Here is a 288358-nt window from a genome sequence, read left to right as displayed (position 1 = left end):
CGTAAGAGGTCCATCATAGCCGCAAATTGTGTGGCATCCATTTCGGCTTCTTCTGGGGTTGCACTGCTTTTAATGGGCAATGCCAGTGAATCCCACTGCTGACACCACGTGTGGAAGGGTGGGGGAAATCACTGACACCAGAGACAGAAAGCTGGGTTTCTAAACACCCCTTGGGTGCACTATTTATTTCTCGCCACAAGGTGGCACCGAGACACCGTTGCTACCAACGATGGTAAAGGTGTCTCAGTGCTCACCTGTAGCGCACACGCCATTGCAATAAATCATATGAAAACAGAAGGCAAAAAGAAAACAAAAACAAATACCAAAAATCTACAAAATAAAGGTACTGCACTCAGCAGCCAAAACAAACCTCAACCGTCGCTAGCCGCACGGCCCGGGACTCCGTCCTACACTCACCCTGTTCTCTCACTACCCTATACAATTCTGGGGTCTGCCCATTTATTTTCCCCGCTACACTTATTCTTTCTTTCGGCGTTGTCTTTTCTTTTTTTTCAAGTCGCGCGCGGCTCTCTTCCAGCCCCGCTCTGTCCGTCCATAGGGTCTCTGCTGGCCCATTCACTAAAATCTGGCAGACCTGAGGAAACAGTAGAGCATTATCTTATAGGGCCAACAATCACCCCAAGACCCGCCTCCCAGCCATTCAGAGAGAGGGAAAGTCCACACACCCCCTCTCCCACCTCCCCGTGTCACGGCCATGACTGACAGGCGGTTGTTGGACGACTCTTCCTGGAGCACTGTGAACACACCAGCAGAGTCAGCACATATCTCAGCCCTGCTACAGCATACAAAACTGTTATCTATCAAAACTGCCGTTTTCCTCCCCTTTCTCCTTTCTTTCTTAGGTTTATATGAATGTATCCCCGGGTGAGTGGATGTAGAATGTCCATAATTATGCAGACTGAATGTCTTTAAGTCAATAAACACAATTTGTATGGAATATATTAAGAAATTAAACAGAGATGACCATTTTGCCTTTCTGCAATCACTGGTATGTAACATAATGAATTCCAATGACATTTTCCAACGACTGTACTTTTGACACTAATTGAAGACAGATACAAAAAGCGTGTTTGATTTTGGAAATGTGGACCACCATATTAAAGCCCATGTACGCATTGGAATGGAAAGGGCTGACCATCTAGACACCTGCTAAGATACAGTAACTTATTCCTATAGAGCGGGAGAACACAGAGAAACTCAGTGGAGTGAAATAATGCTACGTTTTCACGATTTCTGCTTCAGAATATGAATAATAATAATAATAAACTTTATTTTGTATAGTGCCCTTAAAAGCAATCATCTCAGAGCGCTTCACAATTAATAAGTACGGGAATAAATAAACAGATTATACATAAAAAAGCACAAGGAAATAAAACAATCATAAAAATCATAAAAACGCCTTTCTAAAAAAGTCTTTAAATTAGCTTTAAAAACTCTCAAAGAAGCTGAGTCCCTGATCTCTAGTGGAATTGAGTTCTGTAATTTGGGGGCATAGCAACAGAAGGCCCTGTCGCCCATAGAGTGCAGGCAAACAGGCGGGACACACAGCAGTCTGAAATCAGCAGAGCGGAGGTTGCGAGTGGGAGTGTAAAAAGATAAAAGATCTGACAGATAAGTCGGAGCTGGCCCATGAAAAGCCTTATATGTCAGCATTAAAATTTTAAAATCAATTCTAAACCTGATAGTGCAAGGCCTCCAAGACAGATGTGATCTCATGAGCGGGACCGAGACAAAATTCTGGCTGCAGAGTTTTGAACAAATTGAATTTTAGTGAGGATGCTATTAGACACCCCAGCGAGCAGGGCGTTACAGTAATCGATCCTGGAGAAAACAAAGGCATGAACCAGTTTTTCAGCTGCAGGTAGAAAAAGCATGGGACGCAGTCTGGCAATATTTCTAAGGTGAAAAAAAGAAACCTTGACTGTATTCAGCACATGCGATTCAAAAGTTAACCCAGGATCGAAAATCACACCCAGATTTTTCATCTTAGATCTGAACTCAAGCATGGTTCCATCAACGGGGAGTACCTAACAGCATTACCTCAGTCTTGTCACAATTAACGTCTAAAAAATGTTGCGACATCCATTTTTTTATATCAGAGATACAAGCAGTTAGGGCAGAGGCAGCAACATTGATATCAGGTTTATAATTAATATAGATTTCAGTGTAGTTTGCGTAAAAATGATATTGTATGCCATGAGACCTTAAAATGTGGCCGAAGAGAAACATATAAATACCAAATAACAGGGGGCCAAGGATAGAGCCTTGCGGGACTCCAGAAGTTACTGGCCCAACCACAGAACTAAACCCTCCCAGGGAGATAAATTGTTGACGTCCTGTTAGATAAAACAACTGAGGACAGTGCCAGAGATGCCAAAAAAACATTCTAATCTATCAAGTAGGATCTTGTGATTTACAGTGTCAAATGCCGCACTAAGATCCAAGAGGATTAAAATTGATAATGCACCTGAGTCAGCAGCCGTTAACAGATCATTAGTGACTTTGACCAGGGCAGTCTCAGTGCTATGAAGATGCCGAAAGCCAGATTGAAAGGGTTCAAAAAGATTGTTAACAGTGAGATGCCAGTTTAATTGCCTAGTGACAGCTCGTTCTAGTAGTTTAGCTAGAAAGGGCAAATTTGAAATGGGGCGAAAATTATTAAGATTATCCAAGGCCATATGAGGTTTTTTAGGCACAGACGTGACTGCAGCAGTTTTGAAAGCAGAATGTCAAAGCAGTGTACATGAAGAAAGTGTGAAACATGTTTCCCAGGTATTTATAGCTGTCTGGCAAATACATGCACTTCATCCCTCTTTGCTGCTTGTGTGAGGTCCAGTTTATGCAACGCACACCATTGAAAATACATTCAGCCAACACACTAGGAAAAGCATCCACCAGGTGGTCATCCAGTCTTCTAGTGCCTTGCTTTCCAGCATTGGAAAAGGGCTTCCAGTGAGACGACTCAGTTGTCCAACTCATATTGTTATTTAAACGAAGGCATGGGATATTGTAGATATATGCTGATACCTGGAGGTAACTGATATTACAAACTAAGTTTATGTATTTTAGTTATACAAAAGCAGGTCACTTTTAATAATTTAAAATACAATTGAGTCATGCTGCTTTAGGCAAAGTCAAAGTCTAATTTGTAGGCTTGGAAAGGAAAACAAATTGATCTGAAAGGGAAACAAATTGATTGAGGAGCCAGTGGAAGAGAAGTAGGATTGACAGACATTGGGCAACGGTCTCTTAGATTTTGTATCAACCAGTGGGGACTTCTAAGGCCTCGCAGGGAGACACTCCAGAGGATCAGCCTATCACTCCATATTCAGAACTTTTCCAGTTTAGCTGGAGTTATCAGGGAAACGGTTTTAATTCAAAATAGATTGTCTCTGACAGTATTGCTTTTGTTGAAATGACTTCTGGCTGTTTAAAGTTACACTAAAGAGCAGCTGCTTTACTGTAAACAAAAAGTCAGTAAAATATTTTCCACAATGGACAAGACAGCTTGTATTTAATGACTGCTCCATATCTGCCCATATGTTCAAAACTTCCAGTTCAGCCAGCTGCTCAGGTGCTGTGTATATTGATGGACAATATAAAACTAGCTGCTAGGTTTAGTGCGTGGAGAGTTTACCGGTGAATGTTTATGGCATTTCACATACTACAGCAGTTATCTCTTTCAGATTAGATCATGAGCAGATACAAGGAAACTGTCATTTCAAGATTAGATATTTAACTTCTTCTTGCTAAACCAAAAAAAAAAAAAAAAAGAAAAAGAAAACAGGTGTACCAACCATGCTGGTCCTGAGACCAGTTCACAATCACACCTAATCAAACAGCATTGGACACATCTAGCTCAGATGAAGTCTTCAAATGTTTCAGCTCAAATAAAAAAGGAGAAATAGTGAGGAAGCAGCAGCAGCTTGTCACAATTAATTGGATGGTAATGAATGCAGTGGTAGATTATTTGACAACATAATTCAGATTTGTAATTAATTTGATGCAAATGATCTTGATACTGGTAATCAGATACAGCAGCAGTGTATTAATGTAGGTGGATAATGAGTTTGTCAAGCTAAAGATTTTAAATAGCTCTGTGACACAATGGATCCCCTCCTAGCAGCTAATGAGTTAACAATACTGACAACAGCATAAGATCCATACTTATTATTATTATTATTATTTATTTCTTAGCAGACGCCCTTATCCAGGGCGACTTACAGTCGTAAACAAATACATGTATAGAACTTGTTAGTCAGTTGAATGGTAAGGCATTTGTCTTTGAACCGAATGGTTTGTGGTTCAAGTCCAGCCCTTGCCTTTCCATTCAATTCAATGGGCTGAGATACCAATTTATTACAACATAAGAACATAAGAACATAAGAAAGTTTACAAACGAGAGGAGGCCATTCAGCCCATCTTGCTCGTTTGGTTGTTAGTAGCTTATTGATCCCAGAATCTCATCAAGCAGCTTCTTGAAGAATCCCAGTGTGTCAGCTTCAACAACATTACTGGGGAGTTGGTTATTAAGATCTACCACAATTTTAGGTAATTCAAATAGACCACACACTTGAGGAGGTTGTGATGCCTTTGAGTTGCACACAGTGGTCAGTACTTCAAAGGATTACAACTGGTTTAAAAATAATAAGTAACGTATATGTTTAAAGGAGAGCTAGGGAATAACAAACATGATATATCAATCATTAGTTGGACATTTTTTAATTTTTATTTTACAACAACATGCTTCAAATTTTAAAGCAGTGTTTTGGAAGTTGTGTTTTCTTTCAGGACTAAAATGGCTGTAGTTTCCTAAAAACTTATCCCACTAGTTAGTCTATATATTGGATAGAATTTCCTCCAAGACAGCATTTCCTCCAAGACAGCATCTCATGATACTGCTTGTTGCTCCTCGCTGTTGTGTGTTTTCCTGCCTCTCTACTTATATGCTTGCTTGGTCATTTTAGTGTCTCTGCTTTATTATCTTTTAGAATCATCAAAGGGGGAGGGACTGGCGAGTGTGCTGTATTACTTTTGCATCCAGCTCCGAGGTCTGACCCGAGACAGACGAGCAAGAGCGAGGCCCTCTCTGGATCCCATTGTTTTAAACGATTTAGAAGTAATTTAAATGACTTTTTAAAGAGACATTCATTATTTTATTGTGCTGGCTTTTACATTATTTTAAATATTATTTTTGCAATTCATTGGTGACCTCAATGTGCAAGTGCTGCCCATTGAGGGAAGGTCTGGTGGTGCCCTCGGAGGTGAAGGGAGATTTTATTAATTATTCTAAATTGGGATAAGGATTGTTATTTGTGGTTGTTATTGTTTTTATTTAAAAACTAGTAGCCAGTGTTTTAATATTTGTATTATTATTGTATTTGTTTTTATCACACTCTCTTGAGTTAATAAAAACCCTTGATGATATTACAGCTGTCAGCGTGTCTTCTCCATTTCTGTTGGTATTACTTAAAATAATTAGTGTTGGTATTACTTGAATAATTAGTGTTATGTATTGCGGTATTCATGTCAACATGCTTGTTTACAACTGAATATTTAAATGTTACAAGACCTTGGTAAAGGCGCATGTCTTGGAATCAGCTTAGATCTTATAGGCATGCTTGGATGGCATTCCTACCATTGATGCTTTCAAGTGCAATATTCAATTCAAAATGATTGGTAGCAGAATACATGATGATAATTAGGTAGGTTAATTCAGCCAATAACAACTGGTGCTCAACATCAACAATTTTAAATGATTTCATATTCATTTTGTAAAGAACAGCAAGTGCCAATCTCAAAATATGTGTTTGTGTTGAGAAAGGGCGACATCCTATCATGCCAAAACCAGTACTGGTGCATGTTCAGTTGTTCCATTGGCTCACGGTATCAAGGGGAGTTTTTAAATAATGGAGGCACAGAAGAGTGTTATCTGGATCATTTTCTTATGCCTTAAGCTACCTAAACAACTCAAAGTGTTTTCCTACTTGTAACGTTTTATATAAATTGCAATAATTTTATGTGCCCCTTTAAATGGTGAAGAAGTGAGAAATCATTGACATTGTCTCTGAACAGTGTGATTTTCCTGTGTTTAATGTAAGGTTGATTAAATATACTGCTTAGCGTTGCCCTGTCTTTGCCGTTCTGTAACTTTGCACCCAGCCCAAAGTGCCTCCATGTCTGAGAATCATAAGAAACTGGTCTGAGAATCAGAGAATCATAAGAAAACTCAAAGAGCAGTTGTAACCTCGGGCAGATGACCCTTGTTTATACATGAGTTGTCTTTATTTAAAAAATCAGATTTTGATCATAGGTGCAGGCCACAGTCAACCCAACTAAAGCTGTTTTTAATCCACAAATTTCTGCTAGGAGTTGCACGCTGTGCTTTTGGTGTTACGTCACAGGGTGCCTGCTGGCGCGCCTCCAGTGAAGGGGGGCTGTGACAAGGAGAGCTCTGTCTCTGGTTCCTGCGCAAATGTGTGCAGCTGGGACACAGAACAAGAGACAAGGAGTTAGGACTACCCGGCGCTGAGCTGATCGGGAGGTCCGGATTGGCTGGGGGTCGTGCCGGGGAGGCTGTGCAGAGCTCAAAAAGCATCTGCGCCAGACCTCGAGGCAACTGCACCGCCATGCTACACAGAGGGGCGCTTTGTTGACATCAAGGAAGAGAGAGTCCGCTCTAAGACGGTGCTCGTGGAGGCATTGCCCAGCCAAGGCTGTCAGAAAGAGGCTGGAGTCACCAGGAAGATGCCGGGACTTCGGGAGCAACAGCAGTAGGTTAGGGGAGGTTGATCCCAAACAGTGTATAGAGAGGGTTTTCATAGTGTAATAGATTCCTGGAGACTAGCGCTTGCCTTGTGTGGCAACCTTTTATTTTTAGTTTTGTTTTCTTTTCTTTATTAAATCTGATACTAGGACTACCATTGCTAGTACCCTAGTGGCAGCCCCTGTGTTAATTAAATCTGCACACCTGTTAATACCCAATGCTCAAGATTCCATCTGTCGAGACCTGTAGGTTTACCTGCAGCTTTGAGGCTCAAGACCTGTAACTGCGCTTACTGTGTTGCTGTGATTGCGTCCTGTATTGTTTTTGGATTTGCTTTGTTCCTGAATAAAACTCTTTTGATTGAAGTTGCCTGAAGAAGACTGACTTATTATTTTTAAGAAGAAAACTAACCTATTAGATGTTTAAAGAGTACAATTATGGGGTTACTGAGTCGACTGAGTTATATTAGATTATTATTGTAAAGACGTACAATGGGGAGTTTTTAGCTTAATTGAGTTGAGTAACTCATTCATATCTGGCTTTCTGATATGAGCTGGGTGTCATGACATGGAAATAAACCTGTATTTTTTTATCTACCTGTGGCAAAGTGCCCCCCCTGTGTATGTTCTATGTTACGTGTTGTGTGTAAATGTTGGTGTATAGGCATTGGTACACGGGATATAAGCGGTCTGTGTTTCACGGGTGTGTAAATTGTATATTTGTATTTAGGCACGGGGATGGCACATCACATCACGTGCAAGTAAAAAGTAATATGTGAGCACGGGGAATTGCACTTTAATTAATTCACGTGCAGTTGTACCGAGATTCCAATTGAATGATTGACTAGCAATCGAATCTCGGTACAACTGCATAAAAGCTGCATGTTTTCACTCACTGGTGGTTGGTGTTCGGTGAGTGGAGAACGGGTTAGGAGACGGAGGGTATTATAAAGTAAAATAATAGTAAAAGAAGCTCACCGTGTTTGTCTGTGTAGTTCGTTTTGTTTGTCTGTTTATTTTGGCTCAAGTGCCGTGTCCTGTTTTTGTGTTTTGTTACAAACGTTTATTTTCTGTCTGTTTATTCATTAAATGCTGAGCGAAAGCATTCGCTCAGCTCCACCAAACTCCACATCTCTCTGTCGTTTGTGTTCCTGTCTTCTGGTCTGACGTCACCCACTCCGGCCGTCTTTGTGACACTACCCCATCTAAAGAGAGGCATTCTGTTTTTGTCTGTCTTCTTTTTCTTTCTTAATCTTCTTCTTCTTGTAGGTTAGGGTATGCAGCTCTGGACATACACTGGTCACACTTATTTTAGTTTATTAACTGTTAATAACAAATATAACAGTATATCTTAGTTAGTTTTTAATGGTAAATAAACTAAGAAGTGTACCCCTTAAAAAAGGCATGACCCATACAGCTAATCTATTTGGAAATGATAACCCCAAGAGAAAGGTCAGGCCGTGGAAGTACAATTTGACAGTTTATGAAGACAATGGCACGTCACCCAACACTACAAATGCAATTTTTTACAAACAAAAGGTTATTTAGTAAGTTTTACATGGAGGAAATGAATGCTGGAGGAGCTGTGCTTTGTATAAGTGCAATTGGCTTGTTGGGGGCATAAACAGATATACTGGTGAGCTCTAATTACAACCCAGGAATTTACATGTATCAGGAGAATTGATTGTCCAGGTATTTAATGATTTTCCAGCTGTTTTTCACAGTTGTTTTTTTTTTGTTTTAGTTTGAAATCAGGAAATATATTTTCCCAGCCTAAAATATAAACAACAGAAGAAAAATAAACACATGCACAGTATTTTTTAAGGCTACTGAATAAGAAAAAAGCGATGAAAATTGGCATGAGGAAACCACTGTCTTTTTACTCTTTAAAGAGCCAGTAGCTTCCAATTACTTTTTCCTGTTTTCATTGCACTGTTCTCTTGCCTCTTTTGGGAGCTTCTGATCATTCAGCACTCGTAAACCTGCAGTCCACATATAATCCACATCCCACTGAGTTGTAATAAATAAACATCAGCTCTTGACAAACTTCAAAGTTATTCAAAACAAATGCACACATTGTCAGCCTCCTATTGTGCTTTGACATTTTCTTGGTCTATAATTACCATTTCCTTGGACTGGAAATGGTGTTTCAGATCAGTATGATAGATGGATTTAATTATTAACAGAATGTAATACGAGGGTGAATGGATTATTAAATGGTTGGTGGATGATTCATCTGAGATGAATTTGCACCTAGATAGACACTGGATTGAAATACAACCCAAACATTGAAATAGAAGTCAGGAAATGAAAACATGATTGGAATGCTTCACAGATTATAAGCCTCTCTGTCAAAAAAAAACAGCATCTATATATATATATATATATATATATATATATATATATATATATATATATATATATATACTGTATATGTATATATATATAAATGAACATTTTTTTTCAGATATACACAATGAAATCGTTTAATTTGTTTTTTTATTTCTGAATGCTTCAGACAGAAGCCCTTCAGCTGTAGGAAGAAATGCAAACCTGAAGAAGGGCTTTTGTTTTTTTTCATTTTTGTAAACTACAGTTATACCTCCTTTCAAACCTGTTTATCATTTCTTATTGCAAACTGAACATCTACTGAGAAATCTACTAAAGAAAATAACACCTCAGTGCTTCAAGAAAATACCCAAATTTAATCACTATGTAACACAATATCTGTTCCTGGGTAGTAAGTGTTATTTCCTAATTGCTTATGCCTCAAAAGTATAGAAAATGGCTATTATTCCCCACAAACTTTGCTTTTGTGACCAGGACAGTGATATTTTGAAATGTACCTATTTCCAATGAGAAAACGGGCGGATTTGTGTCTTTTCGTTCACATAAAGTCAGAAAAAAACAACATATGAATCCAAATTAACATGTATTTATACTAAAGTAATACAAAAATGACTACAAAAGATTTAGAAGTGAGTAGTTTTTCGAGATTTACGATTATACTGTAAATCACTTTCACGAATCAGCCCCCAAATGTAGTCTCCCATCATGTTCCTGTTATACTGTCCTTGGTAGCGGCGTTCAAAGTCCAGTATATCCTGGTGGAAGCGCTCGCCTTGCTCCTCCGAGTACGCTCCCATGTTCTCCTTGAATTTATCAAGATGAGCATCAAGGATATGGACTTTGAGGGACATCCTACAGCCCATTGTGCCGTAGTTCTTCACCACAGTCTCAACCAGCTCCACATAGTTTTCGGCCTTGTAATTGCCCAGGAAGCCCCGAACCACTGTGACAAAGCTGTTCCAAGCCGCTTTCTCCTTACTAGTGAGCTTCTTGGGGAAGTCACTGCACTCCAGGATCTTCTTTATCTGTGGTCCGACGAAGACACCGGCTTTGACCTTTGCCTCAGACAGCTTAGGGAAGAAGTCTTGAAGGTACTTGAAGGCTGCCGACTCCTTATCTAGAGCTCTGACAAATTGTTTCATAAGGCCCAATTTGATGTGCAATGGTGGCATCAGCACCTTCCGGGGGTCCACCAGTGGCTCCCACTTGACGTTGTTCCTCCCCACAGGGAACTCGGTCCGCTGTGGCCAGTCCCGCCTGTGGTAGTGCCCCTTGGTGTCCCTGCTGTCCCAAAGGCAAAGATAGCAGGGAAACTTGGTAAAACCGCCTTGGAGACCCATCAGGAATGCCACCATTTTGAAGTCTCCCATGACCTCCCAGCCGTACTCATCATACTTCAAGGCGTCCAGCAAGGTCTTGATGCAACATTTTTCATATATGATATATTTTTTCAATAACATTGAAAATTGTAAAACATTTTAAAATTAAAAACTTTTACAATTTTAAAAATTTTAACAAATTTTATAACATAAAATTCCGAGCAACAATTGTCCATCTTACCTTCCAGAGTTTTTTTGCAGTGCTCGCAGGTGAAATGAGGTGCCCAGGGTTTGTCTTGATCCCCGACAGGCATGCCGAAATATGCCTTGTAGGCCTCACACATCTTAGCAGATGCTTCCACGGAGTACTTTTTCGCTCTTGTCTTGATAAATTGGCCGCAGACATAGCAAAATGCGTCTGCCGGATGCTTGCAGCCTCTGATGCCATCTCAGAAAAATGCAGATATGTATCCACTTAGGCAGCTGGAACTAAACTGAACTGGTGGGCTTAAGGCTCCTGTATTTATACTACTATTTATATTACTGGAAAGTTCTAGAAAGTTCTAGAAGTTACTCCAAGTTTACTCAGCACTGAATCTATCTGGAATGTTCTGGAAAATAGGTAAATTTCAAAATATCACTGTCCTGGTCACAAAAGCAAAGTTTGCGGGGAATAATAGCCATTTTCTATACTTTTGAGGCATAAGCAATTAGGAAATAACACTTACTACCCAGGAACAAAAAAAAAATTGTTACACGGTGTAATCTACCTGGAAAAGACAGGAACAATAACAAGTTTACTACACTGTGCTTTCCTTCTACACAGTTAAAAAAGGGCTTTTACTTATTTTAGACTAGACACCAGATGCCCAATTCAATTAACTACTAAAGAATGACAAGATGATTAGACTGGTCAACTGCCACAAACCTCACCAAGAAAGAAAAATCCCTTTTCAGTCCAGAATGTGGAACAAGGGCCTCTCTGGAACTGAATATGTAGCTAGCTGCCAGGAGGAAATAATCCCTGTGCAGGAAAGTTCAGCACTGTATATACCTTGATCACAGGAACAGTCTCAAACTATTTCCTGCCGACTGTCTGTTTATAAACTGTTCTTAAATTAGACAATGGATTGAAAACATAGTTTGGGTCCTTTTGTGTAAGTTGCTATGTTTAGTTGAACAGTGATATCAGCTCTTCAATTGTTTTTCCATTGGCTTGATTATGATTTCCTCTACTAACATTATTATAGCAAATACAACATGGAATTTAGGGGATACAGACAGCTTTCGGGGAGAAACATGTCTCTTTCAATTTGTGGAAAATTAAAAAAACAGTGCCTTTATGGTCCTCAGTACTGTAGCTGGCTTTGAAGTACAGCAGCTCATTAATTATGACAAAAAGTGACAAGGCAATGTCAAACATGTTCCTTTGATTAGGTCCAGCCACTTATATACTTATTATTAATGAGACATGTATTTACTCAGTCATTAAGAAGTGCCAAAATACTTTTTTGAGTGAAATAGATAGACATGCCCCATACTAGTCCCTCTAACGTCAAACAGATCAGCTAAGCTTTTTTTTATTATTATTATTATTGAATCCTTGGGTTGGGAGTCACTTAAAGTTCATTGTGTTGTATCATTTTTAATGGTGATAGGGACATAAAGAAATGTTAAAGGGTAAGATCTGTACAATATTTATGCTAACCAGACACCAAGAATGGGTATTCATTTTCATGCTTTCATAACAAAGTTAGAGACCGTTCAGACTGACAAGTGCAGATAAATGAGGTGCTGTAAATGTTAAACCTGTCTTTTTCTGTTTCACTGCTGCACGTTATAAACTCAAATGAACTCTTCTGTCACGGATGGCTTGGTGGGTGATGTCAGATCAGGAAATACAGGCAACACAAAGTCCTTGCGGGGTGAGACGCAAAGGCGCTCTTCCTTTATTAAACAAATCATCTGAAAAAATAAACACAAAGAAAACGGCACAGTGGCCAAAATAAACAGACACAATAGTTCAAATAAGTATCGTGCTGCTCTCAATCCAGCACAAGAAGCACTTGTTTTTTGTTTCTTTGTTCTTACTTTCTCTCCGTCTCCTTTCTCCTCTACTCCAACAACCCCACCACGGTCAGCAAAAGCTGCTGGTTTATATAGTGGTCGAGGGATAACTGGTTATCAATGACCTTGTTTATCCCTCGACCACAAGCGCGGTCGACAGCCAATTTGTCAATAAATTATTAGCTGCCGATCACACATTCTCACAGGATGTAGATTGGCAGAGATGAGAAGCAAACATCGTCACTGCCACCTACATTTAACTAAAAAACACAAATACATTAAACAATAACAATAATACAAACCAACACAAATATACACAGGGGCGGGGCGTACCCCGTCACAAACCCTAAGCCATTTTCTTGTTACAGCTAAATGTGAATCCCATTCTTCACAAGCTCTACAAGGACATTTTTGTCAAAGGAATTCATTTTCTGAATAATGTGTTTAGTATGGAAATTAACATCTGTTTTAAACCTCTGCACAATAATTTGTATATCGTTTTTCATTAGACCATATTCTGTAATGAATTTTACAATTTACTTTGGGTTTAGGATATTATACAATAAAAGGATTAAATCAGTTAAAATCAGTGTTTGTTATTTATGATGTTATGAGCAGGTATTCAAGAAAATAATTTTCACAGAAAAATATACATACTAATATATATTTTTATTCTGAATAAAACTATTTATTAGAAAACAGAAATTGCCAGCTATTCCTCTTTCAACCTCAGGTAAAGCCACCTTATATGACAGAGACATGTTTTCTTTCTGTTGATGTTAAGCAGTAAAATTGAGCTGAACTGGTCACAATATCTTCGGTTTTGATATGCACTTAAGTATTAATTACTCAGAGGTGCTGCCGCCACAGGGCTTTGGCAGGAAAAATCTGTAGCTGTTTAACTTATTCTTATAAACATGTTTCTAAATACTGTTTAGAGCTCCTGGCAGTACAGTTACATAATCTAGAGAGGGGATGGATTCAATAGTTTTAGAAAAGTAATGGTAGACGACCACAGTATTTGTTACTATTTGGAGTTGATAGTAGCAAAATCTTCTTGTGTAAAATGTGCTGAACACAATTCACAGTGTTGGCATGAACCCTTCCAATCTGGCAGTTTCATTTTAACTAAACAATCCCAAAAGGAGCACCACTATTGGCATTTTGAGAAAGGAAATTGAAGCAACGTCATTGGCATTACATTTTCCAGCACACAATGTACTATAAATGCATGACTGGAAAATTGTAGGAGATAAGCTATTCTGCCTAGTATGCAGCAGGCGCTACATCCAAAGTGCCATCCTCGTGATACAAGGATTCCCCAAATTAAATTGTATTACATTTTGCAGTTCAGTGTTTGTATTATTATTAAGATTTTCAGCATCGCCGACTGTATACAAAAATGTTCCACAGCCATAAATCTCAGACCTATGCAGAGCACCTGTATATGAGTAAGGGCTCTGCTCCATCGGGTTGGTTGCTCAAGGGAGGGTCTTAGGAGATCCGCCAGATACAGGATGCCATCCCCAGAGAAGCGGTATCGCTCGTACAGGGTGGAATCTGGATTATTAATCGGATTGTGGTGATCACTGAACACCCTCTACTGACAAAAAGCCCTTCTTATAATTGTATCACCAACATCTACCGCTCCTGAGATTAAAGGTGATGCCATTTTACAGTTGTTTTCAGTTTTAAAAGTCAGTATTAATCTTACTTATCCTGCTCTGGAGCAGGTTTGTTTAATCGTAATAAGTTACCATGGATTTAAGCCTGTTATTATGATCTTGTTTGGTGCAACGGAATAAGCCTGACTTGCACAATTAAACCTGGAAGTTATCCGGATAACTCATTAAACCACCTTTATGCAACAGGTCCCAGGTTGCTGCTGTGGCATTCCAGGTTCACATGCATGTCGAGACAAGAAAAAATACTTTTGTAACATGAGAGAAAATTCCTCAATTTCTCAGGCAAATGGCTTTTAGGCTACATACTAGTGATACTTGTGGGAGATATATACGTAATGGAAAATCATGACTAATATAAATACTTCTTCCGCCAACACAAGCACACCTGCATTGACTTATATCCACTGTGATCAATACAGTATTGGCCCATGTCTTATATACTGTAACTCTAAATGTAATATGGTCTGTATATTTTTTATCCTGTCTGGTAGTATTTTTAGTATAGTGGGAATGTTAACTAGAAGTGTGAAAAAGCCTGAATTACCCTCAAAGCTGCCAACGGCTCAGAAAATAGTCATAAACAGTTTTTTTTTTTTCTGGGGCTTGTTTGTAAACATCCATGAACAATTGTGCAAGTACGTTTGCACAGTAATGTTGCAGTTTTCTATTGCTTTTCGCATTATTATATTATGTATTTACCATAGTTTACCATACCTCTCTGGTCCTTACAATGCTTACCTATACTTTATCATGTGTTCAGTCTGTTTATTACACTTTGCTATGCTTTTACTATGGGAAACTTGGGAAACAATGGTACTTTGAGACAAGGACCACCTCTTTTCATTTCTTAACTCCATAAAAACATGGTTCAATATTTAGTATTTAGGAGTGTGTAGATAGATGTAATTCCTGACATGGTCTCAGTCAAACTGTAATTCATAATTAAAGATTAGAGATCAAAGGTAAATTGCTAAATTGTATCAAAAGGTTAAAAAACGCCCTTTCAAGTTACACAATCAAAAACAAAAAACTAAAGTGTACTTCAGATACCTTGAATTGAATACCTAATGTATTTTGTATAGTTTTGTGAGCTTTAATAATCACCCCTTTCAAAAGCAAGTGACAGCTTTGCAAACAGAGACCTGCTAAGTAGAACATGCATTATGCACTAACCTATCCATCACCCCTGCTGGATTTAATAAACTAGAATGTTTATAGACTCTTCACTATGAATGTACAGCACTTTGCTTTACTATGATTTTATATGCTTTTACCATGGTGCATTGCTGTAACCTGACTGGTGGAACAATGTGGGATGCCTCGTGATTGTGATCAAACTACCGTATGTGTTTATTTTGAATTACTATTCATCAAATTAAATATTTTCATTTTAGACTAGAAGACATTGATAAAACTGTTCTAGGTGTATTACCAAGTTGCTTTTTTGTACTACTAAGAAATGTGCCCCGTTGAACCATTTGGAATCCATTCTGAGCAGCTTTTGAGCTGTGTTAATAAATGCCACAGTGACTGTACTCTCGTGGATTAGCTTATCCCAGTGGTAACCCCTACAGTTGTTTGAAAGCCACACATTCTGTTAATAAAGTCACAGCTGTTGGTTTTAATTTATCCTTACATAACCCTCACCTTACAGGCTCAATACTGTAATTGAAATATCAAACAATGTGAACTATAATGCAACAGTTTATTCTACACTAACAATAAATCCATATTAAAAATGATCAGACTTGAGAAACAGACAATTAAAAAAACAATATAAAGATTATACACAAAAGAGTGGTCGATGCTGTCTCAGGCAAAACGTGATGACAGCTGACAAAAGAACAGACTTGCCACATTTTGTGCATCTAGCACAAATATCTCCTCTCCAGAAAAACCTTGTCTAATATTCATCTAAATTCAGTGTGAGAGCCGACTGTCGATGTAGCATCATAAATTAGCAATAATTACTCAACTATATTCCAATTTGTCGACACTTAAGAAAAGTAATCCACTGGATCCCCTGGTCCTACACGCAATAGTATGAATCTTGTTAGATATATCCCCTGGACTCAATATAATAATTCACACCAAGAATTTTTTTTATCATATTTGACATTCCTAGAAAGTGATGCATAAGTAATACTTTTACTAAGCAATTTAGTTGAACAGTTGGTATCCCTCTAGGGTGTGTACAATGCATAAATAAATACAAGAGACTCTATTCATATTAATAAAAAACACTTAGATTTTTGTTCAATGTAACTTTCATGGCTGGATGACTAACTGATCTGAAACTGATGGTCCTTCATCAGTCAACAAAACTGATCCCATCACTACTGAGGAACTATGCTCAGAACGTAATTCTTGCTCTACGTTTTGATGACAATATTAGAAACTGTACCAGAGATGGATTATTACTGTTTGAATTAATTATTATTATTATTATTATTATTATTATTATTATTATTATTATTATTATTATTATTACTATTATTATTATTATTATTATTATTATTATTATTATTATTATTATTATTATTATTTAGCAGACACTTTTATCCAAAGTGACTTAAAGAAATTAAACAAAATATAAAAGTACATAAGTTACAGGCAATACAATGCAAAACAAACACATAAATGCAAAATATACAAATAAAGGAAAATATAAATAAAGGAAAATACAAAAAGATATAAAAATAAGAATTTACAAATCCAGTGGGTTTTGAGAAGATGGCAGAAAGCAATAAAACACTGAACAGTCCTGAGGATAACCGGTAGCTGGTTCCACCACAGGGGGACGAGGAAAGAGAAGGAGCGAGCATGGGAGGAAGGAGAGTGAAGAGAAGGAGTGAGCACGGGAGGAAGGAGAGTGAAGAGAAGGAGCGAGCACGGGAGGAAGGAGAGTGAAGAGAAGGAGTGAGCATGGGAAGGAGAGTGAAGAGAAGGAGTGAGCATGGGAGGAAGGAGAGTGAAGAGAAGGAGCGAGCATGGGAAGGAGAATGAAGAGAAGGAGCGAGCATGGGAGGCAGGAGAGTGAAGAGAAGGAGTGAGCATGGGAAGGAGAGTGAAGAGAAGGAGTGAGCATGGGAAGGAGAGTGAAGAGAAGGAGTGAGCATGGCAGGAAGGAGAGTGAAGAGAAGGAGTGAGCACGGGAGGAAGGAGAGTGAAGAGAAGGAGTGAGCATGGGAGGAAGGAGAGTGAAGAGAAGGAGTGAGCACGGGAGGAAGGAGAGTGAAGAGAAGGAGCGAGCACGGGAGGAAGGAGAGTGAAGAGAAGGAGCAAGCACGGGAGGAAGGAGAGTGAAGAGAAGGAGCGAGCACGGAAGGAGAGTGAAGAGAAGGAGTGAGCACGGGAGGAAAGAGAGTGAAGAGAAGGAGTGAGCATGGGAGGAAGGAGAGTGAAGAGAAGGAGTGAGCACGGGAGGAAGGAGAGTGAAGAGAAGGAGTGAGCATGGGAGGAAGGAGAGTGAAGAGAAGGAGTGAGCATGGGAGGAAGGAGAGTGAAGAGAAGGAGCGATCACGGGAAGGAGAGTGAAGAGAAGGAGTGAGTACGGAGGAAGGAGAGTGAAGAGAAGGAGCGAGCACGGGAGGAAGGAGAGTGAAGAGAAGGAGTGAGCACGGGAGGAAGGAGAGTGAAGAGAAGGAGTGAGCACGGGAGGAAGGAGAGTGAAGAGAAGGAGTGAGCATGGGAGGAAGGAGAGTGAAGAGAAGGAGCGAGCATGGGAGGAAGGAGAGTGAAGAGAAGGTATAACAAGTGGGCCAGTAGAGGGTGAGAGCAGAATGCGAGAGGGAATATAAGGAGACAAGAGGGATTGGAGATAGGAAGGGGCTGTATGATGAATAGAGCGATAGGCAAGAGCAAGGGTCTTAAATTGGATGCGAGCAGATGCCCACAGAGGTTTTGATTCTTGAAACTCAAAATGGCTTAGTTTAATAAAACAGAAAGATAAGACACAGTACAAAATGATCTATAATAAAACAGATTGAAAACGTTCATAATAGCATTAATATTCTCACACACAGTAGTTTTTACTGCTGAGAATGAGATGCTTTAAATGCTTCTTGATCCTGGTGATCAAAACTGTCACAATAAAAATCACAACCCTCATCTAAACTGGCTTAGGGACAAAGAGAACATAATTGTTTACTCTCAGCACTGCATATTACCGGTAACCTGTAAATTCTACATTCTTTCATTGGATTTCCTCCTTTATTAGTGACAGCAACAGTTAGTGTAACTGTTTTTAAAACAACATATGCTATAAAAAGGAAGCTGATGTTTTTTTTATGATGTAATGACATTATAATGGGGAAACTGATAACAAAGGAAATTGCGACATCAGGGGTTGTTCAGGAAGTTAGTTACAGTTACAAACTTTTAACTTTGCAGCATGTTAAAACATGAAGTGTTTGTTCAGTGGTTTGTGAATAAGTTTACCAGTACTTAAACTTTGTAAAGACAAGGTAAGTCCAATGGACAATGTTTATGAATTTATGAATGAAATATTCCTTTAGAAATCTTTCTGTGCCATGTATTCCTTCAAGAGTTGATGCAGTCTTCATCTATGGTTTGAAAATCCCTATAAATGTGATATATCAGCTTCAATTTATTTAATTAAAGGGAAACCTCTGACTATAGCAGTGCACTCAGTGGGGTGCCCAGGGCTCCGTCCTAGGTCCACTGATGTTTCATATCTACATCAACGACTTTGGGGATAATTAGCAAACCTGACAAATTTGCAGATGACATTGGGGGAGTGACCGACACACCAACAGCAACAAAGGAAAGCCCAAAAGATTTAGACCGCATACAGAATGGGGTAGAAACATGGCAAATTAAATTAATTGTCAACAACTATAAAGTGTAACAAGCTGGTCACAAAAATGTAAGATCCAAATACCAAATGGAGGGGTGTCACAAGGATGGCTTTGAGTTAAATAATAAAACAAAAACACTTTCACAGAACACAAAAAGAAAAGGGCACTCTGGCCAAAACAAAACAAACACAAACAATAACTGAAAAACGAGTACCTAGTCGTTTTGGTAGCTCTCGCTCTCTCTCTCTCTCTCTCTCTCTCTCTCTCTCTCTCTCTCTCTCTCTCTCTCTCTCTCTCTCTCTCTCAATATCCCTTCTTTCTCCTACAGTATGCTCTCCATTTAATGAGCATGGAGTGGGTCCTTTTATATTCTGTGGCTGGAGCCTTAATGACCTATTAATCAAATAATTACCTTATTAAGGCTCCAGCCACATTCCCACGAGAATAATAAGGATGTGGATTTAACCACATCATGCCAACTACACCTTATAGACCAGCTTTTTCGCCGGTCTCAAATAATAAATAACAATGACGGACGGTCTTCGTACGCCCGGACATAAACACAATATAACAATAATGATAATAGAAATGAAAACAATAATACACAAGGGGTGGGCACCCCATCACAAGGGGATAGAACTAGAACAGGCACACCAAGAGGAAGACCTTGATGTTGTAATAGACTCATCACTGTCAGCAAATACACAATGCGGGGAAGCAATCATTAAGGCAAACAGAATGCTTGTTTATATAGCCAAAAATATAGAATACAAATGAGGTTGTATAATGAACTGGTGAGATGCACTGTGTCCAATGTCTTAGAGAGAGTCTGAAGAAGAATTAGGTGTACATAAGGTGTAAATAAAGCACTTTACTTAATATACATTCCTTAAAATGCTGTGTTTTCTGAAAATAAAATGTAATAAAGGTTAATTGTTCAAAATGATTTTAACCGGTTCATTTTAATCTTTTTTTAAATACCATACTAGCAATTTTACATGCCTCTATTATAATTTATAGAATGTTTGTTATAGCTCATTCGATAGACTCAATGATGTACACGCACCATTTTACGTTGCATACATCAAGAGACAAGCCCTCTTTGAAAGCTAGATGATTTGAACATAGTTTCACACTAGATTGTTATTTCCTCAGTGGCACTGGTGTATCAGTTTTGATTTGATGACAATAGCATCGATTTGTGGCAGATGCTGTGCACCAGATAGCTGGAATGCAAAACACTGTAAATGAGTTACCTTTGTCTTTGTTGGCAGTGATTGCACTTGTACAGCGCTAAGACTTTTTTAAAGAGCCATTTAAACAGTACAGGGATTGTTAATATGGTTGAACAGCACCCTTTTTCAATGGTATTGATATTATGACATATATTTATGATGTTTTGTATTATTTCTACTATTGTACTATAACTAGTATTAAAAAGGGTTGTTTTAATGTGAGATTGGATGAGGTGTTGTGCATGACCTTTAATGGTCCCTGGAAATGAGACTGGAGCTAATTTTCAAAGCTTTTCTGAGTTTATTTCTAGTTTTGTAACTTTTACTGGTGTTTTTCTCCTTTTGAAAAATAAAACAGTAATTTAGTCTTTGGAGTAAAAGGCTTTGAAAATCAGCTTACTTGTCTTCAATGATTACACTCGGGGCAGCAGTGTGGAGTAGTGGTTAGGGCTCTGGACTCTTGACCGGAGGGTTGTGGGTTCAATCCCCAGTGGGGGACACTGCTGTTGTACCCGTGAGCAAGGTTCTTTACCTAGATTGCTCCAGTAAAAACCCAACTGTATAAATGGGTAATTGTATGTAAAAATAATGTGATATCTGTATAATGTGAAATAATGTATAATGTGATATCTTGTAACAATTGTAAGTCGCCCTGGATAAGGGCGTCTGCTAAGAAATAAATAATAATAATAATAGAATAGGAATTGATTGATTGTGTGATGTGGCTCATGCAGGGGGGTGACCTAGACACATCCTTTTAGTATCATTCAGCACGTTTACATGCATTTTCAATTTGGATTAGTATTAGTATACTTATGTAAAATATAAAATCCACATACACTTATATCATTCTGCATGTGATTGGCCATATTCCCAATACGAGTATGCCATTTGCTAGGTGGTACAGTATATGCCAGTAGTATGCAAAATTGTAAAACTCCCTTTTGCAGTATGTAGCATACAGGTGGAAATCTGCCAGAAGACGGTGCAACAAACATGGGCTCTAAACTTCAGCAAACTACCAAAGTTGCATGTAAACTAAGAATTCTAGAGGAATCGCATATTCCATATTGTGTATAAGCAATAAGAATAGATATTCAATGTACTTGCATGTACACATACTGATTGTAAAGCTTGTTTCAAAGACAATCCACCAAAAAGTATTTGTATTTAAAGGTATTGTAGATTTTGCTGGAAATGTAAAATGCAAGTGCACAGATGAAAAGCTGCCAAAAAGAGTCTGCAACTAATGACAAATGGCAAGTAGACAACTGGATGAAACTTATTTACCCAGTTTTCTAATGCGCAATGTATCCTTTTTTAAATTAGGGAACAGAAAGTAGTCACAGGAAGCAACTATTTGTGATAGTGAGGAACACTGCAGCCGTCAGCACACTATTATTATTATTATTATTTGTTTATTTAGCAGACGCCTTTATCCAAGGCGACTTACAGAGACTAAGGTGTGTGAACTATGCATCAGCTGCAGAGTCACTTCGAGCAACGTCTCATCCGAAAGACTGAGCACAAGAAGGTTAAGTGACTTGCTCAGTGTCACACAATGAGTCAGTGAGTGAGCCAGGATCTGAACCGAGGACCTCCTGGTTACAAGCCCTTTTCTTTAACCAGTAGTGTGATATTTCTGTGTACAGTACTGTATATAGTGTAGAAGTACTGTGCATTATATTAAACATGTACAGAAATAGAGGCTGAGGAAAAACTCAGGAATGTTTAACATGTTTTACAAGGCCTGGCCACTTTTTTAGGAAGAAGTAGCGACGCTTTCAATCCATCCTGTGGAACTCATTGCACATTATTATTGTCGATACAGCTCGCAGATTTACAGTAAATACAGAGTTACAGTAAAAACTTGGAAAATGTATTCTAACAAAGACAGATAGGTGAGAAATTCTCATACACTTGTTGAACCGTGAAGCATTGAAGCAGTGATAAACACTACAGTACTTATCTTAGGCAAGATTAACAGCTACACTTAAAATGTCGAATCACAGCTAAAATGAAAAACACTATGGCTAGGTAAAGCTATGTCAGGGAGCTATACTGTATATGTGGGTATGGGCATAAAATATAGTCTGTCTATGAATGAAGTGTGATCTTTAACAGGAAGAATTTGCACTCACTTGCTATTAATTGGTCAAGAACACACCATGGAAACCCAGTCTGTTTCTATGAAAACAATCTTGTTAGGTCTACTACTTCTTTGCTTGCCTGTGTTACATTAAAAGAGAAGGCATATTCTCAAAGCGTTTACTTCAGTCTTTAATTAACTCCAGTTTTTTGAAAGGTGAAAACTGAGAAACAAACAACTTGAAAGAGCTTAAGATATGTTATTTACATTGATGTTTTTATACTTGTTTTATAAAGTCTATAGGGGTTTTACTCCTTTTAAAAAATAGGAGTTAAAGACTGGAGTAAATATTCTAAACACGCTTTGAAAATATGGCCCATAGTTTTTTCCCCACAAAATATATGACTGTGTTTTTTAAAATATGACATTCTGTACTTGTAATGCCTTGTTAAAGCAGTTTGATATTGCCTTGCAGCTATACTTGTGGAATTACAACAGTTGCTCACTGGCAGCATTTAAAGAATAATGTTATATCTGATCTATTCTGTTATAATGTGCAAAGGTACTTCAGATCATCAATGGTGCTGACCTAATATTCTATTGTATTTTATTGCAAAACTGAGACGCTATATAATGTGTAAAGATATATTCAAATCCAGGTACTACTGCATGCACACTTACTTTGTACAGGGTTTGGGGGTATACGAAGCACCTTGCCCAAATACACACCAGGAAGGACTTGGAGCATGTCTCAAACAAGCATCCCTACCCTGCTGTATTTTTACCCCATCGAACAGTGCGATGACGTGCTAAAAAACATGTTTGTGTCCTGCTGTTAATTCCACTCAAATTCCACTACCCCACATGTCTTGCAAACTGTACACTTCTTGATAAGTTGTTGCCTTAGGATCCTACTTCCGTTAATGTCTGCTTTCACAAAGACTGATATGCTATTATTTACACTCTGAAGTTCTGTGAGCTCATAAGTTATAGTTCCCAGTACAAAGACGTTCTTTTATACAGTCTGGTTGCTGCACATGGTTACTGTCATATTTTCCTACAGTACTATATGTGTTATAGTCATGCCAGCCCTGTTAAAACAGTTTAAATTTCAAACAGTAAACTGAACTACACACCGATTTTCCAATCCATGATTTCTAATTTGAAATATCTAACATACGCCTCCCAGCAATACTTATACCACACAATAAACTATTAAAAAAAGGGAATTGCTACATTTGTCTGGCTCCCCTATTCCAGCAATACTTATACCACACAATAAACTATTGAAAAAAGGGAATAGCTACATTTGTCTGGCTCCCCTATTGATGTAACTATAAAGTAGATAGAAGATAAACACAACACATGCAAATTCAAACAGTATCCTCAACACATTTCCAGTAATGTAAATACAAGAAGTACTTCCAAGAAATAATTTTTTTTTAAACCTAAACCAAAAATAAAGCACAACCATTTTAAAAGTAACAAATGTTGTCGAGTCTTGAAGTAAAATGCTGTATAACAAGTTTAGGAATTTACAGACTTGGAACTTTTAGAAAGCTAGGAATAATACCTTTGCTCTACTTATTTTGTATATTGACATTTTAAAAACATGATTTGATCTGATAATATCTCAGCAAAGTGTAAACTTCATGGCGATCAGCAAAACAGCATGCTCTTTCCTAGAGCAGCAAGTCATTTGAACCACAGGGCTCTGCTTAAGACCCTGCGTGCAGAATCTGCTCTACCTTTAAACTGAATACTACAGCTTCTGTACAAATTCAAAACAGGTGCAGGACCTGGTTTCCCCTAACTCCTCTCAGAGGGGGTGTTTTGTGCCAGTCAGTAAGCAGCAAGAGAAATCAGTGTTAGTTTGTCACAGACTTCTCACGATAAACAGCGTCCTGAGAAAAGGTCACAAACAACATCAGATCACCTATAGATCAAGGCCTCCTAATACAGTATGTGCAGTTAATGTTGACCTACAGTATCAAAGGCCTTTGATATAGATATTGATGCTCTACTCCTGTTGACACTAAAAAGGCTGCTGCTTCTGTTCAGGATTTGTGTAAATGATCAACCTTTATCCCTTCATGCACATTTATGCAAATGTATAGTGCATCTTTTACGGGTGGTAAGCTTTCACGGGTGCTAAGCTTTGAACTTCCTCTAGATGTTATTGTTTTTGTATGATGGAATTATTTATTCTGTTAAGTGCTATATAAACAGCACTAGATACTTCCTGTATTAGGTACAGCTAAGGCAGTGATAATTTGAGCTACCTATTGCAGTTCATCACAAGCAACAGTTCCTGGCAATGAATATAAAAACAATATACACGGTACATCTAAACAATGACAGGCCTACACTAAATTATAAAACACATGATACAATGACAATTATAAAACAAATGCAGCATATTTTCAAAGGTATATTTTAAAGCATTAATAGCCCTTTTAGATTTGTCACTTTTAGCTTTAAGGCGACTTAAGATTTAGGGCGCCTGTTTTTGGTAGTGTAAACACAGCCATCCTAAATGTGACCTGCTCGAGAGGAGGTTCTGAGACCCTTTAGCTCTCTTTCTGGTGTTATTGTGAGCCCAGCTGTCCATCAGGCGGCCACTTGAATGTCAAGAATTAGCATGATACGCACAATGTACCATAAAAGATAAATAACTCCTCCATAAAAAGTATGTTGTCATTAGTGTCATAAGGTTGAGCTCCTGATTGTTTTGTTTTTATATTTAGTCGACGCTGACTCATGTAATTTGATCATTTTAGAATAAGCTTACTGGAGTGGAACTTTAATTTCCTGTGAGAATTCCCGCTAACCTAATTCCAATAAAACAGAAAGAGAAGCAAGAGAAGCTATCCTCGTTATCACTGCCTTGCCCTTGTTCCAGTGTTTTACTGTAACAAACAACTTGCCTCAAATTATAAAGCACTTGTAGCTGTTTGTTTCTAGCAAAAAAACAGAGATTTTTCTCCTTTCAAAAAACAGGGGTTTATAAAAGACGGAGGCACTGCCCTGTATCAAATTTAAATGCCCAAACATTTTTTCTTCTACAGATTGTTTATGTCGCAATATAGTATTCTGCTTTACTGTTTTTGAACATGCTTTTTAGTCTTGCAGTTAATACAGGGTAATATTTGTATAAACATCAAAAACTAAAAATGAATAAAAAATAAAACAATAAATGCCTTGGCCACGTTTATTTTTTTGCTTTCAAGCTTTGTGTGTTTTTCGGTCAGTAACCTGGAGGAATTGCTGCTGTGTATTCCTCTTGGGACCATGAAAATCTCAAACCACTGACTGAGAACCAGATTAGTAGTGAAGCATATTTTAAAAAGTACATTTTTTTATGGTAGCAAATAATGGAAGTTTTGAACAGGGATATATTTATTATAGGAAACATCTTACTTAATGTTAGTAGAGAATGTTTGAAGCAGTTTCTGGCAAAATACAGTCACTAAATCTGTAATAAAACATATTTATCTATTTAATTGGGAGTGACGGCAATTACTCTGGCTAAGTCAGAATAAAGGATGGAGGGGTACTACCTGACTACCTATACAGTATAGGACTGAACTTTATGGGAAATTGCCACAGTTATCCCAGCTGCTTCAGTCCATTCAAATTATTTTTCTGGACACATCAAAAGTGGTGCATTTAACTGTGACTCACATCTCCTGGTTTTCGAGAAACATAGACTCCTATCTGTACTTAAATATAAATTAAATGCAAAATAATGTTGAAACATAACTCTCTTCCTACTTTGACTGAAGCAATGAATGTAGAAGTAACAACAATAATGTGTATATTAAAATAAGTTTTCCTTCTTCGGCAGAATGTGGTGACATACAAAACATACAGCAGCTTTTAAAAATATTTTTCCCCATGTTTTTTGATTAACATATGTAATAATAAGGCCACATTATCCCAATTCGTGATTCAAGTCAAGTTCGGATATATAAAATAAATCATGGGCTAGCATCAAGTCAAGTCTAAGAAATGTTATACAAAGCATAACCCAAAGACCTCAAGCCACATGACAGGGTAGAGGGTTGAAATACCTTACAGGAAGATTTACAAGCTTTTTACTTGTCTGATAGACTTTGCATTAGTCATGACTCCACTCTCTTCTTACTTTAGCTGAAGCAATGAATGATGTAGAATTAAAAAACAGAATGCCTGTAGTATTACAAATCCGTTTTCCTTCTTTGGTAATGTACAGTATACCATACTGTATATATGACCCAGTTTAAGTGGTAGATGAATAATACAACTAGAAAGAAATATCTCAATCTCTGTTGTTAAGACAGGTTGGAACTGTTCGAATTGATAAATTAGTAACAAACAATTGGCTTTAATTCCAGTTCCTGGAACCTGTAAACAGTCCAGGTTTGTGTTTAGACCGTCCTAAACACCCACTTTAATGTAATGAATATAGGCTGGTATTGTACATAGTGACTTTCAAGCCATGCAGATTTTAATAGCCTTCTCTAAACATAAAAGCTGCCAGCTGAATTATCCCTGCATAAAAAGTGAAAAGAAATCTGAACAAATTACTGCCATTGCAGTTTTGGCAGACATCCGAAATATCCTACAGCTGTGCCAATTATGTACATCCACTTGATATGATAATGACATCCTAATAAGTGTGCAGCTGCAGTTTTAATTTCCAGATATTTTTTTTTGTTTGAATCACTACAATATGTGCATATTTTATTTATATACAATTAAACAGTAATGTTGTGGTGCCGGTGGATTAAATAGATATTCAGTATTTAATGAAATGTTTAATTGGGTGTTGGTCTCCTGCCAAGGTGCTTTTCAGTCTTTTTTTTAGCTTGCCTATTTTGGAGCTGGCAAAAAACTGTTAACATGGTTACCATAAAACCATTGGTAGCAAATGTAAGGCTCAGTTTATATTAGTCACTTGTGAAGAATGCTTCCGTTTCCAGAGCTTTTAGTTTGCAATGCAATGACATTATAAAAAAACAGCCATACTGTAATTCCACTGAGCATGTCCATGTGTGCTTATGGAATCGTAATACAACTGGCACTTCCTGGTAATTCATTGCATGCAGTACAGTGACATTATAATTAAGTGGCATCAGTACAAACAGAAAATCAGTTGCAGGAAAAGGGCAGAATACATTTACTTGATATGGCTGTTCCTGTTGAACCCAGCATGCTGTTCTGTAAGTACTTTTCCATCCATACTAAATGCAATTACTGATTATAAATGCCTTGAAAACGAAGTATATTTAGCAGGTACCATAAATATTTTAGCTTTGTGCATGCTTAGTTAAATGTTATGCTATTATTTGTTTTTCACAAAAGCATTACAGCATTTTGTTCTACCTCAATATGTTCATTGATTTTCACATCAAGGTTTTTTTTTTGTTTTGTTTTGTTTTTAATCATTCTGTAGATTGACTCTGTTGCACCAGTGTCATTTTGTGCATCTAGTTTATTACAGGAACAACTAAGAAATAATTGTTACTATGAAGGGGTCAAACTTCAGTTGTGTCACAAATTTAATGAAAATCTTAATTGATTTACAATATATATTGCTTCTTCAAGAAAACAACTAAAATAACAAATGGAGATTAGATAAAGGGGCGTTCAGAACAGAAAAAAGGAGGCACTTTTTTACACAAAGAATTGTGAGGGTCTGGAACCAACTCCCCAGTAATGTTGTTGAAGCTGACACCCTGGGATCCTTCAAGAAGCTGCTTGATGAGATTCTGGGATCAATAAGCTACTAACAACCAAACGAGCAAGATAGGCTGAATGGCCTCCTCTCGTTTGTAAACTTTCTTATGTTCTTATGTTCTTATTGGCTTCTATCGCTAATCCATGGGACTGTTTTTGTTCAATTTTAATAGCATACATTCTACTCAGTTTAACATAAACTAAACTCAGAAATCTTGTTCTTGTGTGTAACATACAAAATGCAGTGTATTAAAATAATAGACCACAATCATTCCATCAGCAGTGTTAAACACACTCTACACCACACGTGTGTATTAAAGAAATAGACCACAATTATTCCATCAGCAGTGTTAAACACACATGAACACTCACTACACCACACGTGTGTATTAAAATAATAGACCACAATCATTCATTCCATCAGCATTTTCCAATGTGAAGATGAATTTGGATATGAAGATAATGTTTGTTTTAGAAAATTAGAATAAGAATGAATGTATTTACATTTAACATATCCTTTATCACTCTGGTAACCAACCTAATTATTTATGGTTGCTGTACATACACAAAACCTTCTGTTTTTAAATGAATTAGAGAAATAATAGATGATTTAATACACAAAAAAAAGCAGCAACAATACAGAAAATGTATTGTTTTGGAAAATGTTGGTTATAGTGATTTACTGCAATATATGATGTTATTTTGTATTAATTTGGTGGTATCACAAAAAAAAAGTGTATTCTATGAAAAATGAGTGAGGTAATGTGCTATATATGTTATGTTTGTGTACATATTTGTTCTGTTTCATATTCAAAGTAGTTTTATTTCAGGAAAATATTCTGCTTAACAAGCTAGCACTGGCCCCAATTGTGCAATTACTGTTAATAAAAGGGTGTTTTGATCGATTATCCTGACTCAACAATTTGCTTTTTTCAAATAGAGTTTGACCCTTTAAGCGGTATATTATTATTAATATAGTTGTGAACTATTACATTAAGAGTACAACATACAGCACAGCATTGCACTCTCAAAATCAAATCCACTGTGTTCTTTTACATATGTAGTCAGTGTGAATTCAAAATCTTTATTCATTTAGCGATAAGTACAGAACAGACTTTATAATAATTTTAATACAGTATATAAAACCACATTCATTGCAAGAAAAGAAAAAAAAGATTTATTGTACAGCAAGTTTTGTAATCTCTAAGCAATGGGTAAAACCATACTGATCATATCCCCCAGCAACCACTGACTCTCCAGACTTCTCAGTTTCCTGGGCAAAGATGGACTTCAACCAAAAAATGAGATGTTGTGTGTGTCTTGGCATAAGAGCATAATAATGAGTAACACAATTGAGGACTGGAACTTTGCATTTGTAATAGTATTTATACCAGTACTTTTATACCTAACATTGTACTGAAACAGCATATTCAAATCTTAAGTAAATATTATTCTCTTGTTAGGAACATTTTGAAATCCTAAATTGGTCATTGTTTGATAAAAGTACATTAACAAGTATATTACTATTATTATAACAGACAGATTTAAGTTAGATAAGCATCAGCTATAAAATAAAGTAATAAAAAACGTCAAACACACACACAGATAGATAAATAGATAGATAGATAGATAGATAGATAGATAGATAGACAGATAGATAGATAGATAGATAGATATTTCAAAACATCACTATATAAAATATACGCCGTTATGTCAAGCTTTTTTTTGGTATTAAGCTACACTTCAGTTTAACTTTAAGGTTACTTCTGAGTCTCATATTCTGTCTGATCAGTCCCTACAGAAAACATACTCTGTGTAGCTGGTCCAGATCTTGTCCTCGCTGGGGTCACTGCTGGCATAAGCGCACGTGCCTGTGGAGCTGCAAGCCACCATACGGAAGCCAGCTTCAGACAGCTTTTCAAAAGCCTGCTCCAGGAAGTTGAATTTCAGGTAGTATCTGGACGTGTATCTCTCCGGGGGTCTGTCGGGGTCTCTGCTCTCGTTCAAGGTATCACCAAACACCTCTTTGGCCAAAGAGGTCTTCCCACACACTGTGATCCTGGCCACCCGCCTGAACTTCGCATCAGCCTGCGCATCTCTCCCGATGGTGTAGGACCCCCTGTATCCTACAGTAATGTAGCCTGATTTCCTGGACTCCAGTGACGGGGAACGTGTATGGGTACTGGTCATTGCAGACACAAAACGCGTTGGATCCAAGCTTGCGGTCGAGCCCCCTGCTCCCCCAAGAAAACCTACCTCTTCTGGGTCACTCTGACTGATCTCTTCGCTGATGGAATTCTCCTTGCTTACTTTGGGGCTAAGCCTCTTAGAGAGGTCTTGCAGTTGAAAAAAGTCTGCCTCCCTTTTCAGTCTGCTCTTCTCTGGAAAGTAATCAGGTAGCACCAGGTTGAGATCTCTCAGGTAGTCCAAAATGTAACGGAATAAAAAGCCATCGCGGTCCAGAAAGTAGCGGCCTTTGCTGTCTCTCGACAGTTCCTTGGGAGTTTTCTGATTGAACATCTGCCACAGCAGAGAGTCGGGTACGGCGATCAAAGTTTTATGACGAGTCAGATATACCTGTCCCCCAACATTGAGCTCTATAATTTCAGGAAAAGGGGAGTCTGCATCGCCACCGTTTGATAAGACACGCGCAGAGCCTACAAGAGCCATGTCTGTACTGTGTAGAGTGAGACCTGTTACCAGCGATCTGTTGCTGCTGCTGTGTGTAGCAAACTCTAGGGAGGCAGGTTTGTGGTTTGTTTATGTACTAGAGCTGCACAGTGTGGCGTGGGAGGAGAAAGCAGGCAGCTGATTTGAATGATTAAAATGTTAACTCTTCTGCTTCCAATTCCGCCACTCAACAGTTAATCAAAACGAAGTTTTAAACTGTAAATATAAAAACGTGTTCCTTAACACATAAGAATTATTTTTAAATATTTATTTCAAATGTGCTTTAATTTTTGTGCAATTTGTATTATATTAGTTTTCAGTTATTATCGTAACAGTTTCTGTAACATAACTGTTGGAATGTGGAACAGGCAGTCAGTGTCAAAATCGTTGTTCTTTAATGAAAGAATACTGAAGTGAATTTCAGACAGCGTTTTTATTCAAATATGTACTGTATCACAGGATTTGCAAACCAATATAAAACGCAGAATACTACACCATTTGCACACACCCAGCTGAAGCTGAATAACCCTTCCCCTTTTTTTCTTGAATCGAATTTCTATGCTTAGAAATTTTTGGAACCAGAAACTGGAGAAACAGTGGCCCCAGGTGGAGGTTTTGCGATAATATATACAGTGGTTTGCAGAAGTAATCACTCCTCTGCAAAGTTTTCACATTTTGTTGAATTACAAATAATGTATGCAGTTTTTCAAACGAACTTTTTTTTTATTCAAAGCTGTAGTGGTTAATCTGAACACTGTTATGTGAGGAGGAGGTTAAATGTCAGCAAAACTTGCAAAGAAAATGTACAAAATTAAATTTACTGGTATTCAGCCCCTGAAGTCAGTACTTGGTAGAAGCACCTTTTGCAGCAATTACTGCTATGAGTCTTTTTGGATAGGTCTCTACTAGCTTTTCACAGTAAGATGGTGACATTTTTGCCCATTCTTCACAGGAAAATTGCTTCAGTTCTGATAAGTTTGTTGGGGATCGTCGATGGACTGCAATCTTCAAGTCTCGCCATAAATTTTTGATTGGATTCAAGTCAGGACTTTGAATGGGCCACTCAAGAACATTAATTATCTTCTTATTCAACCACTTCAGTGTGGCTTTGGCTTTGTGCTTCGGTTCACTGTCCTGCTGAAATGTGTATTTCCTCCCCAGTTTCAGAGTCTTAGCTGACTCAAACAGGTTTACCTCAAGGATTCGCCTTTACTTTGTACCATCCATTCTCCCCTCTATCCTGACAAGCTTCCCAGTCCCTGCTGAAGAGAAGCATGCCCATAACATTATGCTGCCACCACCATGCTAGACAGTTGGGATGGTGTTGACTGGGTGATGTGCAGTGTTGGGCTGGCGCCAGACGTAATGCTTGGAATTTAGACCGAAAAGTTCAATTTTTGTCTCGTCTGACCACAAAACCTTTTTCCACATGTCTGCAGTATCATCTACATGCTTTTTCGCAAACTCCATACGTGCTTTAAGATGAGGCTTTTTGAGTAATGGTTTTTTTCTTGCCACCCCTCCATACAGGCTAGCTTTGTGTAGGGACCGGCTTATTGTTGATGTGTGAACACTGACTCCCATCGCAAACACAGAACTTTGCAGATCTCTCAAGGTCATTGTTGGCTTCAGAGTGACATCCCAAACCAGTTTCCTGCTTGCCTGGCTGCTCAGTTTGGGAGGGTGACCTGATCTAGGTAGTGTCTGGGTGGTATGATGCATCTTCCACTTCTTAATGATGAACTTCACCATGCTGAGAGGGATAATCAGCCCCTTTGAAATTTTCTTGTACCCTTCTCCTGCTCTGTGCCTCTCTACCACTTTATCCTTGACTTGTTTCGAAAGCTCCTTGGTCTTCATGGTTGCTTTGTTGGATCACTATGTGAGTTGCAGCTTGAAAGTCTTTATATACCTGAGGGAAATTATCTACAAGTTAAACTACTTTGAGTACACACAGGCTAAAACCATTTCACTAATCTTGTGACCTTTCAAACCATTTGCAACTGAGCTGATTTAGGGCTGCAGTAGCAAAGGGGTTGAATACTTATGCAACTGAGATTAATCTGTTTTTCTCTGTAAATCTTACTTATTTATATTCTATTTGCATTTTTAACTTTATCAATGTGGAGTAGTTTGTATAGATTTTTACATGTAAAGTCTAATTTGAAAGCCTCGTGGAGTACGCTCAGGTGCCAACAAAATGTGAAAACTTTGCAGAGGGTGAATACTTCTGCAAACCACTGTATATTTTGCAAACAGGAACTGTTGTTATTTTGAACAAACCGCGATCCCAAATTATATATTTCTGACATTTTATTCTCAAATGAGATGTATTGGGTTTTTTTTTTGTTTGTTTTTTTCTTTGCAGGTGATCTAAATATCCAGTTTAATAATAAACGTATGTCCATGGAGATATAGTAATAAAGAAGGGCCCAAGCTTTCTACTGCTAGAACAGTGAACTGGTCTGTTTGTCAATGAGCTTCTGTACCAAAACCTTATAGACTACCCCAGCTGCACACAATAGAATACTCCCACTCCTTCACTAAAATGGCTTGAGGTTGCTATGTGCCTTTACTGTGCATGTACTGCTGTGGTAAATACAGCTCAAGTGCAGCTTGATGAGTTGCACATGATCGTGTACATGAGCATGAATCTACTGTGTATGAATGAAAAGAATGTCATAGCAACTATCAATGGCATTTTCCTGTTTTCCATTTCAAAATGTATAACTGGGGGTTAACAGTTCTGGATGAACATATTCATCTGAATGTGATTGAAGTGTTTTAAAGGTCTACAGTAAACTGGGTATACAGCATTTCCAATTGGACAGAGTGATGATCAGGGGGCACCCACCAAGAGTCTCTGAAGTATCAGTATAATATTGTAGCGAACCTCAGTTCCTGCAGGTAGGCGCTGTGATTACTTCACCTACCAGCCCTGCTGCTGCCTTCCCCCGTGCACGCTACACTCTCCCCTGCCTGCCTCAAGTCTGCCCCGGACTTGCTCACCAGGCTGCAGTCCAATGAGTGCGTGCTGGTGTACCTGCATCCCACTTCTATCACCATTGTAGCGATCTCGGTTAACGCAGGCAGGCGCATCACACAGGGTGAGGCAAGCCACACACAGGCGGAGGGCGGGCGCGAACCCGGGACCTCTCGCACTAAAGCATAGTGCTGATACCGCTGTACAAAAGGAAGGCCGTTTCGAGCCGGCTCTTTTGTACGGTGGTATTGGCCTTTACTGTGCAAAGAAGCCTTGCACAGTAAAATATGTGTTTCAGTGGTTGGCAGCCATCTTGGCTCAAGAGTGGTCATCCTTTGCACAGCCATTGAATTGGAGTGGTGTCTTTTGAGGGGAGGTTGACTGATTGATCGGCTAGGAATGTAGTTCTGGATTGGCCGATCAGTCCGTCAATTGGCCACCTGAGAGAGACACCACATTATAAAAAGAACAAAGAAAGTTTGGGAGAGAGTAATGCCGACAGAAGACTGGAAGCAGCAGGTTGTCCTCACTGTGTATGTTGTAGCTTGGGTGCTGTTTTTGGATGTGTTTTGGATCATGTTGAAGAAGAGGTCAGTTAAAAGGACTTAACCTTCCCCTAGAGTTAGGACAGGGCAGAATTAAGGAGAACTTCCCTCCTTATAAGTTTAGCTTAGTTCTCCCAGAGGGAGATATACTTTTGATGTGTTTGTTTGCTTAATGTTTAAAGTTTATTTTCTGTGGATTAAAACTGCATGAGAGTGCTGAATTTCAGTCTTCTGTGTCTGGGTTTGCTATTTGGGCCACTAACCAGCCTTGAACGCATGCCACTTTACCACATCCTGATAATACAATTTACAGATAAGGCACATATTTTTGCTGGTCCCTTTAAATCCATATTAACAAAAATTGACTGTGTTGCAATTTTTGAAATACACTATGGAAAAAACTGAGCCAAAGTGAAAATAATCCTCACCCTAGCTACAGTTTAGTTCTCTTTTGGGTTTTCCTATCCCTCTTATAAAGAGGAACACAGTTTAGTGTTGCTCATAATGTGCAACTGCTGTGTTTTGTTATGAGTAAAACCAATCTTTGGACTCACTGGTTTGCAATCATGTTTCATTTGTGTTACTCTCGAACCTTAAGCCAACAACCCATTGCAAAATATTGCAGAACAATCATAGGAGCCGTTTGCATTTGCCAGAAACCTGAAAATCCAGGATTTTAAAGGTAGATTAAACCCTAAAAACCTAGGTGTACTGAAGCAAAGTTATGTTAGATGAGACTTTCCCTGATGAAACATCACTAATTTGTGCAGTCATTTATGTACCTACCAACCAATCGCCTACTATCAGCACTATACCAAAGGCTTTCAGATCTACTGTTTTGCCCAACATGACTGAAACTGACTTTCAACAGAAAGATTTAGCTTCTGTATTTTACAGAAAACAATGTATGGCTGTGATGTAATTTGCAAAAGTAAGACATGTGCTACTTTTCACGAGCAAACAATGGTATTACAATACTGTAAATTACACAATTTATACTTTTAAATAACCTGGATTAGGGAAGCACATTTAATATAAAGTGATGAACAGAGCAACATACTGTAAATTACAAGAGGATGGTCAGCTCATCTAAGCTCTTGGCACAGGAGTGGATCTAATGGAGTCTAATGCCACAGAGGGCACCTGTGGCAGGGCAAAAGCCCTGCTGCTGTAAAGTTGGCAGGGATGGGGTTAAATCTGTCCCTGCCAGCAATCACTGGTGTGGCCATTCCACAGTTAGGTAATTGGTGCTAATTGGGGAGTGGCCACATGTATAAAAGACACCAGAAATTCGTTGTTTGTTGGAGGGAGTCTTAATTAGAGTCTCTAATTTAAGTCCCTAATTCTGCCAGTAACATCTTGGGCCATGACACTAGCCTGTCACAGCACTTTATAGATAAAAGCTATTCTGACCACCATGGGCAAACATCCGCTCAACAAAACACAATCTTTTTTAATTTCAGAATTTATAGGTTTTTTGTATAGGTATAGGTTTTATAAGGTAAGGTATTTTATAAGGTATATAAAAAGCTGAGTTGCATATGGTTACTCGTTCCAACCCTAATCCTTACTCTAACCATAACCAAAACCCACACCCTCAATTAACCTAACAAATTATTAATATCTGCAGGCATGTATGTTCTTATTTTCTTGTTTACCTTGTTTATCTATTTCTAACTTGTGTGAGGATGTATGCTGCTGGTATGCTGCTTGTAAATGAAATACAAATCTCAATAGCTTTTACACAACGTTATCATGGTAAATGGCCATGGTAATGGCCATGGTTTCTAGCTGTACCACAGTTCTCTGTAGTTTACCGTGCTTGCCTGTGCTTTACCAGGCTTCAGCTACTATGCTTTTAAAACACACACACACACACACACACACACACAAAAATAAAGAATACATTAAACAACAAACAGCTTCAGGTTGAAAAGTTTGTCACGGAATGCATTGCATTTCTTTTAGTATTTCTAAATTAAATAGCTGCGGATACTAACTATACGTTATTACATATCAAACAATTCCTGACAACAAAGAAGCGATTTCCCAATACTAAAATGTTTCAGGAAACCCAGGGCTGAAAAATCTTGCAGTGATATAAATAAGGAAGGAAACCCAACTGACTCAGAACAAGCAAGAACCCTGTTGAAAACAACAGCAAGATGCTCAGAAAGGTAATTGATTTGAATTCCTCATCAAAAAATTGGGTTTACTGCACAGCTACGGCTAAAAGTGTAGCCTCACCTAGAATTTTAGGATCAATACATCATTTAAAAAAATAAATAAAACTATATGAACATAATTTAGATATGTTAACATCATGTAATCAAAGAAACTTCAAAATGTTGTTGCAAAAGTCTACCAGAAGCCATAATAGTAGTACAGTATTTCATGTTAGATTTCAAAATGTCATATTTTTCATATTTTGTTAGTTTTTCGTTAAGTATATGAAAAAGTACAATTCAATATGTTAATGTAACATTATGCGGAAGGGTTCATTCAACTTTATGAAGCGAAATGAGTTAATCCTGCAGTTCGGTACTATATCTTCTGTCTCTGTCATGCTTTTTTTACAGTTTAAAATGTAGTCTGGTTAGTTATGAAATGTTAAAAGGTCTTGTGCGCTTTTTATTATAATCATTCTTCCCAGACTATCCCTGGTACAGTACAACAACTTTTAAATAAATACAAATAATATTTCAAAAAAATACATAAATAATAGAGCTATTGTGGTGAATTTAAAATTAAATGTAGTAAATGTTGTAAGTAAAACCTTGCCATAGTCAACCATTCCTGGTTTTGTATGACGTGATCTATATTATTGTTATTATTTTATAATGAAATACATGAATTCATAACCTTTCTTTTTTTTCAGACTGTCACTGAAAGCTTTGGAGCAACTATTGAAGGCTTGAAGGCTTCACACCTGACCGAAACTGTTGTTGAGAGAAGCAAGAGGATGATTCTGGATACACTCGGAGTGGGACTGCTTGGCACCAACACCAGTGTATTCAAAAAAATCCTACAATAACAGTAAAGTATGTGTAGAAATCAACATATGAACTCGTGTGCCATTCAGACTGCATATGTCGATTTAGTTTCAAGAAGTTTGTGGTTGCGTATTAGAATTTGATCTGTCAGATTGTAAGTACCGTAATCTGGGGCTATTATGGACAGTTTTGACACATTTTTTGTAGTACTTTTTTATAATTAATTTTTTAGAACTAAGTTTGTGATATATTTACAGGTATACCTAGAGTTGAAACTTTTTTGTAACACGTGACTTAAAGACCCTTTTTTTTATTTAAAATGTGTCCAATGTTCCAGGGCTTTGTGGAGTCTTTGGACACCCCTTCAAAACTGTGACCTAACCACTTTAAACCTTCATTTCAACATTGGAAACCTGAGAAAGTTTTAAAAAATAAAAAAAATAAACCAAAATTGCATAGTTTGTCCACAGGAGAAAATAAATTTTGCTTTTTGGTCAAAAAATAAATTGCTGTGCAGGCAGAACTTTAAACCCCTGAACTATTTTTTATTTTTTTTTTTGCTTTCATTACTCAAAATGCTGTAAAGAACAAATATAATGTTACCCTGCAAACAAATATTTGGGTCCTCTTTTTTTTTTCACTGAACATTGAGTCCATCAACAGCCTTCTTCAAACTGGACAGCGCCTCTTCGATGAGTTCTGTATAATCATGGTAGCTTCGAGCACTAAGTTTTCTTTTATACATTTGAACCATTTCTACCGTCTCTGCAAGCTAATGCCCTTCAGGATTTCCTCGTCTGAAATTCTTATCGCGAGATTTAATGTTAACACCCTGACATGATCAGTGACGAGATGAAAAACACATGCTATGCGTAACATAGTACATATCAAGGATAATAATAATTTTATTATCCTTGGTACATATGCAGAACTATTTCTGTCCACAGTTACCCCAATGAAGTCACACTACTTGGAGATAACACTGGACAGGTCATTTTCTTGGCCATGGAAAGGGCTACAGATTAGAAACAATATGTCCCCAAATCAGTGATTTGTGCAGATTCTGACAATACAGAGCAGATCTGCCTGCGAGCTTCAGGCTGGGCTGTACAGATTAAAGTTTGACCATGACGTTTGTATAGTCATTTTCACTCCTCGCACAAATCATACAAAAAGGTAGGTAAACCCAAGAATAGAATAAAACTAAACTGCTCATTAGAAAGCGAAGAACCAGGGCTTTAAAATGAGGTATAGTTTGTTTATATTTAAAAAGTAAAATGTGGTGTTTTATTGCAAAAATAACTTTTTTTCATTGCACTATTTACTGTTCACTTTTCCAGGTTCACTCCATGGACTTTGATGACACGTGGTATCCTGCCACCCACCCTTCTGGAGCTGTTTTGCCTGCAGTGCTGGCTTTAGCAGAAGTGCTACCTCAGCAAAGCAAGCCTTCTGGAATGGATCTGCTCCTGGCCTTCAATGTTGGCATTGAAGTGCAAGGACGATTAATGAGATTCTCCAAAGAAGCCAGCAACATTCCCAAAAGGTAATGGCGATGACAATGACGATGTTGATGACGTGCAGATATGGGCCTTCATACTCGATTTATATATGTGTTAATTACATTTTAAACAACACATGTGGTATATTTACTGAGACCTTGTATACTGATGTATTATTGTTTTTCTCAACAAACTCTTGAGTTGTAACAGCTCATTTTCGAGTTTCCAGCTAGTGATGCTTCCCCAGGGTATGAGACATTTGTCGATAAACATTTCAGAGACCAAATCCGTGGCTGAGTTTATTGACAGCCTTAAAACCCTTACACTCCCTTTATTGCTCTATCTTCCAGATTTCACCCTCCGGCTGTGGTTGGTACCATGGGCAGTGCTGCAGCCACATCTAAACTTCTCCACATGGGGTCTGCCCAGTATAGGGAGGTCCTGGCTATAGCTGCTTCGTATTCTGGGGCTCCCATGGCAAATGCAGCAACACAGACCAAACCCCTTCATATTGGCAACGCTGCCAGGAGAGGACTGGAAGCATCTTATTTGGCTCTCTTGGGGCTTGAAGGCAATAAGAATATTCTTGACATGAAGTCTGGGTTCGGTGCTTTCTACACTGATTACACACCTGACATGCTCCTAGGCCTGGACTCCTATAGGTGGGTACTGGAGGATCAGGATGTGGCAATCAAGCGTTTCCCAGCTCACTTGGGAATGCACTGGGTGGCAGACGCAGCCACAGCCCTGAGGATGAAACTGTTGGAGGAAAATCTTCCCGTGGTGAAAATTAAAAAAGTGGTGCTGAAAGTGCCAGATGCCAGGTATGTAAAGCGGCCCTTCCCTGCCTCAGAGCACGAAGCTCGGCACTCCTTTCAGTTTAACACCTGCACAGCTCTAGTAGATGGAAGCATTTCAGAGGAATCCTTCAGCGATCTAAACCTGCACAGACAAGAGATCCGAGATTTGCTTGAGAAGGTTCTAATAGAGAACCCACATGACAACCACTCTAATTTTGACACAATGTACTGTGAGGTAGGTGTGGAGATGCACACTGGAGAGACCATCACTGAGCGCTGCAACACATTTTACAGGCACTGGAGGGAGCCACTGAGCCAATATGACCTGCTGAAGAAGTTTAAAGCCAACGCATCCACTGTTTTGTCAATGGAAGCAGTACAGGGTATTATAGATACAGTGGCTAACTTAGAGAAGGTAACAGACTGCGCAGTGTTAAGTTCATATCTCCAAGTGAAAGAGAAAACAAACTAAGAAATGAATATATCTCACAGATTAACTTTAGTTTTGTACACGATAAGGAAAATTAGGTTTGATGGGCTAACAAAACCGACAAGTGTAAACCAGTTTTAGCCTCCCTGTCCAGACAAGTGGATTTCCCCATTTGCACAATCTGTCATACAAATGATAAGGCTAAAAATCTGCTACAGCATAAGGAATGTTGAATTTTTTAAGTAAACTGACAAATAATATACAGCAGGTCAAGTACCACAGTACGCTTTGACGTTTTGTTTGTATGCATCAAAAAGGAGAACCACTTAACCAACAAATGTAATCATTTTATCCAACATGTTCACTTTGTGTTAACAAAAGACAAAGAATTCACACGATACCTTGTATGTAAAACAATTTGTAATATGAATAAATATATGTGTGTGTGTAAAAAAATGTATACATGTGTGAAAATCTGTTAATGAAAACATAAAATATATGTAACACATAATAATGCAGTATATGGTGTAAGTCCTCAATATTATATAACCTACTGTATGCTTCCAGTTCAGGGTCATTTGAAGTCAGTAGATGCAACAATAAGAGCAGAATTTTCTCCTATTCCAAAACAAGATCTTATACTGGGTACAGAACATAAAGCACAAGACTAAAGTTGAAAACAAATTTTAAAAAATATATATTATGTGTAATATTAGTTCCGTTATACAATCTTTGTTTATTTGATTTTTAAAAAGTGAATAAGTTATGTGTTGGGTGACTTACTGTACAAGACATCTCTTCTACTGTACAAGAGTTACGCTATTGTTTGCTTTGATCAAAATAAATACAAATTTTTCATGCCCACTATATAACACTATGCTAGGAAAATGCTTTTTTCTCCCTTACTTACAGTATGATGGGTTTACAAACTCCTAATATACCTACTGTGAGAAATAAATAGCTCCAAGGACATTTAGCCATCAAACATTTATGCTTCAATTACCTGCATTATAGTACAGCTGAGAGCAAGACATCCTTATTAAGTTTATTCACTCCAGTGATTAGAGCTCACAGGAGGGGTATGAGATCTGCTGAGTTTAAAGATCTTCATTGCACTGACCTCCTCTGGAGAGCAAAGCCAGACCCATAAGGGATCCTGTACTAAGGGAGGTATCCTGCTAAAGTCACAGCAGGCAATGCCAGACCAGAGCTGAAGGTGAATTGAGCTGCTTTCAATCTTTCACCCGCTATTAGACTGCAGCAGTTGAGCTATCCAATGTTGTAGAAAGGAAAGCAATATACAGTGCCTTGAAAAAGTCTTCAACATCATCTACACTTTCAACGTGAAAGAACAATTATAGAAATATTCAAAAAGTAATTAAAAATAAAAAAACAAAAAGTCTTGATTGCATAAGTCTTCACACCCTTTGAGTCAATACTTAGTGCAAGCCCATTTTGCAGCAATAATAACCATGAGTCATTTTGGATAAGTGTCTACCAACAGCACAGTGGGATGGTGCAGTTTTTGCCCATTCTTCTTGGCAGAATACCTCAAGCTCTTTCAAGGTGGCTGGGGATCGTCTGTGGACTGCAGTCTTTCTTTTTGCTGAGCCACTTCATTGTTGCATTTGCTTTGTGCTTAGGATCGTCCTGCTGAAAGGTGAATCTTTTCCCCAATCCCAGGTCTCTGGCAGACTGGAACAGGTTTTCCTCCAGGATCTGCCTGTACTTTGCACCATCCATCTTTCCCTCAATCTTCACAAGCATCCCCGAAACATAATGCTGCCACCACCATGCTTTACTGTAGGGATGGTGTTAGCAGGGTGATGTGCCATGTTTGATTTACGCCACACATACCGCTTAGCATTGAGACCAAAAAGTTCCATGCGTGCAGTGTCCCCTAAGTGTTTCTTTGCAAAAGCTATGCGGCACATCATATGGCTTTTTTTCAGCAGTTGCCTCCTCCTTGCCACCCTCCCATACAGGCCATGTTTGTGGAGTACTCTTGAAATTGTTGAACAGTCAACATTTTCCCCATTCTCAGCCAGAGACCTCTGTAATTCTTTTAAAGTAATCTTAGGCCTCACAGTGACCTCCCTCAGCAGTTTCCTTAAGCCACAGCTACTGACTTTGGACGGACAGCCTCATCGAGGCAGTGTTTTGGTGGTGCCAAACTGTTTCCACTTTACAATGATGGACCTGACAGTGCCCCAAGGGATATTCAAAGACATTGAAAGTTTCTTATAGCCTTCCCCCAATCTGTACCTTTCAATAACTTTATCCCGGAGTTCTTTTGGCAGCTCCTTGTTCGGCATGTTTTGCCATTTGCTTCAAATTCACTTCATACAACAGAAACAGCTTAATTCTTCATCCAGTAGTATTTAAATCAGTTGAACTAATTGGACACAGGTGGGCTCTATTTAACTTATGTGCCTTGTTAAGGCAATGTGTTGTACCTGAGCTAATTTGGGTTTGCTATGACAAAAGGGTGTGAAGACTTATGCAATCAAGACTTTGTTTTTTAGTTTTTAATTACTTTTTGAATATTTCTATAATTGTTCTTTCACGTTGAAAGAGTAGATGATGTTGTGTAGATCAGTCAAACTCCTACTTCAAAGCATTTTTAATTGTACTTTTTAGGCAGCAGAATGTGAAAAATGTTCAAGGGTGTGAAGACATTTTCAAGGCAATGTGTATATATATTTTTTTTATTATTACTTCAGCTAAGGAAACAATTCCATAGAGTTTAATGAAAATACATGCTTGCTAAAACTACACATGTGAAATCTATATGAAGTGCACAACAGGTATGATGTATGGATTGTTTTATTAACTTTAACCACTTCAAAACAAAACTGGTATACATTTTGGATCTAGATTTAGTTTATTTTCTGTCCCCACCTTTTAACCTTATTAAAGCACAGTAAATGCAAGGGACTGAGCCAATCAAAAGCTGTTAAATTGCATATCAGGGATAGTAATAGAAGAGAAATTTGAAAAATACTTCCAAAAGGTAACAGAAATCAGACAAATAAAACCAAGGTTTTTGAGCTTCTGCACTTTCGTCAAGTTACAGTGAGTAGGGGACTGTATTAATTTTCAAATGATTTATTTCAGTTTCTCAGATACAACTTCGTTTATGCAAGCTTCAACACATCCTGCACCATTTCTCCAACCCCATCAAATACTTCATGAAGAGGGGCCTTACACATAAACGCACAAGTTGTGACTATTTTGTTCTTCTCATCAACATGGGTTTCATTGACCTTCTTACACACATGTTTGCATCCAAGTTCCTGAATTGCACCAGCCGTCTCCGAGTCTGGAAACCTAGACATGAAATAACAAGCAAGAGTTAAGCAACACCATTCCAGAGTTGCCCATCCACAGAAAAAAAGAGGAATTCCATCAATTAAGAAACATTCCTCAGATCCATTTCAGCTAAATGAAAACATCAATGAGTAAGACAAAAAAAAAAAAAGCACTGCAGACAAAATATGTTTTGTCCAACCCTTAAATTGTATTGGAATGCGAATTCCATAAAGTACAACAGTATTACAGTGCCACTCTTCCCTGTACTCGGATGGAACTGGGCAATACATTTATCTGATGTACCGCACACCCACGGGAAAATTGATATAAAGATTATTTGAGTCGTTCAGGTCACATGCTGTTACAAAATTTTGAAGTTACAATTTCCAGTATGCAGAAACATACAGGTACCCTGTATATACAGTATATAGCCTCATGTAGGAAATACAGCAGTTAAAAAAAAAAATGTAGTCCATATATGCCACCTACAGGTAGTAAAAGAAATGTTTCCTGTTACCTGCCATCATCATTTGTATCATGCCCAACTGTTAGTTCGCAGCCTGGAAAGATTTTAGCTGCCAGCACAGGGGAGATACAGCACAGCCCAATGGGTTTCTTAGCCCCGTGGAAGGCCAGGAGTGTAGACTTTACTTGATCATTCACAGAACAATTCTTCCCTTCCACTGCCCAAGAACAAAGGTTCTTTGCAACTCCAAATCCACCTTAAAATGCAAGGAAGAAAATACAGTATGTTTGTTAAATGTGAAGCATGGCCCTATGTTGAATACTATTTACAAAACAAATTATGTTTTATACATGGGACCTTTTAACAATGAAACTGGTTTAAACAACAAAAAAAAAAAAAAAAGTGCCAACCTGGGAAAATGACAGCATCCAAGTCGCTGACTTTGAGCTGTGTTAAATCCTGGATTTCACCTCGAGCCAGCCTGGCACTTTCTACCAGCACATTTCTCGTTTCCTCCGTAGGGCTTCCTTTAACATGGTCAACTACATGCATCTGGTCAATATTAGGAGCGAACATTTTCACCTAACAAAGAAACAGGGCAAACACATACACCATCTGTAATGTAGTTTGTCTTCCCTTTTATTACCAGTAATTGTAGTTCTACTACCCCCTTTTAATCTTACACCTGCTTGTGGAATCCCATTCTATCCACAGCAAACTTATTTTATGGAATTTAAATGTCATTGTATTTTAGTTCAACATAATTGAACTTACTTATATATTGTATATGTACTTAAGTGTTACATGTACATTACAAGTTAGGTGTATACTCTAAAGCTACTGGGTCCCGAGTCCCAGGTATGGCTGGTTGAGCTCCACAATTTGACTTGTTCGTTTATTGTGTTTTACTAGAGAATACTACTGAAGTGGTGTCTGAGTGTAGTTTGTAATACTATTTAGGCGTCTTTTGAGTAAAATAAACTATTTTTGTGTGTGTTAGATATTTTTGTAATGCCTATCTAAAGAAATAATGAATGGTACTTGGAATTGGCTCTTTTCGCAAAAAAGGCTGGGCCTTGCTCTAAAGTGGTAATCATTAAAATACGTTCTGATTTTTTCATACAGAAAAGGGGGGATTTTTCCTAATTTAAACGATAGGCCTTTTAGTGTTAGAATGTCCATATAGGCCTAGACATTTTTAACCTCAAACAACTCCACACATACAGTACTCTTGCGCTAGTTTACACCAAGGTTAAACTACACATCACAACAGAATACGACGGGTCCTCAACAGCCATTCAATACACACATTCAGAGTTTTATTTGTATAGATTTAACTGAATAAACAACCAATTTGAGAACCAGTAATACAAAGCTTACAGTAATAAAAGTGTTTTTCACATTACATTTTTGTCTTAGCATCTCGTGGTTGCTACAGTTGTACCAAATGTAACACTACCCAAAACAGAAAAGATTGTGAAACTAGAGGGAGAACAGTAAGCTTCCTGGTGAGGATAGGCAGCACAGCCTTTCTGTGCGCTTCTCGAAATTGTGATTGGAACACTGCATATCCGATCCACTCATTTCATTTGCATAAAAATGCCAATACAGTGAATTGCTATTGTGCTTAACATTACTGTTCGACAGTAATTAGTCTTTTAATACGCGTTTGCTTTGCAAATGACATTGAACACTGTCTTTTTAAACTGCTGCCAGTTTACACCGCTTATTTTAGCACAATGCGTCATCCGGCTAAATCGTAATGGAAATAAATAATAATAAAAGACGTACGTACCTCTGCCCCATTCCTGCTTAAATGCACCAAAACTGCTGAAGTCTCGTGAATTTCACTGCCATCAAAAACTCCACATCCAGCCAGAACTACAGCCACACGCTTTCCCATTCTGAAACACTCTAGAAAACCTACAAACAATTTGAACTTGACTTTCTGCTTTATACCGTGCAAAAGGAAAAAAGAAACACGCACACGAGTACTCTCCGCCGCATAATTATAACAGTGCCCTCTACTGGGTTGGATGTGCTATGTCAACGTGTACAAACGCGCCGAGAAAAGAAAAACTAATGAAAAGCATTGCCGTTTGCCGAACAGTTTAGGTACATAGGTTTGTCCTGCAATTGATACAAATATACGGCATAATTTATTCATTTAAGATAAGTAAAATCTTTTAGAATTTTAAAAGATGTTTTGTACCTTTTATAAATAACAGCCCAAAATGTTATATACTGTACTGTAAAACAGCTGCATTTTGTTATTGAGTGAAGCCAGCTGTGTCTTGACTTGTGATCCAGTCTAATTAGATGTACTTATACAATACAGGTCTCACCCATTTTAAAATAGGCCAAAGATACTGACTTCAGACAATGAAGCATTTAAAGCTACTCAAGCAGAGTATTGTTCCAACCAGCTTGGGGGTTAAATATTATAGATAGATTAACGAATGTACTGTATTTTTTTTTTTTTTTTGTGTGTGTGGTTTTAATTGTCTTTGTAACATGGGGTGCGTTCACGGGTTTTTTGCCGGCTGGATTGCAGACGGGAGTCTGCGCGTAACGTCACGGTCTGTGCAGACGGAGAGTGGACAGCTTTGGTAGATGAACAAGTTCTGAGCAGAACCAAATTGGAGGTGGTGTTGAGAGAAATTCTAATCGCAGAAGAAGTGGATGCAATCGAAGTTCTCTTTGTGCGCCACCAGCTTCATAATTTAAAATATAAACGTATGTTTTGTGATGTGAGACAAATTAATGAGCATTATAACGGGCAGGACACCCCGCCCCCGCCCTCTCACAAAGGGGTTGTTAGACAGTACTGTATTTTGATCTGGGACAAAAATAGTTCAAATACTTGCACATACGGTCACATATCTCACTTCAACTACCTGTTATTAAAGCTGATTATTCTCCTTAATTCAAAGTAGGTTATTCCCTGTCCCTGATAGCCTTTCATCAATAACCAATTACACCTGCTGAAAATAACAGAGCGGTTTTAGGTTCATTTAAACCGTTTAGCATAATTTACTTTTTTTTTTTTACATGTTTAAACCTTTAGAATAAATATCTGAATATTTGAATGATATAATAACTGTGGAAAAAGAGTCAAATTGTTCATAAGATAATTTAATGACACATGACTCAAAGGCGATTCACACTCCCTGACTAGGTGGCAGTAGCACATGGAGTGAGGATTGTATCTGGTTGCTACACACTTCTTTGTCAGCCAGCGCTCGTCTATTGTTTTGAGCCGCGGCAGAAGGGTATAAGACGGACGACACACGACTCACACCCCAGAGGCGGAGTTAAGGGTACCAGGCTTGGGGTGTGAGGCGTGTGTCGTCCGTCTTGCAAGTATACGCTGTTAGGTTGTGCAGACTTTTTAGCCCGTAGCCACGTCTTTTCCGGCTGAGTTCACGCAGACGATGAATTTGGACAGGTTATCCGCAGAACGCACCCCTGTCTGTTAAAAGTACCCACGTGACTTCAATGTAGCTCTTAGTTTCCAACATTCTGCCCCTAGTGGATATTAGAAATATCTCATTTGACCTTACATCCACAAGGGGCAGGTTAATAGTTACACTCGGATGTACTTATATCAGACATGAAAAAGGTCACTAGAATGTTAGGACTGAAACAGAGATGAGAGTTTTACATTAAGTTTGTACACCACGTTACTGCTTCTTTTAATTCAATAATCCTTATTTTGTTAGTACTAAAATGACTAGACTTTTGTGTGAACAACTTGTGACCAAGCATCACACAAGGGTAGAAGAAAATACTGTAATTCATGGGAGCTGGATAACGAGGTTACCCTTGTCACATCGAACAACGGACTCGTCTTCCTTTCAGCTTCAGTCCTGAATCTCAACAAGCTGCGAACAAGGTCAGAGGAAATGCAATTCATTCTGTGCAGAACCTGACCAATTTAGCTAATGATCTTATAAGAATGATCTCCGTGAGCGCACCCATTGGCTAAATTGGTCAGATTGTGCACAGAATCTGCGCAGAATGATCTGTGTGAACGCACCCATGGCTTTCACCAACCTGCTCCCGGAGCTGCAAAGTTTGCACAAACCCACCACTGAAAATCACAACTCCAGCCGTAAACTGGCTGATGAAGCGAGCTACAGCAGCCAAATGAACACTGCTGTTTTTAGCGTGAAGGTATTCACATCTGCAGCTGCCTCTTAGGGGTATTAGAGTTGCTCCACTGTGCGTGTACACTGAACGCTAATAAAGCGATACCAATATGTGTTTGTCTGGGTTCTGAAGCAGTGCACACGCTGCTGCTAACCTGAATGCGGGCTGCCTTGAACGCCTACACTACATCAAATCATGTGACAGAAATAAAGCGAACTGATCTGTGAACCAGGAAGAAGGAGACTGAAATGCAAAGTGTTGTATTTTAAGTAAAGAGACATTTTTTGTTTTGTTTTTGCTTTGGAGATGAAACGGCTACATTTAATTTTAATTTGGACGGTCTGTCTTGCGGAATGGAGTTTACAAGCATTTGGCGATTTGGATACTGCGCGTAGACAGCAGAAATGGCCAGTGCCCTACAGGTACGAATTACATTACAGCATGGTATGGAAGTAATACCGTCGTAAAACGACTGCTGCTGCTGCTGCTGCTTATTATTATTATTATTATTATTATTATTATTATTATTTATTATTATTATTATTATTATTATTATTATTATTATTATTATTATTATTATTATTATTATGCATAATAAATACAAATGTGTATTTATTATGCACATCTCACGGTATGCTGTGTCACTGTGGTGCAGAAATATCAGCCGGTCTTATGAGTAGTAGAAAACCTCAAATGTAGTTTTGTGTTATTTTTAAGGTGCGATATCTGCCTTCGTGTGCGGGGTTTTCGGAAAACAAGCAAAGCACAATTGAAGGGTCGGTATGTGGATACACGATGTCGGAGTCTGCACACTCAAAAACATAAATAATAATAATTTTTATTTTTATATAGCGCTTTTCATAGTGGACCACCATCACGCGCTTTTCAAGATACGAGACTAAGGTGTGTGAACTATGCATCAGCTGTAGAGTCTCTTACAACACGAAAGACGGAGCACAAGGAGGTTAAGTGACTTTCTCAAGGTCACACAATGAGTCAGTGGCTGAGCTGGGATTTGAACCGGGGACCTCCTGGTTATAAGCCAGTTTCTTTAATATACAATACTAACGGCATTGTACTGATAATATGTTTTTTTTTTTAGTTGGATCCTATAGGGAACACTAAGCCTCTTTCACACTGGCATGCTCCACTCTGGTCAGGACCCGGTGTCATGCGGGTCGGCTAAGTGATTTCACACTGCTTTTGATAAAGCACGGTTTACCTGGGTGACAGAAGTACACAATTCACATATCAATGCCCCGGAAGCAGCTTCCATCCAAGCTTCTCTGGACTGAACTGTTGGGCCAAATGTTGATTAGAGCAAATGTTTCTTCATCCCTGCTGCAATCTGGCTCATGGTGTGTCTCAATCAACTAAAATATGACGAAACAGAAAAAACAGAAATGTTCCTTGCGGAAGTTAAACAGTCACTCAGGCGTGGCTGTTTGCCATTTCATCGTCTAAGAACAGTGGTCATGCATTTTGTCTTGCTCAACCCGGGTCAAAGCGTGTCGACCCACATCCTGAGGTGGGTCGCTATGACCCTGGTCAGCACAGGTACATGGTTTCACACTACACAGATTGTGACCTGGGTAGCCAGAACCTGGGTCGGGAACTGGGTAGAGCATGCCAGTGTAAAAGGGGCTCTAAGTTGTGAACAGTTTAATGGGGTATTGAATGGCCCTACAGACATGGAAGTTTAATGTAATCTTAGCTAATGTCTTCTTGTAGACATTCACTTTGTATATCACTGTCTGTTTCAGTCAACACATACAACTCAGAAGTTTAAAGCATCTACATAGATCTCTCTCTCTCTCTGTCTCTCACTCTCTATATATAAATCTGGGAAAACAAATAAATTAGAACTACTAAATAGTACTGTTTATAAAAGTATGATACTGTAACTCAGCACCAAGTAACTTGCACTTAATACAACCCTAAGATAACTAATTGAATACTTTGTGTCTTATATTGTAATCTAAGTGTTGTAAGTGTATGTCCAAGTATGAGCGAGGTGAACTGTGGAGTTATTTGTCCTAGATTGCACTAGCAGTCTGCTGTTTTTTTTTTTTCAACAAAGTGGCTGTTTGTGAATTCAGCACACAGGGCAGGAGAGGAGCAGGTCTATGTTCCTTGTTAAAACCAAAGACCGATTGGCCCCAAGGTCATGATGCAAATAGAACAGTGCAATTTCTTTAAAAACAAACAAACAAAAAAAATCTTTGTATTTAAACTGATCCATTTTCCAAAGTCTTTCTAGTACCAGTAGATTTTTTTTAATGCACCAACATGACTTTCCATGAGACTTCGTCATTAGATGAATGAAGAATAAACAAAGCTAGAGATGAAGCACATGGTATTTTTTGTATTCCAGTTAGGGCAGTTCAAGCACATACATAGGGTAGATATTTGTCTTTCGTGAATGCTACCTTGCAGAAACTGTAGGGCAATCCATTATTTAAGATGACACCCTGTTGGGAACACTTTATATGAGCAATCTTTATGGATGTTATTTTCTTATATTAGAATTTGTAAAGCATTTACGGACATTCGTGTAAAGTTATCAATATAACTAGAAAATCTAAGCAACACATATCAAAGGAAAATCTCTCTCTCTCTCTCTATATATATATAATATATGTACACCTTATTGCTGCAGCTAGTACACCCGAGTGTAAGTTAACTCCAGTGTTTCTAACAGACATGGAGATCAGCAGGGTGAGATGACCCAAGGCATGGCTTAGATGGAAATCGGCTGTAAACTCTGTATTCCCTGTGCATGGCAGCTCAGATCCTACCCCGTGTTACAGGCTTGTTCGGAAAAGCAGTTACAGATCTGCTTTGCCTTCTTGCGCACTGCAGGGTCAATGTCATGCCGACTCTGTCTGCATATCTTACCCCCTGGACCCGCTCTGACATGCTACACTCTCCCCAGCCTAAAGTCAGCCCTTGGGCTCCAGGAGATTGGGGAAGTATTCTGATGCTGATTTTACATTTGCAGTAAGACGGGGTGTGTATGTGACTGATATCCTAGTTTCTAACTAAAATAAATATTTCATTTCAGGCGTTTTGATCATCGCCCAAAAGCTGATCCTTACTGTCAAGCAGTGTACCAATTCTGTCCCACTGGATCTCCTGATGGAAGCATTCCTGTCATGAAAGATGCAGACGTCATTGAGGTCTTCCGACTACAGGCTCCTGTATGGGAGTTTAAATACGGCGGTCTACTTGGACGTTTTGTAGGTTATTTATTTATTTATTTGATACTATTGTTTTTTTGTTTGTTGTTAAAGTACCCCGTGGCCTCAATAGAGTTTTCAGAAACACAGGTACATTCTAAATATGTCATATAGTATGCATAATCATTTTGAATATTGTTTTGTACAAGTGAAATGTTTTTTTCTAAACCTTTAGCCAAAAATCACGTACTGTATACAGATAGCACAGCCCTTTGACATTCACTGACTGACAAACATTGTTAGACTGCTTCAGTTTGTTTCTGTGTGACTTTAGCACATTATGCACGATGCTATTGGGTTCAGGAGCACCCTTAGTGGTCGGAACTACACCATGGAGTGGTATGAACTCTTCCAGCTGGGGAACTGCACCTTTCCCCACTTGAGAGCTGAGGCTGAAGCTCCTTTCTGGTGCAACCAGGGGGCTGCCTGCTTCTTTGAAGAGATAGACGACCAGCATTGGAAGCAGAATGGAACTTTAGAAAAAGTGTCTGAAATGACAGGTAGGTAACCTGAATTAGACCGAACTTGAAAACTAAATACCATCCTCCATTGTTCTTATAACATGCTTTTAATATATTGATGGAACATATCAATAATTATTATTCAGTGGTTATTGTTTATATTAAGATGCTTTGTACTTTACAGTGGCTATGAAGAGGTGAGCAGAGTATTGAAAAGTGAACTAGAAAAAAAAAAAAACTTTCACAAATGTGAGAGCTACTGAATTGCTTTGGTCTTGTGGATATGAGTAGTACAACAGTTTTCTTCCTGGAGTGCAGTCATATAATTGATTTCCATGGCAGTATCTGTAAACAGAGCAATTTACCTTTTTGAATAAACAAATAGATTATTGTTACTTCCTTATGCTTTCTTTTTATTATTGTAGTTTTATTTTAAATAATATCTCACAGTTCTATAACAATACACGGGCCAAAACAAGCATTTTAGCAATTATTTGTAAATGTTAACATGAATATAACTACGAACATTTATTAATATAAGTTATATATTTTTTCTGTTAGGTGCACAGTTCAATGAAATGGCCAAATGGATAAGGAAGGACAATGAAACCGGTATATACTACGAAACATGGACTGTCCAGACAGATCCCGGCCCCAACCCTGCTGTTTGGTTTGATTCTTATGATTGCTCTCAGTTTGTACACAGAACTTACAGGAAACTGGCAGACATGGGCGTCTCTTTCACCAGTCAGCTGCAGACTAACTACACCAGGATCTTTCTGTATAGCGGAGAGCCCACGTTCCTGGGGAACGACACCACCATCTTTGGAGCTGCTGGAAATAAGACCGTGGCCTCGGATATCAAACGCTTCTACCATCCCTTTAGGCCTCCTCAGTCAATAAAAGACTTTCTGGTTAGTCTGCTGGAAATCTACGAAAGAGTTGTATTAGAAAAGAGCTTCTACTTGTATTACAATTATGAGTACTGGCACTTGCCAATGAAGCCTCCTTACATCAGGATTACATATGAAGAAATCCCTCTGCCCCGTATACACAAGAAACCATAGGATTTTTGGGACTTTGCTTTGCTTATTAATTACAGACTGGGACTCATCTGCAATGTTTGAAACAAACCAACATTCTGAAATAAAAGGTTAAGGAGCTATGCGATTGATTTGATTAACCTGCACTCCACTAGGATAAGTCAGAGCTGTTTTTTTAGATCTTTTTACAGCACTGGGGAATTTCTCTAGATTGTTTCAGCCATGGTATCCCAGGGTTACCTCTAACAAAAAGGTCTATTCTGTCCTTTCTCTGCAGGGTTGATGAAATTAAGCCTTAATAAGCAGATAACGTTTTTCAAAATCTCACATACAGTTTGTCACATACCTTCAACCTTATCTCATACCCTTTGTGTGAAATAAGATTTTTAATGTAAATGTAACATTACTTTTTTTTCTTCTAAATAATCCAATGAGTGTGTATTTTTTCAAGGTGGTTGGGGTTGTTTGAGATTAGTTCTTCAATCCTACCGGTAGTTTTGCAAAACACAGTAAAGTATTTACCGACAGTATACCTATCAACCTAATCAGAAATGACCGGTTATGGAGAATTGTATACAATCTGGTAACACAAAGGCAACGACGTTGTCTTGTATTACTTATTTGATATTTTATACTCAGGATACAATAGCAGTGCTTTTATTTGTTGACATGTGTGGAACACATTACTTATAAGTATGTAACACAAAAATAATCAAATAAAAACCTAAATATAACTGTATTGTGCTTTTGTGGTCAATATTTTTTTTTTATTGTAACAAACTTTCATTAGTTCTACCACATCTAAGGTATTTGAACTAACAGTACCTGTATATATTTTATGATCCATTGCAGTTTTCTGTATGTTTTAATCTGCTGTGTCATTCTGTGGTGCTGCATAGCTTCACTCATTCCATAATTAATAACTAACTGTAGGCAGTAAAGTTCAGAAGCCACCCGTAACCTTCTAAAAATGACTTGTCAAATAGACAAAAAAGTTGTATTTGAGTTGCTCTATTTGGGAATATGACTACCATATCATTGAAATGTACTTCAAAATAACCTCATGGTTTGTACTTTAAAAAGTAATATGCTTGTCTAACATCATAACCTATTGTTGTTAGGGCTTCTAGTTTTTTTGAGCACATGATGCGCTTTCTTAATCAAACACTAATTACCAAAGGAAGTTGTTTCTTGATTGAGTTCACAAACAACATGCATTGATCTCACCTGATTCTATTTGAACCTGCATTTCGTTCTGATCGCCAGATTGAGTTTATTAATTTCCATTGCGTTAGTTTCTCATTTTTATGTGCAAAACTACATGCATTATTTTCATGCTCTTATATATATATATATAAAGCTATTTGATTTGTTTCACATGATTCACCTCCAAAACAGCAGGAAATTTCCTGTGTTATGCAAATAACTTGCAGCATACAGAACATCTGCAACCAGCAATCAATGACATACTGTATGTTGCTTAAGCTTTTGTTTTGTTTCAAGTGTAAGTTACATCTGATTCTTCAAGGGTTTCTTATTTATCCATTTGATACAGTGCAATCCACTATGCCGGCAATAATATATTTAAGATCCAAATAACCTTTCATCTGCGTTAAGCTTATTACATGTCATAATTCAGTTACTTTGTCTAATTTATTTTGTGAGAATTGAATAGTTAACTTGAAAGGCTTACATAAACCATTTATTATACAGATGCACAACTGAGAAATAGAGCAGAACAGATTAGCAAGTCGTAAAAAAGACTTCTATAAAACCAGTCTTTACATTGATACAGTATGTTCCTACTATAGTAACAAACCATAAAGCCATACCACAAGAATACAGCAAAGGATTCTAAAATAAATAATTAAGTTACATAGCTTCAATAGCCTTTGAAAATAAAATTAAATGGAAAAAATCGTACAGTCTAAATTGTACAGAAATGTGTCTACCATATTATCAAAACAGCAAGTGAATTCTGAATTTACATTTGAGCATGTGTAACTATTTGTATTCTATAGACCTAGCTCTGGTCTGAATTTTTGCTGCCTAATAAAGCTGAACTGACATGACCAGCTGATACAGTCAAACATCAAGAAAGAAGTATTGTTTCTACAGAAGGCTCACCAGGCTAAATCTAGGAATGACAAACAAACGAGTATTTATGGACTACATTGCTGAGGCTGGAAGAAGAATAAAAGGTGTAAAGTTCCTGTCAGTGATGTCCAATGGTTCAACTGATAGCACGGTCATAGAAGAGGAGCTAGTATAGGTATGATTCTGCCAGAAAGGGCTGGTGGCTGTGCAGTTTGTGCCCATGCAGTCAGTGGAGAGGGCAGATGCCCAACACATCTCAGAAGCGATTCCTTCACTCATGAGGCAGACTGTTTCAGGCCCTGTTGAGACTGCTCATAAATGTTGCTTGTTTTTGCATTTTATTTTGTCGTCGTCGGCCCCCGGAACGATGTTGGCCAGTAAAATGTCCCCGGTGGATTTTTCCATCCACTAGTCATGTGGATGCGATTAATGGCCTTCATATATCATGAATGCGATGCATAAAACTGCATATGTCATAAAACTTCTTCTATATAAAAAATAAATAAATAAATAAATAAAAATGCTTGAAACAGCAACTTTGTACTGCAATTTTACAAGCCAAGATAAAGAGCACGCTCTTTCAGCAATAGTAATTCAATAATAGTAATTCTGTCATCACCTGTTAACATTCTGTAATAAACAATAGATTTCTATTCATTTTTTCAAACACTGATGAATCAAATGGGTCATTGCTTTCATTCTGCATCATATCTTCCATAAAACCATGAGCGCGATCTACTTAGTCTATTGTCTTCACAAACAAATCAGTTTGGTGGCATAACTTTCCCAGCGTTGTTACTGAAATATGCTCTGCAGGTTCAGCAGTCAAAGCTCAGCTGCTGGCATGTACACTACAGGGTCCAGTGTGAACTATCAAACTACACCTGGAAAAAACATGCTACTTTACCAATTTATACAACATGTTTTCGATGTTTAGATGTTGAAAAGGCATATGATGTGTTTGATATTTAAATGAAATTCAACAGATAGCAAAACAAAAAAGGGGCAAAAATGCTGGTACTACACCCAGTATTGTGAAAAAGTAGTCAACTATGACCTATATTCACACACATGGAATAAACTCTTGTAAAAAGCCTCTGCAGTTGTGTTAAATTCAGTAGTTTTGAAGATCTACCCTTATTGATTACACATTCCAGTTTGCTGTGATTCTGCACAGAGCAATGCGTTCGTTACCACAATTACGTCGACACAATTTGACACTGAATACTCTCTAACCCGGGAGTATGTTTTCATTAATTTCCTTTTTTTTTTTTCAAATATATATAAAATGTTTACGTGTTCACAGACTTGCGCCATCAAAGTGCAAACTAGCAGTTTTACTGTAGTCTATCTTAGCGAAATTGATGTACTGTACAAATAAAATAGACGATTTTACTCATTCGTTTTTATAAAACTAATGCAGTTCCAGGTGTAGCTAACATGAAAGTATTAAATATACATGTCCATACTAGTGTTTCCATTGTATCCCTGTTGCTGGGGTGACGTACATCCTCTACAGGGGAATTCCCATTTTACTGCTGTATTACATATACAATTAATTGTTATTTTACAAAAACTATGATTTAGAAAAAACAATTATCATAAATCCACAAGGCCCTTATAACAAAGCACAACATGTACGAGCCTGCAATAACAACCTAATATTTGTTACTGAGTGGATGAGTGATTGTCCTCTCTGCACCGAATTGTTGTTCAGAGGCAGTCTAGGAGTCTCAGAGAAAGTCTTTCCAATATTCCTTCCTTTCAAGCTGGGGGTCTTACCATATGGGCATCATATCAGGGAACCAGACCCAGCCCAGGTGTTTGGAGACCTCCCAGTGGATCTGCTCCAGACTGTACCTGTGGTCAGGAATGAGCACTTCCTCCATGATGGAGAGCTGCAAGAGGCGGCTGCCGCACATCTTTACAAACTCCACAAAGGCGCTGCAGGAGACCTCGCACTCGCCCAGCCTGATAGTGGACAGCTGCTTGCACCGCTCAGCGATGCAGATCAACTCCTCGTCCAGCGGCCACAGTCCGTTGGCACACACCACCAGCTCTACCAAGCGAGGGCACATCATGCCCACCTGGCCCAGCACTTCCTTGCTGACAGAACGGCCGAAGTAGATGTGCGTGACGGGGATCTCGTAGCAGAAGAAGGGATCAAACTCCTCCTCGTACAGGAAGAAGTACATGACCAGGTTGACCTTGGGTGAATGGTGCACCAGGGCATCCCAGCTGCTCTTCTGGATGGTGTGGAAGTGAGTCTGGCCGGGGTTCTCGATCACCACGTAAATGTGCAGGTGCTCCAGGTGAACATGCTTCTCCGAGGACAGGGCCAGCAGCAGCTCATCACTCAGCAGGTACTAGTTCAGGGCGAGCTCTCAAAGGCAGTGACACTGGTCTGCCACACATGATTCCTGCAAAAACAAAGCAGTGAATTCAGAGGTCACGGCACTGGAGACTAATTCCTCTGCTCATAGAAATACCAGGGATAGAACACACAGTAATTATTAAATAGTAGTATTGTATTTATCATACTGCTCACCAACATATGGTTTGTGTCTTACCTGCGGGAGACACGTGGGCAGCTGCTCATTTTTAATAGTCTGAGGGTGTCACTGTTATTTGCCACAAGGACCTTCAGAGAAGGATCATCCACTGGGGTGTCACTGATCTGCAGTGAGGATAGCGATTTAGAGTTTACAAACACTACTGTCAAGGCTGAAATGAAATGCGACTGCAGAGAGAAACACAAGAATTAAGGGCTCAATATTACCAACACCTACATTTACAATCAGAAACTTAAACCCTAGTGTTTAAACACTGGTTTTAGTACTATTTTGACCTTTTTTGTATTGCCTGTGGACCTTAAATAATGGATGTTTTAATCTAGACAAAATAAAAAATAAATAGGAATTATTCCTCATGGTACCTTTATTGTAGCGATCATTGTTCAGAGATGCCCAGAATATACTGTGGTTTGCACCTATTGTATCACTTACAAAAGTTGTTATTTACCAATTACTGAATAGAGACAAACAATTCTCACTTCTCTACCTTTGGTAATTCCATGAAGCTTGGCCTTGCCGTTGAAATCAATCCAAGTGTCTTGAGGGAGCAGTTTACGAGCTGTGACAGGATATCACAAGCTTCCTCTGCTGACTCTGTACTGCTATCCACCTGGAGGGAGAGCCATCCCATCGTATCACAATTTAAATAATGGATACACATTCTTAATTTGACAGGAACATACATATCCCCCCACAGTAGATACAACCAACATATTTCAGGTGTCACTGCATGAACAAAAGTTTATCACCATGACCGGGATGTATCATTCACAGTATATATACATTTATAGGTTCTCTTACAACACATGCCCATGCATAGTTTCATCATTAGCAGAAGAGGGGTTCCCAAAATGCAGCCTTCAATAGCGCAGCCTATTTTGTATCATTAGTACATAAAAAAGTAGGTCACAATTAAGACTACATGGAGAGAAAAAAAAAGTCTTAGGATTTAGCCTTCATTATAACACCCAAGCAATCAGAATTTGTAATGAGTGGTTCACAAAATATATCTAAAGTAAGTGTGATACAAATAGGTACCCCTATCACCAGGCATAGATAAATTAAAGTAGGACCAGCTGATCCTAAAATGCTTTCTGAGTGAAAAACTGTGCCCACATGATAGCAGTAGTCAGAATCAGGTAGCTTTACATTGTATGCTTAAATAGCTAAAGCAGAAACAACATACCTTGAGGGGCAGGTACTTGAAGATGTGCAGGACTACATCCTGTGGCAGCTCTCCCCAGTCAAAGGCTCTCTCTGAGGGTTCCTCCAGGGCTTTCACCTTCTTGAACCCCTCCCCTACACACTCGGAGGAAGAACTGCTGCCACCATCACTCCCTTTACGGCTGCGTTTCATTCTGTTAGGAAATATAACTTGAGAGGAAAAAGAGGTATTTTACCTGATGCAATCCATGAAGTACACATTTGTGATCTATGCCTGAAGTTAATATTGCCAACATTTGCATATAGTCCAGCAATTCATCCCAGTGTAAAATGTGTTAATTCGTTCTATTTCTTATTACTTGAAATACAGTGTTGATTGCTTCATTTTTATTTTTCATTCTGGAAATTAAAAATAAAAAAATAAAAAAATAGATATACCTAAAAGATGAAAGTAGAAATGTTTATTCCAAATATAATAAAATCGGAGCTGGCACATATTTAAAATCAATTTCCCATTTCCTTTTAATCAATTCCTTTGGAGGACTTGGAATTGGAACTGATTTAAAAAAAAGGGAATGGGAATTGACTTTAAAAAGGATTTGGACATTCAACGCAAATAAAAGCTTTCGAAACAATGTGCAATAGAAGGGCTGAAAACCAGGAAAGTGCTCCAATCATAACCTAACATCCCTGGCCAGACCTACTCATTTTGCAAGAGAACTGCTAAACCAGAACCCTCCAACTACAGTCATTTGCAAGTGTCGTCTTTCTAAACCACGGATTAATCAGACACCCTGTCCTTGCAGCCAATTCAACACGTCAAATTGTGTATGACCAGAGGCAATACTAGGTACCGTGGTTATTCACGACACAGAGCTGGGGCTGTTCTGTGAGAAAGCAATTTTTGTTTATTTATTTATTTAATTTTGTTGTTTTGTTTTATCGACAGCTACTTACCACCTTTATTTATATGTCGGTACAAGCAAGACAAAGATGAATGTGTTGGTCAGAGTATAATTAGAATTGTAAATAATAAAAATATACCTTAAAACAGCATCAGTAGAAATGTAAAATAATGACAGCACCATTACCTGTTCTTCTTTAAATACAGAACACCACCCATACATTACTAAGGGTTATTTAAAATTTAAAAAAAAAAAAAAAATCACTAACAGCAGCCGAAGTGAATAGTGTTGTCAAGTTGTTTACAGTACGGTTCCTCCCTTCTCAATCCTACCTGGTTTGTGTTGACATGAACACACAGCAAAATCACCACGCCCACGTTCACATCAACCCAGGCCTCCGCTAGCAAACCTCTTCTAAACGGGCCACTTGAGAATGCTCAAGCAACAGAAAGATTCTGAAAACATCTTAATGTAGGATACTGCACTGTAGTTCAAGGTGAACTTTTGAAACAAGCGGGGAACATTTATTGTAGATGGGCAAGGCGCTGTATTATGTTGAAATGTACACCGACCTTAAAGAGTAATTAGTGGTATTCCCAAAAATACAGTGTTACACGTCCGCATGTGTTGCTGCAACAGTTTAAATAACGTACCTGTAATTTTTCTTTTCATTGTTAGCACCCTGACAACTTTTTACACTAAAACTTTACAATCTGTTTCAAAGCTCTTTTCAAAATGTCCACTCTAGTGCACTGATGTGTAAGGATTTGTATTATGATAATAGATTTTACTTGTTTTCAGCTCTAAACAGTTGCAGTTCAAGTTACTTGTTACAGTTAACTTGAAATCTGCAACTGTTTAAGAGCTGAACACAATTACAAATGTCTAATTAAGCAAATTATCAGTTCATTTAAGGGTCTAGTTAAGTAACAGAGCTCAGTTGGAATGAAAACCAGCAGACACAGGGGGTCCCCAGGACCAGGGTTGGGAACCACTGATTTAAAGGACAGATATCAAACCCCAGTGCACTAGAGCGGCCATTTTGAAATTAGTTTTGAAACTGACTTTAAAGTTCTAAGTGTAAAAAGTTGTCAGGATGTTAACAATGAAGAGAAATTACAGGTACATTATTTAAACAGTTGTAGCTACACGTGGTGACGTATAACGCTATATTTTCCGTAACCCCACTTCAGTTTTACAGAATGTACAGGTTTATTATTGCTATCCAATAAAAGTTTTAGAAGTGTATTACTTCTTTTTAAACTCTGAAATCAGTGCTTTTTAACTTCAAACCAGATTTTTGATGCATACCAGATGGATTCATGGTATACACCAAGTTATAGGGAGAGTACTTCATAAGATATAGTCTTAAATCTGTAAACTGTGTTGCAACTAAATCCCAAGCTAAAATATGAACTCATTGGTCTTGGGGTTAAGGTTAGGTCATTATAATTATCCACTGCAAACACTAAGCCCATTGGCCTATATTTATACTTGGGATCCAAGCATACACATACATTCAAAGAGAAAAATACCAAGTACTTCCTGGGCTGCTGATGTGTTTTTTGTTGTCTCCATTTCACTTTATACAGTTTCCCAGACATGAATTATTGCTGCAGAGGCTTTGTGCAAGTTTGTGTTCTCCCAAGACAGCTGGCTTCCTGTTTTCATCTCCAAGGGTTCATTGTGTTGTTGAATTCTACGCAACTAACTATAGACCCTGATGAACATGTAATTCACACACACAAAAAAAAAAAACATTGTAAAATGTCTTTCTTTGCTAGTTACAGCAATAGTTTTGAAGGATATTTCATCCAATCATAAAACAAGGTTTCATGTACCATGTACAGCAATTGATAAAAACACCTCCATCTTAGGGGGGCCCAGTAGCAATTAGAGGTGGTAATGACTGAGGCCAATTTAAACACTGTGTAGACTCATCACATATGGCAGCTGTTTCTTTTTGTTAGCCTTTATAAATGTGCAGTGTTTGAACACGTGTCTGTTCTGAATGCAGCTTCACATATCAAGTAAGGCATTTTAACAGAGGGTCTTCTACACTGGTAAAACAAATTAGTGCAAACACACTGAAAGGTGAAACACAATAGCCTTTTCACTGTATAAAAATGTACAGCGGCTTTATTGACATATACATTCCATATGTTTACAGCTGCAAGATAGGAGGAACACCCAGTATTGCACTTCATTAAAATTTCAGGCTCAAAACATAACCCAGAAGATTAAATGAAACTGAAGTGTAAAGTAGCGAATTCAGAATACACCTATTTTGGATACCATCATTATATACAACATGAGATAAATCGTACACTATATGCCTTCCTAACAGAACACATTCTCAACAGGCTATACTCATAAACCAGACAAGACACTTTTTTTGCCCGTTATGCAGTCAACAGTTGGGAATACTGTACAGGATTACAAAAAAAAAAACCCAGCAGTATACATATAACATTATCTTTATTTGTATTCATAGTTAGGAAGCTGGCATTACTGATTTATTTTTTATGTTGCTCCACAATTGCCATGAACAGGTTTTATTTTGAAAGCATCGTTATGCCTCGGTGATTAAGAGGCGTGCAACGTTTATAGGAGCCGAGGGTTACAACGGCTGCATGCAAACATGTCACAAGTTTTTAAAAGTCCTGAAGATGCACTGGGTCTCCCACATCCAGGACGCTGTCTATTTCCTCTTAATTCTGGGGTTTCTTCGCTTGCTCTGCCGGTCTTTGACTGACCTGCCTTTGGGATCAGTTGAGAGGTTCCCAGAGGCTTAAATGTGGAAGGATGGTTCTGCTGGGAAACAGCATGCTTGTTCAAAAAGTGTGAGCGTTTCTGCAGACCCCACAGCCCAGTGCAAACTCCTCCCCTGTCGGGGGATGCACAACATGTAGTGGGCACTCTGAGCCTTCCAGCTGTTTACCTTTCGGACCTGCAGAGAAATAACCAGGACAATTTAGTAAAAAACAAAAATAGACATTGGAATTTTGCTGAAATTCCAATGGAATTTTGTACTGAGAAACTGACATCTGCTCAAATCAACTTCCAATCAGATCCCATGACCATACCTCACATGTATGTGTGGTTCTGAAATCCAGCCCAGCTGTTTAACAATCAAATAACGTCTTTCCTACATTTTTTTTTTTTTCATGACAAAATAAAAAACACAAGCTAACAAAAATCAATCAAACAATCCACAAGCCTTAACTAATCCCATGAAGAGCAATCCATGTGCATATTTCTATATTGTCAAAGACTTTATTATACCAGCGATAAGGTCACTCAACAACCTTGTATTTTACTCATGAAGGGGAGACGAGAGCTGCAGTTTGTCACCTTGACTGATATCAAAGACTAACAGACCCTACCTGCAGGGCAGTGTGGAAGCTCCTCCTTGGATACACTGGTCATCCTCTGAAAGTCGTCATGGCAAGCGTTACAGAAATGTGTTGTGCCAAAGCAAAAAAAGACAGCCACTGAGCAACAGTAGCGGCATTTGTACTCCAGGAAGTCTGTACCATGTTTGGAGCACATCTACAGGAAAGTGGAGAAAACAATTTACCAGAGGTTTGTAACACCTGACTTAATACACAACGAATTCTGTTGTAACAAAAATCTATTATCATAATACAAAATCTACAATATTTTGTCGATGTTTTTTTACAGTATTTTACTGAAAATGTATAATTGATGATAATATTCTTGGTGATAAACGTGCTAGAAACGATAAACACCTCCGATATGAAGATGTTTTCCTCCTTTTCTTGTATACAACCTGCTTGTCTCAATTTAGCCCATAAAGCGGTTTTTGTAGGTGTTTAATACATTCCATGTAATATAATTACAATGGAGAATTAATTTAATTCAGTTCCTCTATTGTTGGAGAGAGCAGTGGTATGTTAATTTAAATTATGAGCAGACAGAAAAGGTTTTTAAGAAAAAAGAAATTACTAGTAAGAAAGTCGCATTTAATTAAAACATGATTTCAGACAATCATGATTATATTGATAATATTTAGCAGATAATCAATAACTGAAAATGTCCTTGTCCAAACCTACACTGGTACCTACAGAGTTATACAGTATAGAAGTGCAGTTGTAGAAAGGATGACATGATCTAACTTGTTTTAAATTAGACCTTATTAATACAGGTAGGTTTTGGGGGATTGTGCCCATGTTTTTGTTCAATTAGTAATCATTACTGTTAAATTAGACAAAAACTCCTTATTGATGCAGCGCCTTGAAACAAAGTGTGCTCCCACACACACAATTCTAGGCGATGGAAGATTTATTTTTCTAATGAGCTACAAACACACAGTCTACGTACCTGGGCTCTTGAAACATCCGAGCAAGCTCCACAGATGAGCTCTCGAGGGTCATAGTCATCACCTTGTCCAGCCTCTGCATCACAGCGTGCCTCACCTCCAAAGTAGGCCTGAACAAAAGAAGCGCAACAAATCCAAACTGTATTATCAAGCATCAGTTTCAAACACTAGAGCTCTCTTACTATCAAGCGTTGCCTGCCGCCCTTCCTTCCTGACACAGAAGGCGAGACTTAAGAGTGCAAATTACGATTTGCAGTGCAGAAATAAAAAGCATCAGCCTTTCGGATCATTTCTTTAATGCATGAGTACTAGAAAAAGTTTGAATCTTCTGTTCTGGAGCTGTTAAGACTTTAGGGATTTCTGATCACTTTTTGGTAAAATCGACCTTTTCAAGCCTTAAATGCTTTACCTGGCAACATATTTAATACTACTACTACGACTACTACTACTAATAATAAATGTAATGTCCAATGTGCTTCATAGGCAGGGTTGAGACCCAATAGAGCAGAAGGAATATCATTAAGACGACTTATATTTCCTGTTCTGTCAGCCAGGAACTTTTCAAGAGCAAAAAAAAAAAAAAAAAAACATAGAAGAAAAAAAAAGGAAAACAAGGTTTTAAAACTGACCTTTTTACACTTGTAGCAGACATAGTAAGCATATCTGTTCATGGCAAAGCCAGCAGGATCACTGTGAAACCGAGCCCCAGGGGTAGTGATGGCTTCACTCTTGTGTAGCCCTTCATATTCTAACCTCATGAGAGCTTTTCTTCTCACATCTTCATACAGTTCTTTGATGGGATCCAGCAGGTCCTTCAACATTAAATGATTGATTTTTTTCTAAAAATACAGAAAGGAAATCAGACATTAGTGATTGGTAAGTGTATTTGGTTAATGCTGTGTTGGTTTAGGTCTCGTTAGATATAGTTTCACCTGGGATCACCTGAAGAATACAATTTGTGCTTTCAAAATGTTTAAACTTAAACGGTGAAGATAATGAGCTTTATGCCTTAGAAGTGTTTAACAGAAATGTAACTCTCAATTCCCACATTAGCCCTTGACCCATTTGGAACACAATATATTCTCTATTACCTTGCAGATAGGACAAGACATGAATCCAAATGTTATTCTTGGACCAAGCCATTGGTTGTCCAGAACTCGCCTGGAACACTGAAGATGGAACACGTGACTGCAATCCAACTGGAAAAACAAATATTTGAAATGCATTTGGTATTTATTATTTAAAACATGCTCAACTCTACAGTAATCTACTTGTGGTGATGTTTTATATTCAAGTTTGTATAACTGATTTGTTAATCATTTGCAATGGTCTTTATAATGCATCTACTAACATTGCTCCAAGTCTGCTGTGCTTTAAACAATTCATTTATTTAGAATGCAGGTTTTACAGACCCCATTTAGAATTAATCTTGGACGCCTAAAATAAGATGTTCAGATTTATTATGGCAGTTTGCATACAACATTTAATAAGGTCAATAATAAAAGTTCCTCAATAAACATTAATTTTTCACTTATGTAATGTATCTAAACACAATTAATAAAAGTCATTAATTGCCAGTCAGTTAATTCTGGTAACATACTGTACTTTATAAGTCTGTGGCTCTCATATCAATATGACAGGAACTCTTACTTGAACTGCTGGTGCCGCCGACAGTGCTTCAGTAAAACAGATCATGCACATGTCATCAGCATCCTGTTTGAGGCAGGATGTGCTCTTGTCACAGCCATGCAGGCAGGGCAGACACTGGTCCTCATTCTTAACCCCTCCACATGGGTGGCCACAGGGATGAGTCTTGCTGCACGCAGTTTTTGCATACTCCTGTGAAAGAGGAATAAACAAATTAAAAAGCAAGAAGGAGGAGCACACACACACACACACACACACACACACACACACAACAATTCCAATGGGAACAGCCCCTTCCCTATTTCTGTGCAGGTTATTTATTTCCAGCTTTATTTGACCGACCTGACAGTCTGCGTCAGAGCACACACTTCCCACAGCTGACAGCTCCGTTCCATTCCTCGTGCCACAGAAACGACAAGCCTCCGAGCTGCTGGATGCAGGCTTGCCTGTAAGAACAGGTTTCATTTCAGACAGTTCCGTTTTTCACCTAGACAAATCTGCAAACACCCTTCCTGAAATGTCATTACAGAAGCCTACTTCACACCTTAAAATACCAGCAGTAGCAGATGACAGATGGCAGCTATCCTTTTGTTGTACTTCATTTATTTATATTAATGAATCCTCTTAATTCCTAAGAGTTCTTACTATCGAGAACAAAAGTACTGTACATAACTGTAGCAAAGGCTAATGCCAACTAAAATCTAGTGGAACATAACTTTTTTTTTTTTTTTTTAACTGCACAAAGGTGAGAGAGGAACAAGTGGAAATAGCAGGTAATAAAGAGTATTTTAAAACTTATTATTAGGAGCTATACCATTAAGTACAAAAAAAAAAAAAAATAACAATAAAATAAAAAACTACAATATAAGTAGTCCATTAAATTACACTTCTGCTTTTCTGACAAATAAAATAAAATAAAATAAAATATCTCAGTTTATATAAAACAATATGTTTTCATTTTGGTCATCTTTAATTATAGAATGAGAGTAAACAAAGGCTGCTCCAGCTCTTGCCAATATTACCTGTATGTTCCCTGAACTCTACCATTGCCTTCATGGTTTTAGAATCTGCTAGAGCCATTAGCCAGAACAGCTTGGTCCTTCCACAGCCTTCATGAAGATCCACTTTAATAGCCTCTTCCTCTTCCTTGAACACCTGCCGTTTGAGAAAAATATGGTAAAGACTACTAGGTATAAAAGGTGCCTCATTCATCTATGTCTCACGGGCAGCTGCTTGCAATATATACATTACATCTTTTGCAGTCCTTTTTCCTGTAACGCAGTGGCTAAGCCACTGCCTGGCAGAAATCTGGGGGGGCACATGACCAGGCGTGCCCCCGCTACGCGTCGCCTATATATATATATTTTATTTTGGGTTATGTTCACGTTCTTTGCACAGTGGAGATCTAATACAAAATGTTTTCATAGAAATACAAATTTTAACTAAGGCAATTGATTTATGTTTTTTCAAGATAGAACTAATTATGCAAACCCCAACCAAAAACAACAGGAGTACTTCATTTACCTAACATCAGGCCTATTATTTGTAGTATTGGCATTTGTCGTGATGCTGTACATTCTTGTTCTGCTTCAGTTACGCAGCTTTACTATATTGGGGAACTGGATCTGTTCTAAAGTAACCCACCTGTCTCTGATGTGAGCGGGTGCGTCTGTGGAGGTGGAGGAATCGGTCACAGTCAGTACACAGGTTTCCACACATGTTACACAGGATGATAGCAGCAGTCTCCCCATCGTCATGGTTATCACACATAGGCTGTGACAAAAACACAAATACAATAGGATTAGCATGCCTTTTCAATATATTTTTTTATTATTAAAAACAGAACACTGAGATGTAAGTGAAGTTAACCCAGTGTGTTTTTCAGCTTTTATCTTGTCAATAGGAGTCATATTCAAAAGCAGATACAGTAAGGCTGTAGTTTTATTTTTTACTGTTCTATATAGGTGTACCGTAACAATTTTTATGGAAGAAAGAATAATGATTCTAGAAGCACACTTATATTAATGTCAATATACACATTACACTTCTAGAAAAAGAAAATTAAACGAATAAATGTTTTATTTTAGGTGAGAGTACCCATGTGATACTTGTCACTAGTAACAGGACAACAAATCACACAAAACCACACAACAGGTATGAATGTCTAGGCACATACACACGATCAGACTCTACCCTTACCATTTGCTTCTGTTGCCCATCTTTACCCATCCACCTGCCAGAAGAAAGCCTGTCCACATGGTCCTGGTCCAGTACACAAAGGGAAGCCAGGGCCAGCCATAGCTGTAACAGAGACATATGACTTTTACATTGAGTTTGTGCTTTTAAAAAAAACACAGGCAAGGGGGGGTGATAATAGTTCCCTCAAGGTCAGTTATATTGCAGTCCTATTAATGTCCTTCAGCATCTACTGTACAGGTTGAGAAACCCCCCCCCCCCACTCCCATACTGGTGGGTGGCAGACAACAGCACTAGGTTCCAGTGCTGAATGTAACATCCTGTACTATATATTACTTTTTCAAAAGCTATTTGAGTTTCAAGATGTTATCTCTTCGCTCCCAAGCCTCCAATATCCCACATGCTAAGCGTATTACTGCTGCTTGCTCTGGTTACAAGTCACAGTCCAGGTCTGTGTTTGTGGAATTGAATGAGGTAGAAGCGCAGTACCCTGGTAGTTGCAATGCAGCGCACTGGTGATCTGTGTTCTTCCTCCATTTTGGTTAAAGCAATGATGGTCTCAGCAATGGCATTCTTTGTGACCCGGGACCAGGCCTCAGACAGGTGCCCCTAACAAAGCAGTACATGATACACCTTAGAGAACACAACCTTAGAGGGCAACAGTCACATTACATTTGTACTATTACGTAATTAAACTACATACAGTAACGAGATGTTAAAACAGGGTTGAGTTGGCAGCAATGTCATGGAATAGCAGTGACAAACACTTAGAGATTACATGTTTGTGTTTTTTAAATTCTTACTGACTGTGGAAATAAAAAAAATTAAAAATCTGTTTCTCTGTGAAAATAACTTCACAGCCAGTGACATATATAGTTTAACAATCAATCAAAACTGAATGGCTTAGTAATTTAGGGCAAAAAATAAAGTAGACACTGCTTCTTACTGATGCCATGTCCTTGACCAGTTTGATAATGATCTCAGCAATCTGGGGTGGAGTGGAGCCCTTCATCCACCAGTGACTCTCGCCTCGCATAATATAGCTGGATAATGCAAAAAACATGAGAAAATGTGGGTAAACTCACTTTATTTACAGTATACAACCATTTCAATGCAATTCAACATCTACTGTAAGGATGCAACACATTGCATTCTTTCCCAAACTCACTGATGCCGCATAGTGCATGCCAATTCTACATAACCTACAACAATCCTGTATGTTAAAACTGAATTTTTTGACGCCACTGTTATCCAGTACTAAAACACACACACACAAAATATTTTATCAGCCATATGAACTCTTCTAAAAAAAAATTAAAAAAAAAACACTATCCTTGTAGTAATTCCAGACGGATAAAAACAATGGTAACACTAAAAGATGAATCAGAAGCATGGCCTCCTACCTGGAGTTGAAGATCATGGGCAGTGTCACTGTGGTGACTCCTTTTCCTGCTGCAGTCCCAGCTATAGTGGTTCCCTTGGCTTTCAGTTGTACAGTGAGCGCTTTGGCAATGCAGCCCAGGAACATGTCCAGGATACCCAGCTTGTTCCAATCTCCCTTTTCTGTGGAGTGAATGATGTCGCTGATATCTGCAGGAGGGAGGGCCTTCACCCCGATTATACTGGCCAGGCGAGCCGGGGTCACCTCAGGGAGGACACGCCTCAACAGAGAGGTCACCTGCAGAGGATTACAAGTCGATCAGATAACCAGCACTGTCATCATCAGTATTTATATTAGCGTTACTGAAAACTATCAGAAACTGGTCCCAATTGCGTATATATAATATAATAGTAGTTCTTCCTGCAGTACTCTTCTTTCTTCCCAGATGAGAGCAGGAACAAAAAACTAGAACAACCTTAGTACCCCATATGCTTGTGATCGGTCAAGGACAAGTTTAAAAGAGCATCAAAATAGTAAATTATCCAGGCATGTCAACTCAAGATTATTAGAAGAAATTGCACAGTTGCTCCTTACCTGTCTCTGCACCCTGGGGGAAGCGGTGTGGAGCAGGGAGAAGAGATCCTGCAGCAGAGTCAGCTGTTGGGCTAAGTACTGCCTACCCACGTTGGAGCCGCTCAGTGCCAGCACCATGGACAGCAGCTCGAAGCAGTATGCGTCCGAGGAGGCGTCTTCATCGCTGGGCTGAGAGTTGGCGTTCTCCTTGCTGGAGATGGCGTGCTCCCACTCCTCACGAACACGGGTGGCTTCCATTCGAATTGCCTGCACAATATGAGCACACACCTGTGGGCAAAGAACAAAAACAAGAAACCCTGTATGAGAAGAATGATTTAGAGAAAAATGGCTCTTTTGAAGACATTGAAAGACACTTCTAGTGGTAACGTTTTTGTCACTGGATTCCGTCTTTTAGTAATTCTAAATTCAGCACTATTGAGTGTTTGATAGTTATGGATATGAATAATGGCGAATGACGGTTCTTCCTCCTACGGAGAGGTGGTTCAGAAGCCTGGGTTGGTCTTTGAGCAAATGGAGATTGCTATTACAGGACAGTATTTTCATACTATTTCAAACAACAAAAGTAGATTTAATTAATTAATACATTAGGGTTACATTTCTCACTTGCTGCTAAATTATTCTGTCTTCCAAAAGCTAATAGGAATATTTGAATATTGTATAAATGCCAGACTGAAAAGATATATGTCAAGTTTTATCTAGGATGCTTATCTTTTTTCCATCATCCTCCATGCTAGCATACCTGCTTCTGAAGGTTTGTCAGCTTACTCCTGCTGAATATAATCCCAACCATGTGCTCCTTCAAGTCTGCATCAGATGTAGCCTAGGAAACAAAGTGCAATATAAAAAGTAATATTATAATAGTAATCATTAATGTTTGATACCATCTTTTTTTTCTATTCGTAGACAGAGATAAAAAAAACCATACCCAAAAGGCACATGCCTTTATTAATTGCAGATAATATATATTTTTAGCACACCTAATTCTAAATCCAAAAGCTGAGCAATGTGTTTTGTACTACATTAATACTTAAACACTTTGTAGATCAAAACAGCAATGCATACACACTCAATTTACACAATTATTAAATCAGTATTTGTACAAAGCATAAACAGAAATGTACCCAACAGAACAACAGACAAGCAATTATGTCTTAATTTAGAATCAGACCACAGTCACAGAAACCAGAACATGCTTTAATTCCAAGCAAAAGTGCACCACACTTGGAGAACGCTCGTTTAGCTTCACGGCTCCGACACTTTGGAACTCTCGCCCAGCTTTGGTGCGTGATGCTCCCACCATCGCTCGCTTTAAATCAACTCTCAAGACCCATCTATTCTCTCTTGCTTTCCATGCTCTTTAAGCCCGATATCTGCTATTAGCTGCTGTGTTGCTGCTACTATATCATGTATTATGCTACTATCATGTATTATGCACTTTCCACTGTATTTCATATATTATGTTTACTGTCTATCATGTATTATGCATTTCTCTGTATTTAAAGTACTACGGATTTTCTTGTTGTTACTGCATCTTGTAAAGCGCTTTGTGATGGTGGTCCACTATGAAAGGCACTATATAAAATAAAGACTGATTGATTGATTAACTGTCTGCAATGTCCTCTATGCTAATGCCACAATCATTACCTTGTCCTCTCCTTCAGGAGAAGACAGTAAGTTCTTCTCCTCCTGTTCTGGAGTTGGCTCTGCATCCCCACAGATAAGTTTTCCGAACACCTGTACAAAAAAAAAAAAAAAATCTAAGACATCTTAAAGCAGAAGTCAGGTGTACGCTCCTGCCCTGCTACACCTGCAACATGATCAGAGGGAAAGCCCTGCTGTACCTGCGATGTGATCAGACTGAAGGAAAGCCCTGCTGTACCTGCGATGTGATCAGACTGAAGGAAAGCCCTGCTGTACCTGCGATGTGATCAGACTGAAGGAAAGCCCTGCTGTACCTGCGATGTGATCAGACTGAAGGAAAGCCCTGCTGTACCTGCGATGTGATCAGACTGAAGGAAAGCCCTGCTGTACCTGCGATGTGATCAGACGGAAAACTCTAAGGGTTTCTGCCTCGCAGTTCTTCTGCTGCGCCATACTAGCTGAAATCTGTCCAGCGATTTTGATGCTCTCCCCGTCCTTCCACCCCAGCACTTTGACCTGTCGCACTCGCAGGGTGTTCTCTGGTCCCTTCAGCTCAATTTTCACAATCTGAGCATCAACCCTGGGGAGCTCGCTGGTGACCCAGCCGATATGTCTGGAGTCCAGGTCCACCTGATGAAAAAAATAGGAAATACAAATAAATTAATTACAAAAAATGATAACATCTGCTTGTTTCAATTTCACAATTTCCTGGTCAATCAGCCCAATTCCAAATAATGTACAGAATGTTAAGGTTGACTAGCCTATTTCACTGTATTCCCAAACTCTGATATCCACTGTATTACATACATGCAGAAAAACAATACTGTATGGGTTGTAATAATGTGTAATAAATGTCCCAAGCAAGTTTCAATAAAGCTGGAGTGTTTGTTTTAAATAAATGTCAAAATCTAACTAAAACATACAGCTGGACATAAGGGCATCTCCACTATTCAGTGGGGGATAAACCATGTATTTGTAATTTTATTTTAAAACATGTGCAACTACATTTGTTTCGCAATACAGACCTGGCTATAATTTTTAACAACTAAATGCAATAGCTTTTTATGAATGTTAACACATACAGAAAACTAGAGCCTTATCTTAATTAATACTACTGACCAGAAAGACGATCACACAAATCTGACTTAATTTGAATCACTATGCAATGCTCATACCTGTTTAATTCTGCAGAGATCTTCAACTGCCTTTCCATAAAGGAAAGTCATGGACGTGACTTTGTTCTGTAGAGGATAAAAGTGAAATGTTAAAAATACATGACTTTTTAAAATAATGAATATACACAGCTCCATACTCCATACATATTGCTGTTGTTTATAGGTTTAAAGTATTCCTTAATAAGTCAATTCCATAATATCTGTATGGATCACAAATGCGAAAGACTAAGTATCAACACTAAGAGAAAACAGAAAAACAATGTATAAAAACATTCAACAGGTTAAAACAAAAGCAAACACAGTTATCACCACCAAATACATTACAGATGTTTTATTATATAATAAGTGTATTATTTTGCAAGTGCATTTTATCCACAAAGAATAATTTAAATAACTTTAAAAAAAATGAAAGTGCAACAAAAGGGATGAAAACTCTTGTCCTTACTCCGATGTCCCTTGAGTTGTCCACATGCACAGAGACGTAGCGGGAGTTTATTCCCTTCACACAGCTGATGCTGATGCTCTTGGTCTTGTTCTTATCCTCGTCCCCTGACTCCCAGAAGGTTTCTGTGGACCCATCTGTTAGGCTGCCGATCATGGCTGGCCGGCTGGAGGTCTTGATGTCAACGATGCTCGTAAGATCTTTCAGGCAGGTGACAACACACAGCTCCTGTGACAGGAAACAAGCTTACTAGCAAAGTGTTGAAAAACTTTTTTTTTTTTTTTTTTTAATTTAGTAGTCGCCAATTGTTTTATAATTTTTTCTCCCAATTTGGAATGGCCAATTATTTTTAGGCTCAGCTCACCGCTACCACCCCCACGCTGACTCGGGAGCGGCGAAGACAAACACATGCTGTCCTCCGAAGCGTGTGCCGTCAGCCGACCACTGCTTTTTCACACTGCAGGCCCACCATGCAGCCACCTCAGAGCTACAGTGTCAGAGGACAACAGGGAAGCCCGCAGGCGCCAGGCCAGACTACAGGGGTTGCTGGTGCGCTGTGAGCCGAGGACTCTCTGGCCGACCTAAGCCCCCCCTCCCTGGGTGGCGCTCGGCCAATTGTGCGCCACCCCCTGGGAACTCCCGTCCACGATCGGCAGTGGAATATCCTGGACTCGAACCGGTGACGTCCAGGCTATAGGGCGCATCCTGCACTCCACGCGGAGCGCCTTTACCGGATGCGCCACTTATGAACCCCCTGAAAAACATTTCTGATCCATTCCTCTACAGGAACACGAAACATCCAATTTAATGATTTAACAAGAAACTGCAGTTGTAGCCAAGGTTCCATTGGTTTCCTGAGCCTCTCACCTGGTTAGTGGCTTCATATCCAGACTGCACACTGATGTTGAAGCTTTCCTCACTGTCTCCATCATCAGATTTGGATAGGATGTTGTTGATGTGGTGAAAGACATTGCTCTGGTGCAAGAACTGATGATCAGACTGCTTGAACTTCAGACTCCAGCATCTGCACACAAAAAAGGTATTTTTAATTTCCATTACATTGGATAAGAGGTGTTCTAGATTTCAGTTAAACATACTTAGTGACACTTAAGTACGTACTTGCATACAGACAGTCTGGCAGGCATTATTACATAGTCTCAGATACTCTTGTCTTCACCAAATTTAATCACAATTGAATAAGCAACAGGTATGGGTGATACCTCTACTATATTGCTTAAAGTTGGAAAAACACACTTCATCCCCGGATGGAGCCAGGCTACCAAATTCAATCCAATGGGAGCTAGCAGTGCATATGAAGGACGTCTGTCCAGTGATGAACATACCTAAGGGCCATCTGCTGCAGGGAGCTGCCGCTAGGCAGAGACATCATAAGGTCTGAGATGGTCTGCAGGAGCCGATGAAAGGTGTGGGGCAGAGGATGAGCTGCTTCTCCTGCAATCACGATATCGGACAGGGGGTGCTCACACACACGTGTGTCTTTCTCCTACACAGGGAGATAAAAAACACGCATTTAGCAACATCAGAAGAGCAGGACATGTTTGCTGGTAAATGTGTACATTTACCATAGGCTTTTTAAAAAAAAAATTTAAACACAATCACATTTTTTTTTCTCTACAGGAAAAACTTTCATTCGGATATAAAACCTTTCTTCAGCAAGGTCCGATCAGGTGTGTATCGGAATAATTTTCTAAGAGTGTTAGGATGGATTGAAACAAAAGCCGCTGGTGCCTCCAGTTTTAAGGCACTTCAAATATATGTAAGCTTTTAGTAACAGCAAATTATTATGTATTTTTTTATGTTTCTTGGGCTGCTTTGCAGGGCCATCAGACCCAACTGTGACTGATTTGTACAAAAGTGGGAAAAGGAATAAGTAGATAAATATATATATATATAAGGGATTCACATGAGTAGATAAACCATGGATTAGCAGACCAACAGCACCTGTTCAGCATTTTCCTTGTTTGCTTTGTTTTCTTCGTCCTCCTCCTCTTCTGGCTCACAGGGAGAAGGGGTCAGGGATGCCACAAAATGCCACAGGATGTCATGGAGAGAGGTGGTCTGGATGACGTTACACAGCAGCCAGTTAAAAGCCTGAAGGGCAAAAAAAGATAAGGCAAGTTTTGACCAGATATCAAATTTTGAATATCATGTGGTTTAAAATAAAATCCCACATACTTCTTCTTCATGATTCAACATTTTCATTACATTTAATTGTATTTATGAAAGTAAAAAGTGGATTTATACAGTAAGTCACCAGAGGAGGAAAAAAAAAGCAATGGAAATAATCTAGAGTTAAAGGCTACAGCACAGTATTTATATCTGTCCCTGTTTAGATTATTAAAAAAAGACCTCATGGTTGCAATATAATGTATCTTAAAAAAAAAAAAAGATTAAAGTTTAGTTTCTCATAGCAAATTATAATTTGCCAACTAAAATCCACATACATGCTATAATTTTTTGTTGTCTTGTAGCACGAAATATTTTTTCTTTCCATACAGAAATTGCAATAATCATTTTGTGATTGTCATATAAAAACAGAATGTATACCACACATTATCCTCTATCATGTACTCAAAGAACAGTCCCATGAGCTTGACCTAAATAAAGTAGGTTCATTATAACTGACCTCCATTGCAAACACTCTGCAGGCAGACTTCCTCAAGGCATGCCTCATCGCCACTTCCAGTCCTTCCAGGTCGTGGTGCTGGATGACAAAGGCCAGGACAGGCCACTGGAAATTACGCTCCCCTTTACTGAGTGAACCGTGGGCAGATATCAGCCGTGAGAGCTCCGGGGAGGGGTGTCGCAGGAGAGAAGAGCCCACTTCTGCAAGGCACAGCACACATACCCACTTATACATCAAGCTGGTTCTTTTAAAACCATCCCAAATACAGTAAACATATAAGAGAGGGGTTGAATGCGGCATCATTTGGCCATTGGTGTTTGCTAGAATTATGTATAAGGAGCTTTGTCACCATTCAACGTTGAAAGAATTTTCTGGCTAAATGTTTAACATTTAAGTTACACATGCCCATAAAACACAACTTCACTGTTTTAGTCTCCTATTCCACAAAAAGGTAAAACTCCAAAGTAGGAACCAACCTAACAAATGGTAAGTGGAATAACAAAAAATACAGTGTCTGTCTGGTAATTAGACTGAAGGTGTACCTGCATCTCCACTGTTGACTCTGCGTCTGGGAATGGCCTTCACTCGAGCAGTGGAGGTGGAGTTCTGCTTGTCATATTCGGATGCCACCACTGAGTAGGACCTTTGAAATACTGTGCGCTTGGCTGTGTCGCTGTCAGTAATGGGGCTTGTCTCCAAACTGAAAAATACAGAGTACCTCTAAGGAACTGAGCGTAGTTCATTCTCCATGGTCATTCATTAACCGTAGCTTTAGAGGACATTTCTGTCACATTTCTGTTAATATAATTGGAAATGCTTGAGAACTATTGGATGTGCACTAAAGGATGCAACTGATGCAAAAAGATAAAAGGACATATCGTACCTGTGAGGCAAGCATTTCATATTGCTTTCAGGCTCCTCAAAGACATTGGGGCTGGCATCTGGAGTGACTGATATATAAGGGGCTGGGACTGAGGTTGATCGCAAGTACCTCATCTCGTCTTGGAAAAGATTATCATCATGGTAGCCACCAAAATTCTCTGAATGTTGTCTGTACAAGGCAAGAAACAGATGACATAAAACTATTAAAACTCAGTAAAACTGAATACAATCGCAGTAATCTTCCACCATCTGGCGACTTGACTACAATCCTGATTAATTTCAAATATCTTTCTGTTCTTTTAGAATTTGCAAGTTCACTTTCATTAAATGTGGTATCATTGTTGAGAACAGCTAACACATTCATTTGTTTTTTAGTTAACTACATGGATCCACACATTCCTAAAAATAGCACCTGCTTACATTATCTTAACATTGGCTGCTCAAAACCAACATTAGGATTGCTTAAAAACAGAAACAGAAGCACAAACAAAAAAAAGCCCCAAAGTAAATGCAATAAAGTACTTCACCTAATGCAGGGATGTAGATACATGTCAGCTATTTTCATAATTTAATGATGCAAACCTTAGCGGTTTCACATCCCCAGACCACCTTGCTATTTATTAGACCATAACCCCTGCTAATGCGAGGCTGATTGCTCTTCATAGGAAGCTCACATGTATATTTATTTTACCCACACTAGTTTGTTACAAACAGAAACACTCCTTTCTATTTTATGTCAACATCCAAACAAGTACTCACTTGACAGTAACGAACCAGCACTGTTTCACAACAATAAGTCATATGGGTTGAAGGGGTCCCCTACCGTGCGAGAGTCTGCAGGTAGAGACAGCCAATCTTGTTGGGAATCTCCTCAGAGACACCCTCCTTGAGGCTGGGTAGATGGGTGTGGAAGGGTTTGGGTGGATGGTGACAGAGCATGTTGGGCTCCGCGGCACTACTCAGGGACAGCAGGAACAGGGCGTTGGCTTTGATGACTTGGTGAGCCTCCATGGTGGGGAGGGCTCGGGGGGTCTTGACCTGCATTGGTTTTTTCCTCGACTGCTTCACCTGATGGCCAGAAAGCTACTCAACTTAAATAGCCATAGGTTTAAATTGAATGCAATAGTAACACTGAGGAAGAATATACAAATGAAACCTGGGCATTGCTAGATTCATACAAAGAAGATTCAATCCTCAATTTCATTAAATTCATGGGCAATTTTTTTTCTTCCACATTGCTGTGAGTTCACTCTGTGTTACGGGAAACAGGGCTCCGTCTGAGCATTACACTTGCAATATAAAGCTGCACATACAATAGGAAATGTGAGGTGGGGTCCCATTAAGAGAGAGGAAATCACGTGCTACTATCAAACTCAAGAGTTGTGGTAGGATAAATGGGCTTTATCTGAGTGTAAATACAGTGAAGTCTGGAAAACTAAATTATTTCAGCAAAAACAATAAGGGCCAGTGAGAATGCTATATTACTGAGATTAATAACACATCTTTTAAAAGACTTAAATTGTTAAAATGAGTCCTGAAATAACATCAGCAAGGTTAAAAGACAAACAAACCTTTTCTCTTGCTGCTGTTTGCTTCTCGCGGAGGTATTTTTCCCTGCAGCGGTCACACACTAAATACCATGTGCTGCCTCCAATTCCTCCATCTCCACAGTTACCTGCCCAGCCTCCACAGAAGTGTCCAATGCTATTATAGCCTTGTCCTCCAGCATACCGACCACAACCTGCACCAAATACGCATTGAAATGAAACACACAAACAGAAAACATATGCTACTTTTAAGTCCCAGGTGCAGTCCCACCAAATTATGTCTAAAAAAAGTTATCCCCTTTATAATTATTATAGAAAGTTAATACTATTTGTCCTTGGTTGCCGAAGGACCAAGAGACAATAAGAATCTATACATACAAATCATACTTTACCTGGATGGGTTTGTCTCATGTGGTAGGTCACAGGGTAGGGATGAGATTCTCCACACAGCTCACAAATGGTGTCTTTCTCTGGCCCACCCATAGCAAGTTGGGCCATCTCTCCAAAGAGATTTCCTCTTGGCCGAACATCAGCCTTCTCCTTCTTCTTTTTCTCCTTTTTGGATTTCTTGCCATCTTTCTCATTCTCCTTTTTCTTCAGAATGGCACTGGAACCAGGGCTGGGGAAGATCATGTTCTGGGTGGCAGCTTTGATGGTGGCCATGGAGATGTCTTCCCAAAAAGCCACAAGGTGCTGTAAGGTCAGTGGAAGAGGGGACTTTGTCTTTGTGGTTGTTTGACTACAGGTCTCGTAGATTACTGTTTCAGCCTTCCCATCCTCACACTTCTCTGGCAGTGGAGGTTCCTTGAGCATGGAGAGGACCTTATTCTTGTTGATGCTGCCCATTTTTGAAATGTCAGGCCCGTGGGGAGAGATGTTGAACATGTTCAAGGCAGAGGAGATCTCTAGGGAGTGCCTGTTCTTCAGCTTGTTTTCCTTCTCATCCATGGCTTGCTGGCTGCTAAGGCTGCTCCTTATAGGTGCATGCTCCTTTGTGAGCTCAGGATTGAACTTTAAGAAGGATGAGCAGGCCATGGCATCATGAACAATGCCCTCATGCCAAAGAAAAGCTGCAAATACTGCACGGGCACACTCGGCTACTGATGGTGACATAGCTTGCTTGGCGGGCTCCACCAGGCGGGCATTCTCACCCTTAAAGAAGGGACCAGATTTCTCTTTCTTGGGCCTTACATGTCGGCCAGTTGTCTTGCGGCTGACTTTGGGGGATGACCTGGTTTCTTGCTCTTCCTTAACTGGAGCTTTCCCTATGCTGAAGTGGACTTTTGAGGAGCCTTCTTCAATGTTTCTGGCATCGGGGTTTTCATCATTACCATCATCATTGCTGGATGCCAGAGTGCTGGAGGTGCAGACCTCTACCACCTCACTGTGCAGGTTTTCCTGTACCACGTGGGGAGAGGGAGCTCGGTTTTCATCATTGTCACCAGCTTTCCCATCTTTTGGTGGGATTTTTGGTTTGGGTGAGGTGGAACGTCCACGTAGAGGCTCAGTTAGGGGAGGTTTTTTCTTACGGAGGGTGTCAGGATCTAGGGTATATGAGTCAGACTTTGACCTCTCCCTAGGTGGATCCAGTTTGGATTTTGAAGATGAGCTGACTATTTGAGGTAGGTTCTTTTCGTACGGGGATGTCGATCTTGGAGAACTAGTGCTGGAGGGACTGGATCTGCCAGATAACAAAGCCTTTGGTTTTGGAGAAGAGGACCTGGATCCTGGGGTAGGTGATTCTGCCCTTAATCCTGAGGTTCTGTCGGCTTTCAGTGCCTGAAGGGTATTGTGGTTCGGAGACAGCGACCTGCTGTGAGAGTCCGACCTCAACTTAGCCGTGTCAGATTTCAGTACGAGGGATTCACTGGCAGACATGCTTTCTGTGTTCTTCATCTTTACTTGGTCAGCAGAGACTCTGCTAACACGGCCATCCAATTTTGGGGATCTACTTTCTGTTTTGTGTTTCCCAGGTAGGTCTAACTTCCCAGCAGGAGATAAAGGCATAGCAGCTGTTGCTAAATTCCCTCTTTCACCTACACATCACAACAGATTAAATTAGCAAAACAATATTTTTTAAATTACATCAGTATATTATAAATATATTTTAAGAATCATACTACTACTACTACTACTACTACTACTACTACTACTACTACTAATAATAATATAAAAAAATCTCAATACAGAATTAATTTAATGAAACGTTTTTGGTTTGATTTTCCTTATTTCCAGGCAATCCAATATTTCTTATCAGTAACTATTGCCACTTAATTTATTTATTTCAAATCAATACTGTAATGAACAACGATGGTCTAAAATGTCTAGGCAACAATCCTAGCTCAACTGAAATACTGCAAAATGCATTACAATTTCTAAGACCTGTAAAATAAAAATAAATTAAAATAAAATAAAAAGCACCAGGGTATTTATTCCCTTTAGAATAGAGAAATTAGGACAAATGTATTGACCACAAAGTATATCAAAACATGATGGCATTTACAAGAACTTGTGAATGCTTTCTCTGGAATGTGTGAACATATGCAATATCGACCTTTATCACTGAAGGGCCCCCTGCCACATTCACAGGACAGTCACACTAGGTGCCTGTGGGACAAGACTGGACAGGACAGGACATTAGGCCTTATTGGTAAGTGATTGAAAATGATGAGCAGGCATTACTTCTTACGGTTATTCTTTATTAGTTTTATCAAGTTTATGGACAGTATGCATTAGTCCAGTGGTCCTCAAAGTGGTGCCCGTGAAGCATGGCCATTGTGCCTGCGGCAGCTGTTCTTAAATTATGGGTCGTGAACACATTTCTGGCAGGTCGTAGCGTGGGAAAATAAATAAAGCTTTAAAACACGTTTTCCAACAAAAGCATCACAGCAGTCTGTTGACAGTGCTGCTCGCTTATGCTGTGCTTGTACGTACTCAACATATTTTTTTTTCCTGAAGGGCCTCTGCGAATACGATCAACCAACTGAATATCTGCATTTTCTCTGCGGTAGCCCAATCATAAGTTAGCTGGGTGAGACATAAACTGTGTCTGTTTCAGTTGCAGGTGCAGACAGTAAATTTAACCAATAGGAGAGTCAAATAGCTGCCAAGATTTACGCCGCTGTCCAAGCATAAGCAAGCAGAGGCTGTTCACGGTATTCTGCATGAAAATTGAAGGCGAGTAGCCAATGGGAGGGAAAGATCTGACAGCTGTCTAATCATTCGTGAGCAGAGACGGGGTGTTAAAATGCCGGGTAAACACTTAATTTCGCCGACTGTTATTGAGAAAAATAATACATTTCAGTATTTAGAATTTCATTTTCTCTCTATATATTTTTTAATTTCATCAGACAAGGGAAACACCGTAGTAGATTTAGTTACGAATCCACTTTCTGTGAATAATTGTACTGGAGATGAGCGATCTTTAAAAGAGTAGTGTTGCCAAATTAAAACAAAGCGAGACGCTATCAATCCTTTTATTTTAGTTTATTCATGGTTATCTGTGTAAACATGCTATTTAAAAATATTTGCATTGCGTATTTTATATAAATTATTTAAAGAATAAGCACAGCACGTGCAATTACTGCCTGAGACTTGGCCTTATCAGAGTGACAGAGTGAGCCAAGAATAACTCCCACTAAAACTCATATATATATAATATATATATATATATATATATATATATATATATATATATATATATATATATATAGTGCCATGAAAAAGTATTTGCCCCCTGTCTGACTTTCTGCATTTTTGCACATTTTTCACATTGTATTTGGTCAGATTTTTTTGTGGGTTGTAGTAGTACATGAGGGAGTCTGAGAGAAAAAATGACACCAAAGTTTGGTGCTTCTTTCATTTGTTTGGTGTACAAGGTAATCAAACATGCAATCTTCAGGTGTGAAAAAGTTATTGCTCCCCTAGTTAACTCAACCCAATTAAAGGGATAATTAGGGTCAGCTGTTTGAGTACTTTGGTTAACAACCAGGCCTGATTTGGGCCAGCCCTGCCCAATACAAATCTGACTAACTTTGGCCCTTACCATCAGAGTGAAGTTGTCAGCACACAGGTTCTAGAGGCACATCATGCCACGAACAAAAGAAATTCCTGAAGACCTCCGGAAAAAAAGTTGTTGATGCCTATCAGTCTGGAAAGGGTTACAAAGCCATTTCTAAGGCTCTGGGGCTCCACTGAACCACAGTCAGAGCCATACTGTCCAAATGGAGAAAGCTTGGGACAGTAGTGAATCTTTCCCGGAGTGGTCGTACTGCCAAAATCTCTCCAAGAGCAAGGTGTAAAATCGTCCAGGAAGTCACAAAGAACCCTAGAACATCATCCAGGGATCTTGAGGCCTCTCTCTCCTCGGCTAAGGTCAGTGTTCATGACTCCACCATCAGAAAGACACAGGGCAAAAATGGAATTCATGGCAGAGTAGCAAGGCGGAAACCATTGCTCACTAAGAAGAACATGAATGCTCGTCTCAAGTTTGCCAAAAAGGATGATCCTCAAGAGTTCTGGAACAATGTTCTATGGACAGATGAGTCAAAAGTGGAACTTTTTGGCTGACATGGGCCCTGTTATGTCTGGCGAAAACCAAACACTGCATTCCACAGTAAGAACCTCATACCAACGGTCAAGCATGGTGATGGTAGTGTCATGGTTTGGGGATGCTTTGCTGCATCAGGACCTGGACGCCTTGCCATCATTGAAGGAACCATAAATTCTGCTCTGTATCAGAGAATTCTACAGGAGAATGCCAGGCCATCCGTCCGTGAGCTGAAGCTGAAGCGCAGTTGGGTCATGCAGCAAGACAATGACCCGAAACACACAAGCAAGTCTACATCAGAATGGTTGAAGAACAAGAAATTTAAAGTTTTGGAATGGCCTAGTCAAAGTCCAGACCTAAATCCCATTGAGATGTTGTGGCAGGACCTGAAATGAGCAGTTCATGCTGGAAAACCCACAAATGTCACTGAGTTGAAGCAGTTCTGCATGGAGAAGTGGGCCAAAATTCCTCCACGGCGCTGTGAGATACTAATCAATAACTACAGGAAGCGTTTGGTTTCAGTTATTGCTGCTAAAGGTGGCGTAACCAGTTATTGAGTCTAAGGGGGCGATTACTTTTTCACACAGGGGCATTGTGTGTTGCATAACTTTCTTTAATAAATAAATTAAATATGTATCAAATTTGTGTGTTATTTGTTTACTCAGGGTCCCTTTTATCTAATATTAGGTTTTGGTTAAAGATCTGATAACATTCAGTGTCACAAATATGCAAAAATGCAGAAAATCAGACAGGGGGCAAATACTTTATGACACTGTATATACATATACTGTAAATGTCGTGGGAAGGCAGTGTTTAAGATAAGAACCTATGCAATAGTCAGCGTGCCCGCAAACAGCCAAGTAAGATAAATTTATGCCTGTGCCCAAATTACTTTGAGTACCACTACCCAGCCCAACATATACTGTGTATAGAACCAACACCAAATTTCCCCCCTTTATTTGCAAGTAGTTTATTCAATTCACTATAGAAACTGTAGTGAAAACAAGTACAAAATAAATTTAAAAAATGAGCATCTAACAAATTATATATTTATGTGTTTTTACTTCTATTTAAACATTATGAGGAACAAAGTATTACACACCGCTCACAATATGCGCCTTAATTTCTTATAATAAATAAATAAAAATAAATAAATAAATAATAAAACTGCCGTTCCTAATGCAAGAAACCAAATGACACTTTTGATGTATGGTAAGAAATGAATCAGAAAGAAGCAGTATCAATTAAATCCCAGCTTTGTGTGCATTTTGCTGGCCAAGCAATGGCATGCATACCCACCCTTTTTTTTGTGAGCTAGTGATGAGCGAGCAGAGCCTGGCCCAGCTACACTGCTACTTTTGTGCACACGCTCACGTGAAGCAAGGTTGCGAGATGAAGCGTCTATAGCGAAAAACAGTGGCAGGTAAGCGACAGAGTTTAAAATGGAAGAAAACTATTAGGAAAAAAAAGAGATACACAACAGGCACACAAAGCAATTTCAAATGCATGAACTGGTGGTGTACTTGTATTCAAACTGGTCTACACTTAATACACCTATCAGGACCCCCAACTGTACTGTAACACGGGCTTGGAAAAACAGTTCTAATCTCTCTTCAGCAAAATGTATTGCTCTGGTTTTGCTGTTTGTCTTTTTGTCTTGTAGTAATATAAAAAATAAAAATAAACCTTTTTTTTTTCTTTCTTTTTTTTTAAATTTGTTTATTTTTTTTTTTTTTAAATTTAGTCGTTGCCAATTAGTTTTTATTATTTTCTCCCCAATTTGAAATGCCCAATTATTTTTAGGCTCAGCTCACCGCTACCACCCCTGCGCTGACTTGGGAGGGGCGAAGATGAACACACGCTGTCCTCCGAAGCGTGTGCCGTCAGCCGCCCGCTTCTTTACACTCTGCAGACTCACTGTGCAGCCGCCTCAGAGGACAACGCAGCTCTGGGCGGCTTACAGGCAAGCCCGCAGGCGCCCGGCCAGACTACAGGGGTCGCTGGTGCGCGGTGAGCCGAGGACACCCTGGCCGACCTAACCCTCCCTCCCCCCGGGCGACGCTCGGCCAATTGAGCGCCGCCCCCTGGGAGCTCCCGTCCACAGTCGGCTGTGGAATAGCCTGGATTCGAACTCTCGACATCCAGGCTATAGAGCGCATCCTGCACTCTAGCGAGTGCTTTTACTGGATGCGCCACTCGGGAGCCCCCAAAATAAAAATAAAACTTTGACAAATATTTCATCTGGTACTCATTGGAACATTAAGAAAGATTGTACACTAGGTTTCCTTTAGTAATTCTAAATGTTTTACAATTGACTGTGTAACTATAAATGAACATTTTGTTTACACTTTTTTTCACATTGACTTGTGAATTATCTATTTTCCTGCTTTAACAGTGTGGGCAAGTGCAAAGGCAAGAAACTGCTAAGAACAGCAGATACTTTTTTTTTTGGGGGGGGGGGGGGGGGGGGTTGGTATTAATGCAGGGCCTAATAAGTTACAGTACATTCCTGTGTTACAGGTTAGGTGACTCAATCAGGGAATACAAAAAAGGACTTCTGGGGTTGTGACATGATAAATGGGTTTCACTTGGAAAAAAGGAAAGAGCAGCAAAACAATGAGAACATTGTTATACTACAAAGAGGTCACATCTTTGTAATGTAGAACCTTAAAGCTGTAATAACCAAGGCTTTTAAAAAGACATAACACAATAAGGCAAAACTGTACTCCCCTACAATCTGGTTTAGCACAACTTCCAAAATATTTAACTGTGCTTGTCCACTGTTCCAATACTTAGAAGTGCAGCCCTAGCTGAATTTACATGGTCTTTATGTATCTTTATTCCACAGTGCAACGGGGGAATCTGAAAACTAAGCAATACAAGTTCCAAACAAAAATATATTTAAGTAGTTGCTCTTTTAGGCCCAGTGGACATTTGTGGAAGAAGAATCACAATCTCCTAACTCTCATCAATAATCTGTTCAACTGAAAACCACAAAAACAATAATAAAAAAAGGCATTCCTGCATCAGTTCATTTTCAGAAAAGGATCAAGCATATTGAGTCTGGACAACAAGGACCAATGGGTTAATCATCCAGGGAGGTCAGAGGCAGTATTTTTCAGTTGCTTCAAAGCTCATGTCAAATAAAGTGGAAATGACAAGGAATGGTGCAGAACGTATGTCAGGCAACTAAAGGGTACTACGAAAGCCATGGTAAAGGTCCCACGCACTCACACACACACACACACAATCCCAAAAAGAAAAACAGCGTGTGCAGGTGGCACAGACAGACAGACTTACTCGGAAGCTGTGGTTGAGGCTGAGGCTGCTGGAAGGAAAGGGACTGTCCAAACACAAATGGGCTGTGGACAAGGGAAGAGGGAGGTTTGGCAGCTTGCTCAAATACGGAGGGAGCTGGGAGGAAAGGCCGAGACTGAACAGAATTCAGTATGGCACTCAACTGGTCACCTGCAATGTGGAAGACACGGAAAACTAGAGCTTTTACTAACCACTGTCATCACAATATCGCTTAAAAATGCAGGGGCTGTTTGGGAGTGGGGGAAAAATAGTCGTCACTAGCTAAATATGGCAATGACTATGTTTTTTTTTCTCCCCCAGTTAAACAGTATATATACACAATCCATTGCCTTCTTGCATAAAAAACTCAGGACTATGCAGTAGTAGCAGGGGTGTGCTGGTCACAAGTGGATTGCTCATCTGCGGTTTAACCCTTTGCCCTTTAGAAAGCACTGTCAAAAGGCATCCGTGTACATTTAAATAGGCTATTGACAAAAGGCGAGGCACCAATTACCAAGACCATAGAGGAATTATTACAAATGTGAACCATTTCACTGTTGCTTCACTGTTCTGAGTAATAGGCTATTTGGTTAGGCTGATAAGTTCCTAAGAGTAGTTTTATTGGATGCTACTTGGTGAAAATAGGGAGGTCAGTAACAGGTAAAGGGGTAAAATAAGCCAGCTAGCTAAACCACATAGAGGCAAGTCTCAGTACAGAGTAGAGGGCAGCAGTCAGCTCTAAAGTCTAGTTTGGTGCCTGGTTAAAGTGACCCCTAAGATGGGATGGAAGGAAGGTTCCTCAAAGGGAGTTTTTTTTGCCCATGCAGAGAGAGTGATAACGACACACACTTCATGCACAATTCAAAAGTAAACACATGCAAAACTAGAACCGAGAGGGTTTTCGTGGGTTTACAACACTGAACAGATGTTGTTGCCTAGAGTTATTAGGAGCCTATTCATTTTGGCTGTAGTATCATCTGCAATAACATTTAATTGCCTTGGCATTTTATTTATTTTATTTTTAAAAATCATCATAAAAATGGCTGAACGAATACAAATCTGTTAAAGGTTTTATAAAATACATCTATTCTCATACTTAACAGGATAGGGCAACAGGCTTTATTACTTGAGCTTTTATAAAGCAGATATTGCTGTATAATAAAAAAGCTACTAGTACTATTTTATCTTCGATAGGACATGGTTTTATCGTCTACCACTGAGTTTACATAATTGTGTCATTTTTCTGCTTAATGCATCCAATTCTTGGTCCCTACTAAACAAAAAAAAAATGGTAATACATTTGCATTTAAGTATGTTGAAAAGTCGAAATCATACATATGTGTTGTAACTATATCCTGATATCCTGATGTAACTATCACCGACGCTGTTATCTGCTCTGATATTGACTCGTATTTTGTAATATACTTGTACTTACTAGAGCTGAAGTCATTGTATTTTATCTTGCTCTTAATTGTATTAATACTTGTACTGTGATTCTTGAAATGTATTTGGTTTACAACTGTAAGTCGCCCTGGATAAGGGCATCTGCTAAGAAATAAATAATAATAATAATAATAATAATAATAATAATAATAATAATAATACATACCCACTGCCAAGAATATAAACTACATACAACACATGCCAAAGCACAGTTTAATCAAAACTAGTTTAAAGATTTTGCCTTTAACTGCACATCTCCTGTCAACTGTCCATGCGAAATTGATCCTTTCAATTTGGTGACGTTTCCAGGTTATAGCCATAGCATACTGGTATCAGTACCATATGGGAAAAATCTATACTCCTGCAAGTTTCACTAAATTAATTTAATATGCTCAACAGGCACCTTGATTATATTTATTTAATGCCTCATGTGGGTATATTTAATATCAAACTAGTGCTGTTTCTTTCCTTTTTAAATATAAAGGTAAAGTACATTATTAAAAAATAATGGCAAGCTACTGTAAAACTATTGCCATCCATAGTATTGAAACATTAACCAAAATATAAGTCTATTATTAAATTAATACATTGTCCTGCCAAACATTAGCACCCACTAGTAACAAAAGGAAGTATTAAATGGATGCTGAAATATCTGCTGAAGTCTCAAACAATTGTTGCATTTATTTCTAGAGATTTACAGTTCTTTGGTTGTACTCTGTCTGACATTATGCAGCAGTCAAGTAAAAAGTACACACTTCTCTTTGTTCATTTCTTTGCACTAAAAAACTCAAATGTGACCACTTGAAATGTGACTACCTTATGGTAGTCATTTAAAGGAGCATTCTAGAGAACTGGACATCATTTTAGAGAACTGGACATCAATCTGCACCGTGTTACTGTTTTAACCTTGCACAAACTAAAGATACAAGACAGTAAGAGAAACACAAACAACCTATTTGTACCTTAGTAGACCAAATGATACAGCAGGCATGACAAAAAACCAAAAAAACACGACGGAGGGGGTCCGAAGTTCCTACACTTACAATACCAAAATGAAACAACTGTCTCATTTGTTTGTTCACTAGTCTTTGCAGCATTTGCAAAATCTACTTTTCTATATGTAGTGATTCGTTTTGTTTTTTATTGTAAATTTTTTTAAACAAGTCAGACAATCTTAACAAGAGGATTTGTTTCAGCAGTAAAAAGGTCACAAAAAAGCCCAGTATGCAAAAACATAGAATAACTAAGTTAGGCAAAAGACAGCATTAAAAAGAAACAGCACAGATCTGCGAGTACAGAAAAAATCACAGCACACAGGCAAAACTAAACAAACAAAACAATGGTAAGAGAAATCAATAAAAAAATGTCTAATATGCTGTTCATTTTATGAACAGCATATTTCTTTTTATTTATGCTGCTAAATATTCCTGGTTCTCATGAGTGTCTCAATATTTTTTTAATGGGGCCACGAGGAATTCAAATAATAGACAATGGAAATGTTATAAGTAGGGCTTCTGTTTTTCAGGTTTTATTAATTGTATTTTACAGGGCTTATTTTTAGCTATTTGAGTAAATCGTTTTTTTCGGGGCTTTCGTTTTAACCCAATGGTCATGGCCACATTCTTCTGGGGTTTTTGTGTGTAGGCATTTTTGTACATTTTGCCACAATTCTGTTTTAAATCCTCTGTATCTTAACTGTAATACAGCTTTAAATCCCGCTAACAAGCCTCCATCCTGATTGTAATCTTGTTTTAAATCTCGCAAGCGGAGTCTCCAATAGAAATGTAAGAATGTGCTGTCACTCAGTAGTTGGAGCGGGTTTAAAGTATTCAGAACGAATCAACGATAGATACAAGTCAGGAAGCAGCACTGGGAAATGTATTTATTATTATTTTTGTAGTAGGTTATATTTTTTTTAATGGGAAACGTCAACGTGAATAGATTAACCATTTCCACAGTTTTCTGGTACTTATTGGCTATCCACCGATTTATTTATTTTTTGTATCCGGGGTGTTTTATCGGGTTTTATCGGTTAAAACCAAAAATCAGAAGCCCTAGTTATAAGATATGATTTTGTCTTTGGGGTAGCCCTTGAGTGCTTAGAATGAAAGCACTGCCGGGGTTAAACTAGAATGTTCCCAGCACTAACAATTTCTGGTAAATGATACATCTAATCATCTCATTCCGATTTGCCTAATGATGTACATCCGTTTGCTCGTTCAATATGAGATATAGATATCAGATGAACAATATAATTTCCTCCGATTCAAATCAGTCAAGTCCGTCATTCAAATTGTAACTGTTATGGAGAGGTTAAACTCAGTGTATTTTGTTTTAAATATAGTTTTCCCAGATCTCACAAATACTGCACTTTGAATGTGAGAAATGGATTTGATCTGTCAAATGTAGGCTTCTAAGCAAACTGCATGTACAGAAATAGTGTTGGGGTTTTCAGTTTATTCTTTCCTTTCACTCAAATAGCTTCAGATTTGTACTCACCTTTATTATTTGAAATCCCATAGTCATATCCTTGGGCACCGTTGGCAGCAGCATCCCTATTGAAAGCTTGAATAGAGAAAGGACTTGGAGGTGGTGTTTGTGCTCCTTGATCCAATATTACTTGCTCTGTTATAAAAGACAGCTGGATTAGTTCAAACATGCCTTCAGCATAACCACTACAGGGAGGAAATGTGTGCTGTAAAACTCTCCACATTGTAGACCTTGAAGGGACCCAGCTCCCGATGATCTCAATGTGATGTACAGAACAATCTTCTTTCTGTTGTTTTTTTTAAACCAAAGTGCAATTTGAAGTCATTTTCTGACAGTCAAATGTAACTATTAAATGTTACTAAACTAGTAACAAACACCTATATTCTGAGCTGCTTGTTACCAGTTTTATAACATTATTATTTTGATAACAAATTGTGCAAATTGCACACATTATTTTTACAACTAAGTTACAGCATAAGACAGTTTTGACACAATGTTTTTTTTCTTAGTAAAAAGGCAAACTTTATCATAACAGTTGGTATAAATTAAATATCATATAACGATATAGGATGTTGCCTAATAAGCAGGTAGCTTGCTTGCTGGTATAATCCTGTAGAGAATGTGCACCAGCTAGTTCAACTGACTGCTCGAAGTAAACGCCCCTAGGCAGTTTTACATCCTCTCTACATGTATAATGAGCTACAGTATCACATACGGCCTTTAAATGATATCAGGAACACGACAGCTATGCATATTTAACAGGTGGTCTTACCCTCTTCATGTCGAAGGTACTGATTGCCTCCCCGATCTCTCGCAAGAGACCAGGCCTCTCCTTCATCACTTTCACAAAACTCCACTATACTGTTCTTATCCAACTGCACCCAAGTGCCTTCTGAGTTTGTCACCTGGTACACAAACAATGCTTTTTATCTCATGCCACACATTTTCTTGTATTTTTTTAACATCAGTCAATTGGAGCAAGCTGAGTTAAACTTTTAAAAAAATGTAAATAATATACAATGCAATCTATTGTTGTATAATATATATTTGTAGTACAGTATTAAGTTGTAGTCATACAATAATGCTGATAACTAAAATTATTACAATCATTGGGCCTACTGCTATAAAACAGGCCCTATTCTTTTGCTGTTGCAATACAATTATTGTTATTGATCTGAAAGGGATATTATAAACCCTCTCCTCCTGTAGAAAGAGGCTCCATTAAAACAAATGCAAAACATAAAAGGGCAATTATTTGCTTTGCTAAATTGCCCATTACAATAGCATAAGCATTCAAACATTTGAAATATTACTGATACTTATTTTAGACATTTATTATTTGCAATCTGTAGTTGAAAGGAAAAATTGTTAAGGGTTAGTCTGTAAAAGAACTGACACACTGCAAAACACACAAGGAGCCTTAAAGGCCATTCAAGAAACAGCATGACACACCACATCTCAAATTAAAGTCTTAGCAGTATGCAGCGCCTCTGGAGAGGAACCAGAGGCAGCATTCAAATCTGTTAAGAAAAAAAAGGAAAGAAAAAACAGTAGACATGAATGGTTGAAAAAATGCTGGAGCATTTCCATTGCTATTAGTATATTTATGGTTTCTCAGACCTTAAGCAAGTTTTTGGACAGATATTTCACCCTGCATTTCAGATACTGACTCTGCAGGCCCAATGTTATTCATGTTATTCTTAATGGCATCAACGCACCCCACAGTAACTAAAGAACGATGTTTTCCCCCATTAGAACATCATAGTTTTGACTCCTTGAACAAAGAAAAGACTGACACTCTAAAAGCAAGACTATTAGGACCATCAATTTAAACCTCTATGTTTATCAAATTATATAGTAACAGAAAAGGAAATGTTGCAGCCATTATAGGTTACATATAGGAGACTGTTGCTCAGAAAGTTGCAGGGAAAAAAGCAAGTTATTGATAAAAACCCACACTCAGAAGAATGACAGAACATGCATACCAGCAGAGTCCACATTAACCCTTGCACAAAATCAGAGTGTTACTGTGATTGCTGCTTTTGCAAAAGTGCAAAAACCTGGCAACTATGAAGTGATGATTGGTAGCCACAAGAACACACTTGGATCCATACCTCGCCTACCGCCTTGACTTTGTTTCCCAGAACTAACATTCCAATTGGGATACCTCTAAGGTTAGGGCAGCTTCTGATGTTGTGACCCGAGGGTCCAGTCTTCACTACCTTATAAACGCCTGGTCCGCCATGCAGGCACAGCCTGTCCTGCTCTCTCACGGACACTTCATGGGAGCGCCGAGCATTGACCTCCTTAAAATAATCATCAGAATGCATTCTGGACTCCTAGAAAAGCCAAGAGAATTGAGTCAGTCTTTACCTTATCACATCATTGTTTTTAAAATGAAGCTCAGTTTGCATATGGCTACTGTAATATGTGGAGTGAAATATTTGCTACATATGCTATAAATGAACTGGCCCTGATGGATCCTTTTGATAGCATTAGTTTCTTGTTCTCCAACAGGCTCTCTGACTGAACCTACTCTAATGCCCTATTCAGCCAGTGCTAAGTCCAAACTAAAATCCCAATATCACATTTTTTAACATTACTGCTAGTTCAAATCCAACATATGGACTATTCTTTGTTATATAACAGGGGAGTCAAACATACGGCCCACGGGCCTGATCCGGCCCACGGAATATTTGAAAGGCAAAAAAAAAAAATTGCCTGTCAGAAATTATTTTTTCTGTGTGAGATTTTACATATATTGTCGCGGGGGCTTTATTCTGGATTTATTCTGCTGGAGCCACTGCTCGCTTTCCCTTGCTGGAAGCATTCTAAAATGCTCTCTCAGATTATCCCTGGGGGTGCTGGCCCCGCCTCTCCAGCTGTAAGTCCCACCCCTTATCCCACCCCATCATCATACCGGTACATCATTTTGAGGGTGTGTTCCTGCCTGAAATTGGATATGGATAATTTTCAATGCCTTGGTAAGTAATTTTTTCCATTAAGTATTTAATAAGAAATTATAATTTAATCTAAGGCAACATATTGTCATCTTTATCTTTGAAAAAATAATCCATACCAGTCTGGTTTAATTTATAATACAATAGAGATCCTTTAAAAATCCACATTACTGTTTTCCATCATAAATAAAATGTTTATACATTTTATGAAAAAATATTTTTTTTATGAAAAAAAGATGCAAAAAATATATTTCTATCGCCCAAACTCAGTCTGAGGGTGTATACTATAAATTGCAAGGCTTTGAAAGCTTTATTTAACATGCAGCACAATAGTCAGTAATGAAGGTCCAGAGACTCTATGAAAAGTACAGGGCTACGAGGCCCCGGGGGCTCTATTACCACTACGGGGCCCCGGGGGCTCTATTACCACTACAGGTCAGTTTCTGTCTGCAATATTATGATACAGGTCATACTTGCAAAATAAATGACTCGTATAGTAATCAACATTTTAATTTTCTTTCATGATACAATCCCAGTTTTGGTTAAGTTTTTCATTGTACAACGCCCCTTTTTTCATGTTTATTCTATTTGAAGTGTTTATTCAAGTTAAAAACTAATGTTATTACTTTAAGGAAATGTGTCTGTAGCCACTTTGTTTATTGCAAAGACACAACAGTGGCAGGGATTATTGAAAAAACATGCATTGTCTACTTTATTTTTACTTGAAATACACACAAGATTTAAACTATTGTATTGATTTCTTTGTTTTGTAGTTCACAAGGATAAAGCAAGGCCTTTCTTCTGGGATATTTTTCAACTTTAATACAGTGCTAGATATAATGGCTTTGATAACGTTTTGAAAACAAACATCCAAACAAATATCTAAATCTTAAAAATTCCATGCACTAGAAAAATTGCAAAATATAAACAGATATGGATCAATTCATTCACCAAAAGATAAAGACAAAGAATATCAGTGACTGCTACTGCTGCTTCCTGATACCTGGGACCTTTGCTTAAACCAGTGCATTAACACCTGGAGCAAATGACTAGGCTGAGGATATCTTGAGTATTGAGTTAAATTGAGAATTACATTTTGATTTGTTGATATTCATGACAGAGATAGTTTGCCGCTTCTCAGGACACACTATTTCAGCAGCTTTCAGCAGCACTTCTTCAAAAACTCTCTATCAGAAAATTTTGAAGAAACCTATTTTCTGAGCAATCACACAGCTTTCCTTAACAGCAGCATGATTTATGCTACAAACATTAGTAAACATTGATTGCTGTTTTTTCAATGACTGTGCCAATTCAGAGTATTTATCTTCACGTAACTTTTGTGTATATTTCTTGCCATGGTTTGCTTCATAGCGTCTTTTAATGTTGTATTATTTCACAACAGACACATGTTGATTACAAATTAAGCACATTGCCTTTCCATTCATGTCCACAGAGAAATACGAAATTCTCCATTTCTCTTGAAACACACAGCACTCTTGTTCCACCTTTCTCTTCACGGATAAAGACATGATGACACTTGTCACTAAAGAACTTACAAATCAGAACTAAAAAACATTTTCTGGTATCACTGGTGTCGAATCAGCTCACGCACCACCGTCTCACCCACGTGGTAGGCGACTGACATCAATCACAGCGACATGACAATGTGTGTTGCTCATGCGAAGGAACTCACAGGTGACGGTGAGTAAAATAATCAATATGTGTTATTTAGGGGAATGTAAATATGTATGATCATTTTTGTTAAATACAATAATTTTGAGGTTTTGGGTTCATCTTTGTATTTTTGTAACTGTCACTCGGCCCATGCCAAGCACCAGGGTATCGGATCAGGCCCGCCACACGAAATGAGTTTGACACCCTTGTTATACAAGGAAATGTTTATATTTGTATTTTTGGTTCTTATACTGACACTGTTTGTCTACTGGAGAAAAACTGATTTTAACTTTAAAAAATATTCCTTAGCCAACACAGATAAGTAGAATTTTAGATTTACTTTCAAAATATTTTAACAGATTTTTAAAAAATTATTCTGACACAATTAGATGAACACAAGTATAAAAGTGCTGGTATACTTTTGTATACAGTTCAGCTAAGATTAGATTACTAGATGAGTGAGGTTTACATATAAGGATCACTATAAACTACTAAGTGTAATACTGCACTATTCAATACAACATTATTCATTTCTAAAGAATTATTATGGAAATAAACACCTTGCATGTGAAACACATATTACATTGCCTACAAGGTACAAAACAGACAAATACAGTTGCATCTTGTGAAGTCACTCCACAGCACAACGAATTCAACATAACAGTGGAAACAAAATGGTTTTCATGAAATACTGACCACAGCTGTATCTGGAGTGCCTGAAAGGAAGACATGCAACTGTCTGGTGGTGAAGACCTGCCACCCACTGGGTCACTGTAGGTCAGGTATTAGCTTAACATTTATCTTTTGATTTTCAGGTTGTTCTTCATGCGTTCACCCCCCCAAGTAATCATGCAATAAGCTTAACAATGTAATACATACTTAAACTATTATTTGTATGCTTCAATCGTAAACGCAGAATTGGACTGCTACTGGTTACAGTGGTAGTGTCACCTATGGGCTCCTATAAGCATCACAATACTGTCTTTGTAAGAAGTTGTGATATTTTTACTGCTATTTCTGGATGAGCCAAAGGCAAATACTGCAAAATGTACTGTCGTTTGTTTTTGCTTTTTAATTGTATGATACAACTGTTAGCTGTATGCACCTATTGTTGAGAAGAAAACAGACCATGCATGCAGAAGACACTGATTAAAACAAGTCCAAGGTCCCCTTCAGTATGTTTGTCTTTTATATACAAGCAAGGACTGTAACTTACAGCTATTTAGAAATATATAAAACACATAAATCATGGTAAAAGGAAAAGAAAGCACTGCAAAGCCATGAATGCCCCTAGCATTGAACTCACCTGGGGACACAAAGATTTGGAACTCCCAGATAAAAAGTCGATATCCCTGACTCCATGGCTAGCATTAAAGACATACTAAGCAACAAAGTTTAAGAAAAGTCAAGCACAATTAAGGCATTAATGGGACTGTAAGTGTGCTTTTTTTCTTAAAGCCACAGTGATTGGAACTTGGTTTGAAATCAGTCATAATAAGATACAGAAGTGAACACGAAGTGGTTTTTAAGAAGCATTCTATGTTATTGCCCAGCTGTAACTATACTAGAAGAATGCAGTAGGTAAGTGCTGGACACAGATTCCAACACAGGTATTCATACTTGTGCACTATTTGTAATTATGATGATTTCAAAACTAAAGCTCCCATCACAGCCCACCACAAATATGCAGGATGTATTTATTGAGAAGCTGAAGGTCATTCACTGATTACACCATCATTTACCAAGGATATGAAAAATAACACAAGCTGCAAAAGATACATATATACAGGTTAAAGAAAATAAATAAAAAATGTCCAAAAAAGATGTAGTGTGTCATGCTGTTTACATTAGTACCTTATATGGATTGCCAGATTGCCGCTACTGCAGCCCAGTGCAACCTGGGAAATATTTGCTTCAAAGTCAGAATTCCCCAATAAAGCAGTGGTAAACAGTGCAATTTGTTTCATGGCAGAAAAGAACAAACAACCAAGTTGGGTGAAATTGCATCAACCGGAGTGCAGTCTGTTAAATGAATCAGGAGTGCGGATCTTTTAAAATAATGCAGTCTTCCTGTGCTATGAAACAAAACATATTACTCAAAAAGAAGCTCCGATACACGTGCCTTAAATTGTGAAGCAATTGTGAAAAGCAATGGAAACCAAGGTAAGCGCAGTTAAGCACGGTCACTGCCCCACACTGAATGTTCTAATCTAGTACCTCTCTTTTGTCATTTCCTTTAGTTGGAAAGTCACTTGAACATCTTTTAATAGCCAACTGTTCATCAGCCTCTGTTGGGAGGCAATTAGCGTGCACAAAGATTTTAAAATTTGCAGGTTTTTTTTTCCCCCCGAAAAAACGAATGTTTAGTAGCATGCACTTGCTCTCACACAACATTATAGCCCTTATGCTGTCATTTTATTTTTCGTTAATTGAGAAAAACAATAAACCGAAAGAATGAATAGGGTGCAGTATTAACTCGGTACGACCCTAATTTTGGACAGTTTTACTTTTTCATCAATTAGAATACAAGTACATTATAAAATTAGGGCTTCTGATTTTCGGTTTTAACCGATAAAAAACGTTATCCCCCACCCGATACAAGAAAAATGAAATCAGTGTAGAGCCAATAAACACCAGAAAACACCGGAAAAAAAGTGGAAACGGTTACTCAATTCACGCTGATTAGGGGGAGAAAACATGTAAGAGTAAGATATTGAAACTGGTGTCATTCTGATACTCCTACAAAGTAGACAGAAAACAGCAAATTTGATCTTTTGGGGATCCTTCAAAATCTACAGTATTAAAATGAGTGTAGCTTTAATTTTGATTTCTATCGCATCGTGAGTGACTCGGCGTATCATTTATCTGAAGTTGATTGTTTCGCAAATGACCAGCATAGGGGCCCTGGCTTTTCTAAAGAGGGTGGCCTTTACTTACGTCAACAGGGACCAGAAGGCTCCTGCCCAGATGTTGGTTAAAAGAGAGGCACCAGGCTTCAGTGTACCCATTCATGTTGGGAACATACTTCTTTACAGTCTCATCATTCAGTCTCAGCCATACACCATCATCATTGTGGATCTATGGGAAACAAGCAACAAAAACGAGCCATGCCCTCCTGTAACTGCTAAAACGCCTAGCAAGGACTCAAAGACTGCAAGCTGCCCATAGAACTGTGGGCACAGAGAAGTGAGCTGTGGGAAGGGGAGCAGACACTTTGAGAAATTTAGAATCTGAGAGGAAAAGAATAAAGAATTCTTAAGCAGGGGAAAAGAGTTTATATTTTCAGAAATAACGAGACGGGCTTTACGAGTATCTATTTTTTTCTGAGCCTTTAGAACCTTAGAAGACGCACGTACTGTATACTACTGATGCCTCTCGTTTGTCACTGCTGTTTCTTTCTGTGCCTAAGTTTATGCGTTCAGCGTTGCGTGTGCATTGCATAAAGAGTGAATCAAACAATAGCAAACTGAAGTGGTACTTGTCCTAATGAAACAAGTGAGCGACATGCAGTGGAACCTACACTATAGATTCAATCAATTTCACATATTTCCAGACTGCAGCCTCAAAGTTTCTTGCATGTATATGAAGCCAAACAAATGAAAAAGGAAATAAAAAAACTGCATAAACAAAATAAATTAGTGGTAGAAATTATTCCAAAGCTTGATGTGTGGCTGGCTATGTTTAAAAAGACTGTACAGAATGTTATTTGCTAATAGCTTAATTGAAAATCAAAATCAAAATCCCCATCAATAACAAAGACCCTCATCTGAACAAGTATTACCTCATCAATGAAAGTGATGGTTCCATTGACCTTGACTATGCCTATCTGTTCACTCTGTAGAGAGGGGTGGCTACGGACACGAAGCCCTGCGCTGTCCTTGGCCACAAATTTGCGAACCTGAGAGAAGCAAAGGGAAACAGTGAGGCAGAGGAACCGAGCACAAAAAAAGCTCTTAAGAAATGAAGAAAGCAGATGCAAAAAAAGCATGAATTAAAGGAAGCAGAATTTAGAACCCTTTCCCCTTTATAAAGAACAAACCGAGGTGGATTATTTTCAGAGACCAATCAGCACTGAGCTGCCATAATGGTTTGCTACCTCAGAAGTCATCAATAACAGAGAAAGGGCTCATTAGGAGTTACAGGATTGTTGCTCGTTTCACCACTTCACTCGCCTGGTTACGGATTTCAAAACCACTACCTCCAATGATGATGAAGACTATTCCAATGCAAACCTGCGCAACTCCTCCACCTACAAACCTGTTACAAGTGTTGTGAGATGCTGATCAGGCATGTGACAAAGTGTGGACCCTTGACCAGAAGAAAGTTAGTGTGTTTGATTATCTATCTTGATACTAAAGTGGGATGTACCAATGCAACAAAGCAAACAGAGCATCAACTCCGGTAATTGAATGGAATCAGGTGGAAAAAAATAACTTCGGCTGATACATTTTCTGAGAATAACACGCGCATCTGTTGCACACGTGTATTGGCTTTGGGCTTGGCTGTGGCAGTGGGACTGGATTGTTTCCTCCAGTCCTTACCTTGCTTGGCTGAGGCTCTGCTTTAGGTTTGACTATCTGAGCTCCAGGAGGTATCATCCCCTTTGGTGGATCCTTGACTTCCACTTCTAACCCAGCATCTGTGGAACAGCAACACCAAGCAAATGAAAAAAACAACACATATTTTAGGGTTGCTTATTTGGAATACTATTCTATTCACAGATCCTCCTGAAAGCATGAACAATATTTATATATGGTAAAGTAAGTAGATAGCTAATCTTGTATTTGGGTTCTTTCAACAAAAACCTGCTATTTATTTGCAGTTCACGGTTACCTATTTCTATACCATCTATTGTGACATGGATGGTGTAAAGGCCCACAGCTCCAGGAGTCCAGTTTGCCCCGTAGGTGCCGTCAGTGTTGGCTCTGATCAACATGTTCTCACTTGGCCTGGAAAAGAAATGGAATGATATGAGGACGAAAGAACACTGACACAAACAAAATCAAAATAGATCATAAAAAAAAAAAAAAACGTTGAATACCTCTTGGGTGTTGGAGAAGCAAATCGAAGCTCTTCAAAGGAATAGTTTTCATAAGCCTAACGAAATGAAAAAAAAATAATAATAATAACACGCAGTTCACTTCAGTAGATACCGGTAAAGTTACATTACATGTAATTTATCAATCTTGAACTGTGTTATGAACTCTAGATTTGTACTGATAATGTTTGGGTTGGGGAGCAAGGAAAACAGAGACTGGCTCCCTACATTCTTAAAATGGTATACATTATCGGATTAAATAACATTTTAATGCTCTCATAAAACAAAAATAGACAAAACAAATTGGTTTAAAAAAATGCATTGTCAAAATGTGACATTTTTATCTGCGATACATATGTCGAACAATTTTAAGGCTATAGTATTGGTTATTCAATCATACTGTTGCTTGGAATGAATGCCACAAATTCTTGGCATTTCTGTAAATTATGTTAATCTGTAAAATATACAGATCATTGGTTTTTAAAAACAAATAAAAAAACAAAAAACAAAACCAAATAACCACCTTCATCATAGTTATGGCAATGTAGCGGGCCTCTTTGACAATCATTGGCTCATAGGTGGCCTCCAGTTTGGGTGCAGGGAGCCCCCCGAAGGTCATGTCAGCCCCAGACGCTGCTGAGGCAGGGCTCCCCGGAATCCGCTGGAGCTTCCGAATGCTCCCCTGCTGAAGAGACTTTTTCTGGGATACAGGGACGGCCTTCACCTCCACCTGAACAACAAGGGCAGCAAAAGTCAGCATCCGCGCAGCCTGGAGAACCATTTCCATTCCATCAAAATCTAGGAGAGCTCTTCACAAGTCAATATCTTAGCCAGGCAGGTATCAGTACAGTGAAAAAGTAGGTCTACGTTCACATGATGTTAAATGACTTCTTATACTTTATTTATCTCTTATAAATTACATATGCTCTCAGTTTCATTGCTAGTTCTGGGCATAAGCATTACATCAAAGAACACTGCAGTAAAAAGCCTGACCTTCATATTTGGAACATGCACTACATCTCCGTATTGGTCTTTGGTCTGCACTGTAACAGTGGTTGGCCATCCACATTTAATGTCATCCTTGTTGAGAAGCAATGAGGTTTTCTGTGGGTCTGCATAGGAATCTGGTTGTAACCACCTGAAAATGTAAAATATAAACATACAAAAATGTGTAAATTCTGTATAAACCTGCTTAAGATAATTGTGCCGCTTAACAGAGAACAGTTTGCCTTTTGAGACAGATCTTTCCAGTTGTACCTGTACAGATAAAAACAGAATCTGCTGGTGTTCAAAATTCTGTCTCATTGTTTACACTAATATATCATTACAACCTGAACAAATAAACCAGAGATACTGTCCAACACATAATATAGAGATCAATGCAACAAAACAAAAAAAAACTCAACGGAACATTGCAGCAGATTTGTTAACATTTTATTTCAAAAATGTTTGCTGGCATATCAGAAAACAACAGATGTCCTTACCTGGCTAGGCGCCCACCACTGGAGTTTTGGACACAAGTGATAAAGTCCTCGAGAAACGAATGCTCATTGCTTTGCAGGTGGAGGGGAAGGTTACCTTCCAGAGCTTCAAGAATAGAAGGTGACCGTGACAGAGCCAAGCCTTTCCCAAGAATACCTGCATGAGCCTTACAAACCTGATACAAAAGGATACATCAGTTTCAACTATTCACACATGTGCACACACACTGTCCCCTATAAGAAGCCCAACAGATAACATTCACATAAAATCCACATTTAAGATTTGGTGTCTAAGAGTTTTCTCTGCCTTGTAACTTTACAATGAGCTGATTAAGTTTACACAAGTACTATACCTGCAAAGACGCCTCTTCAAGTATTTCAAGATCTTCTTCCAGTTCGTTGCCTGTTACAAAAAAAAAAAAAAAATAAAAAAATCATGGACATAAAAAATGACATGATAGTTAGGACCAAGCTGTCAATTAAACTAGATTAAGCAGTACCAGTTCATTAACCTCAGGACACTGGATTATAATACAGATTGTATGGGCTGATTTTACTGTATAGTTTAGATTATGAATATTATAATGTTAAAATGAGCTTGAAGAAAATGTTTGTTGAACAATGAAAACTTGATTTGTAAAACTACTAACAGCACTGTAACTACCAGGCTTTATTAATGCACAAGATTAATAATATTAAATATTAACCATTCATATGGAGGACACTGATACCCTTTCTTACCTATTGACAATGCAAGGTCCTTTTTCATAAGAGCAGCCGCACATACACTCCCCAAGTATGCAAGCTCCTTCTCAAGTTGTATAATACCCTGCAGAAATATTTTAAATTGTTAATACCCAGTTTTCAACTTGTATGCAAGTTTACACAAATACTGTATCAAATCAACTAAGAGACAAATACCACTATAAGAAATATATATTTCACAGCCAAACTAAACATCAGTAATCTAGATGCCTACAGAAGTGTGGTGTCTACATATAACCCCTGACAAATACACACATGAAATATATAGAATCTCTTTTCTTTTTTTTTGTTCTTTAAAATGAAGTAAAGCCACAAAGATGATGCATATTATCCTACCTCATCTGACCCAGGATTGAATTCATATCCCACAGCAACACACTTGAAACCATAAAAGCTAGCCTTCTCATCTTTCACATAGTCTGAAGCAGTCTCCAAGGAGAAAAGAGCTTCATTGCCTGAAATAATTCCAACAATACAAGCATTGTAAAAAGATACTGACTGCATGAATTCTGCAATTAGTAAATATTTTGTGCAATCTCTGTAAACGCAGATCACCATAACAAACACACAACACAAACTGCTGTGCAAAGCTATTTTTAGAGTCAAAAGGTAAACACTGACATTTCCAGATATCATCTGGTCATCCAGAAAAGTAATAGCATGAGTAATGTTACTCCTGGTTAAAAATCTAACTGTGATGCATTGCTAATTGCATGCCGGTTTGGGTACTGACTGGTTTATTGTGTGTGAATGTAGAGGACAGTTTTTTTTTTTTTGTAAAAATATATATATAAAAAGACTAAGCTACCTGGCAGCACCAACACTGTAGTGGGCCATCCACATGAGCCAGAGAATTTCTTCAGCTCTGTCCAGGTGTTTAAGCTCTCGTGTGTCGAGTGTTTCGATCCAAACCCAGGGACCTGCAGGGGTTTGCTTGGAATCATCAAACGGAGCACATCTTCAGGCTGTGCTGTACCACACTGGGGGTCAAACTCAATGGTCATCCATTGCACACAATCAGGAAAAGACACCTAAAGGGAAACACAAAGACGAAAACAGTGGGAACCATCCAATTGTTTTCTGAAAACAAAACATTTCAGAAGGTGTTCTTGTATGTACCTTGTACTGGGTGACACTAGCTTGTTTGTACGGGTGGTCGCTCTCGGTGACGGAGTAGTGGTTGGAGGTGGTACTTGCTGAAAGCCCCTGCTCTGGCTGGTTCCCTGTGGTGCTGTCTGTGGATTGATTTGGGTTGAAAGCAGGTGGAGCATATTTCTGATTCAAAGCAGAAACAGCTGGAAGCAGTTCCTGAACTAGTCCAAATACCTCAACAGCAGCCTGTAGAAAACAATACAAACAAAAAAAAAACACCACATGAAACAATGTACAGCTCTGGTCAAAGGTTTTGCATCACTATATATAGAATTAACTAATAAAGTCAAATGAAACCTGCTGAATAATGTCACATTAACATATTGAATTACATACCGCTTTGTAGTTTTCCACATACTTGACAACAAACTTGCACAATTTGAAAAATGTGACATTTCAAAATCTAACTTGAAATACTGTACTGCTATTATGGCTTCTGGTAGACTTTTGCGTTATAATTTGGCAGTTTCTTTGATTACATGATGTTAAATACAAGATCAACATTATGTTTATAGTTTTTTTTTGTAATAAAATCACACAATATGAACAAGTTAGGTGGTCATTCAAAATCAGAAAAGCAAATAGCGTGGTTTCTTTAACCCTTAGCGGTCCATTTATTCAGCACGTGTCAGGTGCGTCAGGTCCAATTTATTTTCACACGCGCAGTTTATTTTAGACGCGCTGTTTAAAAGTATTTTTTTTCACAGTAAAACAGGTTTAAAAGGCACTGCATATCAACAGGACACTCAGTACTGCATCTCCAGCCCCACCCCACCCCTTGTTTGCTATATTTTTCAAATGCCTCTTAATAATAATACATACCGATAAATCATCTCTTGATGACTTGTTTTATCACCAAACTCCTCAATAATGCGAACCAAGTCGTTATTTTATTACTATAACATCTAAAAAAAGCTCTGCAAATGTCTGTGATATTCTTTGAGCGCTGGATGCGGAAGCAGCTGTCTTGTTTGTTTATATCCGTGTTAACTATGTGGGGTCGGGTCTATCAGTATTCATGAGATACGCCCCTATTTTTTTTTTTTTTTTTCGGCTTCTCTCAGCTCCTATCGGTCTCACTCAGCCATTGAATTGTTTTCTCGGCTTTTTCATGGAGAAAAAACGACTAGAGACCTGTTTTTCGCGTCTTTTTGATGACTGAAAAGGGAAAATTGCGATGTGGGACCAGGTCCGACATAGGAACGCAGTGTTAACAGATGATTAGATAGGTCAGTCTAATCTAGTGCAAGATGTACCATTCCCCATAGCAACAGTGATCAGAGGAGTCAGCTCTGACATTTAAACACATTTAGTCACTCACCTTTGGAACTGAAGCTGCCACTGGTCCGATATAAGCCAATATGAGGGGAAGCAGCATGGAAAACAGGCTGGAGGAACTCAACAATTCTGGAATGTCTTCAGCTAGGAAAAAAGCAACAGAGACAGAGTTAATACCCCTAAGAAAAGTAAACAATCACCTTGAACAATTTGAGTCCTGGTATACTGTTAAAAAATTAAAAGATATGTTCTCTTACCATCGACAGCGAATGCCCTGTGAAGCAGGTCTTTGGCGGCTTGAATCACAACACTCACTACAGACAAAGACCTGTTGCAGTTCTTGTCCTCTTCATTGGCTTTACTGACTAACTGACTCTGTAGATCCCCATCATACTCACTCCTAGACATAAGAACAAAGCAGGGTTTAACTGACTCTTGACAGTGGAGTAAGTGTTATATTGAGCAAATAAATAAATAAATAAATAAAAACTTTTAAAAAACTCAAGAAAGCTAAATGCTAAAATGATTGACTTATGACAAATCTGATGTATTAAATCAAGTTTTGTATACATGATACTGTTCTAAACCGCTGTTCTAGACATTTGTTAAGAAGCTAACCTTAAACACATACTTTTGTAACCCTTGTCCTGGGGACAGTCTGTCACAGGTTAAATCCAGCCAGTATTTGCATTATTTTAGTACATCTTCAGAAATGTGAATTTGGCCCTACCTGTAGTAAAGTATTTGTGGAATCTGTCCTCGTGTTTGATTGGTGCCGTTACTGCTGAGACTGCAGGTGCTGAATGTAAACGTCACACCATCTGTACACTGCACTGTGGTCATGCCTCCATCTCCATTAGCGGTGCGACTTCCATAGTTTCTTAAACGGACTGCATATTTGACACTTTCCTGTGGAAGACATCATTTCTTTTTATTGAGTTAGTGAACGGTACAGAAGTAACACCTCATGTACCAACTTGTCCCAGGTGTGCTTTGTAGGCACACACACACACACACACGACAGGACACAGGCACACACGACAGGACATTCACACAAATACGAAACTAATAAGAAAACAAAAGCTTGTTTCTTTATTATTTTTTTTTTTTTTACCTTTAATGGTACAGCTTTGTCCAGCCTGATTTCAGCTATATCACTGGGGGAGTCGTCAGTGGTGTAGGTCCCTTTCACCATCTCCAAAGATGTCCACCTGTGTGAATGAGCTGAATCTCCTGGGTGCTCAGTCTGTGCCTATACAAGATTGAAGCCAGTTTCAAATCACATGTCTTACACCACATTCTCCTTGCATAACCTTCAAAAATCTACCTCATGAGATGCCTCAAGTTTTAAATCGCAGCAGAATAAATACAATAAATATATAATAATTAATTATATTTCACTGCAGGAATCACAAAGTGCTAACAACAGAGGAAGAAAAAAAATAAATAAAAAGAGAAAAATACATGTAAAACAATAAGCACAGTTAGAAAAAAGCAAATTGATAAAAATATGTCTTGAGTCCAGATTTAAAAGCCTCAACAGTCTCACAGTCCTTCAAGTGTCCAGGCAGATTTTTCCAAAGGCGGGGGGGCCATCGAGCAAAAAGCCCGGTCGCTCATAGTGCACAGCCTTGTCTTTGGCACAAGTAGATTTGAGTCATTAGCAGACCGCAGGTTCCGCTGTGGCAAATAAAGGTTAAGCATCTATATATACACATATATTTGTAAAATGGCATGCAAAAGCTTAATCAGGATCTTACATCATCAGCCAGAACCTCCAGCTCGTATTCATGGACGCCACCTCCACCATACACACAGAACCCCACGAGCACCACCCCATGCCTATCCACGGTGAAGCAGATGGCATCTGGGGATCCGTTCCCAGTGTTCCAGCTTCTTCCTTGGCTTGTTTTAGTGAAGCGGTTTGGGGTGGATTTCACTGAATGGAGACAGTTGAGCCCATCCACCTGAAAGGAATACAGTGTTAGAATTATCTTCCTTGCCAATCAGGTGACAAGCAGTGCTAGATTAGCAAACTTAACCTCATAGCAATTCAAATGATAGAGAAAGTAAAGATGATGGCACTGCTGTTCATAGCCAACAGGTGTCACTAATGACTAGTAGATAAAGTGGACCCAGAAGAACATTTTAAAGAAAGCATGTTATTTATGCTGTGTGGTAGAGTGACTACAGGGACGAGAGCTATTATTAACCTCTGCATTTAAATAATAATTGTGATTACTAACACCATGCTACAGGTATTACTAATTACAGACACCAGTGAAAGCAAATACTGCACTTTAGCTTACAGTATGTAACTTCATGCATTGTTTATCTAAACCAGGTATATCAGTTCCATAAAAGGTATATTTTTCATTTTGTTTTCTTGCAAGCTAGTTTGCAGTGGCAAGGACTCTTACCTCTGAGCCCAGTGCTGATGCAGTGAGCTCACTCACAATGCTGGCCAGGAGGCCACAGGTGTTGGAGACAAGGTGTGGGGAGAAGAGCTCCACCTCCTTCCGCAGGCTCTTTCTCACTGGAAGCACCACAATCACCAACATCTTCTCCAGTACTTCCCGGAAACTAGTCATACCCATGGGGTTCTCCTCGGCCTGCCACAGAACGACAGATCGTTTATAGGAATGTTATACAATAATGGGCACCAATGTCTTACCTGTATATACTGTAATACAACAGTTATACAGGGTATTTCATGCAAAGCAGGTTGGAGCGCTGCATAACTGAATTCTGTCTTAAAACCATGCAAACGTTTGTGTGATCAGATGCCAGTTTTATTTTTTGCTTTATTTATTAATTTTACATTCTCAAACATGCAGCCAGCATGAGAACTAGAACCAGCTTTAAATGTTGCAGTTATTAACATGCGGCTTGTTTTTCATTCCATGCTGTGGAGACATACAGATAAATAGATAGATATAGCAGACCCTGATATTGATGTGATGCAGCCACCTGAATTTTCTTTGTATCTGATAGCTTGTATCAGATGGAAATGGTGTCACATTAAGATTAGCTTTACTGTTTAGTCATTCTTATACAATTATATATTGCAAAATATATAGCATGGGTTGCTGTAATATTCAGTACAAGCGGATTTTCAACCAAGTCAAGGTCAAAGCTGACAGAAAGCCCACTCCTGGCAAATGTGCTCTGTGGGGTTGATGTCAACAGTGTCTCCTTGTTGAAGTAAAAAAAGAGGTGGAAATCAGAATGAAAAGGGTCATCTTTCAGTCCCATTTTTCCCAGTGGCTTTTTAACAAAAGTGAACAATGGTGAAGTTGTCTGGTTTTAGATCAGGAGGCTGAAGGTTCAATCCCATTGTTTGTTTGTTTTTCTCAATCATTTTACATGTAATCAATACATTTTCTCCTAACAATCTGGACAATGAATTGTTATAAAAAAAAGTGTTATCTGACCAAAAGCATTTCACACTTCTAAAAAGAGATAAGTTAGAAAAAATGATCAGTTAGAAAAAGGCATATACGTTTTGCATCACATGTTTCTAAACTCTATTTCCAACTTGTGTCGATCCCTATATATGAAACCTGTACAAAACTTAACCGTTCTTCTAATTTGACTCTTTTTGTCCATGTAAAATGCTTTTGGTCAGTTACTACTTACATGGCTAAGTTTCTCCATGTGTGCTACCAGCAGGGGGAATCTGTGTGCCAGAGCAGAATCGTTCTCAGTGCTGACCTGCTTGACAAGGGAACGCAGCAGCACTTCTCCGTCATAGGCAATGGGGAGGATGGAGGTCAGTTTCACTGAGGTATTGCACAGGGCTGACATTACTGCAGCAAGAAGTCGACTACTTGATGTCCTGAAGTTCGCTTCCTGGATGTCCTTTGAAAATAAACAGGAAAAAAAACAAAACAAACAAAAAAAAAGTTTTATAAATATGAACAGATTGGTGAATAATTCAGTAGTGATAGCACTATTTTAATTTGTACCTGATCCAAACAGTTTAGCAGGTCACACAGACAAGCCCACTGCAGGGCCGGTGTTGGGTAGAAGGAATGGAAACAGGCTGTGAATGTATGATGGCACTCCTGCAGAACAGCTTCCAGGAGAATCAGGGGCTGGCTAAGGTAGCCTTCCGGGTCATTGTCCAGCTTGATCATGCAGTTATCTACTCCTTCGGACAGGATCTTCCTCAGGAGACTTCGAGTCTTCCCAACGCAATCTGCCAATTTGCTGGATTCATCCACTGCTGACTTTGTGCTCGCTGGAAGACAATTTTAAAGTGCAAATTTCAGATATGAATTATTCAGCATTAGTTCACAGCCATTTACTGTATGATAGTTTAACAGGGCTAAAGACTGCATTGGTACAGTGGCTTTAACCACTTCAGCACAACATGCTACAGTCTGATGAACTGTTAATGAACAGAAAAAAGTGTTCTTGTATCAACAGATCTCAATCCAGTTACACAATTAACACGTTATGTGGCTCAAAAGTAATTTATAACAATATAAGGGAGCAGAAAATCTCAACGTGGTAGCACAACGTGGTATATTCACAGGCTTCAAAGTGGTTAATTATACTTGGCTAAATAAAAGGCTACCAGCCTGCTGGCCTAATTAACTGTACATTTTAATTCACTTGAAAATGACCACATAGGTACAAGTGGTCCAGAATGTGCTTTACCTGATATGGGGTAGATCTCACAGATGTAGACCCGCAGCAGTCGGAGGCAGCAGGTGCCCACGAAGCGCAGTCTCTCCAGGTCCAGCAGAGTAGCGGTGTACTGGAATCCCTTCAGTCCTCGCAGCTCCTCCACACCCAGAACCAGTGTGGTCCAGCTCCAGTGAAGGATGCTCAGCAAGGACTCAAAGCACTCCTAATATACATCAGAAATACATTAAGAATTTCCACCCATCATGCAGGTACATGAGATGATACCCACTTAACTTTACTGACTACTCTAAGATCTTCTCTTCCTTTACCAAGTGCAGATTTACAGTGTTCTTCCACTTTAGAGGGGCACTTTAAACCTTCATCAAATATTATGCAATACCCTGAAATGAAAATACAGCTAAAATGAACCTATTTCTAATAAATCTCTGTGTTCATTCTTTGTGATAATTCTTGAATGTGGTATCCACTGAATAAGCTCATTTTATATTTTGTCAAGACAGCATTTACATATCTCAATTAAAATGTTTTCCTCAAAGCTTATTTGATGCATTACACCTTTAAAATGTCCTTCTTATGCACAGCACTTCCTTTCCAGGATAGCTAAACCTCAAATCAAAAATTTCAACATACTACAGAAACAGTCCTTGCAAACGATCTCTTCAGAATGTGTACGGGCTCACTGGTTTGCTGCTTTCCTTTTGCTGCATTGCCATCATTTGATGGAAGCCTGAATAAAAGAAATAAAGCAACAACAACTGAATTTGGAAAATTGCACCCAACACTTTATTAAAACAAAATAATACACTCAATGCAACCAATATTTAACATTGGTGGGGATCACCAAGAGGTTTTTTTTTCCTCCATTGCCAATATAAAAATAATAAAGTAACATGTGACATACCTGTATAACAGCTGAGGAATCTGACCTGCGTTTACATCTGTACCGTTATTCGACTTTTTGGAGCTCTTAAACTGGAAAACCACACTGAAAGTAAAAACAAAAAAGATGAAATACAGCTCTATTACTTCAAAGGTGTGCTGAAACTGCTTCTTTTTAAAAGGATACATACCCATCGTCGGTGGTGATGGTTGCCTGTCCATGGGAACCACAGTCACTGCTCGGCCCCGATACTCGAGCCCAAGCAACATACCACCAGCCAGACTGCAGCAGCACTGGCTCATCAAACATCATGGCATACTTCTCTCTGAAATAACATGGCACGGTTATATCACAGTGCAGTTGAACAGATAAGCATGCAAAATTCAAGGATGACACGCCAGGCAGCACACATAGCTAGACTTCTCTCCACAGGGTTTACATGGTCTTAGCTGTCTATCCCTGTGTTTTAAGTATACCGGTTATCAACTCTGAAATTCACAACACAGTAACAGTCAAACAAACCAAAACTGACATCAGAGTGGCTGGCTCTCTCAGGATGTTTGATCTCTGTCCTGGTTATAAATAACTAATATGCAAAGACTTGATTGTTACCCACACAGCTTTGTTTCCATGTGAAATTTGTTGGCAGATAAGTGTACTTTTCATTTTAGCTTTGTTAGATAATTGTTGGATGGAGAGGACAGAACATTGTTAAAAAGCATGCTGTAAAGAAAGAGATGTGTTAGACAAATAGTAATCTTCCACAGAGACATCTGTGCCAACTTGTGGCTAACCGCATATTAACATTGACATATGAACTGCATTACAAGTACTTGCTGCAGTATTCCACAGGAGATTCACTAGCAGACCTCAGCTCCTCAATTTATTTTCTATTGTACAAACAAATCTCAACACACCACTTCAAGAGAGAGTCATAAATACTACCTAGCTGCGCAATCATAAGCCAGAACATCAGTCTCAGCTAGAAGGTCTCCATCTGTTTCATGGTCTCCTCCATCAGGCCCCAGCTCAAAAAGCTAAAAATAAACCAACATATTACACAATAAGTTACGCTGAAAACACCAGTCAAGTAAGTAAGTAAGTAAGTAAGTAAGTAAGTAAGTAAGTAAGTAAGTAAGTAAGTGAGTGTGTGTGTGTGTGTGTGTGTGTATATACAGACGTGCTCAAATTTGTTGGTACCCTTACAGCTCATTGAAATAATGCTTCATTCCTCCTGAAAAGTGATGAAATTAAAAGCTATTTTATCATGTATACTTGCATGCCTTTGGTATGTCAAAGAATAAAGCAAAGAAGCTGTGAAAAGAGATGAATTATTGCTTATTCTACAAAGATATTCTAAAATGGCCTGGACACATCTGTTGGTACTCCTTAGAAAAGATAATAAATAATTGGATTATAGTGATATTTCAAACTAATTAGTTTCTTTAATTAGTATCACACATGTCTCCAATCTTGTAATCAGTCATTCAGCCTATTTAAATGGAGAAAAGTAGTCACTGTGCTGTTTGGTATCATTGTGTGCACCACACTGAACATGGACCAGAGAAAGCAAAGGAGAGAGTTGTCTGAGGAGATCAGAAAGAAAATAATAGACAAGCATGGTAAAGGTAAAGGCTACAAGACCATCTCCAAGCAGCTTGATGTTCCTGTGACAACAGTTGCAAATATTATTAAGAAGTTTAAGGTCCATGGAACTGTAGCCAACCTCCCTGGGCGCGGCCGCAAGAGGAAAATCGACCCCAGATTGAACAGAAGGATAGTGCGAATGGTAGAAAATGAACCAAGGATAACTGCCAAAGAGATACAAGCTGAACTCCAAGGTGAAGGTACGTCAGTTTCTGATCGCACCATCCGTCGCTTTTTGAGCGAAAGTGGGCTCCATGGAAGAAGACCCAGGAGGACTCCACTTTTGACAGAAAAACATAAAAAAGCCAGACTGGAATTTGCTAAAATGCATATTGACAAGCCACAATCCTTCTGGGAGAATGTCCTTTGGACAGATGAGTCTAAACTGGAGCTTTTTGGCAAGTCACATCAGCTCTATGTTCACAGACGAAAAAATGAAGCGTTCAAAGAAAAGAACACCATACCTACAGTGAAACATGGAGGAGGCTCGGTTATGTTTTGGGGCTGCTTTGCTGCGCCTGGCACAGGGTGCCTTGAATCTGTGCAGGGCACAATGAAATCTCAAGACTATCAAGGCATTCTGGAGCGAAACGTACTGCCCAGTGTCAGAAAGCTCTGTCTCGGTCGCAGGTCATGGGTCCTCCAACAGGATAAGCTGTGTGTTTTGGATAACCCAAAACACACAGCTAAAAGCACCCAAGAATGGATAAGAACAAAACATTGGACTATTCTGAAGTGGCCTTCTATGAGTCCTGATCTGAATCCTATCGAACATCTATGGAAAGAGCTGAAACTTGCAGTCTGGAGAAGACACCCATCAAACCTGAGACAGCTGGAGCAGTTTGCTCAGGAAGAGTGGGCCAAACTACCTGTTAACAGGTGCAGAAGTCTCATTGAGAGCTACAGAAAACGTTTGATTGCAGTGATTGCCTCTAAAGGTTGTGCAACAAAATATTAGGTTAGCGGTCCCATCATTTTTGTCCATGCCATTTTCATTTGTTTTCTTATTTACAATATCATGTTGAATAAAAAATCAAAAGCAAAGTCTGATTTCTATTAAATATGGAATAAACAATGGTGGATGCCAATTACTTTTGTCAGTTTCAAGTTATTTCAGAGAAAATTGTGCATTCTTTGTTTTCTGTGGAGGGGTACCAACAAATTTGAGCACGTCTGTATATGTGTATATATATATATATGTGTATATATATATATATATATATATATATATATATATATATATATATATATATATATATATTATTTTTTTTAAATAGACCACCAGTGGGGGTTACATTCAACTAAGACAGTAATAAAGATAATATTTAAAAAAAATCAAACAGAAGATAATGTTCTAATTTAAAAGTTAGCATACAGCAGTGTTAAAAATAAAATGCACAAAAAGAAAATCTATTTCTACACTGCATTTGTTTATACAGTCCTCATCAGTTACAACAGAGGCCAGATCCTTGGCATCAGTTAAAAGCATCCATAATTTCATTATCTTGTCATCACAGAAAGAACTCGAGAGCTGTATTGCTTTTGCCATATTAATGTGCTGTTAAATGTATTAAGTGTACATTAAGAGGTAGATTTCCTATAGAAGGACTGACAATTATTATTCTGATTGTTTTTTTAAGCAGATACCTTTAATATTAGACTGAGTCCTTCCAACCATTACCTATTTATTTTGGGTGTCCTTACCTTTATCTTTGCCGTATATTCCCCTCTCCCACCGAACAGTCCAAGACCCCCCAGTAAGATATCTGCATCTGCACAGAAGCGAATGGCTTCTACAGAATGGGCTGAATACCCCCACCCACCACCATGACCTATAAGAAAATAAAGTTCATGTAATCACTTCATCAATATTTGATGAAAGTCAAATATGTTTTATATTTATATACAGTATAAAATACTGGTCTACATATTGACTTGCTTTCAAATCGATTGACTACGCTGTAATCTTCTTTGGAGTAAACCTTCATAACAGCTTGAGTCTCCTCCTCGGTACTGGCAACTCCCATTTTCAGCTCCTGCATTGCTGACAGCGTGTCTAGACAACCTACATGTGTATCAGATCAAGGGAAACACAATGAATTATTTCTGTATTACAGAATCCAATCTCAAATAGAACTGGACTGAGGGTATCAGAGAATACAGCGGAGTAAAGATATGAAGACATTAAATCAAAGTGCTATCTACGTAATGTATAGAAAGTTATAGGACTTTAATATGCAGATATAACACTGTAAATATGTCGCCAAAACCTCAAGTAATCTCAGAGATATGAAGCAAATATCTCAACCAAGGGTGACTTTGGATTTTCACAACAGTGATGATATTAAGTTGGTATCAGAAAAGGCTAAAAGTAATAATGGAACTAGTGAGTTAGTCAGCCTACCTAGAATATGTAGTGCCCCGTGAGACCTTGTAGTGGTTGCCGTAGACCCAGTTGGGAGAGCAAGCTCAGGACTCAGTACACTGCATCTCGACTGAACGTCTGTCGCTGTGGGGATCCTGGCATCAGCAATCACAGCATTGTAGCACCAAAACTCTCTGGAAGCTGGGAGGAATCTTTACAAGAGGGAGGAAATAGATGTTAAACAGCTTGGTCACTATAAGCTGGTTTCACAGATCCGGATTGGCACAAGCTTCAACACCTTTACCTAAAGTAACATTTGATAGTCCACTGGATCCAATTAGGTTACACATAAGACTGATGAAACCAGTCACATGTGTAAGAACAGGGACATTAAAAATAGGATCTAACTAATTTCATTTCCATTATCTATGCATCTCTGATAATTCTCTTCAATACAAGACAGGCAACGAGAGACCAAACTGGACAGACCACAGCAAGTGCAATAATTAAAGCACAACACTGCACTTCCTCCTCCGGTTCTAGAGCGCATTCTCCTACCTACCTCCAAATCACATCGTAGACTGGATCCAAACAGACTCCAAACCCTTGCAGGTCCTCCTGTTCAGAATCATTGAACGTCCGGCAGCTCCCATCAACTTTATTTATCAACAGGCATTTAAAAGGTGGTGGTTCTGATTTGGATGCAGGTACTAGACCTATTAAATAAGCCAAGTAAAGTAAGTTCAGCAAGCTGTGATATCAAAAGTATTGATAGTAGGAAGGGGAAATGTGGTGGCAACACTGTGGCATGAAGGGGAGCACAAACCAATAGTTACCACATGAGGGCATAGGTTGTCTTGATAGATACATATGTTTAGAAAAACAAATGTTAACTACTCATGTGTGTTAAGTGCATTTCAAATAAAATTACCGTATCTGATAAAAACTGAATTTGAAGATTGATATGATGTCAGTGTACAAAGAAGACTCCTTTTTATTCTCTACAGAAACAAACTGGTTAGTTTAATTAAAAAAAAAAAAAACAAGAATACAGAATAAGGGTTTCAAAATAGGTAAGTGTTGTTTAAACTATTTAAAATCTAAAATAAACAGAAAAAAAAAAAAATGTACCAATGATATGTTTGCTGGCAAAAATTTCTGATGTGGCCAGGACATGGGAATTTATAAGCGCTTCATCGATCCTCAGGAAGGTCTGGTCACCACTGGCACCAATCCACGTAGCTTTGCGCCCATATTTAGCTCCAATGTTGGGCATGGGGGATGGCTTTGCATTCCAGTATGGCATGTCTATAATGGGTCTTCCTAGCTGCCCCTTCTACAAAGCAACAAACAAGATTCATTTTAGCATCCGAAAATATCACAGTTCTGTCTCGAACACACATTATTTTACATTGTAAATGTTTTACTGCATATTGTTAATTTCCTATCTATGCTCAACTGTATGTATCAAATTAAAAAACATATCAGGTAGCTGTTTGTTTTGAAATGCTCACTTACTGGTGGCAGCAGCTGTATAAATATTGTGCAGGGGGCGCTGAAGCCAGATCTTAATAATAGCAGGGAAAACTCTCAGTTTTTTCATTTAAATTTGGAAAAATCAACAGGGCAGAATTATAGAAGAAACTCTTTAAAATAGACCCCAATAGATTTAACACAATGCCTTTTACTTAGGAAAACTTTTTTCAAAGTAACAAATAGATTCTGTATAAAAAGGTTCTGGTCTTTTAATATGGAAATACTAAAATACATTTAAATTAAATATAAGTTTCTTTCAGTATTTCCAAATTCAGCCCTGTTATGTGTTTACTAGTCTTTTAAAAATTACTTTTTGTGCTGTGTTATACTGCATATAAAAATAAATATCTACATTAAAATAAACTGTCCCAAAATAACCAAATTGTCTTAAATCTAGCAAATCAATACACAGTTATAACAATATATAAATGTTTCTTCCTTACTGAGAAACTCCCAAAAGTGAAGACTTGACCATCCATTAAAAGAACCGCCGTGTGGTTACTTCCTGCTGTCACATGTATGCTGGGTCCTGGTAAAGCCTGGACCAGTGTAGGAGAACTCCTATTGGGAAAAAAGGCAGAGCAACAATTATTGATTCTGCTGTATCGCCGGAAGAAGACTTTTTGATTGTTCAAGTACAATATATTACCTGGAATTCACATCGCCCTGCCCAAGTTGTCCATGTTGTCCATACCCAAATGTATACACATCTCCATTCTCCATCAACACCACTGTAACAAAAGAGAATGCAAGATTTACACTGGCTCTGTATTTAAAAAAAAAAAAAAAAAAAAACACACACACACACACACAAGTAAAAAGGACAATGTGGAGGACATGCAGCAGCCTGCATGGTTTTAATGCAGCTGCTGCACCTCCACTGAAAACCAAGCTGTATTTGCATTGTTCAGGAACTATGTTTATATCAGGAATATGCTTATTTTCTGGGTCACTTCATTAGTCAGTATCTAAAATCAAAAAATGTAGACCATTCAAAGTGTGTATGACTTTGAGAATAGCACACTGACCCCAAAGACTCCAAATGTCTTCAGAACTACAGTCAGAGAATATTTCAAACTAGATAAAACCACTAATCCATTTCTCATGTTAGTATACAGTATTGCAATTCACTACATTTTGGTCATGTGGGATTCTCCATTACATTTCTTGTTGAAATGAGGAATTTCAATAAGATTTGCAGGCTTGGTTATCTTATGGAATCAAGGACTGACAATTAACATTTATAATGTGGTTACCATGTGGATATTATTAAGCTGTAAAAAGGAAAAAAAAAGACATACCTGAGTGATGGAATCCACAGCTAACTTGGACCGCTCTGAGCGCACAGTCAAAGCGAACTGCCCCTGGTGGGTAAGTGGTGATCTTGCTTGCATCTTTGTCTCCTCGCTCCCCACTGCCATCTGGAAATGAAGTTACACAATCCAGTCAGTATTTCTGTTGCAATGGTAGACGTGCAGCAGACAGCAACAGTAAAGACAGCAACATGACAGAACTATGTAACACAGCTGCTACACACATTACTGCTCGAGGTGGTCTTCTGGTACCTGTAAAAAAGCACACATTTTAGACAGAAAAATAGGATCAATATTTCTAAAAACAGACTAAAGAATTAGACAGAGAACAGTGTACAGGCTACAGGAAGCTACATGATCTTTAATATAACCTGCCCCAAAGAAGAAAAAAATAAAATAAATAGTCTCACAAAAAGACATTCAGGGGTTGGGAAAAAAAAAAGGTGTATTTAGGTGACCATTCCTTAAAGAATACTGTGGGGCTTGGCAATATATAGTGAAGTATGTGTGTTACATCAGAAATACGTGCAGTCTTGGATATGAAAGCACCTGCCTACTGAGCACCTACTATGAGTGAGACGGTCAGATCTGATGTCTTGCCCAATGTACTTACAACAGAAATGCAGCTTGGGATGCCAGCCCAACCCTTGTCCATGTATAATCCTTACCACGCAGTTAGTCTCTCACACTGTTTATTGGAACAGAAGCATTTTTGCTTAAAGCAGGCTCATGTGGCAGTGATTAGAGCCAAGCTCAGCCTAAATGTCTCACTGTAGTGTGATCTTGGATGTGATCACCTCAGCCAGCTTAAAAAAATAAAATAAAATACATGCAACCCTTAATGACTTAATCTTAGTTGTATCATTACAAGCCTAAACAATGCTGTGCTGTAAATGTGAAGATGATACAAATGTTCAAATCAAAGTTGTGTGATTACAGTGTACATTCTGCACATTCTAACGTCTGTGTCCCGTCTTGTGAAACAAAGCCTGGGGACACCGACAGCAGACACTGCAGAGGAACTTCTCAGCTAAGCCTGCTAGCCCACAGGTTACATGGGTTTGTCAAACATCTACAATTCCACAGCTAATTAGATAGGAATGTATACTCCGAGAGCATTCAAGTGACAGAGGGTTTTTTAAACTGGAGATTCACAAGCACAACTCCACATGTCCGTTTCAATCAGTGCTTGAGCTTTGTTTTATTTACTGCACTTTTGCAGTGGCATGCTGCCCTGTGAGGAACTTAATGGGTTTCTAGTGTTATTTTATTGTTCTCATATTATTACTATCCTTTTCCACTTCGCTGATAACATTTGAAGGCATTATATACCCACAATAACTATTAGGCTTTCAGTGGCTGTTTGTAAACAATTGGTTATTTCTTTGTTCTGAAAGTAGCGGTAAAGGCCACCTTCATCAGCATTGATATTAGAATTATGGTCCTTATCATTTTTCAGTATTAACTTGAAAATGAAAAAATATATATATGACACCAAAATATGTAGAAAGGCAGTTGGATATTTTACCAAAATAGATGTGACAGTAATTTGTACTAGGTAAGACTTAGTGGAATTAGCTCTAAGTTGTGTAAAGGTTAATTTTTTAAAATATATTTAAATAGCAGGTGGACAATAAATCAGATTTCAGACTCTCGCCAGACAATGCCCAAACTGTGCAACAAAGTACATTGATGTACACTACATATTTTCTTCCAAGGACACAATACATGCATTACACATTTTAGTCAATATCATGAAAAGGTACTGTAGGCCCCATGACCTTCATACTTAGATTAGTCAAATTCTGACATTTGGCTTCCAAAACCAAGCCTTCAATAAATACAATAAAAATCTGAAGATATACTAGGCCAATCATGACCAATAAATGACCAAAATAGAAAGAAATGTAATGGCGACAGCAGTACATGCATAAGTGAGCATCCACTATATGTGCTTCACCTGCAGGAGACAATACATACAGTACTAACAAGGACTAGAAAGTGTGGGTGTGTGTTTGTGAATTTAAAGATGAAAGTTCCCACTTACTATAAGAGAATCTATACAAAACTCCCTAGTTAGTGTTACTAAAGACATATATGAAGTTATATTTGGTTTTGGCATAACAAAAAGTTAAAACATATACAATTCCACATAGAACATAACTTGTGAATAATGGTATGGGGGACATCCTAACAGATCACAAAACAGGATGTATGTATATATACATATACTGTATATATAATAATAATAATAATAATAATAATAATAATAATAATAATAATAATAATAATAATAATAATAATAATAAACAAGATTCAGCATCCCTTGTGAAAAGTAAAACCCAAGGAATGTACCACTGGATAAGAAGCATGAATTATACAAAGCTTTTTTGGTTAAAAAAACCAAACTGGTTTTAAAACAGGAAATTCCTGGATTTTGGTACCGCTAAATTAGTGTTCTGATGTGAATGAATGTAGTTAGTTGGCTACCAACTTTTACACTGCAGCTATACATACTTTAAATTCAAGAATGAAATTAGAGTATGAAAGAAGCAACAAAAGGGATGCCGAGTCTTTGAAACCAAAATTACTCCTGACTTTCTTTCTCCTCAGGTTACTTCACATTAAGGCAAGATTAGATTATCTCCTTTTTTTTGTGTGTGTAGTTTTTCAAAGAAAAGAATCAGTGGACGGAAGAGACAACCTGGAGGTTGGGCTTGCGTCCCCTCCTAGTCGGTAAGGAAGACCATAGTACCTTTGCGTTTGTCCCGCTTATGCTTTAGCTGTGCCTGAAGTCTGGCTAGGGCCTGCTCTCGGTGATTCATAAAAATGGGACCAGGAAATACAAGGGGGCCTGAGGAAAAAGAAACTTTCACATGCATGGGAGAGCTCACAACGGGAAAAAGAATGGTCAACAAAACAGAGCAAAAAATAAATAAAAAACAAAACAAGAAAATCCACATTTCACCAGTTCAACACATAAGCAGCAAGGCAGATTTAGGAATGCCTCTACATTGGAAATTCTACAGGATCTATTTAATATATATTTTCAATATACATATACATCTTTTTATAGTGGTTTAAAGGCCATTTAAACAGGTTTCTGATATACAAGGGAAAATGTATGCACCAAATCAAACCAAAAGACTATGGAAAAGGGGACAGTCTGGTTCACACTTGATATTCTCACAGAATCACATGTGATGAATATTGACCTGGATGCTAGAACAGCAGCAGACAAAAAAACTTGTAAATCATGCCATGTTGTGACTTGCATAACGCAATTATTTTTTTGTTGAGAAATGACATGCCAAATATGCAATCTACTGTGGAAACAGATGGAAGTCACGTTAGGCACCTATGAATACTGCAGCCTGATCCCTCTATATCATGGTACACGGCTGCTACCAGCCAAGTTTCAATACACTACAACTGGGGTTCCCAAACTTTACTGGCTCAGTGCCCCCCACCTTTATTGAGAGATTGTTCGTCTGTACCAGTAGAAGTACTAATGTTTTCATTATGATCAGTGTCATTTCTCAGACATTTGAGAAAATGGTCCATAACTGTGCTGAGTTGTCCACTGTCTGTCTGCAAATGTAACATAAACCTGCCTGTAAAGGTAGGCGGGAGCGGTATGGTTTATTTTATAAATTTAGGGGGAGACCGTCTACAGGACATTAGCAGAAATTATTTTATTTTAATTAAACATGTTGACATTAGAATTATAAAATGTATTAACATAGTTGCCTATTTTGTAGGGCTGTCAATCGCACTTAACTTTCTTTGGAGATTAATTTAATGTGCGTTATTTGTGAGCATGTTTTTATTATTTCTTGATGCTTACTTTTTTAAACTTATTTTTGTATTGATACACTGGGCTTTTACCAGCATCTAGTTTGTTTGTGTGCTGTGTCGATTGCTTCCTGACTGGTAACAGAAGGGCGGGGAAGTCTGTGCAGAAACAGAAACAAAATTTAAAAAAAACTCCCGCTTTGCAATAAGTGTCTCTTTCTGTCACAGCTGATGTGAAGCAGTGATATGCAATGTAACAAAAGAATCATACCGAACGTAGCATTGCCTGTTTTATACAGAATATTCTTCTCATTAGTGAAATTCAACTACTATTGCAGGTACTTTTTTTTTTTTTAAATACTGCATATCAGTGAATAAAACGTTTTTTGGTATATTAATGCTGACAGTCTATACATTACCGGGACCTGAACACTTATTATTTATTATTATTATTTGTTTATCCAAGGCGACTTACAGAGACTAGGGTGTGTGAACTATGCATCAGCTGCAGAGTCACTTACAACTACGTCTCACACAAAAGATGGAGCACAAGGAGGTTAAATGACTTGCTCAGGGTCACACAATGAGTCAGTGGCTGAGATGGGATTTGAACCGGGGAGCTCCTGGTTACAAGCCCTTTTCTTTAACCACTGGACCACACAGCCTCCTACTTATCCACTTATCAATTCATCTCAACCTGACAAACACTGTGTCGCTAAAATAAATAATATAGTAATGTATAATAATGTACATGTGTGTGTGATTTACAATCTTTTTACTCAGGCACTGCAAGAGACAGCAATGCATCTGGGGCCTCATTAGAAAGAGCAGACATGTGTACTATGGTAACCAAGGAGACTACAGACCATGAGTTCTCCCAAAACACAAGCAGTTGATCGAAAGTTTGTGGGTTCCAAATGTAAAGCCCACTGGACAAATAAGCAGACCTTCATTGTCCAAGTAACAGACATTTTTTTAATGTAAAATGTACCCTGTGTCGCCAGGAGCTGTCCTGTAGCCATCAAGGGGAAAATTATGTTGCTCGTCATCTGGAAATAGCAGAGCAGTGTCGTCGCAGCAACACATTCCTTTTGTACCAGTTTCGAATCTCCCCACTGATAAATTAATATTGTTATTTGTAGTAGTAGTTATTTGTATAATATTAATAAGACGTATGTATAAATAGTATTACGGTACATTAAGTGTATCACATGCAATATTAAGCAGTGTACATTTTAAAATAAACTATGAAGTGCTGGTTGGATTAAAAACCAGGACCTTTGGGTGTCCCCAAGGACCAGAGATGAGAGGCTGCATTAAGCAACGACAGCACACCAGCTGGGAAGTCTCATTCTTTGGCCTGCAAATCTCACCCTTTGGGGCAGGACGTCTCACTCTTTGGGATAGTCAACCCTTGGCATCTCTGCATTTATGGATTTGTCAAAGAAAGTGTCCTATAATATGCCAGCAAGCCAGCACAACAAAATTAAACAGAGAGCAATGCCTATCATCTGTCTAATGACTACTATTATTTTTTATAAAATAATAATTATTATTATTATAAACAATGATACATATATAAATATATTAAAGGAAACTGATAAGAAAATATACAGTATCATTTGAAATGCAGTAAGATGAGTAATACACTGACTCCATTGTGATTTAGCAGTTGGTTCAAACAATTTAACAGCAAACATTGCAATTTTTCTGTGTAAATATAAAACTATAAAGAAGGGGCAACAAAATTAATCCAGAAAAAGGACAAGTTTTTTTTAATTTTTTTTGGATGCTAATAATAATAATAATAATAATAATAATAATAATAATAATAATAATACAATGACAATGCAATACAAATGTCACTTATATAGTGCAAAAACAAATATTAAAAAGCCTACGTCTATAATCCAGCTACAAATAAACAGACCCAAATACGTTTTCAAACAGGATTTAAAATATTAAATTGTGCTAGCATGCCTGATATGAATCGGGAGCAATTTCCAAAGACGAGGGGCATTAAACTAAATGCCCTGGCTCCTACAGAGTTCAAACGAATTTTAGGGACTGTCAGAAGATTAACATTTTCCGATCTCAGGGAACAACCAGGGACATATGTGGTCAGCAAAGTTTGAAGATAAGAAGGTTCAAGACCATGTAAGGCCTTACAGATAATAAGAAAAACTTAATAATAATAATAATAATAATAATAATAATAATAATAATAATAATAATAATAATAATAATAATAATATCAGTAATAAAACAAACAAATGAGATGGATGCAGTAATTGTATCAATTAAATATGCAATTTTTTTTTTTTTATCGCTTGACAGCCCTACTATTTTGTTCTCCTTAAAAGCACCCCCTTTAGTTGTACAGTGGTAAATACTGTTAGTGCACTCGGACTTGTCAAGGGACCTTCAGATCATCCTGTACATATAAATTTATTTTAGGGTAAAGGTTAAATAAAGGACTTTGGAAATGTTGATGTAAACGAAGACCTGAACGTATTTTTTCTAGCACACTGACAGTGCGCCCCTTTGCAGCCACTGTATCCTATAAGTAGGGGTCTACCTAATTTGCGATTTCGTGAAAATCGGGATATTGAGGGGTCACCTCTTTAGGGGCCAATGCATACCGGAATAGTATGGAGAGAAAGAAAAAAAAAAACAGTTTAAATGAACTACTGCACACCACAACAAACGCAAACTATGTATCTTAATTCTGTAGATAGGCTTTTTTTTTTTTATTCCTTCACCGTCCTGTGTGCATTGCACTGAGAGAAAAAAAAAAAGGTCCTTCGACAAATAATATTTAAAAAAATATTCCAAAGCGGTTAACTTTCTTGTTTACTGTTCACATGACAACGATGTTTTAATCAGCCTATCAGTGCGTCTGTACTGGCTTTTCTGTGACCTGTACTGTACAGTAGGAGGTGGGACAAAGTCAGTGTTGCATTGTTATTTTGATTTAGGTTGTTAAAATCTAGTTTTCAGCATTGGAGGTAAAATACCAAAAATGGACGACAAAGCAAAAAAAAGCAAAGTATATTTCGGCTGAAATTTCCCAAATAAACTTTACATGCAGATGGAAGTAAATTGTTTATCACATCTTGTAATGTGACTTTGGAGAAAATACGATCGATCGCTATTTAGCTTCAGAATCACACATTAAACGAAAGGCTACCACAGAGGCTGCTAAACAGAACGTAAAACAAATAACAGCTTTCAGAAAACAAACTTGAAAGTCAGCACAGACAAAAAATATTCCTGTTGGTTGTAGCCGAGTGAAATCAGTACTACAGGTACGTTCTAGCACAGACCCCTCGCTTCAAACAACCTCCTGCTTACTTTTTAAACGCAGTTAGAATTTCAGACCCGAATAGGCACATTTTCTTTCTTTTGACTCGGTACTAATAAAATATATTCCTGGATGGGAGAAACAACATGACAATGAACATGCTGCTTATATGGCTTTTATTAATGATTACCAGATGCCCTTGAGTTTTGGGACTATTTCTAATTGATTTTCACATCTGTATAACTTGTCAACGCTTTGCCTTACACTTCCAACCAATTCAGTGGCTGCAGTACGTGCATTCTCAATGTATAGGCAAGTCTTCACACCACAGAGACAGAGCATAACGGCAGCAACTGCTGTTGCATGCTTGCCTTTAACAAATGACAGCACTCTGTTTTATTAAGAAAGCAAATACCACTATTTTTAGGCTTTTATAGTGGTCTGAAATATTATCTACTTAGGTTTATTTAATGTTTAAACAGGTCTGCAAAATCCTAATTTTATTCCATAACCGACCAGGGAAAAATATTTAAATTCTCTGTGATTTAGTAGACATCTACCTATAAGCATATCCCCTCTATCTTTCCAAATCCATCTGTGTGGGATGTTACTTCTGTAACCCATTTAGGTAATGTTATGTTAACCCTTTGCGGTCCATTGTCGGACTGGGTCCGACATTGCAATTATTCCTCACAGGTCCTTTGTCGGACTGGGTCCGACATCATTATAGCAACGCAATAAACGGGTGTTTAGTCGTTTTTTCTCCGGAAAAAGCTGAGAAAACCATTCAATTGCCGAGTGGGAGTGACAGGAGCCGAGACAAGTCGAAGAAGAAAAAAAAAAAAAAAAAAAAAAAAAAAAAAAAAAGGCGTATCTCCTGAATAGTCATACATGGTATCAGGTATCAGATAACGGGGCGTTCATAGTAAACAAGCTGGCTGAGTGCGTCAGCGCACAGAGACTATCATGGACATTTGCAGAGCTTTTTTCAGATGTTATAGTAATAAAACAATGACTTGGATCGCATTATTGAGGAGTTTGGTGATAAAACGAGTGATCCGGAGATGATCGATCGGTATGTACGACTATTATTATTATTATTATTTATTTCTTACATAGGTGAACGCTATAGCAAACGAAAGGGTGGGGCGGGGCTGGAGATGCCTAGTGAGTGCTTTGTTGATATACAGGGCCATTTAAACCCGTTTGACTGTGAAAAAAAATACTTTTAAACAGCGCATATAAAATTAACTGCGCGTGTGAAAATTAATTAGACCTGGCGTGCCTGACGCACAGTTAATAAATGGACTGCAAAGGGTTAATATTTCCTTGCTTCACTGTATTTTCATTCTGACCTTTTAATATATTAATGCAACAAGAAATTATAGACGAGCTACACTTGAAAGGGACCAACTACATTTTAGTCTTTTTATTTAAAAAATTGTCTTGGGTTTCCTTCTTGTACAGCAGTGAATCATACCGGTTTTCATTTAAATTGCTGTATTCTGAAGACTTTCCAACATTATTTTTTTCATTCATGAATTATTCATGGGACTTTGAGGTTGAATAGCTCTGGACTAATGTGTAATGAATGCAAGTCTAATTTAGTTTCGCATGTGATTCTGCCAGACACTTTTATAATTAAACAGGCAGCAAATCACATCATGAAGATACAATCTAAAGCCTGCGGACACTATAAAATATAAACGCTATTACTGACCTTGGCTGGCATGTTATGTGACTGAAAAACAGAAACTCATACCTCTCCCTTCCTCCTGTCGGTGCCTTCGATTTATCCTTTGTCTCTTCTCTTCCTGCCTTATTTGGATATGTTCTTCAATATTCACTCCTGGAGGAACAGGGACAGCTAAAAACAAAACGGTTGCAGATTTCAAAAAAAAAACAAGAAAAAAAAAAAAACAGATGAATGATGGTGACAGCATGACAGACCCACAGGGAAACTTTCAAACACTGATGTCAACTGAATGATAAACAGCTGGCTTTACGACCCCAATCTGCATTAATCTAGGTCTATATTTGGTAGTACAGTTTTGTTCTAATCGGGTCTGTGAAACCAGCCAATAATACGTTTTTAGAACTGGGCTTCCATTTTTTAGAAAATAGTTAACACAATAATGTTGTAGGTAAGGACTCCACTACTGAAATACCTATCAAGATTTGTGGGCCACAATAAAATAGTGTAATATATGCTATGGAGGCCAACTTTGTATAATGTGCAATAAGATGAATTTAAGTGATAAAGCATAAACAAAAAATACATTTTACATCACTCAAGAACAACCTGGTGGACAAGTATGTACAGAACATAGTGATTTTTAGTTTGCATAATGATATACGGCCTCCGTATCACTGTGCATCATGTAATGTAGATTTTCCAGTCACTGCAGGATGAATCAGTTCACCTCTATTGAACATCAGTGCACATTTTGACATGATGTTATTGCAAAATACTAAAAAAGAATATATATATACCGTTTTTATATTGTTGGGTAGCAAACTACAGGGTTACCCAGTCCCCCAGTCCCCCACAGATCTGTCTTCCTTGTACTGAATGATACTGTACCGGGCTAGGCTTCCAGGGGTTCTGAAAGCTACTGCCAGCCAGGATGATTAACAAGCCAATCTGGTTCATCTCAGAGACATAGATTCCAGCACCCCACACAGTACCCAAATGAATAAGATATATACTGTGTGACTAGGGGAAATCTCGATTTGCAGGCTTTCAGGGCAACATCAAGAACAAAAGCCTGTAAAGTGAGGTTGCTGTGGGAGTTGTTATTATAATGTGTTTTACTGTATTTTGTATTTATTTATTTTTACAAACTGTAACTATGATTTACTTTAGGGATTCTGACTCATTACCACAACAGTGTGGATTCAATGCAGTACTTTTATTCAACTGCTGTGTGAAGATAAAAAGCTCATTTGTCCACTGAATTTACAGAGCCCAGTGTGCTTCACAGAATATTGGGTTAATATAACAGGATCACATGAAAAACTACAACAGGCACGTGTGAAGAGATGAAAGAAGGTGTTATTTTACCTAACAGCAGGTCTAAAGGTATCATCTCCTTGACTGCATCAAAGATCCCCCTCTGCCTCGCCTCCTGGCCATCCAGCTCCCTCGCACAGGCCTTACAGCAGCCACAGGCCGAGCAGCCTGATTCCCCAGAGCCACATCCACAGATTCTACAAGGAGCAGCAAACAAGATGAAAACAGTGTCAAGAGCCTTCAGATACAGATTGCAAAGACATGGGAATCATGCTGTGTTTCCAAATAAAACTACAACTTGCACAAGTATGTCAGGAACTTAAATACTCCTCCACCACAGGTGCAAAATCAGAATTAGAGTTATCAGTATGATGAAAAGGTTGACGACCATATACAGAATAGAACAGGATACAAAATGTACCAATGAAATGTTTTCTTTAGGTATTTTCTCATTTAAAATACCATGCATAACACAATACATTTTTTTGACAACACACAGCACAAGTATCATTCCAAAAAATTATTTAGCTTACGCCCCACAGCATCTTCAATCTGATTTTAACATGATAAGTAATATTTTCTTTTTAAATATTTAAATTGATAATAAACAGAAACTATTGTGTTGCTGAATGGAACAGTGCCAGTGCTTGAGTGCAGTCTGATGCTGGCAAAGCTTGACCTCTGTATTGAAAAAGACCACGTAGGTGTCAAAACAACCCAAACAGAACAGTTATCATTGCACATACAGTTGGTCTCCGAGTACTGGTGTATGAGAGAACCTTTACCCAACTCGCACTGACTGGTCTCTGAGTACTGGTGTATGAGAGAACCCTTACCCTCCTGGCACTCTGTCTGGTCTCTGAGTACTGGTGTATGAGAGAACCCTTACCCTCCTGGCACTCTGTCTGGTCTCTGAGTACTGGTGTATGAGAGAACCCTTACCCTCCTGGCACTGACTGGTCTCTGAGTACTGGTGTATGAGAACCCTTACCCTCCTGGCACTCTGTCTGGTCTCCCGCTGCTGACACAGCTGGACCCGTAGCCAGTGCAATCTCCACAGACCGTGCACACCATGCACTGGTCCAGCTTCCACTTGTGCATGCCAGGCTGACACATCATGGACTTCTCTTCCTTCTCGTCCAGCTCCTCTTCCAGGTCCTCGTCCATCGCCGTCGCCATGTTCTCAATCCCAAACCCAGCTTAAGGAGGCAGAGATCAAAGAACAACATTACCATTCCTGATGGTTATTTGTTGACTGCAGTAACCATAAGAGGAACTGCTTTCCTTACATGATCTCTTTATATGTTTAAGAGTGTTGTCTTGTGCATTCTTTATATGCAAGGCTCACAAAGGCGAAGACCAATATAAAGATATTGTTCCTAAAATATAATGCTGTATGTACAGAAAATAGGAAGCTAGCCTTTTGGTTTCATCAGAAGATTAAAGATAAATAACAAATTTTAAATTATTTTTTTACATTTTCATTTGTTGGCATGTGTTACCAATAATGTAAGGAATTGTATGTTTAGAATAATCTGTACACGTTTGTGCAGGAGACGACACTTAACAGATTGAGTGTAGTTACTACTGATAGGACATGACATAATAATACTAATACTACCAATAATAAACAAAAGAACTTCAAGACAATTCCAAAAACAAATAAATACTTTAAATTCAATAACAATTGATTAAAAAAACACTGCTAGGATTACATCAATGTTTTTCGCCAACTTGCCACTTGACATTTTGAAATGTGACACTCCAGCCCATACTGACCTTTCCCAGCCTGGCTCATGGAGCCAGTGTCTCTGCCACACTGTCCTTTGTTGTTGACCCCAAATGTCCAGACCTCGCCATCTTTGGTCAGCACACAGGTATGAGCTTTCCCCATAGCTACCTGAGTTACAAAGCGTCCTTTCAAATCAGTCACCTGGCCTGTTACACAAAAAAAAAAAATTCACAAAAGATCAATGGTGTATCCATAAGGTTGCTGCAATGCCTGTCACAACACAAATTGTACTGTTAATTGTACTTACAGGAGCTGTCACTATAAACAGCATCTTTTCCAAACATGTACAGCTCTCCATCTTTTGTTACAATGCTGCTGCTGCCATTGTTGCATGCGGTGTAAACTGCAGTTTTGCCATCCACCTTTAGCATTTTCTTGGGCTTATAGGGTTTTGGTTGCCGTCTGCTTTTTGCTATGGACAGAAAGACATAAGAATGCGCAACCCTAAAGAGCATCCAGTGTAAACAATTCAGAAATAACAAGGAATTTATACACTCTAACTGTTATTGGTTTTAAAACGGGCCTTGGAAGCTCTTGATAAAAGTAGTTGATTTATGCTGCACAATGTAGTGCTCTTGGGGTATAATATTGTATGAGGCAGAAATTCAGATTTATGGTAAAGAATGGTAGATTGCTGGGAGGTGGTATTTTTATTGTACTGTTGTGATGCACATAATGTATTATGTCTATATAAAAGCTGAATATTCATAATTATATTATACATCACTTTGTCTCGTTGAGAAACTCTATATCACAGTTTTAACCCTAGGCTGACAGGCTCAATGTGAATTCTTGCAGTTTTGGTTCTGTTAACACATGGTGGTGACATTTGGGCATTGCTGTTCTGCACAGTTCTGAATGAGAGGTGATTGTTCATCTCTGTTTAGCACCTTTACAAGTCACATTTACATGACTCTGGGTATTGTAATCCATACACAATGCACACAGAAGGAAGAGCCAACTGTAATACATTTTACAGCTGAGCTGTTCTCTTTTAAGACTTAAGCTTCGACACAGCGCAGCTGCCAACAGGTCTGACACTTAATGGAGATTCTTTACATCATGTACAGCAAATTCTCATTGACTATTATAATGTTCATTCATAACCCCCAATAATCATACAAAGAAAATTCAATACTTGATTCTCCATCCTCTCCTTTGCTGGCGGACCCAGTGAAGAAGACACTTCCATCCTCGGCTACCAGTAAGGCATGTGAACCATCATGTCCAACAGAGAACTGGATGACCTTAGGGGATTTGGTGATAGGCAGCTCCACCCACTTCCCTGCCAAAGGACCGCCTTGTTTGATTCCCAAGCTCTGATACTTGCCAGTGTAATATATCTAAGGGGGACAAAAAGAGCGATCGGTCAAAGCTTTCGCATACAATCTCTTTGCCAAGGTAAAGGTTTTTTCCCTCATAGACATTGCATGTTGGCAGCCAAGCCCTTTGCACTTCGTAGCGTGTACAACAGTAACTAAATGAGTGTTTACAAAAGCACCATCTCTCATACAGCTATTTAATTTTGAAACAACATATAAAAAACAAGATAAAAAGAAAGGAAGCGCAGTACAGCGGCTAACATTCAAGATTTGAAAATCTAGTACAAGACTACTGCTGAAGATACTACAGCATTTTGAGGGAGCGAAGGGGGTGGAGAATACCAGTTAAAAATGTAATCCATTATTTGCATTTTTAAATTGGGTCAAATACTGCATTTACATGTTGTCTACATGAAATCATTCTAATAGCTTATAAACATATTATGAGACAACACATCCATCAGACATATGATGCAATAAGATAGCACAACACTAGTCTTGGTATGTAGTAAAGGACAAGTATATTGTATGTACTGTATGTAACCCATTTTATGCAACAAACAGTAAATGTTGTCTTTGTGGAGATAGTGAATTTAGCAGTATTGTGGTTAACCTGGTATGTACATTTGATATAAATACTGCACTAGTTAAACAAAAAAAAAGCATTCTTGTACAAAAAAGTAGTTTATTTGTGTATGTGTTTTTTTTAATTAAACTGTGTTAAATACACAGGATAAAGATACAAAATGACTGTGGTATTGTGCTGGAGGCACTTCAGTAAAGAAAAGGATTACTTAAAAATTATTACTTTCCAATAATTTGTGCTTGACAATCCTAATCACTTATATTTCTAGGACTGGAAACACCACCCATAAAGAACAGGACTCCCTTGCATACTACCCTGACTGGGTGGGGTCCCATGGGTGGGCCCAAGATCTGATCGAGGACTGAATAGATAATGAACCACATGACACTCAGTACACAAAGATCTTACTTTACACAGCGAGCAGTAAAGGAACAAGAATAACTGGTAATGAAGCCTGTATTTTCAATTATGCAGCCATGATGAATCATCAGAATTCTGTAACAAAAGGTAAACCCGTGTTTATAACAGTTGTCGAATACAGTACCTTTCCACTCACAGTTTTCATGAGAGCAAACTCTCTGCCGGCTCCCAGAACTGCAGCCTCCTCATCAAACCCTGTACCTGAGGGCAGAGAAATACAATATTCAAACAGACACACAGGCACCATTACTCTTTACATTTACTATGTTTTGCTTCACTTGTTGACTGCTTATTTCTCCTATCAGCAGATAGTCATAATTTGATATGCATGAGGTGTTAGAGAGTCTAGATTTGAACAGAAACAGAATTATTGTGGCGATACACTAGTTTTCCCAAGGAGTTGTTCCACACATCATAACTCAGTAAAACTACCATGACACTCTATAAAAGAACAAGAGGCGATTCTTAACAAGCTTCTTAAGGGGGTATTTCATGATTTACACCTGGCTTCTAAATCTCCTGAATTTGTGTTACACATCTAACAATTTCCCATCGATTCTCCTTTTGTTTATGCTGGCATCAAAATGATGGAATGGTTTCTAATCTGATCTTTGTGACCATAGGGAGTAGTGACTCCAACTGCCTAAATTTAACATTAGCTAAGCTAACATGAGCAAGAAACTTTGTAGGATATTTTTGCATTTTCAATAATAATAATAATAATAATAATATTGACTGAAATTTGCATTAGACTTAATATTAGCAGTTACAGTTGGTTCATAAGGGCACTGCAGTACTTATCATAAATTCCTCTTGGGCTAGAATGCATTTTATGGATATCACTAATAACTCATGAGCTGCATTCTTTGTACTATTTCCCCATTCTTCTTCTACCCAAAAGCCTGTTAATGAGGCTTTGGCTTAAATGTGTGACTGAGACTTTGACCACAGGCTTCAGAAAAATAAAATATTACAGCGCATGAAGTAACAGCTGTTTATCTTTCAAATCACAAACCAATTGGGTTTGCAGTTTTAAAGAGACATATTGAGAGGGGAACAAAGTAATCAGTGCAAGAATACTCCATCTCAATTGAGCAGTCTTGTAATCGTGTGGCTTATCAAGCATTAAACCCTTCCGAGCAGTATTATGGTATGGGTAAGTAAGACCTAGTTACAATAGGGATTCTCAAACACCCTTTTCATGGTTAAAAAAAAAAAAAAAAAGTACACTAATGGCTTCAACTGCAACACATTTAATTAAAGCAAGAAAAGTGTACTGAAGCAGATCTGTAGTTCTTGAACAATAAAAAAAGGTGTGGAATGTTACTCCACTGCTCATGCAAACTCGATACCAGGTCTGCTTTCGGTTTGTTGTACTGTTGCAGAGTTAGTGGTGACAGCAGTCTGTCATTTTGTCATTATTCATCAAGCTGTACACAAACGCACACTTCCAGGTGCTAATTACCATATTTATTCAGGGTTATTTTTACAGGGAGGTATTATGTTGGAATGAGGATGCAGGACTATGCAAAACAGAGAATTGTATTGTTCCAAAGCTGTATTAAAGTATGCTAATGTTTTCAAGCATCAAAGATGGATTCAGACACCACCACCATGTCGTCATTGAAAGTAGGTCTTGCTCTGATAGTTAACACTTGAAATGGTCCATCTTACTCAAGATATAAAAAACACAAAAGTAATAACAGATGTGGACAGTTAACAACTGTAACAACAAAGGAGTGTGAACCAAGGTTTTAAAACCCATTTAGACGGACTGGTTCACCCTTTTCTTGTGTCGTAGATCTTTTGGTTGTTTTACTTGTTTTTATACTTCAGATATACAGACATCAATTCAAATATATGGTAAAATGCCTGATTGCAGGTAGACCACTGGAGCACCATTAGAGGAAGGGGTTTCGAACCAGGAAGCAGCATCAATGCTGTATTTGAAACTTCTACATATTTCAAAGTAAAAAAAACAAACAAAACCTCTTTAGCATAAGACAAGTGGGGGGGCGGAGGTAGTGATAATATTGCTTGTGCTAGAGATACGCAACTTGACGCCACCGGAAATAAAATAAATAATACAGGCAATACATTTTTAGAACCACAAAGCTCCCTGAATTGGGAGCCAGTTGTTAACCACTGTGGTTTTAGTTTAGTCATGTGGTCCCTGGCCTTTTAGGAAATGGGATGCTCATTTCAGTTACACCCTGAAGACTTTAACATGTGTTATTTTTAAGAGACTATAACGGGGAGGTGGAATATTCACTAAAGCATTAAGAACTATATATATATAAACTATTCTTTTTTGTTGTTGCTTTTATTTATTTAGGTTTCCAAACTGCTGTATAAATATGGTACAACTGAATCACCGAGCATCCACAACATCCCAGATGTCTGTGTTTGTTTTGTTTGTCACATTATCCTGTCACTCTGGCCTGTGATTGAAATCAGCATGGACAGAACAGAGCAGAATGCTTCAAACACACTTTGTGAATAAACAAATAAAAGCATCTCTTACACATTATGTGCAGGTCTTTCTCCAGATCAAACAAGGATATCCCACAAGCATGGAGACATTTTCGGGCCAGCTTCAGCTGCAGCTCTTGTTGAAGTTCTGGCTCGGTGCTTGTTGCATAGATACGGACAACAAAGCCATCCTAAAAAATCAAGTGACAGAAAACTCAATCATACTGTTTCTACCCACGGTCCCAAATACCACCACCCAATGGAAGCTATTTGAACTTTAGAAACACATTCAATACTAAGGGGAGACTTAGAGACTGGGTTCGTATTGCGTCTGAAATAAAATTGTGAAAGGGATATGGCATGACAGCCATCAAAAACAGGCCCATCCTTTTTAATAGGTAGGTCATGCCTGTCATCTTTCGCAAGGCAGACTGTAGATGTTTTGATGGCTGCGTTAGGTGATGGTTGCAAATATTGGAATGAACTTTATAAAAAAAAAAACAGTATGTAATTTGAATGAATGAATCCTTAAGTAGTTATAATTTGGTCATCATGAGCAGTGTAAATGTTTTAAAGCAGTAATTGGGCACCAATATTGATATTTTGATATGACATCGATAACAATTTCCATATCACGATATCGTGGGATTAAAAAAATAAAAATAAAAATAACGCACACTGGCATTTACTTGCCCAGTGTTGTCGTGCTGCATTATATTTAACAATTATATCAGGTTTCAAATTTAATGGAAGAAAATGTATTTCTTCTCAGGTGCGACACAGTGAGGGAGAGGGATGAGCAAGGAGACTTGAGCTGGATGTGGTGGCGAGAAGGGTTGGAGGTTGGCTACTTTTCTCTGAAGGAATCAGTAAGGATCATCATTTTTTGATATCCCTTCTCCAAAAAACAGTTATGTTAGGAATCTCAACAATTTAGCTCAGAATCAGCTGCTTCTACACCCCCCCCCACCCCGCTCCTGAAAGCTGTCGCAGGGTGCTCTGGGTGGCTGCTAATGAAAATCAGAAGTGTGCAGCAGAGAATTCCAGGTGCCTGATTTACAGGGAATTATGATGCAAATTATTTTTCATAGTAGAAATTCTAATTTTTCTCCAGACCTGATTCTGAATAACTTGTTCTATTGGAAGCTCTTTGAAGAATGAATTAATCTGAATCTAACACAAGTCTTCCCATCCACCCCTCCACACACGCTCCTCAAAGGGGATCTGTGTGTTCATGTCTCCTTGAGCACAGCCTCAGGTTAAGGAAAAGATTCAGCTGAAGGTAAGAAGAAAATATATGAAGGTTCAGGCATGAATAGTTCTACTGAAAATCTCAGATAGTTAGACTAAAAAGGGCAGGACATGTAGGAGTTAAAGAAGTCTCAGGTAAATAAAAAAAACAAAAAAAACAAAAAAAAAACAGATGAACCTAAATAAATGAACATAATGCTCTCTTACTTCTTGTGAGAAGCGTTTTAATTGTGTTACTTTCAACATGCTTGAGCACCTATCACTACTATCCTGTATGGGCCTGCTAGCATGTTGATGTCAAGATTGTTTGCTCTAATCTCTCTGCTATCGTTTACTACCGATACTGAATAAATCAAAACCTCTTTAAATAATAATAAAAAAGTCATCCAGATGCTGTTTTGCAAAACTACAAGGCAAAAGCACAAATCACATAAAGATTAGATTAAGTCATGAATTTCATATTCCGTCACCCAGATAGTTATAGTTTTACAGCCAATAAGGTGTGTAAATATAAACTATTCCATAAATCTCTGTGAGTTTTTGTCATGATACATTAGTTTTACTGAGTAAACTCTTACATCTCTGCAAGCTGCAATTTGATTGATGTACTCTCCATCTGTAAAAACAATGTTCTGTGCATCAGCCTGGAGGCCTGTGGAGAAAACAAACAAGAGTCAGAAATGATTCAATTTACCAATTAAAAACACAAACATACATTAGGACCCGCAGTGCATCTAATACAATACAAGTTATGACATGATTAAGCAAACAGACAGATATATGAATGCTGCTGGATACATAAAAACTACAATGAACTGATAAACCTGCAACATGAAAACATCTTTTTTTTTATTTTTTACTACCGCCTGTGATGTCAACTAGCTTTTTTGTTTCCTATGGTCTATAAAATTATAAAACAACATTAAGAACAATTAACATGTTTCAGCTTCCCAATAGTTTGATTATTATTAACTTGCCCTTCTAATAATATTCAAGTATATTTTCCCTGCAAATGATCCGCTTCCATAATGTTCGTTCTTCCATACCTGGCATGGTGATTGCTCCCTCTTGCTCCAGTGTTTCTGGGTTGATCTTTACTGCGGTCATGCTGTGGCTGCTCAGATCCCTGTACAGCAAACATCCCTGGTAGGAGCAAAACAAACACACACTCTAGTATCTGCCACAGTATGAAACAGCATGAGTTTAGTCAGTGTAGGTTTTTAGAAAATGTTTTAAAATGCAAGGTGTTGCTTAACTAATTGTAATAGTTTATTGCACGTACCTGTGCGTATCCCAACCAAGACTTCTTTTCCTTTCGGTTTTGTATACGCGATGTCGAATTATACACATGGCCCTAGAAGATAAACAGTTAATAACCAAATATATTTGGCATATATATTCCAACTTAAAATGGCATCCAACACCATAATCATTGGCAAAGTATCAAATTAAGATCCCATTGAAAGAAGAATAATTGTGTGTCTATAACCATCAATGTAATTATTATTATTATTATTTATTTCTTAGCAGACGCCCTTATCCAGGGCGACTTACAATTGTTACAACATATCTCATTATACATTATTTCACATTATACAGATATCACATTATTTTTACATACAATTACCCATTTATACAGTTGGGTTTTTATTGGAGCAATCTAGGTAAAGTACCTTGCTCAAGGGTACAACAGCAGTGTCCCCCACTGGGGATTGAACCCACAACCCTCCGGTCAAGAGTCCAGAGCCCTAACCGCTACTCCACACTGCTGCCCTAATGCTATCAAATGTAACTTGTTGACACCTACAAATATGTAACTAAGGGAAGTAAATTCTTTACATTTTAATTTAGTAAAAACTGGTTAATACTGTACATCAATTATGCATTCATGTGGTCATAAAAAGAAGGGCATTTGATAAGAGGATAATGAATTTCATCTTACCCTAACTGTTCCACTATATCCTGAGCCCACTTTATACAGCCCATCTTTGCATAAGAGATAAAGGAAGGAGCCGTCGCTCTGGAGCAGGCACTGGTCGTCATCATCTATGGATACCTCTTTGAGGACCCATTTGTTCATCAGTGCAGCCTTCTTGATCCCATTACCAAACCAGTCCTGAATCTGGACCTTTCCCACAAGCACTGCCTGGACGCTTCTCTGGAGGGCAATCAGGATGGTCGGAACCTTGAGGGGTGTAAAACAAAATGAATAATAGGGTCATTTGGGCTTAGTGTGATCCCAGAGTAAATCAAGAGCCTTGGTGATATACATACATTTGAGCCTGAATCCTTGCCTATCAAACTTAATACAAGATTAATCCATTTTAGCAGCTGTGAAAGATGACAAGGCTGGAGACTGACATTATCTATTTATATCAATAACAGGTGAATACATGAGTGTTCCCAAACTGCCCAGTCAAGGTGCCTGAACCCTCCCTGGAAGGGACTTGCTAGTAGTTCCATGTCTAAATCCGTCAGCTGCATGCATTTTCAAACGAGTTCTCCAAACCATTCCACCAAATCAGGGAAATACCCTCACCTCCTAGTTGCTAAAAATGGTACATGCAATCAGCCTCAGGAAGTGTATACCAGGGTGACCTGCTGCACCCATACCTAAACCCACAGACACAAGCACCTGCATATGCATGAGAATCACAAGCATTGAGTTTACTGTATAACTGATACAAACATTCAGCTCATTTTATGAATAGTATTTGAAATCCCCAGAGAATGCATTCATTTCTTATGGTTTTATCTCAGAAGTGTTTGAAGCTATGGATACATTACTCCAATATTACCTGTAACACTTTTCATATCAGTAAATTTAATTAAAAAGGCTAAATAGATATTGAGAAGATAGCATGAAAGGATGTTATCAAAATCAGGTTTAGTTGTGCAGTTAAAACTCTTCTTTTTTTCAAAAATATATTCTCCTTAAATATTTTAAATATCTGGGAAAATCAACCAAAAACAAAGTCTACAGTACAATTGATAAACATTGGCCTATGTTTTCCAATGAGAGTGGATACATATTTTTTAAAGGCCATAGACGCTTAGCTGTGCAGCCACTGGATAAAATAAACCGGCATGTTTTCTATGTGCAAACCATATTGTTTCTGAATGCCCTTGAGACGATGTAGCCAACATCACTACCATACAGCCAGCCAGTAACCATGTACATTAACCAAAAGATATGTAAAAAGCCAGCCCTGTTTCTTTAGAAGGCTTGCATGAAGCTGCACTTTAGCACACACATTTTAGTTTCCAAGGATACCCCACATATGCTGTTGGTTATCACTTAAATATTACCATCTTACACAATGCAGGGAACATTAGGTGTTATTTGTTTGTTTGTGCACAATCTAGTCTTCACTGTAATATAAAAGTAGCACAAATCTTCAATCTCCCAAAAACTGTGTAGGTGGTACAATTGATGATTTTCTTTGGGATGCACTATTGGTTTTCAGCACATGGTCAGTTTGTAACTAACGCTGCTATTGGGGTACGTCAGCAATATGCCAAATTGAACTTGCTTTCAGAGTTAACTATCAGTAACCAGGATTAGCTGTTGTACATTTTACAATTGCACCCTTATTACCATAAACACTGAAATTAAAAACACATTATTAAAAACCCCACATTTTGTCTAAGGTTGCATTCAAACTGGGTCCGTTTGAAACGGACTCAGTCTGGTTTGTTTCATTTGATACAATGCATTGATGTGCTTGCTGTTCACACTTATCTGCGAGCAAAGGGACCAAGTTTGTTTGGATGTTTTTTTGGTCCTTTGCCCTTTTTTTTTTAGGACCGAGTTTGTTTGTGTTCACAAGGTGGACTCGGTACGGTTCCCAAGCTGACTTTGTTGTTCACACCAAACGTACCGAGTGCGGGCCAAACCCTCTAAATAGACCCAGTGTGAACACCGCCTAAGTAACACTTTCCCCATTTCCTTCAGAAAGCAGTGTTATTTCTATAATGAGGCCGTCAAACCCTGTGGACAGCAATGCGCAGGGGCTGCTGACAACTACTTCCTGGTTGCTAAAGGTCAAGGGGAAGTGTGACTGATCAATGGGAAGGTGCTGGTGGTGATGTTGGGGTTCATTTTACCTGGATGGTCTGGCAGGCATGGCTGCCGTTGTTGGTGAGGATAGCAGACACAGCCTGCAGAATTTTGCCCGTGTCACCCCAGGAAACCACAAGGCTGAACAGACATGCACAGGAGAGTGCTGTGAGAGCCTGGCCCGTGCTGTCATTCACACCAGCGCTTCTAATCGTTGTTTCCAGAAGAAGATGAAACAGGGACTCTACAAAAACAACAGAAAACACAATAAACTCAGGCATATAAATCAAATGTTAAGATACATAAAATATTGGTAAATATTGTTTTATTAAAATGGCCTGGAGATACTGTAATTGTATAACTAAAAAAATGTTTTAATGTATTGCAAACACAGAAGATTGCGTGTGTGTGATTTTTTTTTGTTGTTGTTGTTGACCCTCGCATATAACGCCACCCTCGCTTATTGTCCGTTTTTGCCCATGGCCTTTACCTGGTGGTATAATGAGGGTTGACTATATATTGTTCAAAATCAAATTCATGCAAGTTTAACTGTAGTGCTACTCTTTATTGTGGTGTTCATTAAGGCACTTACCTAAAACCTCAGGAGGCTCAGACTGAAACCCCTCTGGCTGCTGGCCCTGCAGCATGCCCAGCAAAGCCTGTAAAGTCCTCAAGCATAGCGATGGGTGTGAAAACCTGGTCTCTTTTATGAGCTCAAACACTCCACACAGTCCGATCCCAATGATCTGTTGAAAACAAAAGCAGCACACTTCTTAACACTAAAACAGGTTTGTTCTTTACCTCAGCTTATTGTAGCTTCAATGCAAACTGCATTCTAGATTCATTTTAAGACAACAGCAGCTATCCAAAAATGTTTAAACTAATTATTGTACATGCTTTCCAAAAACGTTAAATGTGGCTATATGATTATTACCAAGTTTTACTACATATCTACTAATTTGTGTCTCTCAATTAGACTCAGAATTAACTTCTTATTCCTCATTTTATTTGCAGCCCTGGCCAAATTTCAGATTTCTAAGTAATGACCAGGATTGCAAATGAACCCTTTAAAACCTAAATGAAATCAAATGATATGAAATTAAATCATTATGGGACAGGACAGCTCCAGGATAATCTACAGAACTCCCTTCAAGGAAATGTAAGCACAAGAAAACCCCATGCTTCATTTACTCATGGTTACGGTTGAGTGAGTGAAAAAGGTTGGTGACACAGAAAAATAGAAAAGAAATCGGTAAGCTGACATTTCTAACAGAGGACAAAATAACAAACTTCTGTATGTAACCTTTCCCTGTGCAATTTTGGAACTGTTCAAATAGAAAGGTTTTAGATTATGTAAGTGGCATTTTAGCAGTATTCAATGTGATTTTTGCTGTTATGGTTGAATTTAATAAAGGAATGCATTTTCTGCAATACAGTTTCAGAGGTTCAGTGACCAACATTTGAAGTTGCAGTGGTTGTAAATGTACCCCTTTATTAAACCTCAGTCTGGAGTTGAAAATGCATTCATTTTTATATTGTGTACAGTAAAAACAATATAAACAGTTATATAAATGGAAGAGTAAATGATGCTGCCCGATATACTTTCAAGCCCAGTCTTAAAGCACAAATAAAAGATTACAAATGGTGATAAAATCGACTTTGAAAGAAAATAAATGAAAATGTTTTAAAACATAACTTAATACTCCAACCATCCAAAAAATCTGGACTAGAACAAAGATTTGCCTTGTGACTGACATATTGAGGGGTTTCTAATGGATTCATTTTTTTTTTATTATTTTTCACTTTTATTTGTATTAGCATTCTTATGCAAGAACTAACACCAGACCAAGGTCAATTCCAATTGTAATTGTGCAATCTGTAATTAATTGCAATTACAATGCAATCGTAGTTGAACCTTGGCGCACCTGTGTAACTGGAATTGTAATTATACCATATAATTAATCAATAACAGTTCAATTACTCATGTATTTGTCATTCGATCAATATTCTTGTATTTTCAATCACATTTGGTGATCCCATTTGTTTGGAATAAAAGTATAGTATGTGTCTGTATTTGTAAAATAACAGAGTAAACATGTTAATGTGTGTAGTTACTTATGTTACTTTTTAGTGTCATTGTAATTACTGCAGCTTATTTGTAACTAATTGCAGTTGAACAAATGCAGCACTGTAATTGTAATTTCAGTACACAATTCTGCTGTAATTGAAATTATAACTGAGCTCAGGTCTGACGAACACAATGTAATTCTATTCTATTCCATTATGCATGCAAGGCGCAATAGGGTCTTAAGCGATGTTTTTCCAGGATGTCAGGCCAACCCCCAGAAACATTGTAGTTACTGTACAATCTGTCTAAACAGTTTATAAGATGTAGAGCAAAGCTCCTGTTACATTGCCACGTATGCATGTTCTCAGTGCAGATTAACGACAGTACAGAAATGCACGTGATACTGCCATACTACTGTTCAGCGTAAGCAGCATAGGTCTAAGATCACTTTAGTTATCTAGTGAAGGTCTTATTAGATATATTTGTACATCAAGCAAGTAAACATTTTGCTGGTAAATCCAGACATGTCTGCAACTCCTAAAGAAATGTCACACTCACCTTAGGTAATTTAAAAGCTGGCTCTTTGGATTCCTCCTCCTCATCACTGTCAGACTCCCCACTTTGCACTGAGCTCTTGGAGGCCAAAGCCAGGGAGGCCTCTTTCTGTTGCCAGTCAAGCACACAGTGGCGGACATTGCAGTACACGTTGAATGCAGATGGGTTGCTATGCAGTTTGATATCTGGCACAGAGACAGTGCCGTCTAGATTCTCAGTCTGAAAGTAAAAATACATGGCTATCAGATTTGGGCCTAACCCTGCTACAGACTGCTCTCCTCTCCTGGAATCAAATCCACCTGTGTGCAACCAGTACTGTGATTACATTAGCCAAAGGTTATTTTTGATTGATCTCTGAAGGGCAGTCAATGCAGTTTGAAGTTCAATACATACTCTTGGTCATTGATATTCCAATACACTGCTGTATAAAATAAAGAAAATGACGTGTGTCTCCCTAAAAAGTATGAAAGTATACTAATGCACCGAAAAGAAAACACGATGAAACTGCACGGATGGAGGGACCATTACAAACATGATTCTACTTGAAGCGCATCACTGAGACATGGCCCATCGTGTTGAACAATGCCAATGGCAACCAACAGAAACAAAGCTTCCATCAGAAATTGTTGATCTGTATCTACCTAGTTCAAGATAACAGAAGTAAAGGAACTTATTTTATCTGTGCATTAAACAAGTGTAGATGGAACAGTCGGTGATTTTAATTGTTGGAGTATTGGTTTTCATCACTTGAACTGTTGATAACTAATGCTGCTGTTATGGCATGTGAGTAATACTGTATGCCAAAATCCAAACAACCTTGAACTAGTTTACTTTAGGTCTTCAGTACTGTACTACAGTAGGCAATGCTGAAAGATGAAAAGACGTTGCCATTCATTGTTTCAACTGTACGCCTGGGTAAACAAAACCACCGAGTCAGTCAGTATGACAGCAATCCCTGAGATACAAAAGTTCTGCATTTGAGAACATTGAAAAAGAAAAGAAAATGTCAACATCACGTTATACCGAGGTAAATGAATCAGATTTAGACAACCTAGAAATGAATACTACTGAGGAAAAGACCAAGCGCCAGACAAAATGGGCTATGAAAGTTTTCCGTGACTGGCTAACTGAAAAGAACATTGATTTAAAAACAAAATGTCACAGCAACAGCTCTGTCTACTGGACAAAACCCAGACATGCATGTTGAAACAAAGAATGGCAACACCCTGTTCAATATCTACAAAGCATGAACAAGAAACTATTATCGAAGCCCCAAAAAAGAAAAATATTATACAAAACAGGTTAAAATCAAATGTTTTATTGTTAAACTAACCATTTTAGTTACTGAGGAACTACTGCTTCTCTTAGTGGAAGGTTACACAAATAACAATTATTAAAATGAAGTTTAAAGTCTTCTTTATTTATAAACAACACCACACTCAGACCCATTTAATAATAGCAATAATACACTCCAGGGTCTGTGTGTTATCATGAGATATCACCACTTCTAGGGTGGTCTCATGATAACACACACCCTGTTGTGTATTATTGCTTACATTCAGGGCTATAAAATTGGACAATATGGAAAGAACCCTACTTTCTTTACAAGTAGCTGCTGCTTTCAGATATAGTACTCCAGTATGCTGGATATGCAAATGTTTTTAGATTTGCCATCAAAGGTAGAAATATACAAATAGGCACTGTACTGTTTCCTCTTTCAAACTAGAGTAATACAACTGAATTCAATTCTGCAAGACATCCACAGATAGGCAACTAGATTTAGTGTGCACTGAAACTGAAATAGGCAAGCACTAATGAACTGAACAAGCAAATCTGCTAATGGATTTGGAGTTTGAAAGTAAGAGAGTAGAGAATTGTTGAAATTGAATAAATTGGATCCCCTAGTGAGCAATGTAGCCCAAGTAACTAACCCATTCAATTTTGCCTGTAGTACTGTGTGCCATCTACTGATTGCTTAGCTCAAAGGGCAAGAGATGACTGTGCAGCCTTGAAGCTACAGTGTTAAGTTCACTGAATATAAAGGTATAGCATGTCAGTGCCATTTAACCCTCTGTAACAGCTGTAAATAAGGTAAGATGAAAATATACCATCACCTTCACTGTATGCACATGTAGCAAATATACTTTTCCCCAGCCGGGTAGAATCAGGAGTTCACCAGTTATTGCACTCCAGTGCCACTATGAGCCTGACACAGAGGCTTATAACTAGTTAATTGAGCTCATGTAACCAGGAACAAGTGTTACTGCACATACTTGCGTATGGGGCTGCTTCAGCCCTCCTTCCTATACAGCAGGATTCAAAAAATGAAATGAGGGAATAAACTGAAAGAATATATAGCGGAGACTGAAGGGGCGTTCACACCGGACGCGGCGCGGCAGTGCTTATATATAAACAATGGTTTTCAATGAAGGCGGTTACGCGCAGCGGCAGAGCGGCGCGCAAGAGATCAAATATTTTCAACTTTTGCCGCGCCGCATCGTGACGTAATCTACCAACAGCCAAGCAGGGAAAAGTAGGAGGTTCCTTTGCGAGGAAGAAATAAAAAAATAAAATAGAGGTAAAGCTGTTCGCTTTAATTTCAGATTTCCTGGCGTTGTATAATAAAACAATTAATAGTTACCGAGATATTAATAAAAAAGATGTAGAATGGTGGTCTGTGGGTGTACAAATGGGATTACCGAGTGAATATTAAATATACATAATTACGTAAATGAGGTAATATATAGTTTTTGTGCTAAACTCCACATTGAAAATAATTATGCACCTGCTACTATAACGTAAGCATTTTTTATCCAAATCTGAGACCTATGTGTGACAATGATGTATTGACACGGAATGACCCATAAGTAAAAATGTAAAAGATGGGATAGTAAACTTAAAAAGACCCGCTGTATTTATTTATTTAAACGATGCTGTGCTGCCATGCCACTTCACCTGGAGCAGCCGATGGTATTCGCTGTACTGTTTTCTTTTCTTCAGGATGTCATGTACCCACAACGATCTTACACATTTTTTTTTCTTTTTCCGGTAGAGCAGAGCGATATATATATTAAAAATTTGGATAAATTAACTGCAGACAGACTTTTAAAAGAGAAAGCAAAACGTTTTATTTGGTGTACATTTATTATATTTTAACAGTTTTTACAAAATTAATACAAATGGAGGGGGGGATTGTGGTGGTTTGGGGGTTACAATTAGGTTTTATAAAAATATATGTAGAATATTTCGCTCCTCAGTTTTGTCTTTTGTCAGTGTCTTCAGTTCTGTCAAAAGAGTTTTATTTTCCCACTGGCATTTACTGTTTGTTGCTCGGTAACCAAAAGCCACCGTACCTGCAGCCGTGACATAACAATGGACCGCCCACTGACTTTACCCTGCAACGTTTGGTGTGAACAGTACTGCAGCGCGGCGCGCAAGCAGGCGGCATGCGCGCCGCGTCCGGTGTGAACGCCCCTTAACACAATTGAGGTTTGTGTCTTCTTTAGCATTCTTACAACTCTATTTCTTTTATTTGATTCAGGTGAGGTCCATTCTTGTAACACAGGAAGTGAACCTTTGAATCTACGGGAAACAAAGTGAAAATAAAGTCTACCGTCTGACTACAGAGCACTCCTCTTCTTCTTCTTCTTCTTCTTCTTTACATACAAGAAAAAGACAGCAGTTCACAAAATACCTGGGGCTGAACGGACCATCATTTTAAAGGTGGTCCCCACTGTTTTGAGTGTAACTATGTTCACACCAAGGTGACAGGAATACTCATCTTGTCTGCTTGGGTGTCCTGCTGTACCCTGAGGACCAAATGAATGTTGGAAGACCTGCCCATAATGTAGGAACCAGCCTAAAACAGACACAGCATTTATATGTACCTATAATAACAGTACCAATGAAGCAACAGAAACAAATAACCTTGGGAAACCACTGTTGTTTTGATAATCTGCAGTACTATAGGAGCAAACCTAATTAGCATTTCAGCGTGACCAAATTTAAGACCGAGACAAAAGCTGTTTTGTAAAATAAGGACATTTCTGAAATTGTTTATACTGCGACTAAAATGGGCTGGATATTTTTCTCTTTTAGATGCTTCCAATTGGTACCATTTACTGTTGAATTTACAGTAAGAGACAGCCTGTTGTGTACAATGTCAGTTTTGGAAAAGAAAAGGCAGATCTGGGCACTGGTGACTCACTCTGGCTTACAGGGATAGCAGTCTATATGGGCTTCCAATTTTAGAAGACTGATGAATGATTTCCAGAATCTCACAGAAACCTTCAGAAAACAATATCCAAGAGACCGTACAGCATCTACAGCACTGTACAACTGCTTTTGAAGTTTAAGGCCAGGGATTTTTTTTCTGTTTGATGAAAATCCATATTCTATTTCATTTATAGTAAAATATAAACTAGCACTTCTCAGAACTTAACTTACTTGTGTTCAGTGGCCGCTTATCAATGTGTTCTGAATGCAAACAGATCAGACTGAGGACCAAGTATTTAATAATTTCCTTGTTCTAATTTGCTTGTTCAATAGATAAAATTCAACCTTCCTGCTTCAAATGCAAAACAGGTAACATTTGAGCATGTCCATTTTCTCCTTTGGGTTGCACTCACTGTTGCTCAGAATAAGTGTGGTTTTCTTATTGCCTCATATTTTTTCTTTAATAATCACCATTTCAGTAGTTCGGGACAAACACCAATCACAAAATGTTTTAGTACAAATATTTATTGTAGAGAATGCGGAGTATGCGATTTAACAGAAAAGTATGCTGTATATACACACATTCATTTGGCATCAAACCTAACTTGGTTTGAGGGTTCGCTGCCTGGCCAACTGGACGAGGCTGAGACCCCCATTTGATAAAATATAAAAACTGTTAAGAAAGGAGGAGATGGGGAGGTGGTGGGTTACGATGAAATCAAAACACAACTGAGAGATAAGTGAAGCGGGTATTTATAGTGCTAACAATTTAAATTAGCTAATGTGTAAATTGAATGATTCAATTTGGTGACGCGGAGATTGGTGTCTGACCCTCCTCCCGAACTTTAATTATAAATTTCATTTCGTTTTTTTGTCTTCTACCATAGGTGCTATAGTATAAAGTACAGTATAATCAACATTACACATGCATTAAAGACATCACACTTAACGGTTTTCCATTTTATACTAAAATTCCACATATTTTTATTACGAACATAAGTGTAAGAACAAACATCCAAGGAGAAGGGTTGGGGTCAATTTCATTTCCAATTCCTTTTTTAAAATCAATTCCCAATTCCAATTCCCTTTCAATCAATCGCACCACATCATTGAACAAAATAGCAATTAGCATTATTCTGTTCAAATTACTGTTAAATTAAATTGAAGACACAGTTAGTCAATTACATTTGACTCAAATTGAAAGCAGTTGAACAATCACAACAATGTATTATGCTCTAAAATATAAAATCCAATTCCTTCGAAGGAACTGGAATTGAGAATTTATTTTAAAAAGGAATTGGAAATGGAATTGAAGAACAGGAATTGACCCACAACTCTGCTATTTCACAAGCAGCTATTTAATATTGACGACGCTGGATCAAAATCTCCTTTTACTCTGTTTAGGCACTTAATCTGAAAGCCAAATGTTTTTAACGCAGTGCTTGTCATTTCCTTTATTTTCTTGTCTCTCCAAAGATCTCATTCCGAGATCTCAGCACAGCCGATTGAACCTCAATTTACTCAAATACAGTACTTCCAGTATACTGTAGTAATCAAATGCAGAGACATTATTTGCATAGTCAAAGCGCACAATACTTGTTGCACAGGTAGTATCACCTGTCATGCCTGAACAGGAAACATTTAATAAGAGTGGGACAGCTCCATGCACTGGGGAGAATGAGTTTGCTGATGACTGTTAGACATGTCAATTGAAAAGAAACAGTCTAGGAAAGCTTCAATCCACTTCAATACATCTTCTGAGACTCTTCGGCTTGCCAGTAGTCTGATAGTGATGACACATCCACTGTAACAAACATTACAATTTAATCGAACAGCCAAGTAGTAGTCATAAGCCATTAATCTAAAATATGGTTAATTTCCGATTATTAAAACACCGAAACCGACTTCGAACGATTAATAAACTGCACCATTTCAATCGATTATTATACTGTATTATAAAACACATCTTCTTTATGGTCGCTCATCATAAAAGTTACTTCCGCATTCCAATGGTTCGTGTCAGGCAACCACTGAAGCTGCTCTCACTCTGGGATCTGTAGTCCAAGGGAACCTTAAGACCGGCCCTCCTGTTAAAGCTCCCATAATGCATACAAAACGTCGTCATGAACAAAAACATACAGGGAACACAGCGCAGTATCAGAACTCTTATAAATACTTGTCAGAGAAAGAAGGTGAGCGAGTGCTTAAATGCTGTAAGTTCATAAATTCAAACTAGTTGTATTTTCTTTACACATTTATCAATAACCTTATTAACGACATTTCATTCCGCAAGAGAAAAGCAGCGGGTATTAAATTATATATATATATATATATATATATATATATGTATATATATATATATATATATATATATATATATATATATATATATATATATATATATAATGTAGGGTCAGTCCATGTCAGATCAATCACCCTCGAAACTGAAGGTTTGTTGATTTTGATATAAATATGTATTTATAAGTGAGCTACCCAAAGTTATTGTATTGTTTTACTGGGACTTTCACTTGTATGTATCTGTTATTGTTGACTCTGTTTCTCATTTTAGTTTGGTCAGCGAGGCAGGTTAAGAAATGACTTCTTTTTTTTTTAATAATAATAAACACATTTTTCAAATTACTATTTTTTGGATTATGTTTCATTTAATAAGTAATAATTATTAAATGAAACGTAATAAGAAAAAATGGCAACCTGAAACAAATTATAAAAATTGTAGTAATTATGCCAAGTATACAAAAAGCAAAAATAGCAGAAGTGGGTCAGATGAAGCAGAGGATGCATAGCGCTGCAAATACTGCAGTACTGCGGTACATGTTCACACTGACAATAAAGGAACATACAGAAAAATAAGTGACACGTTAACCTAAAACAAGAAAATGAACAGAGACAAGCAATCCATTTATGCGGCTTTTACACATGCTTTTAATAAAAAGAGAGCGCAGAATGACTGTCTTAATGAGTTTGTCAGAGCGCTGTGCTTTGCTGGACAGCCATTGTTTATTGCAGAGGTATGTATTGGTGACTTTGTGCAACAGTACTGTCTGTCCATCAGCTAAAACACTGGCCAACGTCAACAATCTTAAATCGTAAATATCTGACAGAAAATGGTGATGCTTTAGTTGGAAAACTTACATGGAATGCATTGATGGAAATGTCCAATGTGATTTTTCCGATGGCTTGCACCACCCAGTTCTGTCAATTTTATTTTATTTTTATGATTTCAAGGCGAATAAACCTGGCTTGTTTTGTGCTGATGTCATGTTCATACCTTCTGTAGATACTGTTTCCGTCAACACAGCGATTGCCCAAACGTTCGCAAAGTACCAGTTAACTTGGGAAAATGTGGCTTCGACTTGCACAGATTGTGCTTTATCAGACATGCCAAGGACATTAAACCTAATGAGAAACCAGAACTGCTACACATCATATTCCACATGTAAAGTGTGTAGTATACTGAGATTTTTTCCGAAGTTTCAATTAAAAACTATTTTTTACCGATTTTATCCCTATTTTAATATATGTAAAATAAACTCCGAAAAATTCCCGGAAAATTTTTTTAAAGATAAAAACTGAAAACGCAGAACACTATGTATATTGTATGTTTTGTAGATTTGAAAGTGCTGCTGAAAAAAGGTATTGAAGTTTCATTTTCAAATATCGAATCAACCTGTAAAATTGATAATCGCTCATCACTACCAAGAAGTCTTAATAGTTAGTGACAATTGCCAAAGTTTAAGCCCATCTGGCTATTTCTCAACTGATGTACCGTATAGAACTGTAGCGAGATCCACATTTAAAATATCACAGGTCAGCTTTTTCTTATACGTAGGGTTCTTTGTTTTAGTTTTTGTTACTGATTTTCACCGATAAATGCAGGCTTTTTAAAAAAAAAAACGACCCTTACTGGGGCTTTTTTGTTGTTGTTTGTTTTTACAGATTTTCCAACACATTTTCCCTTGCTTAAACAGATGCTGCAACACTTAAAACTGCTAGTACTGCAGTTCATTTTCAATGCATGTTTGTAAACAAGGGGTGCTCATCTTTTAGGCAACGTGCTTGAGTCTTGTCAGGTTTGCTGCGGCATGGCAGTTTTAAGTTTACTATTTGCATTACCAGTTTCTACCATTTACAGCCAACAGGCAGTTTTTTATTTGAGAAAAAAATGACATCACATGTTGTTACTAAGTAAATAAGTAATTTCCATACCTTAACGTGATTATGTAATTCTATTTTTTTTAGATGCTTTAGTGAACATATTTAAGACAATTCAACAGTTATCCACTTCACATACCTACTGTTCACATTCCTTTAAGTTATCATTCATTTAGTTGCTTGTTTAAATACACAAGATTATAAAGACAGTAGGTCTCTTTGCTTAGTACAGTTAAAGGAAGTACTGTACACAATAAGGGCTTTATTTACTGTTTAACCATTTGTCTCACAGAAGACTGTTTACTGTTCTGTGAATCACATATGCTGCAATTCAGTAAAAATCACAAAAGGCATGTTTCCTAGTACAATCGTCAGTTAGTATCTGATAAACGACTTTGTACCAAATCATTCCAGACTCAAGTGCTCACTGTAGTTTAATCTATTGGGACATAAAAGTCTGGATGATACAAGGCAAGGTGCTGAAACGTACTAATCTTGTGCAGATGGTACTTTCTAGCACCAAACCTAAACTACACATATCATAGTGATGTACCATGTGTGACTGTCACAACTCTAGTGCAGTACATTCATATTGTACCTAATGTACTGCAATGTTTTGGTCTATTTTCTTGTATTTCTGTAATGTTTTTCTAAATTGTAGAAATATTGACAGGGAGACGCATGCAATTCTTACCTTTGTTCTTGTTTTCGCTTTTGATTTGACCTTTTGCTTCCTTTTCAGTTTTTTCTTGTTCAAAGCCTTTTTTCCCCTAAAACATTAAACAAAAACATTTAACATTAACATTGTAATACAATTTTCACATACAATAACCCTTTACCAAAGGAGATGTACAAAGGACTCAGTATTCAAATTATTATTTTTTTTTTTTAACTAATGCGCAGTCGCTCTTTGACAGTGTGGCAGCTTTACGTATTAACTGGCATTCATTTTTTCTTATTCAATACCCCGGATTACAAAATAGAGTATGAAGCCAATATCTCAAATTGTTGGGTTTTTATCATCTGGAAAATCATAAAGTTCTAAGTTACATCACAGGTCAAAGTGAACAGTACTGTTAGATGTCCCTAGAAGAGTTTCTATTGAAATAACTGTTGCATACTGAAATGGTTTAGGATAGCAGTTCTGAACCGGTGGGGTGAGTCACACTTTCTAGGGGGGCGCAGTGAGCGTTCTAATAATACAGTTATTATAGTTATAAGAATCAATGACAGTTCTGTTCCACCCGCATTGCACCCTTGTTCAGTATCAGTACATAAAATAGATCACTTTGTGGTGCATAAAAAAGCGACTGTGCAGGTACATCATCATCTATAAAACTAAAAGTTCAGATATATGACGAATGCTACTACTTGGGAATTCCTCTGTTGGCACTGCAGTGTGTCAACTGTGGTGATGCACTGGCTACAAAAACATTTGCTTTCCAGTGACTAACAGAGGGGATGCCTGCTGTCTAAGGCCTTAAAACACAATCAAAGCTCATGAACTTATTCCCAGTGAGCAGACACATTTAATGAATTCATTATTGCTTAGGGAGGTGAACCTTATAAATGAGTCACTATATTTCAGAGTGTTTATAGACAGTCTATTTTTACAAAGAAACCAGCGGGTAAATCCTGCAGAGATATTTTAAGACACCAAGCTACTGTATTTTTCACCCAATTTAGAATGCCTGAAACGCTACAACAATATCTGAGGAAATGGGTGTCAGTGACGAAAGCACTACGAGCCGCATTCTGAGTAGTTCTGGTTAAAATAAATAAATAAATAAATAAAAGTAGTGCTGGATATTTTAAGTACAGCGGGATTTTATTCTCTCGTACGTGATTCTCGGCTGCTATCTAAGTATTATAGGAACTCAGTACACTGCAGTAAGCAAACAGTTTTGAAAAAAAAACAAAGACGCTACTAAGTCTATCTAGGTGTAGTTTTGCAAGCGGTGACTTTCGCTTTAACTCTTAAAACTCAGCCCCATTCATTTTAGGGCGCCAAGGCACCGAAGGTTACGCACATATTACACAGGTACCGTAAAAACCACCTGCCTGGTTCATGGCTTGTTTAAAAGTACAGACTCTGGGCTTTCCAAAGACGTATTCAGTGTGTGTATGCGGTACTCGTAACCAGAACTACGATCGCCTGAAGTTAAGCTTCTCATCATGTGACAGAGTTCACAGCTTAGGTTTCGTTCTGAGCCTATTGCTCCATAGCAGCTAGACAGAAAGGGGTGGTATCGTTGAAAAGCTTAGAAGCTCAGCTTCCTCTCCATGTTCATTTTATATGGTTCAATGGTGCAGCAGTATTTTTTTTTTTAACCATGTATGATTACAATATATATATAGCAGTGACCAAACATGATTATTTTGGGAAAAAAAGGTGTTTACACATATATTCTCATCTCTACCACATATAGTATGCCTGATGCAACTTACATAATATGAAATGAATTTTTGTTGCCTTTCATTTGATAGAAGTTATATGCATGCAGCACAAACTATCCAGTAGTTAAACATACATAAATGAAAACAGTGAAAAACAGGCGGAAATAGGGCCGAGTGTAAAGAGTTTAAAAAAGAAATGGAGAGCTGGTTAAAAAGAACAGCACCTTTTTCTTCTGCTGCATGCAAATACTTCACATCAGGCAATGGCAAAAGCAATTGAGCGTGCTCTGTCTCACAGTGATGAAGAGCTGCAGGTCTCCTGAAAGCAGCTTATTTTAAAGCAACACCAGTGTGAATGACGATGCAGTAAAATATACATAATTTTGCAGAAGTGCCTTTTCTTTTGCCATTCCCCCCTAAAATTTTGGCTGCAGCATATGGGGGAATCCCCCAGCGCACAAAAATGAAATTCAAGCCCTGCTCTTTAATGATGTACAAGCACAAACAAACAAAATATTTATTTCCTCATAAAAGTCAGTCTCTTTCACAGACTTCAAGTTAAATAACAGGGACTTCCTCTTTAATGAAGTACAAGCACAAACAAAAAAACAACAGATTTATTTCCTCATAAAAGTGAGTCTCTTTCACAGACTTCAAGTTATGCAAATAAAATGTGACAGGAAACTTGACAACTAAAGCACAAGAAGGCCTACAAAAAGAGGCAACACAAAGATGTGTATTTCATAAATAAGAGCCATCTTGTATAAACATTTACAGGCCTATATGGGGCAAAGGAGTTGCAATTATTTGTTCTCTTAAAATAAGCCTAACGATGTATTAAATAAAAGAATTATGGTGATTTGAGTAATTTAACTGAGATTCAAGCAGATATGTTCACGGGAATAATGTGAGAAAACAACTAAGATCCTCAGAATCCCATTTCTTGAATTATATTTAAGTGGTAGTTAGGCCCTCAGTGTCACTAGGTAAGCAAATTAGGTGTTAGTATAACAGTAACGAAAATGAAAGTGCATGTACTGTAATTAAAATGGAAATGCAACATACAGACAGGAAGACACCTTTACCAACCCACACAATCTTTATAATGTTAATAAAAATGTAAGTGTGACACACAGACGCACAATTGTACAGACAGAATAGTAAGTGATCTCGGGCTGGTTACACAGGTTAGCAGGGGGCAAATGATATCACTCAGCTCGTTTTCCTGGGCTGTTTTCTCACTAACACTTGTCAACCCGAGCCTAGGTCATTTGAAATACCCACTAATACACTGAATAACTTATGCTAAACAATGTTAACCACGTTTCATAACAATTGGATAAAATGTGACATACTGTATACTAATGGACGTACAACTGCCTCCACTACTGTATACTTCCATCCCCTGCCGGGGATTAGTATAAGAGCACCCAGCCTACAATACATGTTACTTGTATAAAATGAAGTGAGGCTGATGATACAGTATTCTCTCACCTGTGAAAAACTAGTATGATCATAAGGTAGGTAACAGGTCTGTCACTTACAGTACAGAATAGATGTGTGGCATTAGTCAAAATGTATGATGGTTGAATTCAAAGTTATTTCTCACCTACTTCAGTAGGTACTGCAGTAAATGTCTAGGCTATTCAGTCTCTCAGGCCTTTGTATTTATGAAATGTATTGTTATGTAAAATATTGAATATCATCAGATTTTTCTACAGCTCTCTCTGTGCTGCTTCTCAGCATGCAGAATGTGTACTGTAGCTCTCCTTCCCTATCACATGACATAAGCACTGCGGCCTGTGCTTTGTGCTCTGCTGTGCTCTCAGTAAGCAAGGTTGTAACTACTGAAGTAGGTGACTGTACACTAGATATGCAGATTGGCTGAAGTGACAGTTAGTATGAATAATTTAATCTCAGGATTAAAGGTTACAGTAACTACAGCACATTGTGCATACTGTACTACAGTAGATCTGAAAATGCTAAATAAGATCCATTCCTCTGCAGGGATATTCACAAAAACATGCAATGCACAGTATAAGTGAAGAAACAACCCTTCTAACAACAAAAAACATGTTATTTCAGGGAAATGAACTGAACAGCCACGTTCATTCCTTCAGGCAATGATGTTTTCATCAAAAAAGAGACTGCACAGACTCTTCATATGTACTGTAGTAATTTAAACAATGACAGTGTTACTTTATTATAAATTACAAGTGCATCTCACACATGTAGTTCCAAGCATGGGCATTAAAAAACCACACATACACACACACACACACACACTATAAGGTTTATGTATTTGATCTGCAGTAAGCAGTGGTGGATCCAAATGCTGCATTCCATCTCACAGATTTAACACAACAGCAAATATATCTTGGAACCACTAGTCCAAAAATGTAAAACACTAATCAGCTTAACCTTCCGGTAAATCTTTTACACAATAAATTGAGCCAGACAAGTTCTGTTCTAACCTTTTAGTAAGTAACTCCTATTAGTAACCCTACAGACTTGCTTCTCCAGAGTTGAAGTCAAGTATAAGGTTTCAGCCTTCTCATTGAAATATTTGCAATTGCTTTTAGTAAATTCCCAAAAACATGGGACCGGTATAATTTTTTTAATCAAACCTCCCTTGGCATTTTATAATCTAGCTCCCTGCCACGATAGTTTAGAAAACAAGGTATAACATGTAATCTGATTTAGTAACTGCCACAAAACAAGTGGCAGATGATTCAAAATCCTTAATTTACAACAAAGTATCCATGTATCGGGCTACTGCTGTTCTGCAATCTCAGAATCACGGAATTAGGCATTGGGAACGGAATGAGGCATTTGGGGAATGGAATTTTGCAGTGTTGTCTTTTTCACCTCGCAACTCCAGTTTTTTTTTTTTTTATTTCACTACACCCAGCCAAGTTGAGTTAATTCATCATGTAACTTCACTTACGAGTCTCTGCTGAAATTCAACATGGCAGCCGCACCATCGAAGAAAATAAATGTTTCAGCAAAAAACAGAACTAAAACATTTTCTGATAATCTATATGAGGATAGTAGGATACTATTCTGCAAATGTTGCGGTCATTCGATTGATTTTGTACGAGTCAATACCATTAAGATCATATTGCCAGTAAGCTAAATTAATTGCGAATTTGTTAAGTTTATTTCTTTACTCTTTACTCCACTCTACCTGCATTTAATAAAGCTATAATTAGCAATATTAAACCATGACCGTAATTAAATTATATTATCTGACGATAAAGAAACGAGCTCAAAGCTATTTTTCTAGCTATACATTCCTTAAAAGATGGATTGCTTTACTGTGTAAAGGATGTAGTCACTACACTACACACCATTTGTTTCATAAAGATATTCTGTCTGGAGACACACCTCTTGTTAAAATTTAGCAAATAAAGCAGAATTAGTAAATAAACAATTGGGAGGATTAATAATATATTTACATTACAATCGGGTGATACACCGCAGAGAACCTGTGTAGAGCAATGAGTCGGTCAACAAATTTAATATTTTATCCTGGTTTCTGCAATCCCAGTAAAATGCTAAACTTTATTTGTGGAGTACAGCAATATAGGATTACTCTCATATAACATTACTGGACTGTTACTAAACTGTTGAATATTTGTTTTATTGTTATTGTAATGCCAGCAATAAGCTGAACAGGTCTTTTCAAAATGCCTTCATTTGTAGACTGAACTACAGTGTTGGTGGAAGACTGTAAATATGATTCTCTCACAACAGTGCTAGACATTTGTATTCTGAACTGTTGTAATATAATTACGTTTTCCTGCTTATTTTAATGCCAGTAATGAGCCAAGTGATGTTTATAAACATTACGACATGTTTGAAGTGACTATAGGTGCTTTACTTACTATTACAGCAGCAAGAGTCTGATTGTAAATCTCAGCTTTAATTAAAAACAAAACAAACAAAAAAAGAATTGTGGTAATATTTATTCATTTACTTATTTGAACAATCAACATTATATTTATATTCAAATGCCATGTTTAATAATCAATACATTAATAAAAACTGGGGAAAACAGGGAATTGGTCATTTTTGAAAAATGGAATTTGCTATTCCCTAGAATGGAAAATCATTAGCCCTACATGTAGGTACAGGGGACACTGCTGCAACAGGGATATTATTTATTGTGTACCTTCAAGTCTGTTATTCTGTGTTCAGTAGAATACAAAGGTGATCCACAGCAATGGAGAGCTATTTTATATCTTCAGTAATTGCATCCTGGGCATGACGGAATCACAACACACTGTGACAAATCATAGTGGCCATTTTTTTCTGAAGCATTGCTATGTACTGTGCTGTATTTGGTCAATGTAGTATTTCTCCAGTGTTTATTTGGATATGAAATCACATAGTAGAACAGTGTAAAATGATAAGCATCAAGAGCTTCATGGGATGTGCCTTGAATGTGAATCAGCAGCTATGGGGTCACATGCTGGACTGCAATGTGGAAGATAGTGGTAGTGTACAAATTCCTGGCTCAGACAATCAAGAGGATGCGTGTGGCAGTGCAGCTGTGAGTGAGCACTTGGTGCAAAAACTAGGACCCCTTTTAAAGATTTGTATTAATGTAATAACAAAACACACACACACACACACACACATACATACACACATACACTTAACAGCAGCAAGATCTCAATCCAGTGCATTTTATTGTAAATTAGAGTTTTTAGTAGTTCATAGTTCACTATTTGAGGGTTAAAAAAAAAAAAAAAAAAAAATCAGGATTTTTTTTTTTTTTTTTTATCAGGATATAGATTTAATTTTTCCACTAAACGAAAAAAAAGACAGCATGTTGAGAAGTTGCAGGACTACACTTTTTCTGCTTTACTGTAAACATATTACTGCTTCTCAACACAAAACACCAAAAGGATGAGTCAAATCCTAATTTTAGTCATTTCCTGCACTGAGACAAATTTAAAAAAAAAAGTCTTTACTGTTAAGGTTCTCACAAATCAGGTTAGTGTTGTAGGCCTAGACACACACTCTTAAAGACATATCCTGTGAGGTCTAATACTCCTCCTTCATAAGGTTTAACCACATGAACACACGTTGCAATAACTGGAAACTGAAACAGATCCACTCCAATGCATTCATGCTATAATATGGTTGGGTCACAATTGAGGCATTGTCCATTAATGCCATTTAAAGCTAGCAGATTTCTAAACCTGAACAACATTAATGAAATGGCTTTGCCACACATAAAAAGGTAAAGGGGGGGGGGGGGGGGGGGATGGGATTTTGCTGTAAGTGAGGTTGTTCTCTCTACTACAGTATATGCATGGTTGATGGTAAAATGTTTGTTTTCAGTTACATTTTCAACACTGGGATTGTGACAACTGTATTCAAGAGCTGCCTGGCATTCGAATAGTATTAAATAATATGTACAAATCTTAAGTAATATGATGCAATAATACATAATTACAGAGGAATACCCAAGAAATCATATTTGACCACTACATACCCCAAAGTATATAAATTCCTGTCTAACAACCTCCAATGTTCCACTGACTGACAGAAGTGGATGCAGAAATTTCAAAGCATCACCTCACCGCTACTGCTGACTAGCTGTATGCTACAAAAGCCCATGATGTCATCACATTACAGCTAACTGGTTTCTTTCTTTTACATGCTGTGTAAGGCAGACCAGTTTATATTTTTATACTGTCAATATGTACAAATGTTCACAAAAAATAGACCTGGGTACAGAAGAGAATCGAATGATTTGTTACCAAGGTAATCAATAAATACGAAGTAACCAATGGATTAAGATATGAAACTAAAATAGCAGATTACACTTTCACAAACTGAATATTTCTCACCATGTGTAGTCCAAGGGGGCATTTTGCTGCACTGATGCACATACACAAAAATCCCTTTAATTCAATCTATGCGACCACTGACAGATACACTTGTCTTGCGCAGTACATCATCCAGTTGATCTATTTAAGAGCACATCCCTACATGAAAGAAGAAAAACAAAGCTCCACCCAAGTAAAACCCCTGCATTACAATCTGTAATTCCTTTACCCTTGCAGGATACATAATGAAAAACAGGGTAGAACATAATAGTTTAAAAAATGGGTTCCATCTCACCTGTGTGAATTCGACTATATTATCAATGCAATAAATGTTATAACAAACTGCAAATAACGTCAAAATGTTTATAGAATACGGATTCTCCAACAGCTTTTCATTTTGATGCGACACAGCCCTTCGTGTATGGTGTACTCAAATTATTTCTAGTAAATACGTGCCAAGTTTTTTTTTTTTTCTGCGTGTCATTTGTTAAAAAAAGAAAATGGCTTTATTTACGCTTTAATTTTAAATTTATGAACTTTAATTTTTTTTACAAAAGGCCTTAAATAACACATTGGAAGCAATAACATGTAGCACGCTATTACATTGTGTTGTCTCAGCTATTTCGTGTCACACAAATATAGACAATAACCACATAATTCTTCAGGTAAAAATGACATGTTGATAATACTGCCAAATTGAAATGTCTTTCTTTACACATTTGTACTAAGCAGAAAGCCACAAAACGTTTTCACACAGCACGGTGTACCCACACTGTCAAGACAAGAGCCAAGCCGCCTTCCGAGTGCGTTGTCAGGGTAAGACTGTAACTCCAGCCCCATGATGCTAGGCCCGCACTGCTTTTAATTCTTTTTTTACTCATCAAATCTTAATCAACATATATAGTAAAGTATTCGTGGCGACATAAATTGTATCAATGTAATGACATACACAAACGTTAATTTTACATCATATCCTGTCATTTACGATTTACCCAAGGCTAAAACACAGTGTGCAACGTTATTGGGGTGACACTACACACTTATCAATCCGCATACACACAGAGAACAAAATACATCAAAGGGGGTACAGAATTATCAAAATGTATACACATACCTATTACATACTATATTAATATGCATGTGCTATGGATACAAAGCCGGGCGTTATACATAATAATTGTGGTTTCATACATATTCCACATTTTAAAGTGTTGGCTTAGTTATAATTCAGTATGTCTATTTTTATGGTTCACACTCACCTTCCCTGATTGATCCCTTGCTCTTTGTCGCTGATCGCTGCGGTGTATATTCTTCGGTATCTCTCAGCCAGTGCTCTCCCCGACAAAAGCAGCTGGTACCGACCCCGGCAATCTGACTGGGCCCCGATACCGGGACACGCACCCATACCTGGTCCAATGCTAGAAAAATCCGAACCAACTCCAGAACCGACCCTGTCACCCAGCCCCACAGAAGGCGCACAGGATGACAGAAGCCCACCAGTCCCTGCTGCAGAAGCAGCAGCACACATCACCCTTGTACTGTAGATCAATTCATATATTATAACAAAATGATTTATAAATAACAGCTCGTTAAGCCTGTCAGTAATATCACAGTACAACTACAGGAGGTATCGTTTAAATGTTGCCACAAAAATAATTTCATCCACACAAATCTACAAATGAAACTGAAAAAAAATATATACACTCCCTTCTGAAAATAACGAAATATCCCGTCTTTTCAGCACGATAATGTAATAATTACTTCCGGGACTCCACCATATCAAGGCATACTGTCTCGTTTCCTTGTCTGACAGTTGCTATTTTTTTAATTGCGTGGCGTGTCCTTTGTTTTTGTTTGTTCCTTGTATTTTTCTTGAACCCGGACAGGCTGCACCTTCAGTGCTGCCATCTTAGCTTCACCATCCTTTCCTGCCTTCACTATCAGGCATGCTGGGATAGGTTTCCATCTAGACTCAGTACGGCAGTCCTCTCACTAGGGGAGACTGCAACAAGACTGTAAACTCGTAGTAACGTTCCATTGTCTTTCGGTTTCACCCGTTTTCATGCAGAAAATATGCTATATTTATTTACCAAATGATTGATGTTTCTTAAATCTATTGACACACCATGGGATAAACATAAATAATCTCTGGGAAGTCCACAGGCAGATTAGCCTAGCCTAACCCTTAGTAATGTCCTGAGTGGTCACCTTCCTTTTTAATATATATTTTAACAGAACAAATGTTAATAATTCCCAGATCCTCTCCTTTCCCGCATCTCAGAATGCCTCTCGGCTATCTCAACTTGGACGCATTCTCACCCCCTCAAACTCAACCTATCTAAATCTACTTTCCTTCTGCATCTTCTCCCTCCTCTGACCTCTTCATCTCTATCCCTAAAACATAATTATTCTAGCTAATAATATTGTCAATTATTTCAGCAAATTAAAAATATAACTTTCTCATTTGTTTGTAAAATGTACCATCCTACAGTTAATTGTTTACATTATTTATTTATTTTTTATTGTATCCCGGGAATCAACTGGAAGGAGCAACTCAGTGCTTTATAAACAGGTGTGATTGATTTGAAGACAGCAGATGTTGGAGAATTGATTAACTGAATCCATGGAACAACAGGAACATATTTAATTTACAACAGGGCATTCCCACCAGTGCTTGAGACCAGAACAGAGATTGCACAGCACAGAATGTATAGGACAGCACTTAGGTCAGAAACTCTGATTGGGTGTTGGCTGACAGTCCACGGTCCATAGCTCATGCCTTACACTTCTATTGCATGAGCTTCTCTCCAGACAGGATGGAATGCTTGAGGCTGCTTATTGTCTTGCATAAGAATGACAGGTAGCCTTAGGTTCACACTGGCTATGTATTGCACTTGTCACCTAAGAACAACCAAACACCCAATGGGGTACATTGCCACCCCCTGTCTACTACTACCTGTAACAGGTTGCAGGTTGACATAAAAGACCCCTCTAGAGGCAGGGTCAAGGTACATTATCACCTTTCATTGATTTTATCACCTTTCATTGATTAGCTACAGATAAGCCACATCCACTGTACAAAGCCAACATTCAACAGGGATAGATATTAATGGTGAAGCCTATTTGTCAATATCAATAGCCTCCAAACCCAGTGGCCTGCAACAAGAGGAACATGAGTTCAAACATAGCAAATATGCTCACAAAACCTGTCTAACATGGAGTAACAGTGGCAGAAGCAATAAAGCCCAAGCCAGACTAAATATGTTATCACTTTGAAAGCAGTTATTTAGGTGCAAGACTTTTTCCCTCTTGGAATGGGGGTGTTCTGTGTATTTGTTATCCATACTGCATAACTGAAAAGACTTATTCCAATTCCCATCTATTCATTTAAAATTTTAAAGGAGATGTTTGTCTTTCCCAGTGCAACTTTCACTCACCATTGGGTTCAATTATTGAGATCCTGCATTTACACAACACATCTTGACAAAAGGCATTCTTTAGAAGTGACAAAGTCTTTAAAACTGTCTTACCTTTTTAAGATGTGTATAAACCTAGTTAATAACGTCCATTCTCTTTCTGTAAAATGAATATTATAAGCAATCAGTTTTTGACTTAATTCTCATTTACTAAATAATGCTATTTATTATTGAGAGATAACCATTTTCCAAATGTTTATCTCTCAGTAATTCCAGGCTGATTCCAGTTTCTTACTCTTTGCATTTCAGTTTCCATGGCAACCATAACAAATGAAAAATAATTGGTCATTCACAATAGCCCTGTAGTGTTGAACAATTTTCTGATTTTGGGATTTCAAAAATACAAAAAGCACAGAATAACCCATTTTATTTCTACTGCATATTTCATTTTTTTGTTTTATATGATTACACTCAAAACGTGAAAAACACTACAGTGCCTGGTAATTACATTATAATACAGTATAATACAGCTCGAATCTCCGACAGTGAAATAATGTGGGGGCAGGGGAAACTGGAAACCTATTCCCTTTGAAATAGGAATGTCATGTATGGCTCTGCATGGAATTACATCTTAACCTTCAAAAGAAAATCTGGGTTGTTTGCACACTCCAAGCATTATGTGTTGTAATTATTATCTTCCACTGAAGGTTAACATGTCTAATAAAAAATAACAGTTTTAAATAAAGTATTTTCATAAAGAAGAAGACAATCTATGAATCAACCGAGTAGAAGAATTTCAAATATATCAATGTACAATAAATTTTGTTCAGATTAATGAGGGTTTGCGTTATATAAATATTATTATTATTTATTTCTTAGCAGACGCCCTTATCCAGGGCGACTTACAATTATTACAAGATATCACATTGTTTTTACATCCAATTACCCATTTATACAGTTGCCTTTGAACAAGTCTTGTTTTTTGATTTTTTATAGTGGGTGCCACCAGATTGTCCTTCAAGATAGTCTCCCGGTAACATCTGAACCCCACCTCCCCTCAAAAAAAAAGTCCTACAACCCTGGACAAGACACACCTGTTTCCACTCTAGCTACACTCAAGTAGTGTTTGGTAGCAGTTCGCTCTGATTTCTGCCTCTTCTATGTACGCATTCCCCTATAGCTCATAAAACATTAAAAGGGTTATTTTTTATTAGGTTGTTCATTTATACGTTGTTCATTTTTCATGTCAATGACTACAGTTTAAGTTGAGAACTACCTACATTTATGAAGACAAGCAATAATGTGAAAACCCTTACTGACATGTGTATCAAACTAACAACAGTTACTGCAAAATGTACAGGTGGAAAACAGGTTTGAATTTGTCCTAGTACTTGAAGGATTTTACGTATAGTTGCTTGCATGCAACTACCTCAACATGTTTTATATGGAGATGAAACCCCTCTGCATTTTATTCCACTTTTTTTTTATTTAAATGTCCTGGAAATGGAGAACCCTCATTATTTACCTCACATGTTTGTGGTGCCTCACTAGATAATTGGATGAGTCATGACAAATTGCAATTAGTTTTATCACGCAATAATCACTAAACATGCTTCTGCTTGTTCAGGTTGAGCTGATCAATTTCAGCTCACCTCGCTCTGACTGGGGCTAAGCTCATTCCCTTTACAAAGACCACACTCTGTTGTACTGGGGTTGTTATCTTGCCATCCCCCACCACATACGGTCTGCCGAGCAGAAATGAATGACAGTGACAGTGACACCCACTTGTCATTTTAATGGGCTGCAAAGAGGAATTTAAAGGGTATTTAATGTATCTGTAAACAAGTGTTATTTTGAAGAGGTGGATGGTATGCGGGCCTCCTTTTCTTGCAACTGGTTTGACAAGAAAAGGAATAAAAGATATGGCTTATAAGCAAGCTACTTTTTCTTCATGCGGGCAAAATAAAATATACCTCAATAGACATTCGCTTATTTAAAAAGAACCCGCCAACCCCACCCTCCCCACCCCACTACATTCCATTAGAAAGATTATGCAAAAGGAACAGTTATTATCCATAATTTCTGGAAAGGATCATGGAAATAAGGTTTGATTAAATTAAGCCACCTTCAAGGTTTTATGTGAATCTTAATCTAAGGATTAGTTAAGTAGCCTTCCTTTTACAGAACCTGTCCATTATACTAAAGCTTTTATTTTCTGTGTTTTAGAACAAACATAAAATAATGCATTCTTCTGGATACAGAAGGGGGGTGGGGTAGTTGGTCTCCTGCACTGAAGTGTGTTGCATTGCAAGTGCAGTGATCCTGTCTTGAAACCCCATGGTAAAGCCCTGCTACAAATAATGTATGTTGAATTGTTTGTTGCATGGGAGTTTGCCCTTACACCCCAAAAGAAAGCAGTCTGATGGATTGTGCTAGTAAAATGTAAATTTGATTGCAAAATACTGCTGCTTGCAGCAGCCAGGAACTGTGACATAAACACTCCCACTGCAGTTCTTAAATGAGCTAAGTGGTCAGGCAGCTCACTAGACATGTAGATTCAGATTTGGATTTGCTTGCAAGATGAAGGGTTCACATTATAACATGAACAAAAAAATACAGTCTCGGTTTCCAACAACCACACTGCTTACGTATGTCCTTCATTTTCAACCAAGGATATTGGCTATTCATATGTACTGTATATATATCCACCTAATATTGACATATACTGTATGACTGCACAGTTATTTAGAATTTGTCCTACATGTTTAACCATTATCTAAGATATTCAGATCAGCTGTAGTGTTTACGTAGTAGGATGTGTGCAGTGTAAGGTTATTTATTCAAAATCTTTTCCATATATACAGGAAAGTTGTGCGCAAGTAGTCTCATGCACATTAATATGGCATCCTTACACTAAACTAAACATTAGCAGTTGTGTGACAGATGTACAGACAGAGAGACAGACACCCCCCTATTCTCCACAGTCTAATATTATCAATAACTCATGGTTAATAATGTCAATAGCAAGTTTCATGACAATTGGATAAGTGGCTTTCTAAATATATGTTAGGTGTGACATTAATACTGTCCTTACAAGCGCTTCCACAGTATACGCTTTGCAGGGGATTTCATCCCCAGCGTGGATAATGATAACATTAGTAAAACCAGAGATTCGAACCTTTCAGATGTTCATCTCCTGTTAGCTGGCAGTTCAAAAGCTGGGCTGATTTTTAGCTTGAAGAAAGTTTGAGTGCCACCTCCTGGTGCTGTAGAGAAATAAAAAGAAAATGCTATTTGAAAGATAAATTCAGTGAGTTTTTTTTAACTGTTTCTGTGGTAACACAATTCGATTTATTTTAATGACCTAAACAGTTGTAGATATAAATACTGCAGTTCTAAAATGTATAAAGCTACTGGTCACTCTATATTAACTTATTAGTCAACTAATTGTGCAATTTTAAATTCATTGTTATTTAAAGAGATTAGGGTATCACATGCATTTTATTCATGACAGACACCAGCTAAAGAGTTAAAGTCAAATTCTTAATAATAATAAAAAAGATATGTGTGAACATATTCATTTTTAATTGATTAAAAATGATATTGCCATTATATTACACCATAGTTTTTCACCAAATATCCATGTAAAATGGCTATAAATATATGTGTTTTTATTGTATACTCAAGAACCATTTATGATCCAGGTTAATCCTTGACAAGTGAAACATGAATCAGTATGGCATGGTCCACATTCACAGCTCACAATTGTGAAAGCCCCAAATTTGCATAGAGCTCTATGTGACTGTTTTTTAACCTTATTGGCATTTAGTTTCTTCATTAACAGCTTCTGATTGGGTTAAAAATAAGTAACTTAAACAAGAAAGGTAACTAGGGAGTTGTTCACCCCAAGGAAAATACTTCAACCTAACAAAACCTTCATGCATCCTGTCTCAGCCCTATATGAATGTTTTATTTAAATGATGATGACGTGAATGGGGGTGTTCACTTTAATTTCCCTGACTATTTCAATTTTCTACTGGCTGGCACCCAAACTAAAAGCATTAGTCTGAGCTTCGATTGAAAATAAATACATACATGAATAAAGATTACTGTACATACACAGTTACTGTTTTGAATGTAGCAGGAATTTAAAGAGAGTGTTTAAAGATGTTTTGATGGGAGGTGATTGAAACACATGTTGTAATTACTGTAGGCGCCTGAGCCATTGGGAGGTCCTCCTGTTCCTCTCCCTGGAGGAGGTTCTTCACTGTTCCATTGCATTCCTTCACTCTGACTCCCCCGCTCAGACTACAGTCTATGAACTGCCCCTTTAGACTTCAGAGACCATTTTAATAACATGTGTTGGGGTTTTTAATGTGAGCTACATCCACTGACTGAGGGCAAATGAAAGCAAACTCATCTGACAATCCCAGGCATCTACAGTATATGTGATTGACCAACTAGCCTATGACTTGTCTCATAGGGATATCCACTCCAAGCTCTTTTGCGATAAAGAACATACAGCCTCAAAATTACATTAGGTCATTTTTGTAATATTTATCATGCCATTTTCATTAAAAAAATCATACATTTCGTTATTAGTTTTACAAAGGTTTTATTGCACTAAACAGGATCATACTGCCTTTTAAATCCTTAAATTGGACCTGAATTTGTTCTTGTTCCAATATTTACAGCGATATTGAGGGATTCAACCTCGGTTGACACCCTGTGCAATTTGAGAGTTCAGTGTTTTGGTTGGGTGTGATCTTAATAACTGGGTTGATAAACCAAGACTGGGTGGAAAAAATACAAAACAGAAATAATAAAGAGTGAAATGGCAGCAACATCCGTATATGCCTCTGTTAAAATCAGAAACCACTTCATTTTTCATGCAGGTTGCTTTTTTAAAACCATTTATTTTTATTCTGTAGAACCAATAGTTCTGTATATCTAGTCAAACAATTGGTCTTGAGTTTCACTACATGAATCCAGAGAGTATTATAGTTACCCTGCACCACGCCCTTCAGTTCAAGACTATTCAGTTGCGTATAGTTTCCATTCCTTACCACTGACACGCCTAGTAACTAATGTTAATTGGAACAACAGGTAGTAGCTTTATTTTGAAGAATGGAACAGTAATCTTGCCCTAACTAGATGAATCTGAAGCACTGATATTACAGATAAAATGGAATGTGAAAAAATGTCTTTAGGCTTCAATACTGCTATTGAGGTTGACTTATAACTGATGAAAATGCTGCCACTGCCCGCAGGCAAAAACCACTGAAAAGTTTCTCTTGTTTTTCATTACATTGGCAATGAAAAGTGAAAAATGAGGGACAGGCTTCTGTTCATGTGCTGTAGGACGGTTGATAACCTGACTTACCTGTAAGGGTTTATTTGATCAACCTATGCTCTATGAGGATAAGCCACAGGTATCATTCATCCAATCCGGATGGGTTCCATGATACTGTAAAATGTGTTAAAAACCCCAGCTGTAGCTTATCCCGGCGTATAGACTAATCGAATCAGCCCTTTAGTTGCGGATCTGCTTGTACAAGCATATAGATAACAGCAGGCGTTTAAGCCATTTCTTGCACAAAATCACTTTTTGTTGTTTATTCAATTGATCTAAAAGGTATAGGATCTAAATAATCATATTCATCATTTAAATGTTTACAAAAGGGAACTTGTGAAAACCACCATCTTTAACAGTGTGTGTGAGTTTCTTGAGTGCAACTGTGTCTTTAAAAGCAAATAAAGTGACAAGTTTGGTCCTGTTTTAATATTTAAACGGTGCCAGGATTTAAACCCTTAGGAAGTAAGTTATCTCTCTTAAGGCTCAACATTTTAGCTATAAGTTAGAAACAGTCGCCAAATAAATGTTAGCTTCTTTAAATATGAGTTTTATGTATAATGATACACTCTGCAAGTAGCTAGTCCACACCCTCTTAAAGATAATAATCACAAGTAAACATTTTTGGAATGCATTCCACCACAGTATTTGAAATATTTACCGTTCATGGCACTGCTTCCAGAGCATTTTGAAGTTCTCTCAGCCTTTATAAAATTCAGTTTATTAATGTGTGTGAGAGCAAGATAATACATACCGGAACACTATCCTCTACAAGTCTTGGAACCAGGGGTGAAATTGTGCTGGTACTCTGTACCAGGACTTATTTTAATGTACTGGGTACCGGGGACTTAATTGATCTGCTTTTCAACCAACGCAGATGCATTTCATCCACCCACTAGCACAATATTTCTCAAATGCGCTTTCATTCAGCACAGTTCATGCTGCTTGCATTGGGCGCGTTGATTTATTCACTGTTTACTCTGTGGTCACTGAACTGTTGTTAAAGTCAACAGGTGACACTCAACGAATTGTTGTTAAACTCACTCACCGGGCTAGAAAGCTGGTGAGATTCACCAAAAACAACATGGACGCCGCCATGGAGACCTTCAATGTGGAGTGTGGGGAGGTGAATTTGTTATATTTTATCAGTTCTTTTTTTAAGGCTTATCTTGTAATTATAAATGTTTCATGTACCGATATGAAGTATTTATTCATTTTCACTCAAATTGTCTAAATGTTTTTATGTTTACACCCATATGAGTAGCTGCACTTTTTTGTTGAGAATTTCACCCCTGCTTGTGCTTCATTTGACCTCAAACAATAGGTTTCTGCAATGTTTACTGCCAGGACTGGTACAATAAAGTCCCATAGTTCTGCATTAGTGGTTTACTATTATTATTATTTATTTCTTAGCAGACGTTTAAAATAAATATGCAAGGATTCTTCATTCAGAACTATATTTACAGTGAAAACATACATACATACATGCATACATACATACATAGTAAGGTGAGTGAATTGTTGTTAAAACATATATTAGGCATAAACAAAGATCATGGTTTAATTAAATACAGTTTTATTTATAATTTCAGTATTAAAAAGGGATCACATACAATAGTATATATAAGGTATATATATATATAGTAATATATGGATAAATGTATTTTTCTTTGCATATAGTACACACACAGTGTTATAATCCACAATATTTCATGTTCTCATAGCCAACAGGGACGTATATGAACAATGATAAAAAGGCATCATACAGTTAGTTTAAATTCAGAATTTACAGCATGGCTGCAGCAGGACATTTGTTACTAAGATACTTGCTAATTTTCTATGGTACTGACATACTTGTAAATTAATTGAATCCTGAGAAAACAGAAGCAGAAGAAAGCCCCGGGGGCTAGAGAATAACCTGAGGAAAAAAAATCCTGGGTGAGTGGACTGAACATCAAGAAACAAGTCTGTCACATTTACAGTGACACAGCAGGGGTCTTGAAACTTAACTAAATGCTGAACTTGACTTTTGGTGCAGGTAAAGATGTGAAGAATGCAGTAGCTTTCTTCCAATGACGGTGTCTGTAGAATGAGGGAAACCAACCTTACAGGTTTCAGATGTTGTTAGCTTGCTATTCAGTTTCAGAGCACACCCTCAGCTGCACCTTGTATCTCCTCCCAAAGTGAGTCAGGTGCTTTAGAAAGAATCTAAAAACAGGTGGATAGAGAGCAGCTTAATGTTCCACCAGCACACATTCTGGTCTTCTGCCACAAGCTTATCAGCTATTCGACAGACAAGACACAGGTAAGCATTGGCAATTTACTCCTTATAATTATGGTTTTACAGAATGCACCCGGTTAAGTTAAAATAGAGACTCTCTGGTCAAAAAGTGGGCTTGAGTAATATTTTGTATTTAATTACCAAATATGTCACATTACGTTCAGAAAAACATTAAAACTTTGGATAACTTTGGAAAATTTTGTATAACGTGAAGATGAAAACATTACACATGGCCAGGGCATGTATTTATGCTGTGTCTTCTTTTTGTATGTGTTTTACCCACTGGTTTAAAGCTTAATAATGTGTTTGACTGGTGATAGTTGTCTATATTTCTTTATGAATGTGTTGAAAACAGTCTGAATAGCATCAACACAAGTGTTTAAAACAACGAAATGGTTATGAAGCAATTCTATTATTATTATTATTATTATTATTATTATTATTATTATTATTATTATTATTATTATTATTCCAAAATTTCAAAGCAGAAAGCCACACAAATGTTTCTTCATTGAGCAGTGAAAGTATTTTTTTTAACTAGTTTTGGTCAGGTGAAGGCAATTAAACACTGCACCAGTTGTGGTATGTGATGTTTACCCTGGTGGTTGGTTTACAACTGAGGTGTACATCTGAGTGCTGGTTTATTACAACATGTTTGATTTGTAGAAAAGTCTGAGTTTATGACTTGCTCTAACTGCTTTAATGTGAATATTTTAATACTAATTATGATACCTTTACACAGAGAACCACAGACATGTAACAGCTTCCTGCCTTGAATCTTGACAAACCGGTTACAGTAATACTAACCTTCACGTTTCTATCTATTGCTGAGCTAATGGGAGTGTCCTTCCAGGGGCATGTCACAAAAGAGTCTGTTAAAAAAAACAAAAAAAAACATCCAGTGAAGAAAAAACCTACATTATTGCTATTACTTAATCCAATTGATTTTTACATTATTTTTTGCATAGCACACAGTGCCATATCTGGCCAAATACTGTAACTACGGTATGTTTGATAGGGTTTTAATTAAGCTCACTGTTCCAGCAGGTAATGGCAACCTGTAATCTGAGCAAATATCAGGAAAGTCAATTTGAATTTGTTATGAACCATGAACAAATCCAGTGCCACTATTCTTACTGTACGTAGTGACCGGGACACAGTATTCTTCCATGGCATGTCTGAGGTATGTACTTTCACAGCACATAGATATGTGTCCTACAGATACTGCTTTTAGCGACTCTTTTACAGACATCCTCCTTAACCATGCTCTCCTAAAAAAACAGGGTCACCACAGTGTTGCTTGTAATCAAATCCTAGACAACGAAATTCTCGACTTATTAAAATTGAAAATATTGGAACGTTACCCTAAAAATAGATCTTCAGGCTACCCAGTTATTTTAAGTTTATGTCTAGTTAATATAAAACATAACTCCTTTATTTTTTACACAGCTGTTTAATGGCATAAAAAGGTGCTTGCCATTTAGGTATCAATGTACAGTTCAAAATACAAAAGACTATTCTTAAGGGATACACAGTCATAAAGGGAGTGCCTGGCTTTCAGCAGACATTTGAACTGCAATCTTCAAAGTAAAGATAATATATTCAAAAGCTATGTAGCACAATGATAAGAGCGGCAGTGAAAATGTAAGGAAGATTTATGTTTTCACTTTGCATGTGGTATCAGAAGGGCCTGGTATAGTAGTATTGGAATGGATTATACTGTAGTAGAAGTTGCCTTTTAAAAAAGAAAATTTAAATATGCAATTTTCAAAGTAACTGAAACAAACATAAAAAGAAAGTTACTGGCTTTCAATGTAAGTTAAATAGTTAAGAAGGGTGTGTGAGTTATTGTAGGAATCAAGCCTGTCAACTTAGCAAGCGGCCACCACAGGCAGTAAATCACAGGGTGTGCTAATTCACTCTATGAGGTGCAAAGAGCAACTGTGGGTGTCAAAACAGAAGATGACTGCTGTTCATTAAAAAGGCTGTTGCTTAATTTCTTAGTGATAAGACTTGCAAATAAAGGAAAACAGTCCTCTTGCATTTTGAACTTGGGTACATTCTAGATGCAATGTAATGGTACTGTATACAGAGATGATTCATAATCAACTGGGTTGTGAAAAACACAAAGGTCTACTCAATTAACAGCAGCCAAGTTGAAAACCTTCTTCAGTCAAATAGGTGTGTATGGCATAATAGCCAATAGCTGAACAGTTCTGGTGTAGATATTCAAAACTTCATAATGTCTGCACTCCTATGACTACAAACGAGTGTGATTATAGCATCATTATTTTAAATGAAACACGTCATCTCCTAATAATAAAAACAGTGGGAATTAGGGCACTATGATTGCTGCTTTCATGAAAACAAACACTCATCACCTTCATTTTCACTCCTTTTACAGATTGACTTGACTTAGCTATCACAATGTCAACCTCATATGTGAAGAAATATGGTACCAAAGCAGGTAATACTAAATATTCCATATTCTAAGACATGTTCTTCTTGCCTTCTTTTTTTATAGTGTTTTATTCAATTTTGTTGTATTCTTTTTTGGCTTCACAATTGTTCGATGTACAGAAATAGTTTTACTGCAGATGTGTTCATACAAATTACATTATTAAAGGTTGTCTATATCATTTACACTTATAATGTCTTTTTATGACGTGTGAAGATCTTTTCGTCATTTATTGAAGTGCTGTTTGGGTGAAGCTGGAAATGCAGGCTCGACTTTAGCGTGTGGAAAGATTCAGAAGGAGACAAAAAAAAAGTCTTTGATTTTTTATATTTTCAAACTTTTTTTAGGTGTATTACTAAATAAATAAAAAAACAGCTTCTATACCTGTCTCTCTCAAAACAAGCCTGGCAACAAGCTTGTGCATCTCAAACTTCCTGAATGCAGACAAGCTGAGGATGCTGGGAAAAAAAATGCAAAGTTCCGCAGTTTACAGGGTACAGTTTATAGAGATTGAGATGCAAGCTCCATAGAGTCTATTTTTATCAGCATTGCCAAAAGCTTTAAATGTTTGTACGAGCTCCAAAGGGATTGTTTGAGGCTGTTCAGATTCCAAACAAACATGTTCCCAGATTTACATATTACTAACTCTATTTATCAGTGTGTATTTTGTGTATACAGGACACACCTCACACCATATTCAAAACACTCTTCCTTTAAGCTTGAGGGAGGTTTCCTTCTTTCCCTGTCTTCTCTGTGAGGTTGAGCAATCTGACACTTGAGTTCTTACCAGTGTGGTGGCAATCTATATGCCATCGAAGTTCAAAGCTAATGCGTAGTCAGATTTAGAATATATATCTAATAAGATAACTAGCATCCCAGGCTATCTCAGCACATCATTTGGACAGTTTGGATATGTTTTACATTGTTTTATTTTATTTTTTTATTTTTATGTCTCTCTCAGTGTGTTCCAGATATGCTCGTGGGCTGTAGGATTAAATTCTAATAATGTGCTCCTATCCTTACACTCATCTTTGTCACAGTTGTTGTTAGCTTTGCTATTTGGTACTTTTTAAACTAGCAGCGCCACAAATGTATTGTAGACTTAATTAGAACTGACGAATTTCTATTTGTCATTGCCGCGTTTTGAGTCTCTTAGTCCGGCAAAAATGAGATGCCTTCTTAGAAATGCACTTTAGTAAAGAATTGTTCACTGGCCTAGTTACCGTGCAATTACAGGCACTCCAAACAGTTATTTACCATCAGAAGGTGGTTCTGGGATAGGGTTAGGGTTTGTAGATTTTATTATTAGATGTAATGTAATGGACAGAGTATAGTTTGGTTTAAGTTAAGTCATAATGTCAGAATTCACTGTTTTGGAAGGTGTGGTGGTAAAATAATAAAAGTATTTATTTAATGTTTGGCCAATTTTGTGCAAATAATTTGCTGGAAATTTCAGATGATATTCCATTGCTACTGGTAAACGTGTAGAAGTATGTCATTAAATACCATTCTGATATTTAGTTACCAATATTATGACGGTTCTACTTATCATTTTAGTTAGAAAAAAAACAAACATATTTCCCAATACAAACTCTGAAATTGAATTGTTATAGAAACAACCTCAACACCTGGTCGTAGTCAGGTTATTCAAGATAATAAGAAGAGGACCAATGTGCTCCAAGACAACAGCTGGATCAAGAAGAGGCCAGATGAAGATGTAGAGTAAGTTCCGAATCCATGAGTTACTATATTTTAGACTATATTTTAGGCAGTAAAACCCAATGTATCTGTTTTATGTTATCTTTCAGTAAAATTTCATTGGTCATTTTGGTAGAAACCAAAAAAGTATCAAAAAATCTGTATGGGAAGAACAGGAACCTCTTAAAGGGGTGACAGCTCCTGAAAATTGGATAAAACTGATTTAAAAAATAAATAAATAAAAGTGATTTACATTCCATGAAAAGCACCACCTCATCTTTTGTGATATCATATAGGCTTATCCCATTTGCCATGATAGATTAATATTATTATGAATCAGTCATTTAACAGACGATTTTATCCAAAGTGAGTAGGGGGGGTGAACTATGCATCAATAATTCACTTACAATAGGACCTCAGTTTTACAATACATCCGAAGGACAGAGCACAAGGAGTTTAAGTGATTTGCTCAAGGTCACAGTCAGTGGCTGAGCTTGGATTTGAACCGGGAACCTTTTGGTATCAAGGCCTTTATCTTTAACCACTGGACCACCAATTAAGGATTAAGTACTATTTTGCCTTTAACTGAAGGCAGAATCTCCTACTCTTATCCTGGACATAGGTTTTACAAACAGCTGGAAAAGGGGACCCAAGGAAAAGGTTTGAGAAAGGTGTATCTTACAATGTGTTCTTTTTCAATTATAGCAAGGAAGAAAATTTCGGCAAAGCTGTACTTAACCGATACAAATCTGAAGAATCTCTAGACAGGTAGCAAATGTGTTCCCATTGTTCTAGTATGCTTGTTGTATGAACTGTGTAGTACCTTATTAAACCCTTGAGGATAAAGGAATAATAAAATAGACTGAAATAACACTGATAATCGTCATCATAATTTGTATCTTTTATGTGTATGATGCATCCTCATGTTGACAACTTAATAGAAAAAAAGCATATATACAAACCCAGGACTGGAAGACTCAAAAAGCTGTCTAGCAAGAATGAGCAATACTTGATAATATCCTTAAGGAATAGAAAGAAGACCAGTGTTGAATTGACAGAACTGGCAGAAGGCACAGGTGTCCTTGTCCATCAAATCAACAGTACGAAGGTCACTCTTGAAATCAGGACTTAAAGGATGTGTTGCAGTAAGAATACCTCTGTTAAGAAAGGGGAACAAGACTTAAAGGCTAAAATATGCACAAGAACCCAAAATTGGACTATGGAACAATGGTCAAAGGTGCTTATGACTGTTGATAGATGGACAACGACATGTAGTTTTGGAACCAAACATCATAACTTTATCAACCAAGGGTTTAATAAAATAGAAACTGCATGCAATTTTTGATCAATAGTTTAATTGATTGCTTTGGCTTGCAAGCGTGTTGCAAAGCATGATTTGAAGCTGCTAAATAGTGCTTGTAGGATTCACTTTTGCGGCATTAGCATTTAAAAGGTCCACTATTATTCTGTTGCTAGAGGTTGCTTAGCATGTTTGAAGCATGACATTTTGGAGGAGAAGGCTTTGTGAATTTCCACCAACATATGTTTTGTTCTGTCAGCCTAAACTAATGCAGAATAGTTACAGCTCTGTAAAAAATCAGATTATTTACCATTTTCAATTACTAAACAGAAGAACAGAACTGGGGAAATCAGCGCTGAAATCTGGATGCATGATAGAGAAGCATTTGGCATATGGTAGCTACCGTGTCTATTGGGTGATTGATTCTCCTCCATGTTGGGGAAGTTGTGATCATAAAAGTGTCTTAAGGAATGTAACCCTGAGTTTATGTACCATATTGCTGCTTGCATGTGCTGTTTTTGGTGGAATGGGTGGATGAATACTGGCCCTAAACATGTTCAAGTTTTGGTGTTGTACTTGTGCTCACTGCATTATGTTTAAACAGCAATGCAGACAGAAAAACCAGCTCTGAAATCAAGAACCCATTACCAAGTCAGGATACATTAACCAAAAGGTAAATCAATTATTTTTTCAAAATGGTTTCTTTTTTTATAAATATATTTTGCATATGTCTTTGACCAATACATATGATGGGAAAATGACACATTTTGCTGTTTTGAATGTTATTTTAATGATGTAGATTGTATCATTGAGAAAAATGGTGCCTTGCTTTCCATCATATGGTGCCTCCACCTGTTCAGTTTCATTGGTCGACTGGCTGTTCCACAATTACATTGTGGTCTATTCATAAAGGGTTAATGCCTGTCAAAATGAGCAAACAGGAGTACATGATTGGATTTCGTCCATAGCTGCCTATTTAACGGCAGTTGCTATTCATAAGACATAATTGAGATGCGTTGTTAAGTCCCAACAATTTTCGTCTATGAAGGCCTGTTTCAAACGAATTGAGCTAAAGCTTAACGATTTCCTCATTAGCATAACGTTATCATTTTATGAATTTTATGAATATGGACGACTTTTGTTAGTTTTAAACGAAATTCAATTACTTAGGACAGTTGGCAAGTACAGTACTTGTATGAATAGACCCTTTTATAACCCCTGGGTGGTTAGCAGACACCTAACAACATTGTTTACCATTTGTATTCTTCAGTATGTGGATTGAAAGTTAGTGAAAATAAAACAGTAGTAGGGTAATAAATGTTTTATTTCCTCACTTTTCTCTACCTAAAGACACAGCACCAGTGAAGTTCAGCTAAATAAATTCAAGTAAGACATTTTTTTCAGATTTTTCTTTTCTTATTTTCTTGCCTTAAATATCTTAAACTGTAGCAAATTGAAATCTGAGTGAGGTTTACCATGCCTTCGGACATTGCTAACAAGAGCAAAACAAAGAGCTCAATTTCTGACCAAAAACAAATAAATACATTATTCAGATGCTGTACAGTAGCAATGTTACAAGTGAACTCCTCAATAACCTCCTCATAATCTAACCTGCTAAGGAAGACACTGTGGTAAGAAATGTCAGTGTTGTTCAAGATATATACAAAATACTATGAATCAGGCTGAACAGTTCTGTTTGTCCATAAATTAAAGCGAATTAATGTATTTTGCAGGGAAGCTGATGACAAATACAAACGGTAAGGAATCCATACCATCAAAAACACGTCCTAGGACCTAAACAATGTATGTTTATATATACAGTATATATATATATATATACACACACACACACACATATATATATATATAAGAAAAAGAAAAAAGAAAAGGATATTTCAGGTACTTAACAAGGTAGAATAATTTATTACAAATCAATTATCAGGACATAAACAATGTATGTTTATATATACAGTATATATATATATATATATATATATGTTTATTTAGCAGACGCCTTTATCCAAGGCGACTTAGAGACTAGGGTGTGTGAACTATGCATCAGCTGCAGAGTCACTTACAATTACGTCTCACCCGAAAGACGGAGCACAAGGAGGTTAAGTGACTTGCTCAGGGTCACACAATGAGCCAGTGGCTGAGGTGGGATTTGAACCGGGGACCTCCCTGGTTATAAGCCCTTTTCTTTAACCACTGGACCACACAGCCTCCTATATCATATATCATCATCATCATCATCAACATTCTGGAATTTTGATTAAAAGACTACTACTTTGTTTTTTTTATCAACTTGTTAAAGCACTGTTTTTTTGTATTCAGCCGATGAAGGACTTGTAGTCCGAAACGTCCTGATAATTGATTTGTAATCAATTATTCTACCTTTTTAAGTACCTGCAATATCCTTTTCTTTTTTTTCTTTTTTCTTATTGGTCATTTTGGTACACAGCAGTTTTCTTTTTTCTCAAACTATATAATATGTGTGTATATATATATAAATACACGTTAAAAATGGAACACCATCACTTAATTGCGCAGTCTGAAAGGCCGACCATTATTTGCTATGCCCGCTGTTTTCTTCATTGTAATTGATCAACCATTACAGGCAGTCGTGGACAACTACTGATGGCAAGTCTTCTACTTCAGTGACTAAAAGGTAGGGGTCCCATTGTTTTTTTTTTATTGTATTTTATACATTATGATTTACAGTACTCCCCCTTTATGAAGTTGTAGTTGAGAGCCATAGTTACGAGACTGTGTTATTTGTGTTTGAGATCGAAAGTGCTAGTGGAAAGGCCAAATGGGAGCCATGACCATTCAGACTTATTCTGTGATATAAAGGGCCATCTCAGGAAAAAAGGGAGCACTGTGTATGTATTGATGAAAGGAATGGCTGAAGTTGTAGCACAAGTAATGTGACTGCAACCCTAGTAGCAGGTATATAATCAAACAAATACATTTATACAGAGTGATTTAGAAGTCTGGATTAAAGCACTTGTCCAGTGACTTTTGGCTCACCCTGTTTGTATTAAGTATAAGCATCACTGAATTTAGACATTTTTGGTATCTGGTAATGACTTATTTACACAATTATGATTTACTGTAAGGTCAGTAAACATAGCTATATTTTTTCTCATTAGTGTTACTTCCAGAACCACTCCAGATGGCAAGACTACTACTGTCACAACACAACAGAAGTTACCAACTAAGTAAGCAGCTTCTGTGTCTAAGGAGTAAACGTTACACACGTGATTTGTAGGTATAAACATTCTAATTCTGGTGGGAACAGATCAGATTCCACAATACTGAATGTTCCATTGTTTTAGGACTTGGGGTTCCCCTCTAAAAGATGATCCATATGGGACTCATTCTACCACCACAAATAAGTAAGGATTATTATTATTATCATTATCATTATTATTAGTAGTGGTAGTAGTTGTAGTCATACTAGTATCTGTGGTAGTGGTGGCTGTGGTATATGTATGCATGGCAGTAGAACAATTCAATGACTTAAGTATTTTCTCCATTTGTAATTAATGATATGTAAACTACTAAACTGTTCTTTACTGAATATTTTCAGATCGGAAACAACTGAAGTCAAAAGATTTTCAACCAGGTATTAATTTCATTCACATAATATTAAAAAGTATATACAATTGCACACTTTGTTTATTTGTGAAACTGAAGGACCTTGAAACTTTATTCAATTGAAGTGAATTGATTTGTGTGTCATCTCTATATTGGATTAGTGTCCTGCCAGAGAAGCCACAGCTACAGCAGTGAAAAGGTTTAAATTTGGGTTAATTGCTAAATACTGTACAGATATTGCTTTACTAAAACCTGGAATAACATTTACAGCCATATAATAAAACGAATACTGTAGTTGCTTCAACCTACAGTTGCTGTTTTTAGTACATATGTATTTTTTTGTGTATTAAAAAAAGTATTAAGTATACATTTTTGTACCGCTTAAAGCCAATCAGATGTTCAATCCACTGATAAAACAGCGGATTTGAAAGACCCATCATCAACAACATTGAAAACCATTGATGGGTAAGGCGGTCTGGTAATCCCCCTGAATGGATTAATTATATTTACAAACAATTTCTGCGTTTCTTCTGCATGTTGAATATAGCTGAGACATTTAAAGAGAAGTATGACTGGAAAATAGTCAGTGGAATTGCCTGACAGAATTAGTGTTGTTCTAAAATTGATTTTGGAGTGTTTTATTGAGACATACAATAAATGTATGTTATTGTGTTGTGTAATTAGGCATACCATGGCAGTTACTGCATACCATTCTATGAGTAAATTAGCATTATTTGGCTGTTTATGTCTGCAAAAAATAAATAATAATACATAAATATATAATAATACAAAGACTTAATGCAATTAGATGCCTTGAAATTCAATCAACAAGAATGAGAAATGAATAGAATGAAAGCAAAGGAAATCCAAAAGCTGCAATGGCCAGCATAGACTAAATTGAAATCTGATCAAACACATCTGGAATTTTAGAGCTGCAAGATGTATTTTAGAGCTGCAAGATGTATGTATAGGTGGATCTGCAAAAACATATTGTGAATATTGTAAATGAGAAGAAATGCATACCTTTGTATGTATTATAAAAGGGTATGGTGAGATGTGTTTAAATGTACAGAACTTTCCTGGAACAGTACTGATTTGGGACATAGGTTTGATCTAAATTAAGTATTCAGTTAATCAAAAGTGTCTAATTCTGAAACAATTTCACTACAAATATCTTAACAGGAAAGCGTGTTTGTCTTAAAGATGCAGAGATAGTTAATCAATGCAGCAGCTATGCTATGCTAGTATTCATTTAATTGTTGGAAGGTTCAGAACAAATCTCAGTGCCCAGCTTTAATAGAATTGTGTGTTTTCAAATGTTCTTTTGTCTTCCCTCTGGTGAGATAACTCAATTTTCTTTTAAAGCAAACCAACTATTTTGCCTCCTAAGCCAAAAGCAAATGATGTGCCTAACACTAAAGAGAGAGACAATGGGTAAGGCCTGGTGAATGGGTAGAGTACTTTGAGCATGATGTAATGATTGGGATGTCTTGCTGCATGCTTCCTGGAAAAAATTAGTACATTTGCTTACAGTGATATATTATAAATGCATGCTTTAAAAACAACATTGATTCATTTTGCAAATATGTAAGAAGTTAAATTCCAAAATTTGTTTTACAGGATACCTGTTTATACAGTTAGTTACCTGTTAAACAAAAAAAGTATGTACAATGTGTACAAGATGTAAGAGACATATTCTCAATGATGAAATGATGCAGTCTATTCTTGATTTTAAATGCTTGGCAGATATTTCAGCAACCGCTTCCATCAATATTGACTATATCAGAAAAGAAAATAGATTTCCAGTATACATTTTATTTAATACTGTATGTTATGGTGTAAATACTGTAGGTCATATAGTGCATTCAAAGATATACTCTTTTCAAAAAACATAAATAGGTTTTGTCAATCTGTAAATTGGGCTTATCAATAAAATTACCCATATGAAAAAGAAATATACTATCTATACAGTGAATGTATTTTATTATTCAGATACAGTTTTTTTTTGGATATGCATATGATATATGCTGTAATAGATTTTACTCTCTTTATAATTTTAACTAATAATTCATTTTTTGCATAACAGGAACTGGCCTAAATAAATATATTGGTATTAGAGATGTATCTATTGAATAATATGCCAATACAGTTCTTGTCACATCATTAGAGTAAATGTAAAAAACGGTTTGTGTAAGTGAACATCAATTGAGTCTTAGGTATTCTTTAATTGCTCATCTTTTCATGCATAATCAACTATTTGAACCACTAATATGTTTCTAAAAGAAACTGGTACCACTTTATTTTAATCAACATTGTAGCTATTACTAAACAGCACTCTTGAGTCCTAAGGAACTACGGTGGAATTAAAATAAAGTCTTACCAACAATACCATTTGATGTTTTTGTTACACATGTAGTTGAGTAATGACAACAATGTTACTACACAACCACATGTGTAATTACAATGCAATTAATTCAGTTAAATCTTTTAACCCCTTTTCTATTTTAAGAACCCCACTTGTTTCTGCAACTACTAAAACCACTAAGACTGCTGTGACTAATATAGCAACCAACCAGGAGAGCATTAAAGACGGGTAAGGGTTGTGTGCCCAAGGTGAATAACATGGTGGTGGGGAATGATCACAATGTGTGAGAATGCTTCAGTTCTATCACTCCCATTTGCTGAGTTACAGCATGTACCTTTATTTCTTCATCCCACTGAGGATGGTAAACAGACTAGATTGCAGACCACATATTCTGTATGGGCAGCAAAATATAACAGAAATACTATTTGAGAGCAGACAGCAATGTTATTGAAGATAAGTTGATATAGAGTTATATAGAGAATAATAGATGACAGGAAGTGTATTATAATGATGTACTATTCCATCAAGACAATCTGATGGATAAATAAAAAAAAAACAAGAAAAACCTTTGGAAATGTTATTCATATAAGACTGCAGTGTATATAACAATATTCTATAAGCAAGTTATATAACATTAACCTCTGGAATGGTTAAAGTTAAATCTTTGCTGCAGCGTATGGGTTAAAAGGGTATGTTTATCCTAGTGACTTCTACGCATTTTGTGTAGATGTCTTTTTACAATAACTAAGTTTTATCGCCAGCTGTACTAACAATGACATTTATTTCAGCTGTAAAGATAATTGCTCTCTAAGCTCTAGTGAAGCAATTAAACACTCACGTGCCCGTATTCAGACAAGCCCTGATGAACAGATTGCTTCAGTAAATACTGTATTTATCCCACGCACTACTTTAATGTTACTAATGATCTGACAGTTCCATGTTGAAATATTCCTGTGTCAATTATATCAACAATACCATTTGATGTTTTTGTTACACATGTAGTTGAGTAATGACAACAATGTTACTACACAACCCCATGTGTAATTACAATGCAATTAATTCAGTTGAATCTTTTAACCCCTTTTCTATTTTAAGAACCCCACTTGTTTCTGCATCTACTAAAACCACTAAGACTGCTGTGACTAATATAGCAACCAACCAGGAGAGCATTAAAGACGGGTAAGGGTTGTGTGCCCAAGGTGAATAACATGGTGGTGGGGAATGATCACAATGTGTGAGAATGCTTCAGTTCTATCACTCCCATATGCTGAGTTACAGCATGTACCTTTATTTCTTCATCCCACTGAGGATGGTAAACAGAATAGATTGCAGACCACATATTCTGTCACCATATATGCATATACAGTATGAATACGATTTTCAGTGGAGCATCTGGTCAGCAAAATATAACAGAAATACTATTTGAGAGCAGGCATCAATGTTATTGAAGATAAGTTGCATGTGCATTTGAATGTGATAGTCTTCATTAATGAATATAGTTCTAGTGCTGAATTATCTGTTTGTATTAAATGCTACAGAGATATGTATTGATTTATTTATTCGTTGATTTATTTACAGGATCTCATTTTTTATTTAACTTGCATTCATTCAAAACCAACAACAGAATGACTGTGTGAATCGCACTGTTCTAGATTAAGCCACATTGCTCAGCAGAATCTCGGCTGAATTTAATAATACTCAGAAGTCAGCTAGTTGATGTAGGATTAAATATTCTCTCTCTATATATATATTTTGAACAAAACATTATACACCCAAACTGTATTTATTTTTCAAATATGTAGCTGAAATGCATAACAGGAACTGGCATAAATAAATATACTGGTACTGGAGATGTGTCTTTTGAATAGCATGCCAATACAATACCATGGATATCATTTGTAATTTAACCGGGTCCCAGTATCCATAGGCTATGAGCATGTACCCCTTTCCACAGATGTACTGTAATGATATTAGAACTACAGCCAACAACCTCCATAAACGTTTTTTTTTTTTTTTAGCTTCCTGCTTATGCTTTGCTGTATTTTTGTTTTTTATGAATATTTATAGTTAGAGGTTCATATAATTGACTGGCTTCATAAAGTTGAATTCTCACTGTTATAAATGCACAGCTATTGCTGTTTTGATTATTAATGAAGTTCTCTTCAGTTCTTGTCACATCATTAGAGTAAATGTAAAAAACGGTTTGTGTAAGTGAACATCAATAGAGTCTTAGGTATTCTTTAATTGCTCATCTTTTTATGCATAATCAACTATTTGAACCACTAATATGTTTCTAAAAGAAACTGGTACCACTTTATTTTAATCAACATTGTAGCTATTACTAAACAGCACTCTTGAGTCCTAAGGAACTATGGTGGAATTAAAATAAAGTCTTACCAACAATAACCTTAGACATTTTTGTTACACATGTAGTTGAATAATGAGAACAGTGCTACTACACAACCACATGTGTAATTACAATGCAATTAATTCAGTTGAATCTTTTAACCCCTTTTCTATTTTAAGAACCCCACTTGTTTCTGCATCTACTAAAACCACTAAGACTGCTGTGACTAATATAGCAACCAACCAAGAGAGCATTAAAGACGGGTAAGGGTTGTGTGAAGATAAGTTGATATAGAGTTATATAGAGAATAATAGATGACAGGAAGTGTATTATAATGATGTACTATTCCATCAAGACAATCTGATGGATTAATAAAAAAAACAAGAAAAACCTTTGGAAATGTTATTCATATAAGACTGCAGTGTATATAACAATATTCTATAAGCAAGTTATATAACATTAACCTCTGGAATGGTTAAAGTTAAATCTTTGCTGCAGTGTATGGGTTAAAAGGGTATGTTTATCCTAGTGACTTCTAAGCAGTTTGTGTAGATGTCTTTTTACAATAACTAAGTTTTATCGCCAGCTGTACTAACAATGACATTTATTTCAGCTGTAAAAATAATTGCTCTCAAAGCTCTAGTGAAGCAATTAAACACTCACGTGCCCGTATTCAGACAAGCCCTGATGAACAGATTGCTTCAGTAAATACTGTATTTATTCCACGCACTACTTTAATGTTACTAATGATCTGACAGTTCCATGTTGAAATATTCCTGTGTCAATTATATCAACAATACCATTTGATGTTTTTGTTACACATGTAGTTGAGTAATGACAACAATGTTACTACACAACCCCATGTGTAATTACAATGCAATTAATTCAGTTGAATCTTTTAACCCCTTTTCTATTTTAAGAACCCCACTTGTTTCTGCATCTACTAAAACCACTAAGACTGCTGTGACTAATATAGCAACCAACCAGGAGAGCATTAAAGACGGGTAAGGGTTGTGTGCCCAAGGTGAATAACATGGTGGTGGGGAATGATCACAATGTGTGAGAATGCTTCAGTTCTATCACTCCCATTTGCTGAGTTACAGCATGTACCTTTATTTCTTCATCCCACTGAGGATGGTAAACAGACTAGATTGCAGACCACATATTCTGTCACCATATACTGCATATACAGTATGAATATGATTTTCAGTGGAGCATTTGGTCAGCAAAATATAACAGAAATACTATTTGAGAGCAGGCATCAATGTTATTGAAGATAAGTTGCATGTGCATTTGAATGTGATAGTCTTCATTAATGAATATATTTCTAGTGCTGAATTATCTGTTTGTATTAAATGCTACAGAGATATGTATTGATTTATTTATTCATTGATTTATTTACAGGATCTCATTTTTTATTTAACTTGCATTCATTCAAAACCAACAACAGAATGACTGTGTGAATCGCACTGTTCTAGATTAAGCCACATTGCTCAGCAGAATCTCGGCTGAATTTAATAATACTCAGAAGTCAGCTAGTTGATGTAGGATTAAATATTCTCTCTCTATATATATATTTTAAACAAAACATTATACACCCAAAGTGTATTTATTTTTCAAATATGTAGCTGAAATGCATAACAGGAACTGGCATAAATAAATATACTGGTACTGGAGATGTGTCTTTTGAATAGCATGCCAATACAATACCATGGATATCATTTGTAATTTAACCGGGTCCCAGTATCCATAGGCTATGAGCATGTACCCCTTTCCACAGATGTACTGTAATGATATTAGAACTACAGCCAACAACATCCATAAACGTTTTTTTTTTTTTTTAGCTTCCTGCTTATGCTTTGCTGTATTTTTGTTTTTTATGAATATTTATAGTTAGAGGTTCATATAATTGACTGGCTTCATAAAGTTGAATTCTCACTGTTATAAATGCACAGCTATTGCTGTTTTGATTATTAATGAAGTTCTCTTCAGTTCTTGTCACATCATTAGAGTAAATGTGAAAAACGGTTTGTGTAAGTGAACATCAATAGAGTCTTAGGTATTCTTTAATTGCTCATCTTTTTATGCATAATCAACTATTTGAACCACTAATATGTTTCTAAAAGAAACTGGTACCACTTTATTTTAATCAACATTGTAGCTATTACTAAACAGCACTCTTGAGTCCTAAGGAACTATGGTGGAATTAAAATAAAGTCTTACCAACAATAACCTCAGACATTTTTGTTACACATGTAGTTGAATAATGAGAACAGTGCTACTACACAACCACATGTGTAATTACAATGCAATTAATTCAGTTGAATCTTTTAACCCCTTTTCTATTTTAAGAACCCCACTTGTTTCTGCATCTACTAAAACCACTAAGACTGCTGTGACTAATATAGCAACCAACCAGGAGAGCATTAAAGACGGGTAAGGGTTGTGTGAAGATAAGTTGATATAGAGTTATATAGAGAATAATAGATGACAGGAAGTGTATTATAATGATGTACTATTCCATCAAGACAATCTGATGGATAAATAAAAAAAAACAAGAAAAACCTTTGGAAATGTTATTCATATAAGACTGCAGTGTATATAACAATATTCTATAAGCAAGTTATATAACATTAACCTCTGGAATGGTTAAAGTTAAATCTTTGCTGCAGTGTATGGGTTAAAAGGGTATGTTTATCCTAGTGACTTCTACGCAGTTTGTGTAGATGTCTTTTTACAATAACTAAGTTTTATCGCCAACTGTACTAACAATAACATTTATTTCAGCTGTAAAAATAATTGCTCTCAAAGCTCTAGTGAAGCAATTAAACACTCACGTGCCCGTATTCAGACAAGCCCTGATGAACAGATTGCTTCAGTAAATACTGTATTTATTCCACGCACTACTTTAATGTTACTAATGATCTGACAGTTCCATGTTGAAATATTCCTGTGTCAATTATATCAACAATACCATTTGATGTTTTTGTTACACATGTAGTTGAGTAATGACAACAATGTTACTACACAACCCCATGTGTAATTACAATGCAATTAATTCAGTTGAATCTTTTAACCCCTTTTCTATTTTAAGAACCCCACTTGTTTCTGCATCTACTAAAACCACTAAGACTGCTGTGACTAATATAGCAACCAACCAGGAGAGCATTAAAGACGGGTAAGGGTTGTGTGCCCAAGGTGAATAACATGGTGGTGGGGAATGATCACAATGTGTGAGAATGCTTCATTTCTATCACTCCCATATGCTGAGTTACAGCATGTACCTTTATTTCTTCATCCCACTGAGGTTGGTAAACAGACTAGATTGCAGACCACATATTCTGTCACCATATACTGCATATACAGTATGAATACGATTTTCAGTGGAGCATTTGGGCAGCAAAATATAACAGAAATACTATTTGAGAGCAGACAGCAATGTTATTGAAGATAAGTTGATATAGAGTTATATAGAGAATAATAGATGACAGGAAGTGTATTATAATGATGTACTATTCCATCAAGACAATCTGATGGATAAATAAAAAAAAACAAAACAAGAAAAACCTTTGGAAATGTTATTCATATAAGACTGCAGTGTATATAACAATATTCTATAAGCAAGTTATATAACATTAACCTCTGACTGGAATGGTTAAAGTTAAATCTTTGCTGCAGTGTATGGGTTAAAAGGGTATGTTTATCCTAGTGACTTCTAAGCAGTTTGTGTAGATGTCTTTTTACAATAACTAAGTTTTATCGCCAGCTGTACTAACAATGACATTTATTTCAGCTGTAAAAATAATTGCTCTCAAAGCTCTAGTGAAGCAATTAAACACTCACGTGCCCGTATTCAGACAAGCCCTGATGAACAGATTGCTTCAGTAAATACTGTATTTATTCCACGTACTACTTTAATGTTACTAATGATCTGACAGTTCCATTTTGGAATATTCCGTTGTCAGATCATTTGGAAAAGATATGTCACTGGACAGAATAGGCCAATGTAACGACTCTTGCATGAGAAACATTGTAAAACCATCAACTGATGGTACATTTTACACTTGGATTTAACTAATAATCTATCTTTTTATAACATAATCTTTCCTGCAGCAGCACAATCTGGTTATGTTCTCTTTAACCCGATTGTGTTTAGAACAGAAAAGCAAGTGCCTCAAATGGAGAGATTTTCCTCCTCCTTATGTCTCAGTTTAGGCTAAAGCCAGCATTACGTACATACTGGATCTTGGCACATGCAGGCTCATTTGATATCCCCCACTCTCACAGCGCTGTCAAAGCATTTTAGGAACTTTTTGTACTGTTCTGCCCTTGGGTTGTCACCCTCCTTTCTTCTTGTTCAAAGACCCATAGTACAATCTTGACCTCCCTAGTAAATTTAGTCAAATGAGAACCCCACAATGAAAAGTGACATTTTGGGGTATTTAAAAAACGTTTGCATATGTTATAACAAAAATGTACAGCTTGCCCTACATTACACCGTGTAACAATTTTATTTATTTTTTTTTGGTTCCTGGGTAGTAAGTGTTATTTCCTAATTGCTTATGCCTCAAATGTATAGAAAATGGCTATTATTCCCCACAAACTTTGCTTTTGTGACCAGGACAGTGATGTTTTGAAATGTACCTATTTCCAATGAGAAAACGGGCGAATTTGTGTCTTTTCGTTCACATAAAGTCAGAAAAAAACAACATATGAATCCAAGCTAACATGTATTTATACTAAAGTAATACAAAAATGACTACAAAAGATTTAGAAGTGAGTAGTTTTTTGGATTTACAATTATACTGTAAATCACTTTCACGAATCAGCCCCCAAATGTAGTCTCCCATCATGTTCTCGTTATACTGTCCTTGGTAGCGGCGTTCAAAGTCCAGTATATCCCGGTGGAAGCGCTTGCCTTGCTCCTCCGAGTATGCTCCCATGTTCTCCTTGAATTTATCAAGATGAGCATCAAGGATATGGACTTTAAGGGACATCCTACAGCCCATTGTGCCGTAGTTCTTCACCAGAGTCTCAACCAGCTCCACATAGTTTTCGGCCTTGTGATTGCCCAGGAAGCCCCGAACCACTGTGACAAAGCTGTTTCAAGCCGCTTTCTCCTTACTAGTGAGTTTCTTGGGGAATTCATTGCACTCCAGGATCTTCTTTATCTGTGGTCCGACGAAGACACCGGCTTTGACCTTTGCCTCAGACAGTTTAGGGAAGAAGTCTTGAAGGTACTTGAAGGCTGCCGACTCCTTATCTAGAGCTCTGACAAATTGTTTCATAAGGCCCAATTTGATGTGCAGTGGTGGCATCAGCACCTTCCGGGGGTCCCAGCCGTACTCATCATACTTCAAGGCGTCCAGCAAGGTCTTGATGCTGTTGTAATCCTCTTTGAGGTGCACCGAGTGAGCCAGGGGAAGAGACGGGTACTTGTTACCATTATGGAGCAGCACGGCTTTGAGGCTCCTGGATGAGCTGTCAATGAAGGACAGTATAACGAGAACATGATGAGAGACTACATTTGGGGGCTGATTCGTGAAAGTGATTAACAGTATAATCGTAAATCTCGAAAAACTACTCGCTTCTAAATCTTTTGTAGTCATTTTTGTATTACTTTATATTATATTATTCTGACTTTATGTGAACGAAAAGACACAAATTCGCCCGTTTTCTCATTGGAAATAGGTAAATTTCAAAATATCACTGTCCTGGTCACAAAAGCAAAGTTTGTGGGGAATAATAGCCATTTTCTATACTTTTGAGGCATAAGCAATTGAGAAATAACACTTACTACCCAGGAACAAAAATTGTGTTACATAGTGTTATTAATACATTGTACATTGTTTATTATACAGTTTGTAATTTGTAATTCCACATTCTGAAAAATCCTTGTTATGCCATTAATTAAAATAAAGGGGAGTGGTGTCATCTGCCTTCATTATCTACTTCCACCAGTTTTAACACATTTATAATGTTCTTTGTGATTATTAATCGCAATTGACATGCTTCTTGATTAATTTACACACAGTAGTAACTTATTTGATGCTTGAGATTTTTAATAAAAAGTCATTTATGTACTGCTTTTGCTCAATCAAATCATTTTGTCGACTCAGTGTCAATGGGGCCCTTTGTAACATTGGTTTATCCAAACTGTTCTGTGTGCTTCCCCAATACAGTCATTACAGTACTAACATTATCACTCATTCACAAATACTCTTTCGTCTTTAAAGAAATCTGGTTCCTGTTCCAACTACTAAAACTGCAGAGCTTATTGATCAGTCTACAGCCCAGCAGAAAAGTGACAAGGGGTAAGGTCTACAGTACAGCGCCCCTGGCAGACTACTAGATGTGTGGTGGTGGGTCATCTGTGATGTATCTTCTGTACTGTTAAAAAACAATTGCAAAATTCTGTAAAATGCAGCAGTGTAACCGAAACAAAAATGTAGATTTTAAACTGCTAGTTTATACATTTTAAACTGCTAGTTTATACATTTTAAACTGCTAGTTTATACATTTTAAACTGCTAGTTTATATATTTTAAACTGCTAGTTTATACATTTTAAACTGCTAGTTTATACATTTTAAACTGCTAGTTTATATATTTTTTGCTGTAAATTTACAGTATGGTTACACTGCATTGTTTTCTGTGATATTACAGATTTTAACAGTGCATATTAAACATGAAGCTACAATTAAACCTGCTTACTATCACCTCTGCTCATACTAGTAGAAGCTACTTAAATTCTTGTTTTTTTTCTAAATGTTGTCACTATTTATGCTCCATGCCTGATATGATATTGAAAGGGTCTGACTATCTGAACAGTTTCTACTTTCAGTTCTAGTGTTAAACACTGTTTTACAAAACATTGACATAGACAGCATTTTTTAAATAATATATCCTAAAACCTGGTGCATTCACCTAACTGCAGCTCTTCTTAGCGGTTTCTCAACTAGGTAATATATTTTTAATCAATCCCAATTCTTATGAAAGAGCTGCTTGCGATTTTTTAAAACAAGTCATTTATGTACTGCTTTTGCTCAATCAAATCATTTTGTCGACTCAGTGTCAATGGGGCCCTTTGTAACATTTGCTTATCCAACCTGTTCTGTGTTCTTCCCTAATAATAGTCTCTTACAGGGCGTAGTGTTACGTGTGTGGGTTGTCACTGGATAATGAGTCAGACACAGAGCACTGGGTGTTGACACGCCGCACAGACACGCAGATTTAATAACACAGGTGCTGTCACTAGGGTACCAGCAGTGATAGCCCTAGTGTCACATACTGTATAATAAAGAAAAGAAAAGAAAAGAAATCTAAAAATAAAAGTTTGCCTACAAGTGTCGAGCGCTAGTCGCACTAAAAGGAATGTGCCGCTCCAGGAACCTACTACTCTAGGCAAACCCTCTCTATACTTTTTGGGATCAACCTCCCCTAAACTGACCTACTTCTGGGCTCCCGAAATCCCAGTCTCCATGACAACTTGTGCCTTTTCACACAGCCTCGGCTGGGCAATGCCTTCACAAGTACCGTCCGTCTTGTAGTAGAAGGATTTAGTGTAGTTAATCTCTCGGAGAGGACTCTCTCCTCCTTGATGTAAACACAGCACCAGCTCTCTATCAGCTCCCATCTGTGTAGCAATGGCCATGCAGTAGACTCGGGCTGTAGCACAGATGCTTTTTGAGCTCCGTGCAGCCTCTCCGGGCACGCCCCCCCAGCCAATCAGGACCTCCCGATCAGCTCAGCTCAGCAACGCGTCTCCTATTGCACATCCCAGCTGCTTCCATAAAGGCACACATGCACCCAAGAACCAGAGACAGGGTTTCCCTGTCACAAAGTCATTACAGTACTAACATTATCACTCATTCACTAATACTCTTTCATCTTTAAAGAAAAGTGGTTCCTGTTCCAACTACTAAAAATGCAGAGCTTACTGATCAGTCTGCAGCCCAGCAGAAAAGTGACAAGGGGTAAGGTCTACAGTACAGCGCCTCTGGCAGACTACTAGATGTGTGGTGGTGGGTCATCTGTGATGTGTCTTCTGTACTGTTAAAAAAACAATTCTGTAAATTTACAGTATGGTTACACTGCATCGTTTTCTGTAATATTACAAGTTTTTTTTTTTTTTTTTAAAGTGTATATTAAACATGAAGCTACAATTTTTCTACATTTTGTCACTATGCTCTGTCTCTGATATGATATTTAAAGAGTCTGACTCTCTGAACAGTTTCTACTTTCAGTTCTAGTGTTAAACACTGTTTTATAAAACAGTGACATAGACAGTATTTTTTAGATCACATTTCCTGGTACTAATATATCCTAAACTCTTTTTTATCTTAAAATAAAACCTGGTGCATTCACCTAAACTGCAGCTCTTCTTAGCTGTTGCACAACTAGGTAGTATATTTTGTTGATCCTGATTTGTATGTTACACTATCATTGAATATTTGGGTTTTTTTTAAATTACATTTTATACCATTGTATAGTTTGAACCAGAAGCAAAGTAAAGCAGGCATGCATTTTTAAAGAACTGTAAGAGAAAAGGCAAAGTGGTCCAAAGATTGGTAAATGCATGCTAAAGAGATGTGTGAAAATGCATGCTAAAGAGACATGTGAAAATGCATGCTAAAGAGATGTGTTCTTTTGTCTTCACAATGATCCCTATATAAAAAGAGGCACGTTTTCTATCTCATGTTGATGTTCATAATATGACCCTACATTGCTTTTGAATAAGCAACAAAGAAATTGTGTAGAGATTGAAGAGGGTAAATATTATTCTATTCATTTATGAATAGCTGCACGCCTTCAAAAAGCTTTGTGCTCAAGACCCGCCACAAAATCCTACAAACAGATAAATGCTTTAATAATAAAGTATAACGTGCTGAGTTTAGGGATTAACCATGGAAGTTTTTAGAGACTGCTAAAACCCCCTGCTTCCCCATTTAAAACCTCCAGGTAAAGAACACAAATCAATGTTACTGAATTATGGAATTGTGATATATATTTAAACACCGCCAGTGCAAGGTAAAAGGTACACTACTGGACTGTAGAATATAAACAGACAGTAAACAACTGTACAGATCATGCACAAAACAACTAAACAAACAAAAAATCCGGAATATGTGTAAGTCAGATAGAAATAGCAAATGAGCATTGTATATAAAAGTAACAAGGTCTTTTGAATTCAAGTTTTTTTGTCATGTTCTCTCTCTGGAGCTGGATTTGTTTTTACTGGGTTTTTTTTTTTTTTTTTTTCAGATACTGGGACTCTGTGAAAACGGATTCATCAGTGAAATCGCCAGTTACCACCACTACAACCACCACCAGGTAAAGATCTGAAGAAGAAAAAAGCATTGCAATACATTGTTTTTCTGTGGATTTTTTTCTGTTTATCTCTACATACCACTGCTTACCAAATGATTGTAAAAGACAAACACAGTGAACCAGCGCCACAGTACTGTGACAAGCAACCGATGTGCTAGAGTGGCCTAAATCGCAGAAAGCTTAAGCACTGTGCAAGACACAGGAGCTGGGAGCTCTGCATCGCAGGCTTAGACAGCAGGTCACTGTTTTTTTGTGTTTGTTTTTTTGTTCAGCCAATGAATGTTGTTATGTGTTTCATGTTTCCTTCATTTTTCACATTTATTTTCAGAGAATTGGATATTGTGAAATCTGGTTCTTCATTGAAATCACCTGTTTCCACCACTACAATCACCGGGTAAATAATATTCTGATGATTCTGTGGACAGTTCTCCTCATTTGTGCTTATTATTTTAACCTTAGAGTATGGTATAAACAGTTTTAAATACTGCAATAAACTACATATAGTAAAGTGAATGAGCTGCTGAGTAAAATGTGTTAATCGGTTGTTTCATGTGCGTGAGACACAAGTTGGGAGCACTGCATACCTAAAGAAGAACATGATTTAGATCGTCAAGATGTTTTGAAGTAAAGTTGTTCATGTTCTCACTCCGGAGATTGATTTTTAAATAATTTCTTATATCAGAGACTTTGTGAAAACTGAAAAGATCTGAAAAATACAATAATATGATCTAACCATTACAAAAATATATATAATATATTTGTAATCTATTTACAAAACGAAATATTATTCTCTAAAGTTGGTGGCAAGACCTTGTGGTGTAGTTATCATTTGTATGAGTTAACTGTCCTGTATCCTGTTGACATGGATGTGACATGAATGACGCAATAGAATGGTAAGGGTTGTTGAACAGTTTGGAAGGTACTGTTAGTGTTGCTTTGGTAGTGAGATGGTATTTAATCACATAGTTTCAATTGATAACAGAACACAGTCTAGTTATCATAACATCACTAGGTAAATATCTGATGAACTGAAGACTCTAAAGGATTTTTCTTGAACCTTGACACTTACGTAATACTATTTAAAATATATTTCAAGATATATTGGCTTCTGTTTCTAATTATTATTGTTATTATTATTTTTTTTTTACATAGTCCGCTTGATGACCTTTATGGCTCTCTTGTACCAACTGCAAAAACAGCCTCCTACTCAATTAACAGAAAAAGTGAACCCAGGTAATTGTGCAAATATATTATCTCAAGACAGCATGAAAGTTTCATAGGAGCAAGTGTCCTTTTGTAAAACAAGCACAACAGATTCACACCGGTAATATGATTATAGTCTTTGGAAATATGCTTACAATTTTGAAGTACTAAATATTGTGCCGAAAATCAACCATCTTCTGAAAATTACAATGAACGTTAATGGTGTTTGACCATGTCACAGATGACTCAGTTATGACGTAACATAATGTTCTGTCTCCTGTCAGTCATGTGATTTCCCCATGACTACAAACAACCAGGTATCAGCGGTACACACAGAATTATCCAACCCTAAAACACTTACACATAAAAGAGTGCTACCACCTCAAATGGAAGCAGAAACCTTGACTCATCTGTAAACTGGATCCTTTGCCAATGAAGAGGCCTCAGTTTTGCCGTAATCAGCACAGTTGAATGCAAAGCTAATATACCAATATGGTGATAATCACATGCTGGTCACCATATATTTATATATTTATAATCATCAGCCACATTTATCAAAAACTCTTCCGGCTGCATCTCCCATTTTGTAAAATGTTTACTTTGTTAAGATAGTTTATGAGGTATGGCAGTGTTGTACAGGATGTGTGGTATTCATGTTAATACATACACAAGCAGCCAACACAGTGTGTAATCTTTGTTTTTGATACCTAGGACTGAATACAGTTATGAATATACTGATGGAACAAGCACCCAGAAAACGTCAGTTTCCAGCAGGAGGAGTGAATCCAGGTAATCCCATGGCCGGCACAAACAAAATGATGATATTAATAAATAATAAATTAATTAATATGCAGTACACCAAAGTGCTCCAGGTGGAAAGGTCTACTTTAGACACTGTTTTGTAACTAGGTTTTAATTGGTAAGTTTTTTCATTTTTTGGAATAAAAAACTATTACTTAAAAATATTTCAGTGTAGTAATTTTAATCATATACAACACAAACCTCAGAGGGAAATTTCATATCTAGGCGTGTGTGTAAGGATGGACATGTGGTGAATAAACAGGTTATTTATAAAGCAGCATTGCTGTTAGCAATCAATGTTATTTAGGAATATTTACAGTAAATGTCTTTCTGAAAGGCAAGCTTATCACGTGGTTGGTTAAATCTCTCATACTGTACATCAGCACTAGCAAAAGTAAGGGTCAGTAAGCAAGAGTTTGAAAAAACTACTGTGCATTACCTCATTTCAGCTCAGGAACACTGTATTTGTTTATTTTAACTAAAAACACATTTTAAAAGAAAATGTTGTCGTTTGTTTGTAATGTATATCCATATTTAATTAGCCTATATAGACAAATCTACAGCATGCTTCCAACTAGCTTTAATTCTTTCTTTCTTTCATAGACTGCATAGATTGACAACATCTGAGTGTTGTTTTATTATCAGGACACAGGAAAGGATGTTTGAAGGATAGAGATGTGTGTAATATTGTGTCCCAGTCACACTGTTTCCTTCTTATGCATAGTTGTATATTAGGGATAGTGCTAAATATGTGGGAAGAATGTTGCTTTTCTTTGAAACATCAACCAGTATAGATGATACAGTGTTTAATACTTGTTTTGTCGAATATTTCAGCTATGACATTGATTTCAGCCCAGCAGAGCACATGAAAACAACATACAAGGACAACAGGTATTGCATAGTGCCATTGCTAGTACAAGTGCCATTACATACAAAATATAAGAACTGCTTAAAACAACGTTATGACTGAAGGCTTAATGCATTATTCCTTGGCTGTCATGTGGACATTGCTATTGAAGAAGCCAGGTTCTAGACATTAGGCTTCTACCTGTGTCTCCACTGATATGCCCTAGATGAAATACTACAGTAAGCTTTTGACATTTGCAATGACACGTTCTGCAGACAACAGCAAGGAAATAAAATGTGTACACAAAATGCTACATTGTTTCTTCTTAAAGCTTTTTCCAGCAACACTTTACTAACAGTCATCCTAAGTTTAAATGTTAAGCAAAACAGAATGAATACAGTATGTATACTGATTACATTTTCTTCTCTTAACAGCAGCCCACAGTCTAATTTGTATGAAGACACTGTTTCAACGAAAACAACCAAAACATTGTATTCATCTTCTGACAGGTCAGCAAAACCTTTAACAGTGATAACAAAGACATGTTGTGTGTTACTGGCCCTGATATTTCCATGTATCTGTAGTTGTAAAGAATAGTGCTGAAAACGTGGGCCTAATATTGCAGCTCTGTGTAAATGGTATAGCGTTAGGCAAGGATCCTCTTTCAATTTGTGCTTCTTGATGTGTTTCAGCTACGGCTATGAATCCAGCCCAACAGTGTACACCAAAACAACCTACAAGGACAACAGGTATTGCATTGTGCCATTGCTAAGTAGGCTGCATCATTTGTGATGACGTACTCTGCAGTCATAAGAAAAACCCATTTTAAAACCGTATTTGGCACTGCACCTGTTGTAGACAGAACCTTTTTTTAAAAGGGAACATAGAAAAATAGAATTACTATAAGGCAGATTTATTATTTTTTCTTAACAGCAGCCCACAGACTAATATGTATGAAGACACTGTTTCATCGAAATCAATCAAGACAGTTTATTCAACCCCTGACAGGTTGGTATTATCTTTTTACTGCAACACCAAAGTCATTTTACATGTGTAACTCGCTAGCCCTAATCGGTCATACTATTTTTTTTTTTATAAACTTTGTCTACAGGTCTGTTATTGAAAAAGACATGTGTACTTACTGCCGCAAGCCCATGTCCACAGATGCTAAAATGATCCTGGATGAAATGCAAATCTGCTGCCATGCCTCCTGCTTTAAGGTTAGTGGTTTCTATTGGAGAATATTCCATGGTATAGCACAATACATTATATTACTTTAAATTGCATTCTAACAAGCTTGTATTGAATAGATAATCATCTCCTCTATGCAAAAGATTTGAATGAGCAATTTATCTCACAAGAATAATAACATCCGAAAATGTTCTTCTTTTTCTTGGTAAGCAGTAAAACTGGGAATGGAGAGTTTGTTGCCGGATAACTTCACTCAGTTATGCTCACTAAATATCTTGGTATCCCTGAAAAGAAAATCATCTCTTTAAAAAACATGCAAAAGTTTTTGAATGAGCAGTCTGTCAATGGCCAGTTCACATTATACCTTCCAGTTATAAAAAAACCCCAAAAACATTTTTATTTGTGCATGTTGTCTTGTCATTAACCAAAATTCTTTACAACAGTATTTCCCCTTTGTATTTTTTTTTTTTCATCTAACTGCTGCAGTGTGAAGTATGCAATTGTTCTCTGGGGCAACTGAAAGCTGGAGACAGCCTGTGGATTTACAGGCGCACTGTGCACTGTGAGAACTGCTTCACCAATACAAGGGGTGAGCTGTTTTTATACAGGACTTCATTGTGAAAGTGATTCATTCATTTCTATCTCAACAGTGAGGATGACAAATAATATCTTATGGTATAAGTTAGAATCATAATAAACCACACAGAATCCTCACTACTGCTGGAAATATGATTATTAATGTTGAGCAGTGAAATCCAGTTGTAAATCTAAACCTCCTATTAGAAGCAGCTAACACAATTATACTTTATTATTATTTTTTATTTCTTAGCAGACGCCCTTATCCGGGGCAACTTACAATTGTTACAAGATATCACATTATTTTTACATACAATTACCCATTTATACAGTTGGGTTTTTACTGCAGCAATCTAGGTAAAGTACCTTGCTCAAGGGTACAGCTGCAGTGTCCCCCACCTGGGATTGAACCCATGACCCTCCGATGAAGAGTCCAGAGCCACTACTACACACTGCTGCCCTATACTGATCTAGTTAAAAAGGAAAGGATTATTTTGAATGTCATTAATATTTTATGATTTGTTTTTCAGAGAAATGGCATCGCTAGGCTTAAGCAAAAGAAGAAATATCAGTCTGCCATGCACGCAGCCTCAGAGCCAGTCATGATATAACTAACTGTTTTCAGAAATGGTAACATAGTTTTAACAATATACAGCATTTTTATTTGGGGACAAGGGATATATGGTATATTTTTCAAGAAACATGTTAAGTAGGTAAAATGTACTTGTAAAACATTTCACAGGTTAAGGCTATTTCATAAAGCTTTTTTTATGTACTCAAGGCATCATAGATTTTAAATGGTTAATGGTTTATTATAATATGCAAATGTTACACATAAAGATATGACTGTCATGCTGTCACTACTCGTTTCTTGTACTGGAATGATATATATATATATATATATATATATATATATATATATATATATATATATATATATATATATATTCTTTATATTTGGGTATATTTGTTGGGGGACTTTAATAATAAAAAATATTAATGAAAAAATGATGAATACACATTAACTCTGGCAATAAAAAAACATATCAATTGTAACTTACATCTGTATTAAAAAATAGTATATGTGCATGAATTATGTGCTGTTTGTATTGTTTTTTTCTCATAAAGTCTATTCATACATGTCTTGAGCAAGCCTACTGTACAAAACACCTCAACAAGATAATAGGTTTAAAAATTGCTCTGGAATTACAAATTAGGCTATTCGAAAAGCCAAATGAATGAAAATGAATTCTGAGAATTGTGGAAATTATTTTGACGAAGATGCCGCCTGCGCAGTAGATTAGTAAGAATTATTGCCAACATAAGAACAAACTTAAACCCTTTAAATATACTTAGTTACAGAGAAATCATTAGACAATACCGGATTCCATGGCATGCAATTCTAATTTTACTGGATTAACTCACACCGGATTTGAGGAAGAGCACTGAGCACAATTATGCACTAACTCCAGCTGTGCAATTGCTGTGTTCATTGTGGTACTATGCCACAGGAAGCTTTCTCCAAACCATAGGAGATGGGCTGGGACAGCAAAGCGTCTGAATCGCGGTGCGTCCAAGCAGTAATGACAACGCTTATTAGGCACGCACCTGAGTACATTACGTTCCCGAGAACACAGGCAGAATTTCGTGACACTCACAGAGTATTCCATTCAAACATCCCTGAAGTTATAGGGGAATTGATGGTACACTAATTCCCATAATAACCCTGTGGGTAAGTCTGCAGAAAAGGCTACTCAGTGATAAATGTCCAAGTTATATGCAATCATGAGGGTGTCATCATGGATATTGTGCAAAGTGGCCGGAGGGTACCCACGATGCCTTCATATAGTCCAATTCCGCGATATCACAGGCAGCAAAGAACAGGCAATTTGGCGATGGCTGGTTGTTGGGGGACAGTGGATACTCCTTACGGACGTATCTCCTCACTCCTATTCTACATTCCCCACAATGCTGTTGAACGTACCTTCGGTGTGTGGAAGATGCGGTTCAGATACATTGACAAGTCAAGTGGGGGACTACACTTCACACCAGCTAAATGTTGTGCTGTGATTGTGGTTACAGCCATGCTACACAACACTGCAGAGCGAGCAAGAACACTTTTGCCCGAGGACTACGACATAGTCGAACCTGAGGGAGATGATGCAGATGAGCCTGTTGCTGATGTAGGACGAGAATACGTTGCAAGGATTGCTACTCGGTTCATATGCAACTTCTTTGACCATTGAAACACACATACACCTTCTCCCTCTGGCAGGATAATTGGCACCGAGATGATGGGTTGATGAAACTGCACCTCAGTGAAAATGTGTTGTTTTTCAAGTACTTCTAATTTTGTGTTTTTAATAGCAACTACTTCTTGATAGTGCCAATCCTGCTGCTGAATCCTCCTCTCAAGGTTTTCATTTATGTTTTAAAGAATACTTAGCTTATTGTTTTCGAGCCCAATCAATTCCCTGATGCATCCACGTGTGTTCTTGTCTGTTCTTTTTTTTGCCTTGTTAGTTCTCCCCGGTTGCTGGTTCCTCACTGCCAGAAAGTGTTTCTCTTCCTAGAGGAATGTCTTGCTGAGGTAGATCTTGCAGGGAAGAATCTTGCCAGGAAAGGTCTTCGTTTTGCAAAGAAAGGTCTTGCTGGGGACTGGCCGGACCACTAGTAGAGGCAGACGCCTCACGTGTGGTAATTTCTCAAGCAAACAAGTCTATTCCCCCAGAGACACCATGAAAGGCAGTGGGTCCCGTGATGTCCACGGCTTTTTGTTCCTCTGGGGTTAGTTCCAACGATATCTCGCCACCCTCTGTTCCTTTTTTCTGTGCATTTGTAATTTCAGCAGCCTTACGTTTTGCCAGACTCACAAAGTCCTGCCACTTTTTTTCTGAGATCCTTGGCTTCTTTGTTGGCCTCCACTTCATTGACAAGTGTTTCCACCTCTGATTCAGTGAATAGGTGTCTTCGTTTGGTGTCCTTCTCCATCCTTAACTGTAACGTATTGTTTTTCCCTTATTCTTTGTCTGCTTCAACAAAAATGTAGAGTTTACTAGGGTAGTTTATAGGCGTGTTCAATTCTTACATTATTGGGGTGAGGATAAATCAATTATGCAGACAAATGTGGTTGTCACAAACACACATTTATAAGATGATTCAATTAATTTTCAATCTATTCCTTTACTCAGTCATACAATATAAACTATCGATTCCACTCCAAACGAGTTTTAAATGTAGGCTTGTTCTTATTAAAATCACGGAGAAAATATTGCACAAAGCGATTCTTTTGTGATTGACTCCGCATCCTTTTCAGCACCTTTTCTGGGACAGCACCTTCTACGATTCTACAGGGCATTAAAAGGAGTGTGGTCTTCCTAAAACCTACATCAAATGATTACTTTCTCTACATAGTCCACACACACACACACACTGATGCAGGTTTTAGGAAGACCACACCTTTTAATGCCCTGTCCCGGCACTTTTGTTTTGTTCCAAAGGTATTGTAATTGATTAAAAAAAAAAAAAAAGAAAAAAAGTAGTAGGCATATATATATATATATATATATATATATATATATATGGACACTATATATAACGTGTAATTATGCGGTATATGTTTTAAGACGTTTCTCTATGTTTTAATTCACAGTTTGGGCAGTTTTGTCTTTGTCGGGCAGCATTTTGATAAATATAAAATATGCAAACTTCTATAATGATAATTCCTGTCGATATAAGATATGGGGAGGGAGTAGTAATTTGGTGTCGGTTTTAAGAGGAGCAGACCCCTGTCCGGGTTCTTACCAGTTGCTCAATCCTCTGACCAGAATAGCTACACCTGATTGCAATAAGCATAGAACAACATAGCTACAATTAACGTGTGATTTGTAGAAACAACCCATCAAGCCATTAATGGTAACAGAAAAATACATATACCTTGTGCGGAGGTGCTTGCTTGGGTGCAGAGTAAAATAAACGACAAAAAATAAATAAAAAAAGTAATTAAAAAAAATAATATTACAGGGTTTTTTTTCTCATTTCGCGCCGCACCTGACATTTTTGGAAGGTCAGGTCCACGGTTTTTGTTACTCTATTCATTGCATTGTGGGAGGAGACAGCCAGGCTTTATTGTATGTTTCACTGTGGGTGACTTGCGCAGTATCTCAGTCAATGCAACAGTGGAAGGAGAGTGTCACTGAATAGATTTGGCGGAATGCACAAATCTCGGTCTAAAGGAACTGGAAGAGCAGGGAAATAAAATAACCGCACTCACAGCCACCATCTTTTAGCAGTAATTCATGTTTTTTTAAGCAATGGAAGGCGCTCTGGGGAAGCCGCAGATGATGGCGGACATCAGCTGCAACAATAACGCTGTTAATGCAGAGATGGAGGTGAAAAAGCTACAGGAGCTGGTTCGAAAACTGGAGAAGCAAAACGAACAGCTAAGGAACCGGGCCAACGCTGTCAGTAGCTGTACAGCGAGTCCGCATATCCTGCAGTCCTCGCCAGCTTGTCTGTTTGGAAGCCCTGGGAGAGTCGTCAGTCCCGTATTCACTGGGAGCTACTGCAGTCCAAGCCCTGTCCCAACGCTTCTGTGTCCTGCTGCAATCGGTTCCTATTGCCCGCCTGAACAACAGTACCTCGACTTCAATCGGCATTGTGTAGCTGACGCTGCTGGTGAAGTGCTGTGCTTCACCGCCAGCACAGAACCAACAATCTTTGATGAGGTTGAGATTTTGGACCTTGATACTGCTTGCAACAGTGAAGGAGAGGATGAGGATAACTGGTATGTATTTTCAGTATTGTCTGGAAGTTGTGGGCATAATTTTGTTTATTAGCTTCATGTTTACCCTTGCCCACCATAGCCCACCATGTGTGTGTGTGTGCATATATATATATATATATATATATATATATATATATATAGTGTGTGTGTGTGTGTGTGTGTGTGTGTGTGTGTGTGTATACCTACCTACAAAATTACCATACAAATTGGACAGGCTCGGAAGTCTACATCCCTGATAACTACAATACATTGTCCCATTTTCATGTTTTGTGTTTTGTCAAGGTAGGGTGCTAATTTATGCATGCAGTATGATGTACTGCAGTGAACAACTTGTTGCAAATGGTTAGAAATTAGGAGTGTCCTCTATATATTGTATGCCGCATACTGTCTTGTAGGACTTTGATGTAAACATTTATTCAGTCGTACATCGCTTTTCTGTCATTTTATCTCCATTGCAGGTTTGTAAGGTTGTGCAGGTTAACTAAGATACACTTCCAAGCTGTTAGTAGGGGGGTGCAACACTTTAGTTATAGCAGGAGTGAAAACATTGAATTGTATAGGGTACACATAAGGAGGCCCTGTATTTGAGACAGCATTATTTTAGTTTATTTAATTTTGCCCAGTTCCCAGGCTGTTTTATTGAGGCTCACAAGATTACATGTTATTTATTAACATTTCAAAATCAAATGAAACTTGAGTTAACTGGTTACCAAAGGCACTGAATGTGTCTGTTTCCTGACAGACTACATCCATAGGTGTGGAACATGCAGCATTTGCGGTAGCGTCGATGCACCGTTGTCTTTGTATCATCTTTTGTGTGAAACCACAGTCCATGAGATGCTATTAATTTTCAGTGGTTATAATAACATACATTTTTACAATGGCTATAATAACAGGACTCTTTCTAGTTCTCATAGTGCAGGAACCAAGTGACTTCACACCACTCAATTAATTATTACGTAGTTGGAGTGGTCAAAAGTAGTGTTTAACCAAAGTATCTTCCACTTCCGGAAAAGAAACAGGTTGTGGGTGTGATCTGCTGAAAGGTATGTGGGACTGTTTAATTGTACTTGCAAGATCCTCTTGAGGGATTATCCTCCTCTCATGAATTATTTTATGGCTGCAAATTATAGCTATTGTACTTCCCATTTGGGGGTGAAGTTGCTATTTTGACGCTTCACAATGAACATACTGTTGCACATTGGAAACTGACAATTCAGTACCTCAGTTGTAGCAGAGAGCGCCCCGAAAAAGATGGTAGGTAAGCAGCCTGAGCCCTTAGTCTCGTGCTTTGTGCATGTTGTTTTGTTCTCTCAACAAGCTTCCCAAAACACTGGCCTTTCTTTCCACTACTGATTTCCAAATGGAATCGGAATCCTAGCCCAGTTCTGACTGGCCCAGTAAACACACAAGCAAGGTCTTATTGTAGTTTTAGCAATGACTATTTATTGGCATATTGTTCCGATAACCAGCCAAGGAAACTACTCCCTAGTTGCTGACAAATGTGAAGGCTCTTCTGTAATGAGTATTATATTTTCTTTCCCTCAGTAGAAATGGGAAGCAGAGGTTGGTTTCAAAAAGAGTTCCATAACCTTTGGCTTCTTTGGTAGTTTTGCAGTGCAAGTCATTTCTCTAAGTGTCTGTCAACATAACTACAAGTCATAAGCAGTTATTTGAATGGGCTTGCTTCCTCTTCAGGCTGTAAACTCTGTCTTTTAGATAAATGGAGTGGGGACTGTTATTTCAAATAGCCACACAAGTGTTAAACAGTTGCATAGCAAGCATTAAGTGAAAATGTGAAACTTTGATGGGCTGCTATACATTTTTGAATTTATAAGAAGAAAGTTAAACCTTATGGCACCACATCGAATCGCAGCGCTTCCTTATCAGGCAGCCCTTTATACTGCAGATCCTGTTACAAGGCAGTATGGCCATGGCTCCCAAGTAAGCCATGAAGACATTTCTCTAGCACTTGTGTTCTTTATTAGGCAGGACATAAACCGCACAGCCTCTTAGCTATGGCTCCTGACAAAAGGGTTATAAAAGGGGAAACACGAGAAAGAAGATGCACCATTATACCACACACTGTTAATGTACGTATTCCAAGGTATTGATGGTGATCTACTACGCTAGCTAAACTATTTAAGGCTATTTCCTGTAAACCACGTGCACAAATGTGATGAGACTTCCCATTGACTTTGTAACAAGAAATGAGTCCTCGTTGTGTCAACGTAGGTCACTGTACATACAGTACATTTCCAAAGTACTGCTCCTTGCTGTATACCTGATGCCTTGGCTATTGAATGCTATGTCTTTCATTAAACTAACATTTTGCATGTCCATTTTGTATGACTTTGTTCTATACATTTTCCTAAATTGCATGTTCATATTTATAACTTAAATACTCATAGAAGAAAGTACCAAGGGAGTAATCCAAGTTATAATACAATCTATGCAATCTGACAGATGCTAAAAATAGCAAAAACAGGTTGGTGTGTGGTGTCAAATAATTCAGTGCTGTTAATGGGAACCATTTATTTTGTCCCTGGTGCAGGTTGTATGTTTCTCCTAAAACAAGGCTCACGTGTGAACAGAGAGCCCTCAGTCCATTGCAGTGGTGCAGACAAGTGCTGGATAACCCACCACCAGAAGTGGAAGCTGCAAAACGCTCACTCTGCTTAAGACTTGAACAAGGTAAGGTGTAAAGCTAAGGCTGCTCCTCTTTTAAGTTTATTTTTCAGGGGCTCACAAATGACTGGAATAAATGTTGATGGGTGTGAAAGGTTACTTTTGTTTTGCTTACATTATTTTTGTGCACATTTCGTCTTTTGTTGGATGTAGTGTTCAGTCATTGCTTGCTGTTTTTGAACTTTCAAATCATGATATATTTACTAAGCATACCAAACATACTAGCAGCATACTAGGGTAGGGTTTTTATAAACTCTTTCAGCTGTTTGACATCCGATTGGTTGGATGAAAGTTTAAAAGTGAAAAACTAAACTGCATTTACATCACTCACAACAATGTGTTATACTATTAGACACAATGTATAAATCAAGTGTTGTATTAAGAGACATTCAACATTTTTATTTATTTTCCTGTTATTCCCACTTGCCGTTGGTCGGTTGTAAGTGGTAAATCACATCTTTGTAAAACTGAAACTTGTGGTTTTCGAAATTGCAATTATTTAATCAACAGGTTGGGTTCAAAGTGGCAGCATTTATATATTAGTTTACATAAGTTCTCGTTTTAGTGTGCTTATAGCCCGTTACATACGACTATGGTAAGGCCGTTCGCTTGAATTCAATCAATATGCTGACGGAATGCAGCAACAAAGGAATCAGACAAACAAAACTAATTTCTATACATACACAGTAAATGAAGCTACCTTAATACAAATAAACAGACTTGCTAACAGAAGTATCTTCTTTATCGTTGCAAAAACTTCCAGGTTCAGCTTTTCACTTTTTTTTTTTTTTAGGATGCATTTTTTATAAACAATTTAGGTTAGGGTGAGTAGGCTGAGCGTTTGCCTATACCTTGATAGTACCAGCACCTTTCATCAACAAAAAAACTTCATTTCATTTAAATTGGACCAGCGGTTCAGAACTTGGAGGTAATACCTTGACCAGGATCTACTGTGTGTGTTATGACGTTACATTAGAATATGCAGTACACAAAACTAGTAAGAAAGAGTGTGTCAGGCATACGTCTCTTGAGGTGGGAATCCTTTAACAACCCTTTTTTAAGCTTCATGCTTTAAAGCCTCTTGTTTACATTGTTATGATTTGAGCCTTTCATTGGTGAACCTGTCTGTCCATCACACATAGCTTCACAATGTCATTGTTTACTGAGCAGTTCCATTGCTGCCCTAAAGGGTCATTTGTGAATAAAGGTTATTTCCACTTTCCGCCTCATGTGCTCCCATCAGTGCTTCTATTGTTTCTTATACAGTACCGTAGTGTATTTATTTAGTACCGATTGCAGTCTGGTACCATTTCCTTATTGTCAATTAATTTTACTGTTTTTGTATAAAGTTCCTATGTTTCAATTTGGTTAGAATTGGTGGGATTAAATTCAAACATGAAGGAGGTTGCAGTCAATTGATACTAATGTTTTTGCAGTATTAATGTTTTTTCTCAATATGTCCATTTAGTGGTCTCCAAATGCCTGATTACACAACCACGAATGCTTGAGAAAGGGAGACTGAACCATAAGACATACAGTCGTACTAAAACAACCTACTGTGAATACAATGTGAGGAAGACTTCTTTTAAGAAACATTTGTCAAATTGTATTGCCAAGTTTCTTTTTAGGACGACTGCTTTGAATTATAGGAGCATAATAAAGAACACCCAGCCATCACATGGCCTGACAGCAGCAGCAACGACTTTAGCAGGTCAGGTTGATGTTCAGAAATAATGAGTGGGGCCTCTGGAGCACCGATAGGTATTGAGAGACACCCAGAACATACTGTTGGCAGGTTTCCATGAATTAACATGAACGGTTTTCATTTTACTGCTGCACTAGTTACTGTTGGGTTCTAGCATTTATTGTTCAGAATTTACGGTGGCCTATTAAATTCTACAGAAATATTATTTCAGAATAACACAAAGGGAATGAAAAGAATTTGGCATTTGCCAGCCTGATGTTTTAATGATATTAACGGTTGCCTTAATAAAATGCAAATTGACAATAGTACAGTATTTGTTACATTCAAGTGTACATAAAGTTATTAAGATATGAAGCTTGGGATGTCAGCTATAGAACTGAAACTAATCAAGAACGCATAGTACCATTTATAATACCAGTAGGTAGAAAGTTGTCAGGTTGTATTTTATCCAGTACTCCTGAGAGCTCTTGGGACCAGCATCATTGTGTTGACTCCCTTTGAAAAATGTCTTCAGCCCTGCTTGCTTTCTGCTGCTGTGGTGGGCAACTACCAATGCAAAGGTTTTCGGTTTGCATGCTGTACATGCATGCTGTAAAACGCCTTAGAAGAGGCATATGGAGCAAAATTGTGTTTCTGAAATTAAGGATAGATTGGTACTGTAATACTAATCTTTGAGTTCAGGTAACATTTTTTTCACATTAGTTTGACTTTTCTATGCAGATGTGATACTCTGTTATTTGAATGGTAGAATGCTGTTTTTATATTTTTTTTGTATTTTCTAGCAATACAAATAAAATAAACGCTAACATTCTCACACTTTTTGACTATCAATGTCTTCAATAGTGACATTTGTTATTTTGTGTTCTCATACCTGGTGTTTCAAAAGCCAAAACACAGCAAAAGTGTATTAAGAATGCTATATTTCCCCTTTATCAATACCGTAACCATATCATAATGTCTCATTTAATGGTTTTTTTATGGGTGTATCCAATGCCTGGTCTGTGTCAAGGTTAGGAGATGACTTGCTTGTTTTGCTTTATTTGCTGTTTTTAACTGAAATGTTACTGTCACTAGTCCCGCTTTCTTGTTCTATGTATTTGTTGTACTGGTCAGGATATGGTTACTTGTTTGTTTTTTGTTTGTACTCAACTCCTGAAAGGTCCTTCAGACAGTGGGTCGCATGCTTCTAATCTGGCTTGTCTGTGTAGACTGTAGTTTATACTGTAAGCAGCTCATGGTTGTCCACATGACAGCAAATAGGCTAGGGGATTCACAGAGCTCAGACAGCATTTGTGTATAACTGTATTCAACCTGAGCAAGTAGGGTATATAGCACCTTTCATAGTGGACCACCATCACAATGCTTTTTACAAGATGCAGTAACAACAAGAAAATCCATAATACTTTAAATACAGAGAAATACATAATACATGATATACAGGGAAAAATATAAAAAATGCATAATACATTTAATACAATGGAAAGTGCATAATACATGATGGTATGTATATGACAAATATGTGCCCCATATGTTCCAAACTACAAGAAGTGACCACTGCCAAGCAAGGGCACATGAGCATTCTCTCTCTCACACACACAGGGTTTTGAGATTTTACAACAGTGTAGCCATGGCATAAATAGTTAGAGGGGATCCCCTGTTAAGATACAATTTATAAATGCTTGCTGTGCAACAAATAATCCATCCATTATTGGATTATTGCTTAATCCTATAGAGGGTTGCGGTGAGCCGGAGCCCAACCTGGCAGACACAGGGCACAAGGTAGGACTACACCCTGGATGGGACACCAGTCCATCTAAGGGGCAATTTAGAGAGGCCAATCCACCTAGCCAGCATGTCTTGGGACTGTGGGAGGAAACCGGAGTACCTGGAGAAAACCCGCGCAAACACGGGGAGAACATGCAAATTCCACACAGACAGAACCTGAGGCTGGAATCGAACCCAGGACCCTGGAGCTGTGAGGCAGCAGCGCTAACAACTGCGCCACCGTGCCGCCCCGCAACAAATCATGAAAGGACCAAAAGCCTTCTCTATTAATTTAGAGCTTCCAGTCTGAGTTATGAACATTATTTAAACTAATTCACTTCCTGACATTTAATTGTACCCATATGTTTCAGTTTCAGAGCTCGGTTTTCTGTGCTAGGTACCATTTCTGACAGCCACCTGTGTGCCATTTTGTTTTCCATGTGTTAGTCACGTAATGTCCCATATGTAGCTATTGTACACTGACATTGACTGCAGGCTGTAGTAAAAATTAGGTCAAAGTAGATAAGCAAATTATGAAACTAGGATACTAAGCAGCTAAAACCCCCAGGAGGCTGCAGGTTGAAACGGTACATTCTGAATCAATTAAGGATAAACCATTCTTTTTTTATTAAAGTTTTGCTTTATAAAAATAAAATGAGCAAATAATTGTTTATATTGGTTATTCTATTTAAAGGGAAATAAGGTCATTAACCTCTTTCTAATTTACAAAAGCAATCTCAAATTCATGTATTTAGGGAGTTAATTGTATAATAGTAACCATGGCAACTACAGTTTGAAAAAAGAAATCTGGTTTGGATGCTAAGTGGCTTTTTCTTTATGACAGATAGCATGACATTCCCATATCAAATGCTGAACTGACAGGATGCATAGTTTTGTGCTTTGGCCACGAATGGGATTTCTTTTTATTCTATCTATCTATCTATCTATCTATCTATCTAGCTATCTAGCTATCTAGCTAGCTATCGTTTTGGCTTTTAAGTGGAAATTAAGCATTGTTTTGGACCAGTATTTGATTTTCTAGAAGTCATGTCTGTATTTACGTACCATATGATGTGCATTTCCACCTGTAGACTTTTTTAAATACAAAATGAACAAATCTAGGGCGCAATAAGAATCTTGTTTGAGTTTTTGTGTTTTGTTAACTGAATAGAGCTGTATTCCAGTCAGGGGCTATTGCCTCACAACAGCAGTGAATACCGCTTTGTGTGTAGGAAACTAGCAAATTGTTGTTATTGAAGGCATGCATGAATGCTGTTTTTGTACTGTATTGTAAAGACTACTTGTGTGTGTAGGAGCATGCACATACTTCAGTGTGCCTTACAATTGCCAAGCATAAATAATTTTAGATGGCACCCTGTATTAAAAACACAGCCTCCCTGTCTTACTAATGCCCTTTGCAGTCCCATACTCTAGAAACCTCTAAAATATGCTCACCACAGACCCTATTGATCCCACTAAAGTGGCTGTGTGGTGTCAGTGATCTTATTGAATCTGTAGTTTTAATAATATTGACTGTATAGTTCTCAAGTATTACATTTTGTCTAAACCATTAAAATGTCTTCATGGGCTTCCAGGGTGGCTCACCTGGTAAAAGCACAGCCACGTGGTGTGCAGGGCAAGTCACAGTGTGCATGTTTGCACCCTGGCTGTACGAAGTGGCTGACAATTCCAAATTGGGGAGAAGATCGGGGGTAAAATAATTGGGCACTGTCACAAAGACAGCCGGAGTGGGTGGCGTCAGACCAGAAGCAGGAAATAAACAGACAGAGAGGTGTGGTTTGGTGGAGCTGAGCGAATGGTTTCGCTCAGCATTTAATAAACAGCACAGAAAATAAAAAAGGTTTTAACACAAAACACAGGACACGGCACTATACGCCAAAATAAAAAGACAAACAAAACGTACTACACTTAAACAGACAGACGAACAAACACGGTGAGTGAAAACACTTCTAATTACTTTGTTTTATTTTCTCCTTCTCTCTCTCCCGTTCTCCACTCACCGAACACCCAACCCCGAGTGAAAGAAATGTGCATCTATATATACTGTTGTGCTGGGATTCAATTACTAATTAATTATTCACTTGAATCCCAGCACGTGAATTAATTCTGTGCAACCCCGTGCTCACATATTATATTTAACCAGCACGTGAAGTGATTTGTGCCCTCCTCGTGCCTAAATATAAATAATTTTTAAATGCACGTGAAACACAGACCCGTTTATATCCCGTGTACCAATGACTATACACCAACATTAACACACGCACCATACAACACATAATATGCACACATGGGCGGGGCACATTGCCACATATACCCCCCCCCCCCCCCCCCTGTGCAAAGCACACATGGCCTCAACGGCCACCTCCCCCCTTAAAAATCCAGCAGTCCAGGACAAAGTCTCGGGCTGGGAAGGGAGGCTTCAGTGGGCCCATGGCTGGCCATGCTGTCAGCACCCCTGCCGGTAGTGGCACGGCTGACAGCCTGCTGGTCCATGCCTGCAGCGAAATTGCTGCGGGGGATGCTGGTCTCCTGACCTCTCCCCCTTTCTTCGTAGCCGGTAGCTCCCCTTGGTGGGGCTCCGACCACAGTACTTCCGGCAGCGCAAGTGCTGCAGTGGGAGCAGGTCTCCGGACCTCCCCCACGATCTCCGGCAGCGAAACTGCTGCAGTGGGAGCAGGTCTCCGGACCTCCCCCACGTTCTTCGTGGCCGGCAGCTCCCCTTGGTGGGGTTCCGGCCACAGTACTTCCTGCTGCGATGCGGAGCACCTGGCAGCCCCAGGCGATGCGGAGCGGCTGGCAACCCCAGGCTATGCCAGACAGGCATCCTTGGGCGAAGCGTCACAGGCATCCTTGGGCGAAGCGAGCCCGGCATCCTTGGGCGAAGCGAGGCAGGGAGTCAGGACAAGCTGGGGTGCGGGTGTTGGCCCTCTTCTCGGCCTCTGCGGCCGGGCGGTTCTTCCCCATGCTTCCCTCAGCAGCCTATGCAAGGGCTGCTGAGGTCCGCCAGCTTCATGTCCTGGTCTTTCTGGTGAAGGGAACTGGTGCGGCTCTGCCTCTGAAGGGGAAACCAGCAGGCATTCTTCCTCTGCTGGTTGTGATGGGGAAACCAGCAGGCATTCTCCCTCTGCTGGTGGAGGTGGAACCAGCAGGCATTCTTCCTCTGCTGGTGGAGGTGGAACCAGCAGGCATTCTTCCTCTGCTGGTGGAGGTGGAACCAGCAGGCATTCTCCCTCTGCTGGCAGCTTGGGTTCTAGGGCTGTGGAAGCCCCGACTTCCCTCTCTTCGGGCTGTGGACGCACCGACCCCTCTCTTCGGGCTGTGGACGCACCGACTCCTCCCTTTTGGGCTGTGGACGCACCGACTCCTCCCTTTTGGGCTGTGGACGCTCGGGCTCCTCCCACTCAGGCGTAGGACGTTCGGGCTCCTCCCACTCAGGCGTAGGACGTTCGGGCTCCTCCCGCTTGGGCTGTGGACACTCAGGCTCCTCCCACTTGGGATGTGGAGGCAAAACCAGCAGGCCTTCTTCCTCTGCTGGTGGAGACGGGGACAGCAGGTACTCCACTGCTGGTGGACCTGCTACCTGGGCTGTTGTTGTGGTTATGACCGCCTCCAGGTAGCTGAGGACCAACTCCACACCTTCCTCCCAGGTGCTTAGGGTGTGTTCCCTCTCGTAAGCCTCCCATCGCTCCCTGTCCATCAACCACAGGAACCGGATGGCTACTGGCATAGACTGGGCCTCCAGCCTTTTTTCCAAAAAATGCGGTTCCTGCTCTGGCCCGAGTCCTGGAGGCGCTGTAGATCCCTCTTCTGACACCATGTGTCGCAAAGACGGCCGGAGTGGGTGGCGTCAGACCAGAAGCAGGAAATAAACAGACAGAGAGGTGTGGTTTGGTGGAGCTGAGCGAATGGTTTCGCTCAGCATTTAATAAACAGCACAGAAAATAAAAAGGTTTTAACACAAAACACGGGACACGGCACTATACGCCAAAATAAAAAGACAAACAAAACGTACTACACTTAAACAGACAGACGAACAAACACGGTGAGTGAAAACACTTCTAATTACTTTGTTTTATTTTCTCCTTCTCTCTCTCCCGTTCTCCACTCACCGAACACCCAACCCCGAGTGAAAGAAATGTGCATCTATATATACTGTTGTGCTGGGATTCAATTACTAATTAATTATTCACTTGAATCCCAGCACGTGAATTAATTCTGTGCAACCCCGTGCTCACATATTATATTTAACCAGCACGTGAAGTGATTTGTGCCCTCCTCGTGCCTAAATATAAATCTACATTTTTAAATGCACGTGAAACACAGACCCGTTTATATCCCGTGTACCAATGACTATACACCAACATTAACACACGCACCATACAACACATAATATGCACACATGGGCGGGGCACATTGCCACAGGCACACAAACTAAAAAAGTGTTTAGAATGTGTTCTATAAAATGTAGTTCTTCACATGGTTTTGCAGTGCTGTGACCTGTGGTAGCAGCCCTTAAATCTTGTTGACTGGTGCTCTGCATTCCACCTATAATTGCTCTGTGGCTTATTTGTTTTCCTTAGCAGCTACATGAAGTGGCTGAGGTGACTTTATAACCATTCTATGTAGCTCACACAATAGATTTCAATAAGTGGTTTCAATGCAAAGCAGCTCCTTCCGCCTAAATGTCTTTCCCATGTTTTAATGTTAGCCTCCTTTGCAACAGGAAGGAGGACGTTTAGTATTATAGTACTGTACTGTGTTTAACCTTTTTTTCCTTATTGTCTTTGATTTGATAACAGCTAGCAGATGGAAGACTCTATTTCCCAGCCCTGTGTCTCCAGCTTTTCCTTACAGTCCTGTATCAGGCGCCAGTGCCTATAGCAATGGCTTTCACTGCTCCAACATCTTTAAACCATCTACTAAATCGATACTAACACAGAAAACAGGTAATGTGTGTAGTCTGTTCTTAATACATTCAACACACTTTTGTTTATATATGCAATATTATTGTCTGCTGTAATCTTTTGTGCTAACAAATACAAAAAATATATAAACTTAAATATAATCTTAATTCCTTCAAGAACTGGAAAATTTGTAATTTGTTTCCAAAAAAATAGGATTGAAAAGGATTACTGGCAGAGACAAATAAAATAAGACTGATTAAACACAGATTATTATATTTAGTTTTATATAGGTATTTATACAATTGGAGATATATATATATATATATATAGTGCCTTGCAAAAGTATTCAGATCCCTGACCAATTCTCTCATATTACTGAATTACAAATGGTACATTGAAATTTCGTTCTGTTTGATATTGGTTTTATGTTGGGAAATATTTTTAAGAAAAATAAACTGAAATATCTTGCTTGCATAAGTATTCAACCCACACACATTAATATTTGGTAGAGCCACCTTTCGCTGCAATAACAGCTTTAAGTCTTTTGGGGTAAGTATGTACCAGCTTTGCACACAGTGTTGGAGTGATTTTGGCCCATTCTTCTTGGCAGATTTGCTCCAGGTTGTTCAGGTTGGTTGGACGACGCTTGTGGACTGCAATTTTCAAATAGTGTCACAGATTCTCAATGGGATTGAGATCAGGACTTTGACTGGGCCACTGTAGGACATTCACCTTTTTGTTCTTGAGCCTCTCCAATGTTGCTTTGGCCTTGTGCTTGGGATCATTGTCCTGCTGAAAGGTGAATTTCCTCCCAAGCTTCAGTTTTTTAGCGGACTGAAGCAGGTTCTCTTGCAGTATTTCCCTGTATTTTGCTCCATCCATTCTTCCTTCAATTTTAACAAGATGCCCAGTCTCTGCTGATGAGAAGCATCCCCACAGCATGATGCTGCCACCACCATACTTCACTGTTGGGATGGTGTGTTTTGAGGCATGGGCAGTGTTAGGTTTGCGCCACACATAGCGCTTTGAGTATTGGCCAAAAAGCTCCATCTTGGTCTCATCTGACCACAAAACCTTTTCCCACATTGCAGCTGGGTCACTCTCATGCTTTCTGGCAAACTCCAGACGTGCTTTCAGATGGTACTTTTTGAGTAACGGCTTCTTTCTTGCCACCCTCCCATACAGACCAGTGTTATGCAGAGCTCTTGATATGGTTGACTGGTGTACCATTACTCCACTCTCAGCCACTGAACTCTGTAGCTCCTTCAAAGTGATTGTTGGCCTCTCTGTGGCTTCTCTCACAAATCTCCTTCTTGGTTCAGTCAACTCGTCCCATAACCATGTCAGCCCAAGCACTGTGGCACACAATTAAAATCTGATGCAAGTCATCACAGATGCAAGTGAAATCCGGTTTAAATTAACTCGCAGTACAGTGAAATCAGTAATTCAGGTCAGACCGTTGATGAATAATAATTACAATCACTAAGAGTCATAATTTCACTAACCTTTACTTTACAAAGACAGCAAAGCAAATGGAATTAAGCTGTTGTGTTTCACTCCATAATTTCAGTAGGCTGGTATTATTTTTAATAAAAATATTTCCCAACATAAAACCAATGTCACCTTACAATAATTGATTTTGAGTTTCAGTGTTTTAAAATAAAATATCAAACAGAACGAAATTTCAATGTACCATTTGTAATTCAGTAATATGAGAGAATTGGTCAGGGTCTGAATACTTTTGCAAGGCACTATATATATATATATATATATTACAGCACTGTCTCAAATTATAGGGGATGGTGCAAAAAATAATTTTGTTGTCAAGAAAGTGTGTTTTTTTTTTTCTTTTTTTTCCCCCCATTCTTCACTCCTAAAATGGGAATTGCAGTGCTCCAAGCACTTCCCACAAATCTCTGTTTTTAATTTTGTTAAATCTTATGTTTGTTTCCCCTTTTACACAGCTCCACTTCCTTCATCAAGCCATTCCCCGCTTCACTTGACATTGACTTCTGCGAGAAGGGATGTTTCTGGTGCTACTGTAGGCTTCTCTTCAGCACCCAAAACAATAGCTGTACAGAGTAAGCTTCAGCAGTACAGTACTTCTATCTACAGCAACAAGGGGGCAGCAACTGATTCAAATCACTTGAGAGACCGACCCTCCTTTCTGACATTAACATTTCTAGATGGGTCATTCCTGCTCCTGTGGAACAAATTGAAGTACATAACCAGAAAATGTGCCAGGGCAGTTTTAAAAAGAACTGTTCAATGATTGCCCCTCATACTATAGTAAATAAGTGTTAGAGGGTGTTAAATGCATATTTGAATGGCCTTTAACCTCATTTTTTTTGTTGGATGACAGATTTTGTTAAAAATGCTTTCCAACAAAAAATGAAACGGGCTGAGTGAGCCCCATTGAGCTGACCCAGATAGCCGTCCTAGATAATTTTAGTTTTTCATATAAACTTGTATATACTATAAAATATTAAACACATCTTTGAACAATGGAGACAAACATACAGATGAGTTTAGGATTAATATTAAGGCTGCTGTCTTGATGTAACATGATTTTCAGCGATTGGAGTTTGGATAAACAAAGGTCACTGAATGACTGATTCCATTGAAGTCACACTCGGTGCTGAGGCAGCACATAAATAACTTGTATATTAAAATCCAGAAAAGTTCAAACCCATTCTATAGTGTACAATAGCAATGACTAATGTTGGCTCCTTCACCCCAAAACTTTAATTTCATCTCAGAATTATATTTGAAGACTTCTTGGTTCAGTCAACTCGTCCCATAACCATGTCAGCCCAAGCACTGTGGCACACAATTAAAATCTGATGCAAGTCATCACAGATGCAAGTGAAATCCGGTTTAAATTAACTCGCAGTACAGTGAAATCAGTAATTCAGGTCAGACCGTTGATGAATAATAATTACAATCACTAAGAGTCATAATTTCACTAACCTTTACTTTACAAAGACAACAAAGCAAATGGAATTAAGCTGTTGTGTTTCACTCCATAATTTCAGTAGGCTGGTATTATTTTTAATAAGAACTGTATCCATCACATTTCAAATTGTTGTATAACAGGTGAAATGTAGTTTACTGCATACTAGTAATACTGATAATAACAATAACAGTTATAATAATATATGTTGTGTTTTCTGTAAAAATATAGCCATAGCCTTTTGGATGTCAAAATACTGTAAAAACAAGTTTTAAAAAAATAACTGATTTCCCTATCCTCGGATAAGTTTATACTTGAGGCTGAATCATTTTTTTGTGGTAGGTACGACATTTACATTGGTTTATGTACAAAATACAGCAAACTGCAAATTTCATAATCCTGACAAGTGATGTCGTACTAGCCTTTTATCATTCCTCTGTGATAATACTCGGAATTAAATTACAATTCAATATTGAAAATATTATCCAAGCATACAGAAATCCAGTTTATGTTATTTTTTGTTATGTTTAAAGTATTTTGATATTCAAAAGCCTGTCTTTATTTTCTAGAAAACACCATATTATTATTATTATTATTATCAGCAGTTTATCAGAATTCTGCAGTGCAACACATGTATACATTTTCCTTCTTAATTTGCTTGCTGTCTTTGTAAAGGTTAGTGAAATTATGACTGATTGTGATTATTTATCTATCAGTGGTCTGACAGCATTTACCTCTGATTTCACGGTAATCCGTGATGACTTGTGTCCAGTTTGACTCTAGTCCAACAGTGCTTGGCCGTACCGGGTTTTGGGACGTGTTGACTGGTACCCGTTATCTCTTTTGTATGCTCAGTGTGCCCTGTAGCTATTGCACACTTTTAAGCTTGGGGCTTTGTAATGCCTGGCTATTGATTGACTGAGTTACTTACTGTATGTACCAGACAACACTTCAGATCTACAAGCTTTTCAATTTTTTGTCATCCAAGTATGGAAGTGTGCCTTGAGATTATTGGTTCAGATATGATGCATTTAATGCAACATGGTTGTTTTCCTGCTGTTTAACACCTGGTGCCCCACTGTCCTAGTTTCTCTGCTTGGATGTTTTAGGTTATAGTGCTGTTCTAGCTATGGTTATTTTATTTATTTATTTATTTATTTATTTATTTATTTATTTTTTGGTCCATGCATGTAAATAAATAATATTTCCTAATTGAGTTTTTGACTGCAAAGATGCGAGGCACAATTCCTGGAGTACTTTTCATACAAATCTCTTAATGTATGTTTCTGATTTTCACATAGCTCCATTGCCTTCACCAAGCCATTCCCTACTTCACCTGACATTGACTCCTACAATGGGAGAAGTTTCTGGTGTAGCTGCAGGCTCTTTTCCAAATCCTGAGACCCTGTCAGAACAGAGTAAGATTTAGACTTTCCTCTCTGGTGTCTTTTAATTTAAGACTAGATAAGAGGGTTTTTATTATTATTTTCTTTTGCCTTTTGTGTACCTAAAAAACACAATGTTTTTTTTATTATTATTTTACTTAAGGTAAAATAAAATAAGGCCAGTAAACACTGATGACAAATACGTTAAAGGTTTTGGATGGAGAGCATCTGATTACAGAACTTGCCTTCTTCTTTTTTCTTCTTTTTTTTATCCTGGATACACATGTAGATGGTGTTACTGTCAACTTCTGTTGCGATCAGTATATACAGTTAACACGACATCCCATGGTGATGCCAAGGTGTTGAGTTAACCACGGGTGCACAAGAGCCATGGCATTAACATGCATATAAGTAACAGAACTCCCACGTTTACAGTACTACAGTATTTACAAGCTTATTTTTAGATAAATGTCCTTATGAAAACGGTTGAAAGAATTGCAGTGAATGAATCAATTACAGTATAGAGTAATGTACAAACTCGGTACAACTCGTATAGTTCGATGTTTAAATAAGAATTAATAAAATAACTACAGCGTTATTTTTGAAAACAATACAACAACAAACTGCACAAACTGTTTACTTTACTTTTAGGTATTGGCTTGTATTTGACGGCTTAAATAGCAAAAGTTAATTAATGTACATTATACAGAATTAACTCAGTGAACAAAAACAATAAACAACAACTTAGTTTCACACACAAATCAAGCATTGTCAATTTTGTTTTGCATTCAAAAACATGCAAGTTCAGTCACATGAAATGACAGTCGAGTTATCCTTTATTTTTTTTTTTTTTTTTTAAGGGTTTTATCCCTTCAGTACCGGTAGTAAGTGTCGAGTTACGAGTAAAGCGTGGTGTTGATTTAAAAATATATATATATAATATGAAGAGGCAGGATGCATATATTTTATATGGAGAAAATCCGGGACCAAGACTGTCAAGTTAAGCGAAGGTGTTGAGTTAACTGAGGTTGACTGTATATATTGTCCAATACTGTTTAAAAGTATTGGACAGTTGAGGCAGATGGTTGGAATATGGCATAATTTTATGAACACTGTGTGTCAACATCATTTTATGACTGGTTGTATCCCAACCATGAGAAGTGACATTTTATATTTTGTTTGTTTTATTAAAGGTTACACAATGAGGAATCCTCCTCTCAGCCGGCAGTCTTCAATTGACAGTGAGTTGAGCACATCTGAACTTGATGAAGATTCAATCTCCATGGGATATAAACTTCAGGATCTAACTGACGTCCAGATAATGGCACGGCTCCAAGAAGAAAGTATGTTGACCCAGTATTGCCATGCATTGCAAGCTGGCACTGTAGAAAACAAGAACATTGTATTGTGTAGAATTGTGTCAAACTTACGTTACTCAAATTTCCCGATAACTCTCAGTATCTTATTTGTCCCAGCCCCGGATCTAACACAGATATTACTTTTCTATGGGACAACTTGAATTCTAATACCTCAAATTTCTGAATATCTCCAAGGAAGGTGGCAACCCGCAGTACAAATCTTCAGATACTAAGTCGAAGTTTAGGCGAGTCATCTGTGGTAAATTTCTTGAACCGGGAAGTGTGACGCAGAGCGCATGTGCAGCGATGGCCAAAAGTTTTGCATCATCTTGAATTTTAGGATTGAGACATTAATTTAAAAACAAACAAACAAACAAACAAAAAAACTATATGAACATAATTTTAGATATTTTATATAACATAATGTATCAAAAAAACTACAACATGATATTGCAAAAGTCTTTCAAACCATAATATTACAGTGTTTAATGTTAGATTTCAAAATGTCACATTTTTAGGTTTGACAGGTTTTTGTAGTATATGGAAAACTACAAAGCAGCATGTAATTCAATGTTAACATTAAATTATTCAGCAGGTTTCATTCGACCTATAGGATCAAAATGAGTTAATTGTATAGGATGATGCAAAACTTTTGTCCATAGCTGTACAAGAGTGAGATACCATATTTGTTCAGTACCGTTTCTTTATGCTTCTTAATGATTGTGTGTTCTGTATCCTTTCTTTGCTTCTTATAAAATTGTCTGTTTCAATAACTAGACTACTACAAAACTGACATCGAGTCATTAATAGTTGTAATACTTGATTAGGCAGGTGTCTACAGTATTTTGCACATTTATAGACCGTCTGCCCCGTTCAATTTAAAATGTCAGTTGATGTTAGAACTATTTTATTCTTGTATAGCAAGGCTAAAATATATGAATAATTTCTGGATAAAGCAAGTTGAATTTCTGATAAGTCGAGGGCCCACTAAATTCGACTTAACCAGACTACATAATAGTGATATTTACACTGTGGCCCATGCTAAAAAAAAAAAAAAAAAAAAAAAGTAGTTGTATTGCATTTTTGTGACTTAGTCACGTTGCACGGAGTTTAAACAACAAACGTTTCTCGCAAACTCAACATGTTGTCCTGTTTAACACCCAGCCGACACCGATGCTAGTCAACAAGAAAATCTAAACCCATCCAAGAACACCAAGTTTGACTTGGCTCTAATAAAATCGTATTTAACTCAGATCAGAGAGCACAGAAATCCAGAAGAAATACCTGTGTCCGAGCTTAACGCACACATGCTAAATTTCATTTTCTGTGTAACGAAAAAAAAAGATGGCAGTGAGCATAAATCTGGCACTCTGTTGTGGAAGCCGACTCTCTCCTTGCTTTGCTGTTTCCTGTGAGCAACATTAGTATGAAGGGACAGGGCCTTCCCCAGAGGCTCTGGTCAGACTGTAAGGCTAAGGATTGCTGCCTAATAAATAGCTAAATTACCTTGAGGTACGTGCCTTGACTGTTCTTTGTAGGCCCAGTAGGTGATGTCTTTTTAAAGATGGCTACAATACTACTCGGAATTCAACTCTTGTTGTTGTCATTTATGCATTGGGGGGGGGGGGGATGATGGATATTTATTAATTACTACTTATTCTCTGTAATGATTCCATTTTGATATGTGTGTTTATTCAAATTGATATGTATCACATAGTACTACTAGAAGTATGGCAAACAGTAATTCAGCATTCATCAAATTATATTCTACCACAACAGGTCAGATTACAGTTGTAACATTGTTATGAGAATTAAGATTTAATAACAATTTACCAAAAAAAACAATATGAATCATAGTCTAAATTGCAGGATTTATTTTATTTATTTATATATAGATAGATAGATAGATAGATAGATAGATAGATAGATAGATAGATAGATAGATAGATAGATAGATAGATAGATAGATAGATATATTGATTGCAACAACTTCTAAACATATTGGTTTATAAATTGATATTTCTTTTCGTTATAAGAACGCAATAAACTAATCTCTAGTTCTAATTTATATAGGCTCTGTCTGAGCTTGCTGTGATGCTGCAGGGTGTGGATGCTGTTTGGGTATGGTTACCTTCAGGGACTGACATCCCTGTTTTCCACAGTCTTTCTGGCTTCTCTGACCTAATTCGATTCCCCCAATATGTAAACACATTCTCAAACACAGGACCCCAACCAAATTGGTTATATAAAGCAGAGGTTTTACAAATGTAATAATTGTAACAGTGTTTTCAACCACATACACCCACAGGTTATACAAAAGTAAATATTATATAGAAAATAAAGCCTATTGCAACAACATCCGTGAGTATAAACCCAGAAAGCTATGTTCTGTTATGAGTAGTATTGATAGATATCTTGAAAAACAACATTAAAAAAGTGGGTTTCAGTGCATTTCATGTCCCATATGCACTACAATAGAATATATATTGCTGCCAGGCAGAGCCAGAGCTGCAGTATCTGAATCATGTTCAATTTTATATTTAAACAGACATAGATTTAAAAAACTAGACGTTTTCTCGGTTTGTCTTGCTTTCAAATGTTAGTTTTAGCTTGAGGTCTTCCCCTTTCAAACCTGCGTGTCATTCTATAAGCAAACTCCTGTGCATTTTGCACGACAACCTTTTAATGGTTGTGCTCAAAATACCTTTTCAGCAAAAAAAATTAAATACTACACTGTGTACTGAGATTTTGAATTGATTTACCCGTTTTATTAAGTTTATATAATCTATCGTCCTACGTAGCAGCCCAGTTGTGCAGTATTTTACAGTCTTAATTTAAATTAGAAGTGTTTCACAGCTCATTTACAATCTCATGTTTAATCACAGTTGTGTTGTTTGGTTTGTTCTTTCAGGTTGTTTAAGATTATAAAACATGCTGGAGAGCTCATTTTGTATGGGTCTTCACTTCCAATGTGAATTCAGGATATGCCGATATTTAAAATACAACCTTTACACAGCTGCATTAAAATGAAAGCTTTCAATTACATGAAAAGCAACAAAACGGATTATAAAACTGCTGCTCTACATTATGCAGCATTGAATCGGATGAAGGGCTGATGTCTCTTTCTTTTATTTTATTTAGGTCTTCGTCAGGACTATGCTTCCACATCTGCATCAGTGACGAGACGCAGCTTTTCATTCCAATCGGGAATGAAAGGAGCCAGCAGTGACCTTGAATATGATCAATACAGTTTGGATGACGATGAGGAATATGATCACCTTCCTCCACCGCAGCCTCGGCTCACCCGCTGCTCCCCTTTTCAAAGAGGAATACCACATTCGCAGACTTTTTCTAGTATTCGAGACTGCAGAAGGAACCCGACTTCACAGTACTTGAACACTTACGGTTATCAACAGTATTGTTCTGCATCACCAATGGTTTACACACCTGAACCACAGCAAAACTGCAGGCGAAGTGCAGGTAAACGTGCGGTTTTCAAGTAATGTGTTAGAGTTCCTGTTTGTGGTTTATGCCATTTTGTTTGTCAGGATGAGTATTTTTTTTTTTCTCTGGACCATGCCAAACATCTTTGACCTACTATTTGATATACATTTTAATATAACTTGTTTATTCACCTGACCTGCATTTGAACCCCCCCTTCCACTTTCAGTGGCACACAGTGCCCCATTCACATGTTAACTATGCACTTGGCAATTTGCCTACAGTGGTAAATATACTGTAGGCACTTGTGTTTTTGTGCAAAAGGACACAAAAACAAAACAAAAAAACCTACAAGTTTTAAATTTTTTCTTTTTTTTTCCCGTTTTTGTGTTTGTTTGTATTACTTATCTGTTTGAACTTTGGGAACACTTTCAGTAGGATCTCCTGTTTGGAACCAAGCAGAGTATGAGAGTAAGTGGGCAAGCTTTTTACTCAAACACGGTTACTTTAACTAAGTAAAATACGTGTGTTTAAGTGCACTTGGCAGCATTTTGTTTTTGTATGGCAACACTATTTTATCACCTATTTAATGGCAAGTAAATATAAATAATGCATATAATTTGGTACTGGGTTTATCGGAAGTCACAACAATGTGAAATGTGTTTGCATCAGGGTCATGGAAATGGGCTTCTACATGTCTATTTCAAAATAAATGTAGCCTCAAACACTAATTTATCACTTCCTTCCTACTTGCTGGTCTTTAAATATTCATGCATTAGAAGAATTCACTTGTGGTAGTAAATCATGCTGCATGTGGTTTTTTGGTAATGCTTGATTTTCCCTGCAAACTGATCTGTGCAGGAGACCCTGTCCTTGTTTTGAAGGTTAACTTATATTTTTTTATTTTGTTTTAGCATTCTTTTCTTTAGAAAGGGGAATGTGTGATCCAAGCTTATCTTCAATATTTCAATATTTATTTTATTTATTTGGTTCATTCATAAAACATCTTTACATCTGTATAATAATCTGGGTGTTTTATATTTAATATGCACTTTGAAGGGTGAGGCCTCTGAAATTGAGCAACAATCATCTTGATTTTATAATCTAGCCCCTCATGACAGGTTCTACCAGGGTGTAACTGACTGCAGAAGCAGCCAGCACACAAACTGTCATATTGGATTCGTGAGCTCTAAAACAAATATCAAGTACATTTCCTTTGATTATCCTGTCCGTATAATCAAGGTCATATGCCATAAACATTCAATGACTTGGTAAACAAGCAAGCTTTTAGCAAAAGTGACCATGATCATTACTTCCAATCTCTCGTTGCTGTTACCGGTACGCAGGTTTATATATCTGGGTATCTACATATTTCCAGTTCTACAAATAAAATAAATAAAAATAAAAAAAAAACAGATTTTAAGAATAAAGTTGTATAATGCATATTTGATTTAAAGCTGTCAACAAATACTAAATTATAAAAATCTATATATATTTTTTTTCCTTAGAGGGGTTCTCAGACCCCCATTTCAAATCCTATTATCTAGTGTAAAATTCATTTATTCTTTAAAAGGTATTGCTTTGTTTGTATTTTAGACAAGCTCCGACGCAGTATGCCGAATCTGGCTCGTGTGCCAAGTACGAGTCACACCAGCTCCCCAGTCTCTGTTAGGAACAGTCAGAGCTTTGATTCCAGTCTACACGGGGCTTCCAGTGGGCTCTCAAGACTGCCATCATCAAGTAAGCATGCAAATGAGCTCTGTTTTCCCATTGTGTTATCACAAATAGGTCTAGTGATGTGGTGGTAGCAGGCAGTCAGTGAAGTACTGCAGCGTGGCGCTTCAATCATCATTGAGAAACAATACAAAGGCCACTGATTTTTATTTAGCTTTTTATATTATTTTGATTGACTGAATTTTACTACCACATAGTTATGTTGCGGCTCATTGGAAATGTATTAATGCCTCCAGTCTTGTGGATCAAACCACAGAATTATATGTAGTATTATAACATCAGTACTGGTATTAGTATTTTAGAACACAATCAAAAGTGAGTTGAAACAAAAGTTTGTTTTTTTTTTTTTTTTAATAAAAAGCTTTTTCTGCCATGTTAGCGTTACTAATAAATTAATGTGCATCCTTGTCATGTGTTGCTCTATGATTTTGTTGTGCCATACATTTCTGAATCTTGCCAGTAGATGGCATCAAAAGATCACTGAAAAGACGGAAACACAAATTATCTATAAAACATTCTACACATGGTATTCTAAAACTGCCACCATCTCAATTAAATTGAGCCCTTATTCATCAACATGTCACAATAATTCAGCTGTTCCTGAATAGTAAATACTATTGTTTTGACTTTAAACATGGATCTCTGTGTCTTGTATAGTAATATGCATTTATTTTGTTAAATGTGAATATTCATGCTTTAAACACTATGTCAGTATATATACACATATATATGTGTGTTTGGATTTTTTTTGTTTTTGTATTTTCTTCAGTTCCGTCTCCCGGTCAGCTGCAGCATCGTGTCCACAGTGTTGGAAACTTCCCTGTGTCTGTCAGACAGAATCTTAAAGCAACCGCATACGTAAGTCCAACAGTGCAAGGGCCTGTTGGAATTCCTACTTCAGTCAGTTTACATTCGATCTCCAGCAGCGGCATTCCTCTTCCCAACAAGCCTGCCTCCCCCGTGGCTCCAGGGCGCAGCGCACTTCCGAGACCGGCTTCCGTTATCGGAGGGAGCGGCATACCAAGGAGTAAACTAGCACAGCCTGTTCGAAGGTACAGTATACACTGTCTGCTCATAAACCAGAAGAGATCAGGCCAGCAGGGCATGTTCATTTACTTTCAAAGAAGAGCTGGAAATGCATACAGCACTGTGTTTTATTCATCACACATGTTGTTGTTATTGTTGTTGTTGTTGCCCCTCATTTATAACACTGTTTCTGCTAGTCTCAGAATGTGTTTTTTATGTTTGTTTTTTATGCACGAGACAGCATTTGTATAAAGGTATAAATAATCTGAAATTAGAAATATTGCAATAGATGGATCTATCTATCTATCTATCTATCTATCTATCTATCCCATTGAAGATTCAGTGTCAATTTGACTTTGCTTGAAAAAGTTTTGGGATTGTGTTTTGCTGTTCGACGTGCTACTTGAAATAACAATACAGTTTGGAATGACCAGGCTTCTGGTTAGGAATAAGGCATGAGATGACAACCAAATACTGCAGTTATGACCTCCACTCACAACCAGGGAGGTCTAGGCATTTAATTAATACAGTTACTGTTGCAATAGGCCTTTTTAAAATACAAAAATAAAACCTGTCTAAAATCGATTAGGTCACTGACTTTATTAATCCGTTGCATTCCAGAAGACAGCAAGAGTTTGTATTGCAATGGAATGCACTGGCGTACATGTGAGAATAATGAATCGGCACATCCACTGAGTGATCAGGGTGCACTGTGCTGCTGCTTGGTTGTAAAGAATACAGATGCTAGTTCTGGCACAGCAGCCAAAGATGTAAACAATGCCATCAACCTTCAGGATTGTAGTTGACTGAAGCAGTTCATAATTCCCACATCAATTTTAGTTATGTTTCAGAACATAGGACCTACAGGTATTGTTTTAACTTATGGACGTGATTCTGGCTCTTTTTTAATGGCACAGAAACACTTGACATTCACCTAAAGTTATTGAATTGAACCAATTAAACCTCAGTCTAGGTCCAAAAGTCGTTTTTGTGACTGCACTGTAGAATGGCAATTTTTTATATATTTTTTTTTATTTTTCCCAGTTTACTTCAGCCTCCGAAGACTCTCACAGCACTTGGCACTCTACGGGATGGGAGTTGGAGAGATGGCTGCTACTGATACAGGATATATTGTAAAATAACTTTAAGAGACAGTCGTGTTCAGTGCCCAGCTGGCTGGGTTACTCTGATACTGTTTCACAAAGTGTTCTTCAAATATGGGATGACTTTTATTGTCATAAAATAGAACATTGAGGTCTAAGGCATCTGAAACACTTGCCTAATTGCTGGTGTACTGAGCTAAAAACCGTACAATTACTTACTGTATGCATTGCAATAATGTCAAACTTGCAGATGCAAGATATTGTACAGAGCATACAAACGAAATCATTTCAGCCAAAAATAATAATTGGTGTAATTTGTTAAACTGTTTACAATGAGATGATGGAATTTACAAGTATTGTTACTAATATAGTTATTTTGCCATTTTTGGAAGTTTAATACTGGAGAATGAAACATGAATGTCTAATTGTTTTGAATTTAAAGACCTGTTATATCTTTGTGGTGCCTATTGTACAGTCCATTGCGCTTTTTAATTGTTTTTCTGTAGTTGGCAAGTATATTGTTTGCTGTCTCCTCTGCACCAGGACACTTTCTTTTTTAAATTTGATTTTAGCACTACCTTCAAGAGTCACTACTGTTGTTTTCAAATAAAAACCTTAACAGTATTGGATAAAACTGTTTCACGTAGTTTGGAGCACACACAGGTTTAGCAATAGTTTGATACATCCTTTTTTTTGTCGTTCCTGTCTCAAGTGAATTCATTTTTTTATATGATTGTATTACACATTTATTTATTTGCGTTCATGTTGTCACTGTAAAGCACATTGCACTTGCAATGAATTATAGCCAACAGTGGAATCCGACTTTTATAATGCGAAATTAGTGAACATTTTAATGTAGTTTATTAACAGCAAATGTACTGGGAATGAGCAAGTTTTAAAAATAAACTCTTTTTTTGAAGTCATTGTGCAGAGTATTATTATTATTATTATTTTTTATTATTATTTTGTTCTTGGGGGTTTACATTGTGTGCCATTGATGATAATAGGATTGATGGGTTGAAGAAACTATTGTACATTAAGTAGTCCCTGTTGAATTTGTTCAACTAGAATGCATTATATGGTTAATAAGTTTTGAGGTACATACTGTAGTAGTATATGTATTGCTATTTCTTGTAATAAATTTAATTGAAAGGAACAGATAATCCACAGTACAGGAATGCATGGTCTGTGTTAGAGGGCCAGACTTCTCAGACCTCGTCGTACAAACTTTGTAAGGACACCCATGTCCCATTTTTTTTTCTTCTTTATTAAAAGCTGGTAATTCCATGTTTTCAGCGAAGCCTTGTTTAAGTATTGACAGTGCCATTGAGAGAATTTCCCTGGTTCTATATAAATCCCAGGTGATCTAACCCTGTGTAACCTTTCCGTCGGTATATGATGAATGTCTCGGGTACACAGAAACTGCATGAAGTTGGTACCATGGACTATCCTGTAATTGACCAGTCATCGTGACTGTCATCCCATTGCCTGTGTATTCCCAACATGTAACACATAGTTAATAATTGGCAGTTCACGCTGAATCACGTCTGAATCCATATACAGCTATGGCCAAAAGTTTTGCATCCCCTAGAATTTTAGGATTGAGACATTTAAAAATATTCATATATGAACATAATTTAGATATTTTGTGTAGCATCATGCAATCAAAGAAACTACAAAATCAGGGGCAAATTGTTCTGAAAATTGGTGCTAGCCTGTTTTGAAAGTCTAGCACCAGAGAGCCCCCTCCTCTTTAATGAGTTTTTAGTGTTTTGTGGATTAGTGTGGGTGGGTCATATGAGACCCAATGAGAAACTGGCCTCCTATTGCAAGGAATAAAGTCTACTGGTGCCAAATTTGCACTCCTGAAAATGATAAAGCAAACTTGTACCGGAAGCCATTTCAAAATGTCACATTTTCCATTTTTGTCCGTTTGTCATGAAGTGCATGGGAAAACTACAAAGCAGTATGTAATTCGATATGTTAGCGTAACATTATTTGGCAGGTTTCATCTGACTTTGTGAAGCAAAATTAGTTAATTCTTTAGGGTGTTGCAAAACTTTTGGCCATAGCTGTAGAAAAATTAACCAAGACACAATTGTATGCCAATGTCTCCACCTACTGACAAACTGAGCTGGTCAAAGAAGAAATTAATAATGATGAGCTTTTGATTTCCTTAAACTACAATTATATATGTGGTTTTGCATTATAGCCTCTGTTTGCCAGAAACCTTTTTTTTTTTTATCTTCTTTTTGCAGCTGTAATAGGCCATACTACAGTCATTTAAAATATATACACTAATTTGTTGACTCTTACAGGTGCACGTGTACAAGCTCTTGTGCGAGGTCAGTTGGGCAGTGTCAGTGTACACTGATGTAACAGTAACGTCAGCACACGACCTTGGGGCTTAATTCCTTTTCTTTCCTGCTCGCTGCCTGCACTTGATTTATTAACTACATTGCCGGACTTTGGTGTGGTCTGGAAATAAACAGAGGTCATGGGAAAGGAAAGGGGGGGGGGGGGGGGGGATGTATAAGCAGTTTTAAAGTTCTGAGAACTTGGTGTTTACACTACATGTAAACACACTTCTCACAAAAGCTTATGACGCATTTTGTTCTGACTTGCTGGGAACTTGTGACTAAAAAAAGTCTCCTAACCCCTTCCTCCCTCTTTTTTTTCATTTTTCTTTTCACTCTGTGTAGGGCAGCAGTGTGGAGTAGTGGTTAGGGCTCTGGACTCTTGACCGGAGGGTCGTGGGTTCAATCCCAGGTGGGGGACACTGCTGCTGTACCCTTGAGCAAGGTACTTTACCTAGATTGCTCCAGTAAAAACCCAACTGTATAAATGGGTAATTCTATGTAAAAAATAATGTAATAGTATGTACAAATAATGTGATATCTTGTAACAATTGTAAGTCGCCCTGGATAAGGGCGTCTGCTAAGAAATAAATAATAATAATAAATAATAATAAAAGATAAGCTGTGCTGCTAACTGACCTGCACTGCCAAAGCATGCGGCACAACTGGCTCACTCAGGTCCTCGTGCAGATTGTTAGATTGTATCCTCCCTATAGACAGAAAAGGTGTGTCATTTATCCCTAGTACCCCAGTAAGAGGAATGTTGATGAAACCTTGCAAAGGTGGTGGATTATTGGTACCTTGGTAATTGTATTCTAAATAGTCCCATCACTCCTGTGTAGGGTTTAGCTCTGGTGATGAAACTCAATCAAAGGTACCCTGCATTTTACATCTGTCATTTTTATTTAGGGTAAGTAAAATCTCATAGTAAGAGCTGACTGTCTTTAATAGGCTAAACTATTTTTAAATCAGTGCAATTGCCTGACCTATCTGATGGTTTCGTTTTAATAAATTTCAGCAGCTAGTGTGTTACTTTTCTTGCATATTCTGGTTCATTGTAGTTTCATATTTAAATAAAACCACATTCATTGATTTATTGTTAGGTTGAGATTTTTTTAGTAAAATCCTGCATATTTTTAGATACCTTCACATTCACTTTTCTATAGTTTGTGTGCATGCAAGTATAGCGTTATGGCTTGATGTTCAAGCTGTACGCAATCAGATTTATTATTTTATTTAGCATTTTCTATTTTGTGCTCGCCATTAAAAATCGAATAATACATGGCTCAAGGAACACAAACAGCTGTTTACTGAAAAGGAGACAAGACTGACTTCTATGTTCTACAGTTTCCAGCAAGCTGACTGTAAATACACACTAGTTATATTAGTCAGACATGATTTACCTGTTTACAATGAAAACCCATCTAGCACAAGCTACATTGCACATGTAATTGATAACAAAGCATATCCTTTCTGTTGACACCAAGCTTAACAAATTATATGAGCTGACAAGTCTGCATTATTTCTTTTTGCAACATGGACTTTTACATCGAAAATCTAAGTGTGTGCTAAATATTTAATAGAAAAATAGAACATACATAATAAATGTATTTGTTCATCAAGACAGAAAGCAATCAGCTCACAGGTACTTAGAAAGGTCCTGCTAACACTAAACTAGTTTGTACCGGCCATCACCTTAGGAAACAATGTCCATTCTTATTGCGTGTCCTTTTTCAGTGAGAAACTGAGGTCAGGTCAGCTTCAGAAAATGCTGGTTTGAATTTTGGTTTGAAATTCTGATTAAAGGCGTATCACACATATTAGAAAACCTAATCTTCAATAATATACTACTGTATTGAATGAGAAACTCCTATACTGGTATAAACGTGAAAGTAATTACAGCATCCTCTCATCTTAAAAACTGTTAGTTAATATTCAGTACAAGGGTATAATAATTAAATGCAGCCCACTGTCTTGTCTGTCTGTCTGTCTACGGTAGCCTCTTTGGGACAACACAAATGTGTATGGTAGCCCGGTTTCCTTACCACTAGAGGGCGGATTGGTCTCTATAGACAGTGACCCTCTGGCCATGAATCTTGACACAAACCACTGCATGCAGTTATTGGCATAAATACAAAAAATCATATATTATACATTACACACCACAGCGGCCTGTCATTTTGTTAGCATTACATTTGACAACTGTAACTGAAGTATTTTTCTATGCCTAAAATGGCCCTTGATAAAAATGCATTCCTTCATGGAAATCAGACGCGAGGTCTGTTCTCCGAAATGACCCATACCCTTCTAGACTCTTTATCAAGAAATCTAAGTATATTACCATGTAATTTGTGAAGTATTCAATACGGAAGCACCTGTCAACCGAGTGTGTGTTTTTGTCATCTTGTCCTGTTCTAACATATACTTCTGCACAAATGATCTGTGTTGATGTATTATTACTTATTTCTTAGCAGACGCCCTTATCCAGGGTGACTTACAATTGTTACAAGATATCACATTATTTTTACATACAATTACCCATTTATACAGTTGGGTTTTTACTGGAGCAATCTAGGTAAAGTACCTTGCTCAAGGGTACAGCAGCAGTGTCCCCCACTGGGGATTGAACCCACGACCCTCCGGTCAAGAGTCCAGAGCCCTAACCACTACGCCACACTGCTGCCCTGGGACAACGTACATCAGGACATCTTCAAATCTCAGCTCAAACTTCTTAAAACAGTGTGAGGTTGCCTAGCCACACAAGCTACAGTATACTTTGGACATTTCTACTTCAGAACACTGGTAGAAAACTGTCTGGGATGCATTGACAAAAATGTAAACTCAATACATGAAACAAAAATAATTTTCATTTTAAAACTTTTTTTTTTATTCGGCATAAAACTGTATAAGCAAGTAGCAATTAGAATGTATAACTCTACAGCCATAGAGTTAATTTTAATTAATTGTCATTATAAGGGATAAGAAAATTGATTATTAATAACATCAATATTATAACTATACAAAAACAACTTAACTGTTTAATGCTATGCACAATATATACAGTTCAATCAGTAAATGTATGAAAATTATGTTAAGCAAGCACAACAATATAATGCTAGAACATCATGCAATACAATGTGTAAATGTGTTTCTTGCTTTTTAATCTTAAGCAACACAAACAGACAATACAAATGTGCTGAAAACTCACTGATACTGCAGTTATGTGATCAACAGGTCAGTGACTACAGCAACATCGTTAATATCAAAAGTCGAATGATATATATTCTGATATTTTTGTAACACAATCTAAAGACTATTACATAAGCACTGCACCAGGCAATGTACCGTAACAATTGCTTTTATTTTTTATGTAGAAATCTAAAATGTTTAGAATGTAGGACCGGCCCATACTTTTTTCAGTTTGTTTAAGATTAAAAGGTATAGAAACTAAATAATTATAAGTGCATAAAAATTAGTTTGAAGTGAAATGCTCAAATTTAAATTGCAAATTCCCAAGAGTGTTACTAGCCTTGGTTTGATGTATTCTGTTACCGTCACAACCCTTCATGAACTGAGTGGTCGAGCAGGGGTTTTAGGATCTTCAGTTTCTATACATCTTCAATCCTTAGAAATGTACAGCTATGGCCAAAGGTTTTGAATCCCCCTATAGAATTAACTAATTTTAACTTATAAAAGTTGAATGAAACCTGCTAAATAATGTTACGTTAACATACTGAATTACATACCGCTTTGTAGTTTTGTAATTATGTCTCATTCCTAAAGTCCTAGGTGATGCAAAACTTTTGGCCATAGCTGTATATGGATTCCGACGTGATTCAGCTTTTATAGACAAACAACCATGTTTTGTCTCAGTTTCCTTAGACAATTTTACTAAATTAAAATGAAAGTGTACATGAAGAAAAAAATATCTCGAAGACTCATAATGTAAGTAAGTAAGTGTCTTTGTGATGTACCTTCATGTATGGTATGCATTTGTGCCTGTTTTAAACGTTTATTATTTTGAGGGAAAAAAAAAACATGTTCAAGACTGAAATAATCATGCCTTCATCAACAGGTGTCAACATTTGACACGGAACAGAAGAAAAACCTGAAACATTCCTGATGTGTATTAGGAGGCGGTATACACAGTGATTCCTGGTGTGTATTAGGAGGAGGTATACTTGTTGCTAGCCCGGGAGTTGCTCTGTTCAGATGCACGGTCATGAGCTTTAGACTTCAAGCACGACTGCTTCTCATCCAAGGGGAGCATATCTTTCGACCGGCACCAACAACCCAGACATGACTGTTGAGAGAAAACAAAATGGGAGCTTTGAAACAGACTCGGGAGGAACAGACATCACAGCACCTACCAAATTACTAATACCCTACAAATACAACCTAGCTACCTACCTTCCCTTGAGGTCTGCTGATTATTACTCACACCAGCTCCTCCTCTCCATCTTTGCAGCTATATCTTGGACTAACTTATTTTTCCAATGGACAGGAAATGCCTCTTTGAAACTCGAGTTTTCATGAAACACACACAATCCATTCAACACAAATTTTCTTTAATTCGCACTCACATTCAAGTTGTGGAGGTTGTCCCAACTAGTTTATGGAGTCACTATTTACAAGGCTTGAGATCAAGCATGAAGCAAAGATACAAAAGACACACTAGACTGACATAAATCACTTCTAATCTAAAGCTACATGGAGCTTCAAAATATAACACTTCATTTAGTTATATTTATTCTAGCTGTGATTTTGGAGATCTAATGAGTGTCGTTTTTAAACCTGGCAGACTGCTTTCCAGCTGAGTCTAATGGAATGAAACAGCAGCGGGTAAAGTAAAAATGGGGATTGGACGTTTAGTGAAACTAATTATTCTTGTAACTTTCATGAATAAATTAGACAAATAACCTCTGTTCAAATACCTTGAAGCAGTTTTTGAATCGTTTGCTGACCATGTAGAGAGCAATTGGGTTTATGCAGGAATTCATCGAAGCCATGTTGATGCCAATGTAGTCCAGAACAAGAAAGAAGCTATTTAATAAACACATGAATACAAAAAATTATATTAATTAGATACAGAAAAGAACACACATTTGCATAGCACTGCATAGCTGTTTAGTTTCAAATTGCAGATGTACTTAAAAAGCATAAAACATATGTTTAAATAGCATTCTTACCTCAGTAATTCACATCTGTTGGGATCTTTCTCATCATAAATGGTTAATTTCAATATTCTACTGAGATGCAATGGTAACCAACAGAGTGCAAACACCAGCACTAAGCAAAAGACTGTCTTTGCCACCTCTCGCCTCTAAAACAAATCACATAAAAAACAATTGTAAGTGATACGGATACTTATAAACAGGGATAATAGTTTTCTGCAATAAAAAAAATGAAATTCTCAAATAAAAAAATAAAAATCCACATTATCCCACGACTAAAATAAAAATGGTTACACGCTTGCCAGCGCCATTAATCACTAAAACAAACAAACATACATTTTTTTTTTATTATTTCACATAGTTCATGTTAGTTCAACTCCGAGTTAGTCTTTGTCATCCGGACAGCTATTGTTCAAATAGAGCTGCAGCATTCCAGCTACAATTGGTGTGACTTTGAAATGGCACCACCTCCCTAATGTGCTTGCTGAAAAAAATCTCAAACTGCCGGTTGATCCACTTCGTACAGAGGAATGTTTCACGATGTTCTTTGGCAGTTGTCAGACGTTGAAATTATCCAAACACAGTGGTTGGTTTCAGTGTTTTCGATTATTATTATTATTTATTTCTTAGCAGACGCCCTTATCCAGGGCGACTTACAATTGTTACAAGATATCACATTATACATTATTTCACATTATACAGATATCACATTATTTTTACATACAATTACCCATTTATACAGTTGGGTTTTTACTGGAGCAATCTAGGTAAAGTACCTTGCTCAAGGGTACAACAGCAGTATCCCCCACTGGGGATTGAACCCACAACCCTCTGGTCAAGAGTCCAGAGCCCTAATCACTACTCCACACTGCTGCCCTCCACGATGGCCCTGCTGTTTCGGCCTCACCTTATTTACATTTACATTTCCTTGCATTCAATTAATGTTTAGCGCTTCCCATGTTTTCTACAATTATCTGTCTACGAGTGTAATCTACAGCCTTGCTGCATGCAGTACAAAACAGCACATTACCATTGACGTGAAATTCGTCCTTGCCAAACCCATTGACCAATCTTTCGGGGTGATTTTTATTGTTTTCAGCATCTTTGAACAGCTCTGAATACTGAAGACAACTGAACTTGAATACCTGAAGCAGGTTTATTAGACAGGTGTGTTTACGTAAATTTAAAGCAAAGTTGCCTGTGTTAATGTTTACATATTTTACGTGTATTGATTTGGTTATTATCAAACAAACAAAAAAAGCCTTGCATGTTTTTTGCCCCTCCCCAAGTGTAAAACTAAAAAAAATCTCCAAAATTACAGAAAACATGTGCTTTTTCTTCTTCTGTGTTATCATAGAAAATCCATGTTTTTCCATGTTATTCTGCAGCAAACGGACTCCTAGGATCCCTGTTTATAACAATAATACTACTAATACATTTTTTTTACTGTAATATGTTAATATTAAACTCAGTTGACATGGTATCAACTGTTACTTGTCAGATACCACACAAAATGTAATGATTCTGTAAGCAGGCATTGTTGCTGCAAAATTGCATATAACAAACACAAGAGAGTATACAGGTTATTTGAATGATGAGAATACCCTTACCTGTTTTATATGATCATTTAAAGCAATCTGCATCCCATTTTTCTTTCTTAGCATCTCACATGTCATTAAGGTGTAGAAAACAGCAGTGCAAGCCAGTGGCATGCAGAAATAGAAACTAAACAGCCACCAGTCTTTAGCTGACTTGTAAAACTGGAGGAAAAAAGAAAAATTTAAACAAGACCAGTACAACACATGCCATGCAACAAATAATTGACAAGTGATTCATTTGAACATCTAAAGTTATACAAGACAATAGCACATTTTAGCACAGGAAAGGCTAGGCCATTAGAGTACTGTTTTAGGGGTGAAACCCCAATTTGCTAACCTGCATGAACTGTGATTTTTGCATTGGATGTAAAAGGCAGATTCGTAGATGCTCTCCTTTGTAATCCATTGCAATCATATCAAACGCAATAGCCTCCGGCACGGCCAGGGTGACTGATATAACCCATATCAGTGAAATCTCTATGGCTGTCCACTTCGGAACTCCGATTCCTTTAATACGACTCCAGGAAGCCACGGCTCGATACCTAAGGAATACATTTTTTACGCACATTTAGCCTTTTGCAAGCTGCATCAAATGTATGAAATCAGGTATCTTCTAACAAGAATAAACAAACACGTTCAAGGGTCCTACCTGTCAATACTAAGCGCACACAAACTTAAGACCGTTATCCCAACTGATGCTTTTTGAATAAATGGCACGAGTTTGCACATTTCGACTCCAAAGGGCCAATCTTCAGCTAGGAGCTGTCAATGAAAAGCAAAGACTGATTCAATTCCAAACCAGGTTTCTGTCACAATATGTATAAAGAGAATGTGCAAAATATTCCACAGTTAAGATAAACAACCTTGGTGTAGTAAAGACAGCTCTTCAAATGCATTAACACAGTTGGTGTCATATGGGATATTCTAACATACAAATATGCCACACACAAATAAAGTACTGGTACATTATTATTATTATTATTATTATTATTATTATTATTATTATTATTATTATTATTATTTAGTCTATTATCACGGTAGTCGTAGGTCTACTGTACAGTTTCAGGAACTACAGAACATTTACTGAGCAAACATAAGTAAAGACAAGTAAACTATTAACATGGAGTATTAAAATAATGAGATTGTTCAATCTTTGCAGTAATCACGTGTCAGCTGTCCTCTTAAACATACAGATTGGATTTAAGGGTAGTCAAATTAGCCTGATACAATGCTGAACATACACTTCAGTTTATGATAAGCAAGAGTATGAGTCATACTGTAGGGGAATTAGTTAGACGCATTATGCACATCTGTAGGCAGAGTAACACGTAAATCAACATACCTTGTACACGTTGATGGGTATAGCAATTACAATATGCAGGAGATCCCCTAAGGCGAGGCTGGCAATTAAGATATTTGGTCCATTCCTCATGCATTTATTTTTGTAGATAATTCTCAGCAAGGTGGAGTTGCCAATTATGCCAACCACAAACACCAGACAGGAGACAACCGTGTTAATGTATTTAAAAGTATCTTTTATTTCAGTCGGTCCTGAACACATAGGTGGATATACGTGACGCGGTCTGCCCGGGTTCATGGTTTTGGGGTAAGGATGTGGCACCAGCGAGTTAGAACTATTGGAACCTAGATTATCATTTCCATTAACTGTTTTCAGTGTAGTCTCGGAAGCGCCTAAGAGATGCGGTGGACCCGCGTGGGAAATCGGCTTTGGATTTGGATCATTCTGCTGTGCAGATACTGATACGAAGACCACATTCCCAAGTACTATTATCAGCAACAATATTGCTGTAAATGGTTTATTTGCCATCCTTGTTATCTGTCCTCGACTTTGTTAAACAATTAAACAGCTGTTTCTCCAGGTTTTGTCTGGTAATCTGATTTGTACCTAGAAAAAAAGAATGAAAAATATCATAACATTAACTAACCATTAACCAAACCAACAGACGTCATCGTGGAGTGAAATAAGGCAAGCTGCATTCATCTTATTTATCTTGCGAAACTTTTAGAAGTAATAATAATAATAATAATAATAATAATAATAATAATAATAATAATAATGGTCCCCAGGTTAATTATCCAAATAACACAGAGAAAATGTATGTTCAATCGCTGGCACGTCAAGGACAGGAACGCTTGATCCTAGCTAGTCAGCTCTTTGTTGCATGAAAGTGCGACACAACTGCTCTTCTTACCTGTGGTTTCCTTTAAATACTTTTAAAATCATGGATTTAATTAAGGTGTACATTACTAGTACCAAATTATTACCCAAAACATTTAAATAAAATAAAGCTGTGCATTTATGAGAGAAAAAAATACTACTACTACTGCGACTACTACTACTACTAATTATTATTATTATTATTATTATTATTATTATTATTATTATTATTATTATTATTATTATTAAAAAACTAAATATACATTTGTATCTACCATGGGAACTGGTTATATGTTTGTATTTTGCAGAAGCAATAGAAAATAGTCATCATCATCATCCAGCAAAACGCTTTTCATTCCCCCAAAATAATTTTGCGTACCGGTGTTGTGCAATATTCTGCATCCCATAAAATGCTGCATCCCATGATTGTACTCTATGCAATCAGGTGGTCTGGCGATTCCTCTTCTACGGTTTGTTTTGTTGGAACCCCAGGTTAACACTTCTCTAATGTTAAGGTTAGGTTAAGGGTGAGGGTTAGTCTACATTTGCATTAATAAAAAACCACTTGATTACATACAGTACAATAAGCAGGGGTTGCAGAATGTTATGGGATGCAGAATAACACCGGCTTTACCCTCAAACTTTATCTAACGTTCTGTAACGCTTTCCCCAGAATTACTCCAAATACTCTTGTTACTGGTTTTTCTGTTAAGATGTAATTATCATTTTAATCCACTTAAAGGGTACTCACATGAATGCGCTTTCTAAAAAGCAAAAAAAAAATTATCCTTCTTTAGATGTATATCCGAACACAGTTCTTTTTAGACCTGAAGCAACCCAATGGCATGTTTTTCAATTCCATCAGCGCAGGGAAGAGACGGTTTTGCCTTCGCTAGTGACAGTCGTGTGATGAAGTTCATTGGATCAAGTACTTGTGTGAGGATCCAGTGAGTTCGTCAAACAGCTCTTCAGAGCCGTGCGCCCTAAGACATCCCCGAGCTCGTCATAATCCCTCCCCTACTGAGTGCACGCTGTTGAGGGATGGAGGGAGGGTGAGCATCACAAGGCGCCCTGTCTTTTGTAAGAGTATCACATTCCATGGATATTACCGTAGGCTACTTCATAAACAATACCAGATCTCAGCCTGGTGATATTCTTTAAAAGTAAGAAGAAAACAACTCTTTACACAGGAGAAAAGATTAGTTACGTGTAAGTTAGCACCAAGGAACAAACCACATTGTTTGAAGAGACTATCGGTACCTTAATACACGTTTTTTTTTTGTTGGTTTTGTTTTTTGCACCTTCAGATTTACAGTTTTGTATTTTTACATTTTATTCTGGCTGCTAAAACGTATACTTTCAGAATCAAATGTAGACTGAATGCTTCTTCTGGTTAAAACTGAGCAGATTGAGACTTGAGTGATTGCTTTAAGCGGTAACGCTATATAATAATAGTAATAATAATAATAATAATAATAATAATAATAATAATAATAATAATAATAATAATAATAATAATAATGTATTTAAGTAAATGATCGTGGGATACAGCATGCAAACAACATTAAAATAATTTTAGAACATCACTACAAACATTTCCCTAACAGCATATTAATGATGTCAGTTTGTATTTTTATTTTGACCTTCGTTAAGGGAATGGGACATGAGTGCATCGTTCCTGGACGTACCCCTGCGTCACCCGTTAAAATTCCCAAGCAGGGCCTGCAACGATTCCTCTACTGCTGTTTGTTTTGAAAGCAAACATGTACGCACAAGGGAGTGTGTATTCTCAGTTCCACCTGGTTGTCAAGAAGAAGTTTGGGGGTTTTGTAAAGATTTGGAGACAGGCAGCACTGCATGCAAGAACAATGCAGAATTACTCAATTGTATTGGTTAACAGGGGCGCCGTCACCACGGGAGCCAAGCGGACCATGGCCCCCAACTTTTCCGGGGGGGAGGGGGGGGGCGAGCATATGGTTTGGCCCTCATACTTTTTAAAAATGTCCTCTGTGTGGCGATGTGACGCTGTTGTCTATTAACGCATTATTATTATTATTATTATTATTATTATTATTATTATTATTATTATTATTATTATTATTATTATTATAAACAGTGGTTAATTTAAATTAGAAAACATTTTCTATGGTCATAGACAACCGTTGGTTATAGGAAAGGAAAACGAATGTATGAACATAACAGTTTCTTATTGGTATTTGAAATATAACGGTCTTAGGTCAGATGGAATCTACCCATCTTCATGACAGAAAGTCGATTATACTCACCAGCTTTTATTTTTATCATGTAAATATTTATTTTCTGTAGTTCTTACAGTTCTATAATTAAAGTAATTTATCTCATTGTGAGACGCAAATACTCCTCCGTTCATATTCAGAACAGTATTCAAGTATTTGAATTAAGTAGAAAAGGATGCTATGATGTTGTTTTTAAGTCATGATAAAATATAGGGTGCTATGATGTTGTATTTAAATTTTGTTAAAATATAGGCCTGTTTCATGTGAAAAAAAATAATAATAATTAAAGGTCTAATTGCACAGGTCTATTTGTCCAACATTCGCCTAGTGCACCCCACCCAGGGACCTCATATTGACCAATCAGATTAAAAACAAACTCTCCGGTCCATTTTCTAATGTATGGTAATATTCAATCATTAATGAGATACAAACTGGAATCAATAGACAGCACTTGAAGACAGTTCATTAACATCAGACAGAGCAGATTTATTTGGTTGTAAAGGAGCTATACACATTTTTAATAATATTGGAATTGTAAAATGGTAATGTGCTCTCTCTACTACCTACTTAAAAACATGAAAGCAGTGTGCATTTAAAAGATTGAGTGAGATATCATCATCCCGTCCATGGAAATTAGATTTGTTGTTTTAGGGAGAAAATGAAAATGTTATTAGAAAGTATATACAACCATTACTTAAGGTAAAAGAAAATAACTATTTAGATAATGTAAATATGGGCCCTTTTTGTACTGCACAATCTTTGTGAAAATCTGCATTTCTTGACAGGATTTTGATATTTAAATGTCGGTATTTCAAATGACAGTGACAGACCTACTTGAAGAATTTAAATGTTTAGATCACTTGTACAGACACCACTGTATCTTTAAGGCTGGCCACATTGAGAAAGCTTTGTCTGAAAATATTCTATAAGCCTTGATTTTCCATGTCTCCAGTTTGTTGATCTTGCATGGTATAGCTCTAGCCCTCTCATTGTGTGGACTTTAGCTATCCCATTCCTGGTCGAAATCTTGGACTCACAGGCTCAGAACGGTCTGGTCAAGCACTGCCTGCTGTTCCTACAGTTGCACACCACGACCCAGCACTGCAGGATCATCTCACCCCTTGGCTTTGTGAGATATACTCTCCAGCTCCCTTCATTCTCCTTATAAAAATTTACCATAGTAAAAGCATAGCAAAGCGTAATAAAGCATAGTGAAAGCATGGTAATGCATAGCAAAGCAATGTAAAGAACAGTGAGGTATGGTAAAATGTAATAATTAACATGGTAAGCCAGGGTAAATTATGATTAATACATGGTATTACCATGGAAAAAGCAGGTAAAAGTGCACAAATACCATGGTATGTTGCTTGCAAGATTGAAAGAAAAACTCACAAGGCCATGATCTCATCCAGGACACTGATGTTAATATCAGGGTATGACAAAAGCACATTTTACAAACTCCTATAAAGAAAGTTGAACTTTGCAATAACAGATGGCATGTGTGGTCACAACTTCACATAGAAACAGATACCTTTAGATTACAAAGAAAGAAAGAAAAAGAAAGAAAGAAAGAAAGAAAGTTAACCATTGGAGCAGATTGGGTAAATAACTGTAGTTTGCTAACTTCAGGGACAGTTTTTCTTATAGAGGGTAAAGATTATATACAACTGAGGTTGGGGAAAAAAATAAGTTAATGATTGAAGTAATGGGATGAAAGGTTAACAGGTCTATGTGATTTTGGAAGGGCTGAACACTATGACTGTGATTTCTTAGAGACAAATACAAAAGGAGAAAAAATAGTCAGGTACAATAAATGGATTCTGGAGGAGAATGAGTGTCTATTTGTCCACCAATGCAAATATTTTATGGAAATTAAGAGGAAATGTGATAGGATTGTTTTTCATCAATTCTGTGTTTAATAGAGAATGAACACATTTAAAGTGTATTATGCCGCAAGGACTGACTGTACTGGATCAGATAAAGAAAGAATTTGTGTCCATAAAGTTTAGTGCGATCCTAACTGCTGCCAGGTCTCCCTTCCTTTCCTTTCAATTAAAAAACAGAGATTGGCTTGTAATGCCTGTGTTTATGGTAGAGATTCAAGAAAGATCAAAGAGCACCAGATCATTAAAAACGTCATGACTAGTTTCACAAGTTCAAGTGAAAGAAAAAGATGAAGTCAGAACAGCAGAAACAGACGCACAGTTGTATAAAGATTTCAGAATAATAACGATGGGGATAAAGAACATGAAGCCAACTGGCCTAGATCTTCGATTCCAAAAAAACATAAAAACTTGATCATCCGTTGGATATGCAGGAATTAAGCAATGTAATATGATGACTGTGCCATGTAAGTATGTCTAGACCATATATTCACAGTCAAGAAACAGTAAATAGTTCAGCTGAGTAGAAGTATCTAACTCATGAAGGACGGTGCTCATGAAACTTTGTTATGCAACCTCCCCAAACCAAGATAAGTTTTAAAACTGGTGAACCACCACTTTTCACACCGTTTTGATAATTAATTCAGTTTCAACAGTAATAATTCTGTAATTACTCAGGATCCCTGACACACAGACGGTATTATGAGCAACTGGAAAAGGCTCTATAAATGTGGTAGCAATTCAATTAGAAACATTTGTTTTATTTTAACTTCTGCTTGCCTTTTCATTTCATCCATTTTAGATACTGCACAGACAGCTGTATCTATTCTTGATTGAATTCTCCAGTATCCAGATAATTAACGTAATTTTTACATTAAAAGATTACTGTTTCTGTTTTCTGTCTCCTTGATCTAGGCTCTTGAACCATGATAATAATATAGAACACTGTATTGTAATTAAGCTGTCGGCTCACCTCAAAAGGTAAAGTGATGAAATACAGACATAGAATGTGTTTTACTTTTTTCGTTTGGACATTCGTGTAATATGTATAAAACTAACTGAAAAGCAGTCAAACACAGGATGCTAAGACAATAAACAGACACCCCACAGGTTACTATTGAACATCACCTACACCCCACACCCAAAAATGCTTTGTGTATTTCTTTTCCAGTCTACAACCATAAAGGCACTTTGACAATTGTATTTAATCTGTTTGCCATTTGTCCCAGTTGAGATAGGAAAGCTATTCATGTTCTCAGGTGCTGGCACCAACCAAGTAAATATAGATTTATCAGCATGTAGTCTTTATAAATAGGCCAGTCTTTAATGCAAATGCGAATCTCATGTTGGGAACAGAAGGTTTCAGATAAAGCCTGAGCCCTTTGTTTCCAGTGGTCATGCCCTGGGGTATATTTAGAACTATGTCATGGCATGGTAGAATTCATCATTTGAATGTTGTGGAGACTGGCTCACAGTTGATTTTTCTGCAATATTGATTAATTTAGTAACCCATTATTTTAAAATAATTTGAATGCTCACATATAATTGTACTATAGTGTTAGTAGGATTTGGGGGTTTACTGAAAGGACTAAATACTAAAATGGTTCCCAACATTGTTTTTCATTTTCAAAATATAACAATAAACAATTAGTTACAAGAAAAGCCCAGTCAATAGTTGTTTAGGGAAAGGAATCTGATAAAACAAGCAAGAGCATTCATAAGAAAATACATGTGGTTTAAATATAAACTTTGAACCAACAAACACACATTTACATACTGTGACAGTATCAAGAGTTTATTTATTGGCCCACCCTCTGGATCCTTTAAATAAATAAATGTAAGGATATTGACCCTTACCCATAGTTGACATACAGCAGTAGATGCCAAATAATATGAATGCTCTAGTATTTGTTTTCCTATTTGCCAGGTCATGAGCAAAAAGCAAAATATTTCATTCAAATGAAAATGAAACTTTGCAAGTTCATGCTGGGTGTGTTTAATTATTAAGTGTTTTTTAATACACTAACTGATACACTACCATAGTACTCTATAACTGTAACTCTTTAAAGCACACATTTAGTAAGAAAACATGTTTGTAGCAAGTTAAATTTGTACTGTCCTTTCAATGATTACATTGCACTCATAATATATATATATATTCCAGAGAATACAATTTTATTTTGCATGGATGTAAAATCCTTGTACCCAAGTGTCCCTCGTAAAGAAACTTTAGAAGCTTGTCAAAAAGCACTAGATAATAGACTAGATAAATCAATACCTACAGCAGAGGTACTGAACATGATCAACATAGTTTTAGAAAACAGTTATTTTACATTTGTTGATAAGAATTACAAACAAAACGATGGTACAGCAATAGGATCTAAATTAGGAATGCATTTTGCCAGTACATACATGGGGAAATGGGAAGAACAATTACTTTGAAAATCGGAAAGAGAACCTTTAGAATACATTCGGTTTGTAGATGATATTTTTGGGGTTTGGACACATGGAGAAGAATCTCTTTTCCAGTTTCATAAAATGGCAAATGAAATACACAGTAATATTAAGGTGGACCTTCGATGGACAAGGAAAGAAATAGAATTTTTAGATACCATAGTAAAACTTGAAGAAGGTTCAATTGAGACTGACCTCTTCTGTAAACCTACTGACATGCACCAGTATTTACACATGTCCTCTGCACATCCGATACACACTAAAAGGGCAATCCCAAAGGGTCTAGGAATAAGAATACGAAGAATATGCTCAAAAGAAAGTGACTATGTAAAACAAAGAAATGTATTAAAAACAAATCTTAAAAAAAGAGGATACAAAGAAAGAATTATAGAGACGGAGTTAAGAAAAGTGGATAAACTAAAAAGAGATGATCTATTAGATTATAAAAATAGAGATAAAAAGGTCAAAAGAGTCCCATTAATAATGACTTACTCTAAACTTTTGCCCAATATTTCTAAAATAGTTTGGAAACACTTGCGGATTCTACATAATTCAGAAAAATTAAAAAAAGTATTTCTTAAGGCCCCAGTTGTAGCATTCAAAAGAGAAGCTAATTTAGGTGATATTTTAGTTCACAGTAAACATAAAAGAATAATTGACAAAATAGGTTCTACGAACATGTGCACTAGTAGATGTGAAGTGTGTAAATACATAGACAAAAGTAAAAATATAATTAAACATAAGAACACCACATATCCACTAAAAACTAATACCTACTGTAAAAATAGCAATGTTGTTTATGGAATAGCCTGTGAAAAATGTGATGAAATCAAATATGTTGGAGAGACTGGAACTACTTTATATAAAAGAATTCAGAACCACCTTTCATTAATTAGAAATAAAAAAATGAATGAACCAATAGTACAGCACTTCACCAGTCAGGGACATGACATAAATGATGTAAAGTTTGTAGTATTAGAACAGCTCAAATTAGACAATGCGACATATAGAAGAATAAAAGAAAGTAAATGGATAAATAGACTGAACACGATTATGCCAGCGGGACTCAACAGAAAAGAATGAACTAATTAACTTGAATAAATATATAACATTTAAATAAATAAACAATATTCATTCAAAAGTTGTGCATGCTGATGCGCTGAGGAGGCCAAATCTAGACTGATCCTCAGAGCCAGCATTGCATGATATAATAAAAATATTTATGTAAAGTGGTGTTAATTAGAATTAATACAGATTCAAAGATAGAAGTAAAAATGATGTCACAATATATAGAACACCATTACATCATGTAAGAATAAATCATGGATTTGAATGTAAACAATAACAAGTAGTTGTCATGCCGTCAAAAACCTATAAATACCTCCAATGTTTTGATTCAAACACAGGCTCCCTTGAGAAAGATATGTACAACATATCGAAACGTTGGGCAGCTGGCTCTTTGAGCTAAATATATATATATATATATATATATATATATATATATATATATATATATATATATATATATATATATATATATACGTATTTGCTGGTGTGGTTTTGTTTTGTTTTGTTTTTAATAAATCCAATTATTTTTTAAAACTTCTGTTGACCCCCATGAAATCCTAACACCAACAGTCTTTAATAATAATAATATTTTTATATAGCGCCTTTCATAGTGGACCACCATCACAAAGCACTTTACAAGATACGAGACTAGGGTGTGTGAACTATGCATCAACTGCAGTCACTTAAAACAACGTCTCACCTGAAAGAAGGAGCACAAGGAGGTTAAGTGACTTGCTCAGGGTCACATAATAAATCAGTAGCTGAGCTGGGATTTGAACCGGGGACCTTGTGGTTATAATGCCATTTCTTTAACCACTGGACCACACAGCCTCCTGAAGCTACATAAATGGATGAAGTGCATTACAAATTAAAAATAGCTTAATTTTAAATTAATTTTTAGTCTTAATTTTAAATAAGAGTTGGCAAATTAGTTCTGTTGATTATTAAGAGGCAGGTAAAAGAGGCAGAGGGGTAAAACAGTGCAAATGTCCTCCAACACCCCATGGATCAGAAATAGGCAACTATTGGAACAGTATCTGCAAGTAAAACAAAAGTAAAAGTGAACAGTGCTTAATTCTGTTGACCTTTCATCACAGAGAAGCTGTAATTAACATAGTCCTGTATAAATCCACGGGTGGCATTTGGTGTCCTTTAATTAAATGGGTATATGGGGTTTTAATAACCTCTCGCTTGAGTTAAAGTAGATCTCGTGTACTGTACAGCTGCCTTTTGTTTATTGTAAAGCAGCCTTGCAGTCGATGGTTAAAGTTTTATCTTAGTCCTTTTATGACTCCTTCTGGCATTGTTTAAAGAGAGACGCCGCTGTAGAATACACTGGCCTATTCTCATCAAAAAGAGGTTTGTCTGCCCGCTTGACATCACTTGTTTCCATTTGTCTTGTCTTCCAGTTGTCTGCTGAGTAATTACATTCTAATTTGACTTGATTCTCAGCAGGATAACAAGAATTGTAACTGCCAAGGGTCAGGGGTGAGCATTAACCCCCCCCCAGTTGACATCAGTAGAGTACAAGCTCTTGACTGATTCAAAGATTATGGACTGCAGGACACCCATCTGCTTCTGTGTGTAAACCATTGCAGCAAGGGCATTACACTCATTCCTTTACATGCTGGGGAAAAGATACTTGTCCCATTGTTATAGACTTTGAAGTACACCACACATCCTATTCTACTAAAAGATTGTTGAAAAAGAACAGAGAAACGGCATACTACTGTAATATTTAGGGTATTCTCTATTTATAATGTATATTATGTATTTTATATTTTAAAATTAGAATCAAAAAAGATTATATATACAGTATATACAAAAACATGATTTGCTTTTTATCAGTGATTTAATCAATATAAGTTACCAAGCTTTGCATAGTACAATATCAGTACAGGATGCTCAAAGGGATTAGATACCTTGGCAGTACCTAATATTTAAGAAGCTCACTTTCACTGATGGCTGATGGCTTCTATTACATTCTGCCAGCTAATCAGTCCAGCTCTGAAAAGTGTCTTACTCTGAAACTCTTTTGATTTTAATTATTTAATGCATCTTTAGATGTAGAAAGGGTCCACAGCTTTTAACATACAGTAATACAGAAGGCTTTACTTATGTTTCACTATAACAGAAACACACAGTAGTAAACATCTTGATGACTAAATGCAAAGAAAATTAATTTAAAAATAGAATGTACCAGTAACTGCAACCCTTACAACTGAAATATTATGCAAAAGCTGTCGACAAATCACACCTTTTACAGTACCTGTACAGTCAATTTGATCAACCTATACCCAGCTACGATGAGACACAGCTTAATTTTATTAGTAATATTTTACAACTCCGGGGAAGTATTCTTGGTTTCATCAATTAATCCAGGCTGGTTAGTCAGTTCTGTAAAATGCTCCAATAAAATCAAGCTGTGGCATAACCTTGGGGTCCGTAAGTAGATCAAATCAAACCCTTAATATTAGCTTTAAACATCAAATACAAAAGTTCTGCATGGTTCATTGGCTTGAAAAGGTAAGTCAAAATCCTGATGAGCTGGGGTACAATTGCTGCAGTCCCAATGTCTGCTCTTCATGTGTTTTACAGAAGCACGGGCTCTATTTCCAGTCTCAGGGTGTGTCTAGTTGAAATACATTTATTATTATTTTTTTTTTTTCATTCAGTTTCAGACCTAGCAACGCATCTTATTTATCTTGAAGGCTGGAATCTTCAATCATCTGTGATTAAGATGCAGGCTTGAAATACAACGGCAGAAAGCCTGTTGTAATATTCTTCGATATAATTATATATATATATTTTTTTTTTTACAAAGTTATTAAATTACTGTAGTCAAATAAAATTTAAAAAATCATATCATCCATTGTCTTATTTTTTAGGAGGCATTAATTCATGCTGAATTTGATTATTTTATACATGTATTATATTTTGTATATGTATTATTTGTTCATGAAAGAGTATTTCTTTGCTTGTCTGTATTTATATTTGTTGGACCCCTTTAGACACAAGATTAAATGTGATTTAAAATCCATGGAGAAATGCTGGAAGCTAAATAGAGCGAGAGAGAATCAAGCTATTGTATGGGAAAATCTGTTTTCTAACATTACTAGTGATGTGCAATTGCCCCCTTCAGCACTATTTGCAAAGAACTTAAGCTGGAACTGTGACAACTGCTGTGTTACTCAATTAATACTTAGATCAAGCTGCTGCTTTAACAAGAGACCCTTCACCGAAGACATGATTCCAAGAAGAGGCAGTCCTCTGTCCTGCCCTAATTGTGTTTTCTACAGTGCATTCAGGTAACAAAGATATATCTGTTCAAAGACAAGTTACGCTTCTGGTTTGTGCAGGATGGGCCTCAAAGAATCAAAGCTAGAGATTGTCAAATGATAAAAATAGAACATTTCGCATAAACAGCTTGTGTGTCATGTACACTTCATGAAAAAAAAAAATAAGAAAAGATCTAATCAACCAAAATGCATATTGTTCTGCTGCAAAATGGACACACTTTATAGGTTGTTGCCATTTCATTCTTTAGCTTTCAATGAGGATTACATTTAAATAAAGGCCTGACAGCAGGTTTGAAGCCAAGTTGTCAAAATTAAAGGAGTGCAAACCGAAGGTTAAAAATGAATTCCTTATTCTCTTACTTGCTCTAGCATTATTATTACTGTCCCCCTTTTCATGGTGAAGGTCTTTTGTTTTGATGCTTGTACTTTAAGTTTAAAAGTGTACACAGGGACGTGAAAAAAGGTTTATTAATATTCATGAAAAAGAACCATTTACAGCAAAATTTGTCAATTGAACGATTTTCAATTCTAAAAAAAATATATATATTTTTTCAGTTCAATCATTGAAAAACAAAATAAGATACTGAAGTAGGGGTATGGAACGCAGAACAATAAATAATGTGACGAAGCCACACAACACAGTGTTTCAATGATCAGCAGATTTCTATGTGCCTAGATTCAACACAGTGTTTAGTGTGAAAGTGTTACATCAAGGACTATTGTCCTTGACCAGACAGTGATGTAGTGCTACATACAAGAATTTGTCATGGCAACAACACAATACGAAATGAAAGTGAAATGAAGAGTCCAAAACTGAATTTTTTTAAGCACATGTAAATAAAAACATGAAAACAACCACAATTATGTTGGAAAAGATATTGCATGAAGACGATAAGTCATATATTTTGTTCAGTAACACTTTCAAGGGTTTCAGTCTCACTGGGACAATAGGGATTCATGACCAGGGCAGGTATTTTGTTTGTACCCATACTACTTGAACCTGTGCTCTTCATGAAGACAAATTAATCACATGTGCAGTTTGTTCTTTTGCTGTTAAAGTCAAACATAAACTCCTTTAAACCTAACAATGCCCTTTGTCCTTGTTTGCTTTAACATTGGAATAATTCAGTTTTGTGAATAAGAATATATGTACTTGCATGTCCTGCACTGTATAGTATTTCCATAATTTTTGCATGTATTATCTGTGACAGTACCTTTTACCAGTTGTTTGTTCTGTTTATAACAGTTGTTTTCTGAATGTATGCCTCTTCTTGGCTGGCCAGGACCACTTATACTTAGTTTTTTTCTGTACAATGCACCACCCACTCAATATATCGCAGGTGTCAGGGTACTGTACTTAGAAATTGCTTTTAAACATAAAAAAGGTTCATTTTATGCTTCTGTTCACAAACTAAGACGTACAGCTTTTTATGTCATCATTATGGTTGATTTCTATTACATGATTTAAATTATGTATGTTGTATTATCGACTACTAATATATTAGAATAATAGTTAAAGATATTCCGTTTAATAGCGCCACCATGTGGGTTAAGGTGGTAATGGTATGGAGTGGAAGTGGGAAGGAAGTTGTTAATAAAGTTCAGAAAGTTTGAATATACAGCATACAGTGGTCTGTGTGAGTGTCTGAGCCAGAACAACATCTACATATAAAACATATAACAGTGATGACGAGGATAAACATGTCCAGACCGATCGAAATTCCTGCTGTGGGTCCCTTCGACTATTAGATTGCAGCGGCTAGGATTACCAATGATAAACAAAAGAGAGCAATACTGTTACATTTAGGCAGTTCTGATGCTCAGGACATTTTCGATACAATCATAAATACAGGGGACAATTTTGATACAGCTCTCACTAAGTTTAATGATTATTTCAAACCGAAGAAAAATGTTGCTTTTGAAAGACACGTCTTCCGGCAGACAATGCAGCAGCAAGGCGAAACGCTAGACATGTTTGTTACTTGGCTCAGAAAACTGGCTAAAACCTGCAAGTATGGCACTCTTACTGACAAAATCATCAGGGACCAAGTGATTGACAAGTGCTTATCAAGCAGGTTGCGGCACCGGCTTAAACCCTTTACAGTCCTATGTCGGACCAGGTCCCACATTACAATTTGCCCTTTACGGTCCTATGTCGGACCAGGTCCCACATTACAATTTTCCCTTTACGGTCCTATGTCGGACCAGGTCCCACATTACAATTTGCCCTTTACGGTCCTATGTCAGACCAGGTCCCACATTACAATTTTCCCTTTACGGTCCTATGTCAGACCAGGTCCCACATTACAATTTGCCCTTTACGGTCCTATGTCGGACCAGATCCCACATTACAATTTTCCCTTTACGGTCCTATGTCGGACCAGGTCCCACATTACAATTTTCCCGTTACGGTCCTATGTCGGACCAGGTCCCACATTACAATTTTCCCCTTACGGTCCTATGTCGGACCAGGTCCCACATTACAATTTTCCCTTTCCGGTCCGATGTCGGACCCTGTCCGACATCATCAAAAAGACGTAAAGCACGGGTCTCTAGTCATTTTTTCTCCTGAAAAAGTCGAGAAAACTATTCAATGGTCGAGTGAGACCGATAGGAGCCGAGAGAAGCTGAAAAAAGGGGGTGTATCTGAGCAATACACTTTGCCCCGGCACCACAGAAATAATACGGCCATAAACAAACAAGATAGCTGCTTCCGCATCCAGCACTCAAAGAATATCATGGACATTCGCAGAGCTTTTTGAGGTGTTACAGTAATAAAATAATGACTTGGATCGCATTATTGAAGAGTTTGGTGATAAAACGAGTGATCAGGCGAAGATTTATCAGTATGCACGACTATGAAGATGTCTGTGAAGAATACAGCGAATAAGGGGTGGGGTGGGGCTGGCGATGCAGTACTGAGTGTCCTGTTGATATGCAGTGCCTTTTAAACTTGTTTTACTGTGAAAAAAATACTTTTAAACCGCTGTGATAGGATGGACCGAGGTTTGAGACTCAGAGACAGTATAAAGTTCAAAATAATAAAGTTTTTAATAAACAAAAATACAAAATAAACCAGCACAAGGGCCAAACAAAGAGATTTAAACACAAAATACAAACACAAAACAAAAACTTACAAAATAAAGTTTCCAGGCTGGGCGTTGCCTTCACTGGAACCAAAAACTTACAAAGACACAGCACAAACAAAACACTCCTCTTCTGGAACTCTCTTTCTCCTACTCTCTCTCCTAGCCAGGGCCTCTCCCCTGGCTTTTATCCCCTGTGGCTGGAGCCCAATTATTCAATAATTACTGATTAGTCAATTAGGGCTCCAGCCACATTCTCACATGTTTTTCTGGCAGGGAGGAATTTTAACCCCCTCCCTGCCAGTCCCAACCATGATCATAAAGACGGGGCAGTACCCCGTCACAACCGCGCTTCTAAAATAAACTGTGCATGTGAAAATAAATTGGACTTGACGTGCCTGAGACGCGCTGAATAAATGGACCGCAAAAGGTTAAAAGAATCAGATTGAACATTAGACAAAGCCCTGACGATTACACAAGCTCAAGAAGCCTCAGAACACCAAGCTAGTCACATTGAATCCAGTGTTGCTACCGCGTCCACAGAAAATCTTTGTGCAGTGCATTTCAAAGAAAATGAAAAAAGTACGTCTTCAAAACTAAAACACTCAGGGACAGTTTGTTTCAGATGCGGGTGGCAAGGGCATGTAGCAAATACCTGCCAGATAACTAAAGGCAAACAGTGCAAAACTGTGGTAAAATAGGACATTTTGCCAAAGTATGCAAATCAGGTAAGTTTAGCAATTCTTCTGATGGTGATTATGTTTTCTCTATGGATCACATTAAAGGAATGGAAACAGTGACTGTGCACATTGCAAACCAACCTGTACCAGTGCTTATAGAATCAAGTGCTAGCTCAACAACCTGGAAAGCCCTGAAATTGGACTCCAAAGTTTTGCGTTTCACTGACAAAAAAGTCTTTCCATATGGTTCTTCACAATCATTAGAAGTGCTGAGAACCTTTGAAGCTACACTACAGGCAGGAAAAAGCTCTGTCAAAGCAGATTTCCTGGTCGTGCCTGGATCCCCTGTTGCAATAATAGGGAGACACACCTCTTCACAACTAGGTCTATTACGGCTCATGCCACAAGTATATACACTGAGCAGCAATGTTGAGTGCATCTTACAGCAGCATAAAGACTGTTTCACTGGTCTAGGGAAGCTCCAAGACTTTCAATTGCAAATTCACATTGACCCTAATGTGAAACCAGTAGCTCAAGCAGCCAGACGTGTTCCTTTCCAGATCAGGAAAAAAGTGGTGAAAAAACTGTCTGAATTAGAGTCTATGGACGTTATACAGGCAGTCAATGGACCAACTCCATGGCTTCCAAAGCATGATGGGGACATCCATGTGTGTGTAGACATGAGACAGGCTAACGGAGCAGTCATCCGTGAAAGACACCCGATTCCCACAGTAGAGGAAATACTACAGGAAATGACTGGTGTACAAGTGTTCTCCAAGGTGGATTTAAAATGGGGATGCCATCAAATCGAGTTGGATCCTGAATCCCGAGTCATCACCACCTTTGCCACCCACAAAGGCTTGTATCGCTACAAACGTCTTCTGTTTGGCATCTCCAGTGCTTCAGAGTGCTACCAACACCTCATCCAGCAGTCTTTACAGGTTTGCAGTGGGGTCAGAAACATCTCTGATGACATCATTGTCTACGGCAAGGATCAAGCTGAACATGACTCCCGGCTAGAGCAAGTGTTGCAGAGACTACACAGCAAAGGCCTCCGCCTGAATAAAGCGAAATGCAAGTTCTCTATGGACAGCCTGGTTTTCATGGGACACATCCTTTCAACATAAGGCATTGGCCTGGACAGAGCCAAGGTAGTGGCTGTTGAAGACGTCAGAGCTCCACAGACAGCAGCAGAGGTCAGGAGTTAAATAGGGTTAGTAAACTACTGTAGTTTGTTTATACCAGATTTTGCAACAATCTCAGAGCCCCTGCGCAAGCTGACCCGGTCCCATAATGCATGGCAATGGGGAGAAACGCAAGAAGCAGCTTTCAGAGTTGAAGAAACGTCTTTCCAGTACCAGTGTGCTCACGTACTACAACCCAGCACACACACAACTCATAGTGGATGCCAGCCCTGTGGGTCTCGGTGCCGTGTTGGCACAGAAACAATCTTCAGAGGACTTTCAGCCAGTGGCTTACGCCAGCAGATCTTTAACTGATGTGTAAAGACGGCATTCCCAAACTGAAAAAGAAGCCTTGGCTGTGTTGTGGGGTTGTGAAGAGTTCCACATGCACATCTATGGCTCACCCTTCGACCTCATTACAGACCACAAGCCCTTGGAAGTGCTATACTCTCCAAAGTCAAAGCCGTCAGCTCGCATAGAGTGGTGGGTGTTGCGTCTTCAGCCTTACCAGTTTAAGATACAATACTGTCCTGGTCAAACAAATGTTGCAGATGCCTTATCCAGGCTGACCAAGGTCACACCGAGACAACATATGGGGAACTGTGCAGAGGAATACGCGAGATTCATCTCTCACTATGCAGTACCAGGATCTATGTCCCTACTAGAAATTAGTAAAGCCTCAGAAACTGATCCAGAGCTAAGAGCGTTGAAGCAGTGCCTTGACACAGGCGATCCAAAGCAAAGCATCAGCCTGGACTGAACTTACTACATCGGTGCATATGCATCAGCCTGGACTGAATTTACGGCACTGTTATTCTATGAGGAAGCAGAATTGTTATGCCTGTTAAACTAAGGAGTGTGTTGCACCTTGGGCATGCAGGTCACCTAGGGATCGTGCGCACCAAGCAGCAGCTTAGGGAAAAGGTTTGGTGGCCAGTGCTGGATCGCCAAGTAGAAGAGTTTGTGTCCAAGTGCCATGCATGTCAAGTTGTAGGACCAGCAGCAAGACATGAGCACCTACAGACGACCCCCCTACCGGACGCATGGACCTGTGTGGCCTGTTTCCAACCGTAGAGCATATTGTTGTCCTGATTGACTACTATTCACGCTGGCCAAAAGCAGGCGTTCTGAGGTCCACAACATCGACCACAGTCATAAATTGGCTGCGCCATGTGTTTGCCACCCATGTACTTCCTGAATTATTTTCCACAGATAATGGACCTCAGTTCACGTCTGACGCCTTCACTGCATACCTCAAGGAGCATGGAATACAGCACAGACGTACAACACCGTATTGGCCACGAGGGAATGGAGAAGTGGAGAGAATGAATAGAGCTATCCTGAAAGCCATTCGAACAGCACATGCATCCATCGCAGACTGGAAACGTGAACTGTCTACATTCCTTTTAGCGTACCGCACAACACGACATGCCACTACAGAGGAAATCCCAGCTCGTCTTTTGTTCAACAGGACACTGAGAACCAAGCTTCCCACTGGACCTGTCACTACACCAACTCCAGACCAAGATTTGAGAGCGGGCAACCTACAGAAGAAGTTAAAAGGAAAGCAGTACGCAGATGACAAGCGTAAAGCACTCACATTAACACTTCAAATTGGAACACAAGTTTTGCTTCGCCAGCAGAAAAATTGACAAGCTCACCACACCCTTTCATTCCCACCCCTACAAAGTAATCAAGAAGACAGGAAATGAAGTCATTTGGGAAGAGTGGAAAGGGCGTCGCATACGGAGGAACTCTGCTCATGTAAAGCCATTCCAAGGGACATACACTCCTGACGATACTGACGACCTGGATGATGAGCCACTTGAACTCCAGCGACACACACCCAACACCACCACTGACAGCACTTCAAGTCCGAGACGTCCATCCAGATACTTGGAGGATTATGTTACCAGATGAACCTCTGAGATACCACTGCGGGTTCTCCAAATGGACATTTTTGGTTGTCAGTCACTGTTTTGTTCTAGTTAAAAAAAAAAAAGAAATGGGGGGACAGTGATAGGAATAGAAAGTCAGGTAGAGTTAACAGTGAAGTGGGTTTTGTTTCTTTGAGGGAGTAACGCTGGATAATTTGTTAAAATGTTTTTTTATAAAAGGTAGGAGGGATGTAGTATCGACTACTAATGTATTAGAATGATGGTTAAAGATATTCCGTTTAATAACGCCCCCGTGTGGGTGGTGGTAATGGTATGGAGTGGACGTCGGGAAGGAAGTTGTTAATAAAGTTCAGAAAGTTTGAATATATAGCATACAGTGGTCTATGTGAGTGTTTGAGCCAGAACAACATCTACATATAAAACAGAGATATGACACATGTGAGATTATTCTTGTGATTTTATTCTGTGTTTTTTCATTTAGTTGACTGAATGAGTGGTGGCTAAATTTAGCTTCAAAGTGGTATAATTTTCTTATCAGTTCCCACCGTGGACATCTGGATAATGGAAGTTGGCTTCAGCAAATCCCTAAATAGCAGGAAATGACAAATAGTGTCCTGGATAGCTTTTTTTAAAAAAACCAACAGGTTGTGGCTTGCAAAGAAGATCACTGTAGGAGTCCAGTTATCAAAAGGAGTAATGAGAAAATGCATGCCTGCCATGTGTTTCCCTTTATTAAATGTATGCTAAAGCCGATAATAATATACTACTATGCGGCTACTTATCATTTGATTACAGATTATTCTATCTGGGGGTTGAACATGTTGGCTAAGGTGAATTAGCAAAGGCTGTACAGTACCTTTCAAGAAATCATCACGTATTATAGGGTAAGACAGAACAAAAATTCTCATGATTTTAGTATTTTACACCATGAAAAAAAAAAATCAATTGCACATATTATTGTCCTTGATTAAACCAATTTTAGATTGCTTGCAACACAAAATGTAGACCACTCTTTTCAAATACCCTTAAGTACACAATGTAATTAAAGGGATATTTTTTTTTAGCAAAGACAGATCTTTTTTTTAAGCAGAATGGCTAGTCAGTAGCTCCACTGACACAGAGGAAGAGGAGCCCTGGGAATTAGGCACAACTAATCCAAACAGGATGTACCTCAACACTAGAATAACTGTGTTGACATATCAATGTCGTCAACCAGAAGGCATCTCAAGCTCCATCCTCACAAGCATATCTTTGAATAATGGGAACCCCTAAATGGGATTTCGGACTAGTGGAGGCACTTTTGAAGTTGGGGGGAATGCCCTCCTTGGAGTTCACAGAGCACATCAGTCGATTATTGTGGTGCTCCTTGTTTCTGGTCTAGCACAGTACTTTTTATCCATTGCAGACTCAAGAGTATTTCTGATCTATAGATCTATATCTGCCACATGCATGTGTAACAGGGCGGAGGCTCGGCATGAACCGGCCACCTTGTGCACTGCAAACGAGCGTCTTAACCATGATGCAAAAGCATGATCTGGGCTCCTCTGCGTTCGTGGTTGTAGAGCTTTTAACCTCATCTCATCTCACTGACAGGGGACAGTAGAATCTGTAACGGCAGTGAATCACACAACACTGCCCATTACAGATGTGCAGTTTATATGACAATAATGCTTGTTAATAACGAATGCATTTTTCAACTTTCCTGCAAGCTTATTAAAGTACTTCCTGACTCCTTGTTCTCTGACAGGAAACTGCATCTATTATTTACAGTATTTAGATGGTGACAAATATTTGTTCTGACATGAACAGAGTTGTTCAGATTTCAAAGGTTTCTTGATAATATGTAAGCAATAAAGTATGCCTTCAACAACCCAAGTGCAGTGGGTTATTGTGCTTATAAAATGGCTTTATGTTTATTTTATAAAAGCAATAAGATTTGAAACTTCAAATTAAGTTTTATTGAATGTAGCCTTCCTCCAGTGCAAAATAGTTCCTAAACGTTGTCTTTAGAAGCTACATATTTGTTAGAAAAACGTATTACTGCTGAGTAAAATGTTCATTTTCTTTTTAACATAGTCAAGGTTATTTTTTTAAAGTGCAGCTTGAATATATTATTTTCATGTAGAGGAAAACAAAACAAACAAAAAAAAACATAGAAATATAACTGCTTAATTAAATGTTTTACACAGTTTGGTAAGTAAAGCTGACGTTTAAAATTACTGCCGGTTGATTTTGTATGCAGAGGGACATCCAAAAGACCTATTTGTTTAACATCCGTAATATGCAAAATAATGGAATACATATTAAACTGAAAAATATATTTCTAGTGAAAGTATAAATTGAATGTGATAGCCAGCATGGATACCAAAGAGCAAGGCCCTGTCTAACCAACACCTTGACGGTTAGGCTGCACCGCATACACATATCACTGCAGGCATGAGCAACTTTAGTCCTGGGAAGCCAAAACACAGCAGGATTCATTTTCTTTAAGACCTGGTTTACTTGGTTCAATTAAGAAAATACCTGGTCAGGAAGGGCCATAGTTGCTCATACCTGACTTACTGGATGCAAAAAATGTGGAAATAAGTACATAATTAGTTAAGTAGAGCAGGAAGGACCTGGGATTAAAGTGGCACACATGCTAGATGTTTTCAAAACAGAAGAAGCACTTTTTTAAAGTAATACATCAAATAATGTATTGGGTGAAGTTGTAACTCCTTCAAGAAATGAGTAAAACTACCCTGGGCTAATAGTGTGTTAAAAAGATGAAGTCTTGATGGACTGAACAGCATCTTCTTGTTTTCCACATTTCTTACGTGCTGGTTTACATTTTGACGCTGCGTGTGTAACAGGCAAACGGCACTAGCTTGCTTGTCGCAACTTTATCATTAAGAACCCGTCAATCTGCCAGATTTAAGTTTCCTACTATTAAGAACTTTGCTAAATGTCTGACCAATGAGCTGTGGGCAGCTGTGCCTTTCAACATTAAGAATGCTGCTTAAATGAGCCCTGCACTGCAATTCGGTTTCTCCTCCAGCACATAAGAAGGTGCTCTTCTAGGAGTCCATGCACAAAGAGGTGTCTAATCAGTATTATGGATGTTGGGTGCTATAAAGACTGCCTTGCAACCTGCTGTCCACCCAACATCCTGGGAAAGTCAGCAAGAGTCCCCTGGCTTTAACAAATAGCAGACATTTTGTTTGAAAGAAATAATCTATATTAATTATAATGTTTGGCTTGGTAATTGGAAAGACACATGAACAATAAAAGAAGACAGACCCTTTCAAAACTGTCAGTGATGGATCCTGCACCCGCAGCAAACAGACAAGTTCTTACAACATTATGGCAACCAATGTGGGCTTTTAGTGCTTTCTGCAAGATGCAATTTTTGATAAATGTCTTCTTTGTGCACTTCACGCATTTACCCATTCCCATATGGCATAGTGGTGTCAAATTCCATTTTACTGAGAATTTGCTTCAGCAGAAAATGTCAAAGCTTTTTCAGAAAGAAAAACAAAAGCTAAAGAACAAATAGGGAAAAACATAGAAACAGCCTTTAAATGAATTTTGCAATGGTAATATAAATTCTCCCTTCTGCATAGTTAAATATTGCCTGGAATAAGAGCATAGACAAATTGACCCAAAGTCCTTTTTAGTTATTATTGACTGTACAGTAGTTGTGATTTTAAAGGTATTGGTATGCAAAATTAGACAAGGGGGCTTCGTAGGACAGCTGTGGGACCAATTATGAAACCTTAAAAAGAAGGAGATAGCAAGGACACCTTGAAAACCCTTACAACCTAAATACAGCATTGTTCATAAATGACACACTCTGTTTATTTCAATATAATGCAATAAATTATGGCTTTGGTTAAATGTTTTGATACAGGGATCAAAACATCAAGATTTCTGGTTCCATGGTTCAACATTGTCAAGTTTGTTAGTATGGTTGGAGAAGATGAGTTCTGTTTTACCTGCCTTTGCCCTGAGACTTCAGACATCAATCTCTCATCACCAAAATCAAGCATATAAATACTCATTGGGTGACTTAGGACAGAGCCCAGTTGTACATCAGAGATAACAACAGCAGTTAAAGATCTAAAGGTAGAAAATTCTTTAAGCTTCTCATGGCTGAGCAAAAAATAAATTAACTAGAAAATATCAGTTCCATTTAAGACAGAATATATTGTCGGGTGTTTCAATAGTATCTATTGGTCAATTAAATGGCTATATGATGTTCAACAGCACAAGGACAGACATCTGCTATGCATTGGAAGTCATTATTAAATACAGTACGAGACCATTTCAAATGACTGTAATATTGTTGTTCTTTAATATATAAAAGGTCAAGTTCGATATTTGTAATTAATATTGCATGTTTATAGAACTGTCCATTTTTGTAATCTGGACTTGCAAGAAAGCTATTACAATGTTTTTTTTTCACATGTTTTTTAATGAATTAAAATGGATTGGCCTCAGAAGGCAGATAAAACAAGACAGTAAAAACAGCTTTAAAAGATGTGTCTCCTGTTTAAACAGACAGGAAAAGAAAAATGGGTTTTCCTAATAATATTAATTTATTAATACATTGGTGGTCAATAAGGCCTCTCAAGTTAATTATATTTTGTGGTGTAATTTCAATGCAGCAGCTTCTTTTGCTACGGACTCTATAAAGTGTCCTTCAAGCAAACAGGACTTCAGTTGTATATCTTATGTCAATGACGGCACGCTAACTTGACATTGTGGGTTTAAGGTAGATTAAAGATTTAAACGTTTAACCTTCTGGTCAATAACAGTGAGTGTTACATAATAAACCACCAAAACCATAAATGACACAGTATAAATATAATGAAAACACTTGTATAATTTATATTGATCATTAGGTTGAATACTAGGCTTTATGAATAGGAATGCTAAGCAGTCTGTCTGTTTACTGTATGTATTCATTAGCAGCTGTCAAGATAACATTGTTCATTCATTAGGGAAAAAGAATCACAGGCATAGAAAATGGCAGTAATTAGCCAAACTGTTGATGCAGTGAGATTTTACAGGAATTCAATTAACACAATGGAAGAGCTTTTGATCCCAACTTCCTTCCACATCTCAGATGGTCTGATGGAGAGAATATATTTGTGCTCAATACCATCATATAACATAACAATCCATGAGGGCCACAAGACCCCTTTCAATTCTTATAAGACCTTATAGGTTTTATTGTCATTGAAACTGGGTTATACACTAATTGCTTCCTAGCAAATGTGTACAAATTATTACCTATTTTAGTTATTTATATTTATATTGTACTAAACTCTTTGAAATTAATTAACATACTCTTTTAATACTTAATTTTTAATATTAGTATTGGTCAACTGTTTTTTTCTGAGGTGCTTTAATTGTTATTTTTTATGTCGATACTGGATATGCTTACAAAACACTTAACATTCATCTCTCAAATGACTGTGTATTTACATATTACAATGTTATTACTGTTACTTAAAATGTACTTAATGTGTACATTTCTTTGCATGATATAACCATTTCCCTAATCCTTATCCTAACTTTAAACCTAACCCCACTAACCCTTACTCTAAATTTAACCCTAACCCTTTTCTGTTACAAATGTCTACTTACATATATTGTACAAAAAGATGTGCACATTTACTACATTGTAACTATGCATAATAACATTGTAATTATGTGTAAGTTCACATGTATTTACTATATAGAATGTAAAGGGTTACCCTAGATTATCTAACACAAAAACATTGTATTCTCTAACAGTAAGGAATATCACTATAATCTATACTAAAATGACTTCCCGTTGTCCACAAGTTTGTTGTGTACTTTTCATCGTTTGTAAGCTCAGGAGGCTGTGTGCACTCTAAAAAAGATACCCATTAAAGTACCAGTTTTAAAGAAGTCCATGGCAAGCAAGGTTATTGTATTGGATGGTTATTGTATTGAGCTCATTTAAACAAGGTGCCAGAATATTTTGGCCATACCATTTTTTTAAATTTGAGTTTTAAAAGCATTTTTGAATAAATCATATGTGTTTAAAATATTAATACAAAGTAAGGGTAATTGTAAGGGTAAAAATTGATTTGGAGCTGTAGTTGGAAAACTGAAATTAAAAAGTAATTGTAAAATAATGCATGCGATAGATACAGAACTTATGCTTTATTATTACTTTATGCCATTCCACTTTTCCAAGGCCACAGAGAGATGAAGAAATGTAGAACAACCATACATTTACCTACATCCTATCCCTGTATCTACTTATGGGGGTCACATAATAAGCCAGCAACCAACTTTTTGTAAGTTCAGGGTAAGTAAAGAGTTGTTGGTTCAGACCACATCACTAATTTCCTGTGTTATTCTGTTTCATAATTGTTTCACCAACAGAAGGAGAGTACATGCCAGCTCAATATGTGTGACACGTCTTCCAGTTTGTTTAGGAAGATATTTCTAAAGCTGCATGACAAGGTCTTTGTCACGATTGCAGTTAGACTGTGCTAAAGAATGGCTGATGTGTTTTTGTTTCAATACAGGGGACTGGGCAATGTAACCCTTTGGCTTCACTTTTTTGTTTGCATCCTGAACAGTTGAAGATAGATTCCAGTTCTTCTCTGTGAAGCTAAGGCAGTAAGATTCCAGTTCTCTGTGAAGCTAAGGCAGTAAGATTCCAGTTCTTTGTGAAGCTAAGGCAGTAAGATTCCACTTCTCTGTGAAGCTAAGGCAGTAAGATTCCAGTTCTCTGTGAAGCTAAGGCAGTAAGATTCCACTTCTCTGTGAAGCTAAGGCAGTAAGATTCCAGTTCTTTGTGAAGCTAAGGCAGTAAGATTCCACTTCTCTGTGAAGCTAAGGCAGTAAGATTCCACTTCTCTGTGAAGCTAAGGCAGTAAGATTCCAGTTCTTTGTGAAGCTGAGGCAGTAAGATTCCACTTCTCTGTGAAGCTAAGGCAGTAAGATTCCAGTTCTTTGTGAAGCTAAGGCAGTAAGATTCCAGTTCTCTGTGAAGCTAAGGCAGTAAGATTCCAGTTCTTTGTGAAGCTAAGGCAGTAAGATTCCAGTTCTCTGTGAAGCTAAGGCAGTAAGATTCCAGTTCTTTGTGAAGCTAAGGCAGTAAGATTCCAGTTCTCTGTGAAGCTAAGGCAGTAAGATTCCAGTTCTCTGTGAAGCTAAGGCAGTAAGATTCCACTTCTCTGTGAAGCTAAGGCAGTAAGATTCCAGTTCTCTGTGAAGCTAAGGCAGTAAGATTCCAGTTCTTTGTGAAGCTGAGGCAGTAAGATTCCAGTTCTTTGTGAAGCTAAGGCAGTAAGATTCCACTTCTCTGTGAAGCTAAGGCAGTAAGATTCCACTTCTCTGTGAAGCTAAGGCAGTAAGATTCCAGTTCTTTGTGAAGCTGAGGCAGTAAGATTCCACTTCTCTGTGAAGCTAAGGCAGTAAGATTCCACTTCTCTGTGAAGCTAAGGCAGTAAGATTCAACTTTCTGTGAAGCTAAGGCAGTAAGATTCCAGTTCTCTGTGAAGCTAAGGCAGTAAGATTCCAGTTCTCTGTGAAGCTAAGGCAGTAAGAACCAAAGGAATTGTTATTGAACATTTGCATCCACAATAGCAATGCCAGTTAGATGTCAAATGATAAGACTGGTTCCAAAGCAGCTATGTGAGTAATTATTCAGTATTCAATACAGCCAAATCACAAATTCAGAATTTGTAATACAAACATTTGAATGAGCATTGCTAATTAAATGTCATTCAGGTTGTTGTAATATTTTTTTTAAAAAGCAATAGACAGATATACGGAGATAAAGAAATTAAACAAGTGTGTTATGACAGCTTTTAAATATACTTGGTTCTCTTCAGTTACTGCAGGATAAATGTAACTGCAAAATGCATTAAATACTTTTATATTATATGGATGACAGGTCTGATTAGTCATTTCTTTTAACAGTGCTTAATTGTTTGTAATTAGGGAAACATATAATACACATATACATTAGCCTATTTATTTAATGAGTGACTGATTGCTGTAGGATTTGCCCATAAAATCCCAGTTTTTCTTATAGTCATCCATGATTTTTCCAGTAAACCTTCCAGGAGCATTTTGTAGAATATTGCCACCAGGAAATTTTCAAAAGCTGTGTTGAACAATCTGAAGAACAGTTTCAGATAATTTATGTAATTACTTGACAATAAAAAAATTAAATAAAAAAGTATAAAGTCTGTCCATTAATTGGTCCTTGTGGAAGAGCACTTTGTAACACAGCTAAGCCTGGTCTTGTTCTCAAAATTCCACAAGCTTCATATTCAAATTAGACTATGCTGCACATTACTCTGGACTTACACTCAGCACTGTTTCCATAGGTCGTCAGTATACTGACAGCACCATGCTACTCTGTTATTTTCCTCCTTTTTTTACAACAGATTCCTATGTTTTGTATTTCAATTAAGGTAACGTTTTTGCAGTTCAGCATTTCAAAATGATATATGGCTTGAATGTCATATGACACTCAATGGCTGACTAATTGCCTATGACCAATTTTTAGTGACCCTCTGATCCTCAGTGAAAAGAAGACTCTGTTTGCTCTGACTCAAACTGCCTAGACAGAATGAGGAACGAATAGAAGCCATGCCTTGACATGACAGAGTCTTTGTTGAAGCGACAATTTCCTTCTAGACAGACAGCCTTTTAAAAAACGCACCACAATGACTCTTTTGTAGAAGAAACAAAAAGTAAGGTTTTTAGATTGACTTTTAAACAGCATTTTCCTTGTTATCCAATAGTATTATTTTTTTTCAAACGTTACGGTTGGTACAGGTCAGTCATTTAGGCAGACATTTGTTGTGCACTTTCTTTAAAGTGATTATTATTTAATGTTATGTCTTATTTTATGTTACCAAGTAATGGTGTTTCTGTCATGTCTCGAAGAGACAAGTTATGTAGGAATGGATGGGCCTGAGTTACTAAAATGAAGTGCAAAGAGTGTAAAACACTGCAAGGCCCAGAAAGTAGAAATGAGAGCTTAAATAGTTTTTTTCAAGTTCCATCAACTTTGTTTTTAATCTTCTTTAAAATGATGCACTACAACAAGCAAACCTCAGATTATACTTCTTGAAATCTGCTGATGCAGCTTTACTGGGAACAATTAAAAAATAAGCAGTGGATTGTTATTCAAAGAGCTGGACCTAATTATGGAATCTATCTTGCATTCATTCCAAATTACTCTGCGTCGCTAAGCGGAGCTTGATCCAAGGAAACAATTCAGTTTTATTAATTTAGGTTTCAACATGCTTTCAAAATAAGTAGCAATGCTGGCTTTTCAAGTGTTATCCTTGGTTAAAATATTAACGTCCGTCTGTCCATCCCACCCTGTCCCCCCCCAGGAAACAAGAAGGAAGTGTGCCAAAGATGTAAGTTTTTCTTGGACTCATCAGTGAAGGCCATACATTATTATGCAGACCTTAAAGCTACATGTGTCTTCCAAAGAAAATATTGTCCAAAGAAATGCTAACGCTTATCAGCTGAAATAATTTAAAATAATGAATAACAAATTATAGCAATTCCAGATTGCTATGAACAGGTAGTTTCTTGATAGCAAATACAGATAACTATATGTCAAATATGAAATGTTCCTATCTTTTGTTTTGGCATGTGTTTTTTTTTTATTTTATATTTAAAATAATCATTCAGCATATTCTAGCGGAGCTACAATGACCAGCTTTACTGCTAATATAATACAAGATAAATCATGATAGGAATCAACACAGATGTTCAGGAGATATATTCTAAAGTAACTTTATATTCTTGGTAAATTATTATTTTGATTCCTCATCACCAAGGCATGACTTGTCAACTACAGTTAATCAAAACAAAGTATTTGTCAGGTGGCTGTATTGTGAAACCTCCATTCTTTGTGTGTCTGGTTAAATCTGAGTACAGTATAACACTGCAAAGAAAAAAAAAACGTATTTCACAATGTTGTCTATTTTAATTGATTTAAAACTGGGTTTAGGTCAAAAAGCCACAAATAAACATTGGGTGTGATGCACAGCCACTAGAGGAGCCAATTATTACCTGTCAATCTGACCCAGCCTCCCCCAAAAAGTTTTGAACAGAAATGTTTACCTTGCTGTTACGGTCTGACGAGGGAGTTTCTCCGTTTTGAAACATATGAACAAATAGCCTTGTCAGATAGACTTGTATCCACATGGTTTTTGAAACAGTTTAACTCAAGCTTGAAAGAGCTAAAAGAGTACCTAAAACAGAATTAATCCGTTATTTTTATGTTTTTTGTCTGCTCTAAATCTGACTGATTCATGAAGACAAGCCAAGGCCTGATGTCCTGTGCTTTGTTAACTTTAATCAGAAGTTTGGCTGCTGCATTAACAGACTTGAGCATGTACAGAGCTTCACAAATAACCCTGCAGTACTTAATTCTGAATGAGGGTATGCGCCAGTATGTTATTTTTATCAGATACACATGGCCCAAGTTTAGCAAAGTGACGCAGATGGGGAAATGAAACTATGGTAATATTCCTAATTTAGGACTCAAAATTCACTTCTAGATCAAAAATGATACCATGGTTGTGTACTTTAGTAGAAGGTTGAAGCTGATGGACATTGAATACCAAGTACAGAGATGATGCTTGTTCATGTAGAAGCTTCAGAGTGCTAACCAGCATGACCTTTGTCTTACCCGAGTTTAGTTGCAGAAAGTCTTGCCATATCCAACATCTGACAACACAACAGCAGGACTGCCTGTGCTGGAGGCACATTCTACCAATGAGGCCCAATATAACATATATGTTAATGATGTTTGTAGGATTTCAAATGGTCTCTTAATGCCAATTAAACTATATCTGCTTTGTTAACGGCAGCTAGAGACATGGTTTGGTCTTGTAATTTGGAAAGATATGACAAACAGCACAACATGACCCTTGGAGTCTTGAAACCAGTGGACAGATTTTAAAATAATGTATTAATTTTCCATGTCTGTTATTAACTATTTAATATTAACAAACTGTTAAGTCTACAGAGGTTATTAAATCAGGTATAATGTAAACAAAAAATGGCAACTTAACAGCCACAAAGAGGTAATAGTTAGATTGAGTGCACTTTGTCCACATTTGCCCTTTTGTTTGCAGTTCATTGCTAGAAATTAGAGCCTCGATCGTTCAACTAATCGATTTAAACACTATTTCTTGCATCACAGTGTTAAGCTCCAGCAATGATATATGGGTCAGCCTCATTTGCCACACTGGTGGAAGAGGTGCAAGATAAGTGCCAATGAAGCATACCGGGTGGGGAATAGCATATTAGACACAATATCAATGATTTCTGTAAAGGTTTAAATGATATCAATAAATCTACCTCCACAGGCTTTAGTATTACCAGCTGAAGCTCATTAGGTGTACTCTGTGTACATAACAGTTACAATGGTTGTATTGGTTGCACTCTGAATACCATTTTCTCTACCAAATATTTAGAATTACAATTTAAATAAGCAGCAGAAACACTTACTGTAAATACAGTCTTTTCTTGCCCTGCGGTATTTTAAATCACAGACCTCTAATTGCCCAGGTTGGCCTTGTATAGTCATTAAAAATAAAGCAACTCACTCATATCAAGGTTTTCCATCAAACTACAGCACTCATTGCTGATGCAAGGACAAACAATGTTCTCTTCTGACACAACAAGCTAATAGGATACTCAAGGGCACTGCCAAGCAGTTTGCTCTCCTCATTCTGTTAGTTATTGACTCCTGGTCTTAATATTGACATTGAGAGTACTCTCTGTTCTTGGGTTCAAGTGAGCTTATTTTATTAATAGGCTTACAGGAGACATTTGCATTCAACCAGTTTGACAGTAAGACACATTTCAAAGTACCTCATCTATTTAAAAAAAAAAAAGTTTTAGTTTTATGTTAAGGTAATATAACATCTTGTTGAGGGGAGGGGGAGGGGAGGGGGTTGTGTGTCCCTGCAGCTGAAATACCCTTATGTATTATAAACAAAATGGATTGTAAACTTTGGCCATGTTTACAATAGCTTTTGGAACCCAAAAATGAAAGGTTATTTGCACATTGCAAGCCTGGGATGCCTGGGGGGGGAGGGAGGGGGTGGGGGAGGCCATTAACATCATGCCTTTGGATGAAAATATGTCAAATTCCAGACACAAACTGAAGAATCTTCATCCTACTTTTTTTTTTTGTTTTTTTTTTGTTAAAGTAGCTTGTTATTCTTATAATCATTATAGTAGCGGTAGCCTTTCTTTAAAAATTACATTGGTTTATTGTTAAACGTAAATTTTTCTGACCACGACCAAAACATTGTTTTTAACTTGGTCATATTACAGTGAAGCGATGATGCTGCTGGTCTCATTTTAATTGAATATAGCATTTGCGTAACTGGAAACATCAATCCCATAATTCATAGTGACTACTTAAAATATAACATAACTGTTTTGTATGGCCATAAATTATTATTATTATTGCAAATGCCTGAGTTCACAATGTAACAGGGGGGGCAGCGCAAGGTGAAGCGCGGAGAGCCCTGCTACCAAAAGATGATACATACTATCTATAGTGGTTAAAGAAAATGGCTTGTAATCAGGAGGTCCCCGGTTCAAATCCCACCTCAGCCACTGACTCATTGTGTGACCCTGAGCAAGTCACTTAACCTCCTTGTGCTCCGTCTTTCGGGTGAGACGTAGTTGTAAGTGACTCTGCAGCTGATGCATAGTTCACACACCCTAGTCTGTGTAAGTCGCCTTGGATAAAGGCGTCTGCTAAATAAACAAATAATAATAATTAATGGACTTATTTCATCACTACTATTACAGTTAACGGCAGGTAATAATTGTAGTCCCAACTACATCACTCTTAGTTTTTATATAGGTCAGAGAACCTCTAGAATGTCTTAATTAACTCCCCCCCCCCCACCCCCCAACTATAAAGGCAAACCAGAATAAAGTAGTTCTGTGCACACAGGTTCTTTTATTTGGAAGAGCAGATGGACTCTCACCACACACACAGAAAGGAGTTCACCACACCCAAAGGTTTGTTTAAAATGTTTATTGTTGTCACAGTACCATCCTATTTTAAAAAAAGTAAGCCAGTTCTAACGGCCAATGTTTCTCAGCAATTATATGACATATGAACGGGCCATGATTAGCAGCCTTGAATAATACTTCAATTAACAAATAGTATTTCAATAGATATCAATAATCATTAACTCACATTTCAAGAGATATCAATAATCATCAATAACATTTCAATAGATAGCAATAATCATTAAATCACATTTCAATAGATATCAATAATCATTAACACCACATAGTATTTAAAATAGGTAGCAACAGTCACTAGCAATACATAGTAGCAGTCTCTTGTAAATTAGTACACTGAAGAAAAAGCACCAATCACTACCCAAGGTAGCTCATAGACCAAAGACCAAAGGTAGCTCATATCGCACAAAAACAACAAACACCAGTGAACACAAAGCACAAGCCTGCTTTTCTTTCTGCCCTCTCCGTTCTCTCTGCATTCTCTCTTTCCAACCTGGTTTGCTATTTTAAATAAGCCGCAAGCGGAAATGGATTCAATCAACACTTCTAATGCCACCTTGCTCCCTCTCTGAGGTCAGCTGTCAATCACTAGAAATTGACTCCACGCTCAGAAATACAGCAGGATCATTCACTCAAGGCACATGCAGGGGTAGGAACACAAAACAAATGAAATATTCACACACATAACTTTATGCCATAATCAAACAATAATTCAATAGTGAATAAACCAACACTCATAATAAATCATAATAATCTAAGTGATACTAAATGACAAACAATATTGTGAATGTGCAAATAAAAATAAATGAAAGTAACAACGTGTTACAACTATAAAACCATCCATTGATAGGAATGGCATATTCGTCGTATGGCATATATGTCAAACTAAAAATAGACAGGGTAAAGTGTTCTTTTTAAGGAAGATTATGTCTATAACAGCCCTACAATGGAGACCAAAAGCTGAAAATATCTTCCTTCCTTTGTTCCAATTTGACTGTTAAAGAAATGACTTGGGTCAAGTTACATGAAAGAACTGGACTTCACTCAAGTATCAAGTTAAACAACTTCAGAACCTGAAACAATGCACCTGAAACTCACGCACCCCACGACTCAGCCACTCACCTTGCTTCTTTATTTCTTGTGACCAGATAAGTTATTTTGTGCATATATTACCCATGCATGTGGTAGTCATTACAACTTTGACTAAATCACATGCTTGATAATTTAGTTATGTTGCTAACAGAGTTCCTTGTCTAAGTGTGGTCTGTGTACTTCCTGTCTGTAAAAAACAATTCTGTCCTTGTTGACAAAGGGCTCTATTTTGAAGCAAGCACACTGACTTTGTAAGAACAATTCTAACATGTTTTAAATGGTTTCTTACTAGTTTTATAAAATTAAGATTTGTTTCCCTCCTAATAGAAAAAATGGGTTGCACTAGTTTAAAATAAAGCCAGCAGTATTACGTAATTGCAAATATAAGCATTCTTATTCTTGCTAAATATCTGTGAAACCCCTTTTCCTGGCTTCATTGGCTGATATCGGACAGAATTTTTTTTTTTTTTTTTGGTTGTCTGTTTAATGCTGAATGTTCAAACAGCTCACTGGCAAGAAAATAGCAACTGCTATGTTATTTTTTTGACAGATAGGTAAATAGATATTGATTTCTGTAATCTGACAACATTGAAATATCTTATTTCACACAGGAGGTGAACACCAGAGCTACCTCTGGGTATCAAATCAACCAGTTTCCCTCCACTGCATAAAGTCCTTAATACAAAAAAGAATCTGGGTCAAGTCATGGTGCCATTGCCAGGATCAGCTTTGATTGAATGAAGAGAGCAGGGTCTGATTCCGATGAACTCATTCCTCCAACCGTCTATTCAATAAAAAGAATGGGCCTTCTTGTTTAATAACGACTCAAGTGTATTTTAATTGGATTCATGCATTCCTAATCTGTTTGCATTAAATAAATCAGCTAATTCCAGAAGATTCATTTAACATATTTCCCAATATTTCTTTCTTACTTGTTTTGAACGTAATGCTCTACATAAGAACTGTAGATCAGCCACAACGCTATACAGCCACATTTGTATGATACAGTAACCCAGTATTTTACCATTCATTTGTTACGTTACTGTGACCTGACGTGAATCTGAGGCTCACAGGCAGCCATTTTAATTTGCATGAAAGGCGTGCTGAGATGAATCCTGTATCACTGGTATTTTGAACAGTTACATGCACTGCAGTAACAACAACTATGTCCTGTCTGTTGACTTCCTTCTTGTATCCATGTTTTCATTTGTATGCTGTACAAAATGCACTTCCCTCCAAAATATATTGGGACAGATTAAGGAGATACCAAATGATAAATTCCTTACCTGTTAAATATCCTTTTTTGTTTGTTTTGAACAATTCTCGATTAGAGTATTATTTATTATTTAATAGAAAATAGTATGTGTTGCTATTTCCAGGTTGCTATGTGCTTTTCACCCCTTTTTAAAATTAATTTTAACAACTCAAAACATTTAACATTTGATTTTACACAATGGACCTATTTTAGTATTTTGGTTTAGGTTTTGTATTTGCGGACTTAAAAAATGTGTTAACTAGAAACATGATGTCTGGCTACTGGTTATGTTTAGAAGAAATAGCCAGTGGCCATACTAATTATAGGCCTATAGAGTACAAAGGCCATTGCATTAGTTATAGCTCTGATGTTGTGAAAATGATTATTTTTTTTTAAAACATCTGTTTCATTGTTAGTAGTTCAATATAATTGAAAGCACCTCTGCATTATGCATTCTCAAATTCATATCAAACCAAAGAGAGTACTCTCTTTCATTAAGAATGGTTTTTAAATACTAGTCTTTGAAAAAGGTCTTTTTTAGATTCTATAATTTAAGAAGTCAAAAGATGTCCTAACATAGCATTTATGGTTGAATACCTTCCTATTGCCAAAACAGCAGATGTTTTTTGCTCTTTGGTAGAGAGTTTTTTTTGTTTTGTTTTGTTTTTTCTCCACCACATGAATATGCCTGCACCTGTCCCTTGGAGCACTCAAAAGCGAGACCAAAATAAATAAAAATGCATTTAAAAAGATTACTTAAATCACTTAAATCACAAATGAAAGAAATCCAAAGAATGTAGCACAATGTGGTGTGGCAAAAGCATCCGTTTAACAAGAATTCGAAACAAAAGTTGAGACTGAGATAATACTCCAAAACTCACAAATCAGCAGGAGAGGATCATTCTTTTTTTACTCATTCCGTGGACACCAACTTTAAAGTGTGGGAAAATGGTAATGATAGGAAGTGTTTACAGTAGCCTATGCTGGGTACATTTGTAATGTAATTATAAATACATTTTATAACACTGGAACCAGTACATTTATAGGTAGTCTATGTGTACATTTTTAAAGGATTACTTTATACCATCAATATTTTTTTCAAAACATGTAATTTCCTATCTGTTTTAATATCCCATAATAGGTGTTGGGTGTAATTATTCTCTTTTGCTGTTTGTGCTTAGATAATTATTTACCAGGTTTACTGATGCCTTGTTTCCATTGCCTTTCCTCAGGTGTAACTGAGCTGGACAGTCTGGGCGAGGTGTAGTTTTGGCTGTCTGCATTCCAGTGTAATTTTATCATGTATAGCTGACCGAGGCAGTAAAACCTCACATTGTTATTATCTTTAATCGTCTTGTTCAGTACAGTTTGGCCCTGTTGGGTATGATACGAAAACTGTACTGTCTGAGATGCAGCTCACGTATAGCTGAGCATCAGTATGGGAACACCCTCCAGCTCCACCTCGCCCAGACCGGCCAGTGCAGCTATACCTGGGGAAAGGCAGTGGAAACAAGTAGAAGTGGTGTCATTTTTAAAACACAGAAGCTGCGTGTGGTTTTAGAAATGACCACTAGGGGGCAGCTGAAGTTTCTTCTCCCTCTGCAACTGTGGCAACTGTTAGTTCATAAATGGAAATGATCTATATATAAAATCATATAAGTCATCATCTGGTCTTTTTTAAACCACCTCACTTCAGAAATTGAGCTTTTAGGAGCATTTTTAAGCCAAAAAGTACATTAGTAACCCAATAAACACTGAGCAGAAACAAGAATAGGCAATGACAGAGAATAAAGAACATATTATGATGGTGATATAAAGTATCCCATTAATTCAAAGTTTAAAAAATTACTTTGGAATAAAGAATTGCTGCTTTTCTTCTTCCTTAGCAATCAGCTGAGTTATATTCCCTAACCTACCAGAAACAAATCCATTGTCTTCGAAATACTTGGTTCATAAGCATACTTTAGCGACTGATGCAGTATAATGGTAGCATTAATCAGAGATTAAAATAAAAAAAAAAAAACACTGGAACGATCAGAACAGCGTGACTCAAAATAACATGTTAATGTTTCTGTAAATCCGAGGCCACCAGCTACCCTTTCTTTGTTGCTATATAACTGTGCAAAATATGAACTGTGATGAGATGTTGCTTTGTTTTTTAAACCTTGCTTCAAGACCTAATGGATACAATCAAGGGCAGCCCAGTAAATAGAAACAGTATGCCTTTCATTAAAAATGCATATGACCCTTTTAACAAACACTCCTGGGAAATAAAACACATTGTAAACAGTTGAACTAAAGTCCAAACAAACACAGAGCACAGTCTGTGCAAACTAAGGAGCAGGGGCTATAGTTATTATGAACTTAAAGAAAGATAGGAAGTTGTTGGACATCAGGGTAGGAACACTTACAACCGAAGAATGCAATGCAAACCAGCTTAGCAGGAAATGTAAACATTATAGCATCCAACAAAGTCATACCAGACTTTAAGGATTATTCACAGTGATAACCTGGAACTGCTGTCTCCTGGCCCTGGCATTGTCTCTGCTAAAATGTCTTCACTATTGTGTGTGGGCCAAAGAAATGCAAACTGCTTCCCAAAAAGCTGTCCTCCATCAGACCTACATCGCACCAATGACACTGTGCCCACTGCACTGGAAAAATAAATGGAGACATCCTCAATAAACCAAAAAATAAGAAAAGCAATAAAAAGCAGAAAGCCAGATGTACAATGACCCCTGCTGAAAATACGTTTTCCCCTCTCATTTATATTAGGTACACTTGGGAAAGGAGTGAATTTAAGGCAGGGAAGACATGATACACTTTCTTGGTTTATTGTAATTCAAGAGTATGTTCAGTTGTCAAATAATACTCTCAGAGATTCTTGACAGGTAAAACTCTTTGGCCACAGTTTCCTAAAGGATTAAGGTGGTCTTTGCTGAAAGGGAGAAACCAAAGGTTAAGAGATTCCAGGTAATTTGAATCTCTTAAAAAATCTAGAGTGTAGCTCTTCATGCTAGAAAGATAAAGGAAAAAGAAAAGAGTTGAATGGGATCAATTTTCCAAACAGTGCAGAACGTAGCTAACAGAATTACAGGTGTCTAAGGTGGGAAGGTGTTGGGTTGATAGACATACCTTCTTAGAATGGTACTTTGAGATGAGAGTTGTGTATTTTTTTTGAAAGCAACACATTATGTCAACTAATTCTCTTTGCTTGAGTTTGAAAGCCACATTCTTACCTGATTAGTAACGGGTGGTCCCCTATGTACTTCAAAAGGCTTAAAACATAATATTTTGCACAAAGGGTATGAATTTGTACATTTCTGCCTCATTACACAAGCCTACCAAACCACAGGGACATGAGTGGGAAAATGGAAAGAAATTGAGCCAATACAAATAAATGGCAATTTCCAGGTCTGTATCAGTTCTCATTGGTGGGCACTGGCCAGATTAAGGATATCAGGCTGTTTCTTTCTTAACCTATAGAATAAAAAACTGACATGAATGAAGCTTGCAACAGAAAGATAAGATAATTCGAATTAGGAAAGAGAAGTGGTGTGGTCTATTGCTCTGCTCTGTTCCACATGAAGCCAGGGAGTTCTGCAGGTGAGTTAGTGATGTCACTTGAATTTACAAATCAGAATCTGACTTCAGAGCAACACAATAAAAAAAATATGTGGTTCAAACCTAATCAGCAGCATACAGAAATCAAAGAACAGAATAAATAGGATAGAATTCTGAGAACTTAAACTATAACCAATGCTCGTCCTTTCTTCCAGAGCACTCAAATAAAAAGGTACCAAGCCTTTAAAAACCTTAAATACAAAACAATACCAATGAAAAAGCCTCCAATTTGTAAGTGAGAGCCAGCCTAGTTTTATATACATATGGCAATGATGTGTCAAACGGGGGCACTGTAGAACAAATCTGAAGCATGCATTATATAATACATCTAGTTTATGTAGAGACTTCTTACAAACTTCTCAAAAACAGGGAAAATTGAAGCTAACTTTAACCTTAATTTTAGTAACAATTTATCAATATGGAAATTAAAAGTAAAATGCTCATATTTATAAAAATAAACCTTCTCTAGAAACTGCATGTAATGCAACAATAGCACAAAACATCATTGTTTTTGTCTTAGATATATGAAGTAATGATCTTTCTTAAAATAGTCTGTGCTGTCTATTAAATGCAATCTGCAAATCCCTCTGTGCTGCCTACAGAATATCCTGCCGTATACAAAATGGTTTCGTCAGCATATAGATGCATATTAGTACTACACAATGAGATCCCAAATCATTTATATAGAGGGTAAAGAGGATTGGTCCAAGGACTGAACCCTGAGGAACCCTTTTACATAGAGGTGAAGTGGGGGGTTGAGGTCAATACAGGTCAAAGAGTTAAAAAAAGAAATGTATAAAACAGTTGCCTTGGGGGGACAAGTTAAGCCTAGGCTATCTCCGCAGTCCCATCAGAAGTTGTTGTGATGGATGAAACAGGTCATTCAAAAGGCTGAGAGACTCTCTTTAGTGACAACGAGGTTTGAAAAGCATGAAAATATGAGAACTAGTGTTTTATGAACACAGCACACACATCCTAGCTTAAGACCTGTACTGCTTTAGATGACACCCGTGGCACTGAAGTGGGAGAAAACGAGCACAGACGACTGTGCTAGTAGAGTCACTGAAGACACTTTTCAAAATGTGTGTGTTTACTTGAACACAGCAGGATTATACAGATCTTGTGATTGAGTGATAGAGTAGATTTGTCGTTAGCCTTTATCAGAGATACGTCTTGAACTGCATCTGTTCTGCTCTGTTATTTATGGATTGTAGTGATGGTATTTTGTGGCTGTTATCATTTCTTGTAGTTTCAGTGATTTACTGTTTCTCTTAACCTCTAATAAACTTTGTTTTTTTAACAGATCAGTAGTACTCCATTAGCCTTAAACCCAGTAAACAGGAAACAAAGGTTTATTAGCTACTGTTTATAGTTTTAAAAGTGAAGGACTGGGAAACATAATCAGTGCAAAACAGCTGCACAAACAAGGTGCACAGGTTGTCATTATTACAATATATTTCTGAACGGTCTTCTCGTGTCTTTAACCAGTTCAGACACATACCCAGGGTTTTCACGTAATAGGAATACATTTTGTATTTGTTCTAATGTAAATGTGGACACTATGTTGACAATGCTTGCAAGTTCTGTACATTTTGTTTTGTTCGATGTGCTTAAAAAAACCCAATAGATGTCAGTCTTGCTTGAAAGTATACCTGCTCGCACACACGTCATATGTTTACTGCTTGTCCTCCTCAGTACCTGCTCTGTAATACATTTGTTTTGTACAATGTATAACAGTAATTAAGCTATGAGGTTTATTATTAATATGAAACAAACAATAGTACTTGTCATAACTGAATATAGAAGTGTTCTTCTTACCAGGAGATTGGAAAAGTGGATTATTTTAACATCTGCACAGTTTTATTATTATTGTAAAAAAAAAAAAAAAGAAAAGTTAAAAAAAGTTAAAAAAAAAAAAAAAAAAACATCTAATTTCACATTTAACCTTAAAAAATTACTTGTAAAAAAGATTTTAAATATGAGGAAATGAATCCACGAGTAACAGTCCACTAGATGGCAGTCTTTTTTCATAAAATGAGATTGCATAGAATATTGTGCAGTGTTTCGTTCTCATACATTGAATTAGAATGTGTTTCTAGTAAAAGCTGAGCATTTCTTGTTACAAATAACTACATAACTCTAGAAAAGATGATGTAGGAACTCAATGGTCGAAGTCATTATAAAGAAAACGAAATGCCTGTGAGACCGGGCATCCCCAGCAGGTTGTAGGCTTCACAGTATTTCAATCACCCAGCTGAATGAATAGCACATTTTGCAATCTGGAAATGATGATTATGGTTAGGATGTGTGGACGTGGTCCTGCGCATGTCACATGACAGGGTACAATGAATAGTTGTTTGACCCACAGTAAACTAGGGTATTGATCACCCCCAAAAGCAAAGCAAAAATTGCTATCAGTTCATCTGCAGGCTTTGATGATAATGGGTAAGTTGACAGATGTTGTGTACTCTATAAATGAATAATCACATTCCATTAACATAACAATATTCTCACAAGTCCCTGAGTGTTTAGATTGATATTTTTGTTTTCCAGATTTCATTTTTATAAAGGTAAATCCCATTCCCATTGCTTATTTACATGGCACAATGTTGTAAGTTTGAAGCAAGTAGTTGTTTTTCTTTCCACAATCACTTCCTACAGCTGATAGGAACACATTGTGATGGAAACTGACCTGGTCGGTACAGACACCAACAAAGTCCAACATGGTTATCAGCTGTGTATATGCTGCTGTGACGTATGCCTGTCCCTATGTATTATTTGTGTATTAGTATGATTTAAATGTATTGTTACTGTATTGTTATTTAAGAGCGAGTAATTAGTATTGTTGTTTTGCAGCATGGATGGGGTTAAAATTCCCCATCCAGCTGAACGCATGCGTAATGTGATCATCTCCAAATTAATTAAATGATTACCAATTTGGAGATGGCCACATACAGTGCCTTGCGAAAGTATTCGGCCCCCTTGAACTTTGCGACCTTTTGCCACATTTCAGGCTTCAAACATAAAGATATGAAACTGTAATTTTTTGTGAAGAATCAACAACAAGTGGGACACAATCATGAAGTGGAACGAAATTTATTGGATATTTCAAACTTTTTTAACAAATAAAAAACTGAAAAATTGGGCGTGCAAAATTATTCCCCTTTACTTTCAGTGCAGCAAACTCTCTCCAGAAGTTCAGTGAGGATCTCTGAATGATCCAATGTTGACCTAAATGACTAATGATGATAAATAGAATCCACCTGTGTGTAATCAAGTCTCCGTATAAATGCACCTGCACTGTGATAGTCTCAGAGGTCCGTTTAAAGCGCAGAGAGCATCATGAAGAACAAGGAACACACCAGGCAGGTCCGAGATACTGTTGTGGAGAAGTTTAAAGCCGGATTTGGATACAAAAAGATTTCCCAAGCTTTAAACATCCCAAGGAGCACTGTGCAAGTGATAATATTGAAATGGAAGGAGTATCAGACCACTGCAAATCTACCAAGACCTGGCCGTCCCTCTAAACCTTCAGCTCATACAAGGAGAAGACTGATCAGAGATGCAGCCAAGAGGCCCATGATCACTCTGGATGAACTGCAGAGATCTACAGCTGAGGTGGGAGACTCTGTCCATAGGACAACAATCAGTCGTATACTGCACAAATATGGCCTTTATGGAAGAGTGGCAAGAAGAAAGCCATTTCTTAAAGATATCCATAAAAAGTGTCGTTTACAGTTTGCCACAAGCCACCTGGGAGACACACCAAACATGTGGAAGAAGGTGCTCTGGTCAGATGAAACCAAAATCGAACTTTATGTTTGGCGTAAAAGCAACACAGCTCATCACCCTGAACACACCATCCCCACTGTCAAACATGGTGGTGGCAGCATCATGGTTTGGGCCTGCTTTTCTTCAGCAGGGACAGGGAAGATGGTTAAAATTGATGGGAAGATGGATGGAGCCAAATACAGGACCATTCTGGAAGAAAACCTGATGGAGTCTGCAAAAGACCTGAGACTGGGACGGAGATTTGTCTTCCAACAAGACAATGATCCAAAACATAAAGCAAAATCTACAATGGAATGGTTCACAAATAAACATATCCAGGTGTCAGAATGGCCAAGTCAAAGTCCAGACCTGAATCCAATCGAGAATCTGTGGAAAGAACTGAAAACTGCTGTTCACAAATGCTCTCCATCCAACCTCACTGAGCTCGAGCTGTTTTGCAAGGAGGAATGGGCAAAAATTTCAGTCTCTCGATGTGCAAAACTGATAGAGACATACCCCAAGCGACTTACAGCTGTAATCGCAGCAAAAGGTGGCGCTACAAAGTATTAACTTAAGGGGGCTGAATAATTTTGCACGCCCAATTTTTCAGTTTTTTATTTGTTAAAAAAGTTTGAAATATCCAATACATTTCGTTCCACTTCATGATTGTGTCCCACTTGTTGTTGATTCTTCACAAAAAATTACAGTTTCATATCTTTATGTTTGAAGCCTGAAATGTGGCAAAAGGTCGCAAAGTTCAAGGGGGCCGAATACTTTCGCAAGGCACTGTATACAGTTGTAGTCAAAAGTTTACATACCCCAATGAAAATAAATAATTATAGGAAAAATCTTTTGTAGATAAAAGTTTTGCTTTTGTGGATGAGGAAAAAAAGTTTCAAGAAATAGAGGTCTCCAAAAATGCTAATTCAAAAGTATTCATACCCTGACAAGGAACATTTTATTAATAGCTAGTTGAGGAACCTTTAACAATAATAACCTCTTTTAAACGATTAGGATAATTGTCAATTAGCTTTTGGCATAATTCTTTAGTGATTTTTGACCATTCTTCAACATAAAATTGTTCCAGTTCATTCAAATTCCAAGGAATTCTCTTGTGCACAGCTTTCTTCAACTCATACCAAAGATTCTAAATTGGATTTAGATCGGGACTTTGACTAGGCCATTCCAGAACCTTGATTTTATTTTTCTTTAACCATTCTGAAGTAGATTTTGATGTGTGCTTTGGATCGTTGTTGTGTTGGAACGTCCAGTTGCGCTTTAAACCAAGTTTTGTAGTGGAGGGTTTCAGATAATTGGCCAATATCTTTTGGTATGCTATGGAATCCATTTTACCATGTACTGGAACTACATTTCTTGTGCCATTAGAGGAAAAACAGCCCCATGCTTGACAGTAGGTATGGTGTACACCTCACCAGACTTTCTCCAAACGTAACGACTATCAGCGTGACCAAATAGCTCAATTTTTGTTTCATCACTCCACAAAACCTTTGACCAGAACTCATATCCATCATTCAAATGCTGTTTTGCAAACTTTAAGCGATTGTCCTTGTGACGTTTTCCTAAGAGTGGCTTTTTCCTTGGCCTGTGACCATTGAGACTGCCACCATGCAATACTTGACCTACGGTTGAAATCGAAACCCCAGTCCCACTTGCAGCCAATTCACTTTGAATTTCTTTGGCAGTTAATTTCAGATTGTTATTAACCTTCCTCATAATTCTTCTACTTGTTCTTGGTGAAAGAACCTTCTTTCTTCCAGACGGAGGGAGCGTTGTGACAGTCTTGTACTTCTTGATAATAGAAACAATAGATGAAATTGGGATACTGAAATGCTTGGAAATCTTCTTGTATCCTTCTCCAGCTTTATGACAAAAAATAATTTTCTGCCTAAGGTCTTCAGATAGCTCTTTACTTTTTCCCATATTGACTTATTGGTGATGACAGCAAACATCCTAAGCCTGACCCTTTTATACTCTCTAAGAATGTTCACCTACAATCCAGCATTTTCTAGAGTTTTCTAGAATTAGGTTCTGCATTATCATATTGAAATTTTTGCAAAAAAATTGTTGAAATAAATAATTGTAAATCTATTGCTTGTAACTTTTTGTCCTCATCCACAAAAGCAAAACTTTTGCTACAAAAGATTTTCCTAAAATTCTGTGTTTTCAAGAATTTCTAGGAATAATAAATTATGTTAACTTTTGACTACAATTGTATATAAAAAGCACATCAGTCACTCAGAAGAGGGAGGGTTGAATGGAGGAAAAGGTTTTAAAAACAACTGCTCCGGGTACTGGGTTAAGACCAGCACGATACTTGTTTTGTTTATTGTGTGGTTTGGTTAAACTGTTTGTTTGTTTGGCCATTGAGCCTTTTTGTGAATTATTTAAAGTTTATTTGATTTAATAAAATAAGAGTGCAGTGGCGACTCACCCCGGACTTCTTGTGTGTGCCTGTATTTCCTGGTCTGGGACATCATCCACAAAGCCACCCTGCCACATGCAGTGTCCTACATGGGATAACAGGGCTTCCATGTACCCAGGACAGAATAGGTACTGCGGGTACAATTTTTTTTTCAGAAGTGTTTGGAGGTGCAAGATAAGAGCAGAGGGGGAGTGAGAACATAGGGTTCGAAGGAAGGTGACAGAGGGGGTCGGCGGAGTAGGAATGGATGGGAGCAACAGAGAGAAGGAGATAAAGTAGTCATCAGAGTGACTAAGAGGGTGGGGGGGAAGCAGTCCCTGGTGAAGACAAGGTCCAGTTGATGGCCAGCTGTGTGAGTGGTGGGACAGGACGACGAGAGACAGAAGACGAAGGAGTGAAGAAGGGTCAGAAATTCAGCAGAGTGGTTGGGGTTGAAGAAGTGGATGTTGAAGTCACCTAATAGAACAACAGGGGTGGAGGGAGGAGAGGAGGAAGTCAAGCTCATCAAGAAAGTGAGTAAGAGGTCCAGGATGGCTATAGAGAAGAATGAGGAGGAGGCGACAAGAGAGGTGATTTCAACAGCGTGAAACTCAAAGGTGCTAACAGAGAGAGAGGAGAGAGCGGGGGGGGGGGCAAAAAAGAGCAGGGAGGGACAGAGCAAAAGTCCTGTTCCCCCACCCCATCCAGAGGGGCAAGGAGAGTGGGACAGGACATAGAAAGAGGAAAGGGCGCTGGAGTGTTAGTTATCAGGGGAGATCCATGTTTCAGTGAGAGCTGGAAGTCAAGAGAGAGGTGAGAGGCAAAGGCAGAGATAAAGTCAGCCTTGCTGGAAGCCAGAGCTGCAACTCCAGGGGGCACCAGACAGAGTGCAGGGGGATGAGCAGAGGAAAGGGGGAGAGGGAAGGAGATCAGGTTAGAGGGTTTAGATTTGCAGCGGCAGGGAGAAGCCAGAGGACGGGAATGAGAGGAGAGGATTACGGGGGATTAGTTAGTCATGGTAGGGAGCAGTAGAGGAGAGGAAGTAGAAATGGCTATGGGAAAGAGGGTGGTGCCAAGACGGAGGCAAAAACAGACAGGTACAGGAGGAGCGAGAGCATTAATTAAGAAAATGGAAAATGTATGCAAACCTGGTCTGGAATTGGATCCTTCATGTTTGTTGCTTGGTTTAAAAATTATTTTATCCTCGATTTTCTCCCCAATTTGGAATGTCCAATCAATTTTTTCCCCTCACTGCAGCAATTCCCCTCACAGCTCAGTACTGAAGGTTCAGTGGGCATCCTCCGATCCCATGACCAAGCCAGCTTCCTCTTCTACACCCAGGAACTCTAGAGCATGTCAGCGAGCTATCGACCTCTGAGGACAAAGGCTAACCCTGCAGGTGTCTGCTTTTGAGCTCACTGGGTGCCTGACCATTTTTACCTCCCAGAGCCAATGCAACGCTCCATTCGGATTCCCTAGTGAAAACCGTCGACTTCAAACAGTCAGGACGCAAACCTGCGCTATATACTCACCCGGCACGCCACGCGACTGTGCTGGCAAGCTTTTTTAACCAAATAGAAAAGAAGTCCCAGTAAGCATAGCAATAGCTTTTATCCATGGGTTAATAACCTCATGTTTCTATCCCATTATTAATTGTTTAAGTTAGCTTAGAGGTGAATTTGTGACAGTCTAATTCTGCCAAGAGTTGTGCACTACCTGCCTTGTAAAATGCACTCCAGTCGAGTATGCATTTGCTTTCATGTGTTAATGAAAAGCTAACCTCATTTCTTAATGCTTTTTTAATTCAATTCTTGAGGTATTGTTCAAAGTTAGAGTAATAATGTTTATTTCTGCATGAAAATGAAGTGATTGATATACTCTTACAGTAAATTACATTTTATTGAACATGTGTTCATATTGATCTTTGATTTGCACATGGTTTGTCGATTCCCTTAATGGACATAATAGGTTTTCCACAAACATTTTATATATATATATATATATATATATATATATATATATATATATATATACAGACGTGCTCAAATTTGTTGGTACCCTTACAGCTCATTGAAATAATGCTTCATTCCTCCTGAAAAGTGATGAAATTAAAAGCTATTTTATCATGTATACTTGCATGCCTTTGGTTTGTCATAGAATAAAGCAAAGAAGCTGTGAAAAGAGATGAATTATTGCTTATTCTACAAAGATATTCTAAAATGGCCTGGACACATTTGTTGGTACCCCTTAGAAAAGATAAGTCACTGTGCTGTTTGGTATCATTGTGTGCACCACACTGAACATGGACCAGAGAAAGCAAAGGAGAGAGTTGTCTGAAGAGATCAGAAAGAAAATAATAGACAAGCATGGTAAAGATAAAGGCTACAAGACCATCTCCAAGCAGCTTGATGTTCCTGTGACAACAGTTGCAAATATTATTAAGAAGTTTAAGGTCCATGGAACTGTAGCCAACCTCCCTGGGCTCGGCCACAAGAGGAAAATCGACCCCAGATTGAACAGAATTGTACAGGGTGCCTTGAATCTGTGCAGGGCACAATGAAATCTCAAGACTATCAAGGCATTCTGGAGCGAAACGTACTGCCCAGTGTCAGAAAGCTCTGTCTCAGTCGCAGGTCATGGGTCCTCCAACAGGATAATGACCCAAAACACACAGCTAAAAGCACCCAAGAATGGATAAGAACAAAACATTGGACTATTCTGAAGTGGCCTTCTATGAGTCCTGATCTGAATCCTATCGAACATCTATGGAAAGAGCTGAAACTTGCAGTCTGGAGAAGGCACCCATCAAACCTGCTGGAGCAGTTTGCTCAGGAAGAGTGGGCCAAACTACCTGTTAACAGGTGCAGAAGTCTCATTGAGAGCTACAGAAAACGTTTGATTGCAGTGATTGCCTCTAAAGGTTGTGCAACAAAATATTAGGTTAAGGGTCCCATCATTTCTGTCCATGCCATTTTCATTTGTTTTATTATTTACAATATTATGTTGATTAAAAAATCAAAAGCAAAGTCTGATTTCTATTAAATATGGAATAAACAATGGTGGATGCCAATTACTTTTGTCAGTTTCAAGTTATTTCAGAGAAAATTGTGCATTGTTCGTTTTTTGTGGAGGGGTACCAACAAATTTGAGCACGTCTGTATATGGTAACACTTTACTTTGTGTGTCTTTAATTACTGTGTATTTATATACTAGTTCTTAGTAAATACATGTGCACTTACACATAATTACAATGTTGTAATGCATACAATATACTTAATGTGTAAATCTTTTTGCACAATATTATTATTATTTATTTATTAGCAGACACCCTTATCTAGGGCGACTTACAATTGTTACAAGATATCACATTATTTTTTACATACAATTACCCATTTATACAGTTGGGTTTTTACTGGAGCAATTTAGGTAAAGTACCTTGCTCAAGGGTACAGCAGCAGTGTCCCCCACCTAGGACTGAACCCACAACCCTCCGGTCAAGAGTCCAGAGCCCTAACCACTACTCCACACTGCTGCCCTGATGGACTGTTTACAGAATTCTTCTTCAGCATGCATATTTATTTCCTTATTTGGTCCCCAGGCTGACACAGCACCCTTTTGCATTTTGGTTTTATTTTAAATACAGATTACGTTTTCTTCATGGAGCTTGAACACATTTAGGAGTTTGGTACCTGTTTGGTCAAGAGTCCAGAGCCCTAACCATTACTCCACACTGCTGCCTGCTAATCCTAACCCATTTCTGATAAAAATTGTGTACTTACATATATTGTGCAAGTACACATGTATTTACTAAGTTTACTTGTATTTACTAATTCTGTTGGGATTGGGTAAGTTTAGCAGCGGTTGTTTGGTAACGGAACATAAAATATCACAGAAATGTCTTGTACTGCAAAATATGTATTCTATGCTAAATTATTCTTGGGGTAAAAATAGACTTTCTACAGGAGTACGTGTCAAGGAGGTTATGTGCAATTACTTGTCATGAGTGCTTTTTAAAAAAAAAAGTTGGTTTATTATAAACGTATGTTGTTATTGTCTTTTAGTTATCGAGAATAATAATTATTAAAAAAATCAAATGAAAATAACTGTATTTGCATGGCGGCAGATATTGCCACGAGCGATGTATCGACACAATGTATCTTTACTGTAGGCTTACAGGAGGTCCCCGGTTCAAATCCCACCTCAGCCACTGACTGATTGTGTGACCCTGAGCAAGTCACTTAACCTCCTTGTGCTCCGTCTTTCGGGTGATAAAAATCAATGTAAGCTTAGTAAAGTGTAGATTATTGTAACCCGCCAGTCTGACCCTGGCTAATGTACGCTACCCGGTCACCACTCCAGGGTACCAGAGCTTCATCTCATCATTTCACTGCGATGTTATATCCGTGCTCCTTGGTTTTAATGTACTGTTGCAAAGCCGGCTTGCTAGTGGAGGGCATGTTATGAGGGCTGTCTTCTTTGCTGGTTATAGTGGTATGGGTTTCAAGTTCAGTTGCAGGGTGGCCTGTAACATTATCAGTATTTCATAAACTACGAAGAGCAAGGTGAAGGATGCTTTCCTGGCTGTGTGTGACCCTTTGAACAAAAAAAAAACCATATGCAGTATAATTTATTTATAATTCTGATATTGATGTTTTCAACAGAAATGTGATATTATGTTTCCAAATCTGCACAATTATTCTGGGATTCGTAAAGGTCATCAATAGCAGGAACTAGCCATTAACTGATTCTTGTGTCACCATAATTTGGTAAATTAGCACTTTAAATAATTCAGCTATTAAGGGTTATTACATACTGAAACTGAAAGATTGTACTCCTGCAAGCTACAGCAAAGAGTATTGTAGGTGTTTGACTAAACAAAAGCATTTTGTGAAGATTTATTGGCTGTTTGTTCTAGGATGGAGTTCCCAGTTGTTAATGGTATACTAGGGACTGCAGGAATTTGAATTTATTTCAAGGCTTCTTATCCATGAAATCATTCTGTCATATCAGTTAGTGAGAAACCTGAAGCAAAGCATTTCATTGGGCACGTTTCCAAAGGAAGGCATCACTAAAACATTTTGCTGACAATGAGTTCTATTTAGAGCAGAAGCATTTTCCTTAGAGGGTCTCCAGAACCATCTGAAAGGCTAGAATTTCCCTGTAGTGTCCCTTTGCCCTTGTGGAAGACTGCTGTAGAACCTCAGACTGATATAGGTAGTGGGAAGGTCTTCAATTGATTTAATTGCAGAATTTACCACATGCTTTGAAATAAAGTTTTGGAAATGATCACCCTTCACCCTTTTGATGCAAAATAGCTAATTTGAAGTTATTTATACATTTTTGTCCGTGCTTGCTTTTTTTTTTGCCTCTTACTCTAGTATAGCTATAATACAATGAGAATGTTAATTATATGAAATTTCATTTTCTGTATGAGATATAAAAATGCAAGTAGATGAATAGAACAGTAACGATTAATTATGCATAAATCTAGAGGTTTCCAAACAATAAATATTATAGTGTTAAATTGAAAGCTATAGTTTTTTATTTGTTTTTTTATGAACTGAAATCTATAGCTATGGATTCTCAACAAGTCTGAATAATTTTAGGTTTGAAAGCATACAATTAAATTAAAAATGTATTTAATATATGCAGTCAACTCATTAATACAAATTTCTAGGGACCAGCACATATGCATACTGTCAGTTTTTATTGAAATTGCAGTAACTCCAATTTTAATTACAATACAAAGTACAAAGTATTATACATTTAAAAGTACTGTGTCTTTTACCAGAAATACGGTTCTAAGTGAAGTCTGATCACAGGCATTTTTTAAACCACAAAAGCAAAGCGTACTCAACATCAGGTATTGTGTGTGTGTGTGTGTGTGTGTGTGTGTGTGTGTGTGTGTGTGTGTGTGTGTGTGTGTGTGTGTGTGTGTGTGTGTGTGTGTGTGTGTGTGTGTGTATAAAAACGAAATATGACTGTTTTACTTGGTTACTTTCAGATACAAGCTACTTTTTTTTGGCTTGTTAGCCATAGACTTGACCTCAGAAACGGGAAAACTTGAGAAAGAATATTGATAACTGTCCAGCCACTTGCTTTGTTGCTTTTTCCTCTGTTGTAATGCCACAAGGGGGCGCATTAACCACAATACTTTGTGAAAGTAGTGAAAAACCCTATAAAAAGGTGTAGGTGTTATTGGTAAGTAAGAGTGATTCTTCAGTCACCTAAGGACAGCTGTCTGAACTCAATGACTGCGAAGCACGCTCCATCGAGCCCCCATAATTATCTCCTCTATTTGTGACAAGCAGGGGCTAATCAGTCTCACAGGGAATTCCTCTGCAGATTACTGAGAGCTGAGTGCATCCTTCACATTGTATTTCAAAGCTGTTTTGTAAGCATTTGGTGTACAAGAGGTGAAGCTGGGTCTTCCTCATCATTCAGGACAGTGTTTACTTTATACTGGAAAACAACAGGGATACTGGCTGCAGAAACAAGTGCAGTTCTGGAATGAAGAGAGTGCCTAAGCGCCCGTAATTCAGTTTTAAGTAGAAGGAGGTACCACTTCTGAGGAAAGAAAGAGTGAAACTAATTGAGGCAGACTCCCTAGTGGATTGAGATTTGTTATTTAGTGAAGCAGCATGGGAATGGTGCACCAATGCTTGTTTGAATAAGAAATTTAAGTTATACTCACAGTTTGAGTTCTGGAAACAGTACCGGTATATATTTGCAGTGTGCGGACACAGTTTCTTCATTCATTTAACCCTGTAAGGTACAAGCTGATGCTAACTTTCTTATCTTTGCAATGTGCACAAAACAGGGTTTAAAATGTACTGACAGGTTGGATCTGGTCATTCAAATTGTCGGTTTTCCTTGTGATACTCGAGTCACTGTCAAATGTATTTTAAGAAGAAGCATCTTGAACAACCGCTTAGTTTCTTGTGTACTTGAAGGGGTTTAGTTACAGATAAGAGTAGACATGATTTGAAAGACTCAACAAAGCCAAATTTCAATGAGCTAAAATATGTGACCAAAACATATTACAAGACATACAAAACAGATCAGGCATCTTCTTCAGCAATGGATGGACTATTGTCCACAAAGCTGAAAGGGAGGACAGCACATTCAACAGCACGTCAGCCCAATGCAATCTCTCCTGGAATGTGGGTAGGGTCCCCATCCTGTCGTCCCTTTTGTAACCCTAAATGCCAGCTAGTTTGCGCACTCCTCCTGTGTGTTGGTGTTTGTATTTGATAGTGGACCTGGTGGTTTAGCACATTTGTAAGCAGAACATATTTTTGGGGTGTTGGCTTTAACTTATAAAGTAGCCCTCTTTTCTCTCTTTAACATGGAATAATCAAGTTTCAATACCTGGGTATCAAATACATATTTACACACGGCCATCACTGTATAGGTAGAATTTAAAAAGGATTTCACTTTGTACTTCATAAAATAAAATAAATACTACATTTCATTGAACACATTTAGAATGATGGACAGGTTGCAATAGGCTTGTAGCCCACCCCATCGACTGGCCATATTTAGAATGTTATTTGTTAGTTTAAACTATGATTCTTCTATTACCTAACTGTCACCAATTGAAATAGTGTATGGTAGTCTGGCTACTATCATAATTTGAAGCTCAAACAGAGACCTGTCAGATTATTACTTTATCTAAAAACAACAACAACAATAAAAAAAACTCTGGCATTAATACTAAAAGGATGTTACTGTCTCTCTAAAGCTAGTTCTATGCAGAGACAAGTTTTGAAGTGCTGCATAATGGAAAAGTTGTGCACTGGGACATAAATTAGACCATACATTTTAGTCAATTGTACTTCATATACACATTGGATCATTTGAATTAATCTAAATTCACCCACCAATTAAATTCACTTTTCCCATGTTTGGCAATGAAAACAAAACCCTTAGCACCTAGATGTGTGCAATAAAGCAAAGCTAAATTATGAATCAATGTGGTGACTGAGGTGTGGTCTTACACAACAGCCGCCCACCCTGGTGGCAGTTCTGGCTTACTTGATTTCTGTGAGCTGCAAAAAATACTTAGTTAACTTTCGGGTAATCGGGTAGTTTTTGTTGTATTTTCTCTTTGGGCAGTTTTTAAACTGATATTGCACTATATATATATATATATATATATATATATATATATATATATATATATATATATATATATATATATATATATATATATATAACTTTTTTATTCTTTGACTATTTAATTTATAGACATGCATAAAAAAATCGTACAAAAATCATCAAAACAAAATAAACAAACCTCCGTCTCACTAGGCAATGCATCTAACCAGAAAAAAATATGCTGTAGCCAATTTGCTGAACACAGAAACTTATTGGGCATGCAATACCCAATAACACACACCAGCTTTGCTCTTTTGCCTCACACTGTGCTGAGAAGTTATGAATCATTCATGCATTCCCAGCTGAGAGAGGCTTCAAAAGGGGCTCATTCTGATTGGAAGTCCTGTGTGATTTGCCTTGCTGCACATTCCCTTGACCCCCTGTGCTACAGTGTAGAGGAAGCACTTTTATCTGGCCTCCAAAGTGGTTTGGGTCATAGTTTACCAGGAGATAACGATGTAGATGTACACTCAAAATTAGCTGCTACGGTACCTGTGTAGCGTGGTGTGAAAGCACAACTCAGTTAGATTCC

At 37.6% G+C, this 288358-nt stretch overlaps 9 protein-coding genes across 42 annotated transcripts; 4 read left to right on the top strand and 5 right to left on the bottom strand.

The window, feature by feature from the left end:
- Positions 1–29141: 29141 nt before the first annotated feature.
- On the bottom strand, positions 29142–30828 carry LOC117406805 (BTB/POZ domain-containing protein KCTD12). Its single transcript, XM_034011125.3, has one exon. It carries the CDS (start codon positions 30739–30741, stop codon positions 29860–29862), a length of 882 nt encoding a protein of 293 aa, XP_033867016.1. The 5' UTR covers positions 30742–30828; the 3' UTR covers positions 29142–29859.
- A 3129-nt stretch (positions 30829–33957) lies between these two features.
- LOC117406549 (cis-aconitate decarboxylase-like) lies at positions 33958–40448 on the top strand. The gene is made up of 4 exons (XM_059029669.1): positions 33958–36446; positions 37148–37300; positions 38603–38808; positions 39115–40448. The coding sequence occupies exons 1-4, from the start codon at positions 36435–36437 to the stop codon at positions 40034–40036; spliced, it is 1293 nt and encodes a 430-aa protein (XP_058885652.1). The 5' UTR covers positions 33958–36434; the 3' UTR covers positions 40037–40448.
- A 2354-nt stretch (positions 40449–42802) lies between these two features.
- On the bottom strand, positions 42803–45775 carry LOC117406874 (glutamine amidotransferase-like class 1 domain-containing protein 3, mitochondrial). The gene is made up of 4 exons (XM_034011242.3): positions 45568–45775; positions 44183–44354; positions 43824–44028; positions 42803–43324 (listed from the first exon to the last, which is right to left on the bottom strand). Exons 1-4 carry the CDS (start codon positions 45673–45675, stop codon positions 43132–43134), a joined length of 678 nt encoding a protein of 225 aa, XP_033867133.3. The 5' UTR covers positions 45676–45775; the 3' UTR covers positions 42803–43131.
- Positions 45776–47393: 1618 nt separating this feature from the next.
- On the top strand, positions 47394–53401 carry cln5 (CLN5 intracellular trafficking protein). The gene is made up of 4 exons (XM_034011207.3): positions 47394–48346; positions 50989–51163; positions 51438–51663; positions 52186–53401. Exons 1-4 carry the CDS (start codon positions 48231–48233, stop codon positions 52689–52691), a joined length of 1023 nt encoding a protein of 340 aa, XP_033867098.1. The 5' UTR covers positions 47394–48230; the 3' UTR covers positions 52692–53401.
- Positions 53402–54333: 932 nt separating this feature from the next.
- Positions 54334–58759, bottom strand: LOC117406548 (F-box/LRR-repeat protein 3-like). Its single transcript, XM_059029337.1, has 4 exons — positions 58524–58759; positions 57825–57947; positions 57335–57441; positions 54334–57184 (listed from the first exon to the last, which is right to left on the bottom strand). Exons 1-4 carry the CDS (start codon positions 58692–58694, stop codon positions 57136–57138), a joined length of 450 nt encoding a protein of 149 aa, XP_058885320.1. The 5' UTR covers positions 58695–58759; the 3' UTR covers positions 54334–57135.
- Positions 58760–61511: 2752 nt separating this feature from the next.
- On the bottom strand, positions 61512–159669 carry mycbp2 (MYC binding protein 2). 22 transcript variants are annotated; one of them, XM_059029314.1, is made up of 86 exons: positions 158950–159669; positions 150145–150220; positions 141066–141281; positions 139032–139185; positions 138487–138683; positions 136322–136564; positions 135662–135733; positions 135426–135522; positions 134958–135031; positions 133181–133319; positions 130781–130857; positions 129467–129671; positions 128576–128740; positions 128316–128474; positions 127528–127735; positions 126588–126733; positions 125286–125390; positions 119180–119278; positions 116413–116532; positions 115761–115842; positions 115555–115672; positions 114707–114911; positions 114138–114291; positions 113615–113787; positions 113150–113275; positions 112915–113042; positions 110509–110600; positions 109754–109888; positions 109585–109668; positions 109314–109410; positions 108693–108885; positions 107996–108270; positions 107667–107888; positions 106448–106639; positions 105788–105994; positions 105142–105279; positions 104758–104936; positions 104285–104427; positions 104071–104171; positions 102717–102935; positions 102406–102628; positions 101934–102052; positions 101574–101661; positions 101186–101235; positions 100836–101008; positions 100345–100489; positions 99875–100081; positions 99355–99410; positions 99147–99262; positions 98855–98952; positions 98095–98211; positions 97251–97391; positions 95620–95694; positions 91794–92018; positions 90452–90584; positions 89689–89814; positions 85750–85917; positions 83749–83850; positions 78293–79936; positions 77925–78094; positions 77177–77436; positions 76355–76522; positions 76014–76171; positions 75472–75671; positions 74787–74936; positions 74168–74328; positions 73692–73848; positions 72828–73052; positions 72383–72448; positions 71598–71837; positions 71211–71300; positions 70306–70386; positions 69567–69833; positions 68995–69269; positions 68538–68634; positions 68081–68200; positions 67595–67696; positions 67040–67168; positions 66418–66550; positions 65738–65841; positions 65399–65587; positions 64840–64947; positions 64378–64587; positions 63751–63858; positions 62793–62958; positions 61512–62356 (listed from the first exon to the last, which is right to left on the bottom strand). In XM_059029314.1, exons 1-86 carry the CDS (start codon positions 159216–159218, stop codon positions 62241–62243), a joined length of 14340 nt encoding a protein of 4779 aa, XP_058885297.1. In that variant the 5' UTR covers positions 159219–159669; the 3' UTR covers positions 61512–62240. The 22 variants fall into 22 exon arrangements, with proteins under 22 accessions (XP_058885297.1, XP_058885306.1, XP_058885301.1 ...); XM_059029323.1 differs by having other exon boundaries at positions 91902–92018; XM_059029318.1 differs by having other exon boundaries at positions 125286–125372.
- Positions 159670–168619: 8950 nt separating this feature from the next.
- Positions 168620–197547, top strand: LOC117407449 (sciellin-like). 10 transcript variants are annotated; one of them, XM_059029303.1, is made up of 29 exons: positions 168620–168764; positions 171145–171207; positions 172812–172920; positions 173602–173664; positions 174801–174869; positions 175547–175582; positions 175930–175953; positions 176814–176864; positions 177349–177417; positions 177535–177594; positions 177789–177824; positions 178184–178261; positions 179162–179230; positions 180306–180389; positions 181257–181340; positions 182688–182771; positions 188745–188822; positions 190405–190482; positions 191771–191839; positions 192165–192230; positions 192989–193069; positions 193751–193828; positions 194675–194731; positions 195122–195196; positions 195380–195436; positions 195621–195695; positions 195799–195907; positions 196365–196467; positions 196985–197547. In XM_059029303.1, the coding sequence occupies exons 2-29, from the start codon at positions 171168–171170 to the stop codon at positions 196999–197001; spliced, it is 1899 nt and encodes a 632-aa protein (XP_058885286.1). In that variant the 5' UTR covers positions 168620–168764; positions 171145–171167; the 3' UTR covers positions 197002–197547. The 10 variants fall into 10 exon arrangements, with proteins under 10 accessions (XP_058885286.1, XP_058885289.1, XP_058885292.1 ...); XM_059029304.1 differs by lacking the exon at positions 168620–168764 and adding an exon at positions 169901–169923; XM_059029306.1 differs by lacking the exon at positions 179162–179230.
- Positions 197548–200339: 2792 nt separating this feature from the next.
- LOC117406477 (SLAIN motif-containing protein 1) lies at positions 200340–226241 on the top strand. Of its 4 annotated transcripts, none has more exons than XM_034010537.3 (11): positions 200340–201240; positions 203795–203934; positions 212218–212364; positions 214287–214403; positions 216577–216693; positions 217854–218003; positions 221160–221498; positions 221898–221930; positions 223056–223199; positions 223963–224245; positions 225264–226241. In XM_034010537.3, the coding sequence occupies exons 1-11, from the start codon at positions 200768–200770 to the stop codon at positions 225337–225339; spliced, it is 2019 nt and encodes a 672-aa protein (XP_033866428.2). In that variant the 5' UTR covers positions 200340–200767; the 3' UTR covers positions 225340–226241. The 4 variants fall into 4 exon arrangements, with proteins under 4 accessions (XP_033866428.2, XP_033866427.2, XP_033866431.2 ...); XM_034010536.3 differs by having other exon boundaries at positions 221895–221930; XM_034010540.3 differs by lacking the exon at positions 216577–216693 and having other exon boundaries at positions 221895–221930.
- Positions 226242–230542: 4301 nt separating this feature from the next.
- LOC117406693 (endothelin receptor type B) lies at positions 230543–237636 on the bottom strand. Its single transcript, XM_034010962.3, has 8 exons — positions 237382–237636; positions 235794–236357; positions 235101–235213; positions 234789–234993; positions 234464–234613; positions 232869–233002; positions 232614–232722; positions 230543–231982 (listed from the first exon to the last, which is right to left on the bottom strand). The coding sequence occupies exons 2-8, from the start codon at positions 236277–236279 to the stop codon at positions 231845–231847; spliced, it is 1335 nt and encodes a 444-aa protein (XP_033866853.1). The 5' UTR covers positions 236280–236357; positions 237382–237636; the 3' UTR covers positions 230543–231844.
- Positions 237637–288358: the final 50722 nt, after the last annotated feature.

Source organism: Acipenser ruthenus, chromosome 8 (genome assembly GCF_902713425.1).
Source record: "Acipenser ruthenus chromosome 8, fAciRut3.2 maternal haplotype, whole genome shotgun sequence".
Taxonomy (NCBI): domain Eukaryota; kingdom Metazoa; phylum Chordata; class Actinopteri; order Acipenseriformes; family Acipenseridae; genus Acipenser; species Acipenser ruthenus.
The sequence above is the reverse complement of the archived record's forward strand: the minus strand, read 5'-3'. Positions and strand labels throughout refer to the sequence as shown.

Coding starts and splice junctions, on each gene's coding strand:
- LOC117406693 (XM_034010962.3), bottom strand. CDS start 236,279: ATGGCAAATAAACCATTTACAGCAATATTGTTGCTGATAATAGTACTT. Junction 233,003..234,463: donor TAAATGATCATATAAAACAG/GTAAGGGTATTC, acceptor GATTTGTTTTAG/AGGCGAGAGGTGGCAAAGAC. Junction 231,983..232,613: donor GATTCAAAAACTGCTTCAAG/GTATTTGAACAG, acceptor TTCTCTCAACAG/TCATGTCTGGGTTGTTGGTG.
- LOC117406548 (XM_059029337.1), bottom strand. CDS start 58,694: ATGAAACGCAGCCGTAAAGGGAGTGATGGTGGCAGCAGTTCTTCCTCC. Junction 57,442..57,824: donor GCTTCATGGAATTACCAAAG/GTAGAGAAGTGA, acceptor TCCTCACTGCAG/ATCAGTGACACCCCAGTGGA. Junction 57,185..57,334: donor TGCCCACGTGTCTCCCGCAG/GTAAGACACAAA, acceptor TTGTTTTTGCAG/GAATCATGTGTGGCAGACCA.
- mycbp2 (XM_059029314.1), bottom strand. CDS start 159,218: ATGTGTGCTGCTGCTTCTGCAGCAGGGACTGGTGGGCTTCTGTCATCC. Junction 102,936..104,070: donor TGGCAGCTTCAGTTCCAAAG/GTGAGTGACTAA, acceptor TGTTTTCTACAG/GCTGCTGTTGAGGTATTTGG. Junction 64,588..64,839: donor TGTCTTGTCCTATCTGCAAG/GTAATAGAGAAT, acceptor CTGTATTTTTAG/AAAAAAATCAATCATTTAAT.
- LOC117406805 (XM_034011125.3), bottom strand. CDS start 30,741: ATGGCTCTTGTAGGCTCTGCGCGTGTCTTATCAAACGGTGGCGATGCA.
- cln5 (XM_034011207.3), top strand. CDS start 48,231: ATGAAACGGCTACATTTAATTTTAATTTGGACGGTCTGTCTTGCGGAA. Junction 51,164..51,437: donor GCGGTCTACTTGGACGTTTT/GTAGGTTATTTA, acceptor GTGTGACTTTAG/CACATTATGCACGATGCTAT. Junction 51,664..52,185: donor AAAAGTGTCTGAAATGACAG/GTAGGTAACCTG, acceptor TTTTTCTGTTAG/GTGCACAGTTCAATGAAATG.
- LOC117406874 (XM_034011242.3), bottom strand. CDS start 45,675: ATGGGAAAGCGTGTGGCTGTAGTTCTGGCTGGATGTGGAGTTTTTGAT. Junction 44,355..45,567: donor TAAGCAGGAATGGGGCAGAG/GTACGTACGTCT, acceptor TTTCTTTGTTAG/GTGAAAATGTTCGCTCCTAA. Junction 43,325..43,823: donor GATACAAATGATGATGGCAG/GTAACAGGAAAC, acceptor TTTCATGTCTAG/GTTTCCAGACTCGGAGACGG.
- LOC117406549 (XM_059029669.1), top strand. Junction 37,301..38,602: donor TATTCAAAAAAATCCTACAA/TAACAGTAAAGT, acceptor TCACTTTTCCAG/GTTCACTCCATGGACTTTGA. Junction 38,809..39,114: donor GCCAGCAACATTCCCAAAAG/GTAATGGCGATG, acceptor TCTATCTTCCAG/ATTTCACCCTCCGGCTGTGG.
- LOC117407449 (XM_059029303.1), top strand. CDS start 171,168: ATGTCAACCTCATATGTGAAGAAATATGGTACCAAAGCAG. Junction 175,954..176,813: donor GCTGATGACAAATACAAACG/GTAAGGAATCCA, acceptor CAACCATTACAG/GCAGTCGTGGACAACTACTG. Junction 193,070..193,750: donor AACAGAAAAAGTGAACCCAG/GTAATTGTGCAA, acceptor TTTGATACCTAG/GACTGAATACAGTTATGAAT.
- LOC117406477 (XM_034010536.3), top strand. CDS start 200,768: ATGGAAGGCGCTCTGGGGAAGCCGCAGATGATGGCGGACATCAGCTGC. Junction 201,241..203,794: donor GGAGAGGATGAGGATAACTG/GTATGTATTTTC, acceptor TCCCTGGTGCAG/GTTGTATGTTTCTCCTAAAA. Junction 212,365..214,286: donor GATACTAACACAGAAAACAG/GTAATGTGTGTA, acceptor CCTTTTACACAG/CTCCACTTCCTTCATCAAGC.